Source organism: Dunckerocampus dactyliophorus, chromosome 5 (genome assembly GCF_027744805.1).
Source record: "Dunckerocampus dactyliophorus isolate RoL2022-P2 chromosome 5, RoL_Ddac_1.1, whole genome shotgun sequence".
In the NCBI taxonomy this organism is placed as follows: Eukaryota; Metazoa; Chordata; class Actinopteri; order Syngnathiformes; family Syngnathidae; genus Dunckerocampus; species Dunckerocampus dactyliophorus.
Window position 1 is genome coordinate 4,973,264 of NC_072823.1, and position 204,397 is coordinate 5,177,660.

The 204,397-nt window shown below is 40.4% G+C and overlaps 1 protein-coding gene and 1 long non-coding RNA gene across 2 annotated transcripts; both read right to left on the reverse strand.

Moving 5' to 3' along the window:
* Positions 1-5,341: 5,341 nt before the first annotated feature.
* Positions 5,342-18,999, reverse strand: LOC129181772 (uncharacterized). The gene is made up of 3 exons (XR_008570496.1): positions 10,873-18,999; positions 10,711-10,777; positions 5,342-10,511 (listed from the first exon to the last, which is right to left on the reverse strand). It is a non-coding gene; the product is annotated as an uncharacterized LOC129181772 (long non-coding RNA).
* A 38,822-nt stretch (positions 19,000-57,821) lies between these two features.
* On the reverse strand, positions 57,822-164,239 carry tmtc2b (transmembrane O-mannosyltransferase targeting cadherins 2b). The gene is made up of 12 exons (XM_054777253.1): positions 163,823-164,239; positions 119,543-120,119; positions 93,397-94,243; positions 90,173-90,287; positions 88,644-88,729; positions 85,967-86,151; positions 84,738-84,816; positions 80,911-81,032; positions 72,143-72,224; positions 70,086-70,200; positions 66,277-66,340; positions 57,822-62,991 (listed from the first exon to the last, which is right to left on the reverse strand). The coding sequence occupies exons 1-12, from the start codon at positions 163,945-163,947 to the stop codon at positions 62,812-62,814; spliced, it is 2,577 nt and encodes an 858-aa protein (XP_054633228.1). The 5' UTR covers positions 163,948-164,239; the 3' UTR covers positions 57,822-62,811.
* Positions 164,240-204,397: the final 40,158 nt, after the last annotated feature.

Sequence of the window (204,397 nt, forward strand, 5' to 3'; positions counted from 1 at the left end):
CAGCAACGTATACTGTACTTACATTGTGTGAATAGGCATGTATATGCATGAGACAAATACGCGTAAAATATAGAAAGTATAAGGCCCGTGGCAGATTCTAAAAATATAAATCACAAGAAAACTTAAAAAAAACAACAAAAACAGCAAAAATGGAAAAATTATTAGTACTTTTATAAGAATAAAGTCAAAATATCAAGAGGAAAATGTTATAATGTGACGAAAAAAAGTCATAATGTTAGGAGAGCAACACATGATGAGGAAAAATAACGTAATGTTATGAGCACAAAGTTGAAATATTATAGGTGTTTTTTTTACAAAGTCGGAATATGAAAAAAACGAGACAACAAAGGTGTAATTTTAATAAAGTAGAATAAAATCATAATTATGAGAAGAATATTATACATATATTAATATATATATATATATATTAATACTTTATTAATATATTCATATTCACATTCATAGTGAAAAAAAGTCTAAATTTTACGAGAATAAAGTTGTAATATTATGAAAAAATATATATAATTTTAGCGGCATAGAGTTTAAATATTACAGAAAAAAATATGTAAAGTCATAACTTGTAATATTATGAGAATCAAAGAAAACTAAATAAAGTTGTAATTTTTTTTTAATTAGGTTGGAGAAAAAGTTATTATATTATTTGAAAAAAGTCAAAATATTAGGGGAATAAAGTCACAATATTACAAGAAAAACATATACAAAGATTATTTAACAATACATTTTAAATATTTGGAGCATTAAAAAAACGACAGTATATATGGGGAAAAAAAGAGCAAAGGCCAAATTTCATACCAATAATAGGCTTTTTCATCGATATCACAAAGCTGAGATGCGTTTTTTAAAAATAATATATGTAACTTCTTAGCACATCTACATGTGTTGCTTTACAAAATATTAAAATGGCCCTTGTGCCCTTTCGCTTTTTAGTATGTGGCCCTCGCTGGATAACGTTTGGACACCCCACAACTAAAATACAAATATGGCATTCAAAAGACGTATTCAAAGACGTTGATGCTATGTATGTTCTACACTGATCACTCGGTGTCAGTGATGTTACTGTAATGTTCGGTGACACACACAATCACCTGACTTGGTCGCCGGAACAACAGGCTTTTATTGCAGGTTTGAATGACACAACAGGCACAGTAAAACACGGCTACTCTACAGTTGTTACCCATGCAAAGCTGAAACTCAACTCTAAACCCCCGACGTCACTTCCTGTCCGCCGCTCACTCAGCTCTTCTAGGGAACACATTTACAGTAAAACACGAGCATAAGTCTTATTTGGCTTATGTCTTAAATAAATGGCTTATTTATTCTCATTATATCTACCACATTGGGTAATATGAGCGTAAAGGCGACTACAGGGGTGTTATTTCATGTCCACAGGGCTCTAATAATGTTAAAAATTATATTTTCAAGGTCGTCCTACTTTGTGGAAATTCACTAATCATGGTCGAGTCTGGAACCAATTAACTGCGATAAACACGGGATTACTGTACCAAAGAGACTACGCAGGTATTGTAATAGAAGCCCTTGCACACACTTCCCCAACAGAACCAGTTACCCAGCATGCCTTGCGGGTTATAAATGCTCGCATTGTTTTACATGGATATTAGTGTGAAAGCCTTTATTTCACTACTCGCATAGTGAACAGCTTTGGTAAGCTTAGGTTCACTTAGGTAATCATACTAATACACTTACACGCGTCTGTCAATACTTGTCAATCTATGTCAGCCAGGTAAATTTAAGTTAAGTTTAGTATGTCAGATGAGTGTATAGAATGCAATCATGCAAGCATATTTAGTTTATGAAATGAGTACACTCTGAGTACACTGTAATTGTAAGGGCGAAAGATGGGGGGTATGCAATGACTTATGAAAGATTCCTGTCTCCTAATTGAATGACGGAAACAAATGGATGCTGTCTGAGTGAGTGTGTCCTCGGCTGCCAGTGGTGGGCGGGTCAGCTGCTGTTACTGTTGTAATTGGCTTCACATGAGCTGCGGGTGCGACGCATTTCAATCGTCAAGCACAGCAGTCCCATGTTTGAACTCTGCTCTGCTGCTGCCTCGTTCAATGCCCTTCGCCTCCCTCTCCTACCTCCTCACCCTCCCAGTGCTCCATTTCACCCTAGCTGTGCTGCGGTGCCTTTCCGTCGGATGTTTTCTCAGTCTTTATCTATTTTTTTCATATCTTTGTGACTCAGAAAGCCACCTGAAGTTGACATGGCTCCAGAAAAGGAAAGCAATGGGCTTGACAACTACGCATTTGCAGTGAGTACAAGATTTATTTTATTTTCCATGGGGAATACCGATTAAACTACCATAATGCATTGTTGGATATGACAGTACAATGCTTTCAGAAACATTAAATGGGTTATTCATTGTGAATTAATCGATTTTCTAATCTAAAAAGGTATATCTATTTTGTAAACGTCAATCATGAGTATGTTATGAGTTGTCTTGCTGTAAAATGACCTGTAATATCAAGCACACAAATAAATACCTTGTCGCTGATGCAAGCTAGAAATCATTCTTTAAGACAGATAAACATCAAACTATTTAGTCATAAAATCAATCAGGGTTACACAAAGTCCAACTGACAACAATAAAACAATGTATGGCTTGCTGTAAATATGACTGATATTGATCTTAACAGTCTCATCCTGCAGTGTGCATTCAAGATAACCACTCTTATGCTATATAGTCACAAAAACATCAACAAAATAGAACCACATTACTTTGAAGTTCATCATTATTGAGTCTATACTTAACATTGTGTTGACTTTGTTGTGGTCTTACAAAAGAAACAATTTTGCCATTATAAATACAGTATATTTCAAAAATATGTTTCTGACTGCATTGAAGCTTGAAGGGCATTTCTGTGACCTACGAGACACACAACATGAAGAAGAAGTTGACACCTTTGTGGACGATGAGCACAGCAAGCTGGCCTACTGCGTAACAGATGTACCGCCTTGGTACTTGTGCATCCTTCTTGGTATTCAGGTACGTACATAGCAAAATGTACCTGGACATAATTGCTATAAACAACAATACAGGTGTTACCGTATAGGCTGCACTAAAAAACGCAATAATTGAATTTCTAAATGAGACACTTCCTCCTTGCTTCCCCATCCTCCAGCGAGCCCCGTGAGCCAGGGCGAGTTGGCTACGCTGCCATGGTTAATTGACTTTTCTTTTGACCTGTCTTTATTGCGTGCATGAATGTCTTTCTATTAATTTCTTCGAAGAATGTCTTCCATCAACTGTTCTTCCGGGATCTGCGATGAAGAACGACAGAAACCGCCACTGAAAGTTTCTTTAAAGCAGAACATGACAATAAGGAGTCTAATAATAATGACAACAATAAAAAAAAGCACGGCGTGTGCGTGCGAGAAAAAAAATGTATCTCATAGAATTGTGATCTCAATTCTAAGCAAGAAAATCATTAATCACATTTTTCGCAGACTTGTGTAACCCTATTACTATTATTTATCACATGATGGGTCATGTCACCTGAGGTTGATCTTCTTCATGGTTGGTTAAACTTGCTTGAGTCTATACACGTGAACCTAATTGTGGAATTTGTTTCAGTTACACCGAGTCAAAAAGTGGGTGTGTTATGTGTTCAGCTTTGTCTCTATTAGCTTCTATAAGTGTCCCTTCTATTCTGCTGCTTCAGTGTTCTCTCAAGCAGGGGTTTTCAAAGCATGGCACCTCACCTCAGAAAACCAGAACCAGAAAACCTGCTTTTCTGGAGCATATTTTTTTAGTTTTCTGCTCACTTATGACTGTTTAAGTTGAATTAATTTCGTGTTTGACCAGAGGTGTGGACTCCAGTCATGTGACCTGGACTCGAGTCACATTTTTCATTACTTCAGACTTGACTTGACAATATAACCGTAGACTTGCAACTCAACTTGGACTCAGGCGTCACTCACTCGGGAAGTGACTCAGACTTTAGTCTGATGACTTCAAACTACTTGAGATCGTACATTATAGCAATCTAATTTATCTTATTTATTATGTATTGTGTAAACCTAAGACATGAATAACATCAAATTAAAAGCACAAAATGAATGCCGACCCACCATCCACCAGTTCAAGTTCCAGTCAAGTTTTTCCAGAGAGATTATTACATCGCTGTTTGACGTCTGTGGTAAAAGGCAGTGCGCTAGCATGAATTAACTTCAGACAAATGTGCACATTAGCACTTACAAAAGTTACCTTCATGCATTCCCACATAGTATCAGCATTTGAGACCAAATATGAGGTGAAAGAAAAATGGCTGAAAAAATGAAAGAAAAAACCAATCTTCATCTCCATGTTTTAAGGCTTAAGTCCATGTTCTGCAAGTTCTCTATCCCATCTCCAAATGTTTCTTTCTTCTTTTCTCCTCGAAAACTAAAAATCTTTGCTATAATCACTGTAAACATCCTCCGTCCTCTACACCGCCATGTCTGTTTACCTCAGTGATAGTACTCCCGGAAATGTGACTGAACAGCGAGAGCGAGTTCATCGTGGGTGGCGCCATGAACTATAAACATCATTTACAAATTTACAATTGGCTTTCAAAAAAATGAACCAAATGAACTTTTAAAACTCTGACTCTAAAATGATATAATTCTATTCTTTCATTCTTCCTGTTTCCTTAGCACTGCTTGACAGCATTCGGAGGGATCATTGCAATCCCGCTGATTCTTTCACAAGGCTTGTGTCTTCAACATGACGGCCTCACGCAGAGTTACCTCATCAGCACCATCTTCTTCGTGTCTGGTATCTGCACTCTGCTCCAAGTCACCTTTGGCATCCGGTAAGTTGGACTAAATCAGTGTAATATTGGGCAGAGGCACATATCTTACATCTCACGGCACACAACAAACTAAAATTTAACACCAAGTATACTGTATGTACCAAAATAATGATTGGGTTAATTAATGGGTTGGACGCCTGGGCTTTTAGCCAACTGGCTAGCATGCTTGACTCTCAATCAGTGGAGATGTTTGTGTGCAGGGCTGGACTGTGCGGGATCACCACTCTTAAACAGAGATGAGCAAAAAAACTGTTTTTGTACATAAATAATCGTTTTTGGACCAATGAAGTGAAATTGGACACACTCGATCATTTCTCATGCCGCACGGTGGTTGGGAATAACTGGACTAATGGTGCGTTCCATTTGCCTCCGAAGTCAGAAGTCAAAGCCGGGAATGACGTCACTGCCGCGGTAGCGGCGTTCCAGTTGCGAAGTCGGAAATCAAGGTCGCCACCTCCACGAAAGCCATTCTCACATTTCAGTAAACAGGTGACGAAAACATAAATAACAACATGTGTGGCACCACAATCACGTCTTCCACTCATTAATAACTCTAATCTGACCTGAATGCATCAATACCAGTTTACTTCCAACACCATATCCAGTATGTATCTCCAACTCACAAACACGTCTCTAGTCAGTCATTGTCACCAGACGACAGCGAGATGCATTCACTAACACTCCGATAATCAGAATGTTTTTATTATGTGTGTATGTGTGCTCTAAATAAACAGAAGGACAACAAAAACAGTAAGTAGATGCATTAATTTATGCTTGGAAATCCCAGAAAATACATCTACACTCAAAACTTGTGAATTTGACTTAAGTTACGTGGGGTCTTTGAATGCAACCCTTCATGGCTCATAGTAACGCAGTTAAAGTGTGATTCAAATGTTCCGCTACTATTAAAGAGACTAGCGTTAGGCAAATACATTTTCAGACATGTGCGCTACCTTTTAGCTTGATTTCCAATTTTCAGTTGATTTGGAGCTGTTCATTATTGGATTAGGGATCTGACGCACAGAGGTTTGTTACAAAAGCCCAACAATATTGTTGTTCATCCTGTGTAACAAAAAAGTAAATTCCGCAATTTTCCGCAAATTATTTTTAATGCTTTGAAGAGGTATTTTCATAATCATATTAAATTCCACAAATTCATGTTTGTAACAAAAGCTTATCATTACAAAAAATTAAACAAAAATAATTCGGTACCGGATCAGATCGGCAAGACTATGGATCAGAGGGCAAAAAATGTGAAAGAAAATATTAAAGAATTAAAAGGGGGGTGGAAACAGAAAAGAAAACATCACCATCTAGTGGAAAATTACATAAATGAATCGGCTAAAGTCATACTGAAGCTAACTTTCGTTAATTTGGATGAGTGTTGTTGTGACTGTGCACTTCAGCTGTCCTGTTTATAGTACGAGATGTTGCCAGTACTTGTTTAGCCTTGTGTGTACATAAACACGCAACACATGAGTAAGGCACAATCATCCTATTATGCATACCCAAATTCCCTTGTTGCAGCAGCTCTGTTCGGCCCACAAAAAAAGAGCAGTTAAGCGGGATTAACAGTGTTGCTGCTTGCGATTGAGCCTCTGAAAACTTTAGTAAGATTCTTATTGTAGGAGAAGTAATGCAATGCAGTGGATGAAGTAGAAAAACTGTTTTTGGGCAACTTGCTGAAAATATCCTTCCTCAATTGGAAACCCCAAACCAGTTTTCAGTGCAGCAGGCATGTACGATAGCTGTATAAAAAATACTGCATTTGAAAAAAAGAAACACACAGTCAGAAGGTGTCGTCTAAAGCAGGGGTTCTCAACTGGTGTCATCCTGGTCGTGACCCACTTTTATAAAACACATTCATTTTTATATAAAAATAGCTTTAAAAATACATGTATGACATCTTTTTAAACATAAATACACTCAATTGTACATGTGAAAAACTATTTCAGAGCACAATTTTAAGAGGAGGAATGTCAACTACAAAAAATTGGATATTAATATTTCTATATAAACACTATGGAAACACTGGAAAAAGTCAAAGTCTTACAAGAATAATGTTGCAATATTATAAGGAAAAAATGCAATATTTTGAGAAGTTTTTTTCTCACAAGTTATAAATTCATTTAAAAATGTATCATGTAAAACTCGTACATGTTCCATCAGAATAGTTGCAATATTATAGGAATAAAGTCACATTATTACAAGAACAAAATCAAACCTTGTAATACTACAGATTTAAAAATGTTTATAAATTTCATGAAAAACACAATGTGTGCCAAAAAAAAAGTATTTTCTGCCTAGATACTTTATTATTACATATTAAAGTGTTCCCTCGCTCCCTTGCGGTTCACCTTTCGTGGACTTGCTGTTTCGCTAATTTTTTTTTGGTGCAATTTGAGTGCTTTTTTTTGTTTATATATATACACACAGCATATGAACGCTGTTACAGGCCGAGCCTGGCCCTTTAAGAACAATTGCTGTCACAAAGTAGAACCCCAAGATGCAGAGAGCAGAAGTCCGTGTAACAAAAATGTATTAAGGAACAGTTCATACAAAATACAAAAAGTACAACTCAAAACTGCAAGACAACTCAAGAAAACAAGACAAGAACGATACAGAAAGCGCTGCTTACAAGCAGAGGACAGCAAAGCAGCACATGACAATTGCATTGTGGGAAGTTGAGTGTTGTAGTTGTAGTGTAGGCGGTGTCTCTCTATTCTCTCTCTTCTGTCTGCACAGCACTTTGTCTTCTGCTTCCTGATTGGCTGTAGACCGTTTCACCATGTCGTTGGTGCAGTCTCTTATTGTGGTCATGGCTAGCAAACTAGCTAACTGTGTGAGCTGCTTGCGAACTGCCAATACAGTAAACAATAGAAGAAACAGAAGAAGCTAACCGTGTGAGGAAAATATGATAACAGGAGAAATATGTTTTAACAAGGATACAAAAACACTACAGCCGAACGGCGCCATTACGACGAGGCACCGTCAGAGTGAAATACGCGTGAGTCACTTAATAATTTCTTGTGTCCAACCTAGGAGGTTGATCATTAAAATTCAAATAAAATTTTAACTTTGAGAGTGTTTAAACAAGAGAGAAATGTGAGAAAATATTAATGCCTGTCTGGGAAAAGTGTCTAAAGTGTACGGTGAGGGGTTTTGCACCCTTAAAACATATATAATAATTATAAAAAAATATAATTGGCTACTTCGTGGATTTCACTTATTGCCGGCTATTTTGGAAACTTTTCCCCCGCGATAAACGACGGAACACTGAATACTATATTTTTATTAATGTTATATTACATTATATTATTACTAATGTTATTTATATTACATTATATTACTAGATTAATGTACTAATATTACTAAAATAAAGAAAAATAAATTTAACAAAAATTGTAAAATGTTTTGTTATAAATAAATACAAAAATAAAGTCTGATTTTTTGTATATATCAATATTTCATCACCTCATTTAGTTATGAGAGGTATAAAATATTAGAAAGGCCTGTCGGCGGGATGATGGCATAATTCAAGCAGTCTAACTGCAATGCGGTGATTGTTTTTGAAGTGACTGCTTTTGTTTTGGAAAGCCATGAATTCCAAGCAGGTTTAGTAAATTTGAATTTGTGCTTGTGCATTCTCAGTCATGCTGAATATTGGTGTCAGAGCGGGATTAGGAGAAAGCCCTTCCAACTTATTATCTATGGAATCTTGTTCTTGCTAAATCCACATTCCATTGGCTCAGGGCCACTGATGCTTTCTTGTCTTCCCCCAAATTCCTGGGAACTCAGCTATGAAAAATGTTTCACAGCACAAGCTGGTAGAAACTAAAACAGCACACATTTTATTGTGTTATTTTTGGGAACGAAAGCAAGTTACTCTCCCAACAGTTTTTATTGAAATATGTGATGACTCAGTATGATTTGGACACAACTGTTGCTATGATAATTCAAATGATGATTATGATGGGAGAGCATTTGAACTCCGTTAGAGAGTTGCCACCTGGAGTTTACGGATTGTCGTTGGAAATGGAGCATTGCTCAAGAGCTCAGCCTATATGAAATATTGTATCTATTTCTTCAAATTAGACATCTTTTCTTAAATATTTCTTCATAAGAAACTGTACACTGTAAATTGAGAAGAGCGTTATATTGGTGCCTGTACATACAGAGTATCATGAAGAGTTGATGCATCCCTGATAGGATACTGTCAATTGTGGTCGTCTATGACCCTTCGGAGGCGGTGCATGCCTACTTGTTGATCTGACTGGCCTATTATGGGTATGACGAAGTGTCACCTTGCACGTGTTTTGAAAGCCATGTCCATAACATGGTCAAGATAATTCTAAGTCTACATCAGGGGTGTCCAAACTTGTTCCAGTGAGGGCCACATACTGAAATATGAAAGGACGCAAAGGCCGCTTTGATGTTTTCTAAACCAACACGTGTAGAATGTTAAGAATTTATTTAGATTTCAAGGCGAAAACGCATCTCAGCCTTGTGATATGGGTGAAAATGCATTTTATTTGGTCTTTGCTGTCTTTCCCCCATTTTTGCTATTGCGTTTTAATTTTTTCAAATATTTCAACTTTCTTTGTAAATTTTCCTCTCATAATATTTTGACATTACTCCCATACTCCCATAATATTCTAACATTTTTTCCCAACCTAATTAAAAAAAAAATCATACCTTTAGTTTGTTTCATATTTTTTTAAACATATTTTTTTCTTCAATGTTTCCGCTCTATGCTAGTAAAATGACATTCTTTTTCCTGGTAATATTAGGGCTTTATAACTTTTTTTCTCATTAGAATACGGCCTTTTCCATCTTTATTCTTGTAAAACCACAGCTGTTTATTTCATTTCTGGTGTTGTTCTTCGTTCTTCCTTTTAACTTTCGTCTTGTAAATTTTGTTCTCGTCATTACAACTTTATTCCCATAACATTTTGACTTTATTCTTGTAACATTATAAATTTTTCACAACCCAATTTTCCAAAAACTATGAGTTGTTTTGTTTGTTTTTCATGATATTACAATTTTAAAAAAATAACATCTTTCTTTTATAATTCAACTTTATACTATATGATGCTATTTTTTCTGATAATATTACAACATCAGGTTATGTGCCTTGGAATAATAAAAAAACTTGGACACCATTGGTCTACATTCTCTGTGCAATGCGAACCATACAGCTGTACAGTAAATCCCCGCTACTTGTTTACGCTACGAGACCCTCACAAATGGTGAAAAAACACAAGTAACACAAGTAACCCTTTTGCTAGCTTGTCATAGACATTCTCATCCAATTTCAGATCAACATTTGCAATAGAAGTGACTGTTGTAAATAACTTAGATTCAGCGCCAGAACCTTCCGGTTCTCTCTTCAATTGCCATTGTTCACTCGTGACACACTCCAGGTTTAAGCCCTAAATATGCCTCAAACTTATTAAACACATTTTAAAGTATAAAATGCACAGGTACTCACCACTAATGAATGATAATGAAAGATGAACACGGTCTGGCTTTTAGCCTGGTTATCAGACTAGCGCTACCACCGCACTTCCCTCTGTTGTAGCGCCGCCTCCCTCTCCCACAGGCTGGAGAACGCTGCTCCCCTGCTTCTCAGGTGTTTCTCCAAGCCGCATCTACATAAGCCTCAGTGCTTGCCTGTTGTAATTCCCACAGATTTACAATCATATACTGTACACTCAACAAAAACATAAATGCAACACTTTTGTTCATGCTCCTATTTTTCGCGTACTGAACTCAAAGATTGAAAACTTTTTCTATGTCCACAAAAGGCTCATCTCTCACAAATTACAAATTTGTTTGTGTTAGTGAGCATTCGTAATGAATTTTAAGAGACCTGACTGTGGAAGCTTGATTGTGGAACAGGGTGCCACCATCTTGCACCATGGTAAGCTGTATGTACACTGTAAAAAAAAAAAAAGCTTTATTATCATGTATTTATAAATTATTACCGACTTAGGCTGAATGACATTTATTTTTTGCGGAAAAAAATACATACCTGATATGTCCCATCACCCTGATGGGACATGAATCATGTTAGCTAACATTATTTCCTCCCTACTCCCCTTCCTGTTTTCTCTTGTCGGTTTCCAGCCTACCAATTCTTCAAGGTGGGACATTCACATTGCTGGCGCCGTCCATGGCGATGCTGTCCATGCCAGAGTGGACATGTCCCGCCTGGACACAGAACGCAACACTCGTCAACACGTCCTCTAGTGAATTCATAGAGGTGTGGCAGAGCAGGATGAGAGCGGTAAGTAAACTGGGGACAATACGGCTTTCAAATCACCACAAATCAGCGTGTATACTGTAGTTCAGAGGTGTCAAAGTTGTTTTCACCGTGGGCGACATTGCAGTTATGGTTGCCCTCAAAAGGCTGCCTGTAACTGTAAAACCACATAAATGTACAGTATAATCACCTCTTGATATTATTATGTATTTCATTATTTACTTGCATACTTACACTGAAATCAGAAGTCAAGAAATAGTGCTCATGAGCTCCCTCTGGAGCTGAGCTGCCATGGCTGCCGGGCACCCATGGCAACCGTAAGCCAATCTGCTCTGCTGGGAATAATGCATAATGGGAAGAAGTTAAGATGGCTGTTTTTTTTTTTAATATTAAACTTGTCTTGAGGGTTAAGTTGCTGTGTGATGATTTTTGCCTTCTATCTAAGATGACACTATGAGTCAGACTGTTATATTGAGTCATGATGTCCTGTGATTTCCGATGGGTTGATAAGCTCGTTGTGAGTTTTCTCACTGCTCATGATTGGCTCCTGTCAAATATAGAGCTGCCTGGTCCTCACAGACCCGTACGTGCCACAATATGCCATTTTATGACATGGACATTTGCGGCTTATAGTCCGGTGCGGCTTATACAGTATATGTACAAATCATGTTTTCTCTCTAAATTTGGTGGGTGTGGCTTAAAAAACGGTGTGTCTTATACACTGGAAATTACGGTATTTGTTTTTCTTTTTATTTAAGCAATGGGGCGATGGTAGGATATAAATGTGTGCATCCATCATGTTTTTCTCCAGCTCCAGGGGTCCATTATGGTGGGCTCGCTCTTCCAGGTGGTTGTTGGATTTTCTGGTCTGATTGGCATCTTCATGCGCTTCATTGGACCTCTCACCATCGCACCCACCATCTCTCTCATTGGACTGTCCCTTTTTGACTCTGCTGGCACAAGTGCTGGAAACCACTGGGGCATTTCTGCCTTGTAAGTATAAGTCTTTTATGGACTTTTGCACTTGATATCATCTTGCTTGGTTTTGTTTATCTCTAAATCGTGATTAATTTTAGATTGCACTGATAACATGGCTCTAAGTGGTGGAACTGGGTGGAAATGTCAACAAACCTAGAAACAAGCACTAAATACACTCCTGATGAAAATTTTAAGACCATTTAAAAAATTGCAAGAATTTACCATGCAAACACCTCCCTAACCCAGAAATCACCCTAAAATAGAAATCAAATGTTCAAAAAAGGAGTAATGTGTAGCTGCACCATTCTTGTTCATCACCTCAAAAATTGGTTTGGGCATGCTGGATGACAGCGTTTCCAAGAGGCTGGTGGGAATGTTGCTCCAGGTGGTGATGGTTTCACTGTGGGCAGCCACTGATTTGTCCAGTTTTGTAAACTTCCCTTGCCATCCATCCCCACATTTTCTCAATTGGATCAGGGGTACACACAAGATGGTCCAAAACCGTGAGGTTATTCCTTTGGAAGAAGTCTTTGTGTCAGGCAGGCATTGTGAACTGCAGCGTCGTCCTGTTGAAACGCCCAGTCATTATCACACAGATGAGGTCCTTCAGTCATGAAGGATGCCCCCTGCAAGATCTCCACACCGCCATTTGACGCCCCTGAACAACCTCTAGCTCCATTGTTCCATTTAAGGAAAAAGCACCCCACATCATGGTGGCGTCCCCTCCACTGTGCCGTGTGGAAAACATCTCAGGTGGGATCTCCTTGTCAGGCCAGTAACATTGGAGGCCATCAGGACCGCCAAGGTTATATTTGCTCTCATCAGAGAATAAAAGTTCAGCCACCTTTCAATCTCCCATGCTTGGTGTTGTCGTGCAAATTCGAAACGGGCAATTTTGTGGTTCTGAAGAATTTGTTCGTAAAACTTTTTCTTAAAAATTTGATCAGGAGTGTCCATATATAATATTATAAATCTACTACATGTTTCAAATGTTCCTTGAACTACAGTCTTGTATGTTGTAAAGCTGCAATACCCTCACAAGAACAGCAGCACATCCTGTTAAAAGCTTCCAAGAACCATAATTAGCTTTATATTTTGCAAACGTGTCATCTGATCAACTATATTGTGAATTTTCTACTTCTGTCTTTTAGGACCACTATACTGATCATCGTTTTCTCACAGTACCTTCGCCATATTCCCATACCTTTCCCAACATACAGCAAGGATAAAAAATTACACTCCTGCCGTGTTTACGTCTTCCAGATTCTCCCTGTATGTTGAAAAAGCATAAAAAAAATACATGAAAGCACATTTGCTCTCTGGGCCTCTTAAAAGTAACACTGATGTTTTGTTCATCCCTTTAGGTCCTGCTTGGAATCGCCTTGTCCTGGCTGCTCTGCTACATTTTAACTACCTTTAATGCCCTTCCCTCTGATCCAGGCCAGTATGGTTACTTGGCTCGTACTGACATAAAGGGAGATGTAGTGGGTAAAGCCCCCTGGATCTTGTTCCCCTATCCTGGTAAAAAGATGTTAATACATTCAAAACAGGCTAATGATTCCATGTTATGCATACCAAGACCCTTTCTGTTCACTTAGGCCAATGGGGGTTGCCCACTGTGAGCCTGGCAGGGGTGGTTGGCATTTTGGCAGGTGTGATTTCCTCCATGATAGAGTCTGTTGGGGACTACCATGCGTGCGCCAGGCTGTCAGGGGCTCCGCCTCCGCCTAAACATGCCATCAACAGGGGGATTGGAATTGAGGGGCTGGGGTGTTTGCTGGCTGGAGCATGGGGGACAGGAAATGGTACCACCTCATACAGTGAGAATATAGGAGCCCTTGGCATCACAAAGGTAATCTAAGGAAGGCATTATTGAGAAACCTGTGCTTTGGCCAACCTCCGATTGAATGAGGGGCCACAAAATTTCTTTCCTTCATTGCTGCAGGTTGGAAGTCGCATGGTGATTGTCGCTGGGGGCGTCTTCTTGATAGTCATGGGTGTGTTCGGCAAAGTGGGAGCCATATTTTCCACCATCCCATCCCCCGTCATTGGGGGGATGTTCATGGTTATGTTCGGGGTCATTTCTGCAGCAGGAATTTCAACTCTCCAGGTGAGCACTCCACCGCATTTATACTAAAAGCATGTGATATGCCATTACAAGATACTGCGAGTAATGTTGATGTCGGTCTGTTACGACTGCTTTTCAATCGCAGAACCTTCCCTATCTCCCTTCAATTACCATTGTTTACTCACAAACCAGGCTTAAGCCCTAAATATGTCTCACACACTTATTAAATGCATTTCAAGTATAAAATGTATAGGTAATCACCACTAATGAATGATAATGTCAGATGATCAATGAACAGATGGAATCGGAGACAAGGTGTAGTCTTTAGCCTGGTTGTCAGGTGAGCTAGCAGGCTAGAGAAGGCGTTTCTTCAAGCCGTGTCTACGTAATCCACACTGCTTGCTTGTTGTAATTCCAATACCAACTTCCGAACATACATTAGCACGTGTTCACGTCGCTGCAAGTTTTGAGGCCGGATGAGTGTCAAAGCTCCTGCTTCTGTAGGCAAACAAACCCAGTCAAACATATAATAAAAGGTGTATGGAAACTTTTGCCTGTACTATTTTGTTCTGTCTGGATTTTGATGTTTTTTTACTTTTAGTATGCAGATTTAAATTCATCTCGCAACATCTTCGTTTTTGGTTTCTCCATGTTCTCGGGTCTGGTCATACCTAACTGGATAGTAAAGAACCCGACAGTTATTTCTACAGGTATACTTATGACCATGTTTGAAAGCAAGTTACAAATGATGACTGTTGATTACTTGAGCAGTTTTGTTGTCTTGGTGTCATTGTGTGCAGGTGTGGCAGAGGTAGACCAGTTGCTGCAGGTTCTTTTTACAACCAGTATGTTTGTTGGAGGCTTCTTTGGCTTCGTATTAGACAACACAATTCCAGGTAATACTCTTTATTAGCACATTATGTACGGCACATATTTGTATTAAATATGCATTGTTTGATGTAATCTGCTTTGCTGATTGATGGAAAATAAAATATCATTCACTGATTGTGTTGGCGTATATACAGTATATTACTAAGTTGCACAATATTTGTCACGATGCAGCTGACGCTGTTGGTAGCTTGACCCCCAGTATGCAGAGAAGAGGCAATGGCTTGGAAAAAATAAAGGTTCTTTTAATAGTGCAAAAAGGTAATGAACAAAAGGCGACAGAGAAAAAAGCTCTGTGGAAAGTAAATACAACCGGTAGAACCCAGGTAAGTGATCGTTCAGGTGACAGCACTGACTTGGAGGCGACACATATGAAATGCAATGACAATGGCAATGAACCAGCGCCATCGAATGCGCCGCGCTGGTCTTTTAACTGCCGCTAATGAGGATTGGCCGCAGCTGCGGCCACCAGGCGTGGAGCGGCTGTCCCATCCACCACGCCAGAAGCACCGCTCGCCAAAATAATGGCGCAGGACAGGTACTGACAAGTACTGACTCCTGTCCTGCGTAACGTGACAATATTGGTGTCAGCAAGAATGATTTTTGTGTGAAATATTTATTATTTCTCAATGTGTGTGTCAGTATTTAATAAGTTTACTTTTAGTTTTCTAGAAGTCTGCATCTAGTTTTTTCAATGCGGAAAAAGTTAAACAAAATCTGAATGATAAAACATTGTGGAATTTAAAAAAACTCAAACTTGAAAAGGGGCCGTTTGCAACACAACGTGAGCAACAGCGGCGAGACGCTGTCTCTCTCTTTATGGCGCGCTCTTCTCCAGCGGATATCTGCAGCTGTGTGTCGGACGGAAGGCACGTTAATTCTCCACTTGATGTCCTTCCCCTCCTGCTCAGGTTTGACGAAGTCACCCATAAACATGGCGGTGTAGCAAGCGAACAGCACAGACAAGAAGGCGAGGTGCTGTTAGGATTGGAATATGTTCCGCTCTGTTTTGGATAAGTCATGCTGCATATTTGCACTTGTACATGACAAATAAAGTACATACAATACAATACAATACATACAAAGCGATAACAAACAAAAGGCACCCTGTTCTTTATAGATAAAAGACCATCCTACATAACAGTTGTTCGCCTGTCTGGTGGCAAAACAGCTCATTACTCGCCGCTCTTCCGGTGGAATGAGACAATCTTTGGGGTAGACAAAAGCTAATGTACACCCCAAAGGCAACAACCCAGGAAGCAAACTCTGCTAGATTGTTTATGCATGACCCCTACATTGGAGAGACCAAGCAGCCCTTATATAAAAACATGGCACAACATAGGAGAGCAGTTTCTTCGAGTCCATAGTCAGCAGTTCATGTTCAGTTTGGAGTTTGCATCTCAAAACAAAGGGTCGTTCCTTTTGAGGTCATCAAATATCCAAATTCTATGTAGGGAAGACCAAAGGTTCGTAACAGGTGTGAAATATGCCATTTACATCAATCTAGAAACAATCAATCTAGAGACTCCACACTGGAGGTGAAACATCTTCAATTAACAAGAAGAATCCAACTGCCTCGATTCAGCTTTTATTGATTATTTTGATGCATAAACTGCATGGGGAGCCCTGCAGCAAACAAACAAATTATTTCTTCTGCTGCTTCAGGCAAGACTGATGGTTTCTCGCATTTGACGCGCGTATATCTATCTTACAGGAACAAAGCAGGAACGAGGCATCCTGGCCTGGAACAAAGCCCACGAGGACAGCGCCAGCAACACACTGGAGAGTGGAGAAGTCTATGATCTTCCTTTTGGACTCAGTTCTTACTTTTCGTCTTTGTCATGGATCCATTATGTACCATTCTGCCCACCTTGTGTGCCTAAAGGTCCTGATGGATGTGGAGCGAACGTGACCACTGAAGAACCGATCCAGACGCAAAGACACGCAGAGCCTCCGCACGTTATCATTGGAGCTGCTCTTTAAGTGGTCACACCACATCCACATCCCATTTTTGAGGATTTGCTTGTACATACAGTGCCAACAGAGACACTTACATTTGAATCATGGATTTGTACTATAATTTATAATTATATATGTATAATCATTTCGATTGTCATGTTATTATTTTAAGACATTATTCATTATATATTAATGGTGTCAAAATATATTTTCTTTCCTGAGGTATTACACATGAGCAAAAATGTATATATAACTTGATTTGTTGACAGACTGCATCAAGTTTGAATCAGTATAATAGATTTTATGACTGTGAAGTCTTTTCTGTGCTGAAGTCTATACATCTGTTCTTATCGCGTGCTTTGTACATATTGTTCCGGTAGTACAGTTGGTACTGGATTGGATTGTCTTTTTTTCCATTGTTTTCCTACTTGTAATGGCTTATTCAGCCACTAGAGGGCGTCATGTATCCATAATACAAACAGTTGTATGTTTAAATAAATACTGGGACGCTTCGTCATGACGTCACGTTTAGAAATCAAAGAAAAATATGGAGTAGAAACTCCTTTTCCACTCTTCTGGAAGGACTTTACAAGAATTTTGAGTGTTTCTGTGCGGGAATTTGTATCCATTCAGTTGATCCAGAAGAACATTTGTGTGGTCAGAAGTCAATGAGACTGCTGGCTCACGATCCCTAAAAAGTATTTGATGGGTTTGACATGAGGGTTCTGTGCAAGTTCTGCCACACCAAAGTCATCCAACCTTACAATGTGCCTTGATGAGAGTCTGACTGTGTTTAACTTCACAAAATGTTTAACTTTCCATTAAAACATTTGATCTGAAGCCATATACCCCCTATTCCTGCACACAAAAACATAAACCAATGTCTGTAAGGACACAATAAAACATCAATTCATCCATTTTCTATGCTGTAGCTTATCCCACCTGACATTGAGAGGCGGGGTACACCCTGGACTGGTCACCAGCCAATCGCAGGGCACATACCCTATAGACCAGGGGTCACCAGGTAGCCCCCCACGACCACATGAGGTGCCCGCAAGCCTGCTTTTCATTCAGGTTTTCAGTTAATAATGAAAGAACAGCAGAAAGAAATGCATTCTGAAATACAAAGTGTGAGTTGTGGACACCAGCATTTTGTTAATCTTCTGGTAAAACAAGCATATTCGCTTTGTTTGGGTTTAAAATAAGCTCTGAAAAGAAATGTTACAAGAATGAGTAGCTCTTGGCCATTTTCATTTTGTAAAAGTAGCTCTCACGAGGAAAAACGTTGGTGACCCCTGCTGTAGACAAACAACCATTCACACTCACATTTACACCTGTGGACAATTTAGAGCCTCCAATTAACTAACATGCATATTTTTGGAATGTGGGAGGAAGCCGGAGTAACCGGAGAAAACCCACGCTCGCAGGGGGAGAACATGCAAACTCCAGATTGAGATGTTCCAACGGCGATACGAACCCGAATCTCCTGAGCGTGCGGCTGACTTGCTAACCACGAGGCTACTAGGCTTGACGTATTTCATGAATTATCATAATTATGTAATTTTTTTAATTAACCGATTTATTTCATAACTTTTTTTATTAAATTATTTTCAATTTTATTTTTTATTATGAAATATTGAATCTGGCCTTAATTGTTGCTCAAAAAAAATACCGTGGCTTATTTTTCAACTGCACATATACTACTCATGCATCCAGTCAAGAAACACATGACATATTTTTGCTCGTATAACGCACACAGAACAATAAAAAAAACAAAAAAACTGCATTTCAGCTTTGTGATATTGTTGAAAAAGAAACTTTGGTCTTTGCTCTTTTTCCCCCCATTTTGCATTCTGTTGTTTTTAAAAAAAATTAAAAAACCCGAAATATTTAAACTTTCTGCTTAAGTAATCTTTGTGGATTTTCTTTTGTAATATTATGACTTCATTCCCGTAATATTTTTTATTTTATTCCAATACTATTATATCTTTTTCCCCAAAACGAAATTTTCAGAATTTCCATTTTTATTTTGTTTTGTTTGTTTCTCATATTATGACTTTTTTTTTAAATAACATGTTTTTTTTAATATGTCAACTCTATGCGACTATGACATTGTTTTTTTTTCATAATATCATAAACTTATTCTCGTAAAATTGCAACTTTTTTTCTCATTAGGATATAACTTTTTTCTTTTAATATTTTGATAATATTTTAGTAATTGTTCTTGTAAAATTACACCTGTTGTTTTTCATTTCCAGGGTTTACGCTACATGTAACTGATGGTGGCGGTCTGCCACTACAAAATAAAAGCCACACAATGAGTTTGAAAACAATTAATTTTGATAAACATGCACCGGAAACGCCTGTCTGTCATGTCGCGTGTTGTGTTGACATTCACTGTGTTCTTTATTATCGTGCAAATAAAAAATAGTCCGTAAAATGAGTAGTCCATTGACGACAGCTTGTCCCATGCAAAGCCTATCTATGCGAGCGTGTGTGATCGTTCACGTTTCAATCTCATTCCACTTTCTGGTGTCTCTTACCCGTCTGCACTGCCTCGCTGGCAGTAGCTAGCTTGATCACGGTCGAGCTAGAAGTGGCTATCACATTCACGCTAACTTAATTAACTTACTTAACACTCTTTCTGTCTTGTTAATGTTGTTACTTATTGCTTGTCTTCAAAACACTAGATATGTGAGTAAGTTGTTGAACAAACACATATTGTGTACAGCCTTAGACAGTGATGCTATCACAGCGGTGTCCAACAGGTACCTTGTATGCCAGTGGTCCCCAACACCCGGGCCGTGGGTCATTTGGTACCGGGCCGCACAGAAAGAAAAAATTATTTCCATTATTTCATTTTTTTTAATGTTTTATTTTGAAAAGTGTCTCTCTGTTCTGATTCTCTCTGTTACATCCGTCTCACTTGACGCATGTCCACTGCGCGTGTGCTAACTTTATCTCATGCTGCACAGATGGACTACTACTGTATTTTTAGCATTTTTCTTTCACCTCATATTTGGTCTCAAATGCTGATACTATGTGGGAATGCATGAAGGTAAGTTTGGATGACTTATTGAGTGCTAATGTGCACATTTGTCTCAAGTTAATTCATGCTAGCGCACTGCCTTTTACCACACACGTCAAACAGCGATGTGATAATCTCTCTGGAAAAACCTGGCCGGAACTTGACACAATACATAATAAATAAGATAAATTAGATCGCTATAATATTACAACATTCTTGTACAAATACCACCTTTTCTTGTCAGATTCCAATTTTTTTTCTTAATATTTTGACTTAATTCTTGAAAAAATATTGCAAATTCTTCAATTTTTGCTGTTGTTTTGTTATTTTTCTTGTTAAATTATATTTTTAGAATGTGCCTCGGTCCAATAAAAAGAAAACAACCAGCCGTAGCCAGCAAATGTCCCCCGAGCCGCACTTTGGACACCCTTGGCCTAACATTGGTTTGACTGACCAATGGTTCGTTTGTTGTTGTTCTTTTTATTCAGCTCATCCCTCAATCCCTTCACAAGATTTCATAGAAATGAACAGTAAAAGCAAAACCTCTTGTGGTTCATGGCTTTTAAAAAAGGTTTCAAGGTAATTTGAGAAAATGCCAGTTTTGCTTTTCCATTCTGAAGTGTATCATGGTGTTATGGGAAGAGGATTTGTACAGTCACATGGATCATTCCTCCCTCACATGCAATGTCGTTTACAAAAACACATCCAAGGGAATGTTGGGTGGATGGCTCACTCATCCTGTGGCCTGACCACAAACTGGGTCAGCACGAAAATCAGCGTTTGGTTTTGTTTGTAAGCAGGTACTTAGCTCTTACTGTAAATGACTATCATGAGTGGCCCCAGGAAGCCAATCACTGTCCTCATTCAGCCTGCACCACGATCCTTTTCTTAATGCCAAGCGCACATCTATTTTGAGTAGGCCTGTCAACAATAGCGCAATAACGGCGGCAAGTCATTTATTTCATGAATTGCATTCAATTTTTCTGCGAGCCTCGTCTCTCTGTTATCACGACAGACGGCGGCGCAGTGTCCCTCGCCACAGAGTCGCTGACGCACTTTTGTAACTGTGCTCTTACCTGAACACGTCAACAGCAGTGTAATTCCAACACCATAAATGTGTATCTTCAACTCCAAAGAAACACGTCTCTAGTCCATTCGCCATTGCAACGACACTTCTTCATTGTCACTAGACAGATTGCGCGATGCATTCGCGGACACTCCGAACATCACAACAACGTCTTTATTATGCGTGTATGGGTGGTCTAAATAAATAGAAGTGGGAAAAAAGCAATAAGTCGATATTCTTATCACTGATCTTGTAACTCTTAACGCGGAAGTACAATTTGCAGCATTTAAGTATGAACGGAAATCCCAGAAAATTAACTCAAAACATGCGACGCAACTTAACTGACGTGGTGTCCCTGAACGCAACACCTCATTGCTCATAACAACACAGTTAAAGTCTGATTGAAATATTGTGGCTATTGAAGAAACCAGTGCTAGGTAAATAGATTTTCAGATGTGTGTGCCACCTCTTAACTTGATTTAAATTTCCAGTTACTTTGGCGCTGTTAATACATACAAATATATATAATCCTTCTTTCAGTAAAATACATTCAAAATGGGCATATTTCAGACATAGTGTGACTTTGTCTGTGTTGGGGGCAAAACATTGGAAATATGCATAACTTCAAAGCATATGTTGCTTTAGAAAATATCAAAGTGGCCCTTGCAGCCTTTCATTTTTCAGTACCGGCGCTCGCTAGAAGAAGTTTGGACACCCCGTACTAAAATGTCCTTCATCCTTCCTGTTTCTATTATGTACCGTATTATTACTGATGTACAATTATTATCATACACTAAGTATAATTATTGTAGACATAAAAACATAATAATATGTTATTATTCTGTTAATTGCTTCTTATTTCTGCTCAATAGGTTTTGCCCCAGTTTCATCATGTTTAATGAGCATCTGGGGGGGGTTTATTCCATTTTCCATTCTTCCTTTCTGAAGCACAGACAACAGGAATAGTGTCTCATCCATCCATTTTCTATGCCGCTTCTCCTCATTAGGGTCGCGGGGCATGCTGGAGCCTATCCCAGTTGACTTCGGGCGACAGGCGGGGTACACCCTGGACTGGTCGCCAGCCAATCACAGGGCACATATAGACAAACAACCATTCACACTCACATTCATACCTATGGACAATTTAGAGTCGCCAATTAACCTAACATGCATGTTTTTGGAATGTGGGAGGAAACCGGAATACCCGGAGAAAACCCACGCACACACGGGGAGAACATGCAAACTCCACACAAGGGAGAATCGAACCCAGGTCTTCCCGATCTCCAGACTGTTACTGTGCTGGCCAACATGCTAACCACTAGACCATCGTGCGGCCCCGAATAGTGTCTCAGTTTATTTGTATCTTTCCGTAAACTTTGCAACAATTGACATTTGAAGAGCATGCACACCTCTGTCGTGTAAAACCGCAATATCTATTGATTTAGGCCTTTTTTGGAGAAAAGACAGAGTGTGAGCTTCAATTACAAGTTGTGTCCCTAAGTTTCCGTTCTGTCTCTGACCTCAGAGGTCGAGTTAGCATAATGAGCGCATTCAGACGTTCTCCGCCTCTGTCCTGCTTCCGTGTGTGTCCTGCAAAAGGACTGCAATACTTCTTATGCTTATGCTGCTGTGCTCTGATTGTTTGCATTTCCACATCTGACTTTGCCTCAAGGTCAAACAGGATTGCATCCTGAATTATCACTGATTATAATTACTGGAACCGTGCAGCTACCAGCTGAACAGTCTACTTTCTAGGGTTGGGTATCGCTTTCATATTATACGATACCGGTGCCAAATCGGTGCTTTTGAAGTGGTGCACTATAAAAATTTGATCCAAAAGCCGTATATATTTTATATTATTCTCGTAAGATCACAGCTTTTTTTCTTTTTATATTTTGACTTTTTATTTTATAAAATTACGGCAGATTTTTTAATTTTTGCTGCTGTTGTTTTGTTTTTTTTAAGGTTTCTTGTAAAACTTTGAATGTGCCGCCTGCCAATAAAAAAACAGCTGCGGGCTGCAAATGCCCCCCAGGCTGCACTTTGGAAACCTCTGACTTACAGCTTATTCCACCTACCCAAAAAGCACCATATCCAGGTATGCACCTAAAACTCACAAAAACTGGAGCAGTGGAAAGACCATAAACCCTTTGAGATGAGGAAGAGTCACGAGAGGAACACAAGAGAAACATCTGGAATACTTCACTGTCTTACTCTGCAATGTGTCAAATGTGAATGTATCTCTTCTACTGTAGATGATTTTTTTTCCACAACATCAGCACTCGGCTCAGCTGAAGGTCTCGTGATGAACAGCACTGATAGTCTGCTATCAAACCAAGACAATTCATGGCTGCAGGTGGAACTAACTTTTTGCACTTCACTGTGTCTCCCAAGTGGCAGTGCGCCAAAGAAAAGGAAAGCCGCCACCATGGAAGTGAATATGAACATCAGAAAAAGCTCAGAGAGAGGAGTAAGGCCCACCAATATTGGCTGTTCTTTGGGTCTCATCCACTTGACTGTCACGACCATCATTAAGGATAAAAATAAAGGGTCATGGATTCTGTGCGCTGTTACAAGGAAATCAAGGAGTTCCTGTTACACGGAGTTCATTTACGTATCATTTATGTATATGTTCCGACCCGAGGACCACGTGTATAAATCTGTAGAACTGCGATACTGAGAGGGATGACTGTATTGCCGAGCAGATTGGAACACCTCACTAAAGCAGTGGAAGTGTGACAGCCAATGGCTGAAGATTTACTTTTTAAAAAATGCAGACAAAAATAAACAGAAGAACATCACATCAAAAGCATACATCTGCGCACACCCCTGCTGTCCTTTTTTGTATCTCATCTTAACTTGGAACATCATGCATGAGGTCTGACAATCGGCATCTTGATAATGAGGAGAAAATGAGAGGAGCAGAAGCCATGGACAGAAATATCCCTCCACAAATCACCTCCTTCTCTCCTCTAAAGATCTATTCCCCTGCTGCACTCACACTTTTTCAGGGAAGGAATCTGTACTGAAAGCATGTCTGTCTGCCGCCAAAGGACCGCGTGTGTCACCGGGAGGCCACTTTGCCAGCTACGATCCACAGTCAAACTGACAGCCCTCTCGTTGTCAACTGAAGCGAGTGAAATCAGAGTCTGAGAGACCTCAAAACAAGCACTACTGATCAAAATTTTAAGAGCAGTTGAAAAATAGCAAAAATTTACTTTTTGCACTGTTGAATCTTAAGGAGGTTCTATGTAGAACTTCAAAATGTAAAAAAAAAATTGGGCTAAGCAATTTATTGCCAACAGGCATTAAAGTGAAATAGGCAGTTCAAAGTTGAAGACTACAGTATAGCTAAAAAATAAAAAGCCCACCCCTAAAATAGAAATGAGATTTTCAAAAAGTGAGAGTAATGAGTAGCTGCGCCATTCTTGTTAATGTTTCGGGCACGCTTGATTCCAGTGTTTCCAGGAGGCTAGTGGGAATGTTGCTCCAGGTGGTGAAGATGGCTTCACAGACGGCATCCACTGTCTGGAACTATTGTCCATTTTTGTAAACTTCCCCTGCCATCCATGCCCAAATCTTGTCGATTGGATTTACATCAGAGAGGATGGTCCAAAAGAGTGAGCTTATTCCTCTGGAAGAAGTCCTTTGTCATGCGGGCATTGTGAACTGCAGCGTTGTTCTGTTGAAAAAGCCAGTCATTACCACACAGACGAGGACCTTCTGTCACGAGGGATGCCCCCTGCAACATCTCCTCATAGCCAGCTGCCGATTAACGCCCCTGCACAACCTGAAGCTCCCTCCACTGTGCCGTGTAGAAAACATCTCAGGTGGGTTCACCTTGTCATGCCAGTAACGTTGAAAGCCATCAGGACCGTCAAGGTTCCATTTTTTCTCATCATAGAATAAAACTTTCTTCCACCTTTCAATGTCCCACATTTGTACCACTAGACTTTTTTGTTCCATAATCCTCAGGGATCTTTTAAAAAGTTTAAAATGACTGTCGGGCCGCACGGTGGCCGAGCGCTTAGCATGTTGGCCAAACAATAAGGGGATCGGGACAAATCTCCGCCTGAGCATCTCTGTGTGGAGTTTGCATGTTCTCCCCGTGTGTGGGTTTCCTCCGGGTACTCCGGTTTCCTCCCACATTCCAAAAACATACATGGTAGGTTAACTGGCGACTCTAAATTGTCCATAGGTATGAATGTGAGTGTGAATGGTTGTTTGTCTATATGTGCCCTGTGATTGACTGGTGACCAGTCCAGGGTGTACCCCGTCTCTTGCCCGAAGTCGGCATAGAAAATGGATGGATGGAAAATGACTGTCTTACTGCCTCCAACCTCAGCAGCAATGGGCCAGTCTGAGAGGCTTGTTCATGCAGCTCAACAATCAGACAGCGTTCAAAGAGAGAAAGCTTGTTTGCCTTTGCCATTAAGAGATCATCACAGTGTGAATACCTGACAGAAAATGGCATTCAATCCACATTTTTGCCAACATTATGGCTGTGGTCTTATACTTTTGATCAGCTGATGTCCAGCCTGTTTCACTTTAATGCTTGTTTGCAATAAATTACTTACTCCAAAAATTGTTTTGGCTCACTCCTGAAGCTGAAGCTCTATTTAGAACCGCCAACAGTGCATGTGTATGTATATGTAAATATCATTTTGATCAGGAGCATCGATTGCAATTGCATACAATGAGTGTTTGTATCATTATGGGAGTTTTGATGAAGCTCTTTGCTATCTGAAGGGACCCTGATAAGAATGAGTTGGTGTTAAGAATGCTTGATAGCGTCCAATTTTGGTACCAAGGTAAAGTGATGGAACTTTATGCAATTAAGAACACACATTATTGTGTTATTTTCTTGATTTTGTCATGTTTTTTGTTGACCCCTCTACAAATTTTGTATAAACCAACACTGCTTTGCAGCATCATAATTGATAGTCTTATTTACAGAATGTGGATTTTCCGTGAGCAACAGAAGCTATTTTTATGTGAAAACCCGATTTTATCTGTAAATGAAAACCTTGAGATGGTATGTCTCTGCTGCTATCTGATTGGTGGTCAGAGACAGACACTTTCATACTTTCCGATGCCTGCAGCTAAATAAAGCAACCCATGATGCATCTGTAATTGAAAACACACTGGTCACATGCATTCTTGTGGCTTGTTCTCTACTTTTGTCCTGTCAGTGTCAGAGAGATGTGATTTAACATCTTCCCAGAGGTCCCACAGGCATATTTAAATCTCAGCGTAAGCCCTGTGGGATCCATTTAAAAAGAGCCACAAGATGATCATTACACTAGAATACTGTCAAAGGTTCCAGTGTGTACAGCCCAGAAAGTGAACCACGCTGTTGATTTGTGCATCCCTGTTTAAAATCATGCGCCAATATGACCTTTAACCCCAGATAAAAGCATCTAATATTAGCACAGAGGTGACATATGTGGTTTCATACCCTTTCTAAACAGTGTGACCAATTGCACAAAGGATAAAGGATTTGACTACCTCATTTAGCACAATCAAAATATTAGAAACGCCTGTTATTAATAGCACACCCCTGCAAACTTCAGCTAGCGTGTTTTATGGTTAACGTCAAAAATGTATGCCAAAATTTGGCCTTGATTTACGTGCATTTTCTGATTAGTGTACAATGTGGCGCACGTCTTGTCATGTGATTAATACACCTCGTGAGTCCAACTGTGTTCTTACTGTATTTGTATGTATTTTTATCACAAATGTCCTTGTTAGCATAACTTGCTAACAAAATGCCAACCGGAACCGGAGGTCCGCTATGTCGCCCGTCAATGATGTCATCAGAGGTTGACTCTCAAAAATGATACCACAAAACAGGCTGTTATAGTTTTACAATTCTAAATGCATATAAATGATGAATGAAAGGGCTAAATGAACGTTCAGGCTGACTTTTACGCTCACTGAAGACGTGACTGTTCCCAAAGACACAATGTGGCAGCGAGACACCACACGGACACTACCTTCCTGTTTTGTCATGAGTTAGTTCTTGAATTCAACAGTGTTTCTCACCTCTTTTTTTATCAAAATGCTGACACCTGCAACTTTCATTGGCTCCATTTTAGGTGATTGAGGTAAGAAACATTCCAGAAATACCTCATGGCAAAAAAGGAAGGCGGTGTCTCGCTGTCATATCGTGTCTTTGGGAACAGTCATACCAAGAATCAAGTTTTCAATGAAATTTATATGTATTCATTTATATGTATTTATATGCATTTCCAATTGTTTTCTGCATATACAACTGTAAATGTAAAACTATTTTATGTTTCTGGAACAGATTCATTTGATTTACATTGTCGCCTATTGGAAAAATTACGTAATTATTAATAATTATAATATAATCAGTACAGTAGTGTTGTTTGATAGCCCAGGTACCAAATGCAACGCCCGCCACTGGTTTGTGGCCACCGTGATTGTTGTCTGTTGTGTTTTGCCTGGTAGCCACACCCTGCCCCTGTTCATTTCACTCAGTGACGAGCTCATTGCAAGTTTCAGTTTCAGTTTGCTTGCCCAAATAAAGAGCAACTTCCTCAAAATAAGCTGAAGTGCCTCTGACGAGCTTGTGTTTTTACCACAATTTTGACGACCAGAGGCGCTATAATGCACAACCAAATCAGCAGTGATTGTTTTTTTCAGGTTAAAATGGGCATGATGGCTGGTGAATGTGTTTGTATGCGGAGAGAGATTTTGTAACACGACTTTTAGAAGACATCCCTGTTCGTGTGGCTATGGCCTTAATGATAATCAATCAGGAAAATGTATTCAACCGAACATCCAAGTTATGTATGAGAGCTTTGTGTTTGAAAGAGACAAGTCTAAAGTAGAAGAAGCCAGAGAAGTAGATGTGCAGAGAGAGATTGATGTATTGGTGCACATGGAAAGTGGGATTAGGCTTGTCATCATGGTCTGTCACGCGAGAGTCTTCAGCTACTGTGGCTGATCCTGACGCTTCAAAGCTGCTTAGTCAATGAGCGCAACGTCCAGCACGAGCACAGGCATTACTAAGACTTTGTACAAGCTTGCCACATTAACCATTCTGGATTTGGGGTTCTGTTTGATCTCACAGCTCAAAGTTAGTGCTGCTTGTGTGCATGTAAGATCGAAAGTTGGCCACTACATTTAAATTATTACGAGCAATTGCCAGGTCTGGAAAATGGCTACATCACAATCTCATATTTGTTTCACTGCCAAACAGATGGTTTACTTGCTCTCTTGCTTTTCACCAATGTGAGCTTCTCTTGTACCAAAAGTGCAAAAATTTGATGGCCCAGTTGTTCATACATCATATGAACAAAAGTATTGGTACACCTGGTCATTAGCTCTACAGTGGAACTTTGGTTAGCCTCCGCCCAGGTTAGCGTGTTTTTGTCTCGTCTGGTCATGTTATTAATACACTGCGTGAGTCCAAATGTGTTCTTACCACAGACTAGCATATCTTGCTAACAAAATGGCAACCGGAACCCGGAAGTCAGCTATGTCGCCCGACTATGATGTCATCAGCGGTTGACTCTCCAAAAATGTTAACACAAAACATTACAATCAACATTTACAATCATAGTTTTACATGCAGAAAACAATTCTAAATGCATATACAGTAAATGACGAATAAAAGTGATAAATGAACATTTAAGGTTACTCTTACATTCACTGAAGACGTGACTGTTCCCAAATACACAATGTGGCAGCAAGGCATCACACGGACACCATCTTCCTGGTTTGTCACGAGTTATTTCTTGAATTCAGTAGTGTTTCTCTTCTCTTTCTTTGGCTCCATTTTGGGTTACTGAGGTGAGAAATGCTATTGAATTCAAGAAATAACTTATGGCAAAACAGGAAAGTGGTGTCCGAGTGGTGTCTCACTGCCACATCGTGTCTTTGGGAACAGTCAAGCCAAGAATCACGTCGTCAGTTAAGGTAAAGGTAAACCTAAATGTTCATTTATCCCTTTCATTTTTCATTTATGTGTATTCCTATGCATTCTGAATTATTTTATGCATGTAAAACTATAATTGTAGAACTGACATGGAATAGCTGAATTGCATTTTTATTATTTCTGATGGGAAAAATTGATTTGCATAGAGCTGGCTGGACCTTGTGGAACAAATGAATGGCGCTCACCAAAGTCCCACTGTACTAAAAATGAAGAATTTAAAATGGAATGGGTTGAATTTGGTTGTGGGATTTTTTTTGTCCATTCATTCAGAAAAAACATCTGATTTGTTGTCACTGACTTGAGCGATGGTGCTGCAGGCTCACCATCTCTATTGCAGTTCATCCCTGAGCAGTTTAATGGGTTTGAGGTCAGGGCTCTCATGTTCTTCCCTACCAGACTCATGCAAGCAGCCTTTTATAAACCTTGTTTTGTGCACTTGGGCCTTCCGCAAACTTCCCACAAAGCTTCGAATCGTCCAAAGTGTCTCGGTAAGATGAAGAATCTAGTGCAAACAATAATTACCTAAAAAGGACTGCCTCAATACTTTTGTCTACGTATTATAAATTAAGTGTATTTTGGGATTTTTGCTGAGTCATGAACATTACTTTGCAAAGTAGGTTGGAAAAAGGCTTGACTGACATTTTTATTCTGTTATTTTCCACAAAATGAACTTCTCTCAGTTAGCTGCCGTAGAGTGCGGTTTAAGACTGATATTTATTTATCTGTGCTCATCCAAGCCTGTCTGATGCTGCTAAGCCAATGTCCCTGTTACCATATTTTCACTGGCACAGCAGTCGTGAGGATGCGTGTGGTAGATATAGCAGATAAGGTAATGCACATGCAACTAAAACGCAACACATTTTGGTACAATATTTGATCGCCAGCGCTGCATGTAACACAAATATTGTAGACAGTGACAACTGTGCTAAGGAAAAGATGAAATTATGTGACTACACACAATATGAGTCCCGGGTGGTTGTTAAATTTAAAACACATTACCATTGTAAGTCTTTGCAAGGCCGATACAATCCAGTTATTTCACAGCTAAGGCAAATATAACAGAAACTATGTTCTGTTGGGCATCAGATGTAAACGGGCTGATTTATTGGAGTCTGGAGGGATCAGCTTTGAGCAATTTATGGTCAGCGAGACCAGATGAGAAGAAGGTTGACGTTGTGCATGTGTACACACGTTCTCAAGGGATGACAGTTGTAAAGACTGGCCTTAACTGACAGGAGGTTGTATTAAATCATTTAGTCCAGGAGGTGTTGACTGACAATCACATTTAACAGCAGGACGTCAATCCGTTCTCTGTATATTGTCTGATACAGCTGCTTGAAAGCAACGATATGTCATTTTAACTTCATTTGAAAGCTTTGCAATCATTTGAATAGTAAACTCGCTCACAATTAGGAGAAGGCAATTAGGAGAGCCCTGGCATCTCCTTGGCAACATGAGATTGCCTACTTCTGTACTCATGGTAGTGCTTGTCAGCTTTTGCATTTACCATCAGTGCTCAAGAGTCAATTAAGTGTGGGGGCCGGGTGCACGGTGGCCTGGTGATGCATGTTGACCACACAACCAGGAGGTAGGGAGGATCTGGGTTTGAATCTCCGTTGAGCATCTCTGTGTGGAGTTTGCATGTTCTCCCCGTGCGTGTGTGGGTTTTCTCCGGGTACTCCGGTTTCCTCCCACATTCCAAAAACATGCATGTTAGGTTAATCGGAGACTCTAAATTGTCCATAGGTATGAATGTGAGTGTGAATGGTTGTTTGTCTATATGTGCCCTGCGATTGCCTGGCGACCGGTCCAGGGTGTACCCCACCTCTCGCCTGAAGTCAGCTGGGATATACCTCAGCATACCCGTGACACTAGTCAGGATAAGCAGCATAGAAGATGGATGGACGGAACTGTGGGGGCCGTCATGTATGCTTCAGTTTGGTGTCTAAATGTAGATTATAATACACTTCAAAATTCCAAGAATTTACATTTTGCACTATTGGATCTTAACAAGGTTCGAAGTAGAGCTTGAAAACGCAAACAGAAGAAATTGGACTGAGACAAAACATTTTTGAGTAAGCAATTTATTACAAACAAGCACTAAAGTGAAACAGGCTGTTCATCAGCTGATCAAACGTTTAAGAATACAGCCTTTAAAATGCCAAAATCTTGGCACAAATGTGGATTCAATGTCATTTTCTGTCAGGTTTTCACACCGTCGTGATCTCTTGATGGCAAAGGCAAAAAAGCTTTCTCCCTTTGAACACAGTCGGATTGTTGAGCTGCATAAGCAAAAGGCTTCTCTGAGCACGCCATTGCTGTTGAGGTTGGACGCAGTCAGACAGTCATTTTAAACTTCGTAAAAGGTGGGCATTGTGAAGTGCAGCATTGTCCTGTTGAAAAAGCCACACCACAAAGATGAGGGCCTTCAGTCATGAGGATCCCCCCTGCAATATCGCCACATATTGTTTGCCGTTTGACACCCCTGCACAATCTGAAGCGCCATTGTTCCACTGACAGAAAAAGCACCCCAGATAATGATGGCGCCCCCTCCACTGTGCCGTATGGAAACCATCTCAGGTGATCTCCTTGTCATGCCAGTAACACTGGAAGCCATCAGGACCGTCAAGTTTACATATTTTCTTATCCACCTTTCAATGTCCCGTGGCTTTTTAAAGGCTGTGGTCTTAAACTTTTGATCAGCTGATGAACTTTAATGCTTGTTTGCAATAAATTGCTTACTCCAAAAATAGTTTTGTCTTACTCCCATTTCTTCTTTTTGCAATTTGAAGTTCTCAAACCTCCTTATCAACCAACAGTGCAAAATGTCAATTCTTGCAATTTTTCAGCTGGTCTTAAAATTTGGATCAGGAGTGTATTTTCAGGAGGAAACAATATTTTGCTGTTGTTGCAGTGCCTTTAAAACCATTATGTAAATATAATGCAAACTACTGTATAATGTGGCCTCTACAGCTTCTGCAAATCCAATGAATTCTCCACGGAGGTCAAACCTCCAAGCTTTTATGTAAATGTGGCAATAAACACCCACTTACTTCCCCACTTCTTCTTGCTAATGGTTTATTTGGACTGTCAGCTACTTTCATTGCTGAAACTTGCAGAATTTCATTGACATTTCACAGTCCTGTCATGACGCTCTAAGTATGAGTACGTGTCTGCATTCAACTTCATCACGCAGGCTCTGTTCTCCTTTTGTTCTTCATGCAACATCAAACAGATGATGGAGCTCATTAGGTGGACATGCTTCCATTCAGCCATCGTAATTTGGAGACATTGCATCCGTCTTCACTTGGAATGACATTTCTGCTTTTTAGCGCTAGCCATCCAAGAATAGCGCCCTGCCCTTTGCTTAATGTCGCAGCTGCTGCTTAGATCATCTTTATTTAGATCACTGTGCCAGCCTCATACTGCTTCTGAGGACCTTCATCTTCAGTTGGCATCGAGTAACTCTTTTTCACTGCGAATCAACAAAGTTTTGGGACCCCATCTTAATGAATTTAATCAAGGGCTGGGATCAATTTTAAATCCTTGCATGTTGGCAAACTCTATGCTTCCTACTTTCCTACCTCCTACTGGGAACAGTTGGGGAAAGGCCCTTTTCCGCTTCCAGCATGATCGTGCCCCCGTGCACATAATCAAGGTCCATAAAGGCATGCTAAAATTGGTTTGATGCGGAAGAGCTGAGAGCCTCAAACACGTTACCGATGAACTAAAACGGGAACATTTTCAGCTTTTTTGGTGGCATTAATTACAGGAAAAAGTGCATTGAGGGCAAATTAAAAAATACTGCACATACAGTAGCAGTCACCGTCAACTGGGTGTTTATATAGGCCAGACACTGAATGCAAAATCCCTGTTGTATTTTAAGATCTAACGTAACACCCTCGAAGGTAACACCCAGTAGCTGAACTACTCATTAATCATTACCTTGCAGATTGTAGACAGCTTATAAATGACATGGAGAGGAGTCTCCCTTTTTTTTTTTTTGTATATACAGTATGTGTGTGTGTGTGTGTGTGTATATACCAACTTGTGTGTCCTCAGCCTCATGCTGCATTCGAGACTGCTGGGAAGTAGACAATATTCCACTTGGAGCTTACAAGGTCTGACCACAAAACGTTCTAGGCAAATTAATTTGAAAGGAAACAAAGTAGCATGTATTTGTTTGCTTTGCGGAGAGAACATTTGACTGTCAGCAGTCCTCGCAAGAATTGTAATCCATTTTTGGCAACATTAATCATCAGAATAACTACATGCAGGAGTAAACAGTTCCAGTAGTTTCCATGTTGTGTTAAATGTTGACATCTATACAGTATCTAATACAGACAGATAAAGACATGTCCATCTACTTCGGTGCAGTCATTGCTGCGTCTCAAAGTCTGGCCAGTGTTTCCAAATTGGCCACTTAGTTGCCTCTTTTTCTCAAAAGCAACTAAATCTAGGTTTTCTGGTATTTGGGGACTTAAAAGTGAAAGCTATTGTTCTGCAGTTTCCCCAAAGCAGTCACAAGCGGTCAGTGTACTGTCAGCTCCTGTGGCACACTGAAAGCATAGCAGAGCTCCACGCATCCATGAATCACACGTGTGAGGCGCGATTTTTTTACAGAGTGGGATCTAAAACAATTACTACTCATTAAACTCAAGCCTCATTTGGACTCGGTCACTTACCTGTCAGTGTGTCAGAACATGTTATGGAAGAAGGCTGTGTGATAAAGTTGTCCTAACTACTAGATAAAGGTCTGTCTAGACTTTGAGAAGCGCTGGCCGAGATAATATATTACAATTATTTTATTTTGATGAAGTGATGGCCAATTTTGAAGTAACAAAGCAAGAATCAAGTTTATTTGTTGTTCTAAAATTAATGAAAGTGTTTTACTCACTTTTTTGTCTCTCCTACTTTTTTTCTACAGCATCTGTTACAACATCATATTCAAATAATATGGAATTTATCCGATGATGTCATCTGGCGACTTCTAGGACAGCCAATAGGTACTTTACTTAATGAGGAGTTGGCCTCAACTGAGTCTGGCTCCATTTCCCCTGACTTGGCAAGTTACAATTAAAACTTCGATTGCATCTGAGTTTTGGCAATGCATCATCTTTCTTGACATCTGATGGAGAACTTTTATCGGGACTTTCAAATTGTGGGACAGTAAGCCATCCCTCAGAGAGCATCCGTCCATCCATACCATTTTGATACCATTTATCCTCAGTGGGGGTCACAGGTGAGGTGGAGCCTATCCCAGCTGACTTTGGGTGATAGGTGGGGGACACCTGAACTGATCACCAGTCAATCACAGTGCAGTCAATTACAGTCGTCCCTCGTTTATAGTGGCTAACTGGTTCCAGACCCGACCGTTAAATGAATTTCTGCAGTATAGGATTCGATGTTAATAAATAGAATACTTTTTGTAGTTTTGTGGGCATAGAAAACCTGTTTATGACTTTCCAAATACATTTTTTTAACATTATTATTATACATTATTAGCCCTATGGACATGAAATAACACACCTGTACTTACACTCCTATTAGTTATTATTTACACCACATTGCAACTCTTATGCTGCAGGAACTTAAGACGGCTGCTAGCTAGCAAGCTTGCAAGCCAAACAATTTGCCTCAAATTTATTTCTTCTAAAGTTAAGAAGCCAAAAACTTACCACTTCAACACGGGATTGGAGGAGAACTTTTTTCACGCTATCATGTCGGACATGCCATGGCTGACTTCATGACTTCATGCAGTGTTAAGGTAATATAATGTAGGGTAATGTCTTAATGTTTTGTGGCATTACTGACACCTATTGACCAGAATACTACATATCACTTGTAGTTCAACATGTTTTGACTAATAATAAGCCATGGTTGCTGAAACAGCAACCATTTAATATATAAAGAGAGGGAGCAAAAATCAAACCACAATATTGTGAGGGATGACTGTATAGACAAATAAATAATCACACGCACATTCACACCTATGGACAAATTAGTGGCTCCAATTAAACCAAACATGCATATTTTTGGAATGTGGGAGGAAACCGGAGTACCCGGAGAAAACCTGCAAACTCCCCACAGAGATGTTCCAAAAGCAGTGGCGGTCAGTGCATTTGGGCCTTCAGTGGGGCCTTAACCGGACAGATACTGTGAGGGCCAGTATTGATAACATTTTTCAAAAAAAGATAATATATATATATGTATCTTGCTCGAAGTCAGCTGGGATAGGCTCTAGCATACCTCCGCGAGCCTAATGAGGATAAGTGACATAGAAAATGGATGGATACTACAGAATTCTGTATATGTTGCTGTACGTTGCCATTCACCCTGACTGGGATTCAAACCACTGTGCCAAGCGCCGGAGGAAGAGATGTTACTTTTTTTTCTTCAGTCAGACATTGTGGATGGAACGTGGTGTGTCCAACAGTTTTGCTCTGATCATCCAATCAGAGAATGGACCAATGGTGATGTCACTGTGGCCCAGCGAGGCGAATCTGAAATCCGATTAGTTAAAAAAAAAACAGCCCCATTGCTAATAGTGTTTAAGCGACATGGGCCAGCACTCCTGATTCTGAAGGCCCTTGGCAGATTGCATTGACATGGCAACATATAGAAGCTGAAATTTGATTGGACAGAAGCACACATACGGCACACTACTGGAAGCAGTGCAGCCAAAAGACACGCTTTGTAATGAAGATAATAAACTGCTGGGAATAAATTAATACCAATCATACGAAATCTGGGGTGTTTGACAACCGAGGTTGGTCTAGATTTAAAAGTGGCGTCTATTTGAGAGGAGCCCTCTACTGTATATGAATACACTAGTTGAGTATTTTAGGGTAATGAGTCAGCCATGTACATTTTTGTTGTGATTGCAGTCCTAACAGCCACGTGCCGCTTTCTTGTCCTTTCTTTTCCTCCATGGCTCAGGGCTTTCTCTTATGGAAATTTATGATGCTGAGGCACAGCAGGAAATTTGCCAGTAGAAAGGGCATTTTTGCGATCTGTCCTCCTACACACCACCCACATAGTCCTAACTGGGGTGCTATCCCCAGCCATAAATCACTGAGGTCATTAAATCAAACTGCAGACACCCCATCTGCCCTTTTTCATCACAGCGGTTTGTCTTCATCTTTATTCAATTAGGGAGGAGGTATTGTTGGACCGGTATAAGGCATGACACGTTGACATGCTGCGATTGGGGACGTGACGGAAATGTCACAGTGTGAGAGCGACACAGGATGATCGGGGGATGCTGATTTACAAAAGCCACATGCTGATAAGGGAGTTCTTTGAGCTTGTAAATGTATTTATTTACCTTTTGGCAGAACTTATAGGAGCGATCCCTGCTTCCTTAAATATACTGTAAATACAATAAATATAATAATAATAATAATATAATACTTAAATATAATATGCTTTATCTTGCATTAGTAACACTGCCTTTATCTGTTCCTTTATTGCAGCTATCTCTGTCTAAAGCGACCATTGGTCTACGACAGGGGTGTCCAAACTTTTTCCAGCTAGGGCCATGTTCTGAAAAATGAAAGGATGCAAGGGCCACTTTGATATTTTACATGCAGGTATGCTAAGAAGTTATATATATTTTTTAAGAAAAAAAAAATCTCAGTTTTGTGATAGAAGTGAAAAGGTGTATGAACTTTGCTCTTTTTTTCCATATTTTTGCTGTTCTTTTTTTAAAATTTTGCAATATTTAAACTTTCTTCTTAAATAACCGTCATAAATATTCTTTTTGTTATATTATGACTTTAGTCCCATAATATTTTTACTTTATTTACAGAATATTAAAACCTTTTCCGTAATCTAATTTTCCAAAAATTACTTTGTTTTGTTTTGTTGTTTCTCATATTACAACTTAAAAAAAAGAAAATATTTTTTCTTTAATATTTCAACGCTTTGCAACTAAAATGACATTATTTTTCCTCATATTACTTAGCTTACTTAGTCTTGTAAAATTGCAACTTTTATTCTTTTTAGAATGCAACTTTTTTCTCTTAATATTTTGACTTTATTCTCGTGAAATTACAGCTGTATTTCCATTTATGCTGTTTTTCCATTTATACACACCAGTTTATGTCATGCCAGGGTCTTCAAACTGATTTTTGGATCATGTCAAAAGGCCAAATTCAACCTTTAGATGTCTGTCCAAACCCAAATAGCGGGCACTGACAACTTTTGCAAAAATGCATAAATAAATAAAACATAAAATTGAAATGGGGAAACCTCACTGTACTAATGTTTGACAGAAGGCTTTGGTAAAGAGACCACACTATCATGATTATCATTGAAATGAATGTGGGGCAATGTGTGTAATAGCCACTATTGTCAGTCTGAAGAAAACAAAACACATCATCGCTCATATGCCTGGCCACACACATTGCGTGTTGTCACACATGCTGAGAATAGTGTGGATGTCTTTTCATCCTCGCTGTGTTCATCTAATCACGAGGGCTACAGAAGTGTTCACAGTGCCAGCAAGGCAATTAAACTATTTGAAGAAGATAAACAAATAACCAGTCAGGAAGCTACAAAACACAAAGAAAGGTTTGGTCGGGTCGACTAGTGGATGAGTAGGAGTAGAAATACTATTAGTCATGAAGTGTGCACAATTGCCAATTCAGTGGAATAAGATACAAAGCTCAAGTTGAAGTGTGTATTAACAATATTGCTGATTCTATTGACTTTATAAGGTGGCTGCAACAAGCTGAGCATTGGTTTTGATAGAAAACTAATTTATCACTATTACGTGACAGAGAAAACACCCACTGGTTTTCCATTGTGGGCACTGCTATTATGGCAATTCTGAACATAATTATAACCTTCATGGAGAAAAACACAGGTGATTGGATCAGCTGTCAAGGAACAAAGAGACCTGTTACTGCAGTCCTTCCACGAATGACAAGAAAATGGTCTCAATCCAACTATTCAGACAAGGCAAATAGCTCTTGAAGGTGGCTGGAAAAGGTTTGACATGCAACATAAATTCCATGGAAGCCACACATGATGCATCACAACAATATTGCATTAAATAATGGAATTAATGCAGAGCAACCTTGAGTGCGCAACACTGTGAGTGCACTGAGTTTGTCAGCATGTCGTTAATATAATACTTGTAGAAACATTTATTATACACCATGACTTTCTACAACCCATGTGATGTCTTTAATGTAAGTGTGATATCATTATTCTTATATACAGAGAAATTTGGTAAGCTGAGGCGCTGCAGTACTCCACCTCACCATCAAGGGGTGTGGGTGTGCACAAGCGTGAGCATGCATCAAACTGCTGCTGAATAAATGAATGAATCCGACTGCCAAGATGGAGGATTACACACTACTGATTAAAATGTTAAGACCAGTTGAAAAATAGCAAGAATTTGAATTTTGCACTGTTGAATCTTAAGGAGTTTCTAAGTAGAGCTTCAAAATGCAAAAAGAAGAAATGGGAATGAGAGAATAAAACATTTAATAAGCAATTTATTGCAAACAAGCATAAACGTAAAATAGGCTGTTCAGCTGATCAAAAGTTTAAGACCACAGCTAAAAAAAAAACCCAAAAAAACAAAACCCTCCAAAAATAGAAATAACATTTTCAAAAAAGGACTCAGTAATGAGTAGCTACACCATTTTTGTTAATGACCTCAAAAATCGTTTTGGGCATGCTTGATGCCAGTGGGAATGTTGCTCCTGGTGGTGAAGATGGCCTCACGGAGGGCATCTACTGCCTGGAACTGATGTCCATTTTTGTAAACTTCCTTTGCCAGGAAGGAGGACGTGAGATAGCGTGGAGGAGTGCGGCGTGCAGAAGGTTACGCGTTGTATGGAATTTTAACGCATGCACGCGCGTACACACGTGTGCACACACATACTGTAGTTCAGTTCCAAATGTGAAAATTGTAAATAGTTCATGGTGTTACATTTATAAATAAATTGTTAGTTTTTTGTGTTGTTTATGTTGGTATAGTTGTTTAGATAGATGTCAGAAAAGCAAAAGTATTTGTGTTAAAGCGGAAGTTATGCTTTTCACAAAAAGCTGTTTTTCTCTTTTTTTAGTCAGGAACTGATATTTTCCTGAAACTTGCCTATGTTCTACTGCTGATTAGTGAAGAACAGAAAAGGGGAGATCCAAACTTTTTGTTTTCTGATGAGAGACAGGAGTCTAATCTTTCTTTTGTCTAATCTTTTCTCATGTTTATATGTGCCTTGAAAGTTCAGTCAAAATTGTCTAAAATGGCCGGTACTGAAGCGGTTCTTTTGGAAAATGGCTGGGATTGATGAGCTAAAGGTTGTGGTTTTAAACTTTTGATCAGCTGATGAACAACAGCCATCATTGGCAATTATTTTATTTGGGATCATTTTTTTCGGAATGAAAGTTTAAATTTTCAAATTGTGACAAATGCAGCCTGGAAGTTTTTTTGTTGTTTTAAATAACTCCTAATAATTTATTGTAGATTCTGATGTTCTTCTCATACTTTTTTGATTTCATGTGGGCTGCACGGTGGTCTAGTGGTTAGCATGTAGGCCACACAGTCACAGTGTGGAGATCGGGAAGGCCTGGGTTCGATTGTCCCTTGGGGCGTTTCTGTGTGGAGTTTGCATGTTTTTAGACTGCTTCGCAGGCCGATAAAATCACAGCCGGGGGCCGCACTTTGGACATCCCTGGTTTATACGATGCGATGCACTCATTGTGTGACTACATGACTGCATGTGAAAATTTGCCAATGCTGTTTCTTTTGTTTTTTTAAGCTTTAATTGAATGACCTTTATTAATAATCCTTTGTTCCAATTCCCATCTGCTTTCTACTGCCCCTCTCTTCACATGAAGTCCATCTTGATGAACGTTGAATGTTAATTCCTTTTCTTCAGCAGGACGGTAATATGTTGGTGGGCTTTTATTAGCATAATTGCATCATTAATTGAGAACTCCTTTCATTTCATGCAAGAGCTTTGTGGCTGGTGCTCGTGTGGTTCCTAGTTGAGAGAACGGCTCCACATGTAGAGGTCTGCAACGAGTGCCCACTTCCTCATTAGTGCACGATCCCTGCAGGCCTCCTTCCTCTGAATACGAGAGGGGGAGGGGGTCCCTGACACCTGTGAATGACACATTCGTGGCGTTCGGTGGAGCGGAGCCATTCAGGTGGAAGTTACACTTTTCTTCCCACACTCGGCTGCATAATTCAGCTTTAGTGTTTCCCCCCACAGGGACACTCCAAGGTCGATTGTATCTCTGCGAGCAAAGCAGCTACCAAACTTAGTGTTTGAAGGCCCATTCCCAAACTGCTCTCTTCTCAGATAATGAGGACCCTCTCCCAGCATTCATGCCAACTGCTGCTGTGAAACCAGAGTGGGAGAAGACTATGTGAAGTGGATGAATGAGTGAGTAATTAGGAGTGTAAGGTTGGACTTGAATTGGAGAATGGAACGACAAGTGTGAAAGTGTTTGATTAGAACACAGAAAGGACCCAAGTGAGTGGGCAGAGCGAGGCAATGTTCAGGCAACCAAAGGGGAATTTGTAGAATTCATACTGTTGCAACTTGTGTTGAGTCGGATTCAAATTCAAAGCACAAAAAGGAACTGTAAAAAAAGAAATCCTTTCAGTTATTTTTACTGAATCAGACTGGGAGTCGCATAATGGCTGCGTTTTGTGGTGAACGTGCACTGCAGTTGCAACTGCCTGTTAGTTTGGTTTAACGCAGTAATTGAAAATAATGTCGTGATAGATTACATTAATCCTTCCTTCTTCACAGTTAAATGCTTCCAGATCGGCGACCGTTGTAAGTGAGTTTCCGCCAAGTAGAATTCCTGCTTCATAAATGGAATATTTTTGTAGTTAGAGCATAGAAAACCTGTTTACTACCCTGTTTTTTTTTTACATTTTTAGAGCCCTCTAGACATTAAATAACATCCCTACGGTCACCTTAAGAAAATGGCGAAGTTGGCACATGAGATCGTAAGGGTCGTAAGGATCCTTACGAAGCCGTTCACAGATGGGGAATACGTGAAAAAAAATCGTTCATAAAAATATCAGCATCTATTCTTGAAATTAGAAAACAAACAAGAAATGATTGAGAAAATGAATGGCAGTCAAGGACAGGCTCAATAGATGATGGCAATTCAGCACAGGCATAAACGCTATTGAGCAAACATCACATGCGAAAATGTGAACTCTGATGAGCTTTTTCATGCTAAAGTTGGCTACATTTTATTTTCATTTTAAACAAATACGGGAGCCACTGAAAAAAGGCGTTTAAGTGATTTCAGAGAAGGCCTACACACACTGGCTGCACTTTTATTTGTTGAATTTTGGTGCTTTAACGTTTAAAGAAGATGACAACTTTGACAAGTTTATAAGCTGTGTAATGTTTTGTGGCTCCAGACTATTTTTTTTTTAATGGAAGAGGAAGCAAAATGGCTCTTTTGTTGCTAAAGGTTGCCGACCCCTGGTATAGAATAATGAAGACGTTACAATAATAATTAACGTCTTAATGGCTTTTATTTGTATTTTACTTCATTTAGTCATTTTTGTGCTCAAAAATACTTAATTTAGGTAAAAAAAAAATGTAACATTTTCTGGAATATGTATTTTTTTTACTAATAACAGGCCGTGTTCAACCAAAAAACAGCATGGTTTATTAATCAAGTTTAATTCAAACTGCAATGTGGTGAGGGACAATGGTATACCAATGTGGTCTGTGATTCCAGGATTGTGAAGCTTGGCTGGAGCACCACGTGACATTTGGACATTTTTGAAAAAACAAAAGAGCATTACAAGCGAGACAATTTAAGAAGTGAAATTCTATGCTTTTTTTTTGGGCTCTGAGTCGGTCGTACAGACTTCTGCAAAGTATCAAACACAGACAAGCGAGACGTACAAATGCATTTCTAATGAGCGACGCCCGCATGGGAGCATGACTGGGAAAGCAAATACACTAAAAGCTTTGGTTCCTTTTGTTTTCATTCTGTAACCGTGTAAGGAATGGCAAAAAACGTGTCTTTCAACACATTTTTAAAAGGGTGTGGAGAGGGTGTGATATTGACATTGAAAGGGTGTGATATTGTCATTTAACATACAATTTAAGAGTACCCAAAATGAATCAACCTTTTTAATCTGTACTTTCATTTAATGTTGTATGCACATAAAGTATCCACCACTACTGACTGGTGTATGAGGCTGAATTTGTAGTCGTCCCTCGTCCCTCCCTTGATGATGTCATTGGCTAATTTGCATATTGTTTACATATGATCTGCGATTGGCTGGCGACCAATCCAGGGCGTACCCAGCCTCTCGCCTAAAGTCGGCTGGGATAGGCTCCAGCATACCCGCGACCCTAGTGAGGATAAGCGGCATAGAAGATGGATGGATGGATGGATTTACATATGATGTAAGAGATGCTGTAGCAAAAAAGCCTCCACCTCTTATCTTGTAGTTAGGATTATTTGTTTAACTTTTCACCCATCGTTCTCCCATCACACGTTCTGACACACTGACAGATAAGTGACCGAGTCCCTAATTTAATGAAGCTTAAGAAACCTTTACGTTTTAGATCCCGCTCTGTAAAACAGGGCGAGATCCACCCTATCGGCATCGAGCCACACGCATGCGTGATTCATGGATGCGTGGACTTCCACTATGCTCTCAGTGTGCTGCGGGAGCTGACAGTGCACTGACGGCTTGCGACTGCTTTGGGGCGGGGCAAACGTCTCAGCAGCACCCGCTGCTGCTCAGTGACAACAGAAACTGCATAACAATCCGTGCTTTCACTTTTAAGTCCCCAAATACCAGACAATTCTCCAACGAAGGCAGAATAAGTAGCGAGATTTGTCGCTGGTCGCTTTTGAGAAAATATGTCGCCGAGAGGGTTTGGAATGTTGCCAGATTTAGCGACAAAGTCGCCAAGTTGGCAACACTGTTTGAAAACACAGCGTGACTTTGTTTTTATACATTTCCATATGCTGCGGCTTAATAATACATTGTATTTGTTCTTTCAACGTAAACACTCAATGCAAATGAATGTATTGAAACTATTCCTGTTTCTGGTTGGCTTGGACATTAGCAAAGCACACCGTGCTGAAGTAACATGCAGTTGTTCATGTAGTTTCTCACTAATGTACATTTGAAATCCTGATCCACATTACACAGATGAATCGGGAACATATACTCGACTGTTATTCCATGGGATGATAAAAATGGGCTTTGGCAATGAAGTGAAGCGACAAGTGAAGCGTCCTGCCCACTGGGAGCCTTTGGAGCGCAGATAAGCAGCATTCATTTCCCAAATGCTATTCTTGCCTGGTGCAAACTGCAAAGCCACGGACATCTGTTGAACCTGATTATCAAAGCAGACATTTTTTTTTTCATATGTTCCCAGTTTGTTCCAGCCCGTGCAGACCTTTTGGGGTTGTTTATCAAAAAGCGCACGTGCTGTGAAAGGAGCTATTCGTAGAGACGGCGCTTGTGATAGAACGCAGATGGTAGCGTGTCATATTCGGGATGATGTCAGGTAGCCTCGTGCAGACAGGTGCGGGATAAGGACTATGATGAGAGAGGAAAATTCCCTGCGGAGCTTTCTTTCAGGGCACACGAGTTATACTGAGAGGAATGTGAAAAATACGTACACCATTCTGGAAGCACAACATGAACACCATTACACTACTTGTTTCAACCCAAATCCTCTCAAGAGGTTCTCATGTGTCCTTGTTTATCTCTGACCCCAAATGACTTCAAAACAACACTCTTTTTGCTTTCGCTCAACCAACAGTATGTAAACCACATTCTTTCTCGATATTTATGGTTTCCACTTGAGCTTGATGCCTCAGAAATACAAAAACAAGCCCTCAGCTCACGTTCCTTATGCCTAAAACAACTCAGCATAATCCAACATGGAGCCATAAAGTCATGCCTTTAAGTGCGAAGCAATGAAGCCTACCATGAGATTAGAAAAGGTAATAAAAGTAGATCCCTGCTTTTATAATTCTGGGTATTATCCAGGACCACCAGCGAATCGCTACCAAAAGGACAACATCACGAGTACAAGCGGCCGAAATGAGTTTCCTCCATAGTGTGGCTGGGGTCTCCCTTAGAGATAAGGTGAAAAGCACGATCATCCGGGAGAAACCTGGAGGAGAACCGCAGCTCCTCTGCAGTGAGAGGAGCCAGATGAGGTGGCTCGAGCATCTGGTCAGGATGCCTCACCAACGCCTCCCTGGCGAGGTGTTCAGGGCACGTCTGACCAGGAGGAGGCCTGAGGGAAGACCCAGCACAGAGACTACTGTATGTCTCTCAACTGGAATGGGGAGCCGCTAGGAGGAGCCGGATGAGCGGGAAGTCTGGGCTTAAACCGCAAGTAACTGAAACATGAACATAAAAATGTCTATTTTACGGCTCAACACCCCCCTGCCCCTCCAAAAATAAACCACAATATTGGCATTGACGTTCTACTCTGATTTCAGATCAACATTTACAATAAAAGTGACTGCCTTCTCTCTTCAATTACCATTGTTCCCTCGCAACACAATTCAAGTCGAAGCCCTAAATATCCCTCGCATACTTGTTAAAGGCATTTAACGTCTAAAACATATCGGTACTCACCACCAATCAATGGTGATGCAAGGTGGTAGCTGATTCAGATGAAATCGGACTCACAGTGTAGAAGTTATGTAGAAGTTTCACTTTTGCGTCTCACAGCAGCTATGATGCGTTCAAGGTGCGCTGAACAAAGTGCAAAATGCCATTGCGTGATGAAAAAACATTATAGCTTAAAGACATAAACATGCGGTTTATGTATGCTGTACATTTGACCTGTATTATGGCTGGCGACCAGTCCTGGGTGTACCCCGCCTGTCGCCCGAAGTCAGCTGGGATAGGCTCCAGCATGCCCCCACGACCCTAATGAGGAGAAGCGGCATAGAAAATGGATGGATGGATGGAAGTATGTATGCATTATTACTAACTTAGGGTGAATGACGTGTTTTCTGTGGAAAAAAAACAGCCAATTTTTGGAGAAAAAAAACATTCTTTTCACCCAAAAGCTGCAAATTTGCAGAGCTGTGAATGTGCAGGGATCCACTTTACATGGTAGCGGTATCCACGGTAGGTATGATCATCTTGGATAATATCAATACACAAGCACAAACTTAATGCTAAATATTTTGTCAACCAAAACAAAGCTCCTCTGATCGCCAAGCCTTGCCTGTTTGCTTCTTTTAAAATCCTTCAATGCCTGGCTAATTTGTCCTCGGATTATCTTGAAGTTCATGAACCATAACAATACATTTTGGCTGCAGTGCGCTTCACGTGAGTCAAACATGGAGGCGGCAGACACTGCTGAATGTCTGTTTATGCTGCACTAATGACGGGGAATTTACACAAGAAGACGCGCCAACAAACAACACATGCTCACATTGCACTGTTTACTTTCTCCGTACTGTGCTTGCTGCACCTCTGTGAGATGGAACAACAGCCTCCACACTAAGTATCAAGTCAACGTTCTTTAACTCCAAGTGGCATAAAGGTTATGTGGAAGTATCTACAGTGTGTAAAGAAGAAGAGGTTCATTAAGGAAACGTCACATTAATCAGCAGGGTGTGTACACGGTCTGGTGATAGCCGAGTTAACGACGTAAACAGTGCAACACCATGTAACGCACCAATGACTTTCATAGTGAGGACGTGCGGCATGCTACAAACATCTAAATCAATTAAAAGGCGTGTTATTGTGTTATTGACAGACCAGCGTGTCTAGCTGTTGGTATGGGGTGTTAGAAATTATTATTACAGCTAAAGAGTCCTTCTAATAACTTCACATGGGGGCCTTAAGGAGACACACACACACACTTACACACACAGAGCACAATCAGAGTTGCGCAACGCTTACATATGACTCATGGAAAAATACACCGGCGTTGCTCCCTCTTCTACACAAGCTTAAGTTTCACTTTGTAGAGGGGCGTGGCAACTGTTTTATATGCTCTGTGTACTTTCATTCTTGCTGGATCTTCCTCATTGATGCTAAGAGTCCAGCGCTGTACACGAATACTGTATATTGCTCTATTGGGTGATCATTCACTACTCCGATACTAATGCAGTCGAGGTGCCGCGTTTTCGGCCCTTACAACCTTACGAAAGTCCTAAAGGGCCTGGCTGGGTTTTTAAAACTCTTATGAGATTCTAGGGACAATTTGTGCTGTTTAGTTTTATATTCAAGCCATTTTGGCTGTGTTAAATGAATTGAGGTCACATTTGTTCCTCACACCTGAATATTCTACTTAAACTCACAAAAGGACATTTTGGATCCCAAACAAATGCAGTCTTTTATATGGAGATTTGAATGTGGATCTAATTTCCTCCCAGTTTGTTCACCAAGCGCTGCTATTTTTGCCCATTCGAAGCATGCAGAAAAGTTGTTCACCTTTTACTGTTTCCTGCATGTGCTCCTTGTTGCTGAAATGATACACGTGTGTCACGAGTAATGTTGAATAATTGTGTCATATTTATTTAAAAAACACTGTTGGCAGGTAAATCTATTTTTATAATAAAAATATACAGTATGCGTACATTTCAGACTCATTTCAAGCGGAAAAAAAAATCCATCCATATTTACAGCAGCAGTATAGAAAAAATAATACACGATAATGAATGTACTGCCGAGCAGGACCTAATACTACTACTACTACTACTGCTACTACTTTTTAACAGGCATCGTATTGTAGTCTGGACAGTGGAAAAGTGAATGTTTTCAATCAAAAGCAGGCATGTAAAAGCATCTCCGGGCTCACCCCCTTTAATTGCCTGACTCTCTTTGGCACATAAAAAGTATAATTTTTTTCTCACGGCCATCCCAGGTGCAGCGTATCTGCTAACACCTACCTCAAGTCCTACTTGTAGTACATTAGCACTTGGCGCTAAACTGTGAGTCAGCCCAATATGGCCCACAGATGTTCATTTGAAGGGTCATTTATGTTGATGTTGTATGAACAGACAAGTTTTAGGTGACTGACCCGAAGATTATTTATGATCTCTTGGGAATTCCAGTAAACTGGTGAGCATTTAATAGCCTTGGAGGCACTATCAGGCACTGGATACGGTTGTCTGGGCAGAAGTCCTGCAATCTGGTCCAATGTTACGTTGTGTTATGAAAGTGAACACCGATTTAGCTAAATAGCTGGCAAAACCAAAAACAACGATTCTTTTTCTTATAATGCTTTCTTTTAAATGAACGGTCCTGACCTGTTTAGTCTTTTTACCACCAGTTTCAACGTTTGCAGGTCATCAAAATAGTTCAATAATAATTCAATAGTTCACAATTCAATTCAATTTGGCAACAAAGATAATTACACAGAATTCCTAACATAATAGTTGAGTACATAACCTGAGTAGTAATAGCTACGTAGCCTTCATGATACATCCAGTTTATGTATTACGTCCAGTTAGCATTTGCTATCAAACATTACAGATATGCAAGAAATGAAAATGATTATGCAAAAGACAATGCACCCGAAGTCAAGGCAACATATTAAAAAAGGTTTCAGCAATGGGCACATTTTCCAATTCATCGTGAAATAATAGTTTCACAAACAAACATGTAGAAAACACACATTTCTATAATAGAGTTCAGGACGTGAAGATTAGCCAGGAAACAATTGACTTTTTTTTCCGGCCGATTTCAGTCTTGGATGATCGGTATCGGAATCGGTGGCATAAAACCCTGATTTCTAGCTATATGACACCCCCCCCCCCCCCCCCCCCCCCCCCCCCGCAATCATGTCACCTGCGGAATTACTTTAAAGTCTTAACATTCCCCTTTTTTCAGCGCCCACAGTTCAATTTGCACCGTGAAGGACATTGATGTACCAATTTAAACAATATGTATGCTTTACATATGTTTTCAGTCAGTGTTTATGGTTTATTAACTTTTCAAGTTTCACATTATACAGTTACAAAGACTAAATCACTACTGTAACAATATTAAAATACTTTAGCCAACTAGCCAAAGTTCTGATTGCATGCAGACTCATTTTTTCTGCATGAAATCTTGTTCAGAGCTACTCCTCCGCTTTTCATGCCCAGATTTGTGATCTCCTGTGGACATGATCTCACCAGAGACCCCAGCAGCCCAAGGAGCCCAAATGATTTCACTGTAATTTATGTATTCACGGCTCCAGAATATAGAGGGATGCGGTATAGTGGTGTTGTGAAGGGCTTGTGTGTTTGTGTGTACATGAGTGGGGCAAGTTGGCAAAGTACAGTATATGTGTGCAGATTGTGGGCCGATCTGGAAAAAAGTGGGCCAAAATTTTGTCCAGTGCACCCCTGCAAGAGTAGAGATTGTAGTCCTTCAAGTGGCCGGCGTCTGCTTGATTGGTGAGTACCAGAGTTTGAATGATAGCTTTTATGCTAGATGAGACATGTGGGGATAAAGTCCAACTAGCAACATTTGTCATAGAATTTCTTATTAGACAAATATTCTTGCGTTATCAATTGCTTTGGATTGTTCTGGACCTAATCAGCACGAACCGGTCCTTTTGGGAATTTCCATCAAAACTCATATCAGACCTGTCGGGGGCCTTAGCAGGCTTGGCTAGGGTTTAGTGTCCTGCAGCCATTTACTAATGTCCTCTTGCTCTGCAGTGTTGAAGATAGAATAACATAGCCGCCTGTCGTCTGTTCTAAACCCAGCTACCGCGGGGAGATAAGCTATGAGACAGAACTGGGGGGGTGTCAAACCAGACTAGCCAAACCCTACTGATATGAGACCCGTGGCTCCCTCCACAGTCAAGCACCGGTGTCCCCTTTCTGTTATTAGAGGATTTTTGTAAGCAAATGTCCACAGTGGTTAACAGCAGACTTTTTACTGCTTTCTGACATCAGGGTGTAATAAAGACTTCGGCGGCCCTGACTGGGGTGTCCACCTTCTGGATTTGCATGATGGATGCAGCCAGTGGTCGAGTGGGACAGGTCGCCTGCTCTAATGGGTCTCAGAGGAACCTAATCAGCAAGTCTCTCAGCTTTGAGCATAAATAAGGCAGCTGCCCGATGGGGGTCCATGCAAGAAAGACCTTATTTGTGCAAGATAATGAGCTTAATCAAGAGCGGGGCTTAAAACAAGGAGACAAAGTCCTGCCATTGTGTGCACGCTCTGAACGCGTGGTGAGGCGTTACATAAGCTGTGCGGCTTCTTGGTCAAACCACACATTCAAACTTTGGACAGCTCGAAATATGAAGGGCTTCACTGCAACTGCACTTTTATGTTCTGGCACGCGGGCAAATAATAAAAGTGACAGAATATATAAATACCACAGTAAAATGGAGCATTTTAAACAAGTGGCATAAAATACAACAAGCAGGAACAGGAAAAATCTGTTACCCAATTAAAGGTATTAATGGTGCGTCAAAATCATTCTGTTAGAAACGTTGGGAAACAGCAGCAAGCGCGAGGAAGTAGCCAGCTTCCACCGGCGTAGTGAAATAAAACTGTAGAAAAAGCTTTCATACTGTTTAAAATAAATGACAGCGTTACGACTTTGTTGCTATGTCAATAAAGTAAACTGCAATGGATACTTTATGTCAGGGGTGTCCTATTGGCATATTCTAAAAATAGATTTGAACAAGAAAACAACAAAAAAAACTACATAAAAAAATGGAAAAGAATAAAATATTAAATAATAATATGAAAATATTAAGAGAAAAAGTTGTGATCTAATGAGAAAAGGTAATTTTACGAGAATAACACTCTAATATTATGAGAAAAATAATAAAAAAATAAATAAATCTAATAAAACTCAGTAAATAATAAAGCTCATCACATAATTTTAGTAGCATAAAGTTGAAATATTACAAAAAATCCATGGTTGTCTTTTGAAAAGTGGCTGGGATTGGATGAGTTAAGTACATAAGCTTCTTAGCATATCTACTCTACATGTGCTGCTTTACAAAATATCAAAGTAGCCCTTTCACTATGTGGCCCTCGCTGGAAAAAGTTTGGACACCCCTGCTTTATGTGAAGCCACGTGGAGAAAAACAAGTGTAAACCAACTCCTCTGTACTTTTCTGCTCCTGTTGTTTCTTCCCAGCAATTCCCATGACATGGCAAATGAAAGTGACAAGACAATTGGTCCAGGCAGTAGGTCTTCTGCTACGAACTCTCCTGCAGCAACAAAACATAACGTTGTAAAAATAGAACACGAGAAAGCTGAATATCCCAAGTGGTCCTGAGCAGATGTAAACGCAGTGATAGGTACATGCAAACAGTACAGATACGCAGTGAAATACTTGTAGGTCACTCAAATGGCTCAAGTAAAGGAAAGAAACATCTACAATGGGCGCAAATAACCTTTTAAAAAAGATGTAGCAGAGAAAAAGTGGTAGTTTTAGTTCAGTGGTATGTTGACCAATAGTATTCATCGAAGCACTTTGAGCCAACATAGTGGAAGCTACTGTACAAAGACGAAGACTAGGGAGATCCTGACAACGTTCTTGAAAGACCGCATCACACCAATCAAGTCAAATATTTATTTAAATACAGTCAAACCTCGATTTTCGAACGCCCTGCTTTTCGTTTGATTGTGTTTTTTTTTTTTTTTTGCAAAATTTTGCCTGATTTTGCACACCACCGTGGTTATCATACAAAATGTTGCGTAACAAACTAGTCCGGTCGCCCTGTACTGCCTCATTACAAGACACTCCACACGTTGCTGACTCACTGTCCGTACATTTTTTATTGAGTGTGACTGTTAAATAACCCGCCATGGGGCCAAAAAAAATTGTGCAAGCAAATTGATTAAAAAAGGGTGAGAAACACTATTGTATTCAAGAAAGAACTCATCGCAAAGTACGAAGATGGCATCCACGTGGTCGACAGTAATACTTATTAATAAATATTTAATATCAATACTTATAAATCATCAAGAAAGGTTGTTGTTAGATATTGTTATTACATTTTTAGATTCAGCGCATTTTCAGTCAATAGCTTTTCATAGAAGGCCATCTTAACACAGACACTCACATAGCACAATCAGAGCTGCACAACAGTTATCTATGCGGGACTCCAGACTGTGACTAAATGGTTGCATTTTGCGACTAAAACATGAGACATTGCGAGTGAATTTTAAATCTATTGGCACATGTGCGACCAGATAAAAATACACGTTCCATATTGAGTTGACAAGGGACAACTTTGCCAACAAGTGTTCAATAAAGCTACAAATGATGTTAAATGTTCATTTATCCATTTTGTTTGTCATTGTCGCCATTATTTCACATTGTTTTCGCATGTGAAACTATAATTATTCTCTACAAAATGTATTTTTTCTTCATATTTTTGGGTGCCTGGAACTAATTAGTTGAAGTTACATTAGTTCCTATCGAAAAAATTGCTTTGGTTTCCATACGATTGGGAGGTACTCCTACTGAAAGTGCAAGTACACACTTTGAAGCACATAAGCTTGCTTGATTTATGTTGGCACACCATGAAGGGAACCTGCTCACCCACAGTAGCTGTCAGTATGTCTTGAATCACCTGAAATGACCCCTCACAGGTCAGATGACTAATTTTTTGACTAAAGTCGAACTCAAAATGACTGCATAGGACCAATCCAGAAATACCCTTCCATACTTTTCTTTTTCCTTGAACATGCATCTGAATGGAAATCCAGCTGCCTGAAGAAGAACTTGTTGTTTAGATAGTATGCTTCTGGATGTTCACATCCTCTTCCGTGTCTCTGGAACTAATCAGTCCTGACGTTGGGGTATGCAAAAGGCACAGCTGCCAAAGCAACCTTGCAAATAAAGTGGGCCTCAAGGGTTGTGCTGGTAACAGTGCTCTATAAATCATCAGGTGTGGCCCTTTGGAGGAGCTGTGTGGACCTCACTAGTGTCTGACTCCTTCTTTGGATTGACGTTGTAGACCCCCATGCAAGATGACTCTCCCCCACACTGACGTAGCCGCTGCAGGTGGACAAAGAGATGAGTGCGAGATGAATATTTTACTACAGTCATTAAATCAATGCCTCAAGCGGACGCCGTATTTTCTCCCCTCAGGGAAAAAAAAAACAGGGGGTGCCACTATGTAGGACACACGGCATCTGTAAAGCTGAAGTTTACAGTTTCATTAAAGAGAAGGTACGGTACGTTTGTATGCCGTGGCAGAGATGCTAAGCATTTCAAGAGTTTGATGTCTGGGACAAGAAGAGAAAGCGCCTCGCTGGGAAATGTGAGGAACATGTTATTTATTTTATGAGGGACAAACACAGCTGACATGTGACTGAAATCCACACTTCACCGAGGGACAGAAGCTTGTTTACTACGAAATGGAATCATACCAAGTACTGGATTGTATTTACATGCCACAGTCAGTCATACTGCTTTATATTTGAGCACGCAATAACCAACAAAGAACTGGCAATGAGCTCAACACACAGTGGACACGTGTCATCAAACTAACAAAATAACTATTTTATTAATACTATAAATAATTATTTTGTTCATACAAACAACAACCCGTAACTTGAGCAGGTCTTTTCAAAGTGCCCGCAAGGCATGCTGGACAGTCCAGCGGGAACTCCCTCCGACAATTCATATTTGAAGGAATTCAGCAGTTTGTTTGTGGCAAAATGTGTTCATTTAAAAGTAAATAATAAACACCTTATGCCTAAAAGACTTCTGAAGTATGCACACAGTGCAGGTCAGCGCCAACGCATACTGGATGTGGCAGAGTAAGTCATTGAAATAAATAGTACTGATTCCTTAATAATGGTACCTACTACAAATTGCATTCATTTAATTGAGCAATGAGGTTGGGTTATAGCCTCCAGGCCTCCTGAATGTCATTTATAAATCTTGCCAAAATATTTTGGACAATTCAGCTTTCAGCCTTTGTGGGAACAGTGACCTTCCAAATGTTTCTCTGGATGCATGGACCACAACAAAGCACTCCAAAATCTCATGTACAGTAAATGCAACAATGCAATGTTTCCCTGGCTGTGTGAACCTTGCCTGGGCAGCAACCTCCATGCCAGTACTACCACTGTATTGTCATGTTAGACCACAGAAACACAATTCCCTTTCCGGGCGTGAACTTTAATAATGTGAAGCAGGAGCCTCCACTTAAGGCTTCTTCTATCAAATAACTAGAAAAGCACTCGGAGGGCACAGACCTCCGCCAAGCGCCATAGTTCCCCCCATATTGTGATTTACACCATAAATATTAGTCCTACATTTATACTATCTACATATTTAGATTGCTAATGTTAGCATGCTAACAGTGCTAACATGTTAACATCAACATACTTACACCTTGCATAATAGTGGTAAGTGTTTATATAAGTGTCTAGCTATGGAAATGGCTAAAAATGCTACTATGATAACGTTAGTATGCTAGCAATGCTAACATGCGAATGTTAGCATGCTAACATTTCACCTCATGCGTTTTTGAGGTGATTAACAAGAATGGCGTGGCAACTCATTACTGAGTTGTCTATTTGGGGGGTGGGGGGGGTTAGCTGTGGTCTTAAACTTTTGCTCAGCTGATGAACAGCCTATTTCACTTTAATGCTTGTTTGCAATAAATTGCTTACTTGTCTCACTCCCATTTCTTCTTCTTTTTTTAAAGGTCCACTTAAAACCTCCTTAAAATCAAACAGTGCAAAATGCACATTTTTGCAATTTGTCAACTGGTCTTAAAATTTTGATCAGGAGTGTATGTGTATAGCTATGAAAATGGATAAAAATGCTACCGTGCAAATATTAGCATACTAACGCCTAGCATGATAGTGCTAAGTCTTTATATAAGTGTCTACCGATGAAAATGGCTAAAAATGCTACTATGCTAATGTTAACATGATAGCAATGCTAACATGCAAGCATAAGCATGCTAACACCTAGCATAATAGCATAATGCACTGGGAAGGCGAAATGTCCCAAATGAGTTGAGAATTTTGATTTTGGAACGGTCTGAATCGGTTGAGAAATGTGGAAGTAGTTAGAACTCTTTAGATCTAAGGCATTTTGCATTCCAAAAAATTGGGAATGTCAAGAAAAGTTGAGATTCTTGGCATGTGGAAAATGGCACGAATGTCCTTAATTAGTTGAATGCTTTGATGGTGGAACAGTCTGAATCGGTTGAGAAATGTGGAAGTAGCTACAACTCTTTAGATCAAAGGCATTTTACGTTCTGGAAGAAAAAATGTGGGAATTTTTGTACTGTGGCTAAACAGCATGAATGTCCTGCCTTTGTTGAATGAGTTGATGTTGGAATGAGGTGAATCGGTTGAGAAATGTGGAAGTAGTAGTAGGTAATAGCTGTTTTACGGAAAAGTGTGAATCTTGGGAAAATGTAGATTTTTTTCAGTATAAACATACGTAGCCTGAAAGTCCTGAACATGTTGAACAGTTTGATATCGGAATGGCTTGAAACGGTTGAGAAATGTGGCAGGAGTAGCAGGTAGTAATAATTAGTTGCAGGGAAAAGGGTGAATTTTGGGACAATTTTGAACTTTGGATTTTGGATCAAACCCGAAATTTAATCAACTCTTCCATACCCCATTTCCGACAACTCCTGAAAATTTCATCCAAATCCATGCAGAACTTTTCAAGTTATTTTGAACACAAACAGACAAGCAGACAGATAAACGCCGGCAAAAAGACAACCTCCGCTTCATCGTCATACATCACACAGTATCTACCTGGTAACACTGAGCAGGTACGCATACTGAACAAAAGCCTTACTTTGAACTTTGACTGCACTGAAACACTGTAAGCGTAATTTATTTTACAGACAAAATACTTTTAAAATGTCTATACGCTTCATTTTTCAAGACATTTGCGTATCACCGCTTCTTTAGATGGTTGAGGTTGAAGGGTTGCTGTTAAAGCGATGTTGTCAATGAGTATTTAGTCTTGATTTATCATAATAACTTTAATCCAAAGCAGACCATCTCAAATGTCAATTGGTAACATCTGTTGGAATAAGACACTCGTGGATGAACTTTTTGGGTTTTTTTGGTTTAAAGACCACAGAGACTTACATTCAAAATGAGTTTCTCATGGACCGACAGTGCCTATCATGTTAACAATCAAATGGACGTCATAGAAGTCGCACTGGACTCTCAGTCGCATTTATCGGTATTTATCATTGAGCCATCATCAGAGCGAGCTTTTTAATAACATTAAAATCACAAGAGAACGACGCCAGAGGGAGGGGGCAATGTTTACACCAACAACGGCACGAAATAAAGCTACAGATGCTGGCATAAGTCAAATATTTTTAAGTATGTGGATACAACAAAATCTTACCTGTTTCACCAATGTCAGAATGTTCTCTAAGAGGACAGTTTCATAATGTCACATGAGCCGTGCAAGCATCCCGGTGTGTAGTTTCAACAGCAAAACGTCATTTTTATTCACAAATGAATAGAAATAGACTGAAAATCATACGTGTATTTAGTTAGTCAGTGGCTGACGCAGCAGCTACAATTTCCAAGCTAGACTCAATTAGTGTTGCAATTAAACAACACTAGTGTCTAAAATTGGACGTTTCTCTCTGCATGCATATAATTATAGTTGCACATTACTTACAGACACTTAGTATCCAAGGTGGAATCATATCAGTATCTGATCAGCCACTAGCTGTCGACACAAAACATACCACCAGCACATTTTAACTTAAAGGAAAATTGCCCTCTTTTTGGAATTTTGCCCATCATCCACAATTCTTATGTGAGACATGAACACACGTGGCTTTTTCTTATAAAAACATAAAAACTGCTGCCTACAACGCGCGCTATTAAAACACCCTGAATTGCACCATTTGCTGTCAAAATATGTTTATTTTTTGAATGACATCATTTGCTGTCAAAAAATAAACATATTTTGACAGCAAATGGTGCAATTCAGGGTCAGAGCCCAGGACAACACGACAGTTTTGGTTCATCTGAGAGACTTTATGTGCCTCGATAGATGCTGCTTTTTTTGGTTAGCAACATAATACTGTTTAGTGCTGTTTAATGTCCTGCTAACAATAGCGTCCCTTAGCTGATTTGATTCCAGTTTGAATGGGTTCATTTTGCCTTCTTATTGACGAGAGTGATCCCTTGCTACTTTGCGCTTCAAATTTCGCAGCATCACTCTGTCGCTGTTTCTCAAAAATGCACGAATTAATAAATCATGCTGTTTTGTGGCTCAATATGGACTAGTATCAGTCGAAAAAGGCATATTAAAGCAAATCATTTTGGGGGGGGAATTAAGCTTTTTCAAGCATAAAAATGGCTAAATGAACCAAAATACAAAAACATAAGGCATTCAGAAGACACATTCAAAGATGTTGTGGTGATATGTAGTATTCCTCACTGACCACAAGGTGTCAGTAATGCTACTGTAATGTTTGGTGAGACCCATAAGCGCCAGACTTGATTACTGGAACAACAGGCTTTTATTGCAGGCTTGAATGATCTCACAACAGGCACAATAATCTCTAAAACCCCCCCCCCAAAAAACATGGCCTACTGTTGTGGCCATAACCCACACCAAGCTAAAACTCAAACACCTGACGTCACTTCCTGTAGCAAAACACTTCCCCCACATTTACAGCAACACACACGAGCATGAGTATTATTTATGTCTTAAATGGTTTATTTTCTTTTATTATGTCTACTATATTGGTTAATATCGGTGCAAATGTGACTGCAGGGTTGTTCTTACATATCCAGAGGGCTTGAATGATTTTAAAATAGTATTTAGATGGTCGTAAACTGTTTTTCGATGCTCTTAACTACAATTTAATACATTTATAAACATGATGCTCGGGCCTGGGGCCAATTCCATCAATTTTCTATGCCGCTTGTCCTCACTGGGGCCTATCCCGGCTGACTGTGGGCGAGAGGCGGGGTACAACCTGGACTGGTCGAAGTCTGGAACCAATGAACGGCGATAAATGATGGATTACTGTATGTGTAATGTCTTATGTTTGTAGGTATATTAGCTGGTGTTACTTGGTGTTAGGTATGTTTTTATGACAGTGACCACCGCTTGTGGAATTCCCTGGTGTACAGCGACTATTAGAAGCACAGCCTCCTCCACCAAGATGCTCCAAAATATTTGTGATGGTATTCATTCCATACATCTCTGGAAGCGTTTAGTGAAAGGAATTATCATATCCTTCAAAAATGTGGTGTTTGGTCACGACGGGGGAGAGCATCTCATCTGTCTTCCATGTCCATAAAAAACTCCCATTTGGTTGATTCCATTTGTCTCCACAAAAACAGAAACACATGATCAGCGTCATTCATTGCTCATCGTTTTTTCAAGGTTTCAACATTCAGCGAGTGCTCTGCTGGGCGGAGCAGCGTGTGCATTATACTGTACATGCGTCGACACTCATTCATTTGTCACCTGCCTGTACTTTTCTTCTGGGGAATGTCAGGCGCAGCAGGACGCAAAGTGAAAGCACGTTTTCTTTCTTGCAAAATGTAAGCTGCAGTGGACAGTGTGAGCAGCTTCTGTGTATTCTCCTCCAGGAAGTTGTACCTGGATACACCATATGTGGGCTTGAGCCCCCTTGGCCATATGGAAATGTTTACGTCTTCTTTGTTGCTCCATGATCAAAGCAGAGGAGATCCATTACTGTTGTTTTTATGACAAGCTCCAACAAATTTACAGGGGGGAGGTGACATTAAATCCTGTGTTCAACGTGTTGCGCAGCTTGCGAGACCACCCAATTACAGAAAACTCACCAAGCAAAGCAAAGCAAATGCACACCGTAAATTTATTAGGGTGAGAAAAGCAACACCAGGGGACAAAACGACGGAAAAAAGATTTTCTTTACAAAAAGGAGACAATGTTACAAATCTCAATAATATATACAAATACAACAGCTTTCAAAAATAAATCTATAATTTAGCTCTGTGAAGAATTGTGTCTACAAGAATGCACCGCTTGAGATCCCTGAGCAGAGACACAGAGTGGAACGCTTGACTCAAGCAATGTTTGCAGAAAGAAAGAAAACTGCACATAACAAATAAACGCCTCGTGACTACAAAGTGTGCCAAGTGGTGGAAAAACAAAAACAGCAAAACAACAAACTGACTCATTCGCTCACTCTTAAGATGCATTCAAAACGCCAGCACACATTTCAAGGAATTTAAAGACTTCATCCGGCGATGAAAATGAACGTAAACCTTCCATTTCACATGTAAAACACAGTGCCAGCTGGTTCCGTTGCTATGGTAACACAACACAATAACTTACAACGTATTACATGATGCCCCTTTCCGCACTGCACGGCACCACTGCTCGGCTTTCACTCGCTATCCCATCGGCACCACCGGGCAGAGGTGGGAGCAAGTCAGTGTTTGATGTGCAAGTCCAAGTCAAGTCCAGTCAGGTCTGTAGTCATAGGCTTGACATTTTTGAGCCCCTACAAATCATAAGCAGTATTTCGTCCCTCGCAAATAAAATGCCATTTTAACAATTAGATTAAAATAAATTTGACAAATAGGCCGCACGGTGGCCAAGTGGTTAGCATGTTGGCTAATCTCCGTTTGGGCATCTCTGTATGGCGTTTGCATGTTCTCCCCGTGTGTGCGTGGGTTTTCTCCGGATACTCCGGTTTCCTCCCACATTCCAAAAACATGCATGTCAGCTTCATTGGAGACTCTAAATTGTCCATAGGTATGAATGTGAGTGTGAATGGTTGTTTGTCTATATGTGCCCTGCCATTGGCTGGCCACCAGTCCAGGGTGTACCCCGCCTCTCGTCCAAAGCCAGCTGGGATAGGCTCCAGCATACCCCCGTGACCTAATTAGGATAAGCGGCATAGAAATGGATGGAAAATGAGAGCAGTGTGACAAGATTTAGTCATAGAAAAAGAGTGCTGACGTAGCATTCAGGATTGATGCAATTCATGCTTTCACTTTTTGTTCTTAAACCTGATTGGACGCAGATTCAGAGGGAAAATATGTTGACGAGCTGGAAAGAACATAACGATCATGTGAGTTGAACACTTGGCACATTTTACTCAACAAAAATCTGAAGTATTCTCAAGTCATCAGACTAAAGTCTGAGCCAAGTCCTGAGTCATTGATGCCAAAGTCCAAGTCGGGTTGCATGTCTTTGATGATATTGTCAAGTCAAGTCCAACATCATCAAAATTGCGACTCGAGTCCACACCTGTGCTACCAGGTACTATTTTTTTGGCACCGTAGCAAGTAGCAAGAGTGATGTGCATGTCTTGTTTCCGTTAGCTTACACTGTTGCTGTGCTCTGGACGCTGCAGTCTTACAGTGGATCCCAGCAGAGTTGCTGTTTAGCATTCAAGGCCCCGCAAATTTGGTTTTTGGTCTGAAATGTATTTATTTATTTTTTATCTGCTAAAAAGCCCAGAGTTTTGACGTTTATGTCTTTCTTAGGGGTGCTCCGATTGATCGGCCACCGATCAGTATCGTCCCATTTCCGTGAAAACGCACGGTATCAACATATGCTGATCACCTCCGCCCCCAATGCAGCATCCAGCCACTTTCCCTTCACAAAGCCAACATCTGTGCTGTTTGCACCCTGCAAAACATGCCACGTATGATATCTCTCTGGGGTGGCGTGTTAAAAACCTTTAGTTGGGTGCAACGTGATCATCGGTCGAGCGGCGGCTACTGTAGCCAAAACGCTCGACACTCGCCCGTGTGTTCGTGGCAGTCGGGGGACTAAGGCGGCTAGCCTGAAAAGTGGTTGGATTCGTCGGACTGGAGGAAACCGGGTTTGCCTGGGGGTCCTGCCGAAGCGCCATCAAGCTGCTCTCGCATCCAAAACTTGTAGTGAGGTGAGGCGAGGTAAGACGTGGATTTACAAAAATCCATCATTTGTTAGCGGCGAGGAGCCACACAATTTATAGTCGTCTGGTCTCTTATTCAAAATATATTATTAAATAAGCTGTCTTGTGGTTGGCTCGGGCAAAAATTTGTCAAAAATATGTATATTTAGGCAAATTTTCAAGCATTTTCAAGCATAAAAAGGGCTAAATGAACTAAAATACAAATATACTGCACTCAGAAGACGCATTCAAAGACGCCACTATGGTATGTAGTATTCTACACTGGTCACTAGGTGTCAGTAATATTACACTGATGAGACCATAGCCACTGCAAGAGATACTCCGTGATAATTTGACTCCCAATGCTAACGTGTGAATCGATATTTTTTCTTGTCTTATTTTTTCTTTTTAATTATGTCTATTATATTGGGTAATATGAGTGTAAACGTGACTATAGGGGTGTTATTTCAGGTCTACAGGGCTCTAATAATGTTCCAAACTGTATTTCAAGGTCATAAGCAGGTTTTCTATGCTCTAACTACAAACATATTCCATTTATTAATTAGGAATCCTACTTTGCGGGAATTCACTTATCATGGTGGAGTTTTCCGGGACCACCAGGAGATCTGCTGCATAATCCACAGTCTCCAATTTGCCCTCAGTCTCCCCCCGAATAAAATGCATCTCCATACTAGTGGTCAAGATCCATTTTTGTGCCTCATGTCCACCGATGCATTCAATGTGGCTTTCTGCGGTACTATTTTCATGTCCAAGCCGAGCCGGTACCGTGCAGCAGGAAAACGCCATAAACGTCAAAGGAAGTTTTTATGATGAGCAACTCGTAAACATCACCCTTACTTCTGTACATTTTCTTCCCTCTGAGAAGGTGCTCTTTCACTTAATTTAGACGGACAACAGACAGGTGTTAATTACACAAAATATACAACATGAAACATTAATACTGAGAGCCAACATTTGACAATATGAATAAAAAAAAAAAATGAAGCAAACCAACAAAGCTCTCGCTCTTTGTCCAGCTGCTTATCTTCTGTGTGGTTTTACAAAATGTGGGTATATATTACGATTCAATTCATACAAACACATCAAATTAGTTGAGTCCAACACAAAGAAAGGGAGTCAAACATTCCCCTAAGTCCTTGTAGGTGTTAAAAAAGTGAGCATGGCTATCGATAGCTTTTTTATTTGGCAAGAAAGTTCCTTCATGTCCAATCAACATGTGCTGTATATTATATGGAAATAAATAAACTAGCAGAACTGCCCTTGAGCTGTTTGCAACTTCCATGGGAAGGTACTGTTTCCATGTATAGCAGAGGTGTCCAAACCTTTTCCACCGATGGCCACATAGTGAAAATAAAAGGATGCAAGGGCCACTTTGATATTTTGTACAGCAGCATATGTACTGTCGATATGCAAGGAAGTTATGCATATTTCAAGAAAAAACGGCATTTCAGATTTGTTATATGGGTGAAAAAACATGATTTTTAAATAATATATTTTTAAAAATATTTTTTATATTTCCAAATATTTCAGCTTTCATCTTAAATAATTTTTGGCAATTTTCTTCTCGTAAAATAATTACTTTATTCCCATAATATTTTGACTTTATTCCCATAATACTGTAACTTATTCCCCCAACCTAATTTTCCAAAAAATGTTTGTTTCTCATAATATTACAAAAAAAAACATGAAATGCTATTAGAAGGACATTATTTTTCACGTTTGTTCTCGTAAAATTGTCACTTTTTCTCGTTAGAGTACGACTTTCTTCTCTTAATATTTTGACTTTATTCTCATAAAATTACAGCTGTTTTTTTTTTCATTTTATTTCTGCTATTTTTTACTACTTCATCTTTCTTCTTTTAAATTTTCTTCTGGTCATTACGACTTTATTCCCATAATATTTTGACTTTATTCTCGTAACATTGCAACATTTTCCGCAAACTAATTCCAGAAATACCAACTTATTCATTGTTTAGTGTGTTTTCCATAATATTATGAGTTAAAAAAAGAAATCTTTCTTTAATATTTCAACATTATGCTAATAAAATTACATTATTTTTCATCATAATATTACATTGTTTTAAAATTACTGCTTTTTTACATTAGATGACAACTTTTACAAGACTTAATTCTTGTAAAATTAGCGCTGATTTTTTTCCCTTTTGCTGTTTTTAGTTTTCTTCTTCAATTATACTTTTAGAACGCGCCCCAGGCCGCGCTTTGGACACCCCTGAGGTATAGTATGGACACTATCCATGGACACTTCCTTTAAACCCGTGGCCACAATGAATGTCCTGGCTAAAAATAAGTCTCAAACGTGTTATCATAAGGCATAATAAATATCACATAGGTCCTCGTTCCTTTTCTTGTCTACATGCCAAAACTGGAAACAGTAATCAGCAAGAAATATACTTTCTTTAACCTTGCGAGGCTTCTGTTGTGCTGTAACGGCAAATAAATTAATTCCCTTTTCAAGTCGTCATCAAATATCGCTATCATATTCCTCATTTGTTTTGGACTTTGTCTCAATTATTATTCATCACTTCCATTTTGATAATAGCTTATTGTCTTGTGTGATGACAGATGTACTCGTTAAAATGTGACAGGAAATACCTTCCCTCCTCTAAAGTTCATCCCTCATGTTGCAGGATGGAAAAACGTCCCCATCTTAATTTCAAGTGCTCTAGTTGTAAAAAAAAAGGAGCTACATTTTTTTTTATTTTTTTTTTTTAAGGTAAAAATGTCTGTCAAACGTACGGCAACACTGTGAAAAGCTGAGTTGCATGGAGGAGTCATCAGGAGCGCGCTGAGGCACCGTAGCGATCCTCCTCCTCCTGAGTGTCTTCCGTGTCAATCAGATGAGCCAACGAGGCTAAAGAGGACTTTTTCTTCATGCACGTTTGGCAACGGGAGCTCAGGGGCTCATGGTCCTCAGGCCTTGTTTCTGCATGATGTTCCACAGCTTACGTAAGTTGGACTGGGTGATGGTGTCATCGGGTTTGAGGCGCAAAGCTCTGAGGTAATTGGCTTCGGCTTCTTGAAGTTTTCCATTGAGGTGAAGGATGGCACCCAAGTTCATCAAGGCTGCTGGATACTGCAAGAAAACAACAACAAAGTATTCATGTTTACTTGGAGGCACATTTCAAGGAAACTATGTGCATGGAAAACGTATACGTTTATTCCGTTACATGCGGGAACATCAGTTGAACATGTCTGAAAAGGATGATGATAAAGCAGAGCTAACCTGGGTGGAGAACCGCACTCTACCGAGCGTGGCACCCATGCACAATGTGGGAGATCGTCACTATCTACACCTGGGGTGCAGCGGCCATCAAGCTGTTTTGTCATTGGCCTGCGCCCCATTTTAAAATATGATTTAACAAGAAAACTAAAATAAATACAAATCTGTAATCTAAAATGAAAAAGTCCTAATTTTACAAGAGTAATGTCATAATATTATGAGGAAAAAAAGAATGTCATTTTAGTAGCATAAAGTTGACATTTAAAAAAAAAAGACCTAATTTCTCAAAAGCTGTAAATTTAAAGTTGCGGAAAAAGTTATAAAAAATAAAGGCAAAATATGACGTGAATAAAACCATAATTACCAGAAGAAAATGTACACGAGTTAAGTGGAAATCCTTTATAGCTCACACAGCCGCACTGGCCGCCATCCGTTACACCAATGCATCCATCCATCTTCTATGCCGCTTGTTCTCACTAGGGTCGCGGGTATGCTGGAGCCTATCCCAGCTGACTTCGGGCCTGTACTGGTCGCCAGCCAATCGCAGGGCACATATAGACAAATAATCATTCACTCTCACATTTCTTATGACAAACCAAAAAACTCAGTTTTACCCATCCAAACAAAAACACTGAGTTCTGCGTCACGGCCGGTTATGCAAATTCAATGATTAAATCATCTATCCCACCACCGCTGCACCACAGATACAGTGCAGTCCTGTGGGGAAACACGGTCCCCAATGGATGAAAATGGGACACCGATGGTAGAAAATATATTGGCAAGAAACATCCGGAATCACCCTTTTCCCGCACCAATTCCTCACCAGTTTCTCCCCCTGAGAAGGGCTCATTATGAAACTAACACTGGGAGACATCCAGCTGGCAGAAGATGCTCTGGCCGACAGACTGAATGTGCATGAAGAATAGCGTACAGTAGTAAGTCATTTTATTTGTAAATGACACCCATTTACAGTTCATTATCAAGTGAGTGCTTGTTGAGTATTTTTCACAATGAGTGGTAGAAAAAGCGAGCAAAGGAAATGAACCAACTTTTCATTTGTTTTTTCACGGATAACCAAGAAAATTCTTTATTTCCTCTTGCAGGACATATCAATCCCTACTTCAGTTCCCTCCTCAGCTCACCAGTAAAACCTTTCAGGTAAGCTCAGCCAAAAATCTTCCTCGCTCCGCTTCATACGGCTAAGACGTCTTTGATTTATATCCTGCTTTCTTTCCTTGCCCTGTAGCAAGCAGCACATGCGGCGCTTTGCAAACGTCCCCCGTCGAAAGCTTCCATTTTTTTCCCCCTAATTTCCTGCAGCTCTGCAACCTCTCTCAGCTTCCCAATCCTCCCCGAAATACTGGCATGGAGCAGCCGAGGCAGCACCAGATGTGCGTGGAGCAACGCATGCTATATAAAGACTGCAGGAGTGTGAAAGTTGGTTGGGGAGTGACTGGCTCCACTAGTCCAGATAGATGTTCAGGTAAAGAATCCCTTGATGGGATGGCACACTTTCAAAGGGAAGATGAAGAGCCACGCAAAGCAAGCATCCTATCAGACTTAACATGCTGAGGTATGGGGGATGACATGACTGAAGGACAAAATCTGTTAAATGGACTAAATTGTCCTCTCTCACTCCGGAAGCATATGTTCTTAATACAAAACACTAGCACCCTTTGAGGGGAAAGAGTAATGCATGAAACAACTGATGAAGATGGACAAGGTAGAGGAAGTACGGCTCTTAATTCAAGCTGCAACAATGATCCAATTAACGGACAAATATTTTGGTATTTGATTACCGTAATTTACTGTGTATGAGCTGTTACTTTTTTCTTAAACTTTGAACCTTGAGGTTTATACAGCGGTGCGGCTAATTTATGACCATGTTCAAATCTCGCTCGCGAGTCAGTGAGGAAACGGTAGCTCTTTCTTTGGCATCACGAGCTATAAAGGAACTCACGATCTTGTCAACCCATCGGAAATCGCAGGAGTTCATACTCAACAGTCTGTCTCAAGGTTTCATCTTAGATAAAGGCTAAAATCATCACACAGCAACTTAACACTCAAAAAGGTATCTATGACAAGCACATGGGTACTGCTAAACGTACAGTATGTGCTTATCATAGAAGCCTCGTTTACACTTGCACGTATTTTGCCCCCGCAGTGGCACGCAATTTTGTGTGCCAATGAGTAAATTGGTCATAAAAAATGTGAAGTATGTGTAAACTGTGTGGGGCTGTGTGCCAGTGCGCAAAGAAAATGTTGAAATGTTACATATGTGTGGCACGCATTATTTCTGTGAACTAGTCGTGAATACAACTTGAACGCATTGCAACCGATGTGCGAACAGCGGGACACAATAATGCCACAACTGCTTCAAAGATGTGGGAAGCGGTGGTGACACTGCATACCTATAAGGGAACAATACTATTGTCGTGCACTAGATGTAGATGGTACTTGACAAGGTGTAAATACGTTGTGCATGAGCGTGGTCATTTCGTGCCGAGTGCGCAATTTACGCGCAAACTACACAAACTAGTTTTCATGCTTTTCTGGTGAGCCATAAATAAATGACAAGGCAAATTGCGTGACAATGCGTGCAAGTGTAAACGCCGCAAGAAAGAGAACACAATCACAAGACCTTTCACTTGAAACACAGGAACCCTGTTCTTTTTAATTTCTCTCACACAAACACACAGTTTCATGATGAGTCACCCTTCTGCCGCCTGGCTGAGACGCTCAGCCTTCCTATCCAAGATTGGTTGAAACCAGACCATACCAATATACCAAGAAACAGTTAACATGAAGCTTCCTGCTCATTGGCACCGCCCCACTGCAGGCTTATGAGGAAGAGGAACTCAGTTTCACTTTAGAGATCACTTGGACCTCGCTAAACCTTATTTGGTGGACTGACCGTTCTCTCCAGCGCTGGCATTGCAACTGCTTATATCTATTCATTTTAATGCTAAATTTGAGACTCTTGAGCATTATTTCACAGCTGGGAGAACAAAAAGCCTTCTAAGAGGGCCTGTGTGAATAATACTAATATGGGCAAGATTACTGAAAAGCCACCGTGACTGTGATTAGCCAATGTCTATCAGGTGGAATGGTAATGATGGTGCTATAGTCTGTACTTACGTTGGGTCTCAGGCTTGCTGCTTGCCCATAATACTTCTCAGCTGCCTCATTCAGGCTGGCTTGTCTAAAAAGGGAAAAGAGAAAGAAGCAGTCATTACTCATCTTTATTACCCACATCCTCAGAGGAGGCCTCGAACCTGCTGTGTTTACGGCTGCGCAAGGGTCACAGAGAAAATAACAGTGGGGGAGGGACAGCATGACGGATGAGAAAGGTTGATCCATTTGCCTGATTTTTTTCTCATTGGATCGCATCTTTCTATAGTATTGGATCTCTCTCTCGATAACATCTCTGCTAAGGAATGCAGTGTGAGCACTTTGGTTGCTAATTGAGTCGTGAACTCAGGACTTACAGCAAAGTGAGGCAGTCAATTTATCACACATTCCTGTTTACAACGAGTATTGGGAAGAGTGGCATGCCGGTATAGAAACAAATAACCTTTAATGACGCTAAAACTTCTTCAACTTTTGAACCTCCTCGTAATCTACCCATGTCTAATGTCACGCTGTCATGCTCATCTGTATTTCTGTTAAATGACAAATGACAAAGCACAACTGCGTGCTTTTCACTGATGGTAACAATTGTGCACTTCCAAACGGGCTATTTTTGACAGTGACAAGGGCAGAGGGGCTTTGGTGGCTGCTGGTGGAGCTCCTTCCTTTCTGCTGATCAAAGGAGGCCAGCTTTCATGTTGGCTGTTGTGGTCAATTATAAGCTCACTAGTTATTTTAATGTTCCAGGTAAAAGGGCAAACACATTTAAGAATAACCAGGTTTCCACTGACATAAACGTTAATCTATGCTGAAGAAAGACAAGATAATGTGGTCACATGGGCCTCATTACAGGAAATAATCACTGTAGCCATTAAACCGATGGAAGAAAATGGAAGAAAACATAAAGCTGATCTGCCCTTTGCAGGGACTCTCACAGCTTCAGCTCTCCTGGGAAGGCGGTACAAGATTTTGAAGTTTGTTCCTGTTGTAGTACGGCATGATTCTGAAAAAAATATGAATCCGGTTTTCTTGCTTACAATTGAGATCGCAATTCTCTCAGACAATGTCCATTTTTGTAAACTTCCCTTGCTATCCATCTATTGGATTTAGATGATGCAGGATGGTCCAAACGAGTAAGGTTATTCCTCTGGAAGTCATTACCAGTCATTACCACACAGACGAGGGCCTTCAGTCATGAGGGATGCCCCCTGCAACACCTCCAAATAGCCAGCTGCCGTTTGACACCCCTACACAACCTGAAGCTCCATTGTTCCATTGAAGGAAAAATCAACCCGGATCATGATGATGCCCCCTCCACTGTGCCGTGTGGAAAACATCTCAGCTGGGATCTCCTTGTCATGCCAGTACGGTTGGAAGCCATCAGGACTGATGTTTGGTGCTCTCGTGCAAACGAGCAATTTTGGCTTTTAAAGGCGATGGTTTTCAACTTTTGAGAGCTTTAATGCTTGTTTGTAATAAATAGCTTACTCAAATTTGTTTTGTCTCACTCCCATTTCTTTTTGCACTGTGAAGCTCCACTTAGAACCTCCTTAAGATTCAGCAGTGCAAAATGTAAATTCTTGCAATTTTTCAACTTTGAATTTTGATCAGGAGTGTAAATTGAAATATGGATTGCCCTATCTCCCATCCCTGTTAAACATCACTATTTCGTTTTACCTCCTCATTCGTTTACATCTCATCACGTCCAGACACAGACAAGCTGACTTGCTATTTTTTACTATCACTATTTTTTTTTATAAATGTGTATTTTTCCTCTAACCGCAACCATATGGTTTGTTTGCCAGTTGAATTATTAAGAAACAGCCATGTGGGGAAAAAAAGGACAATTTCTTGTTCAACACATCCCTACGTTTGGCAGAAGTCGACTGGAGAGCTACCAAAACATGACTGAAGGAGATCAGGAAGGTTCTAAAGGCTGCCAAGCAGTAGTGAAGAGAGGACTGTAAAAGACAATGGTTGCCAAACATATAAACAAGTGCCTTGTTTAAAAGTACGAAAACCACGAGGATGAAGACAAAGAGAAAAATGAACTGCTGAATAACTGATCTTCTTATTCGGACATCTTGTTTTACAGATGCTTTATCAACTCCACATAAGTGTACAAATCACTGCACAAACATTGTTTCTCGATGCATGACGCTGTTACGGCGTGCACAAATTGGCATTTGGCTAAAACCCATGCCTGTCACTTCTGCTGAAGATGGATTTATGGATTTCTTTTCATGCAAGTGATGCCCTTTTTGCCAACTAAACACTGAATAGAGATATCATTGAAGGGTTGCTACTAAATGTGAAATACCTGTCCAAGATATCATTACAAAAATCATATTTTGTGCAGGACCTGAGACCAAGCCAAGTTGGATCAAATTGGCATAGCTAACATCATGACATGCTGGTAATTGTTCAGATATGCTGCAATTTGACATGACATGCAACATGTGGTCTGTGGGAGGGGAAATCATATAATAGGTGAGCTGCAAGTGCATACCCTGCTTACGGTTCCCTTGGCTGTGATTATACAGCTGACTGTATAAGATCACATAATTTGACACATGAAATGGGAGGTACAAAAATCCCCCAGTGGCCTTCAAGCATTAAACAGCCTACTGTTCAAAAGACTGCAAACTAGAGTCAATGTAGAGAAAAGAGGAAAACTACTCCTAACACTTGTTTAAAAAGGAGAAAGAATGTGATTATTAGTTTGGAAGCAAAATGATCAGGAGCGCCCAGGAGGGCAATAAAAGACATTTGCACATGTAAGAGCTTTGCCTCCTTCTTTGAGTAGTGTCTCCTTCAAGTGGGGGGCCCGTCCACATCTGCACCCAACACAAACACATAAAGAGCGTGAGCTGTGCAAGAGTCAGGCGCCAGGCCAAGTTGGCAGAGAAAAGTCCGAGCGCTGGCTTATAACCACGAGTGTCTCTCAATATGTTTACATTGCAATCGAGCGGACAGAATTATTGGGTTCAACTGAACTTGAGCCAACACGTCCGGATAATGCGGACATGTATAAGGTGCGTTATTGCAGCATTTATGCATGTGCTAGTTTCTTCAAAAACAAAGCGGAATACATAACCAGGTAGAACAAGAGCATTCATTTGTATTCAAAGTCAAAGCTACAGCAAGACCTTTACACATTTGTGATGTAGTAGGTCAAGAGAAGAAAAGTTAAAAGGGGGCATAGCACCACATTTTTACAGCAGAGGACATTACGGTTCACTACAAATTGATGTACTGATCTGACACCAAGGAAATACAAGGTCACTATTGCAGATACAGATACAAAACAATCTGGGTGGACTTCACCCTGCTAAAAGGGACGGTCCGAACATCAACCACGAAAGAAGAAATGATCTTCGGTCCTACGTCAAGGCTTTGAAGGTAAGTGGCAGTTCCTTTCCTGTACAAAGTTGTTGTTTAAACATAAGCAGAAATATTTAAGATAATTTAAGATAATATTTAAGAAAATATATAAGAAGACGAGCGCTTGTGGTCTACTACAGTACTAACATTTCATTGTTCAGACTCATATCAGCTGTGCTTTTATTTGGAAGTGTAAGCCAGGTCTCGCAAAGCAAGAGTGGCAAGGAAAAGTGAGAAAGAGCATATGAAAATATACAGCCCGAAAGCGGCTCTCAGCTGGCACTGCGGCCAGAGAAGAGGATTATAAAGTGCAGTCAAGTCAATCAGACTGTCTGAGGATAAACTGTGCTCCCTCTTTCACACATGTTTCCTTTCAGCCTAAAGAATGGAATATGCAGTGCAGGTACCACAAATAATCCCAATCCAACATTTACCTGAGCATGTGAGCTGCACTGAAGACCACATCAAACTCTCCGCTGTCGAGCCGTGCAGCTTTCTGTGCCATCTCTGCCGCTTCCAGCAAACGGGACTCTTCCAACAAAAACTGACCTGACGGGGTAACAAAGAACAGCAATACAGTGCTAGAGCGCTGATGGGAACCCAACACAGAATTGTACTTACAGGCACAGTAGACATTTTGCATTTGGTGGTGACAGAGTGACAGTCTGGCAATGATAACATGCTAAACATCCAGAAAGGGCTGAGGTAGTTAAGTGAGGTGTACCTTGGATTTATAGGATTTATTTACCCTTAAAATAATTTGTTGCACAGTAACATTGCACTATGCACTTCAACACTTAAAGTTGTGCCTTTTAACCCGTGCCGTATTGCAATCGCAATGAGTGTGGGAGGAAAACTTTTTAACTGTGCAATAAATGGTTTTAAACTTCCACCTTTTCAACCCAATCCAGCCATCATCTTCCATTTTTCCAAGGTTGGGTCGCGGGGACAGCCTAAGCAGGAAAGCCCAGACCTCCCTCTCCCCGGCTACTTTGTCCAGCTTCTTTTGGCAGATCCTGAGGTGTTCCCAGGCCAGTTGAGGGACATAGTCTCTCCAACGTCCTGGGTCTTCCATCAAGACCAGATGCCCAAGCCACCTCATCTGGCTCCTCTTAATGTGGAGGGGCAGTGGTTCTACTTTGAGTTCCTCCAGGATGACAGTGCTTCTCACCCTATCTCTAAGAGCAGCCATCCGACGGAGAAAACTCATTTCGGCCTCTTGTAACTTGTCCTTTCAGTCACTACCCAAAGCTCACCGCCAAAGGTGAGGGTAAGAACGTAGACCGACTGGTAAATTAAGAGCTTTCCCTTTCAGCTCAACTCCCTCTTCTCCACAATGGACCAATGCAGAGTCTGCATGACTGCAGACGTCGCACCAATTCGCCTGTTGATGTCGCATTCCCTCACTTGTGAACAAGACCCTGAGGTACTTAAACGCCTCCACAGATGGCACGCTACCCTTTTCCAGGCAAGAACTACGGACTCGAACTTGGAAGTGCTGATTCTCATCCCAGTCACTACACACTCTGCTGCGAAGCGATCCAGGGAGAGTTGAAGATCATGGCCTGATGAAGCCAGCAGGACCACATCATCTGCAAAAAGCAGAGATCCAATCCTGCAGCCACCATACCGGATCCCCTAAATGCCCTGGCTGCGCCTAGAAATCCTGTCCATAAAAGCAATGACAGAATAACAGAATCGGTGACAGAGGGAAGCCCCCTCACTGGAAATGAGTCCGACTTATTGCCGGCAATACGGACCAAGCTCTGACACCGGCCATACAGCGAGCAAGCTGCCTGAATTAAATGGTCAAGTACCCCGTACTCCCAGAGTACTCGCCATAGGATTCCTCGACATTTGATCTTTTGAACTAAAAGGTATAAATTCAGTGTTGACATTGGTTTTGTTTTGGTTTCCACCAAAATACAAATAACACCAATAAGAATACAACTTTGTCTTTAAGTAAATTTGATACATTTTTGCACATGAAATTGCCCTGGCATTCTTAAATTTCTATTCATGTGGCCCTCAATGTTGTGTTTTAGACTGATTTGCTACAACTTTCTTTTGTGTCTTTGTCTGTTTTTGTTGTTTATTCCTTTCAGCAGGTCTTGTAAGCACTACTCTCTTCCTCTCGTGTCCAATCAGTTACACACTTGTGTTCTAGTACTTTAATTTCGTCTGTTCCTACATAATATTTTTGTGTTACTGTATATTTTATGCTAATGTAATTTCTGAGTTTCAGGAAGGCTTAGTGGGGAGGATGAAAACAGTAAGTCAGAACGATCATCTTTCTTCATAGAACACAAAACTGTAACCATCTGGAATATTGATAGATTAATTGACAGTGAAAATTAGATTAGGTGTTGGCTTAGATGTAAAATGCATGCTGTCATCTAGCACCATGGAACACTGCCTAAATATACCAGTGCGTGATGTACTGAAATCAAGATACGTCAAACTGAAGGGGAGAAAATAAACGACGACTTACCATAATGCATGTAACAGTTGCCCTTTGTGGGATCCAGTTGGATGGCCTTCAAGAAGTACCTCTCTGCTTCTGATTTCTGCCCCTGAGACGGAATAACCGCAGTGTCATTACTGGTTCAACTGCCTCCCGAAACTACTCAAAAACACCCGCCAAAATATCTTCATGTATACCCAAGGTGTCTCTCCAAACCGCAGCCCCGCTTTAACAATAAATCTTAATACAGGAGTGCCATTGATGCTGTTTGTCCAGGCTCATGTGTCAAGTGTCAACATACAGTATGTGTGGCCAGTCTTGGTGCAGTCGACCGAGCAGGGCAAAGGCTCGTTCATTACACTTTTATCTGTGCAAATAACACTTTCTGAGCATAACCACAGATTGCTGGTGTGTGTGCTATGTGGGCAATGGAATGTGGATGGATATGGGAGGAAAGAAAACTAACACTGAGAGGAGGATGCCTTCATGTACTGATTGGAATCGTTGGGATGACGAGACAGCCTTCAACTGTTTGTTGTATGTTCCAAATACGTACGTGACAACAATTATTTAAACGGTTATGGTCAGTATGGTCAATTTTTTTCCTTCCAGTATTACGATGCTGCGCTCATACATTTTTTTGTCGTAATGTTACAATTTTTTATATGAACTCACTCAAAACCCATGCACATGAACATGCAAACTCCACACAGAGATGCCCAACGGAGATACGAACCCAGATCTTCCAGATCTCCTGACTGTGTGGCCAACATGCTAACCACTCGGCCACCGAGCGGCGCAAACAGTTTGTGTCAAAGTCAAAGTTATGCTTGAAATTTCCCCAATGAAAAATGAGAGTCTAATCCTTCTTTTGGTAGGTTCCATGTTTATATAGCCATAGAACACAATATTCTATGTGCCTTGAGAAATCAGTCAAAATGATCTAAAATGGCCAGTACTGAGGGGGCTGAATTTTGAAAACTGACTTCATTCTAATATTTCTACTTAACTCTTGCAAAATGACTGCTGTTTTCGCATTTTTCCAGTTATTTTTGTTAGTTGTTTTGTTTAATTGTATTTTTAAAACATGCCGAGGACCCATAAAAAGTCATCCACGGGACGCATATGGTCCCCGGACCGCACTATGGAGACCCCTGATCTATAACATAAACTGTCGTAACTTTCAAAACTAGTGTAAAACTGTGAGGCCCTGTTCTGCGCTCAACAAATACAATAAAACAACAAAACATTGACAAAATACCGGTGATCTATATAATCCAGTGGGATACAATTAGTACCCAATGTGCATGGCATACGCACATCCAGATTTAGCCTATAGAGAACAAAACCAATGCAACATATGTTGTGTTTCAGTCTTTGGGGAAAGAATACAATTAAAAAACTAACCACAAAAAAGTCCCAAGAGACTTTGAATTGCCAATGATCACTAGAACAGAGGCAGCTGGCCAATAGAAGTTCAGGACACATTCAGACTCTCATTGGGGCACCAGATGACATCTGATCAAACAAACCACAAAACAGCAGATTTCTATCTGAGCCTATTTTAGCATTAACAAGGCAGCCATGATTAGAGCATGCTTGCTTGGAAGGACAATAAGCCCGACATGAATAATGTATTCACCCCTTATAGGCTTTAGATAAAATACTTTATATTACCTCAGTGGGAAATACAGCCTGTGAGATCCAATGAAAAGACTCTTAAACTAATGCCTGTGCATTTTTCAGTGAACTGCAGCTTCAATAAAAACATCATTTTCCAATGTAAATATCTGAGGGTAGTTTCTCCTCTTGCTGTGGAAAATCAAACCAGTGCGAGGCATCCTGGGCTGTATGTATAACTACGTCTGCGAGTCCAAGTAGCATTCCCACTGGAAAATGGTCATCTCTGTGTATTTTCATGTTGACGCTCGAGAGGCTGCTGATTGTATAATAATGGGGGCATGTGTATATTTGCTCAGACTCAGAATAAAGCTTTCAAAAAATGAAGAGTGGATGGAAGATGTGCCCTGTGACGCGTCTAAATCATCAGGAAATTCCTCTCGGATTAAACTACCTACGTAAAGTCATTAAATTTTTATCAAGGTTCATGAATAGATTCACAGCTTCAGGTGTATAATGCCGGACACAAATTATGTGTTTAAACTTAATATGCATGGAAATGAGTAGCTTATATGAGCCATCTTCAGAGATCGGGGACCCGGATATATATATTATCAATCATTTCAATAAGATTAACCGTTGGAATGGAAATGAGTGGCCCACAAATAGGCTGCTAAGTAGAACTTCCAACTACTGCGACTAACAAAAAAGAAGAAAAAATATATGTCTTAGTGAGCGGGCTGCTTTCCTGTGTATGAAACATCCATGTACACACATTTTGTTGAAATCAGTTTAGATTTTTTGCATAATTCTCCCAAGCAACTGTAATTTCCGTTGTACTGTGTCTACTTTTTTCTCACACTTTGAAGGCTGCAGCTTATTCATGCTCACGTTCAAATTTCGCGAGATCTCGTATACTTCAGGACAGTCATTTTGTGCTTCATGCACACACCCTCGTCACGGAAAACACACGAAGAAATGCATATGATGCAGTTTTCAAGTTATAGGCAATCCATTTGGCTGTCACAGAAGGAAACAGAGCTACTGCATGTAAGCTTGGCATCAATGAATCAATGGTGAGACGTTGGAGACGACAGCATGAAAAGCTGTACGCCAGCGGAGTAGTGTAAAAAAATCCACGACCACCAGCGAGTTTTGAAAGGCTGGACTATTGTGTGATGAAGAGGACAGCACAAGCTAGGAGGAAGTACACAGGAGGAAGATGAAGTCAGCGACAACTTTTCTGGTAGAATAATGTTTAACCAGCCCTGGTACACGCACTGTTCGGCAATGTTTGCAAGGAAGCATTTAATTAAAAGTTTAAAAATATCTTTCTGTGTAACATCTTACTCAACGTGGACAGCTGCGTCTTATAAACAGGTGCGCTCAATAGTCGGGAAATTACGGCATATCAGTCTTTTGTGTACGGTACCAATCTTCTTCTGCTGCTGTTCTGTTCAAACTCACTAATTTCATTATTTCACATTCCTACATTTTTGTTTCTTACTTGCTTCACCTTCCCAGGAAGTCACTGCTTTCCAAATGGCCGTGAAGGCACACATGCATCTTTGAAATGTTTTCTGTTGAGGTGGAAGCTTCTATGTGACTTTAATCGTAGAAAATATTGCTGTGTCTGCACCTGTATTGTATTGTATTGTATTGTATTTGTACTTTATTTATCCCACAGCGGGGAAATTCACTTGTTACAGCAGCAAGCAAGATACGCAAGTAAAGAGTACAGTGTAAAGAATACATAGTGAAAAACAACATTCAGGTGGTGCAGGTGTTGTAGAGCCTGACAGCGGTCGGTATGAAGGACCTGCGGAACCTCTCCTTCTTACACCGTGGGTGTAACAGTCTGCTGCTGAAGGAGCTGCTAAGGGAACCCACAGTGTCATGTAGCGGGTGAGAGGTGTTGTCCATGATGGATGTCAGCTTAGCCAACATCCTTCTCTCCCCCACTTCCTCCACGGAGTCCAGAGGACCGTCCAGGACAGAGCTCGCTCTCCTGATCAGTCTATTGATCCTGCTCCTGTCCCTGTCCGTGCTGCCCCCTCTCCAGCAGCCCACAGCATAGAAGATGGCTGAGGCCACCACAGAGTCATAAAAGGTCCGTAAAAGAGTCCTGCACACACCAAAGGACCACATCCTCACCAAAACCAATGGGTTCTTTATGAGTCCATCTACCAAGTCTTGTGGAAATTGTGGTACCTGTCCTACTCCCAGATCATTGAATGGATCACAACTGGACTGTTCAGGGTGTCTTAAAAGACGTTTCACCTCTCATCCTAGCAGGCTTCATCAGTTCATGCTCAATGACTAGGCGAGACACAATCTAGTCAGACTAGACATAGTTGGACAGCTCTATCTAATAAAATGACCTGGAGGAATGAGAATATTCACAGGCATATCTGTCTTATTACTTTCTGTTTCGTCAAAAGGACTGCTGTGAAAGCGGTCATTACAACAACAAAGCCAGTGGTGTCTTCAGACTTTTGCACAATAGTGCAAAGGACAAAGTGCACCGCTCATTGGCAAAAAGCTAGATGGATTCTCTGTCAGAGCTGCCACCAGAAGGCAAACTGATTCACAACTCACATTCAAGGGGAACGAATCAGCACAATACAACAAAGGCATCTCTGTTTCTAATTTCTTTTTAACTGCATGCAACTCTTATTTTAATTATGTTGACATAATAGTTTGTGTTTTGGCACATTTACTGGGCTTAATAGTGGGCGCCTCACACCTCAATCTCTGGATAATGTCAGACAAACAGCATAGGGACTCCTTCCATGAAGCCTGGCTTGTATTTACTGTTTTCACTGAAAGCAATACATCCATCTCTGGGCAGCAAGTAGCCTGACACGCCTCCTAATCCCCGAAGAAAAGTGAAGGTGAAGGGGTCAGCACAACAAGACAGGTAATAATAAAGCAAAGGAAAACATTTTGTCCAACAAAGAATCACCACCTCAATTTGCTGGCCTTGCCTCAGCTAACAGCTCGGCACCCACCGTTCTCCTTACCCTCCACCCACAATGACCCTGCCGCTAAGCTTTATCTCTCAGTCTCTCCACTCTGAAGCTTTTCCGACTGCATCTGGAAAGTTCTCATCACTCATAGTTTTGCCACGGGAGAGTGTGGAAGTGGCTGGTGATAGATGAACAGGTTGCAGGACGACAGGCTGAGGCTATATTGCCATCTCACACACTGAATCCATCTCGTAAGTACAAAGGCTCACAAAGGACATTTCATTAACAGTATGCTGTCTGTCACAATGTTCTTGCCCAAACAATTCACTTGCCTTCTCTGTTGGCAATATTTGCAGTAACACGATCATGTAGGCTCTAGCTGCTTTTCCATCTATCATGGTCAAAAATCTACACAAACCAGCCCCTTAAGGTTTTCAACTGTCGACTAAAATCAATAACAGTTCTTAAATAAAATGCTATTCTTGTCACGGATAGCTGAGCACCTCCAAGAGTAAATGGCACCAAACCATAACACTCTCCTTGAAAAAAAACCCTACAACAACCTACCCCCACAAAGAGTAATTCACGCCAGCTCAACAAACGGCATCTGTGACCTCAGTTACGATGATGATCATTTTGGAAGCCTGGCCGTTAGTTTGCATACAGATGGAAAAACAAACGTACATGAATGTAAACAAAGATTTAGGCAAGGGCTGCACAAAAAATTGAAAAAAAATTGAAATATTTATATTTGTTTACTTAACAAGCTGCATCATAAACAAAGGCTACTATTTTTACCCAAGGACTGACACGGCACTGTTGGCCAATTTAGAGTCGCCAATTAACCTAACATGTCGGAGGAAACCGGAGTACGCGGAGAAAACACACGACCGCACGAGGAGAACATGCAAACTCCACACAGAGATGCCCAACAGATATTCCAACCCAGATCTTCCAGATCTCCTGACTACAACATGCTAACCGCTCGGCCACCGTGCGGCCCTGAAGCTAAACAATATAAATAAAATACTTCTTACAATCAATGCGACTTCTAGTGCTGCATGGCTTTTTCTTTAAAGCAGAACCAGACAATGAGGAGTTTAATAATATTGATACTAATAATAATAAAAAAAAGTTTGTGTGTGTGTGAGATCTCAAATCTAAGCAAGAAAATCATGATTCACATTTTCTGCAAAATGGGGCAGCCCTAATTTAGACACACAATTGAAAATGACTTCAAATCAAGTTTAAAGTTTGTGTAAACTGACCAAATCTGTCAAAACATGTTTTCCAATGAGCAGCACCATAATTCCTTCAAACTGATCCGTTTTGAAAAGTTCATCATTTTCCAAAAATGTTAAATTAAGAACTTTATTGTTTCTATAAGGGAAATAAGAAGCGACAGAGCCAGGAAGAGTTTAAAGTGGAAATCCAGAGGAAATCCAGATGCCATTGCACGGACTTTGGAACACAATTATGTCCTTTCATTACGGCCCAGACTGGAGGGGTGGGGGTGAGGGGGTGGGGGGGGGGGATGAGGGGGTTGTCAGTGGAGGAGAAAGTCCTCCCAGCTTCTATTGATCTTGTGCAACTTCTCTAATTTATTTATGTCTGTTCAGACACTCCTTTTTTCTACTTGGAGTATTCTTAGTTAGTTGGGCTCTATTCCAGCAACTCCCCTGTCGCTGTGGTGTGTAATTGATGAGAGTATAAACTTGCCATGTGACTGTCTCCTTGGACATCCACAACACGATAGAGATATTTACACATACAAGTGGTCCTCGGGTAACGTGTAAGCTCCGTTCCTAGACTGCCATGTAAGCTGCGTTTTGGCATGAGTCAGCTCTTGTACCTGAACTACAGTATATCTAAATTAATACACAAGTCACCTACACTGTACACAGAACACATGACGGGCATAAGATACAGTGCTAAAACATTCAATAAAGAACATATTAGAATGTACATAGTGTATTCTTCTGTTCGACCTAGTTCTCAAGCAAGTTTGGTGTGCACGGAAAAAAAATGATGCTTTTAATTAATTTATGGGCGTGCATACGTAACCATGAAATGCTAAAACTCAAAACGCCCTAAACCAAGGACCACCTGTACATGGAAGCCCATGGGGAGACTTTCTACAAGGGTGTGTCTGTGGAAATTTTTGTCCAGTTATCAAAAAAAAAAAAAAAAAAATTGTGAGATCACAGAGATACATCTGGGTCTTGTTCACGAGTGACAGAAGGCTGGAGTGTGAGATTGACAGGCGAATCGGCAAAGCATATGCAGTGATGCTGTCGCCTTTCGGCTCAGCTCTCAATTTACCAGTCGTTCTATGTTCTCACCCTCACCTGTGTTCATGAGCTTTGGGTTGTGACCGAAAAAGAACGACCCAAAGCCGGGGAAATTAGTTTTTTCCGTAGGGCTGCTGTAGGCACCCGAAGGGACAGGGTGAGGAGCTTGGCCATCAGGGAGGAGTTCAGAGGTCAGGGTTTTGACATTTTCCCACATTAAACTTTGCACACTGGGGCACAGTCATGCTGGATCAGAAAAGCGTCCCCACCAAGCTGTTCCCACAAAATTGGAGTGGATAACTTATGGAGTTGTGTGTTGCCTGTTGGCCTAAGAACATAACTCTGGCAAAAAGTGAGGATCTACTCTCGTGTTTTATATCATTATTGTACAGTTTTAACGACGGTGAGACTGGAAAATGTGTCCATTACATTGTAATTGTACAGTCTTTTACCTCCCTCTCACACACTACCTACAGGCAGGGGAGGCTGACGAACAGTCTCAGGGGATGTGTGAAACAGCGGCTTAAAGAATGAAGGGAGGAATGGATGGAGGAATGGAAATGACTCATGATTAGGTCTGTCACAACAACCAATTTTGCTGGACGATAATTGCCCTATGAATTGTTACCGATAAACGATATTATTGTGAACATTATTTCGAGAAATTGTTTTCATTAATGTAATGATAATATATGGCATAATAATGCAAGTACGTTGTATAAAAAGCAAAAAACTTTAATTTCTCCGGAGTATTTAAACTTGTAATTGGAACGTCAAGCTTTTAAATAAAATTAATTGAACAAACAACATAATAAAATTAACAAAAATGACAAAAACACCCCAATGGAAATGAAAGTGTCTCTTTTAACAAAAAATAATAATCATAATCAATCCCAAGATTTCTGATTTTGAATCAGTGTCACTTTTGTGATTGTCTGAACATCACCGGAGAAATAACCCGGAAATACTCTGAAGTTCACATTGTGTGTCAATGCAGACGTCAGCTCATTTGGATGCACACTTCCTTGATACACTTAAACCAACATCGTGTGTGAAATGCGCTGTTTACGTTTAATGAGGTGTAACGTTTGCTGTCTTTAGTTTGGTCAAAGTGCATGTATCGCATGCAGCAAAATGCCTTTGGTGCACGATGAGGTGTTATGCTTTGGGAATCACAGCAACTGAAACGTCAGTTCCACAGTTTTCTATTATTCATTTCATTGTCCTGGTCACAAACTAGTTCATGTCACAAAATGATGATGCACAAACGGACTGAAATTCAAATCACTGTAGTCTGTGCATCGTGACCCTCCCTGCACTGTCGCCGGTACGCTTGGAAATACTCTCATTCGCTGGTAGCCCTTTCAGGAGAATCACTCATTCGTGTTTGCTTGCTTGTTGCTCGACACGATGCTCATTTGCAGCACTCTGTGTGTGCACTCGCTAGCGCCAACAAACACGCATGCACTTGTCAATTTATCGAGGCCGGCGACATGATTGAGTTCGTTTTGATTTATTCTGCGGTGAATTGATTTATTGATTATCATGACGGGTCTACTCATGAAAACTAAAAGTTGGACAACATGATGTCAACAAGTCATATGTTTGATAGAGTACATGATATGTCAATGGACTAATATCCTTTTATGTGCTGTAAATGCAGCTAAATAATAGGAAGAGATTTATAACATAGTCTAACGCTGTGGAACACTGTAATGAATTCCAGTTGAAGGAAAATATTTATCTAGCAAGCTGTAGCAAAGGTGTCAGCAGAAGCCCGCTGAGTGTATTGTGTTCAGTTAGTTTTTGCTTATGACTTCATTTATGGGAGACACAATGTGGAATGATTCCCCTCAGAAGTAACATAATCATGGCTTTAAAAGCCAAACAAAAGAGTGGAAGGGAGAAGTCTTACTGTCATAGCCAGGAGTTTTCCATAGGTGAGGTGTGCAGGAATGTGGTCCGGCTTGACTCGCAGGGACTCTCGGTACCAGTGTTCAGCTTCAGTCAGTTTGTTTAGTCTCATATACGCCTCTCCTGTGTGAGCAAAGGGAGGGGTCAGGTCAGGGGTCAAGCTGTCAGAGGTTAAGAAATCACACATCTGCCGCTTGTTCTGCGATAGAGTTCCAGCACGGAGAACCAACCTCAAATCCTCAAGGGCGGAATCTGGCGATGTGCAAAGGGAAGCTTTTTAAATGCGACTTTTGTACAAGCAAATAACTAATAATAATTGATAAAGTGTTAAATGTGAGATGTTAAGCACGACCTGACCCTGCCTCATCTGTCATACATCATGTGACACATCTGACCCATCTGACTGCTTCCTCACACCTGAAAAAACAATGACATCTTGGCCAAAGTCATCAGGTGACACCTGTATTATTGCAAGCACTGGACAACATTGGCTGGTAATTCTACACAACACAGCTCATAATGCACCGAGGGAATGAAGCTTCGCATATCCCATGTGTTAACACTTCACTTGAGCTTTTGACATGGTTTGCATGCGCAGCTGCTCAACACCGATCGACCGTCAAAAAACTGGAGTTGGAGGGAAACCTGAATTCTGCAGGAATTACGACTAATCCTTGCACTGATAAGACATTACAATAAGCGACAGGTGACACACGCACAAACACAAACATACATTTGAATCTCCGTTGGGCATTTCTGTGTGGAGTTTGCATGTTCTCCACGTGTGTGTGCGGGTTTTCTCCGGGTACTCCGGTTTCCTCCCACATTCCAAAAACATGCATGTTACTGTAGGTTAATTGGCGACTCTAAATTGTCCATAGGTATGAATGTTTGAATGGTTGTTTGTCTGTATGTGCCCTGCGATTGGCTGGCGACCAGTCCAGGGTGTACCCCGCCTCAGTCAGCTGGGATAGGCTCCAGCATACCCGCGATCCTAGTGAGGATAAGCGGCATAGAAGATGGATGGAGGATTATTTTTGTACCATCTCTGCCATATATGAGCATATACACCATTTACCATACTGTTACATTCTTAGCTTGTGCTAGTGATTAAAATCACATGTTAGTTAGGAGATTTATTCTAAATCATAGACTTCCACAGAGCTTTGGACAAGGAACAAATCCTAAAATGTTTCTAAAGATAAAAACACAGATTGATCTTTTTTTTAATTTTTCATTTATCATTATGAAAACTGGCAACTAGTGATGAATGGGCATTATGAAAAAATAGTGACAGTTTTCAACCTAAATATACCGTATATTTTAAGACAATATGCTTGAGAAGGCTTTTTGTATGAAATAATATTACACTATAACTGTTAATGTGAAATTAGCTTTAAAATATTAGCTATATAACAATATTGAATAAAAATAATACAATTTAAAAAAGTAAAAAAACAAATATACTGGTATTTTAATCTTTTTTTGTAAATTATCTATCATTAACTTCATTTTACAAAAATAACTTACATTTGATGGAATGAAAAAAAATAATAAAATGGAATACATTTTCCTAGCTGTGTCTTTCCTATGGAATTCCAGAGCTTTACTGTCTGGAAAAGCATGACAGCATCATCTAAGCATATCATTTTAAAGAATGACTGACTGTCAATAAACGCATGTGCCAGGAAAACACCTGTACTGATGTGACACGCAACACAGCCCCCAGTGATATTTTACACTCCTATTACTCATAGTTTACAACACATTGCGCAAATCTTACGCTGCAGAGACTCGAGACAGCCGCTAGCTAGCGAGATAACAAGCTAGCAAGTTAAACAGATGGCCTCAAATTGATTTATTCAAAACTTAAAAAGCCAAAAACTTACCACTTCCACATGGAATGTGAGGATAACTTTTTTTTCACTTTACCATGTTGGCCATGCCATGACTGACTTCATGCAGTGTTAAGGTAATGTCAAGTAAGGTAATGTCTCATCAATGTTTGGTGTCATTACTGCCGCCTAGTGACCAGAATACTACATATCACTTGTAGACCACCGTCTGCCACGAAACAGCGACCATGAATTAATTACTTAATTAACCAGGTATATAGCGAGGGAGAGATAATCAAACCGCAACATTGCGAGGGAAAACGGTATGACATTTGTAGACACATCTTATTATTATCACATTAGAAGACAAAGAAGAAGCATGTCAGTAAAATGAACATACAGTTAGTAATTGACTTTTAAACAGTTAATTCAAATGACAGGCACTTAAACGATGCACACTTGACCAGAAGATAAGTAAATGAACAATAAATGTGTTCAACACTGACAGAACTTGTTTGCACTGAATTGTTTTTTTAATGTAAAAATAATAGTTCTGTTTTGACGTGAGTTCATTTGAGTACTTTTCTAATATTTCACACAAATCAGCACAGTCATATGAGTACAATAAGATGTGACACTGAAAGGCTTCAAGGCAGCCACGGACGGGAACATTCCTCAGCCCACCAGAGAGCATTGGAGAGAGCCCAGCACAGCGCATGCGATGAAAGCCGCAGCTCATTGGCGTCTGACAAACAGCATGAGGGCAGCACAAGGAATGAAAGTGAAAATAGTTATGAGCAGGTGTGCCACTTCAGCTCTGGAGAGATGCAACACTAATCTGCTGGCCCTGAGCTTCTGTTCAGCTTTCGCTGACATCAACCACACAGTTGGACACATGCAGTGTATTAATAACGTGACAAGACGCGCGCCATATTGTACGCTAACTGAAAAATGTACGCAAAACGAGGCAATTTTTTGACGAAAATGTTCGCCGTTCACCGAATAAAATGTTAACCACACAGCGGCCCCAACCCAGCGTATTTGCAAGTGTGTGCTGTCTACTTGCAAACACGTGGGCAACATTTGGCCATCCGTACGTGGCGAGTACAGCCTCAGTGACGGATTTTGGAGCACGCTGACCCTTCGCTGCGTGCAAGCTGCGTCGAGGCTACAGATACGTGTGACGTGTGTGCCCTCTGCGGAGTTATATGAACAAATGCCGAAAATGGTCCTATCTCACAATTCCCTCCTTTTTATTTCACATTTTAGTAGTGAAATAACATGTTTGAGACTCCTGGTCTGTGATGTAATGAATATAATATCATAATAACAAAATGTGTTATTATGTTATTATGTGTTATTATCCCACTGTCCTGTGGGATGTGGGCACAGTAGTGACGTGACGACCCCCCCAACACCATACCTTCATGCTCTTGCCACTCCCTCCCCACGTTTTCCAAAAAACGTGACGGCCGTGGCCTCGGCAAAAAAGTACGGGCGATAAACACGCACTGGGTTGTGACCGAGGCCTAACTGTTGTGTCTACTACTGACGCTATCCAAGTTTTTTCCCATGGAAAATAATGAAAATAGAAATAATCTCATCTGCTGCCACCATAAAATCTACCGGGAATTTTTTAAAGCAACATTTTTACATTCCCAGCTGTTGTGCGAGTGTAAAAACCTCAAAACCTAAAACCAACTAGCTACTTTTTTAAAGTCTTTTGCCAATCAAACAGCAGTTCGAGTTCAGGGGTTATGTTGGTTAAATTCTAAATTGTACAACCTTTATTTGACTTTACAGTTTGTACTGTAACACAGATCTTTTCATGGTTGAATAAATTAGCTGCAAAAAAATATGAATGATTTACAACACACTGAATCCTCCCTAATCTAACCTCCTCGCTTCAGTTCCGCTGAGTGTTATTGCTCTCACAGTGAAAACCAACAGCTGCCATGCTTTCAGTTGTGAATGAAACAAAAGAAGCTCTTACCCATCATGTTATACAGGCTCTGCGGTGCAAATTGCCTTGGCATTTTCTGTATTGCTTCTTTAAAGACAGACAGGGCCTCCTACAAATGACACACACAGAAGAAAAGAAGGTGTGGGATGTTTGCTTTAGAGATGGAGACTGGAGTCAATGCACAGCGTGGAATTGGGGGTTGCTAGGAGGCCGGTTGATACAGAGCAGGGGAGGAAAAAAAGGTCTATTCTCGGTGTCACGGCTATTAAAATGACCAGATTGTGGTTTCACATCCTGAGTATTTGGTGCAACGATTCACCTCAGCCCTCCCCACAAATGAAATGGCCAAAGGATCTGGAACTAGTTTACTGCTGAAGCTAATGCTGTGGTCAAGAGGTCAAATTTCAGCCTGCTTTCTTTCTCCAGCGTGAAATAAAATCTGCAGAGACTCTGCTTTATTCCCAATTGAACCATCAGCACCAGTCCTTGTGTTCACTGGTAACGTGCCCAATTGGAACAACTGCTCCTTCAGTCAGCAGCGTGAGTCTTTAGGGGTTTGAAAGTGAGTGAAGTGCACAGAAATGGCCTAAGGTTTAGCTGCAGAAAGTACCGTTCAGCAAAAGCAATTATAGAAAATATGTACAGAACATACACCCCCACGGGCAGCACACGCTATTTTCCTTTGAATTAAAATACAGTATATACTTATTAAATGTCTTTGTGCATAATTGTTGTTGCAAATGAAACGGTTAATATAATATGCTTGATAATGTTCTCTTGGGTTCTTACTATTCACAAGCTGAGGCGCAGCACATTTGGGATTTATATGCTTACTTGCTTTTAATAGATTGCCTACAAATAGGAGGTTTTTCTGCAGAAAACACAGAAAACAAGTCGATAATAAGCTTAAACTGTAGCTGGGGTGGCCCCGGGGGTTGGGTGGGTGGGGAGGATGACATCCGCCCGGAGTTCCTTAAGGCTCTGGATGCTGTGGGGCTGTCTTGGTTGACACGACTCAGCAGCACTGCGTGGACATCGGGGGCGATGGATTGGCAGACCGGGGTTGTGGTCACCCTTTTTAAGAAGGGGGACCGAAAGGTGTGTTTCAACTATCGTAAAAGGCACTCAACAGTGTTCTTCGAGGAACAAGTGCAAAACAAGTGCAAAATGTAAACTCTTGCAATTTTTTAACTGGTTTTATAATTTTGGTCATGGGTGAATGTCTGATTAAATTGGGAAAAACGGTATTGAATCCTCACCTCTTGGTGTCCCTGCTCATGAAGCTGCTTTCCCAGGTTGTACAGGCAGCTGGTGACCGAGCTCTTGTGGGCATGGGGGTCCTTCAGGTTCTCATCTGGGATGTCAGCACAGGTCAGGAAGGTGCGCTTGGACTCCTCCAGGTGACCCTGATTCATCAGGATGATGCCTGTGTTCAAGTAGGCCGCTGGTTGGGCGGAAAAAAAAAACAAATAAAAGCAGCGCAAGATGAATTCACTTGAAGCGAAGACCACTGAAATAATCCAAGGTCATGTCCACACAAACAGGAATATTTAAAAAAAAAAACACCTTTTTCTCAGTGATTGGTCTTTTGTCCATTTTCAAACATAGGTTTTTGAAAACTGCGGCGAGTGCGAACACTTTCCAAAACTCTCTAACAGTCTATTAGTCTATGAAAGAAAATGAACCCCCAGTTGCTCCTGATGCTGCGTCATCAGTGCGTAAATGTGCCAGCGGTGTCAAAGCGCTTAAGTGCCTTGGAGGCGGAAAAACGCTGTACAAGTAAAAGACCATTTGCCATTTCATTGGTTCCAGACTCGATCGTGATACGTGAATTTCCGCGAAGTAGGATTCCTTCTTTATAAATGCCATATTTTAGTAGTTATGGCATAGAAAACCTGTTTATTTATTTATTTATTTTTTTTTACATTATTACACTTCTAGACATGAAAAAAATCCCCATATAGTCACCTTTACATTCATATTAGTCAATATAGTCTATATAATCAGTAGGGCTGTCAAAAATAGCACATTCATGGCGGTAACACATTTATTTCATTAATTATGTTTTTTTTTGCATACGCATCATGGCAAGCCACGTCTCTCTGTTATGATGACAGACGGTGGCACAGTGTAGCTCCCCACAGAGTCTGACACTTGCTTATAACTTTATTCTGACCTGAACACATCAGTGCAATTCTCTCTATATTGAAGAAAAGAGCCCCCAGAAAGCCCAAGCCACCTGATTGAGGCTTCTGATTGGTCAAAATGTGCTCGACAGTCGACAAATGAGTTTTCATGTGGACACATATTCTTTCTGTAAATCTTTTGAAACCCGAGAAGGGAAGGAATGAAGCTATGCTTTTTTACAAACAGCTTTGTATGTGTGGTCTTACCCGAAGAATGAACCGTCTATGTGATACACCTTTAAAAAGTCTCCTGTGGGATATTTGGGTGATTGGCATCATTTTGTTTAACCAATAGTGCAGTCAAAAACACCAATATGCAGTTTGGGAATAATAAAAAAACCCTATCAAGTTAGGCATTTGGAATCCATCAATTGGCACAACGGAGAAGTAAATGCGTGGAGACTCAAACACCAACTTATATTATTCCCCTGATGCCTATATTTTCTATACAAACGAGCCATATCAAATAAAAAAATAGCCACATTGTGCACTACTGCTTTCATTAGGCAGTGAGTAATGGCAGTAACTACAAAAGATAACAACATTCTCCTCCTGCCTTCAAGATGTCTGCAGCTCAAGCTAATTAATTACCTCAGTTATCGGCTAACGGACAAGATAATTGCACACTGAATTGAAACGTTCTAGTCTGACTGTGATCATGATTAGATCTTTAATTAATTCAGGGCAGAGGGAAGAGACATTTAGGACTTTGTGTGTATCTGTCATTGACCGACGGCTAGAACAATAGGGAACTAATTTATCCTGTTATCAAGATCTGGTAAAATTGGGAGACATTTGTAATCATCAAGAAGTGAACCTGTGGGGGAGATGCCAATTTGTGGCAAAACATAAATTAATTAAAGTTGCAAGCAGTGATGAACGGGCCCTCGCACTCCCATGCAAGTTGGAGTAAGTTGGAGGGCATGCACATTCCATTTCCTATTGCCACAGGGTGGCGGTGAGACGAATTCAGGAAGTGAAGTTTCACGGTGTTGTCTTCATTATATGTACCAATTATGATGAAGAGCTGACGTTGTGGAACTGAGTTATTAATGTTTACAATTTAGTGGCAAATTATCTCATTGATCATTCAAGTTTGTTGAGATGCACTGCCAACATTTTATGGAACAGCCTAAAATCCTCGGCAATATAACATCGCCCGTCAGTCTAGTATCCGTGATTTTCATTTGGTCAAAGTCCCTAGGACTAGTTTGTTCAAATACAACCCCTGATTTTCACCCAAAATTGCCGGCAGAAACCATAATGTCTGACTTCCTGTTTGTTTTAGAACATGGGTTCCTGAGACTTTGCGTCCTGCCACGAATTACGTCTCCACCAAATTTGGTGACACTACTGAGTGAGTTTTGGCTGTTTGTGTGAAACATCACTTTTTTGGATTTTCCTGAATGTTAAGGCCCTCAGAAAGATGAGAAAAGTGCAGACGTAATAATAATAATAAAGACGGCCTTCGCACAGCGGTGCTCAGGGCCTTAAAAGCCAATCACAGGAATACGTGGGCGCGGCAGAGCAGAAAAGAACTTCCTGCTGAATTGAATCATAAATGACATCATGTGTTTGCTTGTTCATGTGTTGACTTGGCTTTAAAAGCACCAGCTGTAGACCAGCTGCCCTTTGCCACCTATTCCGCCGGCCTCGCATAACCACAGCCTGTGCTCACTGTTGCCTGGACACGGTGCAGCCACAACCACAAAAGCTGGAGATTGTCAATAAAAGGAAAAGCTGTACTTACAGGCTAGAGTTGGCCGGCTCCCAATGGCCAGCTTATAGTAGTGAAGTGCCTCTGAGAACTTGTTGCTCTCCTGAAGCAGCAAACCACTGCAACAGCAAAACAAAATCCCAAAGGATGAGAGGTGTTAGGATACAAACATTTAGTATGATACGATAAGACATCATACAAGTTTGGTTCATTTACATTCTGAGAAGGGGATGACAGTTCAGGGACTTAAGGTGAAAAAAGAAACTACATTCCTTTACTCTCTAGATTTGCCCCTACATTTAATGGGTTCTGCATCTGTAGATCTATCTACAGTAAATGTACTGTCATTATTGGCTGGGGTTGTTGTGTGTTTCCCTCAGGCCTCCAGCGCACCACTTATAACTGTCAGAGAGAGAGCACCGCAGGGAAAAGACGAGGCGAGAGGACATCCCCTTTGGGAATAGAGTAGCGATCAATGGAATGCGTAGAAAGGAAGCGCCTCCATTCGATCGAGAGTCAACTGCTGGAGAGAGTTCTCTTGAGAAAGGATTTCATACTCAAAGAAACTCACTACACCACAAAAAATAAAATCTAAGCGAGAAAAAAAATCTGAAATTTAGTTATTTCATAACAATTTAGTCAGATGTAGACGAGATTGCAGTAGATTCATTTCATGTCTACTCTAAAAGAACTGCAGTTTCCATGATGCTTAAAGTGTGGAATCAGAAAGTAGTGAATTTCCTAAGTACATGCTAGTGAGTGTGTTTTGACCTGACAAATTTTAAGTAAGTGATAAAATGCAGAATTACAACAGCTTGTGCTTGCACATTAACGCAGTGGCAGCTGTTGAACCCCCATGAAAAACGCAGCCACACGTCGTGAGCAAACGAGTGGTGCAAAGAACACCAAGTGTAGGTTAAGTTGCAAGGTTTATAGTGTGCGCAAAGCACTTAATGTGCTGTTCCAATCCTTCCAATCCTATATTACGTGTGCTATCACTCATAGTCTCAATGCCATAGCTCACATAGCCTTCTGGATGCCTTGCGCCCACAAGACAGCTTTTCTCTGAACGAGAAATATTGTTACGCTTTAATCTTGCGTGATCACGTTAATCAATACATGAAATGTGTATAATATAGTCAATGTTATTGTGGAGTTATCACGTTTGTAATCTTGCTTAGATTTGAGTTTCTGTAATATAATGCAATTTACTACCACAATCACTTTGAAATCTTGGCAAAATAATACATACTGTAATACAAAATACATTTTTCTCGTAAAATTATCACTTTTTCTCATTACATTACCACTTTTTTTTCTTAATATTTTGACTTTATTTTGTGAAATTACTACTGACTTTTCTATTTTTGCTCTTTTTTTTTTTTTACTTTTTAAGTTGCAGGGGTGCTCAAGTTATTGTACCATGTCTTTTCCTCTTGGTAAAAAACATTGTCAAAATGTAAACACACATTAGCGGAATTTAGCGGAACTGTCCTGGATAGTGGCGTTAAGTCATGGCTTACATAAAAACTAACACGGGAAATGATACAATGCAAACTCACAGGTTATACAGCATGTCCGCCATATTACTGCGGTAATGGAGCGCATTTCTGTAAGCTTGTTCCGCCTCCTCCAGCTTGCCCTGGTTCTTCAGGATGTTTCCCAGGTTGCCCCATGCTGTCAGAACCCAAAAAGAGAATCTTTATTCGGGATGTGTGAAACAATATTCATGAATGACAACTATCAAAGCTCTTTCTGAATAGATGCAGGAAAAAAGACATTTTCAAGTGGAATTTTTCTTTTGTCATTCCCAGCCACTTGAGGTGGTCGGGCTGAGCGTTCTTAGGCCGCTAAAAGGATGCTGCCCCGATGCAGCTGCTCTTCAGGGATGAAGGATGACACACCGGGAGAGCTTTGTGCCTGAAACCACCACTCAAAAGCAGACCACCACTGAGCCTTTTAACTACTAATGGCATTAGCAGCAAATGTAGTGGAGGAACTCGGGTATAAAATATGTTTGTTGAGCGCTTTTGTACATAGTCTACATAAAATATGAGAGGAAGTGGCACTGAATATGCAGCAGATCTTGGGAAGTGAAGTACATGGAAAGCATCACAATTCATAGTATTTTTGGCGGGTTGTTTCAGAGACAGGACCACAAGTAGAATTCTGTGCAGCATACCTTTGAGCAGTGTGCTCATTTAATAACTACCAAGCATGATCCCTGTGGAATATTTAGTATAAATGAAGAAAAGCACTCGCGAGCTTGCCTGACTCATTTGTGCCTCAACTTGTTTAGATAAAAATGATGGCATATCCCTAAATTTCACAGTTCAGGCAATTGGTAATCTACCAATCTTTGAGGATGTGTTTCTAGCTAAAATATACGTGAATGCTGCTGCTCTGTTCGCTTGATGGTCGGCCAAAACAAACAGCCTGTCATGCTTCAGCACCGGTGCAATATGTGAAAGGGAAATTAGCTAGCACAATGTTGCTTCATGAGTCGCAGCCCCGCTTCCCTTCCATGCGGCTATAAGAGCAAAGATTTGGACAGAATTCTGTGGCTGCTGGCCTTAATATGAGTGCTGGTGAATATTTGATTTCCTGTCGGAAGGAGCCAATCATAGAGAGTGCCATGACAGTGATGCCCTTCCAAGCAGGCGAGGGGACATCAAGAGCCATCAAAAAAAAAGGACGGGAGTACGGAACATTTGACTCAGCTGAATTTCTTGGGTAGACCTTGGAAAGGAGAGGTATTTACACTAGTCTCAGAGTTCAAATGATAACAACTTCCATATTCAGTGGTTAGACTCACTGATTAGGAGATATCATTTTCAAACAGATTTTTTATTTTTTTTTATTTAGTGCCGTCGGTACGTTTACATGCACACATTTATGAAGTTACTGGCATAACCGGTTCTCACTTACACTTTTATTTACACACACTGGGTATTATTACATTTCTGGCCAAAGTATGCCTGCCTTTGCAATGCTGAGCTGGCGATTATGCTCCTTCCAGCTCTTTAGTTACATCACATCTCAACAAGGAACTTGCGGGTTGTTATAAGCTAACTGGTACCAAGCCGAGTAGTTTATGGGAAAAACATTGGTTTAAAACTGGGATTAACAGGATAAACTGGCATTTCATCCTTTTCCAGTTAGTGTTGTTGTTGTTTGGCTCCGTCCATCAGGGGGTTGTCACAGCAAGTCTCTCCCACGCCCTTACCCAACTCACCCATTTATCTGAGTTTAGGATCAACAATGGAGAGTTACAGTAGGTGTTGGAGCGCTGACCAGGAATTGAACCATGTACCAATGCACTACTATCAAGGATTCCTACCTTGTACTGCACGTAAATGACATTAATACACAGTTTACAATATAAACTGCACTTCAGTTATGGTACCGGTTCAGATTTTAATTCCAGTAATCACGGTTTCACTCTAAAACTATAAATCATGCTGTTTTGTGGTTGAATACGGACAAATATTAGTAACAAAATGCATACAAATTTTACGTCTTTTTGCCTACATTATCATTTCCAATCATAAAAATGGCCAAATGAATTACAATACAAATATGAACAATTCAGAAGACACATTCAAAGACGTGATAACAGGTAGTATTCTACACTGGTCACTAGGTCACAGTACTGTAGTGTTACTGTGATGTTCGGTGAGACACACAAGCACCAGTCTTGATCGCCAGAACAAACCAGAACCTGGGGGGACACAGCCTTCTCTGCTGCCGCCCCGTCCCTTTGGAACTCACTTCCGCCACACATCTGTGACACTGCTGACCTTACGGCTTTCAATACTAACTTAAAAACACACTTGTTCCGCACTGCTTTTAACAGATAATCTCTTTAAAACTTATATATTTAGTAATTACATCACACTGCAATCTCTTAATCTGGTCTTTAGTGCGCACTTTTCACTGTTTGTTCTGAACTCTGCTTTTTGGTTTTCACTTTCTATTGTTATTTTTGCTATTTTGTACATCTGTGTTTTGAAAAGCCCTCTATAAATAAAATCTAAAAATAATAATAGTTATTATTATTAAAAGACAAATTGCAGGTGAGAATTATCTCACAACAGACACAATAATCCCTGACACAGGCTAATGCTGCGGCCCCTAACTCACGCCAGGCTAAAATTCAACTTTGAACCCCCAAAGTCACTTCCTGTCTGCCCCCTTCTCAGCTCACCTAGCACCAGAACACATTTAAAGCAACACACACATGCATGAGTCTAATTTTTGTCTGAAATGGCGTATTCTCTATTATTTCCATACTATATTGGGTAATACAAGTGTAAAGTGTCTAGGGGGCTGTAAATAACGTAAAAAAATGTAAATAGAAGGTCGTAAAACAGGTTTTCTATGCTCTCACTACAAAAATATTTGATTTATAAAAGGAAAATTCCTACTTTGCGGAAATTCACTGATCACGGTCGGGTCTGGAACCAACTAACCGTGATAAACGACGGATTACTTCATTCAACTTCCTTGTCAATTCCTGCTGAGAATGGAGCATCAGCAGGAAGTCAGATGCCATTTCCAGTTGACTGACCCGTATATATCTTTAAAATTTCAAACCAAATAGTCAGGGTGTGTTAGAACAGCATTTCATGAGCGGATTGAGATGTTTACATTATTTTAAGTCTGGTTTCAAATCAATTTAATGCAATTGCTAAAGATGTTTTATTGTGAGAGGCATCTTTCATGAGTATTCAAATTTGCATATGCACATTTTAATGTCTGTTCAGGTGAAAAAAAATCAACTTACCTTTAGCAGGATTGACAGAAATCCCTGACTTGTAGAGCATCTCCTCATTCTCCCAATCTCTGTTCCTCAAAACAGTCTTAACACCAAAAAGCAGAATCAGAGCTGCGCTGCAATAAACCAACAATGTCCTGGAGGATTTATGTCGCAGTCGGACGTAGAGAGACCGCAACCCCACAGCAACCAGCAGGCAAAATCCCATGCTGGGGATGTAGAGTACTCTTTCTGCTATGACAAAGCCAACGTAGAAAAAGAGGTTGGTGGCAGGGAGGAAAGGGATAGCTAAAAGGCCAAGGGAGAACACCACAACATTTTCAGTGATGGGCAGCGAAGTCCTGCCCTCATGGAGCTTTTTGGTACCATTCTGTGCACTGTTATTGTGAACAGTAGTGCAGGAATCGCTCACATGTTCTTGCTCGTGATCCTGGTAAGCGTGTCCATTGCTGTTCCCATTCCTTCCATTGGTAAACACATGAGCTTTACCATTGCTATCCTTCCCCGAGGCTTTCGGCTGCTTCCACACACTGAACCAAGCCAGCAACACCAATCCCAAATAGAAAACGAGCGTATGAACATTTCGCCAGTCGGCAAGGCTCTTAATCAGAGGCAGGGTGTCCATGGACCAATCAAAGCTGAGCGTGTTCGGACAGAGGAGGAGCCAGAAGTTCATGGCAGGCAGGTACAAAAAGGTTAGCGTCCTTGTGATGAGAGATGGGGAGTCCGCGGCTGGGTTGTCGGAGTTGGAGAAGTTTGGGGGTTTGTTGCCCATCCAGTAGAAGCGGCAGGCCAGCAGGGCCGCTCCCCAGGCTGCCAGCAGAAATACATTTAGCAGCAGCTGGGCATTATTTCTCTGAAAGAGAAAACACAGAAAACAATCAAATAGAGAACAAAGTAGCTGTAGGACATAGTATGCTACAAATTAGAGCGTCACACCAAGACTAGATTTATGGATCCTTCTATTATTTTATTTTCTTGTTCTTGGATCTTCTCATCATTTTAAAGAAGACAGTGGTTTGGCTGTTTAACAAAAGGGATGTCTGATCTTCCAGCACTTAAATTGCCACAACATGATCATGTATGTAAAAATGTGTAATGCCCACTAGGCCAGAATGTGACTCAGATGTTATGAGTTTCATCAAAAAGTTTTGCTTTGGCTTGTTCTTCTGAACAAACCAGAATCAGTACCACCCCTTTCTTCCTGAAAAAGTACGGGGGTGAGGTCCTGGGTGAATAAACTCAGGAAAACTGTGTTAATTGATTGCTTGGTGCGTAATTTCCCATTTTTAGCACGCTGCTCAGTTATTAAGCAAGGATTGGATACTGTGGAAACAACCCAAGTGCTTTGGAATTTCAAATACTTTTTGATCATTTGTGTAACGTGCTTCATTCAAAGCCAATCCAACACAGACGCATGCAGAGAGCACTCTCAGATTACCTTTGAACCTGATGATGTGAAAGTCGGGCCTGCCGTAGGGTGCAAACATGCCTCACAAACATTAAACAACCTCGACACGCCGGAGCGCTGAAGCCCATCTGACAGATAAATCTCTGATATCGGCTGATCGTCTTTGCCAATACAAAGAGGCGTAACTCAAAATGAAGACCACAGGAAATTAAACAAGAAAGACGAGAGGAAATGTATGAATACCCAGGCTACTGTTGAACTCTCAAACCCCCGTATGGTGTTATAGATCAAAAAGAGATAAGACCATGATTGAAGAAGTACTGAGTCAACATGATTTTACAGCAAATAGATACAGTTCCTCGCCTGGATAATACTTTGGGATTATATTAATATATATATTAATAAACAATCTACAAAGCACACTAACATGTACAATTTCTTGAGGTTAAGAATTGCCAACATTTGCCAAAAACAAAGAATCCTTGTTTAAAAAAAAAGCATTTTAGTCCATACCTCAAAAACACAGGGCAAGGTACATCAAAAAGAAACATATCGCCATAGTTAAATAACATAATACCATGAGCATAGGCTTAAACACCGTAAAAGATGAAAAAAGAGCTACGATGACCACTTTTTGACTCAAGAAGGAGCTGAAAAAGACAGGAAGTGCATTGAAGTGGTCGGTGAGGCCCAGGGGTTAAATTCGGAGCAGACTGGAGAGACTGGCTGGCTGTTATTACACCCCAATCATTGCTTCAGGGGGATCCAGAGGGATTTACAAGGCTCTTCTGGAGGCTCTCATGACACTTCTGTGGCCCAGGCAAAAGTTTGGAGGTCGACATGGAGCCCTTACATGACGTAAACATTGTACACCGTGGCTGCAAGTGCAAAGCTGTCTAGGTGCCACATCAGTGCATGCCTATAGAGCCAATTAATACATTAAAACTACAGTGGAACCGTCGTTGGCGTCATTAATTCATTCCAAAAGTTCTGACTCTAACCAGAAACAGACGATAACTGAATAATTTTTTCCCGTAAGAAATCATTCAAAACCAATTAATCTGTTCCAGAAAGCCAAAAACACGTTTTTATGGGCTCATCGCCAACATGTAGCACACCCTGCACACGGGAGGCGACGAGCGGCTGTGACCAGCTACACTGGTAAGTGACACGTTCACATCCGGAGTGAATTGTACGAGTCTCCCACGGTTTTGATTGGCTGTCAGATGTGGGAATTTGGGGGTATCAAAGTACAGTCAAACCTGTCTTAGCGGCCACCTGTATAGAACGGCCACCTGCCTATAGCGGCCACTGAAAAATCCCCCGCAGAAAATTTACTTGTTATAGACCCTGTGTATAGCGGTCACCTGTATAACGCGGCCAGCGGCCACCCATTTTGTATCCCTTGGTCAATATCTGACCGCATAAAGCGGCCAAATTACCGACTCAAGTAGTAGCTTCATGCATGAAAAAGTTTAGTTTTTTAAGCAATGAAGCCGTCGTGTGCAGACTTTCATTACTGAGTCCTGCGCACAAATTCAAAATGACCGCCAACCTGTCTATAACGGCCACCTGCCAAGAGCGGCCACTTTTGCCGTTTCCCTTTAGTGGCCGCTGTAGACAGGTTTGACTGTAGTTCAGAGGAAGAAAAGTGGCCGGTGTTGATAGAGTATTCTTGCTAGTACCGGATTTTGCTAGTATTGAAAACAAACTTACATAAATATCTGTGTAAATGAATGTAAACTTACCCGATATGTTTACTCTAGCGGCAACGTGTTCCCATGCTGCAGCTTTTTTCATTATATCGCTATATTCTTTTTTTGGAAATGTCAAGTAGCTCCGGGAACAGCAAGAATTACCTTCACACCCATGTTTACCTGCAAGAGCGTACTGATTAGCATCCTGTCCGCTCATTGGTCGATCAATGAAACACCTGCTGACAGCGATGAAAAGTTGAACATTTTAAAATTTTCTGGGATCGCGTCACAAGCCAGCGTGTACATGATGACATGCACGAGCACAAACTTCACACACACGACTTTCGCATGTCGCTTGGCTGGACGGTGACTCGCGAAAATTGCCCTATCGTACAGGTTGCATTGAAAATGAATGGAGTACAGGCGATGTCGATGTTATACTTTTACAGGCAGTAAACAATTCCAAATGCCTAAATACATATAAATGATGAATGAAAGAGATAAATGGATATTTAAAGTTACTTTATTATGTATGGTATGTAGGTATTGTATGCAGTGTTGTGATTTAGAACAAAGAGGAGGCAGAAAAATAACAAGTGGCAAACCAGAAACACACCAGTTACATATTTTTCTCACCGGAGTAACATACCATTTTTCATTTGTGCTTCAAGAATCCGTGTGATTGGCAAAAGATATAAGTTTGAGGCTGGCAGGAAGACAGGTGTGCCTTATTTTGGTCGATTGTGGATTGGTGTTGTCAAATTATTATTATTATTTTTTTTAAGTTCCACTTCTGCTATCCATAAAATCAATAAAATTTAATATTTTCCCTCCAGCATATTTTTCATTTATTCCAGTACCATGCAAACAAAAATGGCAAAAATAACCTCCTGCCTCACTTAATCGGCAAACCAATCAGGGCATGTCATCCACACAACTGAGTTACGTCCAACATAAAACATGTCATGGATGACATGTATTGAGATAATCCTCAGGGCAATAGGGGATAACTGGGTTACTAGGACTGTTCTGATGCAACAGGACCATTACATAGTAGTGGGGCATGTCTGAGGGAAAATGTACATTGAGCAGGCTTTATTTCACATGAATATGAGAAATATTCATTGAAATATCGGGGGGGAAATTAAAAACATTGGAGGAAACTCCCAACTTCAAAGAAAAAGTCCCATTAAGGACTTAACATATTAACATAAACATATCTGCTTTGAAGTGCAGTTTTACATTACACTGCATATTAAAACTAAACATATTAAAATCTATGGAGTACAAACTTGTTTTCACACAATAGTAGACCTTTAACTCCTTCTCTTAGCCTACTTTGTCAAGTACTTGTGCAAGGAAACTGCAAGAATCAGTGATGAGAAAAGTGACACAGTGGGAGAGCATTAACGCCATATCTGCCTTCTCTTGAATATACAAACATTCACATTATCATTATCCCTATGATCAAAGCATCAACTAAATGTTTATACAGTAGTCCCTTGTTTATCGCGTTAATTGGTTCCAGTTTTTAGGATTCCTTATTTATAAATGGAATATTCTCAGAGTTAGAGCATAGTAAACCTAGTTACGATCTTCTAAATACGGTTTTCAACATTGTCAGAGACCTCTAAACATAAAATAACACCCCTATAGTCACCTTCCACTCCTTTTACAAGATACAGTAGACATAATCTGATGAAATAATCCAGTTAAAAGACATAAATAAAACTTCTGCTTGAGTGTTTTGCAGTAAATGCGTCCCAGATGTGTGGCAGACAGGAAAAGACATTGCGGCGTTCAGAGTTCAGTTTTAGTTTGGCGTGGATTTCGGCCGTGACAGTAACCCGTGTTATTATTATTATTATTATTATTATTATTATTGTGCCTGTTGTGAGATCATTCGAACCTGCAATGAAAGCGATCAAGTCTTGCGTGTGTATGTTTGACCAAACATTTTAGTAACATTAGTGACAGCTAGTGACCAGTGTAGAATACCACATATCACAATCTGAATGTGTATTAACACGTTATATTCGTAGTTTACTTCATTTAGCCATTTTTATGCTTGAATGTACTTAATTTAGGAAAAAAATATGTAACATTTACTTAAGTATACATATTTTTTTTAACTAATGATATTCATATTCAGTCACAAAATTGCTTAATTAATTACCGGTAATACATTCAAAAACCGTGCTAGCGTGAAGCTGCGAAATTCGCCGAGGGACGACTGTATAATCCTGGACAGGTCTGTAGCCCTATATTTCTTAATAAAAAAGGCATTGGAGTCTTGTGTCTTTTGTCCGTAATCTAGTTTAGTGAAGGAGGAAGTTCAGTACAACCCCACGAGGCTGCATTTTTTTCAGCCCTGAAGGGTTTCACATGCAATCCATTCAGAATTGAAACAATTTAGCCATTGTAAGGCAGCCATGTGAATGAAAGATCGTTGGAGATGAAATGCAAAACAGCCTAATTACAAAAGCCCAACTTGAGCCTGTGCCTGCCCCTTTTTCAATACACACACTCATTATATTGAAATGACCATGAAGCAAAATCAATCTCCAAGTTCTTTTCTAAGAGAAGTGTTTTGGCACAATGAAGTGGAAACAGCTCAGAAAGAAATGTAATTAATTAGAGTGGAGTATTCTCCGGGCACACAAACCAGCTCGCTGTACCACCTTTTAAAGACCAATCCATCACCCGATAGACAGCCCGCAGGAGCTGGCCCCATCGGACTGGCTTACACCTCAGATGAAACCCTCTGAGAGAAGACCAGCTATGTCTGACCTGTCCCATCCTCTTCATCATCACTAAGATCAATTGTCTTCACTGGCTTTTCCATCAAGCCTCGCTATAATAGACTTGTAGCAGAAAGGAAAATGAGTTCTGGGTGTTGGAGACACACAAGTCACAATTCCCAAAGACCACGAGCCTCACTAAATCCCTCTAAGTATTTGATGGATGGCTATGCGCTCCACATGTGTCATTGCTCCTTTACCACTGGATCAAGTAACCATCCAGCTTGTGGTGGAAGCACCACAAAGCCCCCATACTGCATATCTATCGATCTATCTTCTCTTCCTCTTATCAATTGCAGCGTGTAACATCAGTTTTTCTCAAACAAAAAAGCATTCAGGTGTAAAAACCTGACTGCTTGCAGTCCAGACAAGATAAGAGGAGCCGATGCGTTTCACATTCATGTGATGTTGTTTACAATTTCAAAATGTCTTACCAGATGTACTGCTGGCTGCTTTCACAGTCATTGCCGAAGTGTAGCATAGACACTCACCGACCGCAATATTACAGTACAGCAGATACCTGCTTTTTGCAGAGGTTCCGTTATGGACCAGCAAATGGTGAAAATCCAGCAGTAAGTAATTGAGAGATACAAATATCTCTTTTTAACAAACACTCCTCCTATTTTTGACGATCTTGTCCTCTGATTTCAGCTCACCATTTGCAATCAAATTGACTGTTTTAATTATTAGATTAAATTCATCTGCAGAATCCTCTTCAGAATCAGCATTGGAACGACCTTTACTCATCACTTATACAGCGGTACAAGCAAAATTGTGCAATCACCTGTCCGTACGTATACTGTACAATATACCATACAACACGACGAGGGGTAGACGGGACAGGGATAAAAGGAGGAGAGGAAAGGTAAGAACAAGCGGAGAGGGGAGGCGGAAAAAAAACAACTCCAAAGTATGCACCTATGGGGGAGTACAGTGTGGGACTATAAATGATTGGCGACTTATGGTGAAAGGAATGCGTTTTCTGCAGGGAAAAAAAATTCCGTTTTTGAAGAAAAAAAAATGTAATTAGGGGTGCGCCGAACGATCGGTATCGGCTGATTCCCATGCAAAATCACGAGATTTCAAAGCCAATCACAAAAGCAGATACCTGTGGCTAGCACTATCGCGACCCGCAGCAATCCTTTTGTGCAGTGTAGTGTCTTGACCTACCTAACGTCTTAGGCAGCGTCGTCCTCGCACTTTCCCCTCCCACAAAACAATGCCATTCATGTCTGCTGTGTGGAACTTAACTACCAGCACATGCCACTGAAACCACATTGCGGGGGTAGCAAGGTACAAATTTGAAGAACAAACGGCTTGACGGTGTATGGTGAGTTTTCGAGGCTCGGTGTGGCCACCATGACAGTCAGAAGGCTAAGGTAATAACCCGAAAAATATGAACTCATCGCACGAGATGACCAGTCTTTCTCAGCAGAGGAAGACACAGAGTTTGCCGAGTCTCTGTCACGTACCTGGAAGTTCCATCAATGTACTCTCACATCCAAAGTCTCCTTAAAAAAGGCGTGTCATCCTGTGGAAGTTTCACCAGTGATATACGTTCTCTCCAAAAAGTAAGTCAAATATGTTTTTGTCTAAATGACGTTGATTTAATGGTTCCTTTTTTCATTTCATACAGCCAGTAGCAGGGGTGCAGCAAGGCATTTTGGAAAAAAAAAAAAAAATCACATTGCCTCCCGCCCCCTATTAATTAATTACAAATTTGATGATTAATTACCTATGTTTTGGCAGTCAAAAGACTTTGGAATTGTTCTAACTTTTCCCCTTTATACGGCACCCCTGGCCAATAGCACTTATTATAAATAAATTGAAAAATGTATAATTAATCCATGTGATCGGTATCAGTATCTGACAATTTCAGTCCTAAATTCCTAATTTTAATTAATTTCACTCAATTATTTAATTATTAACAAATTAATAAAATTAATTCATTAATAATTATTAATTTAAATTAATTATTTCCCCCTCCCAAAAAAAAAATCTATGAATTTGAGTGGGAATCCCTTGTACCGTTTTCGGCTATTTCAAGCACAGTTACAACAACACACAATTTGACTGCGATCCAAATAAAAGCCTGTGTTCTGTGCACAAAAAAACTAATTGAACAAAAAACTACTAATCGAATGTATCCAGTGTATCACGCAGTTAATAAAGATGTTGCACGCTTTCGGTCAGGTGATTCAGTACACAATTAGTTAAGACAAAAAGTAAAATTAGTCAACACCAAAGCATCCCATATATGCCCAACTGAATCATTATGGGTAACAAATCCTCATGTCTCACTTTATTACAAAGTAAAGATAAACTGCACAGATGCTGGTGTCGCAGTTGGGTCGACAACCTTATAAGGCCTTTGGAACGTTCAAGGCTAGTTTTGCCTAAAGTCAAGTGGATGACTGCTGGGCCACATGGTGGGAGAAGTCACGGGGTGAAACACCCCACAGGACCCGGCTGACACTGCTTGTGATCAAAGCTTTTAACCTGTGTGAACCCATCAGAAAACCCATGTGTCAGCTGATCTTGCAGGCCGATAGACTGCGCTCAAAGATGGAGGGAGAGGCTCAATCTCCTGGGTAGAAAAGGTTTTCGATGCCTTCAAGACAAATAGCATTTATTGAATTTGAAAGGGTAAAAGTGCACCGACACTTATGATGACACCGCAAAAGAGAGAGAAAGAGGTAGAACAAAGATGTTTAATTTGAAAATATTATTAGAACAAAAATACAATATTTCTTCCCTGCCCGAAGAGCCAACAATTTAAAAAATGAATTAAATAGAATCAAACTGTGGGGAGTATAATAGACACAAGAATGATAATTACTGATTCAGATCTTGTAAAAACATTGTCAAAATATCAGCTCATGCTTCTGCTGGTCAGATTTTTATGAACCATAATGACTTGAAGCAACACAGAATCCAGCTCTCCTGAAACATTCTCTTAAGACTCCCCGCTTGCCTTTCTTGGCCTAACTTCATCTCAACCTCCACAAACACATTCCTCTATGTGACTGACCAATCACATTACAACATGTCTCATTTTCATGATGATGCCAAATAACCCTGGTTTGGAACTCCATAAAGGTTTTATTCTCCTAAGGACACAATCAGAGAACATTTATTTTGCCATCAAAAGTAATCATACCAGACAAACCCAAGAACAACCAAGCAAGCATACATTCCGTGATTTTTGAGATGTTGTTCTTAAATTCCAACTGACACTCCACAATAAAATCGCCCGCAACGGAAAGCCAAAGCTAACGATTTAAGTGCTCACACTGCACAGGCTGACGAAGAAGCTCGACTTGCTGTACGACCGGGTTGGTACTCTTCCACTTACGTCCTGTAGGTATCGGAAGTGTGCATTTCAAATTGTTTGTCAACTGCTTGTTGAGAAGAGCGATACGTTCCGTCATGTTAGAAAACATTAAAAACAACGCTAGATTTGTTGCTATTTGCTTTTTTAAAGTCTAGAGGCGTCCGATTACTCGATTAATATTCCGTCAAAGTCGCAACACGGATTCCCTCTTGCTTCCTCTTCTTATTCTCTGGTGGACCAGGTATGTATGAGGTGTGTTGAGAAGCAGAGTCCCGATGATCTACTCAGCTCCATTCACAAGATTCAAGAGATCATTGCAGTGTGAATACCTGACAGAAAATGACATTGAACACACATTTTTGCCAAGATTCTGGCTTTTTAAAGGCAGTGGTCTTAAACTTTTGATCAGCTGAAGAACAGCCTATGTAAATTGTAAAATGTAAATTCTTGCAATTATTCAACTGGTCTTAAAATTGTGATCAGCAGTGTACTGATTATTTTTTAATCTTAGTTTATGTTGTGTTACTTTACTTTGACAGTACAATCCTACATATTTCAACTGTCCACGAAGTGTGTATGCACTGTAAAGACACAAGGGGCCAATTTTCATCTACAGTACATCTCACTACTGTTACACATTCAGGAAAAACTACTGGTTTAGCTTAGCTTTAGTTTATTTCCAATGTATCTCTCTATCTCACCTACATACCCAACCAAAAAAACAAAAACACCATACAAACGTCTACCACACAAACTCAACAGGCTGATTGCTGCGGCGTCTGCAGTCATGCAGACTCTGCATCAGTCTGTTGTGGTGAAGAGGGAGCCGAGCCGAAAGGTTCTTACCCTCGCCTACGGTCATGAGCTTTGGGTAGTGACTGAAAGGACAAGGTACAAGCGACCGAAATGAGTTTTCTCCATAGGGCGGCTGAGCTCTCCCTTAGAGATAAGTTGAGAAGCACTGTCACCCGGGAGAGACTCGGAGTCGAACCACTGGTCCTCCGCATTGAGAGGAGCCAGATGAGGTGGCTCCGGAATCTGGTCAGGATGCCTCCTGGACGCCTCCTGGGGGGGGTGTTCATGGCACGTCCGACCGGTAGAAGGCCTCGGGGAAGACCCAGGACACGTTGGAGAGACTACATCTCCCAACTGATCTGGGAACACCTCAGGATCCCCCAGGAGGAGCTGGACGAAATAGCCGGAGAGAGGGAAGCCTGGACTTCCCTGCTTGGGCTGTTGCTCCCACGACCCGACCTCGGATAAGCGAAAGAAGATGGATGGATGGATTCTACCAACATCATGTGCTTTCACAATTCAACATACCAGTTTCATTTGATTTGTTTCAAGACAAAACAGTCAACTCACCAAAGAATACTGACATGACTTGCCATGCGGTCTAATGAAAAAAACCCACATTTTCTTTTCTAACAATAGTTGGAAAAGATTAAAATTCATTCTGGCATCAATTTGAAAGTGCTGACAAAAATGTGAGTGCCTAATAGTCATCATCTACACTCAATAAAAACCACTATCAACATTTAAAAAGGCTGCACATTCAAAAATTAAGCAAAAGAACACAATGACATTAAAAAGCTCAAGCTCAAACTCGTATAGTCATTTTTTTTTTATTGAGTTAAACCACAGTAACAGTTTAAAAAAAACAAACAGACTGTTTCTGATTTCTGATCTCATAGTTATTTGTCCTACAAGAGCCAAGAAGACGATGTAACCGACCTGCAAATCAGCTGTGATAAGATGCTGATGCGGGGGAAGTGTTTGGGAGAAGTGTTTTATCTTTAGTGGTGTACTCAGACTCACTTCTACGATAAATCCAGGACTTTATCGTACCAAAAGCAAACAAAATGCATCGACACAGAGTCCCGAGAGGATAATCAAGTACAGTGTTTGTGTTTCTGCTTCCGACAGGCTGCGTTTCCCCCTGTCCAAACTAGATTTCGCTTTTTCCATGGACGGTTCCACGTCATTACTAAGCATTTGGGAGACGACGCCAGTCGCACTGCAGGTTTTAGTAAGCTCTTCTAGAACATGCGTGAAGTACATAGGTAGATTACAGAGCATACAGCATCCTGGATATGCAAAATTGCTCTGGCGATTTCTAAATCCCGAATCATCTGGTGTGTCATGTTATGGTTGACCACGGTATCTCAGTAACAGTAACACCATGGCATTTGCTGTTGATTAAACTGGGCCAGCAACACACATGAGATTCATCATAAAACCATTAGAGGATAATAAAAGTCTCAGAAGGAGGACTGAAGTGCCTTAATTTGTAGTTCTCAGTCTGAAATGTTCAATCAAAGGTGGCCGCAAACAGCAAAAAATAAAGCTCATGGAAGACACAAAAGGCTAAGAGATCAACCGCGAAAGGTTTAAAATTGTGGACGTGGGGGGGTGCTTTGTGAGCAGACACGTCTCCATACCGCCTTGGCCACACACCAAGACATGATAACTCACTTCTACACCGGTTTCTACACCACACAATCTGCAAACTGGGAGAAGAGCTCCCAGATGTGCTGGCACCATAATTTGTTATGTCTCCTCTTGGTGTTACTCCTCTTTAAGGAGGGAGGGCTCCCTTCTGAGTGGTGCCACGGAGGGGAAACCAGATATGCATCTTCACAGCCTCAACACGTCCTGCAATTGTACGATAAAATGCTTTTGATGAAGTAAAATTGTTTTCCCCATAATAATATTTATAACTTGATCAAAGTTTGTGTGGTTTCACTGTCGTTTAATGTGTGCATGGAATTGTACTTAATGTCACAATATGGCTCTGATGCTGCCTGCCCACTCTGGAAAATCTTTCCTATTCAGCCTGAAGTGATGCAACATATTTCAGAAGCATCCCTGCAGCAACGGCAATGTCCACGTGAACACAAGTTCTTTTACAGGCACATATTTTTCAGTGATTTGGTCTTTTGTCCACACACAAACTGTGTATTTGGGCACTAAAAATGGAGCTGGAAAACGCTGGCCTGTTTGGAGACCTTTGAAAAACTCTTTTTTTAGATGATGAAAACAGCGTTCTGTGCTTTCTCCCATGAAATGAACACAGTTAAGTGAAAAAGTTTAATCAATTTATTCATGTATGTAACATACAGTGGAACCTCACCTAGTGTATGCCCCGGTTAGGGTGTTTTTTGGTTAACGTTTTATCGTTTTTTGAATTCAGCTCTTGACTACTGCTTCAGCGTCAACATAAACGGGTTCCACTGTAGACAGTACTTCTTTTTTAATACACTGTCCGAAAACAGTGGTTTCTTCAGAAGATAAACAAAAACACATTATTTATAGCTCCTGTAACAACTCACCATTTTCTCAGGTCTTCACACCGAATTTTAAAAATCCGCACCCAAAGTACAAACACCTTCTGGGTCCCAATCAATTTGTACCCTCAGACAATACACACAAGCTGTCGAAAAACATACTCCACAAGTGTTCATTACACACAGGAGAGATTATTTCAACACACTGCCACCAAAAAGTCCAGGATAGGGTTTATTTATAGTGTTTCCATATTTAGCACGCATACAGGGTTATCAGCATCGACAGCAGCAGCATCAACATCAACATCAGCATCATCTTGTCTCAGGTCAGGGTCAGGCCACAGTATTTCATCAGCATGACACATTACAGTAAGTTCGACTGGACTAGCTAGCCAGCTTCTTTCCTTGCCCTCCCATGCACCACCACATGATGAACGAGAGTGGCATGGATTTCATCAGATATCACTTGTCGTTTTTGTCCTCTACATCTTCCTCTTCCGCTCTGTTGTCTAGCAACCGCTGCCTGGTCGAAATCCATTGTTCCAAAGCACGTGAACATGCCTCTAGGCCTTACTTACTGACCCACAATTCTGATGTGGTGTGTTAACAATTTTTAGGCTGCGTGTGTTCAACTGGACAAACGTGTGGTCTCTGAGTTTAGGTGACGAAAACCTGAGTTAATTACATTGAGCGCATGTGCTTGCTGAATGAACACAGAATAAGTTTTGAATATTGAGACGTGTGGAATCAGGTGAATTGTGTTTATGGTTATGGGAAATATATATATGTGTGCTTCTGGGAATGACAAAACTGTTTGGGCTTTTGTTTGGTGTTTTAGCAATAAATAAAAAGTCTGAATTAATTAGGTTTATACTTCCTATGGTGAGAGCGTAAACAGAGTCTAGGGTGAGCAGAAAAGAACACAAAACATGCTCCAGAAAATCAGTTTTTCGGGGACATTCTCTGAGGGAGCCTCGCTGCCATGCCTTGACAATCCTTGTACTAGAAAATTCTTGGATACGCTCCAGCATACTCGCAACCCTAGTGAGGATAAGCAGCATAGAAGATGGATGGATTATAAAATAAAAGTTAGTACACCCAAAAGTTATTTTTTGTCAATGAAAGAGGATATAGTCAGCCTGCAAAATAAGACTGTAAGTGTATAATCGGCCAACCTTGGGCTTGGTACACGTGTTGCTTCTTACAAAAGTAACATTTGATCTCATAAAATTAAGGAAAAAATACGATGCCAGCCTAATCTACTTTTTAAATACGACCACGTATCGTGGATGAAGATGTTTTCCACGACTTGCATTTAGAACAGTCCCGTGTGGTTTTGCTTCACCGCTGTGATAATCAGTCCAATGTGTACACGAAAGAAAAAGAACTGGGAGAAGGCCAGGGATCGTGTCCACACATTCATATGAATGTTTGTGGACAAAAAGTGTAACTCAGCAAGTCACTGAAAGAATAGAAGACTTACAGAGCACGAGGAGGAAGAAAAGTATGCAGTGTTTGCACTTACTGCAAAGGTAGGTGTATTTCATGGCACTGCAGTCTCGCGATTCAATTCGGGGGGTCAATCTCACCCTCAAATCATATAAAAATGTCAAGACTGTACCATTCTGTCTACATGTGTACGCTTTTACAAACGGTGTCATTTTTGTTATAATTAGCCTACTTTGATACAAAAACAGCCTCATTGGTGCTGAAAATGAATCGAAAATGTGTGTTTAACAGAAGACCCATACTTCCACGCATGAATAAAATCATCCGATTCAGTGGCACAATCCAAAGCAGCTGAGGCGAGCTTTGAATGATAGGAAGAACGTTGACATCGGACTTACTGGCTCATAATGGCTACCAAAAAATCGTCCAAACTGTAGAACTATTTTTAAATGGTTAAAGATGGCTCCAAAAAGTGAAGTGCAACTTGTGTCAGCAGCTTCTTACATATCATGCGACAACAACCAACATCAATGAATCGTCATTGAACATCACTGAATATTATTCAAAACGGGTAAAGCTGTCGCACCAACTTCGATAGTTGTCCCTTGCCACTTCTTGGTTCAAATTTCACGGTGTCACGCTATCACAGTTTTTAAAAATATAATAATAAATGATAATAATAAATATAGTAATAAATGATCACTGTTTCGTGGTTGACTACAGCCTATTATTAGTATTATTATTAGTAGTAATATCCATATTTAAGCAAATATAACTTATTCTTGCCCTAAATTAAGCATTTTCAAGCATAAAAACGACAAAATGAACGAAAATACAAATATAAGGCATTCGGAAGACGCATTCAAAGACGCAATATGTAGTATTCTACATTGGTCACTAGGTGTCAGTAATGTTACATTGATGAGACAACAGTCATCGCAGGAAGTACACTGTCCAAAAAAAAACCAAGGAACTCTCCCAATGCTAACGTGTGGGTCTATATTATGTCTTATTTATGTCTTATTTTCTGTTACTGTATCTACTATATTGGGTAATATGCGTGTAAAGGTGACTTTAGGGGTGTTATTTGGCTGAGCCTGTTTCTTTGAGGTGGAAAAACTAGCAAATAAGATCTGTTTATTTGTCGGGATGGCCATAAGCTCTGCTTTTAAAAAAAATATATATATATATTTGAATATGAGTCCATTATGGACAGAATCTAACAAATCAGATTTGACTATGAAAATCCTTTGTGGAAGACAGCCCTACTGCAGTCCCTGGCTGCTCATTAACCACTTATGTTTGCTGTGGGTAACAAAGGATGTCGATGAAGCAGCCTACACTCATCTATAATACAGGCGTTGCACTTTGTGAGGTAGGTTCAGATTGGAGTTTTGCTGTCATCTGAAATGAGTAAGGTGAAAACACTAATGGATCTGCAGCCTGGATTTGTGCCACTTCACATCACAGAGACATCACTCACCATCCTTCCACATTTCTCATCACGGACTGCATAAGGAAACTATCAGGTAGCTTCCACAATGCACCCGTTATTGTGCTTGTGTGTAAAATTCTCCCTGTCCTGCAAAATGGCCAGACTCAAAGTGGACGGGATATTTTTATGGTTTTCGGTTTCAGAAAAATGGCATGGGGTCAGTCTGTGAAGAGATGAATTTGTATCATTGGAACTGCATACATGCAACATTTTCCTTTTGCTGAGGCATCCCAGACGTTGCATAGTGGTTGAGATAAAGCAGACAAGGCCATCCACATGCAGGACTATGACTCAATCTCAGTGGATCAATCAACCTCTAATTACAATTTACATCTGGTTTAGCCTTCATCACAAAATAACAGAATGCTGTGTTCGGTATGTCCTGGTAGCAAAAGGATGCTGTCCTTCTTGGCTTTCACATATGCACTACATCGCAGTTAACTGTAAGACATGGAGAAGTTTTAGTTGGTCTGTGTTTGGACTGTGAGCAATAAGGTAAAAGGGATTTTGGTTACATTTCCATTAAGAGACTACAATAGAGCACAGCCCACTGACAAGAAAAGTGCTAAAAAAAAAAAAAAAATCAGTTTAAAAAATGCACACCGTATTTATGTGTTTGTCCAGGCACAGTTTGGTGAGCAGCAGTTTGTCCGATCAGCAGTGTGCGCTCAAAAAAGAACGAGGCCGTAAATGACAGCAAATGGAAAGATAGTCGGTAAAGTCCTTCAACTCAGCTCAAGAACATAAATCATAACACGTGGTGAATAGAGGAAGCCGATGTCAATACAATTGCCGTCTGGATCGGTCCACCCACCCGAAAATAGGGTTGGGTATCGTTTCCATGTTATCCGATAATGGTGCTAAATCGGTACTTTTGAAACAGTAACGAGTGCTTCAATAACATACATAATGTTAACGCTACATAAATTAACCAATATGAATAAAATTCGCCACAAATTGTCATAATTATCCCAGCAAAATAAGGAGCTATACAGAATACAGGGAATGTGAAAAAATATCAATTTTACAGTACTTTAAGTGCATGCCAAGCCAGACTTGCCATACCTATGCTTTATTTTTGCCTCATTTCATTTCAGTATCGATTTACGTCTGTGCCATTATGGCGCCAAGTTTTGGTATGCGTGCTTAGCTGTAAGATGATGAAATCATCGTGTTGTAAGTCACGGAGCTTCTATCGTGTCTCCAACGGTGAAACCCCAAATGAACCACAACTTCATCTGGCTAAGCACCAGCATTTCTTGTTTTGCATAGGCGCAAAACTTCCATGGAAATCTGTTGTTTGGTTTTTGCACAATCCTGCTAACAAATTTGCTAGGGTAACCAAAAAAAATCAGAATTGCCCAGCTCAGTTTTCTGCTCGGAGGAGCTAAAAACTGTATAAGTAAAGAAAAAAATGACTAAAAATGAGTTAGAACGTGAGTAAATAAATGATCAAGCCAGTTTCATGCTAGCATCATTGACTGTATTGATGTATCAGTGGATGCAGCAGGCTTGGCAGCCTTATTATTCCTTGAGCACATATCTGCTTCACTTCACTTCCCCACTTTTTTGCTGAGAGAGACAAAGAAGATAAGACCTCTGCTGGGAAGTGCAGAGGTCCTTTCCAGCGACTCTCACACAGAGAATGTCTTCTGGTCTTGAACACTGCAGCACAGCACCAATTTAATGAGGTAGCTGCTGGACTGCTCAGCCTTCAGCAGCCTTTACAGGGCTGTATGTTACACAGTAATGCTGTAAATATTACCGAGGTATCGTGTTATTCCCTTCTATTCATAGAGAAGACAAGTTCCTGTTCAGCATCCTCGTAATTTCATCAACTTGTCAATCAGAAAATCTTAACAGGAGTTCATAGATCACTGATACATGCTTCTATTGACATTTCTGACATCTGCACAAAATGAAACAATTAAATTGGCAAAATTGCGTAAGAGCGTCGTAAATCAGTCATATTAAGGCTCCATATTTATCATTTAGTTGAGCTCAACATATCACTGAATGGAACGCATGTCTCCCAGAGGGGATTGTTCATTAATCACTTGAAACAAAATTACTTTGTGAACAAATGTGACATAAATATCAGTGAGATTTATGCATGCTGTGTGCTGTCTTGCAGTTTTACATCTTTTATTAATACAAACGGGTAGTTTCAAGGATACTGTTTTTCATCTGTGTAGATTCATCCATCCACCCATCTTCTTCTGCTTATCTCCCAGCCTCTCCCAGGCTACTTCGTCCAACTCCCGAGGTGTTCCCTGGCCATTTGAGAGACATAGTCTCTCCAACATGTCCTGTGTCTTCCCCGAGGCTGTCAAGGTCCCTGCTTTCGGCTACCATCTAACTCACTCACACCCGACCATTTGGTTCCTGCTATGAGTGGTGAGCTCAGCGGGGTGACCCATTTCAGGCTGTCCCACATCGTGCCCCACCTCCAGGCCTGGCCCCCAGAGGAGGGCCCCGGTGACCCATGCCCAAGCGAGGGAAACCTTGCTCCTTGTTGCTCGCCATAGAGGTTTATTTGGGCTACCTTTTGTCTGGTCCCTCACCTAGTTTGTCTTGGGTGGTCCTATCAGGGGCATAATAGCCCACGACAACTTAGCTCCTACGATCATCGGGACACGCAAACTTCTCCATCATGATAAGGTGGTAGCTCAAAGAGCGGTCTCAGTCATCCAGGTCATGGTAGTTTGCAAAGGTTGAATTGAAGCAACTGGACTCTTCTTGTTTTTTGAAGACGTCTCACCTTTAATCCCAAAGGCTTCTTCAGAGTCACAATGTGTGGTCACTATAGGGTTTTTGTTGTTGCCGGGCGTAGCGGGTGAATGACCCTCCTGCATAACAGCTCATTAGTAGCCAACCTTCCCGTGAATGAATGAAATGATATTTGGGGGAGAAGTTAGGACATTTTTCCACAGGCTTCATTTTCAAGGGCCTTTCTAGTTTGGCTTCTAAATGGCTAAATAGCTTCTTTCACACCTTTGTCACACCAGCGGTACTTCCTATCCAGAATTTGGACAATGTTGTCCTCAAAGGAATGTCCTTCCTTTTTGAGATGCAAATGAACCCCCAACTCTGGGCCTGAAACTGCTCTCCTATGTTGTGTCATGTGTTTATAATGTGAATTATTTCAAATTCACATTCAATTTTTTTTTTCATTCTTTCATCCTGTTTTCACCCTCTCTTTGAAGTCACAGGGTTGGCAGGCTCACGTCGCTTTCCTGTGCTGTGGTTGCACTTGCCGCAGAGCAACGAAAGAGGTCCAGAGAGTTGTTCTATCCACTGCCAGTGGAAATAATTCAGGATGAATGGAAAGAGACACACTTCCATATCCAGTTGTGTAACCACAGCACACTTTTGTTTTTCTATTTATGGGTTTCCATTATGCGGCCCATGTCGCTCTCGCAAACAGAAGCAGTGGAGTGTATCTCCATGTAGGAAGCAGGTGGCTAAGGGCAGGGGTCACTTGCTGAGCCCAATCTATCACATGCTGGCAGAAGCCATTAGAGCATGGAAGAGCATGTGTGGAGCCTCAGGTAAGAACTTAATGCCTGTGTGGGCTGTATTTCCTTTTACCTCATCGAAAACACTGCTGGGCTGTCATAGTTTGTGTACAGATGCTTTAAGAAATTTCTTAGTTGCCCTCTTTAATTTACAATCTACAGTACATAGTCCTTCACCTGCTACGTTTTGGTGTGTATGGTCGAGAGACCTTTAATGGGATTGCATGGCATAAATACAATGGCAATTAACCTGGTGTTTTTCATAGGGAATCAAGATTCAGATCAAGGGCAAAAGAACATTTCCAACAATCAGTGTAACTCATTTCCATCGGCAAAGTAAAGTTTGATTTGCTTTGTTTCTACAGTGTGTTTTCACTATGCAGATGGGATGCCCCTACCTTTTATGAGCGAAATAGTAATCATATTCAGTTAAACGTAGTTTTCGAATGCTCCAGTTTTTGTAGGATTCTGTTTTCGTCAAACATTTCTGCCAAAATTTTGCTAAGGTTTCTGTACAATATTGCGTGTCTGTTTGCACTGTGCATCATTCCACAAAATCGAGTGCCCAAACAAAGCACCCAACACATTGGTGACTCAATGTCTGTGCATTTCTTTATCGAGTGTGACTGCTTTCAGAGTTACAAAATAGCATGTTGAATTTTTCATACGCTATATTATAACATTGCATCTTTTTTTGGGGTTGTTCTGTCAGATAAATTCCGGCTCATGCAGTAGACTGGAGCCATCTGTAGACTACGGTGTGTGTGCATGCGCTCTATACATGTACAGTTGCTGTACTGTAGACGGGGGGACCTAACATTCTATACAGTAGTATGTAACATCAGTCAGGTCTCTCTGGCCTCCCTGAATCTGCACAGCACAGGTAACCCCTGTCAGCTCTGTCACCAATCAGACACATAACACACACGCACACATTTTCACAAACGCCTCCAGCAGTGACCTTGCACTAACAGCCAAAGTGTGAACAGAAAATGGGAGGTGTGAAAAGATAAAGCATGTCAGCTTGACATTCACTAAGGGCCAGCTGTGTCTGTGCCAAGATTTAGACATGATTTTTCAAAGTCTGGGTCAGCACGTGTCGGACGCGGACAACATGACCTCAGACGAACGTCTCGACTTTCTCTGATGATAAATATGAGAGCTAGACTTTTCTGCTGACATGACAGCACCAACATCATTGTTTTTCATCTAGGTTACACGTCCAAGCATCGTATTTCGTATCATGGTTTCAAAGAGCTCTCAAAACGGTTGACTGAGAAATATCAGACCCTCAGGCTCATGCTGTTCTTCACCAGGCTTACGCAAGGAATACAATACCATGTGGGAAAAAATGCCCATGTGACTGAATATGAGGCTGTACCTCATCAGAAATGGAGACTAAAATTGCAGCACTGTTTACTGAGCATGATATGCCCACAAAAGTCCTGCTTTTCCATCACCACAATTTATTCTTATGCTATCTTGCACTGGTATTTTCCTTATTGTTCAACATAACAAAGATTCCCACCTTCATTTGGAAGAGATTTTTAAAATGAGCCTACAAAATACAGGCTGCAGGAAATAGTCTAGTAAATACGTGTTTTTCCACATAAATTGTGGCACACACCTACCCTGAGCAACTATGAAGCACTCGGATGCTATAAAGTCGTAGCCTGGAAACAGCTCAGCACATGGCCGAGCTTTCATCAAGCCTGCTGGCACCTCTGCTTGATTTAATGACACACATGGAGAGAGCACATGGAGAGCAGAGAACCCCATGCGAGCTGTAGACTTACACCGGTACAGTTGCATGAAATTATTCAACGGAAAAGGCAAAAGAGTCACAATTATTGTACTTATTATAGTTGATATTGTTATTAGTACACTTATCAATTATTGACCATGACACGTGCAGGTAATTTTTTTTAAAAGGCTAAAAAATGTTATACATACAGTATATTTAAGGAAAAATATTTGTGCTGTTGTTAGTGTTAGTGTTTCAGCCTTTTCTTGTTACATTGTTCAGTTTTTGCTCTATTTTTCCATTTTTGCTGGGTTTTGCTGGACCATAAAATAAGGTGCGTGGTGCCCCAATTGGACACCCCTGGTTTATCCATTTCACCGGGGAGGTTAAGTGTTACCAAACAACCGAGGTGTGTCTCCAGTCGCTGTCTCTTCTTCTCACCATCGCTAGTCAGACGAGGGCTGGGCTGCACGCTTCCACACCTCGTCTTTTACGGCAGTGGTAATGCACACTCCCTGGGCTTGTGGAGGTGGCCTGAATGTCTGGATCGCTGCTCCTGCAGCGAATACTTCTCCTTTAAGGCCCGCTTGCATTTGATTCCCGAGTACTGTAAATGCATGACGCAAAAAACACTTCCCGATAGAGATGCTCGATAAATACTTTCTTATCAATATCTGATGCTGTCCAGCACTTCATTGCCGATACTGACATAGGCAGCAGCTCTTCCCTCAGATCAATGGTTCTCAATTATTTTCTGTCATGCCCCCACTGGGGGACAGAAATGTTTTTACACCCCCCGAGTTGAAATACTATTGAGAAACTAATAATAACCATTTATTTATGTGTGCTGTACAGACTGAACTCAAAACTGACACCAGCGAAATGCAAGCAGTGAAGCATAAAAGCATATTCAGGAGTCAAATTGCCTGCTGAGTACAACAAATTCATACATGTTGGCAGGTCTGCACTAATATGGAAAGTCCTCCGTTTCTCACGCCCTCCCCAGGGGGCCCCGCCACACTATTTGAGAAGCACTGCCTCAGACTAATGTCGCGTAATGAACACATTATGCTTCTTCTACTGTGGTGCCACAGAATGCATTTCACAAATAAACACTGCGCAAAATAAAACAAATGCTGCAACATGTAATTCAAGTTATAGAAAAAGTGCCAACATGCTGCGTGTGACATTGTGTAATTCTTGAAGTATCGAAGGAGGACGTCTTACCCCCCTTTGCATAACCAGCACTTTATGCCATGTGGCGTATGACTGGTTGGACTTTAGTTTTGGTTTTCCTTAGTTTTCACGTTGTTTTCTGTTTTGTCCTTATTTTGGTTTTCTGTTTGGTGTAATGCACAGCTGCTTTCATTCTTTACTCAGGGCTGTGTTCTTAGGCAAAATTATGAGTGAGCCTACTCCCTTGGCTGAGAAGCAACCCCATACATGAATGATTTCAGGATGCTTTACTGTTGCAATGACACAGGACTGATGGTGGACTGATGGATGCTCACCTTTTCTTCTCTGGACAAGCTTTTTTTCTGGATGCCCCAAATATTCAGAAAGGGGATTCATAAAAGAAAATGGCTTTACCCCAGTTTTTAGGGATTGAACCGCTCTTCTTGAAGTTCTTAATAATCTGATAAATGTTTGCTTGTGCAATCTTACTAACAGCAATATCCTTGCCTGTGAAGCCCTTTTTTTGCTATGCAATGATGACTGCATGTGTTTCCTTGTAGGTAACCAAGGTTAACAGAGGAAAAACAAAGATTTCAGGCACCACATCAGCAGTCGTTTCAGCCTTTGTCTTTGTCAACACTCTCACCAATGTTAACCAGAGAATCATTAACATGGTGTCAACTGGTCCTTTTGTGACAGGGCTGAAATGCAGTGGAAATGTTTTTTTTTCAGAATTAAGTTAATTTTCATGACAAAAAGGGACTATTAATTGCTCTTCGTAACATTCTGGACAATGCAAATTGTCATCATGAAAACTGAGACAGCAGACGTTGTGAAAATGAATTTTTGTGTCGTTCTCAAAACCTTTGGCCATGACTGTATGTACAGTATACTGCACGCATCATTATAACCCTACATGGCAGTAGTAGAAGGATTTATATTTCTGGTTTAGTTTAGTGTTTTTATAAAATCTGTGATATAAAACAGTTTTTTATTGCTGTCAGCAAATGTGACAGTGATGACGTTTTTCCTTCTTTTTGCATCGAGAACATTTGCGGTTAGCTTCTGGTTGAATGAGTATTGTACTTGGGAGCTCCCGGGAGAAGTAGATCGAGGTTTTCAACAATTTATACGACGGGAGCCAAAGTGGTCAGATGAAAGATTTTCACCTGATATGAACATCTACTGTAATTCACTGGGAGAGACAATCAGATAAGCAGACCCGCTCGCCCATTCCCAGCGTTAAATGTCAAACTACTTTAGCTGTGTAATAAAAGACCACGCCAGCTCACTGTGGGCTGTCAGTCATGCATTCAGCGAGACGCTGCAGTCAACCTACAAAAGTTCAATCCACTCACATGAGGAAAAGATATGCTGAAGCAACTCTTATTACAAGTCATAAATGTTACAATGCACTTTTCCCATCGATGCATTTGCAGTTAGTTTGGAAATTAGTGCCTACATGCAAGCAGGAAAGCAAAGATGAAACCCACTTCACAGATGATGAGAGCTCTTTGTTTGTTTTCTTTTTATACATTCAGTGATGTACATTACATGTTGTGATAATGAAAATTGTCAGTCCAGAGCTGCACATCAAGAAATCCTCACTCTCACAAAGACACGCTGATTTAAAGCCCTCTCTCGACAGAATGAAAAGCTGTAGTTTCCAAAAGTGCCTGACAAGCCACACCATTCCTTATTTATCTCAAAGCAAAGAAACCCGCTGTGAGCTGTAACCTCACTTCTTTCTTCATAGTACACACGACAATGTCATTTCTCTTTTGCAATTGAGTCTGGACCAAATTTAGACGTGATGACACACACGCACACTTCCAAGGTGAAAGCAGTCACGACAGCACAGTCTCACACTTGTGGGTTTAACATACAACGTGGCGTTGCTTTAAGTGGAAACAGTCAAACTCAAAAGTCGATATCAGTGAGGTGAAATGTAGGAGATCAATCTACCTCTGAGGAGCTTGTCAAATGACTAAAGCACCTAAAACATTTAAACAGGAAGCTTAAAAAACAGCAGAGCATCCTCCAGAGGACACACAAAGTCAGATAACGCTTCAATTATGAGAGGTCGGTGAGCGCTGTGCTGAGCATTGAAAGAAAGGCCCGTGTTTTTAATACTAAAACATTTCCTCAGTGGTGTTACCTCCATTCTTAATACTCGTCTCTCTACTCATTTCATCAAGGGCATGACATACACTGCATTCCAATTATTATGCAAATAGGGTTTCAGTATCATAAACGTTCCATTTTTTGTTTTTCAATGAAATTCATGGAAGGCATCAGGGCTCTTTGGATTACTGATATCAATCTTGGAAACCTGTCATAATTAGTTTGCCAATTAAAGAAAAAATACTTTAATGATGTTCGACATTGTTAAGCTTGCCACAGGTTTCAAGCACTATGGGAAAGAAAAAGGATCTCTGTGCTGCCAAAAAGCCTCAAATAGTGCAATGCATGAAAACTTTCTAGACTGCACAAAAACATAAGCGTGACCTTCGTACTGTGAAGACGTGCGGCTGATTCAGAGCACGGCGCCGATGAAGGCATAATGAGGACGATTTCTGCCGGACAAATTCATCATTGGGAGTTAGCGGGTAAGCCCCTTTATGGTCCCTGAAGGTTTTAAAATGACCTCTGCAATGTATTTAGAGTTTCTGACTGACCACTTTCTTCCATGGTACAAAATGACCTTCATGCAAATATCATGTGCGTACTAATTTGGAACGCAGTGTATATGCAAATTTATATTGGCCGCTTCCCATTCCATATATGTACGTCTCATTGCATTTATTTTAAAATAATGTGCAAAGGAGCATTGGTGTCGTAAAGACAGCCATCAGTAAACACTTCTGACAGGTGCTGCAGGAAAAATGGCAGCATAATGGTCAGGTGCTTCAAAGGAGATGAGGAAATAAAACTTGCCTATCACTTCACATCTCAATATATCCTTGTTTGTTATTACAAACAGATACAGTGGTAACTCCTTTTTCAATGAAAATTATTGGAGAAAATAGGTTTCAGTGTTCGTCCAACCAAATATTGCGCTTAACAAACTAGTCTGTTTGCCCGCGTATCTTGCGAGTGCCCAAAAAAAGAATCCCGTGCATTGTTCACTCAGTCTTGTTGTGCTATTAATACACTGTGTGGGTCCAACGTGTCTTTAAAACAAAACCTGCTCTCAACTACCACCCGGAAGTCATTCACCCATCTATGACATCATCAGCGGTTGACTCTGTAGTCATTTTCTAGCTAACACAGCTATACTAAAAGGCTCTGTTTTTTTTATTGAGTATAGCTGCAACATAATATTACCCACCACATGCCAACACTTTTGTACAAAAGGTGAGAAACACAACTGAATTCAAGGAGGAAGTCAGAGCAAAACCCAAAGGTGGTGTCCGTGAGGCTCTCTGATGTCCTTATTGAGTCTTAAATAAAAGGTAAACGTAATGTTAAATGTTCATTTATCCTTTTCGTTCATAATGTATGTATTTCAACTTGTTTTATGCAAATACAACTATAATTATTCTCTATTAAATATGTTTTGCATTAATATTATGGGAAAAACTGATTGGGGTTTGTACGGTACGGTTTTTGACGGACCGTTTGGAATGAATAAATAACAAAAACGGAGGTACCAGCGTACTTTCAAACACAGACAGGCCCAAGGGATTGCACATTAATCACACATTATGCTCCCCTTAGCCATCTTGAAACGCACTTGAGTGTCACAGTCAATGACTAATTAGGTCACTGAGCCCCTTTTAGAGGTTTTCAAGACTGAAATGTGCCATGCTTGTTCCCAATCATTGTGGCGCACAGAGAGCAATTGAATATATGAGTCAAAAACCATGACAAAACACACGCCACAATTAGTAAATGTCTTGTTTGTTGCCACCAACGGAGATACAAAAATTCACATAAGCGCTAATCCTGAATCCTGGATGGTAACCAGCCAAATATAGAAAATATGTTGTCTTTCTGATTCTTTTTGCTTATTTTACATACAAGGTACCTTTCCGGCCTAAGGATCGTAAGTGAAGAACTCTAATGGCTGGGTTTTGGGGCACTGGCTGAGAAAGAAACACACACGTACTGCACAACAGGCAGCCGCGTGTACCACTTCAATACAAGCAAATAAACTGCCCTTACACAATTACATGAAATACAACTAAAAATGATTTCAGGTATTGTCAATTACAAGCATCACAATGGACAAAATGCTTACCTTGTAAAGAAGCGTGACGACCTGTCGCAGTTTGAATCTGTGCAACACGCAGACGTCGTACAGCGCCGATATGGCCAGCACCGTCACCCCCAGCTCTTTCCAGAGCATGCTGCAAGCAGCACAGCCCAGGCTGCCAAGGAACCAAGCCACAAGCCGCAGTGGTCCAGCGTTGCCCCGCAGCTTACAGTAACGTATGTAGCACAGCAGGGACAGCAAGAAGAACAAGGCGGCGCCTTCATCAGCCCGACCCACCAAACCCGCCACCGCCTCAGTGTGGATAGGGTGGGATGCGAAGAGCAGGCCAGCCAGTAGGCTCCACCAACCGCCTCCCAGCAGCAGGTGAGCCAGCCATGTAAAAAGGCCGGTCACTGCCCCGTGGAGAGCCACGTTAACCAGGTGGAAACCCCAAGGATCCAGCCCACCTGCAGCGTGATTGAGGCGGAAGGAGAGGGTGCACAGGGGCCGGTAAGACTTATGGCTGCCACTGTGTGTGAGCAAGGTGCCCCAGAAGTCATCATAGAAGATATTTGTCCAGGGGGTTTCCGGAAGCAGGTCCTGATTGGTCTTGATTGCACGGCTGGAGAGAAACAGACAGAGAAAAAACGTTTCAAATCAACTTTGGACTAAAAAAAGTGATGTGGTGCAGACTGTAGACGTGTAGATTGCATTTACATTAAATGCTGTAGTGAACCTTGACATTTACGTCAGTTCAATCAACATCAAACTGCTTTACTGCCAGCCCATTTTAGCACCTTGCCAAGTTCAATTCACGTACTCCTGTTATTTGCATCTTTCTGCGCTGCAGACTTGTGAAATGAAATGGAGCGTCGGGAGTGTGTCAGGAAAGCATTCACAAACAGAAACTCACCCAGATTGAGTCTCAAATTCTTTGCCACAGCTTTACCACTCGAGCCGCACCACTTACAGCTGCGCACTTGGGGATTAAGCAAGAGTGCCACACCCTTCACCACAAACAAATATGGGCACACAGCAGGGGAACACCATAACGGCAGAAAAGAGCTTTATAGAGAAGATGATGTGCTGATGGTCAACAGTTATGTTTCTGCCAAATGCTTGAAATGCAGCAATGGTGGCATTACTGAATGATTTACACAGCTGTAAACAAAAGGGTAAACCCAAACATGTACTTTGAGCTTCTCTCAGCAGGCGAAGATGCTAAATAAAGAGCCAGTTTGACTTTTCTTATGTTAGGGATGAACCCCAGTGACCTGACTTGAGCACTGCTACCTCAGCCACAAGCTGCATGAGTGTCAGCAGGGTGGAGGCTGAGGGGGGCGGTCGCCGGGGGCTAGGGGAGTGGAAAAGGAAGGCACATTTCTCTCAGCAGGAGTCCTTCCATGTTTTTTCCATCTTCCCTGACAAACAGTGCCGTTTGCCCGACACGCGACCCCTGCTTTCACTGGGGGACGGCGACACGGACGATTTGAAGGCTTCAGCATGGGCCTCAAAGGGAAGGTAGTTGGCTGAAGCAGAACAGAGGTGTTACAATTAGGTGAGACAGATGGGACGCGGCAAACGAGAACAAGCCAACAGCACCAGATCAAGCTGGTAATGTGCCCTTAAGGCCGTCCCAATTAACAGACTCATTTAGCTCAAAGAGACCTGGGTGCAAGAGGCGATTGAGATAAACATGGAAAACAGGCAACAGGATGCAATTTTTTCTACTGAAAATATAAAATAGGGTCCACATAAAAAGTCAACACCACCATCCATCTATCTAGCTATGCATGTATTAAGATTAAATAGTCCCATTTTCTCTAGACAATGTGTGAGGTGACCTAAAGAGGCTGTACACAGTTAATGCATCACAATGTGACATATTTGGAGCGCTCTCGCTCAGAGCTAAAATGGGTAAATGCCAAGTTACGCCATGTTGACACACTCTCCAAAACGACATACATGCTTCAATTGTTTTGTTACAAATAATATTCATTCATTCATTTGTTGGAATAACAACTTCAACTGCTTATTCACCTGCCAATGACATATTAATACAGTGAGCCTTTTCAAAACTTTTTACATTTTTTTACATTGTTTCCTACAGGAAAACGTGTTTCACTTTTCATATTTGGTTTTAGATGGACAATTTGGAACTGATCAACAATGATAAGCGAGGTTCCACTGTACAGTTGCCCACTTTGCAAAAAAATACATTAATTAATAAATCATGCTGTTTTGTGGTTGAATAGCGCCTAGTATTCATCAAAAAGTATGCACACTGAAGCCAATTTGACATATTTATTGCAAATGGCTGAATGAACTAAAATACACGTATAAGGCATTCAGAAGGCGCATTCAAAGAGGCTGTGAATAATGTGTAGTATTCTACACAGGCCTCTAGGCGTCAGTAATGTTACTGTACGCCAGACTTGATCGCCAGACAAATAGGCTTTCATTGCAGGTTTGAATTATCTCACCACAGTAACAATAATCCCTACTAAAAACATGGGCTACTGTCGCTGCAGTGACCCATGCCAAGCTAATTCAACTCACTTCCTGTCCACCCGTCACTCAGCTCCCCAAGGAAACACTTTTATATCAACATACTCGAGCATGAGTCTAATTTTAATTTATGTCTTAAATGGCTCATTAGCTCTTATTATGTCTACTACATTGTGTAATACGAGTGTATAGGTAACTATAGGTGTGTTAGTTCATCTCTAGAAGGCTCTAATAATGTTAAAAATAATAATTTATTCAGACGGTTGTAAACAGGTTTTCTATGCTCTAACTACGAAAATATCTATTTACAAATAAGAAATCCTACTTAGTGGAAATGCACTTATCACGGCCAGGTCTGGAATCAACTAACTGCGATAACCGAGAGATTACTGTATAGACAAAAAAAACCATTCTCAATCAGATTCACACCTGCGGACAATTTAGAGTCGTTATTTAACATAACATTTGTAATGTTAGCAAGCTTGGGTCGAACATACAAACTCCACAAAGAGGGGTTTGTATTTACGAGAATAAAGTCAAAATATCAGGAAAAAATAATGTTGTAATCTAACAATCTGTAACTTTGCGAGAATAAAGTATCCCAATTTTACAAGAATAAACTTATAATATTGTGGGAAAAGGTAATGTCATATTAGTAGTCTAGAGTTGAAAAATAAAAGAAAAAATATGTTATGTTTTAGAATTTGGTTGGGGAAATAAGTTTTTAATACATTCAAAAACACTGGGAAAAAATGTGCAAAGATTATTAAACAAGAAAGTTGAAGTATTTGGAAAATTTAAAAAAAAACAGCAAAAACGGTGGGAAAAAAGAGCATATATATATATACATGCTTTACAAAATATATAGTGGCCCTTGCATATGTTTATTTTTCAGCATGTGGCCCTCGCTACAAAAATGTAGACACCTCTGCACATTCCCTTTTTATGCATTTGAGAATGAAAGGGAAAAAACAATGACGGACTGCTTCCACAGCCACCTCAGGAATAGCAATTTTTATTTTATTTTTTTTGTAATTTTTTCAAATTACAAAAAAACTCTTAAGTTAACCAACTAGAAACAGGTTCCTATGATGAATCAAAAGGAATGTAACACTACCAGGTCTTTGGATATTGGAAAGGGTGTAGAATTAGTCAGCATAGACGTACTGGAAATGCCTTGAACGTAAGCACACATAAGCTTGTCTGGACAGACTGACAGAGGCTCCAGCCCTCCACCAGAAGACTTAAGAGCACATCACTCCACTATATGACTAATATATGCCAGTTTTCTTTCTCGAGTCCATTTGTCAAATAAAATCTTCATTTCGCTGCAGGGCGCTCACATAAGAGGCAACACAGTTCAATTACATCTTAAAGCCTTTTTCGAGTCAAATGCGGTCTTTCTCCATCGTGCAGCCAGTGAGTTATGTATTGCCACAAAACCACAGTGCATTTTCTGGCAACAAAGCAAAGACAAAAGCCCATGCCAGTCTGTCCAAACCCCATTGTGTTTATAGCTTTGGCTTCCTGAGTCATCTTGTATGAGGTACACCTCTTTTACTTACACTATATCTAACAGAAATAGAGTACCGTAGCGTAGAAAAGAACCAAATCTGCAACAACAACTCTTTGCTGTGTTACACAAATCACAGAACCGCTGTTAGCCAATCAGGACTTGATCATCAGGCCGTGCTCTCCAACCCTTAAAAGCCCAGCTGGAGAGGGAGATTGAGTTTCCGCTACTGGACAGGCTCGTTTCTGAGTAGAACCGGAGGCAGGGAGGACCTCTCACTTAAAACCTTTTTCCAGCCAGGAGCGCATTCCTTGCCCAACTCAGCGCCTGTTCACAGACTCCCAAAGGAACAAGAGGATACAAGAGACGACCCAAAGAAACAGCATAAACCTCACATCTTCATAATTCAGTCATCCACTCCTGTCATCCCCTCGTTGCGTCTCCCATCCGAGCATCCATATCTCATCTAAATCTACATCTTGTGGCCGAGTCTGTCGGAATCTGACACAATACCAAGATGAAATGAAAGTATAAGATACATTTATACAGGAAAAGACCTGCAAAGGTTGATATTTAGGCAACTGGACTGGGCTTCTTCAGTTCTAACTATCTCAACTGATGGATACGATATGAACCAAGATGATGAACCACTTGCTTTTGATTCAATCTCTGCAAATAGCAAAGATGAATACATTCTGTACACAAAGTAAGTATTTGTATATATTAAAGTACTGTCAGAACTAGATAGACACTGGACAACCACAATGTGAACTACTATACTTTCACATGCACCTTCTGCAGTTGAAAACAAAACAAATGCGGTGCACAATAATTGAAATTACTGTGGTAAACCCAGAAACCTTAAAATGTTTCAAACATTTCCTCAACTCATTATTTTTAGAGAAGGACGACATGACATGACCGACAATAAAGCCCACAAAGGCAGCATCTCGTCTGTTGTTCCCATCCAGAGGTCTCTTCTTGCAATATCCTCAAGAAATACATCATTTTGACAACACTAAAGTCAATGTTTCAATAGAAAGAAGTCAGATAGATTAAACACAAATGAAAAACGCTGTTTTTCCTCATACATTTGCCTGTGAAATCGTTCACCATTTGCATAAATGAGGCTCCAACCACGGGCAATTGTTGTGTAAAGCAGGATAATGTGACTTTGAAAGAATACAGTCTATACTGACTGGACTAATTCATACTAGAAAAAAATAGAAAAAATGAGTTCCCTATTATGCAAATTGTTCTTTTTATTATGTAATGTATGTGTCCTTAGAACCTGTCTATGACTACCAAACATAACAAAAAATATATTATCTCCCTTACTTGCTTGTTCCACTTTTGAAAGAAAAGGTCCTCAAACCGTCTCTTTTGAAGTTCTTTTGATGGAAAACCATCCTCCTCATGAACATACCATCTCTGATCCGCCCTTGGCTAAAGTAGCCCATCTTGTGTAAACATCCACCACTTCATGCTTTGTAAAAATGTTTTTAAAAATTACAAAGAAAAACAGGCTTTGCTACACATCTTAAAATACCTGTCCTGTCAGTCAGCTGCAGAAGCTGTATGTTTGATCATTTTGTTTTTCTTCTGCAAATAGGTGCTGTAGCTGACATAGCTACAGTATGCTAGTGTTGCAGCACCTCCGCCCTGTCCACGCCGGTGGCTGGTGGTGGAATTCCTCACCTTGGCTCCTTGTTTTGTTTGTTTATTCCTTTATATCCTTCTTTGTTTGTTGATTATGTCTACTGTATTGGGTAAAAGGAGCATAACAGTGACTATAGGGGTGTTATTTCATGTCTAGAGAGCTCTAATAATGTTAAAAACTGTATTTAGAAGGTCGCAAACAGGTTTTCTATGCTCTAACTACCAAAATACAAATTTATAAATAAGAAAGCCTACTTTGCGGAAATCCGCTTATAATGGTCAGGTTTGGAACCAATTAACCGTGATAAACGAAGGATTACTGTCTACGTAAAAAGTGGATGAAGTGCACAATTGTGCTTCTTCAAGCCACACGCTGTCGGACAGGGCTCAAATATACTGTATGCCTTTCTCTGTAGTCAAGCAACAACATTTAGATAATTGTCTCATACCTACAAGTTATATATGACATTTCAGATGAACCGGTTCAAAGTTTAAAGTTAAAACGATTGAGAAAAGACTTTCAAATGTTTGAACAGGTTTAAGATATTTCAAGATCAAAATCGTGACGCAACGTAAAAAGAAAATGAACTGCTGGTGCTCGGTGAAAATGATGAAAGGTCTGGCCAACTGTGCATGTGTCTTCACCCAGCTTTAAATATTTAAAAGAGGCACACTGGTATTTTTAGATGCCCAGAGAGTCACCAGGGAAGCTCATTTATTGAGTGTTTCAGGAAAGCTCTTTTGTCTAATATTTCTTCCCATGTGCATTCAAGCAGGTCAATAATGCCGTCTCTTTCCATTTGCCAACTGTTCACTTTATTAAGTGAAGTGTTGTCTGTATTTACTTTTGTGCAGTGAAATATTACCAGTGAATTATTGTACGCATGCCCATATTATTAAAAGTGCATAAGGTAATGCAGCATAAAACAAAGAGGAACTTCCTTTTCCAACACAGAAGCATCATTGTGTTTCAGACACTTTTGAAATTAGCTTTAAAAGGCAAGGGAGTACACCGGATAAAGCAAAGACAACGTCTGGCAAACGAAATGAAATCTAATCAAGAACTAATATTGTCGAACAAGCTCAACCAGGGAGTAAAAAAAAAAAAACACAGCGTAGGTCTGTTGCAAATGAGTTTTGGCTCAGGTTGGTAACGTTCACTTTGAGTGTTGATTAACAAGTAATTGATAACTTTAGTGTCAGAATGTCTGGAATGCTTTGGATATTAGGGATGGTGGCACTACAATGAATAAAAGAGGAGGAGGGCAAGTGAGGACACAAAGAGAGTTATGAGGTTGCTCAGCGGGGCCAAAAAAAAATGTCTGGGTCCACTAAAAGAAACACACTTCAACAGTGAAAGCTTTTTTTCTGTCATGTGAAGGCTGAGATATACGTTTCCTTACAGGAATACAGGTGTATTTTCTTGGGAATGGATAAAGCCTATTTTTCACGTGTGTCATTTTGGTAAGATGCTGTTGTTTTGCTTTGTTCGTTATATTTGTTTATCTTCAACAAATGTCCCTCTTATAAATTACACAGAGGGAAAATCACAACAATTTATTGCAACTTTCACTTTCTCCCTCAATTTTATTGCAACAACCCCCCAAAAAAACACAATTCCTTCACAATACATGGGAAAAATATGCATATGGGATGTATTTTGTTACATTCGTTGAAATTCTCTGCTTTTTAGGGTAAAGGTTACATAGAGCTGCAACAATTGATGAATTGATGATTCATTGATTATGCAATTATTTGAAGACTATTTTGGTATCGGATTAAGCATTTTTTTAATTTCAAAAATTAAATGATAATAATTAATAAATTAATTAATTAATAAATTACTTAATTATTATTAATAAATAATAAAACAAAAATAAAACTCCATAAATAATAATAACGTAAAAAATACTCTGATTTCGGCCTTTCAAACGCAAATATTTTATAATTTCCCAAGTCATCCATGAAAACAGACCTATTTTCTTTGTGTTTTGGGCAAAAATAATATTAACGCACACCAGAATACAGCCATTCCTACGGATATCACTGCCTCACGCTATCGCGATTTTAAAAGAATGCATTATTGAAGAAATGGTCGCTGTTTCATGGTTGAATACGGCCTATTATTAGTCAAAACATGCATATATAAGCAAATACATACTGTATTCTTGGCCCAAATGAAGCATTTTCAATCATAAAAATGGCTAAGTGAACAAAAATACTAATATACAGCATTTAGAAGATGTTAAGCCTATAGGTCACAACCGGTCGCACAGGCAAAGACCTCTTAGTTCCCCCTTAATCTTTCTTTGTCTTACAAACAAATATTGTTTCAATGTAAGCAAAAAAAAGATCATAAGGTGTTGTATTACTATGCAAGCGTGCCCATTTCATTCAGAACACAACAGAAGCCTCTCCTCAGGGAAGATATTTGCATTGCTCCAATGCCACAATCACACGCAAAGACACACACATACACACAACATTTCATGGCACAGAAGACACCCCCCACCAGATAAAGCACTGGGATACAGAGACACAGAGTCTGGGGCTGCTGCCCAGCATTCCTGATCAGGCGGTGGTATCATAAAGGACGGGCACAACATGAATGCTGATCATTAGCCTAAAAGCTAGTCAGTAAAAAAGAACCAACCAACCGGCTTGGCAGAGCAGGATTTAATCCTGGCAGCCCAGCATTGAATCGCTTGGTGCAATGTTGCCTGGGACACAAAACATGATTGATTCTCTGACGTCCAGCAGAGGCCTTAAATCCACCGCACTGTTTCGAAAACAAATGGCTGAAAGTAAAAAGCGAAACAGTTTTACAGCTTAAAATACACCATGCTTAAAATAAAAGGAAAGAATTTCCTAGAATTGGACAAAATTGGGTCCAGAAACGACTTCATTCGTTTGACTTCCACATTGTTATTACAGCTTTTTGGTAATAAAGCAGAAAATAAAAAATGAACCATTCTACATAAATCATTTCCACTTCACATTTTCAGGAGTTTGAAAGTTGTGTGACGTAAACACTCAATGTCAGCTGTTGGAGCCAATTACATAAATGGTCTGTGCAAAACAGAGAACAATGATATACACCACTAACCAAAACTTTAAGACCAGTTGGCAAATTGCAAGAATTTACATTTTGCACTGTTCAAAATGCAAAATATAAAAAATATATAAAGTAAAACAGTAAGGCAGTCAATTGAAACTTCTTCAAAGATACTGAGGGGAAGAGAACGAAAAAAGGTCAAGCGGTAGACCCAAAAAAATGTCACCGGCCCTGAGCTGGAGAATACGATTGGCTGTCCGTCAAGATACAGGACCATTCTCGGCCCAGATGAAGGTTGTTACTGGTGCCAAGTGCAGTCCAACAACCATCAGACGGCATCGTTATCAGAGAATGGTTTTAAGAACAAAAAATGTCTTCAAAGGCCTCGTTTGGATTGCACGAGAGCACCAAACATGGGACATTGAAAGGTGGAAGAAAGATTTATTCTCTGATGACAAAAAATGGAGCCTCGATGGCCCCCAATGGCTTCTAATGTTACTGGCATGACAAGGAGGTCCCACTTCAGATGTTTTCCACACCGCACAGTGGAAGGGGTGCCATCATGATCTGGGCTGCTTTTTCCTTAAATGGAACAATGGCGCTTCAATGGAGGTTGTGCATGGGCGTCAAACGACAAATGGCTATGTGGAGATGTTGCAGGGGGCATCCTTCATGACTGAAGGCCGTCGTCTGTGTGGTAATGACATTTTCAACAGGACAACACTGAAGTTCGATAACATTTGGGGACAGACGATCAGTTTCAGACAGTGGATGCCCTCTGTGAAGCCATCTTCACCACCTGCAGCAACATTCCCACTAGCCTCCTGGAAACACTGACATCAAGCATGCCAAAACCAATTTTTGAGGTGATTAACAAGAATGGTACAGCTAGTCATTACTGTCTCCTTTTTTGAAAAATGTATTTCTACTGTATATTAGGGGTTTTCAGATTTTTTTGAGCTGTGGTCATAAACTTTTGATCAGCTGATGAACAGCCTATTTCACTAACCGGTATATGTTTGTTTGCAATAAAGTGCTTACTCGTTTTTTTTTGCATTTTGAAGCACAACTTAGAACCTCTTTAACATCCAATAGTGCAAAATGTAAATTCTTGTCTTTCAACTTTCAACTGGTCAAGAGTGTATACTCTGATTGTTGCGTCCAATAAATCCATCAGCAGGGCCATGCCTGGCAATACAAAAAAACAGAGCCGCTTGGTTTCTTCTGCAAAACACACACACAAACACACACACACTCTTTTTCAGTGGCACTACTGCAGGCCAATCTCACAAACACCTTCATGTACTTTCTCTAACTACACCTGCACTTGCGCTTACTGGAAAAACAAACACTGGTTGTTCAAAACACAGCAAGCGTGTGTAACGTTAAGCATGTAACTGTGATTTGTCCTGTCCACAACAAAGGTGCACACAGTTCTTACAGTTTATGCTTGACCTTTAAGTTTGTCAAACAAAATATACAATCTGGACATTTTTAGGAAACAAAACAATGACATTTATTATGATGTGTATACGGGTGGTCCTCGATTTACGGCGTTCCGTGTTACGACATTTTGCGGTTACCAACGCACCCTCAAAAGTTAATGAAATACTTAACATGAACATAAACTTAACATTACACATAACTGCCACATTGCTACAGTATCCTTGAGCATGTTAAAGCTTCTTCTCCTATGAAAATGACAGTAATAAGCGTAGTGTTTTTTTTGTTGTCTCTTTTTTAGAATTACTGTTTCATTTAGTTCTTATATTTAGTGTTTTTATTACTGTTTTTTGTCGTTCATGTGTTCTGTGTACAGTGTGAGTGACTTGAATGTTAATTTAGGTATCAGTTCCGACTTATACTAAAATTCAGTTGACAACGCGCAGTAGGAATGGAACATGTGTGTAACCCAAGGACCACCTGTATTGTGTATTTTGAGGAAATCAATGGCAATGAGAAACTATTACGTTAAAAATGCTGCATGTGAGAGACAACTTCTGTATGAGTACAATCCAGACTAGAATGGCACTCAGACTAAACAAGCCTCGGAATCAACACCAAATGCCTTCTACATCAACCTGCATGAATACGTTATAATTCACTGATGAAAAGAAAACCTGAGAAAAAAAATCTGCCAATGTTAAAAGCATGGAATCACATCTTTCCGTCTGCATTGCAACATAAGGTGTATTCCCTTGGCACAAGTTGTAGATTCTGCATAATCCTGCAAACCAAACAGAGAAACAGCTATGAAAACTAACCTACTTGGCAGAGGTAGCAAAATCTAATTTCGCAGTCTCATTTTGCTATTAAAGCAAACAGCATTGATTGAATACACCTCACAGTCCAACAAGAAGAGGCTGTTTGTTCTCCAGTGTGTTCTACCGTTATGTTTACCCTCAGCCTGACCCATGTCGAATGCTTTGCTAGTCACCCAGTCTCTGTTAGAAGAGGCCACTGAACAATCAGCTCTCTCACAACAGGAGGGCTTTTTGTCTTAGTCTGACCTTTTTGGATGCACGGTAATACATTTGTTTGATTTGTTCCTCCTCACGTATTTAGAGCCCTTGTCTTTCTCGTGGCATCAGCTTCTTGCATGCACTGCATTATTTGCAAGGACCCTTCTTGCTTCGCCCATCACTGGGCTGCTAATGTATTCTACTTTGACCCATGGAGGGGTTCAACAAGCAACCCCCACCAGATGGAGGGGACCAGTAGGGTGGGATGGAATGTCCATACAAAGAGGCTACAAATAAGTGAATGGATTGCTGGGTTGAGGCTTTTTGTCATCCTTATTCCCAAAGCTTTTACCATAAGGAGGCTCAAGGCACCACTGAAGGATGAGCTTAAATCATGGCACATCAGCACAGAGGCCACTCTCTCACTGATGTTTATTGCATGGGGGCTTAAGTTCCCGAAGAACCTTTGAGCATGCCAGTGGAGCGGAAAGAGGAAGACATCTTTAGTGCATGCACCATCTTTAGGTTTCGCATTTGAAACATATGTGTTATCTTATGGCCATAATCCTGTTTGGTCTAAATCTGAAGAGCCTCATATGGTGCACAATGAAATATGGAGCTCAACTCCCTGCAAGCTTTGTGATTTGTGACTAATTTCTAAAAGCCTTGTGCAATCAGACATAAAATACGAGCACAAGCCAATCAGCTAAAGGCCTAAACAGCACAGGAGGAAGCCAGAAGATGGGCGCATTCCTCAATCATCCCATCATTAGCCGTATAGAAACCTTAAGAGCTGACTATTTTAGCTCGCCCCCGGCCACCGCAAGGCTTCCAGCAGAACACAGCGTGAAAGCTTATTTAGCGCAATGGGACACGGACAAATATACAAAGAAGCATCACATTAATGAATGGCAGCATTCAAGGATGCAGCTCTGAGTGATCTCATTAGATGCTATCACTACAGCCCAGTGTTCTCGCACCGCTCAAAAGCCTGTCTCGCTCCTTTAAACATCCCCATTTGGACTCCGGTTGCAGCCCTTAATTGAAGGCACATGTAGCCTGCCCACACATGAGTGTGTGGAGTGTCGCTGACAGAGATTTGGTCTTCCTTTAGGGCCTTCTATGACAGAATGGACTAATGCAACACTAAGGGATGATAATGCCGCCTCATTAACTTCTGCTTGCTCCAAGATAGGCTGGACTGAGTTGAAGTGAAATCAGGTTAAGGCAGAATGATAAGCTAGTGTTTATATTCTAACACATGTTTGAAAAAGGGATGAGTGATGAGTGAGATTTCTAATCGGCAAGGACCGGCACACAATCTGATTGAACAAAAGGTGAATATACAGTAACTGACTGTTAAGACGGAAAAAAAAAACACATTCCAGTTGACTGTTAACACAGAGAACACTTTAAATCCCTTCCCACACATTAAGCATAAACATGAGATCCACAAGGACCTCAAACAGCTTTTCCATGTTTGAAATGGGTTTTATCTCCCATGAGGCACTAATTGGCATTTTTGCAAAGAGGCCCCTTTTTGCATGTTGAATCAAAGAACAGTTATCTCTACAGCAAATATAGCAAACGATTGTACTGCACTTACTACAGTATATATTGAAGGATTACAAATTCACAGTAGATGACTCAGGACTGACTGACCGGTTGGACCTCTTTTGTGTTCATTTTTCTTTGCCATCCCACGCCTACAGGTTTCTATTGCAGGGCCAAAATGAATTACAAAACAAGATACTGCATGCCCAGTGTCGTTGGGTGTTAATGGGTTTTCAGATGCTAAAGGATGTCATTGATGTGAGACAGAAAAAGAAAAAGCCCAATTTGTTTTACTCAGCAGACACTGTATTCCCTGCGGTTTGTACAGTGATGCGGCTAATTTATGGCTAAAAACTACATGTCCCGAGATGCTTCAAGAAGTGACGTGGACGGCTGAAGTGGAAGTGAATACCACGTTTTGAAGTCTTATGCAGCGATCCCTGACGCAACCAAAAAAAGTTTGATCAAGTGTAAAATTACTACAGATTCTGTTTGGACCATTCGCACCGTCAACAGACCACTTTCACCAACAGGTTTCGAAAGGCTGGACTACTGAGTGATGAAGAGCTTTAGCTCACGCTAAATGGCTAATGCCGCAAGACAAAAGTGATACAAAGAGCGACAACCAACGAGCGAGAGAGAGACTGACAAAGTGTGTGACGAAATAAATACAGTATAAGGCTGTTAGTTGTGATGCTGAAAAAGAGAACTTGTTTAGTTGTTTTAGTTCCCAGATGGCGGAGGAGGAACAGCGATGAATGACTTTAGGCTACTGTTTAACTGGCCATATTACAGGCACTGTTCGGCACTGTTTAACTCGCCATGTTACTGCACTGTTGTGTTTATTTAATCAAACGTTAAAATAAATCTTTCTGTATAACATCTTTGCTGGACCAAATATCCCACATTACGACGTGGACACCTGCAGCTTATAGACAGGTGCAGCCTATATACAGTACTACAGTATATGTACAAATCTTTTTTTCTCTTTTGTGAAATTTTGTGGGTGCGGCTTACATACTGGTGCGCTCTATAGTCCGGAAATTACAGTATGTATTGCAAATACAGTGAAACTTTGGTTAGCGTCTGCCATGGTTTGTGTGTGTTTATCGGTTAATTTAGAAAATTTACGCCACCATTTTGCCTCAGTTTACGTGCATTCTCCAGTTAGCATACAATAAGCTGCGTGTCTTGTCGGGTTGTTAATACACTGCGTGAACTCAACTGTTTTTTTAATGGGTTTTTTTGTTTGTTTTTTTTAAACCACAAAACGTTCTTCCTTGTTAGGATCCTACTAGCTAGGTTACAAATGGCAACTGGCACCGACAGTCAGCTACGTTACGTTGCTCGTCTATAATGCCATCAGCGTTTGGCTCTCAAAAATGTTAACACAAAACGGGTTTTTTTTTAAAAATAGTTTTACATGTGAAAAACATTTCTAAATACCTATAAATTTACGAATGTATGAGATAAATGAACATTTAAGGTTACTTTTAGCTTTGAAGATGTATCGGCTCCCAAAGACACAATGTGGCAGCAAGATCAAACACCACCACCTTCCTGTTTTCAGTCACATCTAGAATCACGTCTTCAATGAAGGTAAAAAAAAAAAGCCTTAAATGTTCATGTATCCCTTTCATTCATCATTTACTTCAACTTGTTTTCTGCGTGTAAAAATATAACTTTAGAACGATACAAACGTGTTTTGGGGTAACATTTTTGGCTTTCTGGAAAGGATTAATTGGATTTACGTTATTTGGGAAAAAACTGAATCAGTTATCATCCGTTTCATTTAGAGTGTGATCTTCTGGAAGAAATTAATGACACTAACCAAGGTTCCACTGTATGAAAAACGTTAGACTCCAGTGAAAATAATAACTAAGCCTGATAAACTATTGAAAAAGTCTTATCCCTGTGTAAGGAGTCCTCCAAAAATCGTGTGAAGGTCTGCAGTGAGTTATTATGAAACTAATAAGGTAGAAAATACCTTACATTTGGTCAAGTTGAAAACAAAAATCTGTTTCGTCTATCAAACTTCATCCTGGATTGGACACCCTCATTATCAACTAACGCCATGTGAGTCACGCAAGCGGACTTTTATAAAATATGTTGCACTGGGAACAAATGCAGTTTTCTACATTTTTTTTGCAAAAATATGATACCAGGAAATGCTGTTTAAATACTTTGCATGGGTTTGTCGTAAGTTGGCTGAGTCACACAACGCAGATCTATGGTAAAACTATATACGACAAGCAGTGCAGTGACCTGGATGCTTAAAACAGGAAAATGCTGTATAGTTTTTCAAAGTTTCTATTAAAGCTACCCAAAAATGTTTGAAGTTTTCCCATATTGTATTTTTGGTTAGCGCGTACAACAATAAAGGAGCGTGTGGTACAGACGACTCATTACTTTGATAGCCATTGACTTTTACAACTTTTTCTTGCAGGACCATGCATCCAGCATGGCAGCCAGTTCATACCGTTTGTGTGGTAAACTGTAGCAACCAGAAAATTCTGTTATGGAGGGACATAAAACCTTCCGTTACTGTGTAATTCTAGTCTCAGCAGTATGGGGATTTCATTACATTTCCATCATTAAAGGGTAATACTCTTCAAGCGTCACTGCATACGTTTTCTACATTTCAAAGTTTTAGAAATGAGCTCGCCTTCAAATATGATGAAAGAATGAAATTGTCTTGACATGTGTGCCAAACATCAAAAAGCTTCACTCCAAAGAGAAACCTCCCTAGCCTTGAACATTAAAGATTTATAGATGAATGAGCCCAAAATTGTTAGTGGACAAGGAAGGTATTACAGTATATTGTCTTATTCTATTAACAAGACTTATGATGCCTGTTTATTGGCTCTTAACAGTTTGATCAAACCAGTTTTTTTCCTGGGATTCATGTGCTTTGTAATGGAGAGTAGTTAACCACCACGGACATCTGGAAGGGACATCTACTCTTTATTGTTGAGTCCTTGGTGAAGCATGCATGCATGGGGTTTCGGTAGTCTTCGGTCGTTATGACGACACAAACAACAATCCCTCTGAGAATAAAAATGTTAATTGACCTCCTTCAAAGCACAGATGCTTACAGTCACCGTGTTTCATTTTTAAATAGCTGGCAAATGCTATTGTTTTGACATTAAAATCTATGCTAACGATTGCTACTACTGTACACTCGTTCTTAGATCTATGTACAGTATAACGGTAGTTTGGTGTCATTGCATCGGTTTGTGTATTTCTATTCCTAAACGCCAAACTGAATTCGGTTCAAATTCAATAACTCAGGCATTTCACTAAAATAGTCCTCAATTTTACTTCGTTTTTTTTTTTTTTAATTTTCGTTCTCCCCGACCCACTTTTGGGTCCTGACCCACCAGTTGAAAACCTCTGGTCTCGAACTTTGTCTGAATGGGTTGTATCCAAACTTAGCAGTTCCACTGTACAAGCGGAGTTTTGAACTCGTTTCATTCCTACAACACGTTGTGAGCTTAATTTTAGTCTAAGTCGGAACTTGTACCGAAATTAATACTTAAGTCACACATACTGTACATACAACACATGAAGGATATCAAATAAAAACACTGAATACAACAATTAAAAACAGTAATACAACAAGAGAAAACAAATAAAAACACTATGCTGCTCGGTTATTACTGTCACTTTAATAGGAGCAGACCCATTAACACGCTGTAGCGACCTGGCGATGTGAAGCTGTGAATGTGACCTGACTGTGTGTGTGTGTGTGTGTGTGTGTGTGTGTATGTAAGCCGAGGAAGGCAGCGGCGTGCAGAGGACACTTGAGTTTAATGATGTTGTGTTGACTTCATTTAACAAAAAGCGATTTGTTGATCGACCGTCGGAGCGCCGTAAACAGAGGACCACTTGTATGAATTTCTTGCTTCCTAATGACCATCATCGGCTCAGCTAAATAAACTGTCCATCAGACAGACTTTCATTGCATTTCAGAATTCTTGTTGGTGGCATATTGTAGGTGGGGTGAAGAAAACTGAGGGAGTGGGTACAGAGGCACCGAACCCCTTGATAGGAGCACAAAGGCCCCAGCAGAGTTTAGGTTAAGTGAAAAGGGGGCTTCGACAAAAGGCTGAGAAGCAGAGTGCTTTATGAGGAAGCTGCATGGAGAAGAGGCAGACCTCGGGCCTGAGCCCAAGCATCGAGGCCCGGCAACTGGAGCACGACCATGTGTGGTCCATTATCACACCAAGCAAACCCACAGCGCCACGCCTCCCACAATTGGAAGATGGATGCCCCCTTGCTGATTGCCCCAAAATCTGGTAAGAAAGGCGTGAGCGACAAAAGCAACCGCTCAGTCGGGACAGTGCCATTGAAAAGGTCGTTAAGCGCACGTCTGTGTGGCTGTGCTCTTCTTCAGGGGAGGACAATGGCACTGACAGGTGCTGCAGGAAGACAAGCGAGATGATCCCGGACGTGGAAGGGAAAGGACAATCTGAGAAGCAAATAGCCTGCAGAGAGGCACACAAGTGTGTGTCAATTGACATTGTTTGTGGTTGATTGGCAGAATACAACACTAGCCTACGCAGCTATTCGTTAATAAAGACAAATGCAGTCAGAAAACGTGTCTACTGTTTGTGACGTTCTGTTTATCTGCTTGGATGCTTGACGCACAAAGTGCTTTAACAAGCGTGCCAATATCTCCAGAGATCTCGCTGGAGCAGAAACACTTGTCAAAACACGGGAATAATGTAGTGATGCATCCTTCCGTTTGTCGTTTTTCTTCATCCGATATGACTGAGAACGCTGCAGCACTCCGGAGCAGGAAACAGATGGACCCGTGTCCTTCATTAGATCAAAAAGCAAGGGGGCAGGGGGAGTGCAGCCACTCATCTGAGGTTTCTCCAAACACAGCGTATGTCTCAGCTGCACTCTGAGCTGTTTCCAGGTCATGAGCATCGCTTCTTCTCAGCAAACCTTTCCTGAAGGAATTGAGTTCACCGGAGCAAAGCAGCTGGCCTCCAAGGAGCTCATGGATCAGAGAGCAAGAGAGAATGGAAGGAAGACAAGACAACTTACGTCATCTCTGTCCCTTCCTGTCCTGTCCTTGGTGACCGTTGACTCTTGCACGATTATTTTTTTATCAGTCGAATTCGACATGTTTGAAAGAGGTGCATGATGCTGATGCCATTAATCAGACAGTACAATCCTTGACCCGGTTGTCCAGCAGGTTATATCACACAACTGTCACTACACATCAGTCACCACTGAGTGGGTATAGCACATAGACACACACACACACACACACACACACACACACACACACACACACACATCTTCAGCAGCGCGTTGCAGTCTGGGATGGATGCCTGCATGCGCCTGAACATTAAACACTTTCTGATACAAGCGTAGGAAGTATGACAATGATTGGTCTGCAGCTGGAAAGCTACATCTGACTCACTCGTGTTCGTGTAAAAGTCATTCAAACCATGCGTTCACACGTGAGTAACAGACAGCAAGATGCTCCCGAAAGACCTTTCGAGCCATTGAAGGACATGAACCATGATCACATTAGGATGATCAGTGTTTCCCATGCATTCATTTATGCGCAGCAGCCCGCCACTAACTAATTTTGATCTCCACAGATCAATCTGGCCCTGTTAAGAATTCTCCATTTTTATGCGGAGACATTCATTTTTAAACATTGTACTGTGAAAGTGTCACTTCCGCTTCCGGTTTGTGTGTATGCTTCATCCATCCCAGTCACTCTTGTTGTGCCCCTGGGAAAGACACTTCACTTATCTTCCCTCCAGTGCCGCCCGCAATGCTGAATGAATGTTTGGCGGTGGTCGGAGGGGCCGTAGGCGTGAATTGGCAGCCACGTTTTTGTCTAATCTTCTGTCATTTGTGGCTACAGATGTAGATTACCACCACCAGTGTGTAACTGGGGACCGAATGAATAATGGCATCATGGTGAAGCGCTTCGGGTACCTTGTAAGGCGCTATATACAGTAAATCTAACCCATTATTATTATTGTTGTGTGCGTGTCAGTGTCTGTCGGACATTTTCCATGATCGGTCAGTGCAGAAATCATTGCCCATGTGTGTTTTGCAACATTTTAAGATATATTTCAAACATTAATGGCTTCTAATATAATGAATGTTATTGTTCTAATATCATTATGGTTAGAATGACAGCTGTGTTAATTTAGTAAACTGCACTTGACTGGTAAAGGAATTAGATATTATGGCTAACCAGCACACACAGATTTAAGATTACAGTTTAATTGACACATGATATGTAAATGTATCTGCTGCCATTGCTTATATTTGTATTCACTTTATATGCATAGAAGTTATAGACATTAAGTTTATTTACCTAAAGCAATGCACCGTACACTTCACAGTCCACAATTAAAGTTGATAAGTCCGCCTAATGACTTTGTATTGACCCCAGAGTGGTCAATAATTCCATCTCAACACTGCCTCTTAGCCCTCCTCGTAAGCACACTATAATGGGACTCGGCCATAAAAATGACATGGCTGAGTAACTGTTTGGAAATGATGATGCACAATCCACAACAAATATTCGTCCTTTGGTGCCAAATTAAAAAAAAACAATTCAATCTATATAAATTCCACTCAACAAAAGCCATGAAACACAGTGTTCCCTCATTTAGAATCCTAAGGGTAGAACAACAAAGCAATGCCAGACTTGTAGTTTTTTGATCAGTTTATTTTTAGTTTTTGTTATCTTTTCATAAAGTTGCAGTATGCAAACATTCCTGTGCCACCTAATCAAAGCAAATGCACACATGGGAGCTAAGCCAGCTATGGTGAAACACATCTAGTCTCAGCTGTATTCAGTCCAATATACTCAAACTGCACTGGCAGATAAAAAAAAAAAATCCCATTTGAGGGGTAAACGTTGCTCTCAAAACATTTATCTGAGTCAAACATTTATTTATATACTGTGCTGCTGAATGTAAATGACCAGAAAGCCCTTCACATCCTTATTTTTTCACTCTGCAACACCTCTAGCTATATTTCAAGCGTAACCCTCCGGAATATGCGCAGAATTAATAAATCAAGAACAAATCACCCACAGTGCTGCTTTTAGATGTTTCCTACACACTGGGGAGTCATTTGTTATTACAGGTGGCCCCTTACAAGCGCACTGTTCCTTCTCATGTATCTCAAATAAAATACTCAAAAGACTGCAAAGACTCTCATCAGCTTTTTTGGTCTTTGTACTGTACGCAAAGGACAAAATGCATACAGTAATAACAAACTACAGCTTGAACTCCAAACAATAGTAAAGGTCTTTCAATACACTGGGCTGAAGATATAAGGCCTGTGGACACACTTTTCAAATGCACAGGAGCAGATTAGTCTATTTGGTCCATAATCCCCTTGCAGACAACAAAAGATTTATGGGTCAATCACGAGGGGGTGGGTAGCTGCACACTGTGTCTACCTACAGCAGCACACTGCAAGGATGCTTCCAGCCATCAAGCCGGGCCTCGGACAGGTTTATGACCACCCACCCACACATGCCCTTCAGGAACAATCCCCAGCAGCGTGACCTACTGTACAGTATAAACCACAACATCCACTGTTTTCTAATTTGATTCTAAAACAGCATTTAAAGGTGGAATGGAGGCGGGGGAGGAGCTATAATTTAATGAGCTTACTGCAAAACAACAGCACGTGGATTAAGATGCAGCTATGAAAAAGGCAGACACGGTGAAGTGCTTGGTCAGGCTGGTAACATTGAAGTGAACCACTGGACTACATTTTGGCCGATACCAAAGCCTTAATGCCTTAAAGCCTTAATTTATGGCAATAAAAGTGGCACTTTTTAGTAATAAGAAGAACACAGTGGACCAGGATGTGATGAGGTGCTCTACATGACGGGTTGTTGACAGTAACGACACTGTCTTGTTAAAAATCAAGGACAGGGAATATTTTTTCATTTCCTTGTCTTTGTTCTGAACTTTTTCCAACTTTTACGTTCTCAAGGTGTTTATCTACCAGGGGTGTCCAAAGTGCAGCCCGGGACAGTTTTTTTTATTGGCCCTCAGCGCGTTCTAAAAAGACTATTAAAAAAGAAAAGTAAAAAAAGGCAAAAATGGAAAACAGAGCAGTCATTTTACGGGAATAAAGACAAAATACTATTGAACCTTGGTTAGCGTCCTTAATTCTTTGCAGATGGTCCGACTGTAACCAAGCAATTATATAATAATAGTATATGCAGTAAAACAAAAAAATCTGAAACTGCTCAAAAAATCCTGTACAATAACCGTGCAATAACTGCAATAAACCGAGCAATAACCCTGCAATAAAACTGTGGCTTGACCAACATGTACACAGCTGTTAATAGTGTATAGAACTTCTTGATTTGTATTACCTTGATTTTGCACTTCCTCTGCTCTTGTGTGTTTTTGTATCTGCTGTACTTTTGCTGCTGTAAAATTGGATAACAAAGGCATATCTTATCTTATCTTAAATGCATATAAATACATATAAATGACAAATGAAAGGGATAAATTAACATTTAAGGTTACTTTTACCTTCAGTGAAGACGGGATTCTTGACATGACTGCAAACAGGAAGGTGGTGGTGGTTGATCTCGCTGCCACATCGTGTCTTTGGCAACAGTCACGTCTTCAATGAAGGCAAAAGTAACCTTAAATGTTCATTTATCCCTTTCATTTGTCATGTATATGCATTTAGAGTTGCTTTATGCATGTAAAACTGTAAAACCGTGTTTTGTGTTAATATTTTTGAGAGTCAACCACTGAAGACATCATAGTCGGGATACGTAACTTCCTGTTCCAGTTGCCGTTTAGTTTAGCTAGCTAATAGAATGCTAAAAAGAAAGGTACTTTTGTGATAAAAAAAAAATTCTAAATAAAAACACTAAAATATGCCGAAAGAGGAGATGCAGGCTCTTTGTTTTCTTTAAATATAAAAAACGTCTCAGCATATCTACATGGGTTGGTTGAAAACATGTAAAAGTGGCCTTTGATATTTCAGTATGCGCCGCCTCAGTGGAAAAAGTTGGGACACCCCGGGTCTGTACTTTATGCTGATGTGACTTGCAACCAGTATTCCCTTTTTGCTGTTGCACTGCCAATATGCTTTGGCAAACATATTTGAAACTTAAACAAATGCAACAGCATGCACAGAATCAAAACAACTTGACAAGGCCAGAATTTGCATGCTGTTTATACTGTGGAGACATTCTGGCAAAGTAGATGCTGCACAAAAACAAATACAACTCAGCATGCATCTCAAGTTAAAGGAACAACTCCAGCATGCACATAAGCTGAAAGTGCAAGGAAAATGTTAAGTCATTTACAATTCTATTTAACTACAGCTGTTTAAATAGGTCCTGTGTTTAACAGGCTCTGTTTAATAGATGTTGAATGGAAGCGCACACATTTGAAATGAATGGATTCTACACTTCCAGTGCACAATGAAGCTTGCTGATACACTACAAACCCCATACCAACATGGATACATTAGCATACAATTGCTTGCCTCGCCTGTTAGACACAATGCTCATTAGGCAGGAGACTGGAGGGTGCCTTGGGGCCGTTTCTATCAAAACAATCAGAGCTTTCCAAGAGGAATCCGGCTATAAAACCCGCTTCTCACTAGAAACTCAGATGAGCTTAAATTCCACCAATCATTATCCAACATTTTGGGGGGGCTCATGAGGGGCTTCAGCAAGACAATTCACCAGGGAAAATAGATTATCTCCCGAGGAAGTAAGTATTTAGCCATTCACTGGTTTCTAGCAAGATAAGCAAATGTGTCAGAGAATTACAAGTCCTATTTTTCATGCTCCCTAAATAACATGTCATTATACTCATTATTTTTGTAGAGCTGCTGCATAATAAGCACAATTTAGAGAGGTCACAGTTGAATTGAATCATATCCAGACAGCTGAGACGGGATCACTGTAAACTATGCAAAGTTAGCTTCACAAAAATAAGTACATTATCATGGATTCACCTTTGATGTGTGTGCTTGGTGTACAGAGTGATTTTTAGGGCCGAATACAGACGTGCGACGACCCTATTGAAACTTATTTTTAATTATTTTTTAATCATATATATTCCGTGACTTTTCTTGCAATTAACATGCATGAAAACTCACCAAAATTTGCAAGGGTGTCAGGTTTGGCAAGATTTTTTATATTTCAAGGGTCCCAATAAACTTTGTAAAAAATTAGCCCCTGCTGCCAGTTTCACCGAATGCCACAAAATTTGGTGGCGACGTCACTCATGACAGATCGCACAAAAAAGCCTCAAGAGCCCATGTTTCAAACCAAAGAGGAAGTCGTCTATTTTGGTTTCCGGTGCCAATTTTGGGCAAACTAGTCCTAGGCACTTTAACCAAATGAGACCAAATGAAAATCACGGATACAAGACTACTAGACAGCCAAAGTTATATTGAGAAGGATTTCAGGTTGTTCCATAAGATGTGGCCAAGGCATGGCAACAAACTTTGATGATCAATCAGACAAGTCGCCACTAAACTGTAACCATTAATAACTCAGCTCCACAAGGTCAGCTCTTCATCATAATTGGTACATATGATGAAGACGACATCTTAGCTCACTTCCTGAATTCGCTTCAGAGCCACCCAGTGACAACAGGAAATGGAAAGCGCATGCCCACCTTGAATTACATGGGGGTGCGAAGGCCCGTTCAACACTGCTGGCAGCTTTAATTTATTTAACTTATGCATTTCTTCTCAGAAAGCAGTGTTGCCTCACTTGCTGCAAACCACGTAGACGTTCTGGATCAAACTGCACTTCACGATTAACTTGGGCAATAGGAATGTGTCATTCCAGAAAAGTGGAAAGCACTGCCAACAGGCCGCAGGGTTAGACAAAACAGAATTAAGTATTGGGGTTGTGAAGAAGGACAAAAATTCCCTGCGTCAACTCAATTTACACATGAAGAGGCGTGTACGATGTCGTCTTAAAAAAATAACATACTGAAAGGTACATGCTGTGGTAATGATGATCCTGTGAAAATACAGGTTTGTGGCCTTTTACTAACAAGCTACAGACCACAGTATGGGTAAAATCCTCATATGATCATAATTGTGTCCAAAGTGAAAGGCAATCATTATTACTCCTGATTAGTCCTCCGTTCAAATTTGGTTAAGCTAATCATTTGATTGTCCTGGAGCCTTTCTTTTCCTAAATATTGGACTCTTTCTGCAAGGGGGGAATCTCATAGACAGAAAGGCATTGTGTCAAAGTAATTACTCAGCTTCCCATTACATTGCTGTGTCATAGGAGATGTATTAACAATAGGATTGGGCCATACGGAATATTTTTGGGATGTATCACGATGTGATGACATAATTAAATTCAGCGGAGTCTTCTATAAAAAGCTACAAACCTTAACTCATATAATTCAATACGCTTAAATTGTAAAGCACATTTGTTGATTTATTGGTAACAAACTCTGCAATACAGAAAGTGCATTTAGTATCTACCAAACTAGATCAGTGCAAAGTATTCCAAATTCAAGTATACAGTTTAGTAGCAACTGCAAAACAGTAATACAGCTCAATATTGTCCTTTTGGACTAAGTGTGAAGGCATCATGTCTTTGGCTAAATAAGATGATCAGTCAGTTCATGCCATCGTTTCCTTTTCTTGTTGTAAGGAAGGCCATGAGCAAAAGCGTTTGTTTTTTTGGACTGTGTAAGTGTAGACGTGCTCGCTGACTCTGTCTCACACTTCATGACACACTCTTCGTACTCAACTCTGTGTTTGCACTTGAGATGGTAGAACAAATTTGTTGTCTTCCTACCTTTTGCCGTCACCGTTGCATGTTTGCATTTTATGGTCTCCTGCTCCACATTTGCTCTACCGAAATCAACCCATTTCCATATTACAGAGGTAATAATTGTACACATACAATTAGGAAAATATAGTTGTTCAACATCAGATACTGTGATGTATGTTTATTTTCACTATTCGGTGCGGTGCCATTCTTAGGCCACCCATGAATGCCAAAAATGCCAAGAAAAAGTCCATGTTTGACACTGTTATCATGCTGAGCTATGCTGTTGCGTCCATGCACGACTGTATATAAACTCATTTGCTAAAGAAACTAAATACTCTTTCTTAGTAATGACTTAGCTTGACATTTACACACCTACTAACGTAAACCAACAAATGTACACCGATTGAAGTACATCACAAACGCCTACCTCACTCACGTTGCAACCAAAAATAACACAAGTGACACGTTGAACACACAATGTAGCTGCACCACACGGATTATGTGGTTATTGCAATAAATGCTGACATACTGATATACATGCAAAACAATACCATTTTGTACTGAGATATAACCCGCAAGGCATGCTGGGCAGCTTCCCGTTGTATGTGGGCTTCCCAGCATGCCTTGTGGTTGTTGGGTTATTTTTGGTTGCGCCGTGGTTTGTTTTCACACAAATATAAAAAAAAAAATGCTCTGTGGGCAACCACTGTATTGTGATATGACTGCTATAAAAATACACACAGCACATGACAGTTTGATTCTTATCATTTCTAGTCTAAAAATTGAATCATCAATAGAATAAATTGACCAACAATGAACGCAAGTGGTTACTGTCGTGGTAACGATATGAACAGGAAAACCCCTTCTGGTTACATACATGAAAGCTCTGTGCATGTAGTCGCTTTAATGGCGCATTTGATGAATGTGGTACCTATTCACCCACAACACCCGCGCGTTATATTGTGAGCTATTTGTGGCACACTCTCAAAATTACATTGAGCTGCGGTGCCATGTGAGTCTGTCAGCATCTGTTCAATCTGTCTTTGGGGAGCTGCGTGGGTGTTTCACTTACAAGTGTCATCCCAGCGCAGCGCCAATGCACACCTTTATTCACAGATGCGCCTAATTACAAACGCACAGCGTGATTAACGGTGACATGAGAGACATCTGACTGCAGGAAGGCATTAAAGCGAAGGAGACTTAGGGAGAGGTCATGTAAAACACAGCTGTGTGCAGATGGGAACAAAGCATGGTGGGTTTCATCATGCGAACCTGCTGGCATGTCAGATGCCTGATAGCAAAGTTCAGAGGAGGTTGGACCTTCTCAAAGACAAGATTTACAGAGTTGTTTAAAACAGAGTAAGCCGGTGAATTAAGAACGAGAGAAAAGATTTATTTCAGCCTCCTTCCAAGAGAGTCATACACAATTTAGATTCAATTTTTGGCAATACAACCTACATACTTTGGTCTTATCGCCGAAGGGTGGAGAGTAATATATTTGTTTTTATTACTATGACTTTTTTTACTGGCCATTTTTCAGCCCTGCTGCAGTGGCTGGGAGAGCAATGGACAGTGGACCACTTTGTCTGTGAATGTAAAGTGTGCCACGCAACTTCGCAGCTTCCCTCTATCACATTTTTTCTAAAATATTTTCATTAATAAATCATGCTGTTTCATGGATGACTACAGCCTATTGTTTGACAAAACATGCATATTTAAGCCTCTGGTACACATTTTTGTCTAAATTAAGCATTTTCAAGCATGAAAAAATGAACTAAAATACAAATATAAGGCATTCAGAAGACGCATTCAAAGACATTCACATAGTATTGTACACTGGTCAATAGGAGTCAGTCATGTTAGTACTTTCAGTAAAGTTAATGTAATATAATTGGCGGCTAAATTACATCAGGATGGCTATAAATGTATCATAGTTTTTATGTGAAATGGACACAGGGCACTATGTCTTACAAGCTGAAAGATGCTCAAAACACAGCATGAGCAGTTCAACGTTTCGTCGTTCTCTTCTTCTACGACTGTATTTCCTAAAAGGAAACTTCTGTGTCTGGGTTCTGGGCGCCCTGAAACAGTATTTTTTGAAAATTGAGTTTCAAGAGTGGGAAAATCTGAAAACGCCGGCTTGTCGGTGTAGACAGCCGACACAAAAACAATGACATCACCAATCCACCGCCACCCCGTCACAGTCAGGTGACCAGAAGTGAACCAACATAATATCTGAATATTTCATCTGGCATGACTCACCCCTGTCAACATCCTCCTGATATTTTGTTGTCTTACACTCCATAATAACTCGCAGAAGTAATTCTACTCTAAGTTTAGATGAGCCTTGGGTGCAGAAGACAATGGACTGATGCGCATGCGTTCTTTCTTCTTCTATGGTTTGGTGTGTCACTATTTAGCGAAACTATTTAGTAATCTGGCACAGTGTGGACGCAAATTATTTTCAACCCATCAAAAAACAAACTAAAATCTCAGGAGCTTTCCCGTGTGGACAGGGAGGAGGGGGGTGATTATGACTTGGCCATTGTCAGCAGGACATTGCTTCAGCACCCACAGCCGACACAAGGTAAACAATACATCTTCAAACGATGGCCTGATGGTGGATGATTGCAACATGTTGATCTATTGCCACACTCTGCTATTTAGTATGTCTACCTTCAAGGTATTCCAAGTGATTTTTCGATGTCAACTGATTCACACCATGATTAATAGCACATTGAATGAAAGAGCTTATCTGACAGATTATTCAGCATCAGGAACAACTGGTAGCTCAAGGACACTTTGATAAGGCCACAGTGGCTCCAACCTGCAACCTTCAAGTGGAGAAACAACACCAGCATTCTCTGAGCTGTCCTCTATGATGCTGGGGTCTGCTTCTGAGGCTGAAAGAAGCAGGGCCTACAAGAAGAGGCTTTCTGCAGCAGCTGAAAGTGTGCCTTTTCATCTTTATGATGTGCTAAGTGTTGGAGTGTCGCAAGATCTGACAGGATTTCTCCTTCAGAAAAAAAACGTCGTGCACGAGGCCTGGGAGGATAATAAATAAATTCATTAATCACACAATAAATGAAAATGAATTGGATCATTTTGCCAGCCTCAATACATTTCCTCATCCCCCGCCTCCAAACAAGAAGGAAGAGAGTTCACTCTGTGCACTGGTTTCAGCACCTTGGCCTGTTTCATTAACGGTGAGTCCAAATCTCGCGTATCGTTTTGTTTCATGAACTGTGTGTCTCGAGACGCCCCCTAGCTAAGTGTGCTGTTACTTTTGCAAATCCCCCCCGTCCTTCTTACGGGCGCCACACACGGGAGGCGATAAATGACTGCAATTGACGAAAACTCATCACCACCGCGTAGCAAACCATGCACACAGGAGGCGACGAGCGGCTGTGACTAGCTACACCGGTGAGCGACATGATCACATCCAGAGCGAAGTCTCTCACGGTTCTGATTGGCTGTCAGATGTGGAGGGAATTTGGGGCTATCAAAGTAGTTCAGAGGAGGAAAAGCGACCGGTGTTGATCGAGGACTCTTGCTAGTACCGGATGTTGCTCGTATTGAAGATAAACTTACATAAATGTCCGTGTAAATGAATGTGAACTTCCCCGATATGTTTACTCTGGCGCCAACAAGTTCCCATGCCGTTGCTCTTTTCTTTATATCTCTATATTCTTTTTTAAGACATGTCAAATAGCGCCGGGAAATCTGACAGGGCAAGTGTGTGTACTGATTAGCGTCCTGTCCGCAGAATGGTTGCTCAATGAAACTCCTGCTGACTGGTCCTCGTCTGGGCGACAGCAATGAAAAGTTGCACATTTTTCAACTTTCTGTGTGTACAAACACGCACGTACACAAACCTTCACACGCTTGGCTGGACAGTGACACGTGATAATCGCCCTATCGCGCAGGTTCCACTGAAAATGAATGGATGAGAGGCGATGACGCCTCCTGTGTGTGGCGCCCATTAAGGGCAAGAAATTCTTTCTAAAATACTTCTCTATGGGTTTTATGATTTGGAAAGTGGAATTGACCTATCCCGCTTTTTCAATGAGAGAACCTGAGTTGGAAGGCACCACTGCCAAACACTGCACTGCCTGGTGGTATTAGGTCCATGTAAACAGATTAATGAAATCCTCTGCCATGCTTCAAAGTCAGAGTCACCATCCAGAGAGGCTCCCGTGCAGCATGGCCAACACTTTGCTAACACATTGCTTTCCCCTACTTATATTATTCATGTCAAAGGAACAAATTATTAAGGTTTTGCCAGCAGCAAATCTCAGTATTTGGCACAACTACAGGACACATGGTGCATCATTTTTTAAAACGTGTGCTGTATTGCAGTCATGACAACATCACAAAATGGTCATCATATATTTTTTAAAACCTGTGTAAAATAAACCATACGTGTGATGTCTTTAATATCTTGTTCGGACTCCATTTTTGTAGATTAAGAACCTTTACTTTGCATTTCAATGTCGCTTATGATGATAGGATAATTAAACATGCTTTCTTTGTAATGACATACCATGTGGTCGCAAATGTGGCAAGACAAGGGACTACTGATATTTATTTTGTAATAAAAGCAAACGGCCTGTCTGAGTCAACAGCAAAGACATGGCAGTATGATATTCAGAACTTTGTCCTGTCGTATTGATGTAGGTCATCAAGCATTCGTCCGTGCACACCAATACTTTGCCTCAGAGCTTGGCTTGTCATCTCATTTCATGAAGCCTCTGGGAGAGTCAAAACAAATCATTTACCAGCTGTTTGCTGGTTAGATCATTTCACATCCCTTGGTTGCTGTTCTTTTAACAACACGGTCATCCCTCAGCACTTCGTGGTTCAGATTTCGCAGCTTCACTCTATCATAATATTTCAAAAATAAATCATACCGTTTCGTGCTTGAATACAGCCTATTATTAGTCTAAATATATTCAAATTGAAGCACATTGTATGTTTTTTGGGCCTAAATTAAGCATTTTCAAGAACAAACAAGGATAAATGAACTAAAATACAAATATAAGGCATACAGAAGACGCATTCAAAGACGCTGTGAATGATATGTAGTATTCCACATCTGTAATGTTACTGTAATCATCGGTGAGACTTGATCTCCGCACCAACAGGCTTTTATTGCAGGTGTGAATTATCTCACAAGCACAATAACCCCTAACAAAAATCCTGAATAAAAACAAAAGCTACTGTTGCTGCAGTTACTGCAGAAACTTGTCTTAAATGGCTTATTTAGTCTTATTATATCTACTATATTGTGTAATACAAGTGTAAATTGACTACAGGGGTGTTATTTCATGTCTAGAGGGCTCTAATAATGTTAAAGACCATATTTGAAAGGTCAGAAAGAGGTTTTCTATGCTAGTTTTCTAAGTACAAAAATATTCCATTTCTAAATAGGAATCAAACTTCGTGGAAATACACTTAACCAATTAACAGCGATAAACGAGGGATTACTGTATACTCAACTGCAAAATGTTACTACAGAGTGAGTTGGGTGATAATGATTAAAATGCTATAATTTCTTCACTTTGAAATATTTTTTGCAGGTAAACCAGGTGTGGGCCGAGTACATCCATCAAACACTGAATCAAACAATTCGGAGCCTCTGAGTGTTTTTACAGGAAACACAAGGCCTACAGTGCACTGAGCAAGTAACTTGAAGTCTTGATCAAACAAGCATTACACATGTACAGTTTTCACAATGGAGCTACAGTTCAAACCTCGCCTGACATTGCACATTGTATTGCCAGCAAGTCTCCGCTTATAAATCATGTCAACATGTAGTGCACGATGCAACAATGTTTACGTTGGGTCTGATGCTTGCCAGGACTGCTGGTGCCAATGGATGATGCATACTGTTACACAGCATTGTACCATTCACTCAACACACCCAAGCAAGTGGTATGAAAAGTACACACTGCACCATCCATTATGATGGATTCGTCTAATTTTTTCCCCCAAACAAGACAAATGTATTTTTGATGTACTGCAATAACTATACTTCAAATTTGTCCCCACGAAACGTAATTGGCCAGCTGGCACCTTGACAGCTTTTGGATTAGTCATGAATTTGGAAATCATGTGGCTTTTTTGAGCATTCCCGAATAACTTGTCAGTGAAAAATTGATGGTCATGGATTAAGAAAAGGGGGCTAAAAGGTTTATGTGTCATCTGACTTGCCAATGGGCGCCCATTGACAGTTACACAGAAAACCCTCTAATGAGTCACACAAATCTGTCATTATTCAAAGCTTGGGGACAAATGTCTGTTTTAATAACAATTGAAAGCCCCATGAAAAATCATCTTTCTGCTGCAAGATGTGCAGTCTCTTCTGATGTCATTGTTTCTTGGACCACAAGAGATGAGCTCATGTGGTTTTGTCAGTCTTGTTGTGTATGTTTGTCCATCTGCTTTGAGCTGGATTAGATAGAAACTATGGAGATTACAGCTTGCTGAATGGTCACGGAAGGAGCCAACGTCTATGAAAGTCTTATCGTGAGTTAAAAAAAAAAAAATGTATATGTATTAAGAGACTAATTTGCTGACTCACCAAAAACATAACAAAGCAATCTATGACTCAAACCACCTCACGCAGACGTGCCTAAACTGGTGAGCTATACTTCTAGATCACATGCTAATGCACCATTACAGTTTAGTGGGGTTGTATTCCCTTGTCTCAGGAAACATCAACTCAGAGTATTGTACAAATCATATCTGCTGTAGACGAGAGATCGACCAATTAATCGGCGGGCCGACATATCACGTATTAAATGGACATCGGCGAATATGTAACTGAAACATTAACTTTTTTTGCTGCGCGGAGATTCTGTCGCGTCGTTCCTGTGTGTGTGTGTCTGTGTCTGAGTAACTGGCCCCAGTGTGGGTGTGTGTAATACAAGTGTAAATTGACTACAGGGGTGTTATTTCATGTCTAGAGGGCTCTAAGTGTCAGACCAGCGAGGTGCAGCTCTGACAGTCGGCTGCAGCAGAGAAGACAACGAGAAAAAGGGTGACAGAAACTGCATTTTTTTACACAATGGTAAGCTGTGATTTTGTAAAACCATAAAACGCGACACTTTAGTGCCCCATGAGAATAACGCTCTTGCCGAAACACGCTGTCAGGGCCCGTCAGACAGAAAATTCTGTTTTTTTTCATACAAGCTTTAGAGCGCGTATTTCAGCGTTTTAACGCTGTGTACGTTGCATCTCTATGCGATACACAAAGATAGCCCCCATTATCAGTATCAACATCAGCCCCAAAACCGTCTCAGAAATTGTGACGCCCATAAGATAGCTTGACATTGATATTCTTCTCTGATTTCAGATCAACATTTGCAATAAAAGTGACAGTTATAAATTACCTACTGTTCAGCTTGCTGCCAGTTTTGAGGTTGGATGGACTATAAAAAAGAAAAGTGCTTCCATCGCCAAACAAACCTTTGCATCTCACAGCACACAACTATGGTGCTTTCAAGGGTCGCCAAACAAAATGTATCAGTATCAGTGAAGCATGACATAAACATGTAAAAATTGTGGGCTTTTTTTAACAGTGATACATGTATGCTGTACATTCTACCTGTATTTATATATATTTTTTTACCAAATTAGGGTGAATGAGATATGCTTTCTGCAGAAAAAAAACAGCCTATTTTCAGAAAAAAAAAACAGCTGCTAATGCTGAAAGAAAATATGCGGGGGATCCAGTGTATATACAAGTGATATTACAATACTACTTCAGGACATTCATGTCCACTATTGATTTACTCGTCATTGAAGGGATGAATGACTCTACAACAGTGACAGGAAGATATAAATGGAATCCTAATAAGGGCTAGTCATCTCCATTCTCACATGGAAAAAAAAACATGACAGCTTATTATTTTGTTGAAAACAAATCAATGAGCAGCTGCTGATGGATGGTAGCCCCCAAGGAGAGTGAATAATAAGAGCTGAAAGATGTTCGATTCAGGAGGTGACGCAATCATAACGCCAGTGGACATCTATTCTTTCCACACAACAGAGCTGTGTCTCGATGGAGTCCACATGTGAGGTACCCGGGGCCTTGCCTGCTTTTCTTTAGCTAGCATGTGGCAAAATCATCAGCCCTGCCACTCAGGAGGAGTGATGGGCTGCAATTAGCAAATTTACCAAATGCGCAGCAGAGGTTGAGAGCTAAAAGCGCAGCTTAGCTTCATCAACTGCTCTGTGCGTGGTAATTATTTTACTCTCATCCCCATCATGGCACAGTTTGTCATCTTCTAAGAAAACCGTTTTAATCCTATCCTGATGATGAGGCTTAAAAAGATCCTGAGAACAGCATTCTTATGACAGCAGGAAGCATGAATAAGAGTGTGATGTTCAGGGCAAGGGTCCGGAAGCGCTGCAGTCTAAAAAAAATAAAAATAAAGCTTACAAGACTTCAGACTGCTCCAACTGCTTCCTAATTAAAACAGAAGCTGATGTTTCAACCATGTGCTGGTGAAATATGTGCACTGCACAAGTTGGACATGTTCAGAGGTGCCATCTGGGGCATCCGGTGGGGGTTTGGGCCTTACAAACATCACATCAGGTAGCCTGTGTAAGACCTTTAACAGCTGGAGCTCACAGTCAAGACAGTCTAAGCTGAGTGGTGGGAAGAATATATTGAGAATTTTTAGATCAAAACAGTTCATCAGTGTCTTAACAAAATGTCTGTGACATGCTTTGGTCAAAATACCACAAGGATGAAGAATTACAACATTCTTGAAACTTCTCAACAGCCCTGTGCAGAACAGTCACTTTCGAGGGGCTATCCAGCCTCATGCAAAGGAGCCGCAATATGAAAACAACCTTTTCACTACGATTGCACCAATTACAATTTTCTGGCCAATAAGCAATTCATCTATCTTCTCCTCGGCTACAGAAACTCAGGCAAAATTTTGGCAGACATTTTTGTCAAAAAACGTATAATATGAAAACTAGGGTGTTTGAAAACAGAGGTCCCACTGTACTCATAATCAATATCTACACTTCTCCGAATCTACATTACAGAATGTTCCTCTATAAACACTACATTTAGAGACGTATTTTGGGGATTTAAGGATCCCTCATTATTCTGTCAGAGAACGGATCCTCAGACTTAAGGGGCTGGTAAAAGGAAAACAGTCATTTTCTCTCTACCCAAACTTCCTTGTCAAATCAAAAATAAACTCGCGCAAATTGTGTGTATCCATCTCGGTGGCAGAGAGGAAGCGCTCACTTGGAGGAATAGCTGGAGGGGAAAGTGACATGCGAAGGTCAGTGATGAGGAGAAACACCACGGCCGGAGACACTTGGGGTCACTGCTCAGCCAAAATAAACCAGTCCTGTAAACCATCAAGAATCCATCAATCTGTCTCTGCTGTGATTTTATTCCCAATGACAGCAAGAGAAAGAGAGACAGGGAGTGAGAAAGCTGGCTCCGTCTGTGAAATACAATACAGCACAAGTGGATTTACCATCTGGAAAGATTTCACACTCATCTGCCTCATGAGAACCTAACAACCTGCACCCGAAATCCATATATGCCAGGCCCGATAAGATATGGAAAATCCAAACAATATGCTACCACATAAATTATATGATCTTAGACATTTATCACAGTGAAACATTTAAAAGCATGCAATGAAATTCAATAATTGGTTTCTTAGCATTCCTATTGGGAAAGTGATGGTATGCACACATATCATAACATCATATCAGTTTGTGAAACGCTCCCTGAGGCTGAGAGTTAGTTCATCGTAAAAAACGTGATGTCCTAAAGGTTGGTACAGGTTTGGTATATTCAGACGTAGGAAGGGACTGAAAAAAGGCTTACAAAACAAGTCCTGCATCTGTGATTGTCTAACAATGCAGTCTTCCATGTGCTTCCATCCGTCTGCACTATGGAAAAACCATACAGGATCGATGCCAATTAACAGCCCAAATAAGAAAGCAGAGCAAAAAAAGGGCATTACGTATAAGACAGAACAAATTCAATAAATGGTGTTATTTTGGAAAATTCCACAATAATGTAACCCATAATCAAGCTTTAAAAGCTAATATCAAAGCAACTGCAAGACCCCAAGTCTGAAACCTCATATGTTCACATTTTAACCAAATGAATTCAACCTTTTAAGTCAGCTTCCAAAACCCTGATGTCTTTTTTCCAACCCACTCTTAAAAGGAAAACTGCAATACTTGGGGAATTTTGCCCATCATCCACAATCCTTACGTGAGACACGAACACACGTCTTTCTCTTTTCTGTGCGTTCTAAAGATATAAAAACAGGTAAAAAGAAGCAGCTAAGAATGCACGTAGAGGCTTCAGAAAAAGAAAAAAAAACACCAACAACACTCCATTTACATAATGTGACCTGCATATTAACCAAGCTACAGCAACATGGTTATTATTCTTGTTATGAACATTGTTACGCTGAAGAACTGAGTTACTGGCGTTGTCACACCACACCGGCTAGCTACTAGCCATCCAGCGATTAGCTTCACCATTCATTCGCTCACAGCGTGTCAGCGTCTTGCCCACAATTCATCAGGCCACTACGGAAAGGTAACGCTACATACTGCAGCTGCCGCTACTGCTGTTGTGTTTTTGTTCTGAGTTTGGAAAAGTGAAAGCTAAGCCTAGCCTTCGTTTCCATGTCACTATGTGAAATAGTGTGTCCAGGAAGGAAGTTCCGCTAATGCTTAAAATACAGTAAAATATTGTAAGTAGTACATGGTGTCATGAATGTGCCTTTTACTACATGGACACAGCATGTATATAAAACCATTGTTGGAGGTTTTTTAATAGCGGGCTTTTTAGGCAGAATAGTTGTGTCTTATTATGTGAATGAATGAGCACAGAAAACAGAAAGACTTGTTTTAATGTCTCACATAAGGATTATAAATGATGGGTAAAATCTCCAAAAAAGTGCAATTTTCCTTTATTAACTGTTGTCAAGCACCTTCATGCTTTGACGATGACATCATCTTTCCAGCTATAAAGGAATGCCACCCAAAACTAGCACAGCCCGCATCGCACAAGAAACAATAAAGTTTTTGTTAGCCCACTCACGGTGAATCTTCTGCTCGCCTTCTTGTCTCACCACTCCAAAAATGCTAACCAGAGCACGTACCTCTGTAACAAGTTCACCAAATTGCTTCTGACAGATTTGGTCTGCAAAGCTGCAGCATTTCAGCTCTGTTCAAACTGTGAACATCGAGCTCTGGCATCTTTGCCCTACAATCAATGTTTGATTTTCCTCCGTTGGGGCACAAACAGCCTTGCTGTTTGGGTGCGGGGGAACAGCAGGACCACACAACCCTTTCCCCTTACAATGGACAAAGGCTATGCCACTGACCCGGCCAACTCGTGTCATAACCTTAATGAAACGAGCCAGTGCTCTTTGTTCGAGAGGTAGGCCACTGAGGAGGAGAGGCTCATTCAAGCGGAGTAGCCTTCTCCCCTCTCTAAATGAAAAGGGGCAAACTATAGCATCTTATTGAGATATGGGGGGCCAAGGGAGTTTGAGTTTCTGACAGCTCAGGGATCTCTGCTTACATTGTGTGCCCCCTCTCATCCACAGTGCTGTTAATCCTATTAATATGAAGAGGGCCAAGAGCCTGAGAGTGGCCACAGCTTAAGAGCCATCAGCCTGCATTAGCGTTCAAAATACAAACCCTTGTCTAGACCTGCTAAGTACTCAGATCCAGGAGTCAAATCACTGGAGGTCTTATGATGGGAGAATAACCTATAGTCGGTATTTACCAATCACTTCTCCCTTTGGGAATGCAAAAAGCTGACACAACAGATGTACCACGTTATTGGATATAAATCCCTCTAATCTCATTTTGTTGGTCAAAGAGCACATTAGATCCGTCTTTTTCACACAGTGTATTCCTTGGCAGCGTCAAAGCTTTTCTCGCATTACTGGGTAGCTGCGTTCAATGTCCGCTCAGCAATACTGACCATGTGAAGGATTTACTTGTTGGATGATCCAGTCCAGTGTTGCATTTTATTCCCATTTAAGGCGATTATTATCACTGTGTGCAAGTCTGTGCGCACAACTGTACATGTGTGCCGCTATAACCACGTGGTGTATTAGGAGAGATAATCTGTTGGCTTTTAATTAAAACACATGGCAAAGAGACTCAAGAAGAGCCAAACAGGACTAAGGGCTGACAGGTTGTGCCATGCAGCCCCGCTGATCTTTAACGCTTCAATCCACAAACAGGCAAGCTTAAACGAATTCTACATAACTTCCCGCTGCACACCAGTCGAGTGATTATAAAGCATCAGAGCCTGGTTTATGCAGCTTGTTCCTGCCTGGGATTTGAAGACACTGCGAGCTTGGTGGCTGCTCATGAGCAGCTTTCAGCCACACAGCAGGTCACGGGCCACCAATGTGGCACATCACAAATAATCAGTTGAAGCCGGTAATAACCCCTTACACGCAGCATCATACATCAGTAGATTGCTGTTTGCCCCTGTAATCAAGGGCAGCAGGTCCTTACTGTGTGATTAAGTCCACATCAAGTTGTCGTGTCTGTATCACGTTTATCACGAGTCTAGACACCATCTGGATTTGGAGGTAGGTAGTGTCCATTGGTATCACTGGAGCATGACAACTTAGGAAAAATAACTTTGTAGGGTTACTAAGATTTTAGGGCGTCCGTATGGTACACAAAATAAGTTTGAGATGTAACGGACGCAATTTAAAATGCAGCCGCAGTAATGTCATCACTCTTTCTGTCATTTTGTATTCATGGCATATTTGTACGAAACTTTTTTTTATTATCTTTGCTTTGCTTTATCTTCATTCAATCTGAAGAAGTTCCACAACGGCAACATTACAAATATTGGAAGCTGCATCAAATGGGTTGTTTATGACATCATTGATCAGATCTGTAAATTGGACATAATATCAGATTTCACCGTGCGTATTTATACTAATTATGTGATCTGATCGATGGAAAATGTAAATACTAACTCATTATAAACAGAAGATGAGAGGCTCCCTCCTAATAACGATGCAAGCACTGTCTCCATTTTCCCATTGCACATTTTCTTGGCATTTTAGTCGCAACATTTTTATAACAGCACTGGAGGTCACAACTAATAGAGGAGCCTCTGCTGACAGTGATGAGGGGGAAAAAGCAGCATTGTATCTTGTCAGTGCTTTCCTATTGACCCGTCCATGAACTCCCTCCATGTAAAATGCCAAACTCTATAGAATTGAAGCAATTCCATAGGGTCCAGGGAAAGGGGGGAGACATACAAACATACTGTATTAAAACACGTCAATTATATTTTTAGAGGCAAAGTTTTTTTTCCTGGCTTACCTTACAGTTGCAACATTTTTTTTTACCCTCATTGCATATTCGTCAGAAAATGCGAGCTTCTCAAAATGGAGCTCTAATCTATCTGTGGTCACATTCTGAGTGGATCTTTCCGGCATGGTGTATGGAAAGACGGTCTCAACAGCAGTATAAACATATTGGAGAATGATCTCTTTCTGTGACATGATTAGACCGCAACAGATTGGTTACTGCCGTTGGCATTATTAAGCAATTTGAAAGGAAATTTGGATGGTCAGTCAGAATGAAAACAGTCAGGGAGGTCTTCATTGATTCATCCATCTATTTTGCTGATCTCCTCTCTATAACATCACGGAGTGTACTCCAACATAATATTTGTCTATTTTCTTGTTTCGCAACTTGATATCATTTAAAACATGCAGGTGGTCCACGGGTTAATCACTATTGCAAGATGACAATCGACTTGCTTGAAATATTGCCCCACACTCGTCTGGAAGGGTAACCTTCTCTTCTCCTTCTAGATCTCTTTGTAACAGCGCACGGAATCCATGACCCCGCTAGATTTTATTAGTATTGATGCTTGCGACAGCCGAGCATTTGGGACCAAAAGACGTTATTAGTCAGTGTGATGGCTTTCCTTTTCTTTCAAGTAACAGGTTGTAATGTTAAAAAAAAGTATATTTGACAACTAAACATTCAACGCGCCAAAGTTATTTATTTACAAATGCTATGTTTTTGCACTAAAGGGCCGTTTTTCAGTGACTTCACAACTAAAGTCGACCTGATGACAACCAATTGGGGTTGACTGCTATTGAACATGTCACAGCTTCTGATATCCATCCATCTATCCATCTTCTTCCACTTATCTGAGTCGGGTCGTGGGGGAAGCAGCCTCAGCAGATAAGCGCAGACTTCCCTCTAGTCAGCCCAGTCAGCCCTTGGAAGAAAACTCATTTTGGCTACATGTACCCCCGATCTTGTCATTTCGGTCACTAGCCAAATGTAGAAAGGTAAAACTAAACTATCTCACGACAGTCTAATCCAGCTAACGTTCCCTGTTAGGGGTCGGGTGTAGAGTGAGTTGGGTGGCACCACAAAACGGGGACCTTGGCGGTCCTATCCTCGGCTGCAGCTTCCTATAAACATCCCTTATTTATTGCTTGAAAGAATCGTCCAGTAGCAAAAGTCTTCTCAAAAGACTTTTGATGCCTTCATCCTGGCAAATAAATAATGACATAAACCTGGCATAGCTCTTTAGCTTCCTCTTCATCCACACCAAATCCTCATCTTTAAGCTACACAAAGGGAGAAAAAGCACACAAGACCATGTGCAAGCAGTCGTTAGATGATGGAGCCTGAAGCCTGAAGGCTTAGATGGATGGCAGACATGGAGAGAGAGAGAGAGATGGAGGCAGGACAGTAATTACAGGGAGGAGAGAGACGAACCCAGACCGGGAAAAATGAGGAGATGCTCAGACTGCCGGGTTGCCGCCCTTGGGCTCTCAACAGAACCACAACGCTAACCAGTCCATCCTTCAGTATAGAGTTACAGACCACTGCCATGATATGAAGGGCCAAAGAAGGGGCAGCTATGGGTGCAGGCGAGCCTTGTGGGAATTTGTCTATTCTAAGATGTATTGTGTAGCGGAAGGACTCGGAAATTGACACTTGAAATGAACTCTGGTAGGTAACTCAGAGTTCATCGTAAAAGAAAACAAAAAACAGGATGACCTCATGTACAAACAAAATAATCAGCAATATTTGCTGTCACCCGGTGAAAGCTCCCGGCCACGTGCATCAGTGGTGAAATTATCCCAACCTCTCTAATAAAGCTACTGCGGTTCAGCTCGCATTCTCCAACTGTTTACCACAACTGCCAACCAAGGCTACAACTTGACCCGCAACCTTCACACATCCTCACATAGGCCTTGCTTATGCAGCTCAACAATCCGACCACGTTGAAAGAGAGAAAGCTTTTTTGCCTTTGCCATCAAGAGATCATGACAGTGTGAATACCATACAGCCATCTATTTTCGATGCCGCTTATCCTAATTAGGGTCACGGGGGTATGTTGGAGCCTATCCCAGCAGACTTCAGGCGAGAGGCGGGGTACACCCTGGACTGGTCGCTAGCCAACTGCAGGGCACATATAGACAAACAACCATTCACACTCACATTCATACCTATGAACGATTTAGAGTCTCCAATTAACCTAACATGCATGTTTTTGGAATGTGGGAGGATACCGCAGTTCCCGGAGAAAACCCACGCACTCACGGGAAGAACATGCAAACTGCACACAGAGATGCCCAAGTGGAGATTCGAGACAGTGTGAATACCTGACAGAAATGACATTGAATCCACATTTTTGGGGTATAAACTTTTGATCAGCTGATGAACAGCCTATTTCACTTTAAGACTTGCTTGCTCAATTTTTTTTGTCTCACTCCCATGTCTTCTTTTTGTATTTTCAAGCTCAACTTAGTACCTCCTGAAGATCATCAATCCATTTTCTATGCCGCTTATGCTCACTAGGACCGCGGGAGTATGCTGGAGCCTATCAAAGCTGACTTCGGGGAAGAGGCGGGCTACACCCTGGACTGGTCGCTCCTTAAGAGCAAACAGTGCAAAATGTACATTCTTGCAATTTTTCATCTGGCCTTAAAATCATGATCAGGCGTATAGCTCTCTTTTGATTGTGCAGGTCTACTCAATGTGGTGACCAGTGACCAGCAACCCTGTGAAATGCAAAGGATTAAACCAGACTTTTGACAAGATAAACGTGTGACTTGGCACACTTTGTTCTAAATTTCTCTTCTCTTTAAAGCACACCCTTCACCATGAGATGAATAAGAACTTGTAACGCTATATTGAGGCTACTAGTGAATAGATGTTCAGGTCTATTATATAATGTGTTCCTTGCTGGTTATATATTCACCTGACTGTCATTGGCAGTGCACTGATTTCCCAGCCAGATCCACAAGGAAACATAGCCTGTCTCTTCACTTAGGATCAAAGTGAGTGTCCATATTTAAGTCCTCTGAATGAAGCTTTGCTGAAGGCAAAATCTGCATGTTCTATGATTCATAACCTTGACCAGTTTATGCAAAGCGCTCTACAATTCTATCTTATCTGCAGGCTGTGGCCTTGCAGGTGAACATGTCATGATTCACACACATAGTGTTCTCCACGCCGACAGCTTCTTTTGCATTCCCAAATCATCACGTTCAACATTAACAAGTAACATCACCCTGTGGGTCTGGGATTGTTTTACTTTGACAAATTAGATATCTCTGGCTCAGACGCCTCTCCCTACCGCTCTCTCACCACAAATGCAGCCTGAGGGGACAGGAGACGGCTGCTAATTACGAGCCCGAGCTCAACACGTGCTGTTAAGAACAGATTGAGCTGGATGACGGACAGCCTGCAAAGAACAACCTGTCAAGCATAAGAACACATTAAATAAAATACTGAAAAATCCTTGGCTGGGATTGCAGTGTTTGTGTGAGAAGCCCCGTACTAGGTTGGCCCACGACTCATGAGGCAATAAATAACATCTCTTCACAGACTAATCAGGGTTTGGCGTGCTTGTCTTCCACTAAAACTTTTGAAGGTTGTTTGCTTTCTACCGCAGTCACCTCTCACCTCTCTGATAGCACTCCTTGACGGCTTTATGGACATGCAACATCTGTCTTAAAATAGGAGCCTCCTCCTGAGCACAGATTGCAAACGCAGCAAACGCACGACAGGAAAAAACTACACCAGCAGAATAGCTTGCCGTAGGAAAAGATTTTTTTTTTTCTTGTGCAGGAAGTGTTGTATATACAGAGCAGTTAGCAGGGTTGTAAAGGACATACGGCAGCCGTTGATGTGGAGGGTGTTAATGTAATGTTTGTTTCACTAAACTGTATCCTCTGGCTGTGTTGGAATAGTCGCGGTACATATGGCAGAAATACACACAAGGTTGTTGATGCAGATAGTGTTGGCTTACAGTACATTGCAGAATTACAGCGGATATAGACGGAACGTGAACACAGTAGAGCTGCAACAATGAATCCATTAATCAGTGATTAATCTGTTATCCAATTAATCGACAACTAATTTGGTATTTTTGATTTTAAAATGTAAATATACTCTGATTTCAGCCTCTCAAATGTGAATACTTATTTCATTTCTTTAGTCATCTGTGAAAGCAGACCGATTATCTTAGTGTTTTAGGCAAAACAAGATATTCACACACATCAGCTTTGACTTTGGAAGACAGTGTACATTTTTGCCTCTTTTGCGATGTTCATACCGTATGTTTGTGTTCATACTGATTTGGTCTATCTAGGACAGGGGTGTCGAAAGCATGGCCCGCATGTCATTTGCGGCCCATAACTGATTTTTTTAATCAACTCTCTGCATATTTTAAGAGGGCAATTAAACAAGAAAACTAACAGAAACAACAAGAAACATGGGAAAAGATCAGCAATTTTACAAGAATGTAACATCATGACTAAAATATGACATATCGACATAGATTGGTTAATAAAATATCAAAGTGGCCTCATATCCTTTGATTTTACCATATGTGGGGGTGCCCACCCAAAAAAGTAAAACCCCTGCAAATGCAGAAAAATTCCACAAAAAACAAAATAGATGCACCCATAAGATGCTCTAAAAATGTAATACAGTATGTAATATGCTTCAACATATTTTAAGTTCAGCTGTACACATGACGAAACAATTACAGGCATACAGTATAGAGCTTGGTACTTCCAGAACATGTACACATCACATCTTGTCAAAGTATCTTCCTGCTGGAAAACCGTGAGAGAATTGACTTGTGAGATAGCATCCTCTGCCGGACTTATACAAGTAGCTGCGGCACTCCTGTCCCCCTGCGGATAGCACCATGAAACCACTTTCTATTTAAGTTACCATAAAAATACTAATTATTTACAATTTAAAGCATAGAAAAGAGATTTGTGGATATGCGGGGGAGAGAAGGATGAACCGCGTATAGGTGGGGCTCAACTGTACAACACCTTTTGATTCTATAAGTGCACTTTCACAGTCTTTCTGGGTAGGAGCCTACCAACATGGCGCATCTTAATATTTCCCCACTCTTGCTTGCATATGTGTGCACAGCCTTTTTTTTTTGTTTCCATACTTTGCAGGTCTCTGTTCTGGTGCATTTATTACTTAGTGACAATTTTATTTATATTATTGAAGTATTTAAATTACTTTTCTGTTCAACTTGCATGAAACAATATCCCAGAAAAATAAAAAGCCACTGTTTGTAGACAGAAATTTGTATGTTTACTAGGTGTGTCACAAGATCTTGCGAGATTAAAACATGACAATATTTCTTGTTCAGAAAAAAAATGGCTCGCGGGCACTAGGCCCGGGATGATAATAAATTAATTAATTAATCGCACAATAAATGAAAATGAACTTGATGATTTTGCCGGCCTCAATATACTGTATTGCTATGTGCATGCTTGTCTGTTCATTCTGTGCACTGCTTTCAGTACCCTGGTGCTGCTGTCCATAAAACAACGGCATGAATGGAGTGAGACATTTTGTCAGTCATACAGTCTCTTTGTCTCAGTGCGTGAAGGCAGGACCGGTAGCACACACACAGAGTGGAGAAGAGCGTGGCGTAGTGCAAATGATATTAGTAGATTGCAATACATATATTGTATAGGTATTTTCATTGTACTTTAAGCAAAGTTAAAACCTTGACTCGTTCTCATAGATCCAATTTCATGTATCGCGTCTCATGCCGGCCCTAATGTTTGTTTTTTTTTAAAGTACCCACACCATTTTAAAAAATTGTCACCGGTATCAGATAACATGTAAACAATACCCAACCCTGCTCTATATTTGACCAAAATAACTAGAAGTCATCATGAATCCCTTTGTACCAGCTATTAAAAATCAGGGTTGCAAAGTAAAGGCGACAAAGAAGCCTCTGACCTACATCACAGTGTGCATGGGGAATAAATGAGCCTGAGGAACTAACATCCACTCAGCCATCAAATATCAAATGGTGCTGTCCTTTTTTTCTCTCTAAAATGATGGTTTCCATTGAAGAGTGACAACGCAGTCTATTTCAAGTAGATGAAAAAAACACAATGCTTGAAAGTTCCAGCAGCTTGCACATTTGGACTGTTCGAGACTCAGTGATTTCTTCTCCAGAGATCAATTATTTCCACACAGTGTGGAAAACTGACAAGAACTTTGCTGGACATAGTGGGGGACACAATGCACACTATGGATCTCTCCTCCTACAGAAACTACAATGACCATAAGACATGAACTTGAACCAAGCTCTAACTGTGCGCTTTTTCACTAAATTCACCTTGCACTTGATTGAAACAGGCACACGGCTCACTGGTATAGTGAAGATGCTGTGTCGTGTGAGTGACGTGTGTCCATGCAAGTACCTGTCATCATAGCAGAAATCTGCACCCAGAGTGTTGACATACAGGACCAGAGCCACGGCGCTGCACAGCAATTCTGCCAACATTTCTCCTCGTCTGGCACACACGCGTGATGTGGACCCAATCATGGAACTAAAAAGAAGAAGAAACGGCTGCAAAATCCCCAAATTTCCTCACAGTCGCCGTCTTTGTCAGGACGTCTGCAAGAAAACAACTACGATCCCCCCCATCCTTGCTTCAAGTGCACAAAGTGGACAATCCACGGGTCGCGGTGTGTCTAACCCATGTTGGCTGAGAGGCGGGGAGCTCTTTATCCAGCTGGAAATCCGCCAAGGAGAAGATGAAAAAAAATCATACAGCAGTAACGTTTAGTCAATGTGTGACGACGCTACGGTATCACACGCCTTCCCTTCCACGGGAGGAACCGCGCTCTGATGCTGCGCCGCCGCAGCTGTGTAGCCACTGACCACAACTAAGCTAGCAAGAACCAATGCAGCAACTTCCGCGGACAATTTCAAAATAATGCTACATCGCCGAAGCGTTGGTCTTGTGTAGACTGTTGAGATGTGTTTGAGAACAGCGCCTTTGCCCTTAAAATATATGCATGCTATAACAAAAGTTGTATTTAATTATTTAAAAATATATATTTCAGTTATTGGACTAAATGACAATTTTAAGCTACACTGAATAGCATTTACGCCTTTTTTCCTTCGACTTCATCGCCATATCATTTTCATTACACAACTCGTCTAACATTTCTTCTGTTTATTTTAATTTGTTATTTTTGAAGATTGGCTCTGATTTGTAAAAGTATGTCACATTTCCGGTTTTTGTCTGTGCACTTTCGATTCGCTGATGGTTCAAACGCATGTGGTGTGGTGAGCTACTACGCATGCGCAAAGTTATTGCCAGGTTGTCAAGAAATAGTTCAGTTCAACTTATTCAATAAGGACACAATAAAAAATAAACGTATTTATGTAAGTTTGAGGCACAACCTTTCCTGTCTAAGACAGATAAAATCACTGTATACAGTATATGATATACTGTATTGATTCATAGGTGCACGTGTATAATTGAACTGCTTCATTTATGATGAGCTTACTTAACTTTTTAAACTTTCAACCGTTTCTTCTTGTGTCACTTTAAATTATGTGCACATTGTTGTGCATTATTATTATGATACATCATGGTGTATTTTTTTTTTATCTTTGCGTATTTATCTATGGAATAATTCTTATACGTATATTGCATTGCAGTGTTGCATACTTATAACGGATATAGTCTCACAATGGATATTGGCAGTGTTTGGGCTGCAAAAGCATATACAAGTAAAGCTGGAGGGCAGACAGGAAACTCCAAAAAGAGTTTTATTTAAGACGAAAAGAAAGTTGAAAAAATAAACAAAATGTAGCGCACCCTTTAACATTATTAGAGACCTCTAAACATGAAATAACATTCCTATTGTCACTTTTACACTTGTATTACCCAATGTAGTTGACATATTAATAGAAAATAAGATGTCTTAGACATATATAAGACATTACATAGACTCACTTAGCATTGACAGGATATTTGGTGACTATTGTCTCATCAATGTGAAGTTCCTGATGCCTAGTGTCCAGTGTAGTAGAATACTACCGCAGTGGTGCAGTGAACATTACACAGGAGCTGCTGTCAACCACAACTCACGCCAGTCACCAGCAGTCTCCACACTGCTTACCATGCTATCACTCAGTAACTCTACAGTCATGGAAAAAATTATTAGATCACCCCTGTTTCTTCAGTTTCTTGTTCATTTTAATGCCTGATACAACTAAAGGTACCTTTGTTTGGACAAATATAACAACAACAGAAATAGCTCATAAGAGTTTAATTTTTTGGCAGTACAATGCTATAGCTACTCATGTAAGAACTTAAGTGATTTTAGTTATTATCAAGAAAACCATGGAAGTTGCTAGATATCAGCTCTTAAATTCAACTCTTATGAGTTATATTTGTTATCATGATTATATTTGACCAAACAAATGTACCTTTAGTTGTACCAGGCATTAAAATGGATCAATAAACTGAAGAAAAAAGGGTGGTCTAATGACTTTTCCATAACTGTACAGTACCTAGCTGATGTCACATGTCACTTCCCAGGGCCCGCCTCTTAAAGGCGCACACAACGTCACAGGTAATACTCTACAGTACATATAACATCCTCTAAATATTTTATATTTGTATTTTCGTTCGTTTAGCCATTTTTACCTCTGTCAAGGAGATTATGTTTTTGCCAGCATTTATCTCTTTGTTTGCTTGCTTATTTGTTTGTGTTCAAAATAACCTGAAAAGTTCTGAATGCATTTGGATGAAATTTTCAGGAATTTTCAGAAATGGGATATGGAAGAAGTGATTAAATTTTGGGGGTTATCCGGATCACCGTCTGGATCCAGGACATTTGTAAAGGATTCTTTAACATTTCGAGATAGGAGCATTTTCAACATTTGTGCATATAACTCCACAAGAAATGGTCAGGGCACTTGGAAAAAAAAATACAGGACAGGTTTCCAACAGGTTCTACAAAATATCAAAGACTGATCCAGATGATGGAATAATTCCAGATACTATGATCCAGAATATGAAAAAATAGGGGATCTATGGAATTTTCATCATAGGAATACAACAAATGAAGGTATAAACATGCAACAAACATTATATGCAGCCAAGACACTGTGGAATCTGGAGTGTGCCGACGAATTTGCAGCTACATCCAGAAGAAAACTGCCATTACGGAAAATGTGATTTTTGTGAATAACTACTGAACTAATATTGATATCATTATGAATCTATTGCTAATGGTATGTTTTCATGGTCCAGGAATCTAAATATGTAGATAAAATAAATGTAGGACTAATATTTATGGTGGAAATCACAATATGGGAGGAACTATAACGCTTGGTGGAGGTCTGTGCTTTCCGCGTGCTTTTCTAATTATGACTGACAATGCTTAATTTGGGCCAAGAATACGTACATATGTTTTAACTAATAATAGGCTGAACTCAACCACAAAACAGTGATCAATTTCATTAATGATTGAATTTTTGAAAAAAACGTAATATAGTGAGGGAGCGATGTTCGAACCGCAATGTAGTGACGGATGACTGTATTTCTTATTCCAATACCACAGGCCTCCTATTTGATATTAAAAGATATACTGTACATGCAGCTGATAGAGCACAACATAAAATAGATTGTTTCTAAAGACCAGAGCAATAAATCATCCACACCAACACAATATTACTATTTCCATATCATGTTTTTTTTTTTGATAGACTAAAATGCCATTTATTAAGTATTTGTTTGACTTGGAACCATAGTAACCAAACATATTTACGAGCTCTCAGTGCCACACAAGGGGAAAATCTACCAGCCTGTAAAAGATATGCATGAGTTGGCAAATGAGGAGAGCAAAAAAAAGGGCACAGGGATTCGGTTTGCATGCAAGAAGAAGACCTCCCTGAATGTCTTTGGACCGTGGATGGTTTGAAGGAATTATAGGGACACTGCATTGGCAGTAAGATAATTGCTGGTTTGGGATAACAGCTGAGGAGGAAAATCACATCCTTGTGGAAAAGATGAAGACTAAACGTGAGAGTGGTAAAACAGAAAAGTGCTGCTTAAAGCTGGCTCTGACATAACCCACATTCAAGCGGCCTAATCTATATGCGGGTACTGTATTCAAACAGGGAGTCAAGCAAGTATAAGGAAGTTGATAATATACTGTAACCATCTTTTGATAAGAGAATATTTTCATTACATGATTTTATCATTGCTGACAGGCCAAGTACTGCATTTTATTGAGGCGTTTTACTGATTATGGTATAATTGACAAGTATTATTTAGTACAGTTTTATTCAAATAGATTAAATACAACATTTTTGTTGGTAAGACAAAGATGTCTGGCATTATACTCCCTTCAGGGTTTATTTTGAGGATGCAGTGGGGTCCAGAAGAAGCATTTAAAAATTACCGTATGTGCCCAAATGCAAGACTTACAGGTATTTGTATTTATGAGACGTACTTTTTGACTGAAAAAAAAATCCTGCAACCAGCAGGTCATCTTATATTCATTGTCAATAGATTAGGGGTTGGCGATAACACCCCTTGACACTCGTATTACCTAAAATAATAGATATGATCAGCGATAATAAGACATAATAGCTCAAACGTCATCACTGGGAAATCATTCATACTCACTACGACATTTGTCACCTGATTGCCAAGCAGGACAGCCAGTCTATCTTTGTTTACACCACAATGACCAACTCTTACACGCAGGCTACAGGATCTCTGCAGGGACACAAGAGACGGCCACCTCTTTAAACATAGCAAGCTACCGAGCTAACTTGTTAGCCTTGAATATATTTATTCTAAACCTAAGAAAGGGTTTGAAACTGAGTGGGGAAGTAGGACAAAGTAAGAAGGCAAAAATGTACCACTTCCACACGGAATGGGAGGAGAACTTTTTTTCACTCTGCATTAGTGGCTGACTCCATTCAGTGCAAGTTAAGGTAATGTAATGTACAGTAATGTCTCATCCACGTAACAGTACTAACGCCTTGTAACCAGTTTAGAATCCTACATATGACCAGTCTTTCAATAGGCCATAGTCAACCGCGGAACAGCGAATAGTTGTTCGCGGTAGAGTGAAGGAGCAACGACGAGGGACAACTGTGCAGGCCTTTACTTTGATCACATCCAACCTCATGCATGATGGTGAATGACTCAAGACTTTTTCATGCAGTATTGTTCAACGGCCAAGGCAGTCACCTCAACGCAACCCAATAGAAAAGCATACTTCTCATGCACTGAAAGCAAAAGTGAAAGCAGTCAAACCTGATTTAGCGGTTATTAACTTGATGGTGTAGGGAAAAAAACAGAAAAGCTCTTTTGAAGATGTTTTTAGGGTAAAAGCCAGAGATTAGAATTTACAATGCCAGCTGTCTGTTTTCCTAAAGGTTTAACATAATGGCATAAAAAATCAAACACAATTTATCCATTTCATTATTATGGGGGCAATGGACTGTGATTTACAGATGCGTTCTGGGATTTCATGAAACCTTCTTACCAGTGGCCACAAATTATTTTTTGACTCTTCCAAGCGAGCTTTTTAGTCTGTGCTTAAAAGCAGACCAGTCTTCTTCAGGAAATAGATGATCGATGGAGACCCGCACGCAGAATATGACTCTTGACACAGTTTACTCAGCCTTTAACTATTTGCAGCAAATTGCTTTTTAAACCAGAGTTAATGTTGCAGTCATAAAAGCACAGAAGTCGCAGATGAAACATGCCTATGTCATAAGAACCATTTCTGTAATTTAGTTTATTTCATAAGGGAGTGAGCCAGGCTCTTCGTGTGGCAGGTCCATTAACTGTTCATAGAACTGGAGCGGCTTTCATTTTGATGGACCTTCTTCTTTGATTCTAGTTACTTCAAATCAAAATGGAGATACCGTCAAACCTCCCCCTCAACACACACACACACACACACACACACACATCTTCATCCCTTTTTACTGTGCAGTGGTATGTAGAGAGCAATAGTTCCAATTTAAAAGCGTAATTAAACTGAGCAGACAGTGAGCAGTGAATCCTCAGTACTATCAACACACCCTACTGGAGCTTGCTATTGCTTTTTCAATGTACTTGCGTAAACAAGACACACTACCCACAATTATTCTAAACAAAAAAACTAACACTAACACTAAAACTAACACACTACAAAATAAGTCATAAAAGTATGAATAATTCATGTTGATATTGGATCAATATCAGTATTGGCCGATATTCAAGACTGCAAGATCAGCATCATATCGGAAGTGAAAAAGTTGTATCAGGACACCCCTAATTAAGCGTACGCTTTGCCACCGATAACACCCGAGCAATGACCCGGTGGGCGGGGCAGGTTTTTTTGGTTCCAGGTCGGGACCTTACTGCCTAGCTCATCTCCCTCCACTTTCCAAGCACTACTTTACTCATGACTGGGCATGGGACACAGAGTCAGGCTTGATCACCCTGTAGTTGGTCACCTTTGATAAGGGTGTCTAGCGTTGGAAGGCCGAAACACCCACTGATTTAAAAGGTACACTACTGATGATGTGTCCCAGAATTTACATCCTTCCCATGGCTGAAATAAAGTTCCCACACCACTCTCAACATCCACGCCTCATGTGATTACCATCTATTGGCACAAAGGACATTTTCCATCCAGCCCTGTGTATTTATGAACTATATATTATACTTGAAAATGTTTAATTTAGGCAAAAAATACGTAGAATTTGCTTCAATCTGCATATTTTTTTAAACTAGTTATTCTAGTATTCTAGTATTCAACCACAAAACAGCATGATTTATTAATATATTTTGGAAAAATTCAAACCGTGATGTGGCGATGTCGACCGTATGTTATTTTATTTATATATTATCGAAGTATTTAAATGACTACACTGCTCAACTTGCATGTCACAAAATTTCATAAAAATAAAAAGGCATTATTTTTGGACAAAATTTGTATGGTTTCTTTTTTTTAAGAACCAGTTCGGGCACCGGAATAATTTGAAAAGTATCAATTTGGCACCGGTATCGGACAATATGTCAACGATATCCCACCCTATCACTAAAACTAGGCGTTATTTTCTTTATAAAGGCAGAATTTTTGACGGCCTTTATAGATGTCTTTAAATTGTGCATGGGCTTGTCTGTGTAACTACCCATGCAATCCTTAAGTTAGCAGTATTACAGTGAGGAAGGTTTCCCTTCAAATACCGCATTCCCCTCATGTTAGCTAATTTTGAGGAAATTGAACAAGATCAGCACTGTCATATGTCTGATCAGCTGCTGCATAGAAGTTGTATGTGTTTCCAGCATGATGAATGAACCACTTCACTCAAGGGACTATCTCTGTTATTTCTAACCCTCTGCTTCTTAAACCACCACTGGCGACTGACAGCTCTCTAACTGCAGTGAGCAATATATTGTGAATTCACATTGGACTCCTTAGCAACCTCAAAAAAATCACACAAGTGGCACTTCACTTGACAGCTTTTCCACTGTCAGTACAACAAGACATCAGGTGGCTTTGAAGATTCAGCCCCTTTATGCCCATCTCAGACAGATTATGCGTGATGGATGCCCATGGACATAAACCTGTGTGTTTTTGAAAGTGCTGCTACTCATACATCAAGTCCAGGTCTTTTCCCCTTTCCAAGTGCCTCTGATGAGAATGCCAGCTGATCTGGGATAACATGTTCAGCAGATGTATTGATGACTCTTGCAGCACTGGATGCTTTAAAAATCAATCCGGGTGTCATCCACTACTTTCTGCTTTCATCATTCTAGTAAACGCATACAACAAACGGAGCAGTTTTGAAGACTAAATTGAACACAATTGCATGGGTGCTGCCTTATGACATTCCTGGCTATGCTGCAGTTTGGCTCATGTTTGAATGAGCTGAGTTGTCACGAGATGACAACCAGAGGAAAGAAAGAATGGAAACATGCTGGTGACCACTGCCCTTACCAAAAACAGAGCCAAGCCATTTTGGAATACTGTTTTTTTGTTGTACCAAAAAAACTTTACAACTGAATTCAAACATTTGAGCTTGAATGCCCTGCAGTAAAACTAGCAGAATGCGTTTCTTTCATTTAAGCCGCTTAGCCTCATTAGGGTCGCGGGGTGTATGCTGGAGCCTATAACAGCTAACTTTGGGCAAAAAGCGGGCTACACCCTGGACTGGTGGCCAGTCCAAAGACAAAACAATCATTCACGCTTACATTCATACCTGTGGACAATTTAGAGTCGCCAACTAACATGCATGCATGTTTTTGGAAAACGGAGTACCCAGAGAAAACCTACACAAACTCCACACAGAGATGCTCAGGCGGAGAGTCGAAACCAGGTCTTCTCGATATATATCATTTACTTTATGTTTGCAAGAGAGGATTTCACTTAATTAAATACCAGAGGTGTGAACTTGAGTCACGTGACTTGACAATATCATCAAAGACTTGCAACTCGACTTGGACATCAATAACTCGGGACTTAACTCGGACTCTAGTCTGACAACTTGAGATTTTCAGTGAGTGTTTTGAGTAAAATGTGTCGCCATTCAAAGTACACTAAGTCCCCTACTAACGAACAACCGACGTGCGAACATTTGGAGATACGAACACAAGCCGACTGGTCTATATTTTCATGTGTTTTGCCTTATATGTCCATATTTATACTGCTACATGCTTGACCGCCAAACCCATGTTTATACTGGTACATGCTTGACCAGTAGAGGGCACTGTGACACTGCTAATGGGACCAACACATACAGGAAGATGAGAAAGAGGAGAGGAAGGCTAAGAGTTTTATGATACAACCCGGACGGAGCGTGTGGTTAAAGTTTATGAAGAGTTAATAGGCCTGCTTCATTCTACACCACCCACAGAACACTACCTCTTTTAGAAGAGTCTAACCACGACAACGATTTGTCCTTTTTTCAATAACTCCTCCTCCACCACAACGACGTATGCTCGACCACTCCTCTTCAAAGGTAAATAACATTAAAACTCAAACTCATATTTACATAGATACGCATATACTGTATATGTACACACGTACATGTAGTACCTACTGTATATCATTGGTAATATTACCTTTTCCCCTACTTAAGAACAATTCCACATAAGAACAGTCGTCTGGAACCAATTGTGTTCGTAAGTTGAGGACTTAGTGTATTCAACTAACGTGATTATCATTTCCACATTTTCCAACAGAATTTGCCTCACTGAATGCATCTTTTAATGTTAGGGTTGCCAACCCTCCCTTGAAAAACAGAACTGTCCTGTGTTTGGAAATAAAAGTAGACATCCTTAACGGATCTGACGCACGTTGTTACTTATTACAGTGTGAATCAAAGCAGTCTGTCAAATGTCAACAGATTCCACTGGCAACACCTCATACCATGCTAAGCCAATCAATGCCAGCATGCCGGAACGCTCACCTATCAAATTCAATGCCATTCGACTTTTCTGATCTGGAACCAATTAACCGCGATAAACGAGGGACGACTGTAATCTAATCAGGATGACAATGTGCTCTATTATCTCATTTTATTCTGAAGCCACATGAACAAAATGCCACATTTAAGTCATTCGAGACCCACCTCAACCATCTCCATTAAAACTACAGCTAACTAAATTAAGCCAATGGATGTTTCTGAAATCATTATTGTGTGTTAAATTACACTAAATTACAGGCAGTGGGTGATTTTATGTGAAATGACACAGACATTCTGTGAAATGTCTGTAAAAATCAATACAATCAAGATGTCCCAGGGTACCAGCTCAGACTGCAGCTCCTGCCCCTTAAATGAAAATTATAAGAAGCAAAAACCCCACTGAGGGCTTTTGCGTGATCCGAATCATCAAGAACCCTTTGCTGTTGTAAACATGCTGTTTGAGTTATCATGAAGCACTTAGTCAAGAGTGACTATGGTAGTCAGTGACTGCTAATCATGCCAAAGCGAAGCCTTGCATGCACATTTTTAGACACCCTTTCTTGCCCGTGCCAGCACACTTCCATGCTATCCCTCAAGGGAGACATCACGCCGTAGACAAATTGTTGGTGCGCATAGTTTCGGTATGGCGTAGACAGCACACAAGCTTAGAAGGGCAAATGATTCCAGCATTATCTTTGCTGTGCTGTTTTCATTTCCTCTCATACCCAGAAGCATTCAAGGCCAGAAATATGTTACAGTTAAGTGGAGCCACACGTCAGGACGTCTGACTGGATTGATATATCTATGACATACAGTACATATGAGGAGAAGCAGACGGAGACACTCATTGGGGGTTTATAGATAGCTCATCACTCATCCCTAATGCTGCTGAGGGATGCGTTTTATGCATCTATTACAATGGAAACGAAAATAACAGATGAGTGTCATAAGAGCACAAACAGCCTGTATCGTGTACTTTGTTGCCAAATAACATTTTGTCTCAGGGATATGTTTCGTGTCTCTCACGGCATATAAAATGGCAGCGGGATTAAGAAACGTGTCCACGGCCAGTCAGACGGATGAGTAATAACAGTGCCAGATATGTAAGAAGGTGTTACGATACAAATTGATCAAGTGTTTTTTAGCACATTACTAGCCACAGCCTCCCCAGCAACACTCACCGTGGAAAATGAACATTTCGGCATAATTTCACAGTGGATGACAGCGTTGGGACTAATGCCATGGCTGTAATATACTATGTTTCACCATCATACAGGAGAATGCTAACAGAGTAAAATTTCAGGAATATTATGCCCATTATAAACAATGCACATAAAATTGCATTTTAACTCTACCACCTCAGTCAGCATGAGGTCTTCCACTCCCCTGTGGTTTGGATTTGTGTTACAGTCCACCCTTTCAGTCTTGATTGTTAGGTATTATACAGTCTAATAGCTCTGTGCAATTAAATTGCTTCTCACACTCACCTAGCACAATCAGAGTTGCGCAAGACTTATATAAGACTTGGAAAAATACTGGGAAACAGGCAATAGATGCATAGTTTTCACTCACAGCACATTAACTCTCACTTTTACACAAACTTAACTTTCACTTCCCAGGTACACAAGCTTGAGTTTCACTTTCTACAGGAGTGCAGCAACTACTATATACCTGAATTTGGGGTGTAGAAGCCGCTACTTTTCTCATGCTTTTAACCCTTCAACTTGTACAGTGATGCGGCTAATGTATGGTTAAAAACTACCTTTCCCATGATGTTTAGAGTGCCACTTCAGGAAGTAGTGATGTGGACAAGTGAAGTGGAATCTAATATCATCTTTTGAAGCCTTATGGAGCGATCTCTGGCACATCTTATGTAAGTTTAATCAAGTGTAGAATTCCTACAGCTTCTGTTTGGACCGCCAACCGTCCACTATCACCAATGGGTTTCGAAAGGCTGGACTGAATGAAGAGGATAGCTCGCTAATTTGCAACAAAGAGTGACAATGAAAGAGAGAGACTGACAAAGTGTGTGATGAAAAAAATATGAGGCTGTTCAATTTTAATGCTTGTCAAGACAACTTGAGTGGTTTTAATTCCCAGTAGTAGGAGGATGAAGACGGCGATAAATGACTTTTCTGGTAGGCTACTGTTTAACTAGCCGTCTTACACTCACTGTTCGCCACTGTTTAACTAGTGTTTAGCCATGTTACAGCGCACTGTTTGGAAAAAAGCATTTATTTAATCAAAAGTTAAAATAAAAAATCCTGTAACATCTTAATAGCTACTAAATATGCCATGTTACGATGTTACGATGTTATGGACAGGTTCGGTCTATATATGGAGAATTTTTTTTTTCTCTTTAATTTGTGGGTGCAGCTTACATACCGTTGCGCTCTATACAATTACGGTATATATATATATATATATATATATATATATATATATATATATATATATATATATATATATATATATATATATATGTACTCTGTGTACTTTCATTCTGGGCTCTCGATCTTCTTCATTGATGATAAGAGCCCAATGCTGTAACCAAATATATTGCACTCATTTTTTAATACAATTTGACTACTTTGACTACTTCTCCGACAGCAAACGTGGTCCAAAAAAACAGGAAGAAAGGCTAAAGAAAAGACAAAGCCATTACACTGACATAGCAGTACCACTGATCTACAGTGATGTCGCTCTGTATACACAATCATTCAGCACATCTTTTTAAAGATTAACCTCGCCATTCGTTTACCAGTAGAAGGTATTTATCATCTTTTCTTTGTTGGCCAAACAATGTAATTAAGCTTGTCTTCTCTTCCAGAAGCTGGCACAGTCAAAGCACATCACGAGAACTGAAAGGTTTTTTTTGTTTTTAATGTTTTAAATTGATCCCTGGCTATAAAAATAAATATGATTCACAAACATATTCTAACTAGAATACAATGTTTTCATTTGTGAAAAAGTACTACACTTTCATGGAAATTAACTGGCAATATTGTGTTGATAAAGACCACCAATGGATTTAAGTTAATGTAGTCGATTTGGTGATTTTAATTTAAATTTGTTTGATTCATTACAGCACAGAGTTATATTGTACTAATCATAATTGAATGATGCTTGGGCCATTCTACCAAATTGGTGGCATTTTCTTGTGGCAGTTCACTCAAAATGGGCCGAATGGTGGCCTAGTGGTTAGCATGTCTGCCACACAGTCACATGATCAGGAAGATCTGGGTTTGAATCTCCGTTGGGCATCTCTGTGTGGAGTTTGCATGTTCTCCCCGTGTGTGCGCAGGTTTTTTCCAGGTACTCCGGTTTCCTCCCACATTCCAAAAGCATGCATGTTAGGTTAATTGGCAACTCTAAAGTGTCCATAGGTATGTGAGAGTGAATGGTTGTTTGTTTACATGTACTCTGCGATTGGGTGGCAACCAGTCCAGGGTGTACCCCGCCTCTCGCCTGAAACCAGCTGGGATAGGCTCCAGCATACCCGCGACCCTAGTGAGGATGAGCGGCATAGAAGATGGATGGATGGACAGCTCACTCAAAATAAACTTAAATGTCTGTATTTTTTCAACCAAACCTAATCATACACATACTCAAAATGTATATTGGCCCATCTCAGGCAACTTTATTTAATTGTTGTATGAGTTTCCTAAGCCAAAATGACTCAGAACTCACAACGGAAGGTAACAGGAGTGAGTTTTTAGCATAGAATGAGCAAATACATGAAATATAGCCACGTGGCTTTTTATACTAATAGCATGCTGAACCTAAGCACATTACAGTGATTCAGCAGAAACATAACTTTAAAATGAGTGAACTTAGTTTTGGTCTTCCCATAGCCTGCAGAGGATCTGAATGATGCAACATCCTGTTGACCATGTGACTTTGACGAATCAAAATTTTTCATAGGGAGTAGTAATGTGTTGGCTAACAGGCCTGAGCAGAGGTCAGTGTTTTGCAAGTTTCAAGTAAGTCTCAAGTCTTTAATCTCAAGTCCAGAGTCAAATCTCAACTAAAGATGTGCAAGTCCAAGTCAGTTCTTTCAGGACTTATGTACATTTGTTGTTTGTTGTTAAACCTGACCGGACGTCATTAAATGCATTCAATGAGGCAGATTCAAAGGCAAAACGGTGTCTTGCTGGAAATTACACAAAAACGATCACTTGAGTTGAATACTTTGAATGGGGAAACATTTTACTCAACACATTCACTGAAAAGTTCAAGTATTTTCAAGTCATCAGACTAAATTCTGAGTTAAATCCCAAGTTAGTGATGTAAAAGTTGAAATTGAGTTGCAAGTGATACTGTGTTTTGGGTGACTTGAGTCCACACCTCTGGGACTGAGTGAAAAGTGTGAATTTGAACTAAATTTCTTTTCTCTTTTGAAAGAAAATACTACAGTTGAGATATATTGTCATTTCTGTACATTGTTGTAATTATTGAAGCGCATGTTTAGACAGTCTTATAGTATGTTTTCTGCAAAATCCTACAATATTCTCATGAGAACAAACTCAGAAAAGAGAGGACACATACCAATTAAAGCTGAATGCCTAAAAATACAACAATACCACAGGACGCCTCATCATACTTTCCATCAAATGTAATGAAGCTGAATTAGAAAGTTGCATACGCAAGTACTGACAGACGCAAATTACACACACTCGAGACAAATATGATAGTCAAGATGAAACATATCATTCCTGTTTTTAGAGCACTGAGAGTGTTTTTTACTTAAAATTTAACCTTACATCAACGAGACCCATGAAAAAGGAACTGACTGTAATATTCTAGTCTTCAAAAAGTCCCTGAGATGAGTTCAACTTCTCCATTGCGGGTGCTCGAAGTTATGAACTATTGTGTCTTACCTACTGTATCCAGTTACAGAGTGCTGAGACACTGCAGCTCAGCAGTAATATATGACAAATAAAGCATGTAATTCCTTCACTGGCATAATTGTGTCTTTTGTCGTTGCTGAGCTTCAGGCCCTGTGATGTTTAAAAGTGTTTACATTGTCAACTAGGATTACGCAGACCTTTGCTATGGAATTCCACCCCTGTCTCCGTCGAGAGCCAAAGGATACGGCGTCACCGAGACAACCAGCCTTTAATCTGCACATCCTTTCAACACTGTGGCCGAGTGAAGCAGACACGGATGGAGACAGGCATTGAGGATGTCGGGGAAAATATTTGGGCTGATGATAAACACTGACTTGATGGTATTTGGACAGTTTTGCAACATTTTGACTTTCAACTGTACGGCAATGTGTAGGTTTGTGGATTTGTTTAAGGATGATTGATGCCTTCTGGAAGTGGTGTGAAGACTGGAGTGGGATTTCAGTGGGATTTGCTATCATTCTCTGCATTTCTTTTGGAGATTTTTGTTTGAAGGTCTTTTCAATGTAATTAACACAAATAACTACAGTCAGGGCCAAACGTTTTGAGAATGACACAAATATTCATTTTCACAAAGTCTGCTCTCTCAGTTTTTATGATGGCAATTTGCATTTACAGAATGTTATGAAGAGTGATAAGATGAGTCCCTCTTTGTAATGAAAATGACCATAATCCCAAAAAATCATTTTCACTGCATTTCAGCCCTGCCACAGTAGGACCAGCTGACATCATGTTAGTGATTCCCTGGTTAACATAGGTGAGAGTGTTGACAAGAACAAAGGCTGAAGATGACTCTGATTAAGTGGGAATCACAAACTGAAATCTTAAAAAGGGGGCTGGTGCTTGAAATCTTTGTTTTTCCTCCGTTTGCCACGGTTACCTACAAGGAAACATGTGCAGTCATCATTGCTTAGCACAAAAACGGCTTCACAGGCAAGCATATGGCTGCTAGTAGGATGGCACCTAAACCAATCATTTATCACATCATTAAGAAGTTCAAGGAAAGAAGTTAAAATGTTGTTAAGCTTCAGGACATCCAAGAAAGTCCAGCAAGCGTCTGGACAGTCTCCAGAAGTTGATTTATCTGTGGGATCGGGACACCACCAGTGCAGCGCTTGCTCAGGAATGGTAGCAGGCAGGCGTGAGTGCATCTGCTCGCACAGTGTGGCCAAAACCTTTAGAAAAAGATGGCTTGGTGTCAAGGAGGACGCATAGAAGCCACTTATCTCCAAGAAAAACATCAGGGACAGACTGGTATTCTGCAAAAGATACAGGTATTGGACTCCTGAAGACTGTAAAACCATTTTCTCTTGTGATTGTTTGGGGCATCCAGAAAAAAGCTTGTCTAGAGAAGAAAAGATGAGCTCTACCGTCAGTCCTGTGTCATACCAACAGTAAACCATCCTGAAATTATTCATGTGTGGGGTTGCTTCTCAGCCAAGGGAATGGGCTCACTCACAATTTGCCTAAGAGCACAGCCATGAATAAAGGATGGAACCAAAACAACCTCCGACAGCAACTTCTCCCAACCATCCAAGAACAGTTTGGTGACAAACAATGCCTTTTCCAAAAGTGATAACTAAGTGGCTTGGGGAACAACATAGTAACATCTGACAAATAGAGCTAAAAACACTGAAGCAGCAAACTTTGTGAAAACCAATACTTGTGTTATTCTCAAAACTTCTGTAGAATGTTTTTTTTGGTTGTTTCTGTTCATTTCAGTGAAGTGTTACTGACATTTCAGAAAAAAACTATTTTGTAGAGGGATGGTCCATGAGCCAAGGGAGAACCTAGAATCCAGAAAATCAATACACTTTTTGCTGTTGCACTGAGAAAGAGTGACCTACCAAATTCAGCAGATGGGGCTTTTGGGGCTTTTGTCAAAAGAGAATTTGAGACTAGTTAAGAGTGTACCTCACCTCTCACCCACCACCACTCAAGTCGGATGTCATGTTGGAAAATGTGATCTGAAGCAATTTTCCTCAAATATTAGATTAAGCAATCGTCACTGTATTTGAAATTGTCCTCCACCTGAAAACTGTTAAGTTAAGATTTGGAGAAGTAACCTGTGTGTCACAAAATCAGAAGAGGGATCTGTTACTTGAAATACCACTGGCGGGCTGCGACCTTCAGCATCTGCATGCAACACTGATCAGGATAATGATAATAAGCTCTGTATATCCCATTGATAATCATGCTGTCTTGCATCGTCCCAAAGCAATTTTAAATGCATAAGTCATTTAATGCAAGTGTATGTAAGTGCAAGCTACGGATCAGTGATAACAGATCATAGTAAAACACACACAGATGGCAAAGCTCTCACATCACACTGCATTTAAATAATGTACAGTAATCCAGTGAATTTCCACAGAGTAGGATTCCTCATTTGTAAATCGAATATTTTCGTAGTGACAGCATGCAAAACCTGTTTACGACCTTCTAAATATGCTTTTTTAACATTATTAGAGCCCTCTAGACATGAAATAACACCCCTATAGACACCTTTACACTTCTATTACCCAATACAGTAGACATAATAGGAGTAAATACGCAATTTAAGACATAAATAAGACTCATGCTCGTGTGTGTTGCTGTAAATATGTTCCCTCAGGGGTTTAGCTTGGCGTGGGTTACTGCAGCAACAGTAGCTCATTTTTTTATATGGGATATTTATTAGGCATTTTTTTATTATTGTGCCTGTTGTGAAAAAATTCAAACCTGCAATAAAAGCCTGTTGTGTGTCTCACCAAACATTACAGTACACTGCATACAGTACATACAACATTACTGTCACCTAGTGACCAGTGTAGTTACTGCATATCAACATTTTTGAATGTGTCTCTTGAATACATTATGTACGTACAGTATTTTAGGTCATTTTGTTGAAAAAGCTTAATTTAGACACAAAATATGTAAAATTTGCTTCCATTTTTTCCATTTTTTGACTAATAATAGGTTGTATTCAACCACAGAGGTTTTTTTGAAAATCAAAATTTGAACTGGGAAGTGGCGAGGATCGACTGTATGTATTCCCATAATGTTATAACGTTTTCGTCAACCCAATTTTTCAAAAATTACAACTTTATTTTGTTTTGTTTGTTTTTTATAATATTACAATTTGATTAAAAAAAACATATTTTTTCTTTAATATTTCAACTTTATGCTACTAAAATGACCTTTTAAAATACTTTTCTTATAATATTATGGTTTACACTCGTAAAAATGCAACTTTCTTGTTAGAATACAATTTTGTTCTTTTAATATTTTGACTTTATTATCGTTAAATTAGAATTTAAAAAATTACTGTTAAAAAAATGCTGTTTTTTTCCATTTCTGCAGGGTTTTTTTGTTAAATTTTACAACTATTTCAACTATTTCAACTAAAGTAATATTATGACTTTATTTCCATAATATTATAAGTTTTTCCCCAACGTAATTTGTTGTCATATGACATTCTTATAGAAGTATAACCAAAGTATTACATTGTATAACAGCCACCTATTAACTTTTTCATTGTTTATTATTTTATGTATATATATATTTTATGTATGTATATATATATATTTTATGTATGTATATATATATGTATATATTATGAGTGCTATACAGTTTATTTGTATTGATTTACAAATCTGAACTTCGTCGTAACACAAAGTTGTTATATTGTTTTAGCGTTCTCTTATGTTCTTTAAGAACTGGCGAGGGGTACATGTTGAATAGGAAGTGAACAAATGTATCAGTAACTGATGTGATCAAGAGGGGGTAGGAGTGAATAAGCTCTGCTTCTTACTGCTCCTTTTAGACATGTGGAATTGTGAATTGTAATATGTGATGTAAACCACAGTAAAACGTATGTATGGCTAAATAATATAAAACATTAAAACCAGCTAATTTTCCAAAAATTACAACTTTATTTTGTTTTGTTTGTTTTTTCGCCGCCACTTTGGACACCCGTGTTATAACACTTAGAAAATGGTGAATGTCCTGCTTTGTAAGCGGAAAAGAGCTCGGGGACAGTGACTAGTGTGTTAACTAGGTCAGTAAGGCTTATTTCAGACTTTTAAAATCAGCTTCAATTTGCGTTCCACTTTGGATGATATGTTGTGGTTGTAGAAAAAAAGTGCATAAAGTCAATTATGTATGATTTCCCCCAACCGCCCTTTAATTCATATATGTATTTGTTTTTTTCCTGCAGCCCAGTGCGGTCCCTGCGTATTTGCGTGAGTATATAAAAAAGGAAGCGAGGCCATGGCATAACAAACAACAGGATGTGACAATGCATTACCCTCAGTGGCCCTTTTTTTCTGGGCTTCAAACCAACAAGAAAACATCTTGAAGTGTTTAATCTCATCACAGCTTTCCTTCTTTTTTTCTCATGCAACCACGCTTCTTTAGAAGTGGTGGGCTGTGTGGATTCAACACGCTCCATCCATATGGAGAATCTCATAAAGTGAGGAAGGGGGGATTGAGAAGAAACCAATTAGCCACTGGCTGAGTCATTTGATTTTTGTCCACTGGGCACAGAACGTGACCGAGGTGGTAGAAAAACAGCACCTCCTACAGGAGAGATTGAGTATGGGCTACCTTTTCTGGTACTGAGGCGGCACAGTCAAAGACATATTTACTTTTTGGGAACACACCTAGTAGAGTATCGAACACAGTACTTTCTCGGACACAAGTCAGTGTCTGATTTTGAAATCATTTCCCACAGGAAATAACGACAAAGACAACTTTTGTAGATTGAGGGCGTTACATCCAGAACCACCAGCAAATGACGACAAAATTTGAGCATTTGATCCAGAACCCTCACCCTTCTCTCTTCAATATGCCTCACACACTTATTAAACACTTTTTTTTTAAATAATAGAATGTATAGGTACTCACCAGTAATGAATGATGATGTAAGATGCGCGATGGACAGATGGAAATGGCCTGAAAAAATGTTTGCCCCCTCCCTGATTTCTCTTTTTTTTGCATGTTTGTCACACTTCAATGTTTCCGGTCATCAAACACATTTAAATATTAGTCAATGACAACACAACTGAACACAAAAGGCAGTTTTTAAATGAAACTTTTTATTATGAAGGGAGAAAAAAAACATCCAAAGCTACATGGCCATGTGTGAAAAAGTGATTTCCCCCCAAACCTAATAACTGGCTGGGCTAATGAGTCTCTTACAGTGGAGGAATTTGGGCTCATTGTTGTAATTCAGCCACATTGGAGGGTTTTTCTCAATAGTATTATACAATAAGTCTTCTTTTTGTTTTTCTTCAGTCATTCAGAGGTGGACTTGCTGGTGTGTTTTGGATCATTGTCCTGCTGCAGAACCCAAGTTGGTTTCAGCTTGAGGTCACAAACAGATGGCCGGACATTCTCCTTCAGGATTTTTTGGTAGACAGAAGAATTCATGGTTCCATTTATCACAGCAAGTCTTAAGGTCCTTAAGCAGCAAAACAGCCTCAGAACATTACACTACCTCCACCATATTTGACTGCTGGTATAATGTTCTTTTTCTGAAATGCGGCATTACTTTTACGCCAAATGTACTGGGACACTCACCTTCCAAAAAGTTCAACTTTTGTCTCGTCACATCACAGAGTATTTTCCCAAAGGTCTTGGGGATCATCAAGATGTTTTCTGGCAAAATTGAGACGAGGCTTAATGTTTTTTTTTGTCCAGCAGTGTTTTTGGTGTTGGAACTCTGCCATGCAGATCATTTTTTCCCTGTGTCTTTCTTATGGTGAAGCCATGAACACTGACCCTAACTGAGGCAAGTGAGGCCTGCGGTTCTTTGGTTGCTGCTGTGGGGTCTTTTGTGACCTCTTGGATGAGTTGTCACTGCGCTTGGGGTAATTTTGGTTGGCCGACCACTCCTGGGAAGTTGGCAGTTGTGGATAATGGCTCTCATTGTGGTGCGGGGGGGGGAGTTCACAGGGCCAATTCACAGAAGGCCTTAGCCCATTTTATCTAACTCCTATACACACACACGTCACTTTTTCACACATATAAAAAGTTTCATTTAAAAACTGCATTTTGTGTTCAGTTGTGTTGTCATTGACAGTTATTTAAATTTGTTGATCTGAAACATTTAAGTGTGGTAAACATGCAAAAAAATAAGAAATCAGGAAGGGGGCAAACACTTTTTCACACCACTGTATATGTATTTTGAATTGTTTTCTGCATGTAAAACTTTAATTATAAAACTATAAAACATGTTTTGTGTTAACATTTTTGGCTTTCTGGAACGGATTTACATGATTTCGTATGGGAAAAATGTATTTCGGTTTCTGATCTTCTGGCACGGATTAATGATGCTAACCAAGGTTCCACCGTATGGATAAATGATTACCGACTTATGGTGAATTATCAGGGTCTCAAATGCTGAATTGCGAAATATGCGGGGATCCACTGTATACAATACCAGACTTGCACTGGTTCCGATGGCAGTAAAATTCACACGCAAAGTTTATACAATTTACTTCACACCACAATCCTGATCGTGTTTCTCTTCCTATTCCCCGAATGTCAGAAAAGAGCTCGAGGATAGGCTATCAAAGGAGCTCTCAGGCGCAACATATGTGGAGGACTCACTGCAGTGTAGAATCTGCACCGTGGTTACAGCGCTCCAGCCCACACGTTCACGTTACAAAGCCACTGTTCATCCATAAATCTCCCCCATGCACCCATCTGGAGCCCATCTTCACAACCTCACACCCACAGCCTGATGGAGTTCACAGGGCCAATTCACAGAAGGCCTTAGCCCATTTTATCTAACTCCTATACACACACACGTCTGTTTACATTTAATTTCTTCAGTACACAATGCACGCATATGTTTCGGCAAAGCCAAAGAAATCACATTTTTATGCACTGTAAAGCAGTTTACTCAGCATGTTCAATTCAGCATTGGCTATTAGATTTAAGTGAACTTCTCTGACTCTTCTCTGAGCACACACATTCAGAGCCTCCCGCTCACAGCTGTCCTGGCTGCGCACGAGGCCCCATGCAAGAATTAAAGATTGTCGTCCAAAATAAATCCTCTGAGCAGTCACTTAAATTGGGAAAAATAGTGAATTATCTATTATCCATTGTACAAATCTTTAGCTTATTAAAAAACGCTTAAGAGCTTGAGATGACTTAAGACTGCAGTATTTTTCCACACTTCTAGGTCTGAGGTTTGTTTGTGAGGTGACCTGTTTCAGCATAAGTCAGTCGAGTAATGCACATTCATACAAACATAACTTAGTGTACTTTATATACTGCAGTTATCGCCTATTGCAACTGAACATAAAACGTATTCACTGCTATTAGCAGAATCAGTCAAATATTGACTTTATTTGGCCTTCATGATGGCCTTTGTCGAAAGAAAGACTTCAAGAATCCACCAGCTGTGTTTACATAGGCGACACATGTACAACATAACAGCCACTCGCAACATTTATCTTTTAGGTATATCACTTACTCATAACAGTCTTCAATTCATATCATAAACTGTGTCCATAAATAGCATGAAGCATAACTTACAATAAACTCACCACATGCGATCCATTAATTCATCCATTAAACGTTGGCTCTTCAGTATTTTGAACATATCACAGATGAAATAAATTTTCAATATTGCATTGTCTCTTTTTTTGTCTCACTGAAACAATATTCCGTTGGCATTATTTAAAAACACATTAAGAAAAAGGAGAAGGAAAAAGGCTCCTTAGGTTAAAATCTTTGCAGTCTGGATACTATAAATCCACCAAAAACGGTTTAAATGTCCAAAAATCCGTTTCAGTGTGACACTGGAGCCCAGCTACTTCAGCTACCATCAATAGGATACTTTCTTTCTGACACTGAGAAATATTTCCTGAAAGTTTAAAGATCAAGTTAACTGGTCGTCAGGAAGGGCAGATTGCTTAATAACAGAGACAAAAAATATATATATAAATCTAAATCTGTGCTCGTGAGCATTCATACTTCATCCACCTGTTAGATGTTATTATTACACCTCCAGATTCAGTTCAGCATACTGTCATAGAAGGCCTTCTTGACACACACGCACTCACATAACACAATCAGAGTTGCGCAACATTTACAAGTGATTTAAAAATACTGGAAGATTCAATCACACAATCATTGTAAGCACTGTAAGCAAATATATTGGTCTTATTTTTTTTATACAGTTTGAAAAACTTTTAAATTGTGTGATCATTGACTACTTCTCCGACAGCAACGTGGTCCAAAAGACCAGGAAGGAAGGCTAAAGAGAAGCATACACTCTCGATCAAAATTTAAAGACCAATTGAAAAATTGCAATAATTTACATTTTGCACTGTTGGATTTGAGGGTGGTTCTAAGTAGACCTTCAAAATGGAAAAAGAACAAATGGGAGTGAGACAAAACAATTTTGAAAGTGAAATAGGCTGTTCATCAACTGATCAAAAGTTTAAGGCGATAGCTCCAAAAAAAAAAAACTCCTAAAATAAGAATAAAATGTTCAAAAAAGGACTGAGTATTGAGTCACAGTGCCATCCTTGTTAATCACTTCAAAAATTGGTTTGGGCATGCTTGATGCCAGTGTTTCCAGCAGGCTAGTGGGAATGTTGTTCCAGGTGGTGAAGATGGCTTCATGGAGGGCATCCACTGTCTAGAACTGATGTCCATTTTTGTAAACTTCCCTTGCCATCCATCCCCAAATGATCTCAATTGGATTTAGATCAGGGAAACATGCAGGATGGTCCAAAAGAGGGAGGTTCTTCTTCTGGAAGGAGTCCCCTGTCTGGCTGGCATTTTGAACTGCAGCATTGTCCTTTTGAAGAAGCCAGTCGTTACCACACAGATGAGGGCCTTCTCCACATAGCCATCTGCCGTTTGACGCCCCTGCACAACCTGAAGCTCCATTGTTCCATTGAAGAAAAAGCAGTCCAGATCATGATGATGCCCCCAAAACATCTCAGGTGGGATCCTTGTCATGCCAGTAACGTTGGAAGCCATCAGGACCGTCAAGGTTGCATTTTAGTCTCATCAGAGAATAAAACTTTCTTACACCTTTCAAATTCCAAATGTGGCTTTGAAGGAGACAAGTCCTTTGAAGTCATTTTTGGTTTTTGTTCTTAAAACCCTTCTCTGGCAGATGCCGTCTGATGGTTATTAGACTGCACTCTGCACCAGTAACACCCTTTGTTTAGGCGGAGGATGGTCCTGTGTCTTGACTGACTTTTTTGTTCCATAACCCTCAGGATCTTTGAAGAAGTTTCAAATGACTGCCCTAATGCGTGCAACCTCAGCAGCAATGGCGAGAGGCCTCGTTCAACAATCCGACCGCGTTGAAAAAGAGAAAGCTTTTTTGCCTTTTCCATCAAGAGATTGTGACAGAGGGAATACCTGACAGAAAATGACACTAAATCCACATTTTGGGCCTTTAAAGGCTGTGGTCTTAAACTTTTGATCAGTTGACGACCAAACTATTTCACTTGTTTGCAATAAATAGCTCACTCAAAACATTTTTTCTCTCACTCCCATTTCTTCTTTTTGCATTTTGAAGCTCTTCTTACAGTACCTCCTTAAGATCCAGCAAAATATAAATCCTTGCAATTTTGATCAGGAATGCATAGACAAAATGTGAACATCTTTCTGTTCATTTCCACAGGCGTGTTTTGAATCGGAAAAGGCCTCTTTTTTGTAGCTGGCTATGACAATGACTGAACGACATGTGACAGTAAATACTAAGCAATATGATCCTTTTCATAATCTGTACAAATACATACAGTATGTATGGGTACTGCTTGTCATAATTAGGGAGATTCAGACATTAAAAGTTGTATAAAGAGGGTGATGACAGCTGTGAGTGAGATAGTAACGGCCTGTCACACGCACGATGGGCCATTACACAGCCAGGACTCTCCACTCGGATGGAACGCTGTGAACTCCTCATCGCCATCTGAAAGTCATCGGCTTCAGAATGATACTTCTTTGAGTGGCGGGCACTTCAATGATGTCACTTATGGAACACGATATGCGTCATATAATGCAATGAAGTCTTGTGAACGTTTTCCATGATTTAAAACTCCGACTCTCCAAATGTAGGCATTTAAATTATGTCTGAACAGATTGTTGGCATGGAAGAAAATGCATCCACTCCCAAATGTTTAATGTTGAGGAGAACCTTTTGATGTAATGCATATACTAGCTTAGAAGGGTGCGCTCACTTAGTGGCAACAAAAAAATTCAAAATACGCAACAGAAAACATGAGCGCAGTCATGCCACTGTCCATGATTGTCAGCTCACCCAATATATGAATGATGATGTGGGATGTCGTGTTTTTCATCAGAAGGCTCGCAGCAGTGCAAAATGTGTCTTATATTCTCATACAGACTTACGTTTCGATTTTCTTGGTAATATATTATCTTTAGGGGAATAATTAATCTGCGTGATGTGTTTTACATGTTATTGTTCTTCAAAAACAGTATCCCATATGGGCGTCACATTTTCAAAAAAGCCATCCAGAGGCAACAAGGAGCCTGGAACAAATCATTGTGCGCTAATTTGTGTGCAGCAGAACAAGCTGGGAAAGCGCATTCAAATAGTGATGCGAGCATTTAAGAATGTCTTTTTTGTTGTTTGTATGGTATCAACTGCATCATCTTCTTGACCTTTCCAGCAGAGGACTAGAGATTCCATGCAGAAAGTATGGAGGTTTCTAATCCAGGTACAATCCAGGAGAATTTATGGACCATATGGGCTGCACATTTATGCAATATTTCATCACACGCTGGATAAGAGGAGGTCTGATTGATAGTTGCTTGCTCAACCTGATGCTTCTTATCTTTTTTTGACAATAGTCTTTGCATTTCAAAAAGCAAAACAGCCAAAAACTTGAAACACATGGTTAGATGAAACCCAAAACACCTGCTGTGCTGTGCTGTCTTCTCAGAGTTACAAACGAGGATTCGTTTTCAGATGCCTGAATTGATTTGTTTCATCAGCTATTTGAGGGTGAAAAGCGAACTCTTGCTTGGAAAACAATGGACAACACTGTGTCCATCAACCGAGTGTTGTGTAGATGTAGTAGTCATAGGTAGGGATGCAATGGCACGTAATAAAATACGAGACCATTCGGACCCCCCTGCAAAGGACAACACACCCTTGTTCACCCCGGTTTCGCAATGTGTGTGCGAAATGCCCTCCCCGCGACATAATATCCCAATTCCCACACTGGACATATTTCAAGTCTGAGACAGTCTGCCTAAAAGTGGACAAAAAGTCGAAGCATTTGGCTGCCGGCCTCGTATGGTGCGTGGAAGCGACTCTGGACGCAGTGCCCTCCGGGGTCCCCACCTCCTGGCTAGACCTCAAGGTGCGATGCACCTGTTTTTGAACACTTCACCTCCTATGGAATACGTAAACGGAAGTAGCTGAGTGCATAACCTGAGTGCATAACCTTCCTTGCACCTTCCTAAAAAGAAACACTGTAAACCAGTGTCCAAATTGCAGCCCAGGGGGCATTTTCGTCCCAAAGCTTGTTCTTTATTTGTCCTAAAAATAAAACTTATTCATAAGATATATTAATATACGTGTTAACGGAAGTTTCCTTTAACGACACTATTTTTTTTTTGACACGCAATTAACATGCGCACGTCCTGTTTGACCCTTGCCTGACGCCGTAGTTTGAGGAAGCACCGGTGACCGTGTAGCTACAAGCGGCAGCGATCTTTATGCACGTTCATGTTTTATTGAAGAAAAAAAGAACATTTTTATAGTTTCCATTTTGTTCCTTTACTGTACCGAGGTACAGTACCAAACCGTGACCTGAATACTGAGGTATGTACCGAACCGTGAGGGTTCTGCACTGCTGCAGCCCTAGTCATAGTTTTTATTTATATGGCGCAAATTCACGCCGGTAGCACTTTCTCACAGCATGTTCCACACAGACCACTCTTTATGAGACTCCCACATGTTCATATGTTGAGTTGAGTCTTGGAGGACATAAATGGTGGAAACAAAAGGCGATCTACAGGAAATGCTGCCACTTTCCACAAACACACATGCTGAGTCTATCATTCAAAGGACAGGAACAAAACCTAAGAAGGGGTAAAAAAACAAATTGCTTGAGTTGCTTGATTTGTGAACTTCATATAACATTTATTGCAATTACGAATGTGATGATAGGTGCACCTCGCTTTGACATTATCATAAAATCCCAGCAACACAAGTAAAATCATCACATTCCTTATGGATATATGACTTCAGTTATACAGTGTTTATCCTTATTATTTCTGCTTTCAAAATCCCCCTACTAAGTGATTTTAATGACTTTTGTTTGTGCTTTCTTGAATGCTGGAGGATTTAATTCGGTCATCATGTTATTTTTCTTTTTCCTCTTTTGCTCTCAAGACATGGATGAATCTTGTATGCTTAGGAGTGGTTTTCTTGGAAGGGGAACATTTAAAAACAATAGATTTCAGTGCTTCCCACAGGACTGCAGTCTATTTGTGCTGGTGGTTCGTGGCGGGGCAATCAAGATGACATCATTGTCTAATTTGCATAATTGGCCAAGACGCATGTGCAGGAAATTGTAATCGACGCTGTAAGAGATACAGAAAAAGAGTTCAAGTCTACACAAATACGTTGAGAAACACAAATTAACTTTCTTTTTGTCATTTTTGAAAATGTCACAGACAAGACGGAGCCGCCTGTAAATGGGCCCACAGCAGCACCCGCTGCTCGTTGGGAAGAGCGAAATGTGCTTTCATTTCAGAGCCTCCAAAAGCCCCCTTTCACAACACGAAAAGTCGCTAGAGTTGTTGATAGTCGCCTTTCTGAAAATGAATACTAACTACTAAATACACTGACAAGATTAGCAACACTGATCCCTCTTGCAACATTTTCTTATTCTCAGGCAGACCTGGTGTGTTATTGTGAAGAAGCAGAGTTATGATGCATACCACCAGCAATTTTATGGAGTTGCAACGACAATCTACATCCACAGGCAGTCCCATTATAATGTGTTGATGAGCAAGGGCGAACATGTCGCCACAAATAAATGAATGTATGGGAAAAACTGGATTTTTTGATGAATGAGGGCATTCAGTATGGTACTGCTAGTCCACAAGTTACCTCATGCATTTCAGATTTGTTTAACTCTTTAAAACCCTAGTTAGCTAATTCTAAATCAAGATCAAATCTAACTCTTTGCGGTTCAGTTTCGTGCCAGAAGTTCCATTTCTTGTATCCCTGTAGATTTGAGGTGGTTATTGAATGACAAGTCTTATACAAGTAAATGGACCTAGATATTATGATGCAATAGCCTCCAGGGGTGCACTTCTGGCGTGGCACAACAAGTTGATCAACTTAATACTAAATCAGAGACGGCTGTCCATCTGGACTGGGACGGGATCAAGGTGGATCCTCCGGCACTGTCAGATTCCACTGAAACAGATGATTTCTACAGATTTAAGTCATAACAGACTTCTGGGCTGCCGTCAGACAGCAATTCCTTTTCAGTTTAGCTCCTCACAGACTTGGCCTTGCCCTCTGCCAAACCAAAGCTGGTCTGAAGCCAGTTCCAAAGTGTTCCCTGTACTGCAACGCTCCAAAAGGATTAAGTGTTGAGGGGCCAGTACAGCAGCGCCATTAACAAAGCTTCAGCAGAATTTAAGGTTAAGAACATGCAATGGTTTTGAGTGAAATATATAATCGGGATTAATTACAAATGTACGATGCATAAAGATGGTGAAGTGTATAGTGTGTTTAGAATGTCATTTGGCGTTATGTTCCATAGTGAAAGAGGGAAGTAGAGCGCTGTTGCAAATTCTCGACAAAGAATAAATACACGGCATGGAAAACCGTGCATAGAAAATCATGGATGTCATAGCCAGCAGATGCTTTCAATGAAGACACTTGCCAAAGTAACTATAGGGTGAAATTGTTATAAATAGGATTAGTGGTGATGTTATTGGGACACAACGTACAATATGAATTACTGACTGTCTAGCTTCGTGGGCGGTACTTACTACGCTATAAGTAGCTTGGGTACTGCTAGTAACTCATAAGCTGCAACACACATGTTTATTTTCTTTTCCTTTTGTTCTCAAGAGAATTTAGTATGATTTCATAGCGAAAATAACGCACTACACTTCTTGTACCTGCCAGTAAATACTTTACCAATGTGACATGCTTTTAGGTCATATTTAAATGTACACATTTAAGGTAACAGGTCATATTTAATGTAAACTTAAATATGCAAATGTAAAGTAAAATAGTTATTTTGCTTAATTTTTTTCCATATGAAATGACACATTGTAAGATATTATTATTATTATTATTATTACACTTTTACATTCAGTCTAATAGCTCAGTGCATACATATGGAAAAACCCTGGAAGAGGCACAGAGGCTCAGCAAATACTCTTGTGTACATACTCGTCATCCACCCTTGTAGATGTATAGTCCAGCGCTGTAACTAAAAATCCATCCGTTTTCTATACCGATGCTCTCAATAGGGTATGCTGGAGCCTATCCCAGCTGTCTTCAGGTGAGCGGAAGCGTACACTGGTTGCCATCCAGTCGCAGGTAAGTAAATATATTGCTCTCATTGTTTAAGGAAATTGGAAAACCTTTTAAATTGTGTGACCATTGACTACTTCATCAATAGCAATGCTGCCCCAAGAACTGGGAAGAAAGGCTCAAGGGAAGAAACGGCCTTTACTCAACACCCTAAGCCACTGAAGGCAATGTAAGTCTTTTTTTAAGAGTTTTATTTTAACAGAAATTTCCTTTAACATCGCTGTTTTTTTTTACGCGCGATGAACATGCGCACATCCTGTTTGACCCTCAGCCCAGACTGTAGTTTGAGGAAACGCAGCGATGGATGTGGAGCCACAACGGGAACAAATATTGATCAGAACTGAGAAAGAAAAGGGTATTTTTCAAGGTAATTTTAGCTTCAAAGCCCCATCAGATGGCTCTCACAACAGGACCAAAGTTATTTGTATCTACAGTACTGTCGTTGAGAGTTGAGTTGGCACGGAGTACGTCGCCTCTCCAATGCCAGGGAGAAGAGAGAAGTCACTGATGCACTGCAGGTACTTTTTAAATTGTCATTTAAACAGTGCACCTTGGCGTACAAGTGTCCCAACTAACGAGTGTTTTTTAGATGCTCTTGGCTGAGTTTTTGCTTGAACTGCAAGCTAAAATTTGGGGTACAAGCTACTAGTTTTTGGCAGGCATAGCCGAGTACAGCTAGCTAGTCACCAGGAAGGATTTACAACAAATCAGCAAAACATACGTATATTATAGTGATCTAATTTATCTTCATTATGTAATGTGGAAAACTATGACAGGATCAACACCAAATTAAAAGCACTAAATGAAAACAGACCCACCATCCACCAGTACGAGGTTGGCAACCCCTGCCTTACTGCATGCTTGGGGACATGATGTGCTCTTTTACACATTTGAAAATACCGTAAGAATGCCACGTTTATAGAAATTGACTCTTTATTTTATAAAGTAAGATTCATGTCTACATATGTAACCGTTGAATTGTATCGAATAGTATCATTATATCGTTTTTGAATTGTAGCTTAACCCGTGTAGCTAGGTGCGTATTGAATCGTTTACCACAAAGAGATTTAAATCCCTACTTATTATAGATAAAAACTTCTTTCTATCTGTGATCAATTGCAATTAAATATGAGTTAACTAGGGACAAAGTTTGATTAATTGCGAGTAAATATTTTAATCGACTGACAGCCCTAAAACTATTACAAGAATGAGAAGAAACAGTCATAAAGAAAAGAACAACATCTTACTTTAACCCCTAGTTATCACTTTCCATTCCACAGGAGCAGATCCTGTCACATGTTCAAAGATACCATTTTTATGCTTCATGATGGTCACATGATGGTCACATGCAGCCGATGCTGATCGGCATTTCTCCACTTTACGAGCATTTTACAATGTCTAACTAATTTTAACTTTCACTTTCCTTTTCTTTGAGGCAGCGCTATCAGAAGAGTCTGCCTCACGCTTGGGAAACTGAGAGAGGGGAAAAAAGTTTATTTAAAAGAACATAATTGATGTTGTCCTTCTTCACTGTGGTGACGCGAGACCACATACTGTTTGCTTCTCCTGTGTGCACGTAACTAGTTCTCTTTTTCTTTTTGTACAGTATTAAAATTTTAAGGGAGAGCGTCATGCCAGGGAACGTCGCAACACGGGGACCGCCGTGGCAAAAATAAATAATGATTTTGCAAAATATTGCATTTCCAGCAGTATCTTGTAGTATGTTCACTTTAGTTGTATACTGTGGATTTGTTATTGTCATGGAGTGTATTTCTTTGATGGACGCTCATATTTCTGGAATATAGTCCACTTTGAACGTGGTGTAGCACCTTCAGGGTCCCAGCTGACTCATGGCTAGAGGAGGCTTACAACCTCGGCAAATCACGTGACAATCACAGGGATATTTTTTGTTTGATTTCCTATTAAATTCCCAAGAGAACACCGTGCTTGTTATCACATCATTGGCACTGCTGATTGCTGCCATTTTGAGTACTACTTTTGAGTAAAATGTCCCAGATGGATAATCGCAGCTACGCAGCACTACTGCAAACTGATATTCCCTTGAGGGAAATGCAAGAAGCAAGAATCTCAGTGAACAGATTGCCATGTCCATACAGATTCAACCTACATAAGAAGTATCAGAGTTGTACACACACACACACGCACACACACACACACGCACACACATCTGTAACAGCTCCAGGATGTGGGCTCAATAAAGGCACAAACAGCAGACTAGAATTACATTTAAGTGACTTTGGGTTGCACTGTTATGATAGATCCAATTACACATCATGCTTTGACACTCATCTTTCATTTCTTGTTTGGAAAGAACTGCGGCATATTCTCCAAAACATATCCTTGCTCCATTTTCTTTCCTAACTTTAAGCAAAGAAGCCACTCGTGCACTGATATTTTCAGATACAGTACATTAAAAGCCATTGTGCATCATGATGGACGACGCACACCAAGCACATGGCCTCATTGTACCCCTCTCATCATTGGGCAGAAGGGTACCTCAAACAAACTGACTCAGAAACAGTGTTTATAAGAGATGGATAGAGAGTCGGTAGAATTCATAGCATGTAAATAAATCAGAGCGTACTGTAAGAACAGAGAACTCGTCTCAGCTATAAAATATCAGACGTATCGTCACTGCTCAGCTCATCCGCCCTACATCAGTAAGCCATAACTCACTGATTGATTTGTAAATTGTCGTTTTGAGCCAAAAGTCCGTACATCAAATAGCTTTCATGTACGGTTGTGTCTTCCTTGAACTAAATGACATTCCATAACATAAATTGTAAAAGTAGCTACTTCTGATTTGTGATTTGTGAGTGACTTTCTGAGCCTTTTTTTTAAGTTAGCAAGAAATCACATTTCAACTTTACACTGATATTGAAAAGTTCACTCTTACTGGAACAAGTCTTGCCTCCTTGATCCAGAAGTTTCGTTAAACTCCGAAGAAGACATTGCAGCTGAGTGCAAAAACTTGTCGTACCTAAGTTTCCCATGGTGCATTGTAAGAAAAAACACACGCTCGAGTAATTGGCAGGGTTGGGAGGAAGTCAGTGTTTTGCAGGTCCCGAGTAAGTCTCCAGTCTTTAATCTCAAGTCCCGAGTCAAATCTAGTAAAGCAATTCAAGTCTCAAGTCAAGACAAGACAAGACAACTTTTTGACTTCTGATACGATAGCGATAATGCAACTGTGAATATCGACTGATACCGATATGAATGAATGAATGGCCTTTATTTGTCACTTATACTAGATACAATTGAAATTGTGCAATCAGCCGTCCGTACATATACTGTACAGCAGGGGTCACCAAGGTGGCCCCCCCAACGACCACATGAGGCGCCCGCGAGCCTGCTTTTCATTCAGGTTTTCAGTTAATAATGTGAGAACACTGGAAAGAAAAGTATTCTGAAACATAAAATGTGAGTTGTGGACACCAGCGTTTTGTGAATGTTTTGGTAAAACCAGCATATTTGATCTGTTTGGGTTGAAATAAGCTATGAAAATCATTTCTACAAAAATGAGTAGCTCGTGGCCATATTTTCATTTTCTAAAAGTAGCTCTCGCAAGAAAAAACGTTGGTGACCCCTGCTGTACAGCATACTATACAATATGACGGGGGGGGTAGACAGGACAGGATGACTGGGCGATAAAAAGGTGAGAGGCAGACCAAGAGGAGAGCGGAGGAGGTTAAAAAACCTCTGCAAACAAATAAGCACACATTACAACATTAAATATCAAAAAAGTCATCAAAATTGTGACTCCAGTCTGACTCAAGTCCAAGTCGAATGACTCAAGTCTACACCTCTGGTAATTGGCGATTTTGGATTTGATTTGACAATATCATCAAAGACTTGCAACTTGACTTGAACTTTGACATCAATCACTCAGGACCAGACTCGGACTTTAGTGTGATGACTTGAATGTACTTTGTAAAACCATTGAAAGTATTCAACTAACGTGACCATTATTATGTCAATACTAGGAAGACACACACAAATTTTCCCACAGAATCTGCCTCATTGAATGCATCTTTTAACGTTCATTGCATTTCCATTCCGCCAGACTGCCGTCGAGTGGCGGTGATTGACTTGACACTTGACTTGGACTTTTACTTGAGACTTGGGGTGAAAGACTCGATCCTTGCAAAACATTGACTTTCACCCACCTCTGGTAATTGGAGACTCTAAGGGAGTGGGATTGGTTGTTTGTCTATACCTGTATGTGCTCTGTTATTGACTGGTGCCGCCTCCTGCCTAAAGTCACCTGAGATTGACTCCTGCTCATGCGTATCCACCAAACAGGACAAACAGTAGAAATGTATGAATGAATAGCTCATAGTTCTACTGCCTCAGCACTCACATAAGTTACAAATATGGTCCCTTTGCTGATAATTATGACATACGGTGGAATCTTCCACCTAAAAAAAGTACTCAAAGATCCCTTCGATGATTAAAATAATAACCTGCTGTACAGTGACCGCTGTATTTGGCCTTCCTTCTCTGACTTGCCCTAGTTCAGCAGGACTCATACCAAGTCCTTCTTCGTGCCCGGCTCAACTCCTGGCTGGTACCACCATGGTATTTGTCTTCTGGTCAGAGTAGAGGTTTCCATCGGTGCCACCCAGCGAGAAGACAGCTAGTGCCCTTCCAGCATATTGAAGTATTGTTTTCCATTTCACATTCCTTGCAACTTTTTGTGAAAAGACGCATAGCAACATATGGTGTCTTTACACAATGCATTCAATACACACAAGAACCTATTCCCACCCTTAGAAGGCATAGCTATCTCACCCCCTGCGGACCAATGCCTCTCTGCGGCTGCTGAGCTATGTGTGTGTGTGCTACTCTTCAGCGTACACACTCTCACGATGAGAAATAGATCACTTTTTGGCAGCAGCACTGGCAGAGAGGTCTGGGATGGAAAAGTATCACAAGTCGACTGGCCAGGGAATGAAGCTATAGCTCTAATCCCAAGATCCTTGATCCCTTAAAGAAGATACACTTCTCACCACAGTCTGACTCTGCTGGGTGCAGCGGTGGTGAGAACTAAAACAGTAACATTCTGCCATTTCTCAAAGGAGAAATTACAATACCTGATGGTTTTTGCAGCTGCGAAATGCAAAGACATTTGGGGAATGGATCCAGTTTTCTCACCTGATCTTTGTAAATAGACAAAGACACAAGACAAAAGAATGCTGAATTCTATGTGCCTAAGACAATGGATAATTATTGTCATCCGTTTTCATCCACGAAAGGGAAATAATTGCAGGACTGACAAACTAAATCAACATCTAAAAGCGATAGAACACAAATAGAGCCTCATTTAAAGAATGTGTGTCTCTACACATCTGACATCCTGCTGACTATAATGGAACTCTAACAACCATTTCAAGATGGGCAAGGCGGGATATCATGCATGCCATATTGACACATGGTTTACTTCATTTTAGGATTTTGACGCTTTTGGCCACTTTTCCCCAAAGACCTGATCAAAGGAATCAGTCTTCGCTCTTGACTGACTCAACCTTTCAGTCCATTGACTTAATCGTACACATTATTACGATTACACACAATAAAGCTGGAATACACCAGAACAGGTGTTTCATCTATATATGGCTATCGCATTCATAAATCATACATTCATGGTCAGGCCTGACTTTATTTTCACACAAGCACTGCATTTTTAAAGACTTTGTACCAGAGAACATACCAAAGAAAAAAAACAGAGCTGCTCGACATAGGCTTTCTTACCGATATTGTCCAGCACTTCATGACCGATACTGATTTCAAACTAACTTCTTAACCTTTGTCACCTCGGGGCACGGGCCCATTTAATATTAACACTGAATTGGTCATTTCACTCTTGATTTGATTTGCATTTAATAACAATGTCAAACCTACTGTATTACACTTAAACAAGCCTAAGCCTTGTCAAATGACATAAAACCTAGTGCTGTGCAGATCAATACTGAAATATTGATACTTCCAACACCAGCTCTTCATGCACTGAAATGAATTCTCAAATTCAAATATTTATACTTTCGATACATCAGTCATTTGAGGTTTGTCTGAAACGTTTCTCTCTTGAAAAGTTGACCGACTGTAAATGGAGCCATGTGTGAATTGTAAATAAAGTTTTTAATAATTTATTTCAATGGTTTTATTATTTTACTTATTTTCCTTTTTGTGGTTTGAAATACCATTTTCATTCTCAATATTCTGATCAATACGACATGGCATAGAATATTCAGACAGACATTCTCCCATCCCAATAAAAATAACATTTAAAAGATAACGATTTGTTAATACTAACTTATCATGGAGATTTCATCAAATCACAAATTTTTACAGAAGAGTAAGTCTGTGACAATTTGACCCACGACCCCGGAACCTTTGGTCAGATAGGAATAACACCTGCAAGCTGTATTTATCTTGAAGCTGTGTAGCCAAGTCATTTTTACATTTTTACTTTTATTTTCAGTGCACAGTTCAACCCGTGGGTGCTGTAAAAGGGGACCTATGAAGGTCTGGGCCAAATAAAAGATAAAAGTAATTGAAAATAAAGCATAAATCAGAGCTGGGACATATGTTTCTCACTGAGATCACAGTGCATCAGGCTTAATTCAACTTTGTCGGTATCACTTCAGGAACTCACAGAGAAAAAAGGTTGAAAGAAGGGTTGTCGGTAAAATCGCACGTGAAGTAAAATTAATAGTAACAATATATATACAAGTTAGCGCAACCTATCTTTGATGATTTTTTTTTTATCTTCTGGACGAACATTGCATGTACACTCCTGATGAAAATTTTAAAACCAGTTGAAAAATGAGAATTTACATTTCGTACCTTAAGAAGGTTCTAAGCAGAGCTTCAAAAGGCAAAAAGAAGAAATGGGAATGAGACAATAACAAAATGATTTAGCAATTTATTGCAAACAACCATTAAAGAGAAATGGGCTGTTCATCAGCCGATCAAAAGTTTAACAGCATGGCTCCAAAAATTCCTGAAACATCCCCTAAAATAGAAATAAAATGTAAATGTAATGTGTAGCTACACCATTCTTGTTAATTACCTCAAAAATTGGTTTGGGCATGCTTGTTGCAAGTGTTTCCAGCAGGCTAGTGGGAATGTTGCTCCAGGTGATGAAGATGGCTTCACGGAGGGCATCCACTGTCTGAAACTGATGTCCATTTTTGTAAACTTCCCTTGCCATCCATTCCCAGATGTTGTCAATCGGATTTAGATCAGGGGAACACACAGGATGGTCCAAAACAGTATGTTTTTTCTTCTGAAAGAAGTCTTTTGTCAGGCGGGCATTGTGAACTGCAGCGTTGTCCTGTTGAAAAAGCCAGACATGACCACACAGACTTCAGTCATGAGGGATGCCCCCTGCAACATCTCCACATAGCCAACTGCCGTTTGACGCCCTTGCACAAACTGAAGCTCCATTGTTCCATTGAAGGAAAAAGCAGCCCAGATCATGATGGCACCCCCTTCACCGTGCCGTGTGGAAAACATCTCAGGTGGGATTTCCTTGTCATCCCAGTAATGTTGAAAGCCATCAGGACCATCAAGGTTCCAGTTTTTCTCATCAGAGAATAAAACTTTCTTCCACCTTTCAATGTCCAGTGTTTGGTGCTCTCATGCAAATACTAAACGTGCAGTTTTGTGGCGTTGAAGGCGACGAGGCCTTTGGAGAAGTTTTTTTGTTCTTGAAAGCCCTCTCCCGCAGATGCCGTTTGATGGTTATTGGACTGCACTCTGCACCAGTAACAACCTTCATTTGGGCCGAGGATGGTCCCGTGTCTTCACGGACAGCCAATGGGATCCTGCGGACCAGAGGCAGTGACATTTTTTTGGGTCTACCACTTGACGTTTTTGTTCCATAAGCCTCAGGATCTTTGAAGACGTTTCAAATGACGTTTCAAATGTCTTACTGCGTCCAACCTCAGCAGCAATGGCGTGCTGCGAGAGGCCTTGCTTATGCAGCTCAACAATCCGATCGTGTTCAAAGAGAGAAAGCTTTTTGGCTTTGCCATCAAGAGCTCATAACAGTGTGAATACCTGACAGAAAATGACACTGAATCCACATTTATGCCCAGATTTTGGCTTTTAAATGCTGTGATCTTAAACTTTTGATCTGATGAACAGCCTATGTTACTTTCATGCTTGTTTGCAATAAATTGCTTACTCGAAACATTTTTTATCTCACTCCCATGTCTTCTTTTTGCTACTTTGAACCTCCTTAAGATCCAACAGTGCAAAATGTAAATTATTGCCGTTTTTCCAACTGGCCTTAAAATTTTCATCATGAGTGTATATTGTGTGCCTCAGTTTCTATTCGAGAAATATTTAAAATATTTTGAAGCATTTCGGTACGCAAAGTATTTCAATATGTCTTGCTGGCTTTCAGTTTCCATATTGTGACATACTGACTGACAAGTTCATGTTTTGTTTTTGTTATTCCCATATTGTTTGACGTTAGTTGATTACATGTTAGGTTTCTTTTCTGCAAAAAACAACAAAAAAAAGTCACTATCACTTTACGTCCTTCAAGTAATACGATCAAGAGGGATGTCAATTGACACACAGAAGACGGCATGAGCTCAATTTGACAATGAGAGCGTCAGTGTGGCCAGGGTGTCCACAAGAAGAAACCATGGACCAATGGGAAACACATGTTCCCATATTCCCATGAGAGTAAGACAAACGGCGAGGGGTACTTATACACAATCACGTCGACTGGCATGGATCCAGTTTACAAAAAGCAATGGAAATCCTGATGCAAACACACAATGATATGGAGTGCATTTAAAAGTGAAGTATTCGCCCAGGTCACCAGGAGAGCTTCAGTAATAAACTGGAGGTCACTAGTGTGGTCGTCGAAGGAAACAGGATGGATCCATGAAGCAGGTACAGTATATAAGTGTTCCATTATGTCATGCACAAGGTTAAGAAATGGCCATAAATGTAACCACTATCATCCTGCATCACCAGGATGCTGCAAATCAGACTTGGCAACCATTACAAGCCAGGTTACTGCATGACTTTAGAACCGCCACATCTTTTGAATATTCTGGAAATTGGTCAGTTCTATCATCCTGCCAATGTAAAATACTTTTGGAGAAGGATAGAGAAGTCTGTGACTCATCCAGTAGGCCACCAACATTGTTAGATGATGAAATTTGATTGAAATCAGTTTTCATGACCAACATTCAACATCAGCACATCCGACATTGCTGCTTTTCCACACAATGCTGATGACCCACGACGTTTTGTTATTGGAAAAAAAAAAGCACCATGCCGCAATTCGATAGAACCGGAAACGGTAGGAAGAAGATGATACTATCTTGTGTGTGATCACGCTGAACTGAACTGCTCTGAATATTTTTGTCTGGGTGCTTGTTGCTAGGCACAGTAACATGGCTCAGTTACAACTGCGTCACAGACCAATGAAAAAATGGCGCAGTTGTGGACAGAGGTTTGCATACACTTATCACAAGCATGAATACCATATTCATTTTTGGGTTTTTTTATTATTTATTTGAACCGTTCTTATTCTAGGGTGGAATGATTATATTGCATACATTTTCGAAGAGAAATTTAGTTTGGATTTTCTTGAATTCATACAGTTAACTATACGACACGCTGTCCGAAAAATCTGACAAGGGAGTCAAAATTTAAAGTTGGGGTGCTTGTTTTTTTGCAGTGTTCAATCACCGCCACATTATAAAAAACATGTAAACAGATAACTACATAATGTTAAGTTAATAAAAAATGACAGCAAATACTACCTTGCAGTGATAACAGTCGTGATGTTTGGACACCACGTGATTTTTACATATCAATACATAATTAACTTAATAACATTTATTCATTTTATATTATAACATTTTCCCCAGTGTCATTTTCCAAAAATTACAATTTTATTCTTTGTTTTGTTTGATTTTCATCATATTCTGTTTAAAAAAACCCAACCTTTTTCTTTAATATTTCAACTTTATGCTGCTAAAATGTTGTTATTTTTCCTCATAATATTACATTATTCTCGTGAAATTGTGACTTCTTGTCTCGTTGGAATACTGCTTTTTTTTCTTAATATTTTGACTTTATTGTTGTAAAATTACTGTTGATTTTTAATTTTTGTTCTTGTCAAATTATATTTTTAGGATGTGCCGCGGGCCAATAAAAAAAAAAAGCCCCAAGCCGCACTTTGGATCCCCCTGATGTAGAGCTGGACGTGTAGCGTATGACTACATTAATCATACACCCATCTCTACATCTAATGAAATCATGAAGTTGTTACAGAATTCAGTCAGTCGATTCTGCAAACCTGTGTGGTTGTGAGGGCATCTCTCCTTTTGGTATTTCACAAAAAAGTGGCCTTTATCGGTCTTCTTCCTACCTTCGACTCGGTGGGATCCAGACCTACTGTATACCAAACGTCTACAAAAGACCATTTCTGTACACCCTCAGATGTTGTTCAGACTGCTATTTAAGATGGAACGAAAAATGGCTCACTGAGTATGATCAACATCTGTTTTTTGACATCTGTGGACAGATAGAGGTAAGATGGATGTTAGCCACTTGTGGTATCGGGCCATAAATATGAAGAGATCACAGCTCCCACACAATGTCAGCTTTAAAACCCACCAAAATGCTCATGTCATCCCAGGGCAGCAACATATGAAGTATTTCCAACTTAGGTATTCTAAATGGTATGGAAAGAAAATATGCTCACTTGGTTGAGCATGCAGTTGCTGTCCAATGAAAATCCCACATCTCTATTTTATGATGACTTTGTTGTATACTGATATTTCTTCATGATCTCTTCCATGTCTGGTTAAAAAAGTATGTCACCAAACAACTGATGAAATCATGCCTTATCACGTCATGTTTTGTTGTTTACTGCAAGAGCTAGCCTTCAAAAACAAGTACTTTTACTCCTACTTCACTTTGTATTGGTGACAAGCAATTAACTGGTGGAGGAAAGACAAAGTAACTTTGTTTTAATGAAACAACTGCAGTTCACAAACGGAATGTTTTCAGCCGGTCTATTTCCAGTAAATCGAGTCTAATTGATATTCAGATTTCAGGTGAAATGCAGTGCAGTAATCTCGTTAATCAACGTTTTTTGGTTCCAGACCTGACCGTGACAAGTGAATTTCCACAAAGTAGGATTCCTTCAGCCTGTTGAAGAGGACTGTTTAAATACCAATTCTAATTGAACCAGGAAGTGTATCGGTCGATTCATGGATCACACACTTGTTGTGAATCTGAATAAATCTCCATCCATTCATCGTCTTCCACTTATCCAAGGTTGGGTCGCAGGGGCAGCAGCAGGGAAGCCCAGACTCCCCTCTCGTCGCCTACTTCGTCCAAACACTCCCGGTGGATCCTGAGGCATTCCCAGGCCAGTTGAGTCCCTCCAACGTGTCCTGGGTCTTCCACGAGGCATCCTACCGCTCGGACATGCCATGAACACCTCCCCAGAAAGGAGGTCCGGGAGGCATCCTGACCAAATGCTCAAGCCTCCTCATCTGGCTCCTCTCAATGCGGAGGAGCTGCTCTACTCAGAGTTTCTCCCGGATGCCAGTGCTTCTCACCTTATCTCTAAATTCTACGTCACATCCGGTCATTCGGGCTCCTACGGCCGGTTTATGTACAAAAAAACACAACAAACACACGGACCAGCAGATCATCCGTTGAGTTTCTTGTCATGTGAAACAAATAATATGAGTGCTTTAGTTGTTTTCAGGTTGCAAGACAAACTTACGTACTTTGTGCGTCATCCGTACGGCAAGTGTGTGTCTTTCGTATGTTTTGCTGGTGTCAGGTTTAGCCAAAGCATAATTTTTTTTGTACGTCACACTTGCAGACTCCTATGTGTGTTGTGCGCCGCATGTGCACCCCACATATGTAATTTGAGTGGCCAACGCGAGTTCAGATATTTCGTACGTCCTCCATGCATGTTGAGATCTTACTCCTTCATGGTCACCACAACTACAAAGAAAAATGCAACGATTTGGGGAACGCCAAATATCGTACTGCCAAAAGAATTGTGCTGTAC

Bases quoted from the DNA above. Each gene is read 5' to 3' on its own strand.
- tmtc2b (XM_054777253.1), bottom strand. From the start codon at position 163,947: ATGATTGGGTCCACATCACGCGTGTGTGCCAGACGAGGAGAAATGTTG. The intron at 88,730-90,172 runs GTGAGTTTGCAT...TTGCTGTTGCAG, and splicing joins GCGGACATGCTGTATAACCT to TGGTTTGCTGCTTCAGGAGA. The intron at 62,992-66,276 runs GTAAGTACAGAC...GTTTTCTTGCAG, and splicing joins CAGCAAGCCTGAGACCCAAC to TATCCAGCAGCCTTGATGAA.